The sequence below is a fragment of the Microcaecilia unicolor genome, chromosome 5, assembly GCF_901765095.1.
Source record: "Microcaecilia unicolor chromosome 5, aMicUni1.1, whole genome shotgun sequence".
Taxonomy (NCBI): Eukaryota; Metazoa; Chordata; class Amphibia; order Gymnophiona; family Siphonopidae; genus Microcaecilia; species Microcaecilia unicolor.
Window position 1 is genome coordinate 241,408,101 of NC_044035.1, and position 288,358 is coordinate 241,696,458.

The 288,358-nt window shown below is 42.7% G+C and overlaps 1 protein-coding gene across 1 annotated transcript; it reads left to right on the top strand.

Moving 5' to 3' along the window:
- Positions 1–26,525: 26,525 nt before the first annotated feature.
- GAP43 (growth associated protein 43) lies at positions 26,526–239,041 on the top strand. Its single transcript, XM_030204964.1, has 3 exons — positions 26,526–26,758; positions 128,578–129,166; positions 238,517–239,041. Exons 1-3 carry the CDS (start codon positions 26,729–26,731, stop codon positions 238,606–238,608), a joined length of 711 nt encoding a protein of 236 aa, XP_030060824.1. The 5' UTR covers positions 26,526–26,728; the 3' UTR covers positions 238,609–239,041.
- The last annotated feature ends 49,317 nt before the right edge of the window (positions 239,042–288,358 follow it).

Sequence of the window (288,358 nt, forward strand, 5' to 3'; positions counted from 1 at the left end):
GGCTCTCCATCTTATCTTTCTTCTCCTGTTATTCCTTGCTCCCCTGCCACTCTCCATTCACCTGATTCCCGATGCCTTGTACTACCTTCTCCTGTTTTCCACTTGTTGGCTCCCAAATTTTGGAATAACTTGCCACCCTGTTAAGATCTGAATTATCCTTTTAACACTTCAAAACTCTGCTCAAAACTCATTTTTTACCCTTGCATTCAGTGTTCCCCTGTAGTCCAGTTAAGGTCCGACATCGGGCCTCCTTTTTTGCATAGACATTTGTCTGTTCTTAGCATTATAGTATGGTTGTGACTGCTGATTGATAGTTTCTTTTCACTCCATATTTGGAGTTCCTTTCTGTTTTTCTGACTATCTTGTAAACCGCTGCAACCTTGTTTTTAGAAGTGTCTGTATATTAAGCTTCCAATAAACATAAACAATATATAGACAGATAACATAGAGTAATAAAAGTCAAACTGAAAATAAGGGGACTAACAAAGAAAGTTGTACATGAAGTCAGAAAAGTGCATAAAAATGATCACGTTGGTGGTATATCAAAAATCAATCAAACAAGCATTAATCTCAGCTAGAGTAGGAGCAGAAAAGCAAATCCTGCTACAATATGTGCTATGAATGGCTCAGCCACTGGAGCTGAAGAATTCCACCCTGCTTTCAGAGGGGGAAAATGCTGCAGAGAGATGCCATGCACTGTGAAAAAAAGCCATTGAAATATTCAATAAAGCTAATTTAAAAATAATATTTATAAGGCATAATTTTATATGTAAGGCCATGATTAATCAATTAAGGTCTGCTTGTAAAGAGCTCTGAGCAGCTTTCTGTGGCTGCTCATCTCCCTGCCGCTATCATGCAGCTGCTACATCCATCTTTGCATTTCTGTGGCTACTTTGTGATTAACTATTAAGGCACCAGTCTGCTGGCAATTGACAAGAAGCTTGTCAGGTGCTGGCCAAGGGAAGGAGATCAGCAAAAAAAGTTGGACAAGTTTGACGGCCAGGTGAACCTTGCTTTGGATTCAGTCCTTTTCTTGTCTTTCCATAATAATCTAGTCTCTTTGTGCCTTTAAAGCATCTGAAGGGCAATTCTGTAACTAGGTGCTCATGGTTATGCAGCCCTTTGTGTGCATAAAAGTAGAGTAAAGTTGCACGTAACCCTCTAATTCTGTAACAACGCAACAATGATTTTGCTACTGAGAGAAAAACATCTGATTTATACTAAATTGAACCCGCCGATTCCAAATATGAACTCCGAATTTGCCTGACACATCTAGATTTTAAGTTATACATGCAAAGCCTATTCACTTATAATATTAATGTATTATATATTGGAAATATTCCAATGGACATGCCCGGACGCGCTCAGGCAGGTCTATTGGCTGATGTCAGCAGTAAGTATATAAGGCAAGATGGATAGACGCAAATGTGTTAACGATCCGGACAATTTCTGCTACATATGTGGCAAATACACTGATCAGCACAAGAATCTGACAAAGTGAGTGCTCCTTGCTTACAAGTATTACTTTGACTGTCAAATTGGAGATCAAGGCACCTCATGTTTGCTGCACTGTGTGTTACTCTGGGCTAACACAGTGGTTGAATGGTAAAAGGAAAGGAATGACTTTTGCAGTGCCGATGGTTTGGCGTGAGCAGAAAAATCACTATTCAGACTGTTATTTTTGCATGACTAAAATCGCCGGATATTCAAAGAGAAACAAGTCACAAATTGTGTATCCTGACTGTGAGTCTGCTCTTAAACCAGTACCACACGATGTAGAGAATCCAGTGCCTGCCCCTCCCACAGCAGGAATGGCAATTGAAACTGATGCTTCTGATCCTGATGAAGAAGAAGATGTTGATTGGCATAATGTATTTCCTGATCCAGAACAACTCCAGTTGGAGGGGCAGCCGCACTTGCTGAGCCAATCAGATTTAGATGATCTGGTAAGAGATCTGTCATTATCTAAAGAAAAGTCAGAACTGCTAGCTTCTAGACTTCGGGAATGGAATTTGCTACAACGAAGCACCACAACTTCACACTTTCGTCAACGACACACCAAGTTAGCTGCATACTATGCAATGGAAAGCGATGTCTGTTTCTGTACTGATGTAAATGGTCTTATGATGGAGTTAGATGGTACACATGTTCCCGATGAATGGAGGCTATTCATAGACTCTAGCAAAACGAGTTTGAAAGCTGCCTTGTTGCACAATCAGTGGTGTGCTGGAGCAGGCTCTCACAGGCTCGCAAGAGCCGGTTGTTAAGTTTTTAAGAATTTTGGGAGCCGGTTGTTAAAGTAGGGCCCTCCATGGCTACTTTAAGAACTGGCTCCCAAAATGTGGGTTTGGGCCCCCTGCTGAATTCTCTTACTTTGCTGGTGGGGTTGCTGAGCCCTGCCAGCCAAATAAATAGACTGCTGCTGCTCCCAGCTCCCTGTTTCCAGCTCTGGGCAGCAGGCTGGGACTTCTCCAGCATGTGTGAGAAGTTACATCATGCTGCTCAGAGCAAGACGTTGGGAGTGGTGGCAGTCAATTTATTGGTTGCCAGCAAAGGTATGCCTAGCATGCCCGCACGAAGGGAGGGAGGAGAGAGAGGCAAGTGTTGCTCTCCCCCCCCCCCCCCCACCCGGCCACCCCTGGCCCTTCCAACTGCAGAGCTGGCTATGTCAGGAGAAAGAGCCTGTTGTTAAAAATTTACCAGCACACCCCTGTGCACAATGGTAACGAAAAGCCATCTGTTCCATTGGCTCATGGGATTGGAATGAAAGAGACCCATGCTTCTATGGAGTTAATTTAGAAAATGATCAAATACTCTGAACATAAATGGAATATTTGTGCTGACCTGAAAGTGGTAGCACTGCTTTTTGGCCTACAGTTAGGGTACAGGAAGCATATGTGTTTCTTGTGCCTATGGAACAGTCGTGATGACAAAAATCATTACAAAATGAGACAGTGGCCTCTCAGAGTCGAGCACACAGTTGGTCGATACAATGTACAACACAAATCACTGGTCGATCCACTTCAAGTTACTACTACTACTATTTCACATTTATAGAGCACTACTAGGGTTACGCAGCGCTGTACAATAAACAAAGAATGATGGTCCCTGCTCGAAGGAGCTTACAATCTAGAGGACAAGACGGACAAGGAGAGCAGACAAGCAATAATTGGAGTAGACAATCAATAGTTGGAGCAGTCTAGGTTACTAGGTACAATGTTAGGTTCCGAAAGCAACATTGAAGAGGTGGGTTTTGAGTAGAGATTTGAAGATGGACAGTGAGGGTGCTTGGCGTATGGGCACAGGGAGACTATTCCAGGCATAGGGTGAGGTGAGGCGAGGCAGAAGGGGCGGAGCCTGGAATTGGCGGTGGTGGAGAAGGGTACCGAGAGGAGGGATTTGCCTTGTGATCGGAGGTTACGGGTAGGGGCATACGGGGAGATGAGGGTGGAGAGGTAGTGAGGGGCTGTAGATTTAGAGCATTTGTAGGTTAGTAGGAGGAGCTTGTATTGTATGCGGTGTCTGATTGGAAGCCAGTGAAGAGGCTTGAGGAGGGGGGTGATGTGCGCGTATCGGTTTTGGTGGAAGATAAGACGCGCAGCCGAATTCTGAACCGATTGAAGGGGGGATAGATGTTTAAGTGGGAGGCCAGTGAGGAGCAGATTGCAGTAGTCAAGGCGAGAGGAAATGAGAGCGTGGATAAGAGTACGGGTGGTGTGTTCAGAGAGGAAGGGGCGAATTTTGTTGATGTTGTAGAGAAAGAAGCGACAGGTCTTGGCTGTCTGCTGGATATGGGCAGAGAAGGAGAGGGAGGAGTCAAAGATGACTCCAAGGTTGCGGGCAGATGAGATGGGAAGGATGAGGGTGCCGTCGACTGAGATAGAGAGTGGAGGGAGAGGAGAAGTGGGTTTAGGTGGGAAGACAATGAGCTCAGTCTTGGCCATGTTCAGTTTCAGGTGGCAGTTGGACATCCAGGCAGCGATGTCAGATAAGCAGGCCGATACCTTGGCCTGGGTTTCCGCGGTGATGTCTGGTGTGGAGAGATAAAGCTGAGTGTCATTGGCATAAAGATGATATTGGAAACCATGGGAGGAGATCAGTGAGCCCAGGGAAGAGGTGTAGATTGAAAAAAGAAGGGGCCCAAGGACAGATCCTTGAGGAACCCCAATAGAGAGCGGGATGGGAGTGGAGGAAGAGCCATGAGAGTGTACTCTGAAGGTGCGGTTGGAGAGATAAGAGGAGAACCAGGAGAGGACAGAGCCCTGGAACCCAAGTGAAGATAGTGTGTCAAGAAGTAGATTATGTAACAGTATTCATTATTAATCATATGTAAGTTTATAAGTGTCTATATCCCATGTTGTAATACAGTATGGATAAATGTTTCTTGAGGGGGTGGGGAGGGAAGGGGGGGGTTGTCTGGGGAGAAAACCGAAAACTATTTGACGTCGGAAGAAACACCGACAGCTGTCTGTTGTACTAGTTCTGTTATTGATGTGCTGTTATTGACTGAAAGGTGATGAAAGCATTTTATTCTGTATGTTAAGTCAATAAACAGATTTAAACATAAAGGCGGCGGATAGGTCAAGGAGGAAGTTTATCTTCCACCACTTCACATTAAACTTGGTTTAATAAAAAATTTTGTAATTGCACTTGATCGTGATGGAAATGGTTTCCAGTATTTGAAGGAGATGTTTAGCACACTGAAAACTGAGGCTAAAATAAAGGCCGGAATTTTTATTGGCCCCGAAATCAACAAACTAATGCATGATGACACATTCAGAACAAAACTCAACCCTCTGGAATTTGCAGCTTGGGATGCATTTGTGCTAGTAGTGCAGAACTTCCTTGGGAACAGACGAGCTGAAAACTATGCTGAACTAGTAGACAACATGCTTAAAGCATATGAACAACTTGGCTGCCGAATGTCATTGAAAATGCACTTCTTACATTCCCATCTTGACTTTTTCCCACCCAATTTGGGACAAGTAAGTGACGAACATGGAGAGAGGTTCCATAAAGACATTTCTACAATAGAGAACAGATATCAAGGCCGCTGGAATCCCAACATGATGGAGGACTACTGCTGGTTTTTGCAACAGGAAAATATGACCGGTCACAAATGCAAAAGCAGATACCTGAAGCACTTTTAACAGTACTGGGCCTTGCTGAAGTAAGACTTTTAAACTGGAATACGAGACTTTTTTGAAATTTTTTTTATTCCATTACATTTTCATATACTGTTTACTACGAAAACTTTGATATAGATCAGGTAATTGTTGGAGTAAAACTCGATTCTAAAAAATTATTTAATGCTTTCCAAGTGCTTAATTCATTTGGGCAAACTTATGCATAACAAAATTTCCTGGCGTGTTACAACAATTCTGACTTTGGATTTGGAATATGCACACTGAATTTAGTATAGGACAAATGGTTTTTGCCCAGTAGCACATGAAATTTTTGTTTTTTGTGCTTCAGCAAAAATTGTGCACGCAAATTTGGGAAGGCGCTCAAATTGCACATGCAATTTAATTGAATAACAAGCCAATTAGTGCCACTAATTGGCATTTTAACAAGCAATTGCTGGCACTAATTAGATTTAATTGGAACTTACTTGCATAAATTTAAAATTTTACACGTGAGTAAAAAAAAGGGGGGGGGTGCAAAAATGGGAGGGTCATGGATGGAACTGGTGCATTCCTAGCATTTATGCACATTGTTATGAAATAACAGAGATACTCATGTTTCAGGTGGTGTAAATGGCCATGCTAAAAGTTAGGCGCAAGTCCCAGGCATAAACACTATTTGATAAACCGCACCTAACTTTAAGTGCGGCTTATAGAATAGCACTTTTTATAGTGCTGATTTTTTAGACGCCTTCTAGAATCTAGCCCTAACCCCGGATTCTATATAGTGTGACCTACATTTTGCATGCAAATCCAGGCGTATTCTGGATTTGCATATGCTACTTAATTAGTTAACAAGCCAATCAATGTCGATAATTGCCAATTATAAAGCAATTATTGACACTAATTGGCATTAATTAGAATTTACGCTCACAACTGTCTAAGCATATTCTATAACATAATGTGCTTAAATTCTAAGTCACATAGTTGAAAAGGGACATGTCCATGGGCATGGAATGCATGGGTCATGGTGTTTCTTGCGCATTGTTATAGAATACACCCAGTCCATGCCTAATTTAGGCGTCGGCATTTACACCAAGTTTTAGTTGGTGTATCTTTCCGCAACTAAATTTAGTCCTGCAGATGGGTGTTCAGTATATTCTATAAACCGCGTGGAAATTTAGGCTTATTCTATAAAGTGTGCCTAAATTAAGGCATACTTTATAGATTATGCCTAAGCATATTTCATTTCAGTGCCAATTTTTTTTAGGTGTGATATACAGAATCTAATCCTAAATGTGTAAGTGCCCTAAGTGCTATTCTATAAGGGCGCATGTAAGTGCTATGGTGTGTAACTGGAAGGGGATGAACATGTGGATGGAGCATGGGCAGGGCGGGGCTCCCAGTTATGCATATAACTTACAGATATTAGGCACCCAAATGTAAGGTGTGCCGATGCCAGGTTATGCCAGCATTCTATAACAGAATCTGGGTGTCCAGATGGCGTTATAGGATAGGCTAGCCATTCCCAACCCAGTCCTCGGGGCCCACCTAGTCCCATCCAGTTTTCAGGATATCCACAATGAATATTCTTGAGTTAGATTTGCATGCAATCGAGGAAGTGCATGTAAATCTATCTCATGCATATTCATTGAGGATATCCTGAAAACACGATGGGATTAGGTGTTCCCCGAGGACTGGGTTGGGAATGGCTGGGATAGGCTTTCACCAAGCAGCTTCAGGGCACCTAAAGGAGATGCCCACTTATAGAATTGCCTCCATACAGCAAATTAAGCCTTTCTATAGCAAGACCTATCTTCTGATACATTGTGTCAGCATATATTTTCAATCTACTAATTTCAAATAGAAGTTAACCATCTATATCAGGCTTGTCCAAAGTATGGCCTGAGGGCCAGAACCTGACCCACAAATTACTTTATTTCTGGCCCTCGGAAGGATGGTAATTCTTGTGGTGCTTATGGCAGGATTCCTGCTTCCCCACCTCAACTCAGCTCTTTATGGCACAAACAGTGCGTGTGGACAGTTTGAAATACTGCACATGCTGTTTTGCATTATGAAATAAAGGCACTTTATGCTTTGGTAAAAACTATTAGTGTTTCAAATATATTATTATTTATGTTTAATGTGGAGGGGCATAATTGACCATCTCTAAGGGTGTCCATCTGTAAGGATGGCACCGCAAAGGGGTGGGGAAACCCCTATTATAGAAACAAGATGGGCGGCCATCTTTCGTTTCAATAATATGGTCGGGGACGCCCAAATCTCAACATTTAGGTCGACCATCTCAAGGTGGGCGAACTTAGAGATGGTCGTCCCCGGTTTTCACCCATAATGGAAACCGAGGACGCCCATCTCAAAAACTACTACTACTACTACTATTTAACACGACCAAATCCAAGTCATTTGGTCATGGGAGGAGCCAGCATTCATAGTGCACTGGTCCCGTTCCCATGCCAGGACACCAACCGGGCACCCTAGGGGGCACTGCAGTGGATTTCACAAATTGGTCCCAAGTGCATAGCTCCCTTATCTTGTCTGCTGAGCCCCCCAAAACCCACTCCCCACAACTGTACACCGATATATCTTGTGAATAAGGTTTGAAATATTATAAATAAATACATTTAAAAAAACAACTGTACACCACTACCATAGCCCTTATGGGTGAAGGGGGGCACCTAGATATGGGTACAGTGACTTTCTGGTGGGTTTTGGAGGGCTCAACATTTACCACCACAAGTGTAACAGGTAGGGGGGGATGGGCCTGGGTCCGCCTACCTGAGCTGCACTGCACCCATTAAAACTGCTCCAGGGACCTGCATACTGCTGCGTTGGACCTGAGTATGACATTTGAGGCTGGCATAGAAGCTGGCAAAAAGTTTGTAATGTTGTTTTTTTGAGGGTGGGAGGGGGTTAGTGACCACTGGGGGAGTCAGAGGAGGTCATCCCCGATTCCCTCCGGTGGTCATCTGGTCAGTTCAGGCACTTTTTTGAGGCTTGGTCGTGAAAAAAAATGGAGCAAGTAAAGTTGGCCAGGTGTTCATTAGGGACGCCCTTCTTTTTTCCATTATCGGCCAAGGACACCCATCTCTTAATCACGCCCCAGTCCCACCTTTGCTACGGTGCCGACACGCCCCCGTGAACTTTGGTCGTCCTCGCGACGGAAAGCAGTTGGGGACGCCCAAAATCGGCTGTCGATTATGCCGATTTGGGCAACCCTGAGAGAAGAACGCCCATCACCCACCCAATTTGTGATGAAAGATGGACGCCCTTCTCTTTCGATTATGCCCCTGAAAGTGATTTTACAGCAAAATGTATCTTTAATGTCTGAATGAATGTGGAGGCTTTATTGACCAGATAAGGATGATATTCTGATTTTTGTCTTTTTCTAAAACCAATGTCCTGATTCTCTGGTGATATTAGCCACAGTTTTTATTGGGCTTTTCTGTGAGTAGTTGAATAGTGAGCAAGCCCTGTATTCCCCATGCCATTCAGAGCTCAGCTGATACTAAATTAACAAATATGTTATTTAAAATTAATAAAATATATGGTTTATGTAGACCAGCATGGAAGGGTTATTACCTGACTTCACGGCATAAAGCATAGACAAATCCAGTCCTGTTTTACTGCATCATATGCATGAACTTGTAGTTCTAATGTTCTTAGGACATCCAGTGGAACAAATACAGCCAGAAGTCCATGCATGCAACATGGTAAAAACCAGGAATGGATCAGCCTATTCCTCATGACACAGAGCAAGGTGGCAACTCTATCAGGATGAGGTGCAAGAATCACTGTAAAATAAAGCAGCCATCATTACCGGCCAAAAATAGAATCCTCACGTGGCAGAATCAGCTCTTTCTAAATTATTCTACATCCAAACTAAAATAGGTCAGATACAGCACAGTGTCTTGTTTTTATATTAGTACTACTGAGAAAAATTCTCATGCTGTAGCTTCAAACAGTTCCTCACCATTAAAGTTATAGGAAAACGGGGGAGGGGTAAGTTGATCTCCATTCCTGCCTATTCTGTCAACAGAAACATGGAGAAGCAACTTGGCTTTGTTCGCCTTGCTCCTTGCCTGCAACACAGGTAAGATCCTTCCTTCACTCAGGTCAACCTGAACATGCCCATCCAATTTCAGAGGAGTAGCCTAATGGTTAGAGCAGTGGGTTGAGAATGAGAGAAGCTTAGTTCAAATCCCATTGTGGATCCTTGTGACCTGGGGACAAGTTGCTTACGCTTTCATTGCCTCAGGTACAAAACTTAAACTATGAGTCCTCCAAGGACAGGGAAATAACTACTATACCTGAAAGTAACTTACCTTGAGTTATAACTGGGAAAAAAAGTTGTGAGTTAAATCTAAATAAATAATCACATGCAAGGAGATGTAGCTTTGTGTTCCCTAAGGAAGGTAGGACTACATGTCCATGTGAACAATAACCCCTGAACTCTTTAAAAGTCGCTAAAAACTATGCATGCAAATTTGGACATATGCCCAATTTGTGTGCACAATTTAATTGAATAATGAGCTAATTAGCACTGATAATTGGATTAACAACCAATTATTGTCACTAGTTAGATTGAATTGACATATATGCGTGTAAATTTGCCAAAATTTTACACTCGAGTTCAAAAAGGGGGCATGGAAATGGGAGAGTCATGGATGGAATAGGGTTCATTCATAACATTTATGTGCATTGTTATAGAATGAGGGGGAAATATGCCTAATTTAGGTGTGTGCATTTGCATCATGTTTCATTTGGTGCAAATCGCCATGTCTAAAGTTAGCTGTAATTCCCATCTGTAAATGCTATTCTATAAACCATGCCTAACTTTAAGTGCAGTTTATAGAATAGCGTTTTTTTCTGCACTGATTTTTTTTTTGCGCCATATATAGAGTTCACCCCAAAGGGACTGCATCTTTGAGCTTATCTAAATGGTGTGGCAACCCTAGACACAAACTGAAAGACTCAAGAAACACAATTCAATACATCATGTAGTGTACAGTGAGGGTTCAGAGATAGATTTAACAGCTGAACACAGTTTCTGCAAAGCCATCCATCCTATCTTTCAGTTAATACCAATACATCAGGGACAGTGAACCTCTTATCATATTCAATCCTCTAATCCAAGAATTCTGTAATTGGTATTTTTGTACAGTATGGGGGGAATTCAGTCAAGGTTATCCAAAGTTAGGGGCTGGGATACAGAGCACTAAGCACAAATTCTATAACTGCCATTATAGAATACAAGCATAAGTCTACATTTTTGAACCTAACTTTAGGTACGAGCACTTATGCCAGCTCTCATCTATCTACTGCAATTTAAACGCATACATGCAAGTAGTCTATAAAACCTTTGTCTAAATGCTAGGCATGCCCTTGACCTGCCTAAGCCCCTTCCCTGGCCATGCCTCCTTTGGAGTTGCATGCTATAAAAATTGGACACTAGGGGCCCGATATTCAGACCACAGGATGTAGCTGGGCTGCCTCCCATGGTCATTGCTGAGCCCAGATATTCAATGCCAGGCTGTTTCTGATGACCAGCATTGAATATCCAGGTGCTTTTTGGCTGGTAACTGGCCAAGCTGATATGTAGCGTTGGCTGGTTAAGTTTAAACCACCCCAAGATATTCTAGCTATTTTGGTGGCCTACGTTGGCCTGCAAACGTAGCCGGCGATGCACTGAATATCAGTGAATAGCCGATTATATCACACAGTTTAACCAGCTATCTGCTACGTGCTAACTGGCAACATTAAGTGGCAAATAGCTGGCTATCTCCCGCTCAATATTGCTGGATAGCCGGTTAAGTGCCATTTAACTCCTCTCTCGCCTTCTCTGCACATATTCAACAGACTGCTAAAACCTGTTGTTTCTTCCTGTATAATATCACCAAAATTTGTCCTTTCCTTTCTGAGTACACTACTAGAACCCTTATTCACACTCTTACCACCTCTCGCTTAGACTATTGCAACTTGCTTCTCACTGGTCTCCCACTAAGCCATCTCTCTCCCCTTCAATCTGTTCAAAATTCTGCTGCACAGCTTATCTTCCACCAGTGTCACTATGCTCATATCAGTCCTCTACTCAAGTCACTTCAATGGCTACCTATCCATTTCCGCATACAGTTCAAACTCCTCTTATTGACTTGCAAGTGCATTCACTCTGTAGCTTCTCAGTACCTCTCCACTCTTATATCTCCCTACACTGTCCCCTGGGAACTCCGTTCACTGGGTAAATCTCTCTTATCTGCACACTTCCCTTCCACTGCTAACTCCAGACTCTGTTCCTTTCATCTTGATGCACCATATGCCTGGGTAAATCTCTCTTACCTGCACACTTCTCCTCCACTGCTAACTCCAGACTCCGTTCTTTTCATCTTGCTGCACCATATGCCTGGAATAGACTTCCTGAGCCGGTACATCAAGCTCCATCTCTGGCTGTCTTCAAATCTAGGCTAAAAGCCCACCTTTTTGATGCTGCTTTTAACTCCTAACCCTTCCTCACTTGTTCAGTACCCATGTTTTATCATTCCTACCTTAGTAATTCTCTTACTCCTTATTTACCCTGTTTGTCTGTCCTAATTAGATTGTAAGCTCTGTCGAGCAAGGACTCTCTCTTCATGTCCAGTGTACAGCGTTGCATATGTCTAGTAGTGCTATAGAAATGTTAAATAGTAGTAGTAGTAACCAGCCAGGAGTCGTTCCTGGCCAGTTAAATGGTTTTAAATATTAGGTGGACTATTTACGGAATAGGTAAGGCCAATTTTTGTTAGTTGTTGCCAATTAAGCCAATTCGTTTACAGTGATCCTATTCTATATCTCCACTGCACACTTGTGTGCCTAACTGTGGACATCATTTATAAAATTTGGGGGTATATTTATAAGGCAGAATGACAAAAACCAACATGTTAAGTAATATCCCCTGAATTATATATATTGCACTCAGAATTGCGTGTACAAATTTGGGCGAATGGCCAATTTGCATACTCAATTTAATTGAATAAAGAGCCGATTAGCTCCAATAATTGGGCCCTGATAATCAATTATTGATGCTAATTGGGATTAATTGAAATTCATGAATACATATTTATGCACCGGGATTCAAGTGGCTCCAAAAAGGGTACAGCCATTTATAGAATTTGGTTCTATATGTTTCAAATCTATGTCTATATCCAAGAATGTCTTAATGCTGGTCCAGTAAAAGATATCACTGCCTACACCGAATCTAAGGAATTATTGTTATGTATATTGTCTCTAACTGTACATCAGACAGATTTGGATAGGCTGGAGTGGGCTTTGACGGCAACTCCAGTAGTTGGAACATAAGGACAGAGCCGGGCAGACTCCAATGGTCTATGTCCCAGAAACAACAAAGATAGACCACGATCAAGTATATAGTTTCACATTCATTGTTGATTTAATCTTGAATTGAGAATGAATGAGACTGTTGAGCAGACTGGATGGACCATTCAGGTCTTTATCTGCCGTCACTTACTATGTTACTATCAGTGCATACAATTGTGATAATCTCATTGATCAGAATCCTGTCATCTGATGTCAAATGGATGTAATATCACACAGGAAGTCATACCATCAAATATGCTACTTTCTTACTATGCCTTCTTAAGTACTCCATGGTATATTATATTGCTTGGTCAATATATACTGTAGCTGTGATGATTACACACAGCAAAAGTCCAAGTTAGGGTGACCAGTTGGTTTCATTATTTCAGTCTTATCCAGTTTTGGTTCCCCCCCCCCCCCCCCCCCCCACACACACATATCAAATGTGTACCAGACTGTGCAGAGCAACTAGAGATGCAAAATGATGACAGAAAAGGATGATGGTAGGGAATGATTGGTGGTAGGTTGGGGAGGCCATGTAAGGAGGACAATAACGCAAGGGATATTTTGTGGTAGAGGAGAGGGTAAATGTAATGTAAGGGGGAATAGTGCTTATCTCACCATTTACTTTTGTACCTACCAGTCAATATAGATATTAATGCATGTAGTGGGGTGAAAGGCACAACATTATTAGCCAGTCTTAAAAGCAATTGCACCAAACTGGTCACCCTAATTCAGGGGACAGCTACAAAATCCAACAGAGGGGAGCTCCCACTGATTTCAAATGGACTGCTCATGGCGCTGACTGTTTTTTAAGGACCGGACAGTACTTTATGCCTAATTGTTGTCTTTGTGATGACAGCAAAGATACAATGTTCAGAAGCCACAGCAAATTAATTATTTTCCTGGAGAAAAGGATGAGGAGATATATAAAACAAATGCCCATAATGTTTTTTCTTATACTGTCAGAAGACATATTGGACATTCAAGTGTGGTTGGTGCCCCCCAAGGTAAGTCTTCAGGCAGGCATTAAACTAGGCTGTGAATATATATACCAGATGATTGCTAAATTATCAGACAATATTTATAATGGAGTTTTATTTGTATACAAGTATCAAGTTATTTAATAAGGACCAAGAACATCTCTGACTGTATAAGAAATGAGGTTACATTGGACTTGGAATCTATTTGCTAGATTTTGCAGTAGGTAACACAGGGGTCCTTTTATAAAGGTGCTCTGCAAAATAGCCTGCCTGTTTTGGGCACATGCAGGATCATTTTTCAGCGCACCTGTAAAAAATGCCTTTTTAACATTTTTGCTGAAAATGGACATATGGCAAAATGAAAATTCCTGCGTGTCCATTTTGGGTCTGAGACCTTATCACCAGCCATTGACCTAGCAGTAAAGTCTCAAGCAGTAACCAGGCAGAAATGGCCTACACGGTGGAAAAAGGGGATCAAGATGGCGTCCAAGCAGGATGCATGACCAAGACGCTCCTGACAATTTTCCACAATATACCTTTCTTCGTTGAAAAATGCTGAAGAGGAAGGCAAGCCGAAGGGACCACTCCTCTCGAAGCAGGGCCCTTCCTTGCCTGGACAGCAGTCTTTGCCTGCATCTTGAGTTTCTACTTCGAACGCGGACGTTTCCATTAGCGGGGCTGGGAAGAGCCCCGCTCAGGAGAGTGATTTTTCGCTCAGCTTGCTGGGACCGTTGACCCCGATGACGACGCGTGCACCTGGAAGCACTGTGCCGATCGCGGAAAGAAGTGCAGATTCAAAGGAGTGCCGTGCCCCGGTGGCAGTAGCGATGCCTGATGCAAGCTTGGGGCTGGCACAGGGAGTCCAGTGAACGACCGGAATATCGTCGAGGGGAATTCTAGAGGACTCGCCGATAACAGCAACACAAGAAGAAGTTACTTCTTGTGTTTTGGCGATGCAGCCTCTGATTAAACCCCAGGAGGTGTCGTTGGAGATGATTTGGACGGCCCTGGAATCACTTCACAAGGTCTGTACCTCATTTATTACGTCTCCTTGAATAACTCTACACAGATAAATTCATTAAAAACTCAGACTGAGGGGTTATTGAAAAAACAAACTGACCTGGAAGGACAAATGGGGAAAATGTCTCAACAACAAGCATTAATTTCAGGGGATCGAATACTAACTCATAGGAAGCTTGAGAATCTTGAAAACTTGTCAAGAAACCTGAATCTAAGACTATTAAATTTTCCAAGATCCAAATTTGTCAGTCCTAAGGATATGTTTGCGAAGTTTTTGAAAGAGGTATATAAATATACTGATCAATCATTACCCCCACTTCAAAAAATTTATTACCTGGAAATGAAGACTAACCCAAAACAAGATACCTCTAAACAGATTAATCCACCTGAAACCCTGGATTTAACAAATTTTCTAGAGCAATCGATGGATAATACAGAGACTAGAGCAACCTTAATTGTTACTTTTGTCTTTTTGCAAGATAAAGAATCTTTAATGAGACTTTATTTTAAAGATATTCATCCAGATTTCAAAGGAAGTAAGGTCTCTATATTTCCAGACATTGCACGATGAACACAACAGAGGCAGAAAAAATTATTGGACATGAGACAAGAGTCCCTTAATATGGGGGCAGTCTTCCAGTTACGATTCCCATGTAAATGCATGCTGATATTCAAGGAGAAAAAATATATATTCTTCGAACCTGACCAATTGCGGTCCTTCCTTGATATGAAGAGGAACCAGGCTCCATTCCAAACCTCGAGTCCTGAAAAAATTTAGAAATTTAGAAACTAATGCTTGTCTTCCTTAAATTACTTTGGCTATGCCAACTTCCTTTGGTTTTTCAATCCACCTTGATCTCACTGTACTTTTCTAGTGGACTATAAAATCATTTTCAATATAAGATTGATGTATAGATTATTTCTTTTTGACTCTGTTGTTTGAACTGGATGTATCTAATCAAAGAGGTTTATCTTTGTTTAATCTTAAATTAATAAAGAAATTTAAATAAAAAAAAAAAGAAATGGCCTACACGCGACAAATACCACTTGGCGTGCGTCCAATGCGAGCATCCAAAAATAAAAATTGTTTTTTGGATGCGTGTACCGGACTTGGGCCAAAAATGAAATTACCGCAACAGCCACATGGTAGCCAGGTGGTAACTCCATTTTGGCACGCGTTAGGAGTACATAGACGCTTATGTGGCGTTTCTGGGTAGACGTGCATGCAAGTTTTACTATTTAAATCAGCATTTAGCACCACCTTATCAGGCTTTTCCTTACCAGCGCCCTCTGTATCTCCAAATATGATTCATTTCTTTCACAGTACCGGTTTCCACCACCTCCGCGGGTGGGCTATTTCAGACATCTGTGATTCAAGGAGTACCTTCATATTTCCTCTGAGCCTTCCTTCCTTCAGCTTCATATTATAACCATTTGTCTTTAAGTTTCTTTTTTTCATTAGAAATGATGATTACTTTGGACTTAGCTCACACCTTTTCAGCAGTAGCTTAAGGTGAGTTGCATTCAGGTATAGTAGATATTTTTCTCTCCCTGGAGGTCTTACAGTCTAAGTTTGTACCTGAGGCAATGGAGAGTTGAGGGGCCCTTTTACAAAAGTGCTCTGCAAAATAGCCTGCTGTAGTGTAGACGCCTATTTTGGGCACCCACAGAATCATTTTTCAGCGCACCTGTAAAAAATGCCTTTTTAAAATTTTTGACGAAAATGGACATACGGCAAAATGAAAATTCCCACGCGTCCATTTTGGGTCTGAGACCTTACCGCCAGCCATTCACCTAGTGGTAAAGTCTCATGTGGTAACCGGGCAGTAATGACCTACATGTGTCAAATGCCACTTGGCGCGTATCTGATAAGTGCGTCCAAAAATAAAATTGCTGCAAGAGCCACACAGTAGCCAGGCGGCAACTCCATTTTGGCACGCGTTGGGAGAAAGTCGATTACCCACTGCTTGCCCTGGGATTGGTAGCATGGAATGGTGCTACTAATTGGGGTTCTGCCAGGTACTTGTGACCTAGCTTGGCCATTGCCGGGATCAGGATACTGGACTAGATGGACCATTGGTCTGACCTAGTATGGCTGTTCTTATGTATGCGGCTTAGTATAAGGGCCCCTAAGTGACTTGCTCAAGGTCACAAGAAGCAGCAGTGGGATATGAACCTGGCTTCTCTGGTTGTCTGGCTGGTGCTCTAACCACTAAGTTACTACTCTACTCCTTCCTGTATTAATTGAACTCTGCTAAATATTTGAATATTTCTATCATATCCCTTCTTTCCCTTTTCTTCCAATTACTATATTTTGAGTTTTTAAAGGGCCCGTTTACTAAGCCACATAAGCGTCTATGCGCACCAACGTGCGCCAAAATGGAGTTACCGCATGGCTACCACGTGGCTCTTGTGGTAATTTCATTTTTGGTGTGTGTCCGATACCTGCAGCTGAAAAATAATTTTTATTTTCTGCCGCACATATCGGACACACGCCAAGTGGCATTTAGAGCACATAGGTCATTACTGCCCAGTTACCACATGAGACTTTACCTCTAGGTCAATGGCTGACGATAAGGTCTCAGACCAAAAATGGACACGCAGCAATTTTCATTTTGACGCACGTCCATTTTCGTCAAAAATTTTAAAAAGGCATTTTTTGTAGGTGCGCTGAGAAATAATTCTGCGCGCGCCCAAAATGCATCTACACTACCGCAGGCCATTTTTCAGCGCACCTTAGTAAAAGGTCTCCTAAGTCTTTCTGTGTAACATTGTAACTTGGTAGATTATGTCAGGAAAAGATCAACTAATGGATCAGCTGCTACCCATAGATGTTTGACCATTATTATGACACAGCTGCATATCTGTATCTGGTAGATGAATATACAAGTTCCCACATCCAGTCATAAGTACATATAAGTACATAAGTATTGCCATACTGGGAAAGACCAAAGGTCCATCAAGCCCAGCATCCTGTTTCCAACAGTGGCCAATCCAGGTCACAAATACTTGGCAAGATCCCAAAAAAGTACAAAACATTTTATACTGCTTATTTTATTTATTTATTTGTTACATTTGTTTTGTTTTTGTTTTAGTTTAATATCTTTTATTGGATTTCAACATAATACAATAGAAGCAAGAGCTCGCCGCAGTTCAACAAGCAACAGTTACAAACATGGCAAAACTGGAGCTCACATTCAAGAAACAACTATCCACAACTAGAAACACATTAAGAAAAAGGGGGAAGAAAGAGGAGGTGGAGAAATAATAAAAAAAAAAGGAGGGGGGTGCTGGAGGATACAAATCCAGACATGGAGCATGCATAGGCCACAAAATGCATCAACCTCACTGCTTAACTCTGTACCGAAGCAAAATAGGACACCAGTGGCAGCCATTTTTCCCTATAGGAAGCGAAGCGAGAAGATTTCTTCGCCAGATGTAATTCGAATTTGTACATTTGTAGCAATGAGTTTCACCATTCCTGATAAGTGGCCTGATGTAAGGACTTCCAGTGAGAGAAGATCACCTTCAATGCCAAAGAGACCATGGCACCAACAAGAGCCCCCTCACTAGGAGTTAACTGACCCCCAAAGGACTGTTCCCGAAGAATCACAAATTGATAAGAGATGGAGCCAGGGAGGTGAAAAATGGCTACCAGCTGGGACCAGACTTCTGACCAGTACTTATGAAGGCACATACATTCAAATATAAGATACCTGAGAGTACCCGTTTGGGAGTGACAAGACCAACAGACAGCTGGACTCGAGGGATTAATAACATGCAACTTACAGTGGGGGAAATAAGTATTTGATCCCTTGCTGATTTTGTAAGTTTGCCCACTGACAAAGAGATGAGCAGCCCATAATTGAAGGGTAGGTTATTGGTAACAGTGAGAGATAGCACGTCACAAATTAAATCCGGAAAATCACATTGTGGAAAGTATATGAATTTATTTGCATTCTGCAGAGGGAAATAAGTATTTGATCCCCCACCAACCAGTAAGAGATCTGGCCCCTACAGACCAGGTAGATGTTCCAAATCAACTCGTTACCTGCATGACAGACAGCTGTCGGCAATGGTCACCTGTATGAAAGACACCTGTCCACAGACTCAGTGAATCAGTCAGACTCTAACCTCTACAAAATGGCCAAGAGCAAGGAGCTGTCTAAGGATGTCAGGGACAAGATCATACACCTGCACAAGGCTGGAATGGGCTACAAAACCATCAGTAAGACGCTGGGCGAGAAGGAGACAACTGTTGGTGCCATAGTAAGAAAATGGAAGAAGTACAAAATGACTGTCAATCGACAAAGATCTGGGGCTCCACGCAAAATCTCACCTCGTGGGGTATCCTTGATCATGAGGAAGGTTAGAAATCAGCCTACAACTACAAGGGGGGAACTTGTCAATGATCTCAAAGCAGCTGGGACCACTGTCACCACGAAAACCATTGGTAACACATTACGACATAACGGATTGCAATCCTGCAGTGCCCGCAAGGTCCCCCTGCTCCGGAAGGCACATGTGACGGCCTGTCTGAAGTTTGCCAGTGAACACCTGGATGATGCCAAGAGTGATTGGGAGAAGGTGCTGTGGTCAGATGAGACAAAAATTGAGCTCTTTGGCATGAACTCAACTCGCCGTGTTTGGAGGAAGAGAAATGCTGCCTATGACCCAAAGAACACCGTCCCCACTGTCAAGCATGGAGGTGGAAATGTTATGTTTGGGGGTGTTTCTCTGCTAAGGGCACAGGACTACTTCACCGCATCAATGGGAGAATGGATGGGGCCATGTACCGTACAATTCTGAGTGACAACCTCCTTCCCTCCGCCAGGGCCTTAAAAATGGGTCGTGGCTGGGTCTTCCAGCACGACAATGACCCAAAACATACAGCCAAGGCAACAAAGGAGTGGCTCAGGAAGAAGCACATTAGGGTCATGGAGTGGCCTAGCCAGTCACCAGACCTTAATCCCATTGAAAACTTATGGAGGGAGCTGAAGCTGCGAGTTGCCAAGCGACAGCCCAGAACTCTTAATGATTTAGAGATGATCTGCAAAGAGGAGTGGACCAAAATTCCTCCTGACATGTGTGCAAACCTCATCATCAACTACAGAAGACGTCTGACCGCTGTGCTTGCCAACAAGGGTTTTGCCACCAAGTATTAGGTCTTGTTTGCCAGAGGGATTAAATACTTATTTCCCTCTGCAGAATGCAAATAAATTCATATACTTTCCACAATGTGATTTTCCGGATTTAATTTGTGATGTAAGCTCTTTGAGCAGGGAATGTCTTTCTTCTATGTTTGTGCAGCGCTGCGTATGCCTTGTAGCGCTATAGAAATGCTAAATAGTAGTAGTAGTAGTATGTGCTATCTCTCACTGTTACCAATAACCTACCCTTCAATTATGGGCTGCTCATGTCTTTGTCAGTGGGCAAACTTACAAAATCAGCAAGGGATCAAATACTTATTTCCCCCACTGTATATGGCGTCCAGAGGGATCTATGCAGAAAGAAATACATAGACTGCATGGTGGTAGAAGAGTTAGAGCACCTGAAAAGGGTCTTCCAAAGCAATTCCCACAGCTTGCCAGAAATAGGTTGCTGCAAGTCTTCCTCCCAGCACCTTCGCAAAGAAGATATTTGTAAATGTGGGAAGCCACATGACCAGTGCGCTGAAGCTTCAGACCAAAATCCAGAAGCCCTGGGGTTTGGGAGAGGAACTGGGCTTGAAATCCACCCTTGTACTGCTTTTTTACCATGGAGCCAAGCTGAAGCCACTGGTAAAATTGGACGTCAGAAAGGCCAAAGTCCAGTTTCATTTCTGGAAAGGTTTTCCAAGACTGCCTAGTTGCATGTATCAAATCCTCTAAAGTCCAAATGCCGATATGTTGCCACTGAGACCATGAAACCTGCTTATTGCCAATTTTAAAGTTGGGGTTATTCCAAATAGGGGTGAGAGGCGTAGCAGACCAAGGGATATCCATTAATTTATCAAGGGACACCAGGAATTTAAAGGTTGCATGGATGAGCGGATTAGACACGAGGCCCCTGGGAAGACGCATACCCAGGAGATGGGAGTGCTGCAATGGGCCAAGAAGGGCTCGCTCAAAGACCAACCACCTGGGCGGGGAAGGGACACCTACAGAAGCGAGCCATTCCATATCCTGCCGCATAATAAAGGCTTTATGATAAAGCAGGATATCAGGAAATTTCACACCTCCATGCCTTTTTGGAAGCTTAAGTTTGTTACATTTGTATCCCACATTTTCCCACCTATTTGCAGGCTCAATGTAGCTTACATAGTACCAGAGGGCGTTTGCAGACACCGGTGAACAAATACAAGGTGATGTTGTGGTAAGAAAAGGTTCAAGTAGTACAGCTACATTAGGGAATCGTGCAACAGAAGAGTAGAGTTATGTCCATTACGTCCTTTAGTTTTGTTGTGTTGCAGAGATCAGGCATTTAAGTTGGGTCAGTAGGGTATGCCTTTTTAAACAGGTTGGTTTTTAGTGATTTCCGGAAGTTTAGGTGGCCGTGCGTCGTTTTCAAGGCTTTTGGTAGTGCATTCTACAGTTGCGTGTTTATGTAGGAGAAACTGGATGCATAGGTTGATTTGTATTTAAGTCCTTTGCAGTTTGGGTAGTGCAGATTTAGGAATGTTCGTGCTGATTTGGATGTGTTTCTAGTTGGTAAGTCGATCAAGTCTGTCACGTATCCCAGGGCTTCGCCGTAGATGATTTTGTCAACCAGGGTGCAGATTTTGAAAGCAATGCGTTCTTTGATTGGAAACCAGTGTAGTTTTTCCACGGAGGGGTTTTGTGCTTTCAAATCGCATTTTTCCAAATATAAGCCTAGCTGCCGTGTTTTGTGCGGTCTGAAGTTTCTTTAAGGTCTGTTCTTTGCACCCCGCATAAATTCCATTGCAGTAGTTGGCGTGGCTTAGTATCATTGATTGTATCAGGTTGCGGAATGTTTCCCTCGGGAAGAATTGTTTTAAGCGTTTGAGTTTCCACATTGAGTGAAACATTTTCTTTGTTGTGGATGCCACTTGGCTTTCTAGTGTTAAATTGCGGTCCATTGTAGCGCCGAGGATTTTCAGGCTGTCTGAGATAGGGAGGGTGTAGTCTGGGGTGTTGATACTTGTGGGGTTGTCTGCGCTGTGTTAGGATGAGAGGATGACGCAATGTGTTTTTTTCTTTATTGAGTTTTAGTTGAAATGCATTTGTCCATGAGTCCATGATGTTCAAGCTGAGACTGATTTCGTTAGTGATTTCTGTCAGTTTGGTTTTGTAGGGAATGTATATTATGACATCATCTGCATATATGAAAGGGTTAAGTCCTTGGATGGATAAGGTCTTGGCTAATGGGGCCATCATTAGGTTAAAGAGGATCAGTGATAGTGGTGATCTTGTGGTACTCCACAGTCTGCTGTCCATGGTAATGATATGCTGGAGTTTGATTTTACTTGATATGTTCTTGTGGTTAGGAAGCCCTTGGTTCAGCTAAGTATGTTTCCACCAATCCCGAGCTTATCTAGTAGTCTTATTAGTATATTATGGTTTACCATGTCGAATGCACTAGACATGTTGAATTGGAGGAGAAGGATGTTTTTTCTTTTTGCTATTTCCTGTTTAGATTTGGCTAGGAGAGTGAGTAGTACTGTTTCAGTGCTGTGGAGGGGGGTGGAAACCTGACTGTGATTAGTGTAATATTGAGAATGTATTAATATATTCTGTAAGTTGTTTGGTTACCATGCTTTCCATCAGTTTAACTATCAATGGGATTAATGCTACTGGGCGGTAGTTAGTGATTTCATTTGTTTTTTTCTTGGTGTCTTTTGGTATCGGGGTGAGTAGGATATTGCCAATTTCCTTGGGGAAGAGACCGAGCTAGAGCATATAATTTAGGTGGGATGTGAGGTCTGCTATGAAGTGGTCAGGGCAGATTTCATTAGGTAGCTGGGACAGGTATCTAGTTTGGAGTGAGTTCTGGAGAATCTATTGATTGCCCCACTAGTAGAAGAAATCCAGTGTCAAAGCCACTCCAATCCTCCTTGTACTGCCTCAGGAGTGAGGAAGTCAGCAGGGTGCTTCCAGCTGCCGATGCTGGCACTCCCTGAGCATGATCAGTTACATAAGTACATAAGTATTGCCATACTGGGAAAGACCAAGGGTCCATCAAGCCCAGCATCCTGTTTCCAATAGTGGCCAATCCAGGTCACAAATACCTGGCAAGATCCCAAAAAAGTACAAAAACATTTTATACTGCTTATCCCAGAAATAGTGGATTTCCCCCAAGTCCATTTAATAATGGTCTATGGACTTTTCCATTAGGAAGCCATCCAAACCTTTTTTAAACTCCGCTAAGCTAACCGCCTTTAACACATTCTTTGGCAACAAATTCCAGAGTTTAATTACATGTTGAGTGAAGAAAGATTTTCTCCGATTCATTTTAAATTTACTACATTGTAGCTTCATTGCATGCTACTACAAAGGCGTATGCAGCGCTGCACAAACACAGAAGAAAGTCCCTGCTCAAAGAGCTTACAATCTAATAGACAAAAAATAAAGTAAGCAAATCAAATAAATTAATCTGTACAGGAAGGAGGAGAGGAGGGTAGGTGGAGGCGAGTGGTTACAAGTCAAAAGCAATGTTAAAGAGGTGGGCTTTCAGTCTAGATTTAAAGGTGGCCAAGGATGGGGCAAGACGTAGGGGCTCAGGAAGTTTATTCCAGGCGTAGGGTGCAGCGAGACAGAAGGCGCGAAGTCTGCAGTTGGCAGTAGTGGAGAAGGGAACAGATAAGAAGGATTTATCCATGGAGCGGAGTGCACGGGAAGGGGTGTAGGGAAGGACGAGTGTGGAGAGATACTGGGGAGCAGCAGAGTGAGTACATTTATAGGTTAGTAGAAGAAGTTTGAACAGGATGTGAAAACGGATAGGGAGCCAGTGAAGTGACTTGAGGAGAGGGGTAGTATGAGTAAAGCGACCCTGGCGGAAGACGAGACGGGCAGCAGAGTTTTGAACCGATTGGAGAGGGGAGAGGTGACTAAGTGGGAGGCCAGCAAGAAGCAGATTGCAGTAGTCTAAACGAGAGGTGACAAGGGTGTGGATGAGGGTTTTGGTAGAGTGCTCGGAAAGAAAGGGGTGGATTTTACGGATGTTGCAAAGAAAGAAACGACAGGTCTTGGCGATCTGCTGGATATGATCAGAGAAGGAGAGAGAAGAGTCAAAGATGACCCCAAGGTTTCGAGCTGAGGAGACAGGGAGAATGAGAGAGGTGGGTTTGGGGGGAAAAATGCCCCTAGTCCTAGTATCTACCCGTTCAACTCCACTCATTATTTTATAAACCTCTATCATATCTCCCCTCAGCCACCTTTTCTCCTAGCTGACGAGCCCTAGCCGCTTTAGCCTTTCCTCATAGGGAAGTCATCCCATCCCCTTTATCATTTTCGTCGCCCTTCTCTGCACCTTTTCTAATTCCACTATCCTGCTTATAATCGAAAGAGAAAAACGCCTATATTGTGACCCAAATCGGGAGATGGGCGTCTTTCTCCCGTGGGCACCCAAATCAGTATAATCGAAAGCCGATTTTTGGCGTTTCCAACCGCAATCCGTCGCGGAAATGGGTAAAGTTGACAGGGGCATGTTGTAGGCGTGGTGAAGGCGGAATTGGGGCGTGGTTATCGGCTGAGGAGAGATGGGCGTCTTTAGCTGATAATCGAAAAAAAAGGCGTTTTTACCGCGATTTTGGGTCACTTTTTTGGGACCCTTTTTTTTCACGAATAGGTCCCAAAAAAGTCCTCTTCACGTACCCGTTTTCGGACATAGACACCCATGGAGATAGGCGTTCGCGTTCGCTTATGCCCCTCCACATCTTTTTTGAGATGCGGCAACCAGAATTGAACACAATATTCAAGGTGTGGTCGCACCATAGAGTGATACAAAGGCATTATAACATCCTCATTTTTGTTTTCCATTCCTTTCCTAATAATACCTAGCATTCTATTTGCTTTCTTAGCCGCAGCAGCACACTGAGCAGAAGGTTTCAACGTATCATCAACGACGACACCTAGATCCCTTTCTTGGTCTGACTCTTAACGTGGAACCTTGCATGACGTAGCCATAATGCGGGTTCCTCTTTCCCACATGCATTACTTTGCACTTGCTCACATTAAACGTCATCTGCCATTTAGACGCCCAGTCTCCCAGTCTCGTAAGGTAATTTTTCACAATCCTCCCGCATTTCACCCCTTATCTCACCTTCAAGCCCTGCAACAATCCAAGCAGCTACCAAAAATAGTGTGGCCATTGCTCAAAACATCTGGATACCTTGGTCCTATGTACATATTGGATAGTATTCAACCATCCTCAATCTTCTGGCATCAAGCCATTTGATTTCTATGGTGTTGCAGCTTGTTGATACTAGACTGGCTACCCCTGTGCTACAGTATTACTCATTCATGCTCTATTTATTCATATCATGTTTTCTCCTTATCACCTTGCTAGACAGTAACTGACTACCACCGATCTGGTTGGTTTCCATGGCGTTTTGGACTGCTGTGTTATCTGTTTTTTCACCACTAGCTTCCATATCTGACACAAGCATGTCCAAATTCCATTACAAGTGCTGTCCTTTCCTACCTACAGGCTTTGTAATCTTCCTTTTTTATTCTAATAGCCCATATTTAATTCAACATCCAGGCTCGCCTCTTTCACTTCTTATGATCTAGATTGTAACATCCACACGGCCACCAAAACTAGTAAGATTGTTGATCACAAACATCCAGCCTTGCTTTGTTCATTGATGTTTTGAGTTCCAACTATGGTGTCTCCTATAGATTACCCAAGACATTTTAGAAATCTCAGGTAGCGGTACCATTGCTTTTTCGTGTCACAGGCCCTCTATCACTTTCATAGCCCTTCTCTGACTGCTTCCATTCCTTCAGTGACTGTCTTTCTTCTATGTTTGTGCAGCGCTGCGTACGCCTTGTAGCGCTATAGAAATGCTAAATAGTAGTAGTAGTAGTACTTTTGAAGGTACAACCTCCAGAACTGACCATGTATCTGGAGGTAGGATATTATCTGCTTTTTCCTGCTGGTGATATTTCTGCTTATGTACTGGAGCACACTGTTAGCTGAGCTGGTCGCTTTATCATATTGAACAATTTGTTTGATGTCATATGAGATGATAACTTCCAGGTCTCTTTCCTGTTTTACAGTGCTTACCTTAATTTATAATTGGACTGTTGTGTACCAGGTGTATGATTTTCAACTTTTTTTTTGTACTGAAACCCCTTGACCTTCCAAACCCTGGGGCATTCTTTCATCATTTTCAAGTTGCCTTTCATTCCCCCCCTCCCATTTTCCTCCAGGTATATCTACCCTGTTAGTGATTTTCTTTTGGAAGAATATTACACCAATGCAGTTGATATAATCATAATCCCATTTCTTTATATTTCCATATTTTGCTATATATTTGTTGAATGTCAGCCATCATGGTTTGTGAAGCTGAAATGAAGATTCAGGAGATTCAGCTACATCAGTACCCTACATGTGTATTACAGCCTTCACCCTCTCCCCTTATTTTATATATATATATATATATATATATATATATATATATATATATATATATATATATATATATATATATATATATATATATATATATATATATATATACTTATTGATGGTCTGAATTTTAATTATACTGTCTGCTCTTAAAGGTTTTGTGTTTTCATTGGTCTAATGTTAGAGGAGAAAACTGAGGGAAAGAGGCAAAAAGGGGGGAGGGAAAGGGGTACAGTGCCCCTGCCCTTCAGTTTTAGTGCATACAGTGGTAACATCAATGGGTCTAGATTGTAGGTGTTTAAATATTCATGAGGCTAGCAGGGGACTGGGAGTGGGTGGCTGTCTAGAATATGTGTATGTTGTGGGGGGGGGGGGGAGGAAGAGAGTGAAAAGAAGGGCAGCAGTCATTGAGAGCTAGTGAACAAGTCTTGGATAGATATCAGAGCGAGAGAGAGAGAGAGTTTGCATGTGTGATGAGCACAGGCAGCGGACCTTACAGTTGCTGCTAACTGCCCCGGCGTATGTGTGTGTGTGCATGTGTGTGTGCGTGTCAAAGAGAGTGTGAGAGAGAGAGAAGAAAGGCGTGGAGTGGGGGGAATCAGAAAGGGAGAGTGTGAGGAGGAAGCAAGGAAGGAAGAAGAAAGGAAGGGAACGCTACCGATCATGCTGTGCTGTATGAGAAGAACAAAACAGGTAGATGATTTTTGGATTCTCTCTGCTGAGGCGCTGAAGGCTTGGGTAGATGGGGGGGGGGGGGGGGGGGGGGGGGATGCTGGGGGATTCTTTTTCAGACCTAAAGCACTGCTCTGTTCGCTCTGTAGCTACATTTATGAATCTTCCAAAGATACAGATTTTTTAAATTCATTTACCTTTTGTCTTTTTATTGGCTTTGCTCGATATGGAAGGTTTAAAAATTGCAACCCGTCTTGGTGTAAAGGGGCTGAGTCCTTAGACGCGAGGGCTTGCCTGTGGTTTTTGAGGGCGTTGGGTGTGTGGCTGAGGGATCTGCGAAAATGCGGGCGGAGGAGAGAATCTCCGTTTTAAAAAGCTGGGGAATCCGTCTACCTGTGCGGAAAAGAAACTTGACGCCTAGTTTTTCTACGGGGTTTCTTTGTCGGTTTTGTGTAGACAGAAACAGAGCTGTGTATGAATAAGGACCGCAGAATGCCTCACTTCCTTTTTTTGTCTACCTTGTGCGTTTGAATCGAGTGTTGGCGCTTCAGGAAATAAGAGGGTCCACAAAAATTGCTATTTGACTGAGGCCAGCAATATTGAATAAAACAGTAAAAGCAATTAGATGTGAAAAATGAAAATCAACGTTTCCTTAAAGCAAGCACTCTGAATAATGGTTCACCAGCTGGCAAAGGCTCGACCCCACCCCTGTTAACGTTGAGCAGGGATGGGAAAGCCCAGTGGGGTACCTGTTGGAAGCCAGCTCATTATCTGTATAGGCTCCTGCACTGCACCAATATTGGGCAGATGCATTTGCAAGGTAAAACAGCACAGAGAAGATCTAATTTGAACAAAGACCATGCACCCTAGTCCCACCCTTGCATATTGAAGCTTCTTTGCTTCCTGAATTAAAGACACTGAGGCACAACTTATATAACGCACACCTGAAGATCCTGACTGTTCAAAGGAAGATGGTTCTGGTCTCTTTATTCTTCTAATGCCTGTCTGTACAGCTGAAGTATGTGCTGCACATGTAAGGACACTTTATTTGAATTCCATACAGCTAACACTGAAGGCGACTGGGGTGTGTCACAGAATGTCAAGGTAGAATTTGCTCACTGGGATGGGGAGAAGGCAAGTGACAGTGGTTAAGGAAGATAGACAGGAAAAAAAATGGGTGAATGGGTGGAGGGTAGAAGAAGGGGGAAAAGGAATACCAGAGGAACCAAGTCCTTGGAATCACAGTACTGTAAGAGACATTTTAGCCTACTGTACCCCAGATGCACAGAAAAGCCGCAGGCTGCTTTCCCTAGATAGTTGTGCATGGCTTCAGACACAGTCTAGTCTCCCAGGCTCTTTTTTTTTTTTTAAATCCCTCTCCTTCTCTTCTTTAGTTGAAAATATAAATTGGAATAGCATATATAAAATTTAAAAAAAGGTCCACAGGTCACATATATGGGAGTTTGGAGGAGATACTACCATAAGGTTAGTCAGATGAGGAAAAAGTGTTTTTCAGGAGTTTTCATGCCCTCTAGCAAAGATGAGAGGTTTGAGCAGAACTGAACAAGAAAAGTAACTGAGAAGCCTTGTCATCTCCTCTGCCCCTCTGCCAGTGAATGACATTTTAGAGTGCTACACACTGAAAGCACTGATGGGACATGGATTCTTGTCATGGGCCCTGCCTTCAAAAGGCTTCCTTCTGTTTTGTACCTATGGGAGAAACCCTTTAAGAAACAGTTGCTGTAGGACTATGAAATAGATAAATATATAATATATGAAATGTGTTATAGAATTAACAAATATATAGACCAATACCTTTCATTATTCTTGCATAAAATACAACAAAAGGAGCAACTTTTCAGCCCATTCTTGTATTAAAAATCCATAAATGAGATGGATATAATGTACACAGACCTAAATTTGGATTGCACAGTAGCACCACAGATTTAAATTGTTTATTTCAAATAAATGTTTAATTAAATGCACAGTACAAGGATATATATTGTGTGTGCCATTAATCATGATTCCTAATGCACAAAGGACTGATACATGCAATTTCTAGCAATGTTTTCACCTCTTTTTTTCCCCTTCCCAAAGGAAGAAATGAGCAGGTTTGCTAGACTTTAATGTATTCACCCCTCTTCATCCTGTACCCCCAAAAGGCTTTCTGCTTTCAGTGGGAAAGGCCCATGGGAGTTCAAAGACAATCTTGCAAATTGCCACACCCAAGAAATCAAAACAAATTCAAGCAGAGAGGCCCAGCTGATGTTTCATGCTCCATCTGTATGTCATGTGTGCAGTGAAAAGAGAGAGAGAGAGAGTGGGAGATGCATTAACCAACCTAATATGTTTTCATGCTGCCTATAGCAGATGAAATGACATTAACATTTCACCAATTAGTCTGGTTGCATGGCATCTATCCACGCCAGGCGACAGAGAGTGAGAGAGAGAGAGAGAGAGAGAGAGAGAGAGAGAGAGAGAGAGAGAGAGAGGGGCAGAGGCTGCAGGATATGAATTAAGCATCTCCAGTAGATGGGGTTTTATTGCTTCTGGATATAAAATGTCTCCAGTCTCCTCTAGGGATACAGGCATAACTTAATCATTCTGTAAATGCTTAAATTGATGATATGTTCTTACCTTTTTATGCTTATAAGATAAATTAACATCTTAGAAGGTTTTTATCCCTTGAAAGATTGCACCAGTTGACCTAAAGTGAAAGCACCCCTTTGCTTTACTGCACTTATTTGTCAGAGCCATTCATCAAAATTATTGGGTGGACTGGAAATATGTTCCTATTAGCCCCCTTAATATGCATTAGCTATAGGAACTGGTTACAACAAACTAAGAAAAGCAGTGTAATCCATAACCATATTGGCTTACGAAATTCCCATTCCAGAACATCATGGGGTTGTATAGGTCTTGCTTAGTCTGTTTGCAAATTTAAAAATGAATTTAGTACACTTGCCAAGAGGCATATTTTCAAAGCACTTAGCCTTCCAAAGTTCCATAGAAACCTATGGAACTTTGGAAGGCTAAGTGCTTTGAAAATATATTAGGGGCCCTTTTACTAAGCCGCGTGGGTGCCTACGAGTGCCCAACGCGTGCCGAATTGAAGTTACCGCCCGGTTACTGCGTGGCCCTTGCGGTAATTTCAATTTTGGCACGCATCCACTACGCTCGTCTGAAAATGATTTTTTATTTTCTGACACATGGCAGCTACCCCGCATCAAGTGGAATTCGACGTGCGTAGACCATTACCGCCCGGTTACCCTTAGGGCCCTGTTTACTAAAGTGCATTAGCATTTTTGGTGCATGCTAAAAATTAGCGCGTGCTAACCATGTAGACGTCCAAAAGAATATTATGGGCATCTACACGGTTAGTGCGTGCTAAAAAAACACTAACGTTCCTCTAGTGTGGCATAGTAAGCAGAGCTCTTGATTTTCCATTGGCACAGAATAATAATTAAAAAAAAACCCATCAGGGGCCTTTTTACTAAGCTGAAGTACAAAGCAGGGGCGTAGCCAGACACCCAAGTTTGGGTGGGCCTGGGCCCAGGATGGGTGGGCAGAAGAATCCCACCCCATCCCATAGGTGATTTGGTCTCTCCTCTCGCCTGCATGCCATATGGTCTCTCAAATATCCCTCCTCTCCTGCACACCTTTTAAATTTCAGATTTTCACCACAAGTGAGGAGCAACTAATACACACTACTCATGTAGGCCCCACATCCTTCCCACTGATGCAGCTTCCTGTTTCCGCATAGGCGGGAATACGTCTGTGGGGCTGGTGTAAGCAGTATGTATCAGTCGCTGCTTCCTGCAGGCGAAGATCTGCTATTTATAAGGTATGCAGGAGGGACAGTTGTTGGGAGTTTTCAGCTTGGGAATCTCTGCCGGCCACATCATAGGTGTGCTGCTACTGGTGGGCCTGCCCACCCAAGCCCACCCTTGGCTACGCTACTGGTACAAAGTGGCCTTAGCATGCCCTGACATGGGTCTTTCTCATGTGTTAAGGCCATTTTTATCACAGCCATAAAAATTACTTTTTAAATATTTTTTTGTATTAATGGCCATGTGCTAATGTTGCCATTAGCATGTAGCCATTTTGAAAAATGATCCCATGTGCACTTATCACTGCCTATTTGGTAGGTGGTAAGCGATTACACGCTATCCGTGCACTAACCGGTTTGCGTATAGTGATGTAGCTGCACTAACTGATTAGCATAGGAATGCCCACCCTCCGCCCCCGACACGTCCTCGCAAAAAAAAAAAAAAACATGCACTTAATACACGCACATTTTGGCAGCTACCACAGGACATCTGAGTGCACCCCACAGTGCACTATTTTAAGCTGTTTTTGGCATGAGTTAGTGCCTAATGCAGTTTAGTAAAAGGGCCCCTTTGTAACTTAGGCCTTTAATTGTAACCACCTTCCATCGCCCCCAACAACAGCAAGCAAATGCTTCCAAATGACACTTTATGATGTATTTGGTTGTTCAAATGAATAAGAAAATGTCATTGTTCGCCTTAGGAAGTTTTGTACTGTGGTTTCTGCCTTTGAACTTTCTGGTTTTTGTCACAAGGGCTCAGCCTCTGCACTACCAGTGGCATTAGCTATGGAAGGAGAGGTGAAGGACATGAATAGGAAAGGTTCTCTAAATTTTGCTAATTCCAAACCCCCCCCCCCCCCCAAAAAAAAAAAAAAAAAAATTAATGCCCAGAATAATTTATTTTCCTCTTTCCATGAGCACTGGCATGGCACTATGGAGTTGATGCAGAAAGCCACACAGTAGAATCATGTGCCGATGGCTGAGCGTGCAGCTTCTACCTTGAAATTAGTGAGAAAATATTCCACAACATTGCAATAAGCCAATGAGATGCAAAGTCAAGGCAAACAGAACTTACATGCAAATCAAGGAAAGCCTGCCGGATGCAGGCGCACCCCTTAAGGGTGGCTCTACTGTGGGCATGTCCACAGAAAATGAAAATGCTAGCACACATCTGTGCATGAACCGGAATGTTCTGTGCTTAAATATTAACCGCACAAAACTTTCTTGCACATAAAACTAATATTTGTGTGTAGAACAACATGTACAGATGTGTGCTGGTGCTGCACATGTATCAATATGATATTGTACAGTTCAGGGCCTGACCTGAAAGTTAGCTTGACTAAGGATTCAGGACCTACCGAGAGAGTTAGCCTCTGGGAGGAAATGCATGCAGCTCTGAACCACCCTCCCCTCCTCCCAGTCTGACCCCTCGTGATGTCAGTGTAAGTAGACAGGATGTCTCCTTACCTGATGGGATTAGTTGGCTTGATGGGATTAGGTGGTTTGATGGGATTAGTTTACATAGGACTAAGTGCTCAAGGGTAGCCAGACAGGCTATCTCTGAGAACTGGGCCTTCAAAGGAATTCACAAAAACCACAGAAGAACCACATTCAACAACTGAACAGCAGGAAACCACCACAGTGGAGACTGAATAGAACGACAATATCTTTATTACAGATCTTTGGACAACTCAACATGGCCATGTTTCGGCTGTAAGGCCTGCCTCAGGAGTCTGCACTTACAGTCTGAAATTACCACAGCAATGTCTGCAGTGTCTGCAATCTGACTGAATGTAACACTGCTTAAATGAGTTAACCGAAACACCTATTCTATTCCTTGTCTCCACTGTGGTGGTTTCCTTCAAAGGAATTCATACCTCCTTGGTAATCAGGAGATATCAGATCAAACAAACCAAAGGAGGACACAGGAAGGTGCTGGAAGAGATAATTCAGGTATATACATACAAAAATGGACAAACATTCAGACACACAGGACATACACAACATTCAGACACAGAATACACACACACACGCACACAAATTCATATATCCACACATTCTTGACACACATATACCTACAGACATTCACGCTGCACAGTCATTCCACACACATACCCCTCCTCGGTCTCTGACAGGACAGACACATATTCACCTACACACACACACACACACACACACCCAGAAGCAGCTCTGTAACAGCTTTCTGTTCTAAGTGCTGTACATTTATAATAAGTCTATTTCTATATATAAAACACCTTTTCCCAAGCCACACCCATTTGTTATGTTCTTATGCTACAACCCCACTACCTCTGAGAAGTGGACCCGGGACCACTAGAAAAAGAACCAAGTACAAGACTAGAAATGAAGCTTACAACGTGTACAGTAAATCTGCTATTATCTCTTCATACAACTATTATTTCTGTTCTGTCTTTTAAAGTTGCAGGTACTTGCTATGGATGCAGAAAAAAAAGAAAAAAACTGGCTTTAAATCTCTTTGATTAACCCTTTGATGATGCCATGGATCTGGTGGTGAATTTCTCACATTGTGCACAAATGAAAATCCCATGTTTACTTCTATGCATTTCAGAGGGATACCTAATGGTCTCATTAGCAATCATTTTAATAGACTGTGCACTCATGTGTACCATGGGAGTTAACTGTCGCGGCGAACACCTTTCTGCATCGTGTGGCCACTAATGTGTGCATACACCTCGTGGTAATCATGCACTTCTGCTTGCAGTGGCTTTCTGCATTGGCCCCATATATTTGCTGCTTAATGGCAGCACTGGTGTAATTAAGGTGTGGTGGCCCCTTGCTCCCTCCTGTATTATCTAGGTATAGCTAGGCTGGGCTGGGAGGCACCACCTAAGGAAATAACAGGTAAAGAGGATGAAAGCGTAGTTGTTTCAGGTCCTTATCATAAGAAGATGGGGGGAGGGGACACTAATGTGTTCACAAGGCCTCCTAGACTTAGTGTAGACATTTCAAATTATTCATATATTCATTGACACTATGGGGTGAATTCTATATATGGCACTGAAAAAAGAGTTATTCTATAAGCTGCGCTTAAAGTTAGGTACGGTTTATAGAATAGTGCTTACTCCCAGGAATTGTGCCTAATTTTAGGCGTGGCCATTTGCACCAACTGAAACATGGTGGTGCAAATGTGTACCTAAGTTAGGCATCTGTTCCCCCCCCCCCTTTATTCTATAACAACACGCATAAATGCTAGGAATTCCTGTTCCACCCATGATGCCTCCATTTCTGTGCCCCCCTTTTTTTACTTGTGTAAAATTTAAGCACAGATCGCACACCTAAATTTATGCCCATAAATTCCAATTAAATTCCCAATGCATGTCAATTTGCAATTACCGCCTGGCTACCACATGGCCCGGGCAGTAATTTCATTTTTTATACGTGTCCACTACGCGTGCCAGAAAATAATTTTTATTTTCTGGCACGCGGCGCTACCAGGTGGTAAAAGGCATTCTACATGCATAGCCCATTACTGCCCAGTTAATGAGTGAGACCTTACTGCTAAGTCAATGGGTGGCAGTAAGGTCTCAGACCCAAAATAGACACGCACCAATTTTCATTTTGCCGCACATCCATTTTCGGTCAAAATTTTTTAAAAGGCATTTTTATAGGTGCGCTGAAAAATGGATCTCTGCACATTCAAAACACGTGTTTACACTAGTGCATGCCATTTTTCAGTGCACCTTAGTAAAAGGACCCTAAAAACCAGGCCTAATATCATGCAAAAAGAAAGGGTTTATTTAATGAAAATACAAGTGTGCATAAGTTTTCTGAAATGCTCATAACCTGCCCATTCCATGACCATTGCCACACCCCCTTTTCAACTGTGTGCATAAGAATTTATATGCACCACATTGTAGAATACGCCTAGAAAGTTGTGTGCCTAAATTCTAATTAAAGCCAATTAGTGCAGCTAATTAGTGTTAAGTACCAATTATCAGCACTGATTGGCTTGTTAATCAATTAAGTTGTCTGTACAATTTGGCAAACCATGGAAATTAGAAAAGCTTGGAGTGCACTTAAAAGAATATGTCATGCATATATAGCATGAAAAGGAATTAAAATACTACTAGCATAATGAAACAGTAAACAGTAAACCAAGTCAATAAAGCATCAGAACAATGAGCAAGATACCCTTATAAAGTTGTGTAAAGAAAGTCTTTTTAGCGAATTAGTGGTATACTTAAAGTGTAACAAGGTATAGTGCATCTATATGACACAGGTTGGTCCTCTTCATATTTCACTTTTTATTTCTCTGGCTACTTGTTAGTCTCCTTTATATATTAATTTATATTCACACACATACATATAAATACGTAAGTACATAAGTATTGCCATGCTGAAATCCAAGCATATTCTGTAACAACGCACACAACTTAATTGGTTTAACAAGCCAATCTTAACAAGCAATAAGCACTAATTGGCAATAATTAGAATTTATGCGCATAACTCCCTAAGTGTATTCTGTAATGCACTATGCCTAAATTTTAATGTGCAAAAGGAGTGTGGTTATGGTTGGGGAAATGGGCATTTCATGGGCATTTCAAAATTTATGAGCGCTGTTAAAGAACGTGGCTCACTGCACCTAAATCTGTGTGCCAGGATTTCCGCCACTTTTTCATTGGTGTAAATGGAGGAACATAGTTTTAGGTGGTAGGATGTCAACTAAGCATATTTTAATATACCACACCTAAATCTAGGCACGGCTTATAGAATAGAATATGATTAGGCGGAAATGTTTTCCTTGCAGATTTTCAAGGTGCCATAATTAGAATCTGGTCCATTGTATTTTTAATTATACAATCTCTTTCTTTTTGCATGGCATTATGTATAATTTTATGTGTCTTTTTATGGCAACCATGTTTATATTCTTTACATATGCAATATCTTCATTTGTTATATTTGTATATATATATATTTTTTTACATATGTAGATATGTTGACTCCTGAGGCAGGCATACCATTGGCAAAACAGGGAACCGTGTTGAGTCTTTTATATATGGTCATTGGAAATAAAGATGGTATCTACTCAGCTTTTGGTGTCCCACCTGGATTGGTTCCCCATGTCTCTTCCCTAACTCATGGTGAGAGCCTATTCTATAAGGACATGTGGGTGTCTATCACGTATCCTTATAGAATATTATAAACCTGGTGCAAATGGGGGTGCCAAAATGTAGCAGGCACATGGGCAATATGCAGTGTCCTGTAAGTTGACCATCAAAACGTCTGCCCCTCCTATGGCCCACCCATGCTCTGTCTACATGTACATTCCCTCTCAATTATGTGCTTGTATTATGGAATATCGCTGAGCACATGGCTTGCACGTACACGTGTAAATGCACAACATCACCTTAATTCTATAAAAGTGGCCAAAAACTGTGTACACAAATTTGGGTGTGCACCCAATTTACATGCATAATCTAATGAAATAACAAGCTAATTAGTGCCAATAATTGGTTTAACAAGCAATTATTGTCACTAATTAGATTGAATTAGCATTTACGCACATAAATTTAGGTACAGGATCCACACCTAAAATTTACGCAAGATCTGAAAAAGGGGATGCAGAAAAGGGAGGGTCATGGGCTTAATGAGAGCGTTCCTAAAATTAACACGCATTGTTATAGAATAACGGGGATTTGTGCCTAAAGTAGGCCTGTACATTTGCACCACATCTAAAATTAGGCTTGATTGATGTGTGTAACTTTAAGCCTTGTAGAATAGTGCTTTTATTTTGGCACAATATATAGAATCTAGCCCTATCTGTGTGTATGTGCTAGTTCTATAACATGCATGCACTAATGGTGCCTTACTTTCAGTCAGACAGAAAAGCATGTGCGTACTTTCAGTTTAGGCATTGTGGAGGGGAGCAGTCTGGGTGGAGTTCCAAAGTACTCATATTTCCCCAAATTCTGTTAATGGCACCTTAAGTTGTGCATGCTAATTTTGGCCACTTGGCCAAATTGTGCGCACAATTTAGTTGATTGACATACCAATCAGTGCCGATAATTGGTACTTAACAACCAATTAGGAGCACTAATTGGCTTTAATTAGAATTTATGCGCACAGCATTCTAGGCGTATTCTATAAGTCAGTGCATGTAAATTCTAATGCACACAGTTGAAAAGGGGGCGTGGATTTGGGCAGGTTATCGGCATTTCAAAAAATTATGTGCACTATTATGGAATACAGACGATCTGCTCCTAACTTAGACATAGGTATTTAGGCCTGGTTTTAGGTGGCCTAAAAGGGAACGCCAACATTTTAGCTGCAAGAATGGTGCGTGTGCATATTCTATAAAACTATACCTAACTTTAGGTGTAGTTTATAGAATCACACTAACCATATGGTTTTTCAGTGCTGACTTTAGAATTTACTCCATTGGTTAAAAAATGCTTACTTGTATATTCTATGCATGGACATTTACATCTGCTGGTTTTGCACTAGTTTTTATAAAGACACATAAAATGGGGCCCAAAGTAGATGCCTTCTTGCCTTCTAAACTTAGACACCCTGTTATAAAATTGCCCTTTACATGTATAAGTGGGATATTTGACCACTACACATATAGGGCCAGATTCTATATATGGCACCTGAAAAAATCCACACGGAAAACATTTCTACCTAACTGTATTCTACAAGCAGCAGCTAAATTTAGGCGCAATATGTAGAATATGCTTAGTTGACATTCTTGCACCTAAAACTACGGGCCTTCATTCACACTAATGAAAATGTGGCGTAAATCCCAGCACTTAGATTCAGACACAGTGGGCCATGTTCTATAACAATGTGCTTAAATTTCAGAACACCCACAAAATGCCTATTTCCTTGCCCATAACTACGACTCTTTTTGCTTGTGTGCATTTAAAATTTAGGTGCAATGTGTTACAGAATATGTATAGGGAATTGTGTGTGTAAATTCTAATTATTGCCCATTAGTGCTCATTACTGCTGGTAAAGTGTTGTTAACAATGCTGATTGGCTTATTAAGCCAGTTAAGTTTTATGCCTTGTTATAGAATGTGCTTGGATTTCAGTGCGGAATGTTAGGTGCCCTAAATAGGATCTACTACTGCTGCTACTAATCATTTCTATAGCGCTACCGGACGTAAGCAGCGCTTCACACTTGAACATGGAGAGAAAGTCCCTGCTCAATAGAGCTTACAATCTAATTATGACAGACAGGATAAGTAAGGGATAAGGGTTAGGACAGACAGGACATATCAGGGATAGGGGACAGTTGAAGGGTTAGGTTTAGGTTTAGGAGTTAAAAGCAGCATCGAAGAGGTGGGTTTATAGCTTAGATTTGAAGATGGCCAGAGATGAGGCTTGGTGTACCGGCTCAGGAAGTTTATTCCAGGCATACAGTGCAGCAAGATAGAAGGAACGGAGTCTGGAGTTAGCGGTGGAGGAGAAGGGTGCAGATAAGAGAAATTTGCCCAGTGAGCGGAGTTCCTGGGGAAGAGTGTGTGAGAGTGGAGAGGTACTGGGGAGCTGTAGAGTGAATGCATTTGTAAGTCAGTAAGAGGAGTTTGAACTGAATGCGGAAATGGATAGGGAGCCAATGAAGTGACTTGAGGAGAGGGCCAATATGAGCATAATGACACTGGTGGAATATTAGTCATGCAGCAGAATTTTGAACAGATTAAAGAGGAGAGAGATGGCTCAGTGGGAGTCCTGTGAGAAGCAAGTTGCTGTAGTCTAAGCGGGAGGTGATAAGAGTGTGGATGAGGGTTCTGGTTGTATATTCAGAAAGGAAAGGGCGAATTTTGGTGATGTTATAGAGGAAGAACCGACAGGTTTTAGCAGTCTGCTGAATATGCGAAGCGAAGAAGAGGGAGAAGTCGAAGATGACCCCAAGGTTACGTGCTGATGAGACGGGAAGGATGAGCGTATTATCCACAGAAATAGAGAAAGGGGGGGAGAGGAGAGGTCGGTTTAGGTGGAAAGATAAGAAGCTCAGTCTTGGTCATGCTTAGCTTCAGATGGCGGTGAGACATCCAGGCAGCAATGTCAGACAGGCATGCTGAAACTTTGGCCTGGATGCCTGCTGAGATTTCTGGTGTAGAGAGGTAGATCTGGCAATCATCGGCGTAAAGATGATACTGAAAACCATGGGATGAGATCAGAGTACCAAGCGAAGAAGTATAGATGGAGAAGAGTAGAGGTCCCAGGACAGATCCCTGAGGTACACCAACTGACAGCGGGATAGAAGAGGAGGAGGATTCACCAGAGTATACGCTAAAAGTACGTTTGGAGAGATAAGAAGAAAACCAAGAAAGAACAGAGCCTTGAAAACCAAGCGAGGATAGCGTATCGAGGAGTAAGCTGTGATCGACTGTGTCAAAAGCAGCAGATAGATCAAGAAGGATGAGGATAGAATAAAGCCCTTTGGATCTGGCCTGGAGCAGGTTGTTGGAGACTTTAGTAAGCGCCGTTTCGGTTGAATGACGGGGGCGAAAGCCAGATTGAAGTGGATCAAGAATTGCTTTAGATGATAGGAAGTCGAGGCAATGATGGTGAACAGCACGTTCAAGCATCTTGGATAGGAAAGGGAGCAGGAAGATGGGGCGATAGTTGGAGGGACAGGTAGGGTCCAATGAGGGTTTCTTTAGGAGTGGTGGTACTACGGCATGTTTGAAGGCATCGGGAACAGTCGCAGTGGAAAGTGAAAGATTGAGGATATGACAAATGAAAGGGATGACAGTGGGTGAGATAGTATTGAGTAGATGAGTGGGAATAGGGTCAGAGGAGCAGGTGATTAGTTTTGAGGAGGAGAGAAGGAGTGTAGTTTCGTCTTCAGTGATTTCAGGAAAGGAAGAAAAGGAGGTGGGGGTTGGGGGGGTTGAGAGAATGGACTAGTGAAGGGAGAGGTGGGGGTGAACTGGTTGAGAATTCAAGTTTAATCTTGTGGACCTTATCGTGGAAGTACTCAGCTAGAATCTTGGAAGAAAGTGAGGGGGGAGTTGGAGGAGAAGGCACTTTAAGGAGAGAGTTCAGAGTGGTGAAGAGGCGTCGAGGGTTTGAGCCAAGAGAGTTTGTCAACTGGATGTAATAGTCCTGTTTGGCGAAGAAAAGAGCACACTGGAAGGAGGTCAGCAAGAATTTGAAATGTATGAAGTCAGCATGGGCACGAGATTTTAGCCAGAGGCGTTCGGCAGAGCGGGCGCAGGAACGTAAGTAGCGGATTGTAGAGGTCAGCCAAGGCTGGGGTTTGGTATGTTTTACAGGACAAGGCATGGGAGGAGCGAGAGTGTCCAATGCAGAGGAGAGAATAGTGTTATAGGCCGAGACAGCCTCATTAACGGACTTGGATACCATAGCGGTAGAGAAGAGATTTGAGACGTTGGAGGATAGGATCGAAGGGTCGATAGCCTGAAGATTCCTAAATGTGTTGCTTAGGATTGGATGTGCCTGGGGAGGAGGGTGTTTAAGTGTGAAAGTTATCAGATGATGGTTGGAGAGGGGAAGAGGTGAGGCGCAGAAATGGGAGAGTGAGCAGTTTGAGGAGAGGATAAGATCGAGATAGTGGCCATTCTGGTGAGTCAGGGCAGTGGAGCACAGTTGGAGATTGAAGGAAGATGTTAAAGCAAGAAACTGAAAACTATGAGAGTCAGAGGAATCATTAGCATGAATGTTAAACTTAAAACTTGTGGACTGTGTTTCCTGTAAAATCTATCTGTAGAATCTATCCAAAGCTGTACCCAAAAAAACAAATAAAGCACCAGAAATACCAAAGAACCAAATAGTGCCCAAAAACAATTACTGCCAAGGCAGACTTATCTGAGATCTATCAGAATCTAGGGAATATTCCATAATTCTATAAACTTATGTGCACGATTGTACACTTAGAGGTGAATTCTATAAATTGTGCCTAAAAATCAGCATGGAAAAAAACACTTAAGTGCAATTCTATACGCCGCGCCTAAATTAGGCATGGTTTATAGAATAGTGCTTAAGCACAGGAGTCACGTATAAATTTAGGTGTGTCCATTTGTGTCAATGAAAATGTGGTGTAAATGCCCCACTTAAATTTACATATGGAATCCCCTTCCTATATAATAATACTCACCTCCAACATTCTAACCTGCCTGGGAACGCGGATCCCTCGGAGGTGGTCTGCTAGGCAGCTTAGAACACACTGACGTCAGTAACGTCACTGACAGCTGATTCCAAGGCAAGGGGAAGAGTAGAGAAACACCCTACTCCTCCCCCTGCCTGGGAATCAGCTGTCAGTGCGCCGCTCCCTGCAACACAGAACCCCCCCCCCCCCGGCACATCACCAAAGCACCCCCCACACCTGAAGAACATCAACACCCCCGCCCCACACAAACACACGTTCCATCCCCTTCAAGGCCCCCTTCAAGACTCCCCCCTCCCTCCAACACCCCCCTCCACATAAGTGACCCCTGGACCCCCTGCCGCAACCCTCTCGACCCCTCCCTTTCCGCCGAAAACCCTCCCCCGCCACCGTTGCATTCCTGTGCTGACGACAACCAAACTTCTCTTCTCAGCTGCGCCGGGGCGTTGCTTGATGAATGATCATCTGTTCAAGTTTCTGTGTGTGAGGGGGCCTTGAACTGGGAGAGAGGGAGGGAGGGGAGTCTGGAACTCAGACGGAAAGAAGGGAGGGAGGGGTCTGGGGAGGGGGGTCTGGAACTCGGGAGGGAGGCAGGGGGGTCTGGAACTCGAAACGGAGGGAGGGGGGTCTGGAACTCGGAAGGGAGGGAGGGAGGGGGGTCTGGAGGGAGGGGGGATTACCTTGCTAGCGCCCGTTTCATTGCCTACCGAAATGGGCCTTTTATACTAGTATTCTATAATTACACACACAACTCGAATCCGCACCCGTGTTCTGCCCTGAAATGTCCATGACTCTCTCATTTCCATGCCCCCTTTTCCAGGACATGCATAAAATTTAAGTGTGGATCACACACCTAAATTTACATATGTACATATTAATTGATTGCAATTAGCACCAATAATTGGTTGTTAAAAAGCCAATTATTAGTAATAATTGACTCATTCAATTAAATTGCATGCACAATTTTTGGTGACACTTATAGAATTAAGAAATTAGTGCAAAGTTGCAACCAAGTTGCAGAATAGTGTCAGTTGCATGCATAACTTAATATAATAATTAACATTTATCAATTATTGGCTATAGTTGATGTTGTCACTAATTATGTTATATGTGTAACTGCTTTTACTTGGGATTCTGCAAACTGCGTGTGAAATCCATAGCATGCAAACTGCATGGGAGCTGGGACCTGGGAGGGGCATGGGCAGGTCAGGAACGTGTCTAGTCCTTTTGCGGGTTATAGAATATTAGTAATTATGCGCCAGACTGCTTACATTTTGCTGCAAGCATTTACACTAGCCATCAATCTGTCATAGGTGCTTGCACCTAAAGTTAGACATGCATCTATAATGGCATAAGAACATAAGTGTTGCCATACTGGGACAGACCAACTGTCCATCAAGCCCAGCATCCTGTTTCCAACAGTGGCCAATCCAGATCACAAGTACCTGACAAGATTCCAGAACGGTAAAATAGATTTTATGCTGCTTATTCTAGAAATAAGCGGTGCATTTTCCCAAGTCCATCTTAATAATGGCTTATGTACTTTTCTTTTATGAAATTATCGAAACCTTTTTAAAACCTTGCTAAGCTAACTGCTTTTACCACATTCTCTGGCAACTAATTCCAGAGTTTAATTACATATTGAGTGAACGAATATTTTCTCTGGTTGGTTTTAAATTTACTACTTAGAAGCTTCATTGCATGTCCCCTAGTATTTTTGGAAAGAATAAACAAGCGATTCACGTCTACACGTTCCACTCCACTCAGGGGTTCTTTTACTAAGGTGCACTGAAAAATCGCCTGCGGTAGTGTAGGCGTGTGTTTTGGGTACACGCGGAATCATTTTTCAGCGCACTAACAAAAAAAATGCCTTTTTAAAATTTTTGCTGAAAATGAGTGTGCGGCAAAATGAAAATTGCTGTGCATTTATTTTGGGTCTAAGACCTTACCGCCAGCCATTGACCTAGCGGTAAAGTCTCATGCGGTAACCTGGCGGTAATGACTTACACGCGCCAAATGCCACTTGGTGTGCGTCTGATACACGCATCTGAAAATAGAAATTATTTTCCAGACATGCGTATCGGACACGCACCAAAAATGAAATTACCACAAGAGCCACGCGGTAGCTGGGTGGTAACTCCATTTTGGCACTTGTTGGGAGGCGTAGACGCTTACGTGGCTTAGTAAAAGGGCCCCTCAGTATTTTATAGACCTCTATTATATCTCCCCTCAGTCATCTCTTCTCCAAGGTGAAGAGTCCTAGCTTCTTTAGTCTTTCCTCATAGGGAAGTCATTACATTCCCTTTATCATTTTCATTGCCCTTCTCTGTACCTTTTCTAATTCTGCTATATCTTTTTAGAGATACGGTGACGAGAATTCACACAGTATTCGAGGTAATGTACCACGGAGTGATACAAAGGCATTATAATATTCTCATTTTTGTTTTCCATTCCTTTTCTAATAATTCCTAACATCCTATTTGCTTTCTTAGCTGTCGATACACATTGAGCAGAGAGTTTCAACGTATCATGAACGATGAATCCTTTTCCTGGGCGGTAATTTCTAATGTAGAACCTTGCATCACGTAGCTATACAGTAGTTTGGGTTCCTCTTTCCCACATACATCATTTTGCACTTGTTCACATTAAACGTCATCTGCCATTTAGACGCCCAGTCTCCCAGTCTCGTAAGGTCCTCTTGTAATTTTTTCACAATCCTCTTTCGATTTAACAACTTTGAATAACTTTGTGTCGTCAGCAAATTTATTTACCTCACTAGTTCTCCCATCTCTAGACCATTTATAGATATGTTAAAATACAGCAGTCCCAGCACAGACCCCTGCCATTATAGAAAATTAGTAGGAAACATCATCCCGGTACCTAATTTTATGTGACCTTTTGAGAATTACCCCCATCTAATATGATCATTTGCACTTCCAACGTTCCAATGTCTCTGGCTGCGTTCGTAACCACCAGCTGACATCACCAGAGACATCGGAACGTTGGAAAAAACATTTCCGTCCCTCCCTCCCTCCCTCCTAGTTTCAGGGTCCCCCCCCCATCCGTCCCTCCCTTCCTCCCTTCCACTTCCAGGCTGCCCCCTGCCTCAGAATTTAAAAAGTCATGTTGGACTTACGAAGTCGGGGTTACGTCGTCCAGCAGTAGCACTAAAAGCTGTGCAGCCTTGGCCCTTCTCTCGCTGTCTGTCTCTGAACTCTGGTCCCGCCCTCATTTCCTGTTTCCGCAAGGCGGGACCAGAGCTGAGAGACAGACAGCGAGAGAAGAGTTGAGGCTGCACGGCTTTTAGCGCTACTACCAGACGATGTAACCCCGACTTCATAAGTCCAACATGACTTTTTAAATTCGGAGGCAAGGGGCGGCCTGGAAGTGGAAGGGAGGGACAGATGGGGGGACCCTGGAACAGCGAGGGAGGGACGGGCTGAGGGAGGACCCTGAAACTCGGATGGAGGGAAGGATGGAGGGAAGGACCCTGAAACTCCCTGGGGAGGGGGGCCCTGAAACTCGGAGGGAGGGAGGCCCTGAAACTCGGAAAGAGGAAGGGGGCCCTGAAACTCGGAAGGAGGGAGGGAGAGAGGGGCCCTGAAACTCGGAGAGTGGTGGGGGTACCCTGAAACTCGGAGGGAGGGGGACCCTGAAACTGGAAGGGGGAGGGGACCCTGAAACTGGGAGGAAGGGGATGGGGCAGGGGGGAGGGGGGAGGGGGACCCTGCAAAATCAGAGGGAGGGAGGAGACCCTGAAAATCGGAGGGAGGGAGGGACAGAGCGACCGTGGAACTCGGAGGGAGAGAGGGAGGGGACGACCCTGGAACTCAGAGGAAGGGAGGGAGGGGATGGGAGGGGACGACCCTGGAACTCGGAGGGAGGGGGATGACCCTGGAACTTGGAGGGAGGGGGACAGCCCTGCAACTCGGAGGGAGGGGGAGGGGGACGACACCCATGGAATTTGGAGGGAGGGAGGACGGGCACTGGAACTGGGAGGAGGGCCCATGGAACTGGGAGGGAGGGAGGGGAGGGGACAACCCTGGAACTCAGAGGGAGGGGGAACGACCATGGAATGGGGAGGGAGAGAGGGGGGGGAGACCATGGAATTGGAAGGGAGGGAGAGGGGGATGACCATGGTATTGGGAGGGAGGGAGGTTGGCCCCTGGAACTGGGAGGGAGGGGGGCTCCCCCAGCTATAGCCACACACTCATTCTCACACACACACTCGCACCCAGTCTCACTCTCTCTCTCACATTCACACACTTGCACATTCACTCTCTCTCTCTCACACAGTCACTCTCACACACACTCTGTCAAACATACACACTCCGATGAAAACCTTGTAGCGCCCATTTCATTTGTGTCAGAAACAGCCCTTTTTTACTAGTAGATTATATATTTGCTATGCTGCCCAAATTATACCTGCTTTTTGGGTGGTTTAGATAAATGTGTATGGATCAATATTCAAAACTATTTAAACAGCCAGGAAAGGCTACTGGCCATTTAACTCGCTTGTGCAGGGCTATCAGAGGACATTCAGCAGCACTTAACTGGATAGTGATGCTCCACATCTCCTCTAAGTACCTATCCTGAAAACCGTTAGTTTGTGGACGGTCCGGGGGCAGAGTTAGAGTGAAGCAGAAACTTACCTGGTTAGCTGTGATTTTCAATTCATTAATTTGCTAAGTAATTGCATAAAGGTAGAACAGCCTAACTTTATGTGGCGAGTTAATCTATGCTTGGTTAACTTATGAGTCAGTGGTCAGCTGCGCATGCCCCGGAATTGAATAGCTATGGTTAAGGCAGCCCACAACGCATCCGAGGACATGGATTACTGAGACAGAGTCAGCACGGCTTTTGTGTGGGGAAATCTTGCCTGACCAATTTACTTCAATTCTTTGAAGGAGTAAACAAACATGTGGACAAAGGGGAACCGGTTGATATTGTGTATCTGGATTTCCAAAAGGCGTTAGACAAGGTACCTCATGAAAGGCTACAGAGGAAATTGGAGGGTCATGGGATAGGAGGAAATGTCCTATTGTGGATTAAAAACTGGTTGAAGGATAGGAAACAGAAAGTGGGGTTAAATGGGCAGTATTCACAATGGAGAAGGGTAGTTAGTGGGGTTCCTCAGGGGTCTGTGCTAGGACCGCTGCTTTTTAATATATTTATAAATGATTTAGAGATGGGAGTAACTAGCGAGGTAATTAAATTTGCTGATGACACAAAGTTATTCAAAGTTGTTAAATCGCGACAGGATTGTGAAAAATTACAAGAGGACCTTACGAGACTGGGAGACTGGGCGGCTAAATGGCAGATGACGTTTAATGTGAGCAAGTGCAAGGTGATGCATGTGGGAAAAAAGAACCCGAATTATAGCTACGTCATGCAAGGTTCCATGTTAGGAGTTACACACCAAGAAAGGGATCTGGGTGTCGTCGTCGATAATACACTGAAACCCTCTGCTCAGTGTGCTGCTGCAGCTAGGAAAGCGAATAGAATGTTGGGTATTATTAGGAAAGGTATGGAAAACAGGTGTGAGGATGTTATAATGCCATTGTATCGCTCCATGGTGTGACCGCACCTTGAGTATTGTGTTCAATTCTGGTCGCCGCATCTCAAGAAAGATATAGTAGAATTGGAAAAGGTGCAGAGAAGGGCGACTAAAATGATAGCGGGGATGGGACGACTTCCCTATGAAGAAAGATTAAGGAGGCTAGGGCTATTCAGCTTGGAGAAGAGACAGCTGAGGGGAGCCATGATAGAAGTATATAAAATAATGAGTGGAGTGGAACAGGTGGATGTGAAGCGTCTGTTCACGCTTTCCAAAAATACTAGGACTAGGGGGCATGCGATGAAACTACAGTAAATTTAAAACAAATCGGAGAAAATTTTCTTCACCCAACGTGTAATTAAACTCTGGAATTCATTGCCGGAGAAAGTGGTGAAGGCGGTTAGCTTAGCAGAGTTTAAAAAGGGGTTGGACGGTTTCCTAAAGGACAAGTCCATAAACCGCTACTAAATGGACTTGGGAAAAATCCACAATTCCAGGAGTAACATGTATAGAATGTTTGTACGTTTGGGAAGCTTGCCAGGTGCCCTTGGCCTGGATTGGCCGCTGTCGGGGACAGGATGCTGGACTCGACGACCCTTGGTCTTTTCCCAGTATGGCATTACTTATGTACTTATGGAAGCGCTTTGCAAGCTACTTACCGCCATGGTATGAATATTGACTCAATAATCTGTATGTGTTGTGGCCAATATCACCACTTATATCTAAAAAGGGCTATTCTATACCAAGTCTTTTATGCTTGCATGCCAATTGTGTATCTGTATGTACAGAACACTGATATTTTTACACTCAAGTGTGCAGTTGCTTGTGAAAAATGCCAATAGGCTGCCTAATTGGTATTCCTCAAATTTATTTATTTATTTATTTATTTATTTATTTATTTATTTGCAGTATTTGTATCCCCCATTTTCCCACACACCAGCAGGCTCAATGTGGCTTACAAGACACCGTATTGGGTCGAAGTTAAACAAATACAATCAGAAATAGGGTAAGGGAAGGTAGAGGTAGATGTAGATGGGAACAATAAATGACAAAGGAAATAAGAAATAACATTGTCTTTTAAATCAGTGCAGGGTTGAGGCAGCTAGGCAGATTCAGAAGGGTAGGTCTTACAAAACAAATAGGTCTGTAAAGTTCGCTGGAATTCTAGATGGTCATGTATCGTTTTCACTCTTTTTGGTAATGAATTCCACATTTGAGTACTTAAGTAGGTGAAATTGGACTCGTAGGACATTTTATATTTAAGACCAATGCAATTAGGATAATGAAGATTCATATAGGTATGAGATGATCTGATACTATTCCTGACTGGAAGATCAATCAGGGCAATCATATAACCAGGGGCTGCACCGTACAGAGTTTGAAGGTAATGCGGGCCATGGTAGGGAGCCAGTGCAGTTTCAGTCGAAGAGGTGTAGCACTATCATATTTTGTTTTGTTCAATATGTGTTCAAATGGATAGCATGAATTTGCAAGGGGAGGAGGACATTCATATTGGTAGCCCTTAGGTGGGGCTGACATTTAAAGGCCCTTTTACTAAGCTGCAGTAAAATGTGGCTTGTGGAAGTGTTGGTGCGTGAAATTGGCACGTGCTGGACCATTTTTTGCTGCAGTGGGTAAAAATGCCTTAAAAAAAGTGAGGCAGTAAATGGCCATGCACTAAAATTAAAAGTAGCGCACGGCTATTTACTGCCTGAGCCCTATTTACTTGGTGGTAAGGGCTCACACGCTACTCAAGCGGTAATCAGGCAGTATGCGGCAATGAAGTTGCACTGCCGATTACTGCCGGGAATACCCCATTGTAGAAAATAGAAAATTAGTTTCTACCACAGGAAACAGCGCACGCCAACTTCGGAATTACCACTGGGTGTGGATCCGCTCAGACCTCGGATGTTACTTTATCATTACCGAATTTTCTACCACTACCAAATCTTCTGCTGAAGGATTATCAAGTGGTGGATTTTGAACCTTTTGTACAGTGCATCCATACTTTATGCATGGTCTTTTTCAAGACCAACATATATCATTTGTTGTGGCTGTTCAGTTCCATTTGCAGGACTTATATCAGCAGACTCCTGAGGCAGGCATGCATGTGCCGAAACATGTCGAGTCATTTATACTACAGCTAACAAGAACTGTTCTTTTATGCATTGAATAAAAGATTTTTGTTGATCCCATTTGTTTGTTGAGCCTTCGTCCACTTTCCACTTTTTTGTTCATTGCCAAATTTTCAAAACCATTTAACCGGCCAGGAACATAGTAACATACATAGGAACATAGTAGATGACGGCAGAAAAAGACCTGCACGGTCCATCCAGTCTGCCCAACGAGATAACTCGTATGTGCTACTTTTTGTGTATACCCTACTTTGATTTGTACCTGTGCTCTTCAGGGCACAGACCGTATAAGTCTGCCAGCACTATCCCCGCCTCCCAACCACCAGCCCCGCCTCCCACTACCGGCTCTGGCACAGACCATATAAGTCTGCCCAGCACTATCCACGCCTCCCAACCACCAGTCCCGTCTCCCATAGCCGGTTATCCGGCGATATTTAGCAGCTATATTAAGCGGCTATCTCCCACTGAATATGAGCGGTTAGCGGCTAACAGATAGCCGGTTATATCGGCTGATACAACTGGCTATTCGCCGATTGTTAAAGCTGGTTCAGCAGCCATATTCAGCCACGTGAAAACTTGGTACATCTTTGGCCTGTTTAAAGATAATCGGCTAAGTCTGAATATCGACTCAGACGGTTTTCTTTAATCCACCCAAAATTAAACCAGATATCAATGCCGGTCACCGGAAATGGCCCAGTATTGAATATCTGGCCTTAGCCTCGACTGCGGGAGTTAGCTGGGCTAAATCCCGCGGTCTGAATATCGGCTCCTATATGTATAATCAGTGCCATCCCTAGAATGCCTCTCAGCCATGCTCTGCAAGTGGTGATTTCATGGTTAGTGGGCATGTGGAAAAGAACGCAGGGTTGGATGAGTGGAAAGAAGCTAAAGTATAATGTGTCAATGTTATAAATTTTTCTTTTCAGGTGTCTTCCTTTGCTTAGGAGCAAAACCTCTTCCTGACATGGATTTCTTCTCCTCTATATCACTTAATCACTCACCCTTTCCCAATTAAGAAAATGCTTTCCTGATAAATAGCAAGAGGCAGCCAGAAAGTAGTTCAGGAGGGTCTGTAACTTCCACTACTCAGGGAAAGCTGCCAGAAACAGATGTAAAGGGTTCCATTCTAATGGCAGTAAATCCCATTGATGATAGCTTTGTCCTGTTGATTGACCAAACATACAAAGGTGTCCCTCTTATCTTGGATCTGTGGGTAAATGTTTACTATATCTGACTTCATGACGACCAAGGAAAGAGTTAACAAATGAACATTTGATTCCATGATTATTCTGTCCACCTCTGCCATCCTGAGTTTTGGAAAGCAGGGACGCTTAGAGGGGTGCAAGATTCCCCTGGGCCCGGCATGCAAGGGGGACCCGGCACCGAGGTCTGTCTCTGTGCTGCTCCTGACAGGACCTGGGTGATTGCGTCCCAACAGGAGCAGGAGAGAGAGAAAACTCCGGCACCGGGTCCCCCTTAGAGGCTGGGGAGGAGTAGACACAGGGCTTCAGAGCCTCTGGTTTGTTTGGCAGGGGTCACCAAGCCCCACCAGCAGAAGCCTTCCTCCAGCGCTGTTCTCTGCCACATTGCCTGCCCTGCGCAACGTGGTGAGAGGAAAAGCAGCCTCAGGGCAGGCAATGTGGCAGAGAACAGCACTGGAGGAAGGTTTCTGCTGTTGGGGCTTAGGGACAGCCGCTAGCCAAGGTATTTGGAGTTGCGGTTGGGTCAGGGAAGTGGGACAAAATGTGCCCCTGCACTTTGAGCTTTGCCCCACCCCAATTTTTGTGGTCTTGCTATGTGGCGATTCAGGGGTGGCAGTGGTGGTCCTGGGGGGCCTGGCAGCGGCGGTCCGGAGGGGGGGCCCGGCAGCGGCGGCCCTGCCCCAGGCCCGGCTAAGTCTTTTGGTGGCCCTGTTGAAAAGCAATTAGGTTCACAATTTAATCCTCCTTGCTGAGGTATTTCCTTATCTATTAAAGAGGGCTTTTCAAAAGAGCAAAATTTCCCTTATCTCATATGTCCTCAGTCCCCTAAAACTACTGAGCTGTATAAATCAGAACTGTCAAAGTATCCCTTTCTAGGAGATAGATTTTAGACCAGAACTAGATTCCTGATAACCTTACCCTGATGCATTATGGGACCTAAAGCACTGATAGAAATAAGTAGAATCAAGGACTGCTTTGAGAAGTAAGTTCAAAAGCAGGACTGGCCAAAAAGTTCTGAAACTGGGTAACTAGGCTGTTCTATAAATGGCAGACCATTAGAAGATGTTTAGCACCTTGCTGCAAAAAAGATATAGGTGAAACCCCTCTATAGATATTACAATATTTAATATATTGTAGCATCTATAGAGTGGTTTTATATGCTTCTGTCTCTTTTAGGTTCTTTCCTGTCATTGCATGCTTTTCACATTCCGTTGAATTTCATCTAATACAGATATTCAGTTCCATACAGGGCCGGTCTTAGGCAGAGGCGACCAAGGCGGCCGCATAGGGCCCCGCGCCTAAGGGGGCCCCACACGGCGCACCTCAACTCTGCCTCACTCGTGCCTCCGCTCCGACCTCCACCGCTGCTCTCCTTAGTTGCCTGAGATGATCCCCATTCCCGCGGCTCAGCCACTCCGCTCCCGCCACCACCTGTTTCCGGACGCGAGTGTCGGGAGTCACTGAGCGGGAAAAGCTGGAGGCTGGTCGGAGGTGGTGAGGACGTGAGGTGAGCCATCATTGCTGATGCCAACAGTTGTGCACTTATGCCAAATCGAAATCGGATTCCATGCAGGCAGGAGATCAGGAGAAGTGTCTCTCTCATCTAACGACGCTTGCGGACGGTGCAAGGGTTGGAAATGTCTGCCTCCCTGAGAGGAATTTGGCCCAACAACATTAGTTGCTGGAGAAGCTGAGCAAGTAAGATCTTCTGGCTTGGAAGAGGCTGTTTCTAACATATCTGGGTTATTTTCACATAGATCTGCAGATATTTCTCCTGATAAAAATTTGGATGGCAAGAGCAGATTTAGCTAAAACAATGCTTCCAGTAATTAATGATATGACACCTCGAATTAATCATTTGGAAGCTAGACTGCAATCACAGGAAGAAAAGATTGCTAAGCTAAAATCTGAGAATGGAAAACATGAAGTAGCAAAATCTGAAATAAAGTAGGTACAATCAGTTCAAACTATTTTAGTAACTGATGTGGCTACTTGCCTCTCTGGTTTGATGGGTTACAGAGTAATAGGGGAATTTTAAAGTACTGGATCTTTTCTTAATCTTTTTCCTTTATTCTCCTTCGTTATGAGAATTGGAACTACTAATTGTAGTGGACTTGAACTGAATAATTTCTGGGGAGAGGAGGTTTCATGATAGCATTGTGCTTATTATTTCAATCAGGTTTTTTGTACAAGTTTAGCTTCATTTGTCTTTATTTGAAATTTCATAAATAAAAAAATTTTCTAAAAATGGAATAATCTTATTAATGGGGTGGAGCTAGGGTGGGCGAGGCTAGGGTGGGGCCCCACCAAATTGGTCTGCATAGGGCCCCGCACTTGCTAAGACTGGCCCTGGTTCCATAGCACAAAGAAATATAGAAAATGGGCTTTCAGCTTAGTCCTCGGGTAACATCAAGCCAGTCAGGTTTTCAGGGTATCCATAATGCATATACATAAGGTAAATTTGAATTTGCTACCTACATTGTATGCACATTTATTTATTGTGGGTATCCTGAAAACCTTGCTACCTAGGTGTGTCTCAAGGACTGGGTTATGAACCCCTGATCTAGAAAGAGGACTCAGAGAAAAAAGGCAAAAGGAGAAAGACGTGGGACACTCCTCTGAAGAAGGGGGACAACTTAGTACCAGACTGAATCCTGAGTCACTCTTTCATTCACCATAGAATTCTCTAATTTGAGAAGGATAGATTTTTCCTTCAGGTCCCAGAGCAATAGATGTGTTTTTTTCAATGTATGTTCTCCATGCAGTTAAGTTATCCAGAAAAATAAAAGTGTTTGCTGTTAAATGTTTTCAATACAAATAATTTGACCTATAGTACATGTTCTCTTTGCCTCACCCAAAGGCAACAGAATAGGATGGGCCACAGAGGCCTTGGCCCAACCATTATTCTGTCTAACACTGCACCAGCAACTAGAGAACTTGGGGACAGGGCTAATGATTGGTTTGTTTAGCCCTTCCAACCAAAAAGATACTCCACTGCCCTGGCCTAACCCATGCTACACATGCATCTCTGTATAATCTCCTGGAATTCCCTCACTTTTCTCCTGGATGAGTAACTGTAGTAATAGAAGTTAGGTTCTTCTTGGTGAAGTGATGGGTTCCCTCTCCTTGTTTTATCTTATTTCTGATACTTGACCTCTGCTTCACTCTCCTCTGGAGAATCACTATCTCCTCCTTCTCTGATTGCAAACTGGAACCTGGTTAGTACCTTGGCTGAACTCCTTTCTTTCTTCTCCAGATCACACAATACTTCTCCAACAACTCCTTGCACAGAACTTAAGCCCTTAATTCTGGCTAAAACTTTGATTGGGATTTTCTTCCCATGAAAATAAATTACTCCTTCCAACTTGAAGAATCTCTTCACTCCAGGAACAAACAGCATAGATAACTACAGTGCACCACCACAGAAGCAACCGTGTGGCACCTCTTGCAATCCTTTACAGGCCTGGAAACAAAAGGCTGATAGTTTACCTTCCAAAACATCACTCGAACACTCTCCTAGAACCTTCTTATGGGTTATTGTATAAGACCCTAGGATTGTAAAATTGAGGTCACTTCTTTTGGGAAGGCCCTAGCAAAATGGTTCTGTCTACTCACTACATTTTCCAACTTCAATATTCTCGCTAGTGGGAAGAATATAGATCGTGGTAAAGAGCCATTGGTACCTTCAAAGAGGGGAATGTGGAGTTTTTTTCTACAGAAAAAAAGGTGGATACTTGAAACAGTCTTCCAGTAGAGGTGATGGAGACAAAAAAGCATCAGAATTTAAGAAAACATAGAACAAGCATAGAGGATCTCTGAGATAGGGAAAAAAATAGTCAGGTTGGACCTTTTTTGTTTTCCTGCCCACATCCACCTCCATTCTCCACTAACCTATGGACTACCTCATGGCTTGGTCTTGCCCCCCTCCTCTTCAATATCTTCCTGAGTCCCCTTGCTTCTTTAATCCAAGACTCCTCCATTTCTGCTTATTTTTCATTGACAATGTACTCCTTATCTCATACAATGACCTCTATGAATTGGATCTGTCTTCTCTCAAGTCTTCCATCAACTCAGTCATGGGCTGGCTCTGGTCACACCACCTTCTCCTTAACCCTTCTATTGCTTCCTGGATTACTGGTCATTTTTTTACCTCTGTTGTTAACCCCTTCTATTCACAGCACTCCTCTTTTGTGTCTTTGAATATGCCTTGACTTTCTGCTCACACTGGATTTGCAGATTGCTGTAGTTATTAGATCCTGCTTCCTGGCCTTGTGCTACATCTGATCAATATGCAATTACCTCAGTGATGCCTCTTGTGCAACATTGTTGTATACTCTTGTGTCATCACACTTGACTACTGCAACGTTATTTTTGCAGGTCTCCCTAAAGACCTGTTAAATAAAAACTCCAGTTGGTTCCAAACACTTCTTGCCACGTGGATACCATTTGACCATGTTGTTCCCTCCCCCTTCCCCCCCCCCCCCCCCCCCCCCGTCATTTTGTCCCAGCACTACTGGCTCCCAGTTGGATTTAGGATATAGCATAAAATCTTGATCCTCACCCATATAACCCCGCATACAGGAACTCTCCCTACCTATCTCTGTAGTTATACCTTATACCTTGTCCAGATCTCTTCATTTCGTCTTTGAGCACCCTTCCTTCAGTTTGCTATTCACACCTTGATTCTACCAGGAAATGCACATTCTTTTATGTCACCACTTATCTTTGGAATGCTCTTCCTGATTATTTCCAGGCTGCGTGCTCTTACCCCAAATTTAAAGCAACTCTAAAATCCAATTTCTATTTCTCACAGGTTTTTGGACCATCACTGTAGTGATAGATGCTGACGACTAGCAACCTCTTTTCCCTGGTATTCTGCCTTTCTGAGACTTCATACCCTCTGGTTTTGTGTCTTTACTATCAGTTTTGCAGTTCTTTTCTATTTCTGTATTCAATTTTAAACTAATTGTGAACCACTTTGGTTTTTTTTTTAATCGAATGGCAGTATATCAAATGACTATATATATAAACACGCAAACATAAAGATTATAGAGCTGAGAAGGAAATGAGGATAAGCAGAATACGTGACTTTAGAACCTTTATCTGCCATCATATTCATGTTTTTATGGAAGTCATTTTAGAAGTCTTGCATAGCATCTACGTACATATGTAAATAGTGGCATTTACATTGTAGCTTGCATACACGTATAATAGGCAGTTTCAGAATGTCACTGTTTATTTGCGCAGATTGCCTGGGACACATGGAGGGACATAATCGAATGGGGATGGCCATCTATATGGCCGGCCCCGTAAAGCGGCATCCTGACCGTATTATCAAAACAAGATGGCCGGCCATCTTTCGTTTCGATAATACGGTCAGAGCCGGCCAAATCTCAACATTTGGGCCGGCTTTAGAGATGGCCGGCATTGGTTTTCAGCGATAATGGAAACTAATGGCGGCCATCTCAAACCCGGCCAAATCCAAGGCATTTGGTCGTGGGAGGAGCCAGCATTTGTAGTGCACTGGCCCCCCCTCACATGCCAGGACACCAACTGGGCACCCTAGGGGGCACTGCAGTGGACTTCAAAAATTGCTCCCAGGTGCATACCTCCCTTACCTTGTGTACTGAGCCCCCCAAATCCCCCCCAAAACCCACTCCCCACAACTGTACACCATAGCCCTTAGGGATGAAGGGGGGCACCTACAAGTGGGTACAGTGGGTTTTGGGGGGGTTTGGAGGGCTCCCATTTACCACCACAAGTGTAACAGGTAGGGGGGGATGGGCCTGGGTCCACCTGCCTGAAGTGCACTGCACCCACTAAAAACTGCTTCAGAGACCTGCATACTGCTGTCATGGAGCTGGGTATGACATTTGAGGCTGGCATAGAGGCTGGCAAAAAATGATTTTTATTTTTTTTTTGGGTGGGAGGGGGTTGGTGACCACTGGGGGAGTAAGGGGCGGTGATCCCCGATTCCCTCGGGTGGTCATCTGGCCAATTGGGGCACTTTTTTGAGGCTTGGTCCTAAAAATAAATGGACCAAGTGAAGTCGGCCAAATGCTTGTCAGAGCCGGCCTTCTTTTTTCCATTATCAGCCGACCCCGTCCTGCCTTCCGTACCCTACCGACACGCCCCCTTTAACTTTGGCTGGCTCTGCGACGGAAAGCAGTTGGAGCCGGCCAAAATCGGCTTTCGATTAGACCGATTTGGCCGGGTTTAGGAGATGGCCGGCCATCTTCCGATTTGTGTCGGAAGATGTCTGGCCATCTTCTTCGAAAATAAGCAGGACAGATTTAAAGGGGGCATGTTTTGGGCAGGCCAAAATATTATCTCCCTAATTGTATAAAAGTCACCAAAAATTGTGCACCTAATTTGCACGTGTAATTTAATTGAATAATGAGCCAATTAGTGCCAATAATCAGCTTTTTAACAAACAATTATTAGCATTAATTGGAATCAATTAAGATGTATATGTGTAAATTTAGGCCCGTGATCTGTGCTTAAATTTTACTCACATCCTGAAAAAGGGGGCTTGGAAATGGGAGGGTCATGGGCGGTTCAGGGTGACTCGTGGGCGTGGTTTTGGGATATGCGCACAATTATAGAATAAGTGGGTTCCATGTGTAAATTTAGGTGGGGCATTTGCTCCATGTTTTCTTTGGTGCAAATGGACATGCTTAAATTTACACACGATTCCCGGGACTTAAACGCTATTCTATAAACTGCGCCTAACTTTAGGCATGGCTTATAGAACAGCACTTAAGAGCTTTTTTCGGCAGCGATTATTTAGACCCAATTTATAGAATTCACCCCAATGGTCTAGATTCTATATATGGCATCTGAAAATTACTCATGGAAAAAATATGCCTAAGTGTATTCTCTCAAGTACGCCTACATTTTATAGAATAGGCTTAAATAGGCTTAAATATCCATGGCCATTTATATCACATTTTTCTTGGTGTAAATCCTGACACCTAAATTAGGCACAGAGTAGGTGTATTTTATAACAACACACATAGATTTTAGAAATGCCCCGCCCATGGCCATTCCCCCTTTTCAACTAGGCAAATCAGAATTTACTTGCACCGAGTTACAGAATACGCTTAGCAATTTCTGCATGTAAATGTTAATTAGTGCCAATTAGTGCTGATAATTGCTACATAACATCCAATTGACAGCACTGTTTAGCTAGTTAACCAGTTAAGTTGTACGCGTTGTTATACAATATGCTTCTATTTCCTCATGGAAATTAAGGTGTGATATATAGAATTCAGCAGATGTGTATTTTCCATTTTAGAAATTTTCATGTCCTCTGAGCCATGCATATGCTTTTACAAAGTGCTCGTTTTGGTCAGGGCTTATGAGTAGCCATACTGGGTCAGACCAATGGTCCATCTAGCCCAGTATCATGTTTTCCAAACAGTAGCCAAGCCAGGTCATAAGTACCTGGCAGAAACCCAAATCATGGCAACACTCCATAATACAAATCCCAGGGGAAGCAGTTGCTTCCCACATCTGTCTCAACAGCTGACTATGAACTTTCCCTCCAGGAATTTGTACAAACCTTTTTTAAACCCAGATACGCTAACCGCTGTTACCACATCCTCCGGCAAAGAGTTTCAGAGCTTAAGAGCTTGAAATGAATGATCAAAGATGCATTTGTACTTAGTCCCTAGTATTTAATTCAGCACAAAAAAATTAACAATTAGCTGTCTGGTGCTTTGTTCCCTAATTTGCTTCCCTTATATGTATAATTTTCCAGAATAATGCTCTTCTGCAAATAACTAATGGTGATTATATATTAAAATGCTGAAAATTGCCACTTATTGATGCGTTTGTTACCACTTAAACATAGAAGATGCTGAGTGATACCATTCATTTTCTGGACATGCAGCATTGTGAGATTAATGCTACCACTGTGCACATCAGCATCCTCATACGTATTTTACAAAATGTCCACCTTCTACAGAGCCTTTTGTAAAATACTGAGGAAATTATGAATGTCCCAATTCCTTCCTCAGCTTCGTATGTAAAAGAGGGCTTTATGCTTCTATTGATTTAAGCCTAAACGTTTCTCCTGTCTGTTCTGAAAGGTTGTGTTCAATTGCATCATTTTTCATGCCCCATATGGAGGTAGCTGCTCGAAATCCAGATTCCCAAAGGTCCCACAATGGAGGACACATTTAATCAGAGTTCTTCCTGCCTCATACTGAGAGGGCCTGCCTCTTGCAGACAGTACATGTTTCACCCTTCTTAATTGGACAACACATTCTCTGTGGGGTGTAGGATCCATCCTTCCTTGATGACGAGCAAGTGTTGTCCAATTAAGAGTGTGATGTGTTGGCTTCTAAAGTGTGAATGTGTTCCCATTATTTCTTGTTTTATGAGCTGAGAATATGGACTTTGTGGGGCTAATTTTATAAAACTATTTTTTTCTTGCAAAGTCTGTTTTATATGCATAAAAGGTATTTTATAAAAACATGCCACCACATACATGAATAAAAAATGTGCACACTGAAAGTGTGTTCCTATGTTTATGCAATCTGTAATTAGACATTCCTCAGGGTGTAGCCTGAACAGACTGGAAGCAAAAGCTGTGATGTTCATGTGTATTTTATAAAATGCACACATGTATTGAATACATGCACTAATTTACCACTTTATTGGAGATGTTGTAAATTTGTGTGTTGGTGTTTGTGCGCAATTGGGACTGGTTTTGGGAGCCTGATTTATAAACACAAACAGGCATCTATGTTCACTTTAGAACATAGATGGGCTTAAAATAGATGTCTTTTTGCACTTCTGATATAGGCCTGTGTGCCCTTCTGTAATCATTATGGAGCCCTTTTACAAAGCTATGGCAAAAAGTGGCCTTATTGCACTCTATGTGGGTCTTTCTCACGCACTAAGGCCATTTCTACCAAAGCTGGAAAATGCTCACTCTTCTATTTTTTTGATTTAATGGCCATGCACTGATGGTAATATCAAATTAATCAAAATAATTGGCTTCTAACTTGCTATAAACAACGCATCACCATCTCACGGATGCAAGTTGAACATCACATGACTAAGTTCATTCAATCATGAAGATTCGAAATAGGAGGAAAAAAGAAAAACCTAAGACGTCCGACCTGTTTTTTAGAACGCTGGACTGACAACTGAGCAGCTTCCTCGCAAGCCATTAAAAAAACCTCCAATATTTTCTATTTCTTCATTTTTTTAATCTTCATTCTTAAATATAACAGCAGTTACTTATCTGAACATCATAGCTGGTTCACTCGCTGTACTTGCTTTTTATGAAAATTTGGGACTTGTTTTGTTTCTCATATGTATAATTAGTAAAACAAATCAAGTAAAAATTGTTATATTTAAGCATGAAGATAAAATATTTAGAATCTTCATGATTGGATGAACTTAGTAATGTGACGTTCAGCTTGCATTGATGAGATGGTCCTGAACTAATGATACCATTAGTGAGTGGCCATTAACAAAACTTAGTGCATGAACCTTTACCACCACCTCTTTTATAGATGGTAAGGATTCTCGGGCTAATACCAATTTGCTAACTCATTAGTGCAGAAATGCTCACTCTCCATCCCCCCCAGACATGCCCCTTTGGCTAAAATATAAAAATTATTTTTTTAATGCATGGGCAACACACACAAATTTGCAGCTTACTGTGGGATGCCTCTGTGCCCCTCAGTATGCCATTTTAAGCTGTGGTAAGCATGTGTTAGTGTTTACTGCAGCTTAGTGAAAGGACCCCTGTATATATTAGTCTTTTAAAAAATATTTCCTTGATGCAGATGTGATGACAAAACACTAGAACACTGAATATTTTATAAAATATATACGTGCATCAGTTTTATATGTTTTGCTGCTATGATTTTGTTTTAGAATGAATTTTACATGTATTGCATTTCTATTTATCATTTTATTGAATACAATCAAGTATACAATAATCATAAACATGAATAGATTAGAGAATCAAGCATTTCAATAAGCAATAAGTAAACAAGAAATAAAATAGTGTATTACATTTTTTTAAAAATTGGCAAGACTTAGTATTTCCTTCTTCTCTATTCACCCATCACTCCATAAACTGTTATTACAATTAACACCCTTGTTTCTGGTTTCGGCAGGGGTTGGGTTAACATGGGTATGGTGTGGAATTTCCCTGCTTTGATGCAGTCCTTCCATAAAACACATAAAGCATATTGCATCCCTTCTCTGGATCAATAGAGAATTTGTTTGTAGTACTGTAAGTTCAACAGTTATCACCAGCACTAATTTTCATGAGGGGGAGAGGAAAGAAGGAAATTGGGCCACTGATAAATTGATAGGTGCCCCAGATGTCAAATTGTTAGCTGCTGTGGATTGTGCTTCTTAGCTTAATTTGCTGCCCAGTAAAACTCAATGGGCCCTGTTTACTAGGCACATTAGTGTTTTTAATGCACTTACAATTAGCGTGTGCACTAACTGTGTAGGCGCCTATAAGGATATTGTAGGCACGTACATTGTTAATGCGTGTACATGGTTAACGCATGTTACATGCCAAATTGAGTTCCATTACATTATATTTTCAGAGAGTTATTATATCCACAGATAGATGAACAGAAATATATTCTTCACCTCATACATAATTTCTTTCTAATTACATATCTATCTATCCATAAAAATGTGAATAAATATCCTTTTTACAATTTAATCAATGAATATGTTAAATACATACCCATAGGAAACAATATGAATTAAAATTAGCCTACATTGCCATATTTCTCTGGCCCTTCTCCTGGGTGGAACCACCCTCACAGCTTTCTTTATCTTATTCCCTAGCAAGATCCCCCCCCCCCCCCCCCAAAAAAAAAAAAATTCTCTCTCTATGCCCTCCCGCGGGAGGTGGTGGAGATGAAAACAGTAACGGAATTCAAACATGTGTGGGATAAACATAAAGGAATCCTGTGCAGAAGGAAGGGATCCTCAGGAGCTTAGCCTAGAATGGGTGGCAGAGCTGGTGGTTGGGAGGTGGGGCTAGTGCTGGGCAGACTTATACGGTCTGTGCTAGGGCTGGTGGTTGGGAGGCGGGACTAGTGCTGGGCAGACTTATACGGTCTGTGCCGGGGCTGGTGGTTGGGCGGCGGGGATAGTGCTGGGAAGACTTATACGGTCTGTGCCAGAGCCGGTGGTGGGAGGCGGGACTGGTAGTTGGGAGGCGGGGATAGTGCTGGGCAGACTTATAGGGTCTGTGCCAGAGCTGGTGGTTGGGAGGCGGGGATAGGGCTGGCCAGACTTATAAGGTCTGTGCACTGAAGAGGACAGTACAAATAAAAAAGTAGCACAAATGAATTTATCTTCTTGGGCAGACTGGATGGACTGTGCAGGTCTTTTTCTGCCGTCATCTACTATGTTTACTATGACCTCCCCTCAAAATATCCTCAGAACTCATTTTCCCTATACAGTTGCCCATAATTCTTTCTCACACCCTTCCAACCCAGACCCTCATATCTTTCTATGAAACCTCCTTCTCCTTCTCTAGTAAGCATACCTCCATAGCTTTCTTTCAACTCCCCCCCCCCCCCACCCACACACACACACACAAAATACCATTCTATCAAACCTCACCTGGTACCTCATATCCCCATTGCTCTCTCTCATCTAGCTTTCTCCCCCAGCACAAGCCCTCTGCAAATTCCCAAAGTTTAACCCCTCTTTGCCTGTCCCCCTCTCAATGGCACAAACACCCACTTCTTCAGGGCAGAGTATCTATAATATTTTCTCTCACCCCTGGAGTGTCATCTGTGCAAGTGGAAGAGGAGGAAAGCAGCTGCATATCAGGCCGCATCCTCCAATGTTTAGGCCAACTACAGAATTTAAACCATGTTGAACACTATAGAGCTCAGAATTTCAAATAGTGCAGTTGGCCCTGAGTAGTGGATAAAAAGAATGTAGTTTGATATGCAACCACTTTTATCCTCATTTTGTACACATTACACTTTGGGGAAGAGGGAAAATATTACACCATATCCTGTGGTGAGGGTTCTGGCGGTGGGAAAGAATATAGAACAATAGAATTGCCGCTGCATCCTTGGGCCCTGTGCGTAATTCTGCAATGTACAGAGGTGCAGAATTCCTTGAGAAGTAATGTGAAATTGACGGATTTCCTCTTTTCTGTACCTTTCCTACTGCTGCTACTTGAAATACAGGATGGAATCCACTGCTTAATTTCAGCACTCTCCCTTAAAACCAACTCTAAAGAGTGTTGTTTGTGCAAATGATGGAGCCTAACCCTGTGACCATAAACACATTCTTCAAAATGATGATCTCAAGAGCTGTAAAATGTCTCCACAACTCAGACTTTTTATGGACCACCCTCTCTACATCACTGGGCTGCTGCTGCTAGAACTCGTGCTAAGGCTGAACCAGAAAGTAAAAAGCGAGGAGTATCCTCACACTCTCTACTACCTATTTTTCCTGGGATATCACTTCCTACCTCCTATGCTTGCTCACCACCCATTATTCTGTGAACTATAGTGGCTTATCCAAACCCTCCTCATCTACTAACTTTCAGTCTCCTCTGATTCAGTATCTCTCCAAACCTACTTCATGTACTTATCAGGAAGGAACAAGGTACACCTATTACTGCATTCTGCTGACTTTACTGCTGGCATCTTGCAGGTCCTCCCCTCTCCCTCAAGTCTGTACTGCCTCTGCCTTCTTTTGTTCATGTGTGGAAATGGGAGAAGGCAACTGGCATTTCAAATGTTCATTGGAACCTGCATCACCAGCTGCTGGTACTTTCCTCTTAAAACAGGGGTAGGCAGCCTTTATACACAGAAGGCCACATGAATGTCAGTACTATCTGTAGTGAGCTGCAACATTATGCAATGTTGGAGCTGGAAATGCACAGAGCTCTATAGACTTTCTGTGATAAATAAATAGGTAAAAACAGCTAAAAATGATAGAAACAAACAACTAGAGTGACTAATCTGAAAATGTTTCGGAAATATAGTATTTAAAATCACTAGAACTCTGGTTAAAAACTTCTTCTGTGTTTACTTCTCATAGTCTTGTGGGCCACATAAAATTCAATGGTGGACCACATTCAGCCTGCAGGTCACAAGTTGCCCACCCCGTCTTAAAGCAATCTTGGTTAGTGAACTATAGGGGTTCTGGAGATCCAAGTCTATGATCATTACCACTAATGCTGCTCTTGGCCCTAGGTCTCTCTGGAGGATCAACTGTCTTTCCTCCTCTGCTTCTCCCACAATTCCCACACTTACCTCTTGCCAACATTTACATCCCAGGATATGGGCGCTAAATATTCAAATTTTTTTGGTCCGCTGCAACTGGTATTTAAAAATTCCACCCGAGTAACTGAATATTGACATATATCTTTCTTGTTGAATCATGTAAATCAGGGATCATCAAATCCATTCCTCAAGGTCCACAACCCATTCTGGTTTTCAGGATTTCCACAATGAATTTGTATGAGATCTGTTTGCATTCACTGCTTCCATAGCATAGAAATAGATCTCATGCATATTCATTGTGGAACTTGGTCTTTGTGATGACAAAGCTCGATTACTGTAACTCTTTGTATCAGGGACTTCAATGTTCTCAACTGAAATGACTTCAACTAGTCCAGAGCACAGCAATAAGATTACTTTTGTATTGAGGAAGTTCAACTACATATTTCTGTTTTATTATATTGAGCACTGGCTTCCTGTTTCCTATAGGATACCTTTTAAAATTTTGATTGTTGCCTATCAAGTACTGGCTTCTGGCTCCCCATGTTTCTTAGCCAGTTGTCACACTCCTTATTCCCCACGAAGAATCCTTAGGCCCTCTACTCAAGTCCTCCATACTATACTCACCAGGGGCGTAGCTATGTGGGGCCACAGGGGCCTGGGCTCCCGTAGATTTGGCCCTGGACCCCCCTCCCGCCGCCAACCCGCCGTTGCCATCTACCTTTGCTGGCGGGGGACCCCAACCCCCGTTCTGTTTCTGTGAGTCTGAGGTCCTGCATAGAGGGGACATTTGTGGGGGTGGAGAGTGGGCATTTCTGTGCTAATCAGTTAGCACATATATATATTACTGTATACTAACTGATTTGCATAGGATTAGCACATAAGCCTTTACAGCCTACAAAATAGGTGGCAGTAAATATTTTTTAATGGCTGCGTGCTAATAGCAAAATTAGCACATGGCCATTAATTTAAAAAATAGAATATTGACCATTTTCCGGCTGCAGTAAAAATGGCCTTAGCATGCAGGAAAGATCAGTGTAAAGGCATGCTAAGGCCACTATTTTGCCAGAGCTTTGTAAAAGGACCCATAAATTTGTGCCCTATTTTCAGTTGACAATCTATTGTAATTTGCCGTATATACTCAAATATAAACTGAGATTTTTTGGCCAAAAAAGGCAAACCTCCCTCTCTCCCACCTCCCGTAACGTCCAACATCCCTACCATTCCCTTCCTCCTGGTAGTGTCCTTCCTCCTCCGCTGCTGCTGCGACCACTGCCAGTCCCCCTGAACTGGCAGACTTCTACTGACTCCCTCCTACCTCCCCTAAACAGGCATAGCTTGCACTTAGTTCCTCCCTCCCCCTCCCCTTGATGAACCCCACCAGACCCGTTGGTAAGCCCCCCAGGTCTACTATACCTCTCTGGTGACCTAGTGTTGCATTGGATCAGGAGCAGTTCCCACTTGCTCCTGCCCATGTCTCTCCGAGGTAAAAATGGCTGCTGCTGTTACCACGGAGATGGTATGGACAGGAGCAAGTGGGAATTGCTTCTGCCCCAACACACTGCCTACCAGTGTGTCTGGGAGGGGAGTTTATCCAGGGGAGAGGGAGAAGGAGGGAGGAACTGATGGGCCGGTGATCAGAAGCAAATGCAGGTGCTAGAGGGTGTTAGCGTCATACTAGTGCCTGCATTTGCCACCACTCCATGATCAGAGCCTCCGAGCATGTGAAATAACACGCTTGCAGGCTCTGAACGCAATTAGCACGTGAATGCATGCAAAACAGGGCTGTTAACGCAAGTAGCATGCAAATGCATGCTAAACCTATACCTCCCCAATGATCAGCAACCAGCGTGCCAAACATTGGCCTGCTGGCCACGCAAACCCTATGCCAGCTTGGAACTGGCATTAGGGTTTGCAGCCCATTAGGGAGGAATGGTGAGCCCTGTCCATTCATTTGCATGCTAGCAGGCCCCCCATTCCCCCCAATGTAGCAGCCTGCACCCCCCCCCCCACCCACAGGAGCAGGATCCCCAACACAATACCCCCCCCCCCCCAGTGACATGGGGGTCATGGGGAGCTGGAGATCCAGTGAGTCTCCAGTCCTCCTAACCCCCCATGACATCCCCTCACATGAATGGAGCCCTGGTGGTCTTAGCGGCCCTTCCCCACCCCCTACTTTCAGTGGAGGAGGGAGGTGGCCTCCCTCCTCTTCCATTGGTGCCGCCTCAAATATGGCGGCACCTGGCCCAGCCCAGGTCATTCTGGGATGCGCTGGGTGGGGCTTCACACCAGCCTCCCGTGTCGCTTGACTCAGGGTGGGGGTACTTGGGGGTCTGGTGGTCCCATGGACCTCCAGCCCCTGTGTTTGACAGATCTAGGCTTTTGACAGCCTAGACCTGTCAAACAAGTGCGGGAGGATATAAACCTGTCAAACAGGTGTGGGAGGATTGTGCCAAAGCGCATGCTCAAACACAATCCTCCCGCAATTGTACCCTATGATTGCGTGCTTAAATTTGCATGCTATTATCTCTGATCATAGGAGCGGTAAAGCCCTGCGCTGTTCCAGCGCTATTTTTAGAGCGTTGTTTGGAACAGCACAGGGCTTTTGATCATCTGTCCATAAGTGCGAGCCATGTCTGTTCTGGGGAAGGAGGGTGTCAGTGAGAGTCTGCTGGTTCAGGGGGGCTGGTGACAGTGGAGGAGGAGGGATACAACTAGGAGGGAGAGAATGGTAAGAATGCCAGAAGTTATGGGGGTGAGAGGGAGGGGGGAGGGAGGAGGATGCTGGGTACAGCAGGGAAGTGAAGGAAGGATGGAAAGAAGGGGAGGAATGCTGGAATATAAACACTCAATTTATATTTGAATTAACATTTTTCTCCTAAAAATGGGGGGTAAAATGTTATTTCGGTTTATGTTTGGATGGGTTTATATCGAGTATATACGGTAAGAGTTAAAATTATGCTTATAAATTTAGGCCTGCCATTCATTTGCTTAGATTTATGAGCCTAATGCTGAAAATCAGTGCTCAGTTCCTAATTATTTTTACCACCCCTGTTGCCATCCTCGTTTTATACTCCTAACTTTAGGAGTTTAGGGGTCCTTTTACTAAGCCGATGTAAGAAGTGGCCTTAACATGCCCTTATGCGGATCTTTCCCACGTGCTACGGCCATTTTTACTGCAGTTATAAAAATGCCTTTTTCTATTTTTTGCATTAATGACCATGCACTAAAGTTTTTTATTAGCGTGTGGCCAGTTTATGAAATTACCTAGTAAACACTAGGTAATTTTGTAGGTGATAAGGGCTCACATGGTATCCATGCACTAACCAGTTAGTACGTGATAATGCAGATGTGTTGACTGGTTAGCACAGAAATGCCCTCTCTCTGCACCTCAAAAAGAAAAAAAGAACAACATTTTTTTAGTGCGTGGTTAACACACAAATCGAAACTTGGACGTCCCTTTCGAAAATGTCCCTCCAGAAGTGTTTGATTCTATTTTAGTTTTCTGCCTCTCTTGTAGTTTTGCGATTGTGGTTTTCTCTCTTTTATTTAGGGGCCCTTTTACTAAGCTGCGTAGGCGCATATGCGTATCAATTCTGAACTCCTGTCTGGCTACCGCGTGGCCTGGGCAGTAATTTCATTTTTTATACGCATCCGCTATGCACGCCGGGCACTAACTGGGGGGTAATCGGCATTGTATGTGCGCTGATGATTACTGCCCGGTTAACGCATGAGACCTTACCGCTAAATCAGTGGGTGGTGGGTAAGGTCTCAGGCCCAAAATGGACACGCGCCAATTTTCATTTTGCCGCACGTCCATTTTCGACCAAAAAAAGGCCTTTTTTACAGGTGCGCTAAAAAATGAACCTGTGTGTTTCCAATACTCACGTACGTCTACATCAGCGCAGGCCATTTTTCGGAGCACCTTAATAGATTGACTCTATTTCCAAGTAAATCGTTTGGTTCAGAACCCCAATTATGGCCTGGACTGAGTTATTGTGTAGAATGTGGATTATTTTTGCCAGTGCCCTCCAGTGATTGCTGGTCCTGACCCACCAACAAAGTAATCACATTTTATTTATTACATTTGTACCCCACGCTTTCCCACTCATGGCAGGCTCAATGCAGCTTACATGTGGAAATGGAGGGTTAAGTGACTTGCCCAGAGTCACAAGGAGCTGCCTGTGCCTGAAGTGGGAATTGAACTCAGTTCTTCAGTTCCCCAGGACTAAAGTCCACCACCCTAACCACTAGGCCACTCCTCAAGTGAAGTGGCAAGCAGTGGCTACAGTAGGAAAAGGTAGTTGTAATAATTTTTCACCAATATGCTCTGAAGTAAGGAATATCAGAGACAGAAGAGGAAAAGATGATCTATTCTGGGGCCAATTAAAGGCATCTGTTCTTTAATGGGAATAGATGGCAAACCTGAATAAAAATAACTTCTCTATATTACAGAGTACCTACATTACAATAGATCAACCAAATAGGCTGATTGATCTCTGCATGCTTAGATTTATAGTTCCGATTAGTTTTAGGGCCATAATAGAACATTCTGAACTATAACTCCAGGCATGCAATGGGGCAAAACTAGGACTGAATTAGCCTGTTTGGCTGATGTTGGGTGAGGTAGAAACCCTAATCATTTCATCACTCATGTTCACCAGTTTTAAGGGCATTGCCATTATCAATATCTAGATGCAATGATGGCTGAGTAGAGGAGTGGCCTAGTGGTTAGAGTGGTAGACTTTGGCTTTGGGGAGCTGGGTTTGATTCCCACTGCAAGCAAAAGCAGTTCCTTATGACTCTGGGCAAGTCACTTAACTCTCCATTGCCCCAGGTACAAATAAGTACCTGTATATAATATGTAAGCCACATTGAACCTGTTATGAGTGGGAAAGCACCCTGTACAAATGTAAGAAAAATAAAAAGATAGGGGTGGGCAGCCAGAAATTTTCTTTGTCTTTTACCAGAATTTTCATTTAATTCAGGTTACCTGGCCATTTTGTTGCTTTGTCCATTTCTTATACTATTAAACAGTCATTGGATATAGTGCACACTATGTGGAAAAAGGGCACACTGTTTCAGAAAGAGTGTGCTCTCTTTCCTGATACGGTACATGTGCACACACAAGTTTGCACATGTGCAATGATTTGCGTATGTGTGGTAGTTTCACTATCTGGAAAGAATGTGCTCTGTATCTGAAATAATGTGCCCTCTTTCCAAATAGTGGGCACTATTTCTAAAGTGTGCGTGCGAATATTAACGAATGACAAAGCATGAAATGTTGCGTTTTCCCGCTTGTTTTCATTTGATAATGACATGCAAAACAGGACTTTGCAAATGATAGTCCATCCTTAGCAGATGGCATGGGTGGTGGTAGTAGAAGAGTGGGATTGAAAGGTCAGGGAGAAGACATGAGGGAGGGGAAGTTGCATACAGGAGTTCTAGAACAGTGAAGAAGCAGACCAACCTAGTTGAGTTAAGCAAAATGTATTCAATGCAGACAAGTTAAAAACAAAACAAAATTCTGTAAACGCCCAACGTGCATATACAACCTTACAGTCAAACAAAATACTGTCTCAAAGAACCTTTAAAATCCACAGCAGCTCTAACAAAACACATCAGCACATATATGAATAAAGCCTCCCTACATGTATTTATTTATTATTTTTTTAGTATCTGCCAGATAGGTGAATGTTCTGAATTGTACCTGATGGGTATGTAAATTCTGTGTTTTTTGTATTATGAGCCAAATTCTATATAAGGTGCCTAAAATAATCCGAACGGTAAACATTTCTGCCTAAGTGTATTATATAAGTGGTGCCTAGATTTAGGCGTGATATATAGAATATGCTTAGTTGATATCCCAGTGCCTAAAACTAAGCACCTCCATTTACACCAATGAAAATGTGGTCCAAATCCCCACATGTAGATTTACGTGCACTGGGCCATATTCTATAACTATATGCGGAAATTTGGGAATGCCCATTTCCTCACTCATAGCCATGCCCCTTTTGAAATGTGCCCTTAGAATTTAGGCGCACTTCATTATAGAATACTCTTAGTGAGTTGTGCATGTAAATTCTATTTATTGCCAATTAGTGCTCATTATTAGAGTGGAGGAGTAGCCTAGTGGTTAGTGCAATGACTTTGATCCTTGAGAACTGGGTTTGATTCCCACTGCTGCTTCTTGTGACTCTGGGCAAGTCACTTAACCCTCTATTTCCCCAGGTACAAATACATACCTGTATATCCTAGGTAAACCGCTTTGAATGTAGTTGCAAAAAAACTACAGAAAGGCAGTATATCAAATCACATTTCCTTCCCCCTTTTTTATTATTGCTTGTTAAGTGCTGTTATCAATGCTGATTAGCTTGTTAAGCCAATTAAGTCACATGCATTGTTATAGAATATGCCTGGATTTCAGTGCGGATCTCTAGGTGCTCTATATAGAATCCGGCAGTATATATGCAGATGCTTTTTGTTAGCACTGTTGTGGATTTTAAAGATTCTTTGAAACAATATTTTGTTTGACTGTTTTAAGTTGTATATTCTTAAATTTGCTTTGAACTGTTTTTTTTCTTTTTGCAATATCATCTATATTGATGACCTTTTAATGTATTTGTGTTCAGCCACTGTCACAGCTGAACATGGCCAGCAAAATATGGCCATGTTGGATGCTTAGCAATTTTTTTTATGTTTTTAACTTGTCTGCCTTGAATAACTCCATTACATTGGTCTTTTCTTCTTCTTCACTGCTCAGGATCTTGCGGATCACTTTACCTGTTTGTTTGTTTTTTAGTCCTTCTTTATAGGAGTTTCTATGCTACGCAAAGCGAATGAAACTCAACTGGACGGACTAAGGATGGGCAATTTTGTTTTGTATCTGCCATTATTTAATATCCTACTATACAATATCATTTGTTAGGATAAAACAGAGTCAAAATACTGGGCACTAAACACAAATTATATATCTGCAATTATACACATAATTGCCATTATACAATACTAGCGTAAGTTGGTATTTAAGGGTCACTTTTATGAAGCTGCGGTCTTTGGGGTTTTTTTTTTCAGGAAATGGCCATGTGGCCATTTTGGGGGCAGCTCTTAACCACCACCCTTTGAGGTGGCGGCAAGGGCTCCCACAGTAACTGGCAGCGCATGGCACTGCCCGATTACCGCCACATACACACATAGGCTGGTGTGTATGTGGCGGTAACCGGTGCTACAAAAATAAAAGTATTTTTGCAGCGCTGGATATGACATGCGTTGGGGGTGGGAATTACTGCCAGGCTGCTGTGGTAGCCCGGCAGTAATTCCCTTTTAGTGAGCAGTAAACCTGCATTGGGCTTACCGCCGCTTTGTAAAAGGACCACTTAGTGCCTAACTTGTCATTTGCTTGCATATTCTATTAACTAAGCACCTAATTGTGTGGTTTGCCCCTTCCAAGCCCACTCCCCCTTGCAGTTGCATGCCATAGAAATTAGGTGTCAAGTTTATAGAATAGGAGAGTAAGTTACATGTGTAACTACAAATTAGTGCCAATTAGAGTTTGTTAAAGTCAATGATTGATACTTAATTGGTGCTGTGTTAGCAAATTATGGGGCCATTTTACTAAGCTGCGGTAAAACATGGCCCGTGCTAGTTTGGACACATGAAATTGGCGTGGGCTGGGCCATTTCGCAGCGGGTAAAAAGACCTTTTTTAAATGAGGCAGTAAATGGCTGTGCGCCAATATTAAAAGTAGCGTGCGGCTATTTACTGCCTGAGCTCTTCCTTGCCGGTAAGGGCTCTTCCCTACTCATGCAGTAATCAGGCAGCGTGCAAGAATGTGGCTGTGCTGCTGATTACCACCAGGAACGCCCCCGCGGTAAATAGAAAATTATTATCCTCCTTGGGAAACGGCATGCACCAACTTCAGAATTACCATAGGGTGCCCACGCTACCCTGGCATTAGTGTCAATTTGGCAAGCACTACCCAGCTTAGTAAAAAGGTCCCTATGTTATGCAAGTAACTGGCCCGTATTCTATAACTTGGCACGCAATTACGCACTTAAATGTTAGCACCCTCTATAGAAACAGGAGGTATGTGCATATTTAGATTAGGTATAACTCTGCCTCTGTATTCTGCATGAGAAGAGCTATTGGGTTCTTCATAGGGGGGAAGCTTTTACAAAACTCTGCTGGTGGAAATAGATAAAATACCTCTGATTCTCCCAAAGTCATTTATAGCAATACTGGTTGGTAAATAGAACAGTTTTGGGAACATTTGACATCAAATGATGATTAGAAGAATAGTTTTACAGAAAAAGTATCTACAATCTATTTGCATTCTGTTCAGCATGATAAATAAGAATCTTATTTTCCAGACTCTACTGTTGTGCAAAATGGCCAGACTGTCCATGAGAAATGCCTTCCCTGGTCTTCAATATGTCTTTAAACTCCAGATAGTTGTATAGACATTCTTCCTAGTATTGTACGATTACCACTTGACCCCCAATTCAGTCAGTTTAAATCAAGAAGATGACTGTTAGCTGGCCAGATTACACTATAATTTTCCTTTTAATCCAAGCACAGCATTATTGCTGGACACTGTTGGATCCTTGTATTGTAGAGATCCCATTGTCCAAGGGCCTGGCAGGTGAAGCTATGGTGCACTGTCTTCTCTGAGAGTTAGGTGGGAGTTAAAATGTCTTTTGATCTTCTCTTATTTGTCATGTTTGTCCTAATTAGATTGTAAGCTGTGTCGAGCATGTTCAAGTGTACAGCGCTGCTTACGTCTTGTAGAGCTATAGAAATGATAAGTAGTAGTAAGTAGTAACTCTTTTCTTCTCTGAGTGCTAGGTGGGAGTTGAAATGTCTTCTGACCTTTACTTTTTCTCCACTCTTAACTACAGCCCGTAGCCAACTTGTTTAATACTTTCTCCCTCCCATCTCATGTATACATCCTTTGCAATGCACGATTGAACCATGGCTTCTCTTTGCTAGGGATTTGCTTAACCATTTCTAGACTAATGAGAGAATGGGTCTTATACAGGGGTACAAAATGCTTCCATCCAACTGTATAATGTCTTTCTTTCAACCTTCCTTTAAATAAAAAAAAACAAAAACAAAAAAAGTGACTCGATATGGTGCTCTTACATAATGGCAATTTTTGTGGGTCAGGGCCAGTCACAGCCTTCACTTAGGAAGCAAGTTCAAAAAGGTTGCAGGTCAATGAAAACTGGTTCCAGGCAGGGCAGCTGCTGGACAAAGCAGTGCTTTGTGTAAGGCTGCTTTTGTTATCCTTCTTCCCTTTCAGGTTTGTGGTTTTGCAGACTCATGAACTGACTCAAAAGAGCAGCATGGCACTGGATCAGCCTTGGCACCCAGGGCAGTTATCCTACTTGCTCACCTGATTGCTGGTTCCCAATTGAAAGCCTGGCATGCCCTGATAGAAAATCATCATTTTTGTGGCAAAGGATAACTTTCTAACTCTCTACTTAATTTAGACTTTATTCAGAAACATTAGTTTCTATAGGCATAGAATAAGGGATGTCCAAAATTATTTCCAATCAAATATTGGCTATTTGCATATTGCAAGGAAATTTGTGAAGAAAAAGAAATGCCTGCTAGTATTTTCATTACACGGTGATAGTGTGAAAATGTTCAATGAAACAGGTCAATAGCATCCAAATGCGCTGTTTTTATTTTCATTGAACATTATCATTTTCCTCCTTTTATGCAGTAATTCTATATTCATGCAGTTTTGCAAAGATGAAGATTTTGAACACTTCTATTTTTGCAAATTCTAACACAGAGCAGGTGAAACCCCGTGATGAGCACAGCATGCTTCTCTGAACCTTGCGATTGTGTACAGAAGTGAAATCTTCTTACTAGGTCACTGAATCTCTAATCCTCAAGTGCTTATGAGGCCAGTATAATAAGATGTGCTGCAAACAGTGTTTAAAAAAAAAACCCCTACACTTTACTCCTGATGCAGTAAACTAATGGTATGCAAACCATAGCAGAATAAAAGAGTGCATCTAAACCCTCTCGTAGTCTAGTGCACAGTTTTCCTGTTGGGCAGACTGGATGGACCATACAGGTCTTTATCTACCATCATCTACTATGTTACAATGTAATTTCATTGAGATATTTCCGTACCCTGGTGTGAATACCATCCAGTCCAGGTGATTTATCACTCTTTAACTTGTTGATTTGGCTCAGTATATCTTTCAGGTTCACTGAGATTTCTTTCAGTTTCTCCGCATTATCACCCTTGAAAACTATTTCTGGTACAGGTGGATCTCTTATATCTTCTTCCATAAAAACTGAAGCAAAGAATTCATTCAATTTCTTCGCTATGGCTTTGTCCTCCCTGGGTGCCCCTTTTGCTCCTTTATGATTCCTTCAAAGGTTTTCTGCTTCTGATGTACCTGAAAAGGTGTTACTATGAATTTTTGTCTCTGTGGCAAATTTTTCTTCATATTCTCTTTTAGTCTTATTTATTAATGCTTTGCATCTGACTTGCCAGTGCTTATGTTGCTTTTTATTTTCTTCATTTGAGTCCCTTTTCCATTCTTTGAAGGGCATTCTTTTGGCTGTAATAGCCTCTTTCAATTCACCTTTTAACCATGCTGGCTGTCATTTTCTCTTCTTTCCACCTTTGCAAATATATGGAATGCATCTGGTCTGGGCTTCCAAGATGATACTGTTGAATAACATCCACACCTGATTTAGTGTCCTAACTTTTGAAGCCAATCCTTTTAGCTTCTTTTTAACCATTTTCCTAATTTTGTTATAGTCGCCCATTCAGAAATTAAATGCCGATACAGTAGATTTTCTTTGTGGGTTCATCTCAGATAGCAGCTCAAACTTGATCATGTTATGATCACTGTTTCCCAGGGAAACCAACACCACCACCTCTTGCTGTATGCTCTGCACACAACCAAGGACCAGATCCAAAATGGCTCCCCCTCGTGTTGGTGCTGGACCAGTTGCTGCAAGAAGCAGTCATTTATTATTTCTAGAAATTTTATCTCCCTGGCACTCCGTGATGTAACATTTATCCAGTCAATATTGGGGTAATTGAAATCACCCATTATTACAGTGTTGCCCAATTTGCCAGCTTTCTTAATTTCTGTAAACATTTCTTCATCTGTCTGTTTGTTCTGTCCCGATGGATGGTAGTATAGCCCAACAAGAATATTCCTTCCTTTCACACAAGGAATTTCTATCCATAATGATTCCACACTGCTATCTGTTTCATGTGGAATGTTTATTTTATTTGACTTAATTCCCGCTTTAACATATATCACAACACCCCTCCAATTTGATCCTTTCGATCATTGCGATACAATTTATACCCTGTTAACACAGTGTCCCATTGATTGTCCTCTTTCCACCAAGTCTCTGAGATGCTTATTATTTGTACTTCATTACTTAGGTGTATACTCTAATTCTCCCATCTTATTTTTTCAGCTTCTAGCATTTGTATACAGGCACTTCAAATTGTGTTTTTTCCTTGGATCTATAACAGTGGCGTAGCCAGACTGCCAATTTTGGATGGGCCTGAACCCAAAGTGGGTGGGCACAAAATTTTCTCTCTACCCCCCTCCCCCAGCAAAATTTGGTCACGCTAATCAGATGCATTTGTCACACAGGGTAAAGTGCTGCTTTTCAGTGCATCAGATTTCAGAAAATTTATTTAATAGCCTAACACCCTTTTCAATGAGCTTTCAGAGGCCAAAACCTCCTGCCTCAGGTCAGTATAATGCTGTTACGGTATCCTCGCCTGACCTAAGGAAGGAAGTATTGGTCTCTGAAACTTCATTAACACAGGTACCATATTACTTTATCCTAAATTAAAAATAAAATTATTTTCTTTACCTTTCTTGTATGGCCATTTACTTTTTCTCATTGTGTCGCTCCCAGTCTCTAGATTCTGCTTTCCTTCATTTTCGCTTAACTCTTCTGCCACGGTTTCCTGGCCATTTCTCATTTTTCTCTCCTTTTTCTTTGCTTTCTTCAATATTTTTCTGCCTCTCTCTCTCTGTCCTGATTTAATTCATTCTTACTATCCATTCTTTAATTTCCTTCATCTACTTATGGCTTTTCATCTTTTCTCACCCTTGTTCTCCCCATGCCCCTTCCTCTTATTCTCCAGTCTTTCACTACTCTCCTTTTCCATCCAGCAGCTCTCTTCTTTCTCTCCCCATCCTTCCAGTCTCCCCTCTCTCTCCCCATCCTTCCAGTAGTCTCCCCTCTTTCTTTCTGCATCCTTCCGTCCAGTGTCACCTCTTTCTCCCTACCCTTCCATCCAGCGTCTTCCCTCTTTCTCTCCCCATCCTTCCATCCATCTATCCTCTCTCCTGATCCTTCCATCTAATGTCTCTCTCCCTCTTTCTAACCAGTGTCTCTGTATCACTCTACCCTTTTCTGTTCAGTGTCCCTTCTCTCTCCACATCCTTCCAGTCTCTCACCTTTCTCTGCATCCTTCCAGTCTCTCCCCTTTCTCTCCCCATCCTTCCATCCAGAGTCTCTCTCCCCATCCATCCGTTTTCCCTCTTTCTCTCCCCATCCTTCCATCTGTTTTCTATCTTTTCTCCCCATCCTTCCATGTTTTCCCTCTTTCTCCCCATCCTTCCATGTTTTCCCTCATTCTCTGCCATCCTTCCATCTGTTTTCCCTCTTTTCTCCCCATCCTTCCAAGTTTTCCCTCTTTCTCCCCATCCTTCCATGTTTTCCCTCATTCTCTGCCATCCTTCCATCTGTTTTCCCTCTTTTCTCCCCATCCTTCCAAGTTTTCCCTCTTTCTCCCCATCCTTCCATGTTTTCCCTCATTCTCCCCATCCTTCCATGTTTTCCCTCATTCTCTGCCATCCTTCCATCTGTTTTCCCGCTTTTCTCCCCATCCTTCCATGTTTTCCCTCTTTCTCCCCATCCTTCCATCTGTTTTCCCTCTTTTTCTCCCCATCCTTCCATGTTTTCCCTCTTTTCTTCGACGAGGCCCACCCTGCATGCCAGCGCCAGCCCCCATTGCCGGCCACTGCTGCTTTTCCTGTTGAGCAGCAGGGCCGGCACTACAAAAAAGAAGAAGCGCTAACGGCACTAAGGACGAGAAATGTTTAAAAAAAAAAAAGCGCGGCACCGGCAGGCACTGTCTCGGCAGCCTTGAGGCATTGGCTGCTGGCTCGCAGGCTCCTCCCGCAGACAGGAGGAGCCTTTGAGCCAGCAGCCAATGCCTCAGCAGCCAATGCCTCAAGGCTGCCGAGACAGTGCCTGCCGGTGCCGCGCTTTTTTTTTTTTTAAAACATTTCTCGTCCTTAGCGCCATTAGCGCTTCTTATTTTTGTAGCGCCGGCCCTGCTGCTCAACAGGAAAAGCAGCAGTGGCCGGCAATGGGTGCTGGCGCTGGGCGGGCCTGGGCTGAAATTGGGTGGGCCTGGGCCCACCCAGGCCCACCCGTAGCTACGCCCCTGATCTATAAGCTGCTTAGAAGTTCACAGGGATAATGTGCATTCTTTATCCTGCTCTTTCATTAAGCACACCTGGCTTACTTTCAGCATTGCTTAAACCTCTCTTCTGGGATTCTCTAAATGTCCTGTTTCAATAGTATCCTTCAAGGATACTCCACACCAAACCATGTGCTCCTGGGTGACTGTCGGTGGTCCCCCCCCCCCCCCATTCTAGTTTAAAAGCTGCCTATCTCCTTTTTAAAAGTTAGTGTCAGCAGCCTGATGCCATCACAGTTAAGGTGGAGCCCATCCTTTCAGAACAATAATCCACTTTCACAGAATATTGTCCAGTTCCTAACAAATCTAAATCCCTCATCCCTGAGCCATCGTCTCAACCATGCATTGAGACTTCGGAGCTCTGACTCCCTTTTGGGTCCTGCGCGTGAAACAGGGAGCATTTCTGAAAATGCTACCCTGGAGGATCTGGACTTCAGTTTTCTACCTAAGATAATTCTGCGGCTTGAAGGAAAGCACAACATAGCAAAATATGTTCAAAAATAGAAAAGAGATATTGCTTAACTTGCATTGTGCCATAAAGCAGTGACGATCCTGTCTTCCAAGATTGGATCTGTCATCATGGCATATGAAACTGATTCCAAGTTATTAAGCAGCACTCCGGCTCCTGTTGCTGGCATAAGGGAAGGAGAGAGAATTGCAAGAAGAAGAAACTCATTCATGCCACGTATTTTTATGGAGGGGAAAGGGGGTTCCTGTGTTTCTGTCCTGTCCCCACTGGTATTATGGACAGGAGGTTTTGGCAAACCATAGTACTAGGGATGCTATTTAAAAATCAGGGCAATGTCCCAAATTTGGGTATTTTTGTTTACCTTATGGAAAATTAGCTGTATTTATGCAGCCTGAAAATATATGTCAGAGAATTTTACCTGTAAATGATTATCCTCTTACAGAACATGATGTCGCCATGGTATTTTTTAAATTGGAGTAGATAGACTCAAGTTGTCTGAAGCATAGCACATCTGTGGCCTACAAAACAACATAGAAAACAGCAGGGAAGCTATCTCCATTCTCCTGGAGTTTTTCTAGTAAAGACTTATGAGCTGGAACAAAGTGAGGAAAAGTCAAAGCCACAACAGCAGTGCAACAAATTGAAAATAGAAATTATTGAACATAGTATGCAAATACTTATTTTTAGGTAAGGAAAAAACCCTTTTTTAAAATGTCAAGTGAGCAATAAGATTTTATAAGGCTCAAAGGGCCTTATTTAATAAAGATTATTACCACTGGCATCGAATGGAATAAAAGTAATTTTTAATTAAGTCCCCAAGTTATTTTGTGTGATCAAAATGCATTACTGCACAATGTAAGCAATGGAGAGTTTAATTAAGGTTTTGCTGCAATGTAAAATTATTCCACACTTATCGGGAAAACAAAGAAATTTACCTCAAGAAGAAGGGAGTCGATATTCAGCTGGTGACATTCAGCCTTTTGCTGTCCACCAAATTATGCCCAGAAATCCAATGCTGGACCATGCCTGGGTTTTGACATTGAATTTCTGGGTTTGCAGAGCTGGCTAGAGCATAGCCAGTTAAAGAGTCATATTCAGCGCTTAGGGCCCCTTCTACCAAGCTGCGGCAAAGAGGGGCCGGCGCTGGCATCGGCATGTGTTTTACATGTGTGCCGAGGCCTCCTTTTACTGCAGCTGGTAAAAGGGAAGTCTCCTCTTCCTGCAGGAAATGGCAGTGTGGCAAGTAAAGCACTTGCCGCATGCCATTTTGAAGGAAGCCCTTACCAACACCCATTGAGGTGGCGGTGAGGGCTCCCGTGTTAACCCGACGGTAACCGGGTACACTCCGGCGCTACAAAAATTTATTTATTTTTGTAGCACCGGAAATGATGGTGCGCTAGGGGTGGGAAATACCGCCAGGTTGCTGCAGTAGCCCGGCAGTACTTCCTGTATAGCGAGCGGTAAGCCCACATTGGGCTTACCGCCACTTAGTAATAGGAGCCCTTACTTGGCTATGGGGCACCACATAAAAACAGGACTGACTTTTATGAGGTCCTATTTATGCAGTTACCTTGTCCGGTTAAGTGCTGACTCCGCCTCTAGAATGCCCCCCAAATAGTTGGTTTTGAGATAGGTGCTAACTGAACATTTTCAGCGGCACTAACCAGTCAGCCCCGAACAAGCAATTTAACTGGCCAGGAGCTGTTTCTGGCATGTTAAATAGCTTTGAATATCGACCCACAGTTTCTATTACTGTAATATGTCATAAAAAAATAGAAAAATCTAGGGCCCAATATTCAAAGAAAGCAGAGTTCCTAAATTTTGACTCCTGTGGTAACTGCCTAAATTTGGGACTCTTTTTACTAAAGCTTATCATGTGCTAATGGACATTAGGATGCACTAAGTGCCATATGGCCCATAGGTATATAATTAGATGCCTAGCACTCAGGCCTCGATGCTCAGATGCAAATATGGGACTCCAGCAAAGGCTTTGAAACGGTCCCCCACAGAAGACTCGTGAATAAGCTGAAAGGGTTGAACTTAGGACCTAAAGTGGTGAACTGGATAAGAAACTGGTTGACTAACAGGTGGCAGAGGGTGGTGGTAAATGGAATCCGCTCGGAGGAAAGAAAGGTGAGCAGTGGAGTTCCTCAGGGGTCGGTGCTGGGGCCTATTCTGTTTAATATATTTGTGGGAGATATTGCTGAAGTGTTGGAAGGAAAGGTGTGCCTTTTTGCGGATGACATGACAATAGCCAATAGAGTGAATACCTTGGAGGGAGCAGAAATGGTGAGAAGGGATCTCTGAACCATAGAAGAATGGTCGAGGGTCTGGCAGTTAAAATTTAATCGCGACAAACACAGAAGAAAACTGACCTCCGCACTTGGAAACCCAAAGAGCAAAGTCACAGCGAAGGAGACAAAAAAGATGAGGACATGAATTGAGGTTGAAGGGGGGCAGACTCAGGACTAATATCAGGAAGTATTTTTTCATGGAGAGGGTGGTGGATATATGGATTGCTCTCCCGCTGGAGGTGGTGGAGATGAAAACGGTAATGGAATTCAAACATGCATGGGATAAACACAAAGGAATCCTGTTTAGAAGGAATGGTTCCGCGAAATCTTAGCAGAGATTGCGTGGCAATGCTGGAAATTGGGAAACAAAATGGGAGCTGGCCAGACTTCTACAGTCTATGCTCTGATCGTGACTAGATAGGGATGGGCTGGAGTGTAAATTTTAAGGTCTTCAACGTAAGTTTCAGAACTTAGTACAAGAACGGTGCTGGACAGACTTCTACGGTCTGTGCCCTGAGAAAGGCAAGGACAAATCAGTGGCGTAGGAAGGGCGGGGTGGTAGGGGCGGTCCGCCCTGGGTGCCAGCAGGTGGGGGGTGCTCCGTCGAGAGCCGACAGCTCTCGTCTTCTGCCACCACCCTGCCTTTTTTTAAAAAATCCATGCAGCCAGCGATGCAGGCAGCGCTTCGCGTCTGCCCTGCATGCTGTGAAGGCAGAAAATCGTCTCGCTGGCGTCGGGCCTTCCCTCGCTGTGTCCCGCCCCCTTGTGAGGTAACTTCCTATTTCCTTGAGGGCGGGGCACAGCGATGGAAGGCCCGACGCCAGCAAGACGAGTTTCTGCCTTCACAGCACACAGGGCAGATGGGAAGTGCTGCCTGCGTCGCTGGATGCATGGATTAAAAAAAAAAGGCAGGGTGGTGGCAGAAGACGAGAGCTGTCGGCTCTCGATGGAGGGGGGGGCTCAGATGGGAGAGGGGAGCTCACGGGAGAAGGGGATTGGGGTGGGGTGGGGAAGCTCAGAGGGGAGAAGGGGATTGGGGTGGGGGAGCTCAGAGGGGTTCTCAGAAGGGAGAAGGGGATTGGGGAGCTCAGAGGGGAGAAGGGGATTGGGGTGCTCAGAGGGGAGAAGGGGATTGGGGAGCTCAGAGGGGTGCTCAAAGGGGAGAAGGGGATTGGGGAGGGGTGGGGGAGCTCAGAGGGGTGTTCAGAGGGGAGAACGGGACTGGGGAGGGGAGTGCTCAGATGGGAGAAGGGGTCTGAAGCTGGAACTGGGGTCTGACAAGGGGGCAGGATGGAAAATGGGTCCATGCCTGGGGCAGGTGGGAGAATGGGTCTGGGGCTGAAAAGGGGGGATGCAAGGCTGTGGTGGATGAAGGGGGCTGGAACTGGGGGCTGAAAAGGAGGGTAGTTGGGATAAGGAGGCTAGTACTGGAACTGGGGGATGAAAAGGGGCAGGGGCTGAAACTGTGGGGACTGGAGGCTTTAAAGGGGACAGGGAGAACTGGCTGGGGGCTGAAAAGAGGGGGCAGAGAGAGAGAGGGGACAGACCCTGGATGGAAGGGGGGAGCGTGAGGGAGGGCAGACCCTGGATGGATGGGAGAGGGAGGGCAGACGGATTTAAGGGGCAGAGAGAAAGGGCAGATGTTGATGGAAGGGGGAGAGAGAGAGATGGCAGACTCAGGCAGATGGTGGATGGAAGGGGCAGAAATAGAGGGCAGATGTGGATGGAAGGGAGAGAGAGGGCAGACAGTGGATGGAAGGTGCAGAGAGAGAGAGAGGGCAGACAGTGGATGGAAGGGACATTGGAGAGGACAGACACTGGATGGCAGAGAGAGAGAGCGAAGACAGATGCTGGATGGAAGGAAGACAGTGAGAAGAAGATGAGGAAAGCAGAAACCAGAGACAACAAACTGTAAATAAAATGTATATTTTTTTGCTTTAGGATATAGTATTGTAGCTGTGTTAATAAATGTTTATAAATAGAACATGTAAATAAGGTAATCTTTTTATTGGACTAATTTTAATACATTTTGACTTAACTTTCAGAGAACAAAACCCCCTTCCTCAGCTCAGGCTAGGATACTGTAACAGCACTATACTGTATTGACCTGAGGAAGGAGATTTTGGCCTCTGGAAGCTAAATGTATTAGTCCAATAAAATGGTATTATTTTATTTTCTGTATTTGTTTTATTTCTATTTGTTAATTTGTAAAGTGGTGATTGGTATTTGTTAGTTTTTTCAAATTTACATCTGCTGTCTTTATATTTTGCACAGTACTAGGGGACATTTTCTGTTTCTGTGGTGTTGCATTGTATGCAGAGTCTGGCATTGGGGGTTCAGTTTAATTTTTGTCTAAATAGAAAGTTTATGATTACTTATTCTATAGTGGATTAGGGTGTATCTGTGTTTGTGAAAAAGACATGGCTTTTGGTTGGCATTGACTGTGCAGGATCGACGATCTGTACTAATCTGTCTGTTTTCATTTTACAATAGGTGAATTGATGTTCTAGTGCTCACTGTAGTGTTTAAGATGCTGTCCTTTTCCTTGTGTGACTTGTACAAATTACTGCTTATGGTATGGTAGAATTGCTCTATAGGTCCTGAGTGTTTTGTATTCTCGGTATGCCTAGTACTGGATTTGGGGGGGGGGGGGGGGGTGTTAAAAAATGACCGGCCCCGGGTGTCAACTACCCTAGCTACGCCACTGGGACAAATCAAACTTGGGTATACATATAAAGTATCACATACCATGTAAAATGAGTTTATCTTGTTGGGCAGACTGGATGGACCGTACAGGTCTTTATCTGCCGTCATTTACTATGTTACTATGGGCACTAGAGGCCATTAGAACCGGACTAGTGCCTGCATTTGCTAGCGCCAATTGCCGAGAGCCAGCGAGCGTGTGAACCAATGAGCTCCCCAGCTCCCAGAGCAATGGGCATGTTAATCTATTCAAGAGCATACTGATGAGGTACTTACCTATTCATCTGCAATGTTCAGAGACCTGCGCACCTCACAAGGGCGCTCCTAAGACTAACTGCTACACCAGCTCGGAGCAGGCATTAGGGTGTCAGGGGTACCATCTTTCCAGTCTCTCTCCCCTCATACACCGGGCAGCAGCTTGCTTTTCTCCACTCCTGGGCGCCACATGTTGAAAGTAAAATTTTTGTTTTCATCATCTGGCCACCAGTTTCTCCTCATTTGTTTGTTTATTTTTTAACAACTATTCACCGTTTCTGGTAAACTCATATCTGAAGCCATGGCACATTTTAAAATCAAATAAAACTCAAGAGAATTAAGGAGTAGCAGCCTGTTACTAAAACACTTCTTGGGAACTAACCATTTTGCTTCTGTTTGTCTCGTCTGCCTTTGCTGCACTGCCTCTCCCCCCGTTGGACTGGGCATGAGCACAAGAGCTGCACGTAAGCAAAGCTCTTGCGAGCATGCTCCTGGCACAATCCCGTGGCTTAATTTCCTGTGCTCGATGTTAACAGGGCGCATATCATTTTCATATTATTAGCATCGAGCATGAGGGAGTTATTTTTGGGCGCTCTTCTGGTGGTATTTTCTGGTGCTGTTTGGAACAGAGCTGAAGTTTTGATCATCTGGCTGTCTGTGCGCAGGGCCGCCGAGAGGGGGGACAGGGGGGACAAAATTCCCCGGGCCCGGGCCTCCGGGGAGGGGGGCGGCGCCACTGCCGCAGTCTGGCCTGCCCGCCCTCCGTCACTCCCTGGCATTGAACTTAAGCACCTCACCTTCGAAAGCGCAGCAAGCAGCGGCAGACCACTCCTTCCTTCCGTGTCCCGCCCTCGCCTGACATAACTTCTGCAAGGGCGGGACACGGAAAGAAGGAGTGGTCTGCTGCTGCTTGTTGCTGCACTTTCAAAGGTGAGGCACTTACTGTCAGTGCAGAGGCCCCGGGGGTGAAGAGAGGGCCCGGTGGGGGGGACCCCGGGGCCGGCCTTGTCCCGGGCCTGGCCCAGTCTCTTGGCGGCTCTATCTGTGCATACTAATGTCAATGCGCACTAAGGGGCCCTTTTACTAAGCTGCAGTAAAAAGGGCCCTGTGCTAGCCCTGGTGATAATTTTTGACAAGCGCAAGGCCCCCTTTTACTGCAGTCGTATGAAAATAGCCAAAAATAAAATTCCCATGTGATAAGTTCACATTTGCCGTGCAGCCATTTCAAAGGGAGCACTATATAATTACACTATATATTAACAAAAATTATTATAATCCATAAGATAGAAATTTCTCATAAAGAAAAGTCTTCAATCTTTTCCTACAAGAATAGTAGGAACAGTACAATTTAAGCACCAAAGGGTAACCAATTTCAGGTAGAAAGTAGAAAAAAGAAGCTTACAAATGTTTACTATATCATTGACCTTTAAGGGAAGGATATGCTAGACAGCATCAACTCCTGTAACGACATATATTAGCAATCAAAAAGATAGAAGCAGAACCATAAATATCTTTATGAATAAAACATAAAACCTAAACCTTAATCTCGTAGGTACTGGAAGCCAATGTAAAGAACACAACAGCGGCATAAATCTATCATATTTAGAGCAATAAAAAATCATTCCACATAAACAATTCTGGGCCGGGTACCGGCATTAATATCCAGGTATGTATAGATGGACAGCACTTAACTGGATATGAGCTGATATTAAACCGGACACAGATAGGACCCCTATTTATGCAGTCCTATTTGCCCAGTTAACTTATTCGGATAAGGGCTGAATACTGGCACTTATCCGATTAAGTGAAGACTCCAGCCCCCCCCCCCCCCCCTATATCCGGTTTCAATTTTAGTGGTTAGAGAGACCTTTCTAGAAGAATGAAATGTATCGAAATAATTGTTTTTCAACTATTTGGGTTGATATATTAATTGCTGTTGATTTTTGTTGTTTGCTATGTTTTAATGTTGTAATTGATTGTATGCATTATTATTATTGATTTAGATTTTGCTCACACCTTTTTCAGTAGTAGCTCAAGGTGAGTTCCATTCAGGTACACTGGATATTTCTCTGTCCCAGGAGGGCTTACAATCTAAGTTTGTACCTGAGGCAATGGAGGGTTAATTGACTTGCCCAAGATCATAAGGAGCAGCAGTGGGATTTGAACCAGCCACTTCTGGACTGCAAGACTGGTGCTCTAACCACTAGGCCACTCCTCCTTTTTTCTGTTACCTGCTTTCCCCTGGATTCTATATAGCGCGCCCAGAGATCTACGCTGAAATCCAAATGTATTCTATAACAACATGTGTAACTTAATAGGCTTAACAAGCCAATCAGCATTGTTAACAGCACTTAACAAATAATGAGCACTAATTGGCAATAATTAGTATTTACACACCCAACTTGCTAAGCATATTCTGTAACGCAGCGCACCCAACTTTTAACGCATGCAGGCAAAAAGGGGTGTGGTTATGAGTGGGAAAATAGACATTTCATGGGCATTCCAAAATGTATGCATGTAGTTATTGAATGTGGCCCAGTGCGCCTAAATCTACGCACTGGGATTTATTACATATTTTTGGTGGTATAAATGGACCCACATAGTTTTAGGCACTGAGATATCAACTAAGCACATTCTATATACTACGCCTAAATCTAGGCACCGCTTGTAGAATATGCTAGGTGGAAATGTTTTCCATCCAGATATGTTAGGCGCCATTAATAGAAACCCCCCTTTTGGGCAATGGCGGGATACAAGTAAAAGAAATAAATAAATATTCAGTGGCACTATTTGAGGAAGCAGCACTGGAACATTCCCTTAGGGCGTAATTAGCATGATAAGAGCCTTTCTTGATTGGTTAACTGACTTTGAATATCAGCCCCCTAAGTTTCAAAGCCAAGAGCCTAAACTCTTTGAAAATTACCCTCTAATTAAAAAACAGTTACTTTTTATCAAATCAATATAGTGAGTGGTTGCATTATCAAATATTCTCTTATGTGTTTATTTAAAAGATGTTATACAGAGAAAACATATAAAGTTAACAGTTAAAACAAATCACAATGAACTGAATCCTAATAATATCATATGATATAAAACACCATCATAGTAAAATAAACAAATAATTCACTGATAGACTCGAGTTAAAGCAATTCAATAGAACATAAAATATTAAAGAAAATGCATTAGGTAGTCAAGTTATGAATAATTGTAAAGAATGCCACTTCTTATTGAATTTTAATATTATTCTATTTTGTCGCTTGGCTAAATAAGCTTCATATTTATAAAACAATAAATTCCACCACTTATCATATACAACTAATTTTAAAACCTTCCAATAAGTAACTAATTTTGATGGCAAGTGAATTGAAAGTGAAAAATAAGACTGTATCCTCCTGGGAAGAAACACAATCTATAATAGCATCTTTTAAGGGTCCTTTTACAAAAGCGCGCTGAAAAATGGCTTGTGGTAGTGTAGGTGCGGGTTTTGGGTGCACACCGATCCATTTTTTAGTGCACCTGTAAAGAAGGCCTCTTTTTTTGCCAAAAATGGGCGTGCAGCAAAATCAAAATTGCCACGCGTCCATTTTGGGTCTGAGACCTCATTAACATCAGCAAAATTTGCCCTTTCCTCTCTGAACACACCACCCGAACTCTCATCCACGCTCTCATTACCTCTCGCCTGGACTACTGCAACTTACTCCTCACCGGCCTCCCACTTAGCCATCTATCCCCCCTTCAATCTGTTCAGAACTCTGCTGCAAGTCTCATATTCCGCCAGAACCAATATACTCATATCACCCCTCTCCTCAGGTCACTTCACTGGCTTCCGATCAGATACCGCATTCAATTCAAGCTTCTCCTTCTTACCTACAAATGCACTCAGTCTGCTGCCCCTCACTATCTTTCTACCCTCATCTCCCCTTACGTTCCCGCCCATAACCTCCGTTCATAGGATAAATCCCTCCTCTCAGTACCCTTCTCCACCACCGCCAACTCCAGGCTCCACTCATTCTGCCTCGCCTCACCCTATGCTTGGAACAACCTTCCTGAGCCCTTACGCCAAGCCCCCTCCCTGCCCGTCTTTAAGTCTTTGCTTAAAGCCCACCTCTTCAATGCTGCGTTCGGCACCTAACCCTTACCATTCAGTGAATCCAGACTGTCCCAATTTGACTGCCCCTATCGGACCGACCGTTCACTTGTCTATTAGATTGTAAGCTCTTTGAGCAGGGACTGTCTCTCTTTGTTAAATTGTACAGCACTGCGTAACCCTAGTAGCGCTCTAGAAATGTTAAGTAGTAGTAGTAGTAGTACATTGGAAAGACCAAAAGACAATTATAATCCAGAATTGTAGAACACAGAAGTGCAATTAACCACAAAATAATGGAGAAACCACTTGGAGAACACTGCATTAAGGACAAGCATACTTTTGATCAGTTAAGATTTGTAAAATTGAGCATTAAGCCAAGGATATGACATGTCAGTATTTTTATAATTATTTATTTGTTACATTTGTATCCCACATTTTCCCACCTATTTGCTGGCTCAATGTGGCTTACATAGTACCGTGATGGCGTTTGCCAGTTCTGGTATGAACAAATACAAGGTGTTATTGTGGTAGAATAAGGTTCATGTATGGTAGAAATTTAGGGGAACTTAGGGAGGAAAAGGGGAGTAGGGGTGTATCCATTACGATCTTTGGTTTTGTTGTGTTGCAGATACTCAGGCTTTTATTACCGGTGTCACCACCCAATCTCCGCATCACAAGCTTGTTGTAATATCCAAGAACTGGCCATTCAAGAGACCACATTCAGAGCTCCAGTGCACAGCGAGGGAGCTTTTACGAAGTTTTGTTTATGGCTCTGTAGTAGCTATGTTTGTACGTATTATGTAAGGCAGTGCATAAGAGCATATTACTTGCATGTAGGTCAGTGATTCTCAGCCCAGTCCCTGAGACACACCCAGCCAGTCAGGCCCTCAGGCTACTCCACAACGAACATGCATGAAGAGATTTGCATGTACTACCTTCACTGTATGCAGCTATAACTCATGCATATTCATTGTAGGTCGTCCGAAAACCTACCTGGCGTGGTGTGTCCCGAGGACTGAGTCCAGAACCCCTGATGTTGGTGGTTACGGCTTTATGATTTAATATTGTGCTGTGTACTATAATTTTACATGTAAATACCATTTGAAATGGGGCACCAGTTTTTAACATGTGATAACTACTCAAATTATTTATTTTTTAACCAGTATAGGGCTTAGGTACAGCTTTTATCCAAAGGAACTAATTTTACTGAGGTCTGTTTTACTATTCACGTTTTTAAAGAGAATTTCGCTGTTCTGAGTCACTTAAAGCAGTGTTTTTGATCAGTTTTTATTGATTCTGAGTGGGCACATGCTCATCTATTGATCCCCAGCACATTTTCATGCGTTTCCAGACCGCCCTGTTGTTGATAGTGTCATCACCGCATCATTGGAATGTATAAAATGGCTGCTGGAACGCATAGATTTATCCAGCATTTTAAAAGTATTTAAATCATTTAAAACAAAAACTTTTAAAGATTCAAGGTGGGTATAAGCACCTCTATTGATTTCCATCATTGTTTATAAAGTTTGGAGCACTTTTAATATCAGTCTCAGTAGAATCAAAGTCTGCATTACTTATTAATGATACTTGATTCAAAACCTGTTTTAGGATTGTTTGGAATTTTTAGATCTTCCCAAGCTAAAATTATCTTTAAATTATCATTTTAAAAGCTGGTTAATTTGAATTAGAGACTTGTTAAATAATTGTTAAATAATTTCTGGTTTTTAAAAGAGAAAGAATATAATCAGATGTATTATTTCTAACTAATATTGGACAATAAGTATGTTTTCAATGAAATGATTTGACTATACACCGTATTGGCCTTGAAGAAGCCAACCAGATGATCAATGTGGAATAAATTAGACGAGTGATATCTGGGGATAATCAGGTTAATACCACGTTTTTTTTTTCTGTTTACTGTTCAATTGATATCCTTGTCTTGTTTCACTCTCCCTGGTTGGTGGTCTAAGGAAGAGAATAGAATTACCTGATTGAAGTGATTCCTACATATTACTTTCTCTGTGTTTCCAGCAAGTTGTTTTTGTCGCTTGTAGAGATTTGAATGGTTATAAATAAAAATTTTAAAAAAAATAAAAGCTGGTTAAGTAGTTAGAACAATAGTGACCTTTAAGCTGTAAAGACATAAACTTCATGCTGATAAAGCATGCGTGTTGAATGCTATGAGCTTGGCAGCTGAAAACAGAGGCCTTGATATTCAGTTGGCACTGGGCAGTGCTTTTGCTGACTGCTGCTGGTGTTAAACCCGGCTATTCAGTACTGGGCTGTATCTGGCTACCGGCATTGAATATCCAGGGTTTTTTTGGCCGCTATATAATAAGGTCACCAGCTATGCCGATATTTAGAACTAACCAGTTAACTTTTTAGTGGTCAAAGATAGGCCTGCTATTTAAGTGGCCTGTTTTGACTGCACAACAGAACTGGTTTGGTACTAGATATCAGTGCCTAACTGGCTATGAGGCATATTTTCAAAGCACTTAGCCTTCCAAAGTTCCATAGGTTTCTATGGAACTTTGGAAGGCTAAGTGCTTTGAAAATATGCCTCATGTCACGCAATATAGCAGGTTAGGGGCTAGCAGCAGGAGATAACCATTATCTCCCATGCTGAAAAATGGACCTGCACACGTCCAATACACGTGTCTATACCAGCGCAGGCCATTTTTTGGCTTACCTTAGTAAAAGGACCCCTTAGTCACTTAAATGCTATTTAACCAGCCAGGGACTGTTCCTGGCCAGTTAATAGTTTTGAATATTGGGGGGGGGGGGGGGGGGGGGAGGAATCCTCAGGAGCAGCTTGGAGGCTGTGAGTGACTTCTCTTATGACTATTCTTACGCATGATAGAATGCTGCTGGTTTTTAACATTGTTTATACTTACCACACGGAAGGTTTATGTTTATTTTAGATTTGCAAGTGAATGCTAGGTCTAGAGGGAAGTGGGCATTGGTTAATCCCCCTCCATGTATGTGCCATTGTCAGTTCCTCTCTTGTACACACTCTGAGATATCTGCACTTGTTGGATAAACAATGTGATTCTTTTAGGGGGGGTCTTTTACTAAAGCTTAGCTCCAGTTATCTGTAGCAGGACCCATTTTATTCCTATGGGCCCTGCAGCAGATAACTGGAGCTAAGCTTTAGTAAATGACCCCCTTATTGAATTATTTGCACACAACCGCAAATGTTAAAAGTTATTGGCAGCACTCTGTCCAGTTTGAGTTAAGGTGCACACAATTATTTCATCATATGATATATGGCATGTTCATTTCATGAGACACTACTGAATTTTGCCTTTGCATGTTTTTTTTGTTTTGACTGTTATGTTGTGTTTTATTTCATAATATGTTAATTTATGTGCATGAGGCTCATTTTCATAGCACGTAGACTTACAAAGTTATATAGGTTACTCTGAAACTTTCGAAGTCTATATGCATTGAAAATGAACACCTTTATGTCTTTAGGGCTCTTTTACAAAGCAGCGCTACCGATTAGCATGTGCTCAACGGGAAGAAGTCCATGGGAATTGAATGGGCTACTTCACATTCACAGCACTGCTAATCTGTAACGCCGTTTGTAAAAGGAGCCCTTAGGGGAAACCAAGATGGCGCTGATGTGAGACGTTACCCCTGACTTACCAGGAAACGCTCCAGCAGAGAATCCCGAGTGGTATCCGAATACCCAAGATATGGGGAAACGGAGAGGAAAGGTGAGGGAAGCTCCTGTTACCCCCGCCGAAATCCCCCTCTCGAGGCAGACGAAGCTGGAGAATTTCGGAGTAACGCTGGGACCTCGGATGACTTCATCTCCCGCTATCAGACCGGCTTCAATCGACTCGGTCAGCAGCGTAGACGGGGCTTCTCTCAGCCCCGACGTCCGTACGGCGCCTCCTCAACCAGGAAGTGAGCGAGAGGGTTGTGCCTTGGCGGTTCCCATGCCCGAAGTGGAGAGGACCCACAAGGAAGGGAGCCCAACCGAACGCGATGGAAGCGAGGGTTGTCTGGTAGGACAGAGATTTAAAAATTTCTCTTCTGTGCTGAGTGATGGTTTGAAACAGATAACCAATGCCCCCCTTCCTGATTTGAGTGTAGTAGTTGCAAAACCAGCCGTTGTGACAATGGAGTCACTATGGGACCTGACTTTTTCAATGCATTCTTCACTACAAGCTGTTTTGGTTAAAAATGTAGGAGAAATTAAGCTATTAGCTGAAGCTCTGTCAGTCCAAGAGCAGATAAATGCCCACCAGTTGTCTATGACTCAAGAATTTGAAGAAAAATTTCAGAGACTGGAGAAATTGAATAAAGCTACAATTAAGGATAGTAATTTCACCAAACGGAAAATGGAATATTTAGAGAATCAACAGCGACGACTCAATTTGCGGCTTATCAACTTCCCCAGATCTCCTATTATTTCGGCTATTGACATGGTTAAAAAGTATTTGATGGAAGTCCTAGGGATGCCGGGTGAGTCTCTACCACCCATAACAAGGGTAATTTACCTTCAGACTTTAACACCTAAATCTGGAAGTAATCAGGCTGTTGTGGATGGAGGAATGAACTTGACGTCCTTTTTGGAGTCTTCCTTGGAGGTGGTTACCCAAAGGACAACAGCAGTGGTAACATTTGCACTTGAGATGGACAGAGAAGTGGTCTTAAAATTATTTTTCAAACATTTAGACTCATTGTTTTTTGGATCTAAAGTTAGAATTTTTCCGGATCTCGCAAGAGAGACCCAAAGTAGACGCAAGGCCTTTTTGGCATTGCGTCAAAGAGCTTTAAATATAGGGGTAACTTATACTCTTAAATTTGTTTGTGTATGTCGGTTTGTATACCAACAGAATAATTACCAGTTCTTTGATCCAAAACAGTTTGAGGATTTTGTTTGTTCTAAGGAAGTTCAGAATGTTATTGTGAAAGTTTAGGTGTTCATACGGTCGCTGTAAGATAGGCTGAGAATGTCACTCGAGTTTGTAATGTTCTGATTGTTAATTACTTTAATTGGTAACTATGTTAAATATATACCTTGGTTTCATTTATGTATTTCCGATATGGGGGTTGAAAATGTATGATTTATTACCTAAAATGAGACAAATGTCTCAAAATAATAATTTGGGTTTTTGTTTTTTAATGTTTTTGTATACTTCTTGGATAAGTTGTATAAATTTGAAATTATAATAAAGTTAAATAAAAAAAAAAAAAAAAAAAAAAGGAGCCCTTAGGGGGTCTATTACTAAAGCTTAGCTCCAGTTATCCGCAGCAGGGCCCATAGGATTAACATGAGCCCTGCTGCAGATAACGCGAGCTACATTTTGGTAAAAGACCTCCTTAGTTTGTATTTACTTTATATTTATGTATGTATTTCTTTTTAATAAATATTTATGTTTTAAAAATGTTGATTATTTTATTTATTTAGATTTTGCTCACACCTTTTTCAGTAGTAGCTCAAGGTGAGTTACATTCAGGTACACTGGATATTTCTCTGTCCCAGGAGAGCTCACAATCTAAGTTTGTACCTGAAGCACTAGAGGGTTAAGTGACTTGCCCAACATCACAAGGAGCAGCAGTGGGATTTGAACCTGTAACCTCTGGATTGCACAACCAGGGCTCTAACCACTAGGCCACTCCTCGCTGGCAATTATGGCCCCTGGTATAGCCTTTCTAAGTGAAAGGTGGCTACGTCGGGCATAATATTTCTTTGGTGTAATAAAAGCCTTAGTACTACTACAATCTTTGTGTGGTGGTCTGCTCTTTTTTATGCTGATCTAAGCATTATAAACATGAGGTCTATTTGCATACTACAGAGGAAGTGCATGGTAATAGATTTCATGCATATTCATTGGCGAAATCCTGAAAACCTGACTGGGTTGGGGCCCTCAAGGACCGAAGTTGGACACCCCTGACCTAGACTAAAGTGAAATCTCAAAAATAACTTCTTTCTTCAGGATTACTGGCATTCCAGCTACAATTGGAGGAATGAGTACTGCAGAATTCTTGCGAGAGAAATGAATAAGTTCAGATATTTTTAAGCATTCATTTATTGCAGAGAAGCCAATTGGTAAGAGACTGCAGTTAAGTTTATGAAGAGTGGATGGTTCACAAGAGTCAAAAGAACACACCAGTAATAGTATAGCATCTACATATATAAAAATGATAATTCTAAAATGATGAATTAGAACTGCCAGCAGAGCTATGAAGATGTTAATAGAATCATAGGTGCCAGCTTTGTGGGTGCTTGAGCACCGCCAATATAGAGCAAAGTCCATTACTTTTGATGAGGGAGCATTCGTTTGTGTTGTATGTAGCACCCCCAATCATTGTGAAATGTTGGCTCCTATGAATAGAATTAGGGTGAGAACACAACCCGGGGGCCCCCAACATTTTAGAGCTTGTGGTGCTAAGCTCAGTACCCAGGACATCCCTGAAAGAATGATCTGCAAGGTAGGATTCAAGCCACTGCAGTACTGTCTCATTAATACCAATCTCTTTAAATGTGTGCAATAGTACATGATTGACCAGGTCCAAAGCAGCTGTCAGACCCAGATGAGTAAGTAGTAAATCATGAGTGCCATCACTATTTAAGGGAATCTCATTGTGCAAGGCCAGCAGAGCAGTCTTAGTACTTTGACCCATCCACACCAACTACTGAGCTTGCAATCCCTTCCTCTCCTTCAGATGTGCTCTGTGTTTGTCTCATGCTTTCTTAAATTCAGACACTCCTCAGTTTCATCACCTTTGTATGAGGCTGTTCAGCACATTAGTCACCCTTTCCATAAAAAAAAATACTTCCTTAGATTACCTATGCATCTATTCCTTCTCCTTCTCATCCTCATCCTGTGACCTCTTGTTCCAGAGCTTCCTTTCAACTGAAAGAGGCCTGCCTCCAGTTCATTTATAACACAGTGATATTAAAATGTCTTTATTATATCTCTCACCTTTCTTCTAGAATATACCTATTTAACCTGTACCCATATGTAGCGGGTGATCCTCTGGCATTCAGTGATCACCAGATGGTGTGGTTCACTATTAGGAGACAGGTAGAGAGAACTCATTCGAAAGTGAAGGTCCTAGACTTCAGGAAAACTAGCTTTGTGAAGATGGGGGAATCAGGTGGATGGAAGCATCTGGGGGAAATAAAAAAGCAGTGGGCAGAACTGAAAGGAGATATTTTAAGGGTAATGAACCTGTTAGAAAAGGGAAACTGGTAATCCTGTTGTTTTACTTTTATGCCAGTCTGATCTAAGCTAGTTCATTACAAGTGACTAATTACACCTTCTTGCAGCACTTCTTTTTGAGTAATTGGATTCAGTGGCTGATCTCTAAGCTAAGCTTTGATGTATAATTTGCAAGCCTATGTAGGTAATTGCTTTCAGCCAGCTGAAATATGTTAGCAACGATCAGGCCAACCCTATCAATGAGCAACTGTGTTTTTCAGACATGGCCCTACTTTTTGACCCCTTCTGACCAGCAATGAATCTGTGCATAGGGGCCCACTTCCCTCCATAACCCATAAGATAGTTCTGGTGGCCAATTATTCCAGCACTTTTCAGGGCTCCATTTCCATAAAAGGTTTTGCCACAGACAGAAGAATTCCATCCAGACCACTTCCATTTACAATTATATTTTACCAGCTGGCCTTTCTTCTGTTTCTTGAGGTTTTCAAGCCATTTGGAATCTGCTGTACATGAAAAAGGGAGTCAGAGGCTGAGACACCATGAGTGTTCCTCTGCAATTAACTAGGGTTTTCCTTCCTGTAATCCTACATGCCTGCCCATCTAGTGCAACCATGGTAGTAGCAGCCCTTTCTGCAAGTGGTTCTCAACTCCTGCACTCAAGTTTCTCCAAAAATGAGGTACAGGTGTGTATATGTGTATCTATGGGAACTGTTCATGGAACAATATTGGATGACACTGGGCTAAAGTCAGCTTTAACAGGCCAGCCCGACCCTGACTTTATACGCCATGCCAATTTATTATTATTATTAACATTTGTATAGCGCTACCAGACGCATGCAGCGCGGAACACCTGACACAGAGAGACAGTCCCTGCTCGACAGAGCTTACAACCTAAAAATACAGACAGACAATACAATTAAGGGCGAGGAAAGTACTGGATGAGAAGGAACAAGGATAGGGGAATTGAGTAGTGGTTAGGAGCCAAAAGCAGTGGTGAAAAGGTGGGTTTTCAGCATAGATTTGAAAACAGGTAGAGATGGAGTTAGGCGTACAGGCTCAGGAAGCCCATTCCAGGCATAAGGTACCATGAGGGAAAAGGAACGAAGCCTGGAATTAGCAGTGGAGGAGAAGGGGGACGACAAGAGAGATTTGTCCAGTGAGCGGAGTTTACAGGGAGGAATGCAGGGAGAGATGAGAGAGGAGAGGTATTGGGGGGCTGCAGAATGGATGCATTTAAAGGTCAGTAAGAGAAGTTTGAACTGTACGTGGAAGCGGACAGGGAGCCAGTGAAGTGACTTGAGGAGTGGGCTAGTGTGGGTTAAACGATTTTGGTGGAAAATAAGTCATGCTGCAGAATTTTGGACAGACTGGAGAGGAGAGAGATGGCTGAGCGGAAGACCAGTGAGAAGCAAATTGCAATAATCCAAGCAAGAGGTGACAAGGGTTTGGATAAGGGTTCTGGTAGCGTATTCAGAGAGGAAGGGGCAAATTTTGTTAATGTTGTAGACAAAGAAGCAACAGGTTTTGGCCGTCTGCTGGATGTTAGCGGAAAAGGAGAGGGAGGAATCAAAGATGATTCCTAGGTTGCGAGCAGATGAGACAGGGAGGATGAGGGTGTCATCTACTGAACTAGAGAATGGGGGGAGGGGCGAGGTGGGCTTGGGGGGAAAGACAATAAGCTCAGTTTTGGCCATGTTCAGTTTCAGGTGGCGGTGTGACATCCAAGCAACTATGTCGGTCAGGCAGGCTGAAACTTTGGCCTGGATTTCAGCAGTAATGTCAGGTGTGGAGAGGTAGAGCTGAGTGTCATCGGCATAAAGATGGTACTGGAAACCGTGAGATGAGATCAGAGAGCCCAGGGAAGAAGTGTAAATGGAAAAAAGAAGGGGGCCAAGGACAGATCCCTGAGGAACTCCAACTGAGAGTGGGACGGGGTGGAGGATGATCCACCAGAATATACTCTGAAGGTACGGTGGGAGAGATAAGAGGAGAACCAGGAAAGAACAGAGACATGAAATCCAAACGAGGGCAGTGTGGCAAGAAGAAGACTATGATTGACAGTGTCAAAAGCAGCAGATAGGTTGAGCAGGATAAGGATGGAGTAATGGCCTTTGGATTTGGCGAGGAATAGATCATTACAGACTTTAGTGAGTGCTGTTTCAGTCGAATGTAGAGGGCGAAAGCCGGATTGAAGCAGATCAAGGATGACATGAGAGGAGAGAAAATCAAGGCAGCGACTGTGAACGGCACGCTCAAGTAACTTGGAGAGGAAGGGTAAGAGGGAGATGGGACAGTAGTTGGAAGGACAGGAAGGGTCCAATGCATCAGAAATGGGGCTTTTTTACTAGTATATATATATATATATATATATATATATATATATATATATATACTAGTGAAAAAGGCCCGTTTCTGAAACGAATGAAACGGGCACTAGGAAGGTGTTTCCTCAGAGTGTGTATGTCTGAAAGAGTGTGTGTGAGAGTGAGTGTATGAGAGAGAGAGAGTGAATATGCAAGTGTGTGTGTGTGACAGAGAGAGAGTGAGACTGTGTGTGTGTGTGTGAGAGAGAGAGAGAGAGTGTGTGTGTGATAATGAGAGTCTGTGGGGGGAGGGGCCCCCCTCCCCTCTCCTCACTCCCTCCCAGTTCCACTGTGGTCCATCCAGTTCCAGGGTTGTTGTCACTGCCCACTTCCCCCCCCCCCCTCTTCCATGGTCATCCCTACCTCCCAGTTCCAGGTTTGGTCCCTCCCTACTTCCCAGTTCCAGGTCCCCCACTCCCACCCTCCAGGTTCCAGCTCCTTCCCTCTGTGTTTGATGATCCTCCCTCCCTCCCTCCCTCCGTCCTTGTTTCTGGATCCCTTCCTCCATCATAGTTGGAGGGTCCTCTCTCCCTCCCAGTTCCAGAGTGCTCCCTGACTTCTCTGCCTTTTCTCCTACATTGCCCTGCCATGCAGCATCTGTCCCCATGAACCCCATGTCCACCATCATTCCCTTTCTGTTCCCATCCATGGCCCTCCCCCTGAGTTCTGCGGTCGCCCTTGCCCCCGAGATTGCCGGTCACCGCCCCCCCCCCCCCCCGCGCGTCTTACCCCCATTATAAAGTTTTGCACGCAGCAGGCCAGGCCATCCATGCCCCTCCCCCTGAGCTCTCCAGTCGCCCCTGCCCCCGAGATCGGCGGTCACCATTTCCAACCCTGGCCCACCAACCTCTTTCTTGGCCCACAGAAGCTCCGGGTGAAGTCCTCAGATGCGATCCCTTCACTGTTATAGATCCGCCCTCGACGTCACAACGTTTGACGCGAGGGCGGGGCAGAGAGACATTGTGAGTGGGATGGCTTCACCACCGTGAATCCACAAACCCTTCAGCCTGGGAGTGACGTCAGATGGCTTCAGAACATTGGCTTAAGAACATTGAGGGTGCGTTTTATTATAGTAGAGATATATATATATATATATATATATATATATATATATATATATATATAAGAGAAAATAACAAATATTAATCCACAATAGAAGGATCAAGAAAAAGGTAAATAAATATAGGAAAAGAACTAATATCATGGAAGCAACTGAGTGAATATAGCAAGTCAGTTAAGGATTTACTACAGGAACTGTCAAAACATTCAGCGAGCCTTCTCCTTAATAAAAAAAATAAGTCCTGAAGCACTTTAGGGTCGAGAAAAAGAAAACATTATCCACCATAAAGTACAAAACAGAAACAAGGAGATTTTTTTAGAAATGATTTGTCCCACCCTAAACCATCACAACTGTAATATTGAGACATACCATTGCCGGCAGGGTTGCCAATCCCTGCTAGCCGAAGATTGCCTGTGTTGTCCAAGCAGCACTTGTCAGCAGGTACACTTTGGCCTCTGATGCCGGCTCTCTCGTGCATGCTCAGTTCAGCAACTAAAATGAGCATGCACAGGAGTGCCAACATCAGCTGCTGAAGTGCGCTGCCAATTTGAGCGCTGCTCTGGAAGCACAGGCGGGATTCATGGAGGAGAGCTCTTCAGCTGGCGGGACTTTCCATGCCTGGCAGCAAAGGCAAGCCTCAATGTTGCAGTTGCGGTAGCAGTGGGTGGGGGGAAAGCAGAGAATAGCTGGCCCCCTCAGTCCATCTTTGAGCTCCCCCCCCCCCCCCCCCCCCCATGCACTTCTGGCTATGCTGCTATAAACAGCTCTTTAAACTCTGGAAGGAAGTCGAGTACTGATAATATTTTTTTCTCTGTTGCAATTTCTGACCCATCTTTCTTTGTGAGTATGCTCGGAAACATTGGAAAGGTGCTGTTAGTTCTCCTGCCTATTTTATTTTTTTAATTTGTTTAACTTTATGCAAGAAGCTGTGCTTGGATGAAAAAAATCTTACTGGTTTCCTTCTCTTTGCCACTGGTCTCATAAGTGTGTGTGTGTGTGTGTGTGTGTGTGTGTGTGTGTGTGTGTGTGTGTGTGTGTGTGTTTGTTTGGGGGGGGGGCAGATTGATACTTGAACACAGGATGCTTCAGCACAGTTTCCTTTAATAGAGGGGTTTATTCTCACAGAACAGAATTAGCATAATGGTGAACAAGTTTTCTTCACCTTATTAACTTAAACACAGCATATAGTTACTATTAAGTACGTAGTGCAGATGCTGCTAAGCATTCCATTCCAATAATGGCAAACAGGTCAGGTAAATCACAGTAATAACATTCAAATCTGGTCCAGATCAACACATTCCAATTAACTTCCTTACATACTACTAACACTTCAGCAGGGATATGGCATCTAGCTTCCAGAATCCATAATCCTCAAGTAAATAACTAGTATCTCAACAACCCCCTTTTAAGTTTAAGAGAACCAACTTGGATTCTCAGGGGTGTAAGCTTAAGAGGGCAAGTAAACCCTTTCAGCTTGCTCTGCCTCAGTTTAGTACAATCACATCATGGCTGAAGGGCAAAGTGTCAGCATCTCATGAGGAGAAGGAGGAAAGAAAAAATAAAGAGAAGGAGGTGAAAGTATTATTAAAATATCCAGTGCTAAAGAAAAGAAAGAGAACAGCAATGAAAAGAGTAGAATACAAGCTACCAGGTGGAGAGGAAAGATGTGGGTTTATGTATTTTGTTTCATATTTTGTAATGACTTCTTTTTAGTTTGTTAGCCACATTGAACTCAACATTGTACGGGAAAATGTGGGGTGTAAGTCTAATAAATAAATAAATAAGCCCAACAAAACCAAAGAATGAGAAAAGAAAGATGCCAAACCAGACACACCGAGGGTAATTTGATAATAAGGCACCAGTAAAAATGCCCAAATATGGTGAAATGTAGTCTTACCTTGTTGCCCTACTAGCAAATAGAGGTAGAGTCAAAGACATTTTCTAATGACATCACTAGCATAAATAATGATGCAGTCTGGAACTTGATAGTATGTGTATGCCAAAGCAAAAAATGGGATCAGCAAAACAAACAAAACAAAACAACAATAACAACAAAAACAAACAAACAAAAAACCCTTGAAGAAGAGCCTTGAGAAACAGAAGCCAAACAAATAGAACAGATACACATACTAGCTATGGCATAGGTCCACAACTCCAGTCTCCTCCTGGAAGGGATATTGGACTGGTCTATCAGGAATCAAGGACTACTACTACTACTTATCATTTCTATATCACTATTAGACATAAACAATGCTGTACACAAATGTGTAAGAGACAGTCCCTGCTTGGCAGGGCCTGAAATCTATTCAGTCAATGAAAGTAAATTAACAGGTAAGACTAAATTTCATCTTTCTGTTTAACCTGCTACACCACTCCAGACTGCATGTACTAGAACTCTGTCCCTTGAGTTAGAAGGAAGACACAGCTTCCTCCAAAACTGCCCTGCCAAAGGCACTGTCATCCTTGGCCCAAACATCAATCTCGTAATACTTTACAAAGGAATGAACTTATGACCAAGTCGCCATTCCTCAGATACCCTCTGGAGAAACAGCAAGGGCTTCTTTCCAGGAGGTCACCTGTGCTGTTGTTATATGAGTACAAAGACTCACTGGGACCACCTTCTGGGTTATTATATAAGCTCCCTTTATCAAACATGCTAGGGAGGGTTTGGAGGCCGCCTCCCCTCTATGAGACCCATGAAAAAGCAAAAATGGATGATCAGACTTCCTGAACTCATTCATGACTTACAGATATCACAACAACACTCTACATACTACATACATTCAACTTATGAAGCACCCAAGTGGAACATGAGCTCGAAGCCTGAAAATGTGAAACCATCTGATTCTGTATGCCTTTCCCAATATGCTTTATGATGAAGATCACTGACCATTTTAGTAGCCACCCTCTAGACCAACTCCATTCTGTTTATATCTTTTTGAAGTTGCGGCCTCCAGAATTATACACAGTATTCTAAATGAGATCTCACCAGAGTCTTATATAGGGGCATCATCACCTCCATTTTCCTATTGGCTGTTCCTCTTCCTATGCACCCAAGCATCCTTCTAGCTTTCACCATTGACTTTTCTACTTGTTTGGCCACCTTAAGATAATCAAATACAATCATACCCAAGTCCTGCTCCTCTTATGTGCAGAAAAGTTCATCACCCCTTAAAATTCAATGCGAAGAAATGCAAAGTGATGCATTTAGGGAGTAGAAATCCAAGGGAGACGTATGTGTTAGGTGGGGAGAGTCTGATAGGTACGGATGGGGAGAGGGATCTTGGGGTGATAGTATCTGAGGACCTGAAGGCGACGAAACAGTGTGACAAGGCGGTGGCCGTAGCTAGAAGATTGCTAGGCTGTATAGAGAGGTGTGACCAGCACAAGAAAAGAGGTTTTAATACCCCTGTATAAGACGATGGTGAGGCCCCACCTGGAGTATTGTGTTCAGTTTTGGAGGCCGTATCTTGCAAAGGATGTTAAAAAAATGGAAGCAGTGCAAAGAAAAGCTACGAGAATGGTATGGGATTTGCGTTCCAAGACGTATGAGGAGAGACTTCTTGACCTGAACATGTATACCCTGGAGGAAAGGAGAAACAGGGGTGATATGATACAGACGTTCAAATATTTGAAAGGTATTAATCCACAAACAAACCTTTTCAAGAGAGGGGAAGGCGGTAGAACGAGAGGACATGAAATGAGATTGAAGGGGGGCAGACTCAAGAAAAATGTCAGGAAGTATTTCTTCATGGAGAGAGTGGTGGATGCTTGGAATGCCCTCCCACGGGAGGTGGTGGAAATGAAAACGGTAACGGAATTCAAACATGCGTGGGATAAACATAAAGGAATCCTGTTCAGAAGGAATAGATCCTCAGGAGCTTAGCCGAGATTGGGTGGCAGAGCAGGTGGTGGGAGGCAGGGATAGTGCTGGGCAGACTTATACGGTCTGTACCAGAGCTGGTGGTTGCTGGTGGTTGGGAGGCGGGGATAGTGCTGGGCAGACTTATACGGTCTGTGCCCTGAAGAGGACAGGTACAAATCAAGGTAGGGTATATACAAAAAGTAATACATATGAGTTTATCTTGTTGGGCAGACTGGATGGACCGTGCAGGTCTTTTTCTGCTGTCATCTACTATGTTATGTGTTACTATGTACCATTTCCTCAGGTTTTTGCAGCCCAAATTCAAGATCCTGCATGTTTGAGCTTTAAATCTTAGCTGCCAAACTTCAGATCTTTCTTCAAGCTTCACTAGGTCCTTCCTCATATTATCCACACCATCAGGAGTGTCTACCCTATTGCAGATTTTGGTATCATCCGCAAAGAGGCAAACCTTACCAGACAGCCCTTCAGCAATATCGCTTACAAAAATGTTAAAAGGAACTGGACCAAGAACTAAACCTTGAGGCACACAACTGGTAATACCCCTTTCCATTTACCATTACCCTCTGTCACCTTCCTTTCAACCAATTCCTAGCCAAGTCAGTCATTTTAGGGCCCATACTGAGGGCACTCAGTTTATTTATTAGTCATCTATGAAGAACTGTGTCAAAGGCTTTACTAAAATTTAAATATATCACATCTAGCACTTTCCCTCAATCCAACTCTCTGGTCACCCAGTCAAAGAGGTTTTACAGATTTGTCTGACAAAAATCTGCCTCTAGTGAAAACATGCTGCCCCAGGTCCTGCAATCCACTGCATTTCAAAAACCTCACTATTTTCTATTTTAAAAGTGTTTAAATTAATTTGCTTATCAAAAAGGTCAGGCTTACTGGCATATAGTTCCCAACTTCTTCCTTCCACTTTTGTTGAGAGGGATTGCATTTGCACTTTTCCAGTCCTCCAGGACCACTCCCGACTCTAGAGAAGCATTGAAAAGGTCAGCCAGTGGAGCTGCCAGAGCTTTCCTAAGTTCTTTGAGTACCCTTGGATGTATGCCATCCAGCCCCCATCGCTTTGTCCACCTTTATTTTAGCTAGCTCCTCATGAATACAGTCCTCTGAAAAATCGTTCGGGGTCTACCACACCTCCATTCCTATTTGCGTTCGACTTCTGTGGTCCTGCGCCCAGCCCTTCAGACACCTTTTAGCGCTACTTAGTAAAAGGACCCCCAAGACAGCAACCTCACTGTTTCTCCCCACAGCAGGGGCAAAGTAGCATTTATCAACCCATTTACCCTTTAATTTCTGGAGACAGCAAAGGTCTGCTTTAGTTTTTTATTCAATATGCTACCGCTTTCTTTTGCTTGATCGGATGATTCAGACTATTAACATGAAGGGAATAGATCTTAAGCATCTCAATCCCAAGAGTGAAAATATAGAAACAACCTGACAGCTAACTGCCCCTGAGAAGCAAGGACTCCACCAGTGACCCAGTATTCACTCTTTGTCTTAATAACCCAACTACCCACCCACTTCGCCACCCATTCCCCCACCAGCTGCACAGCAATCACACTAATACATCCAATCATGCCGTCACTTTTGTGTATCTCTTAAAATGTCAATATATTTAAAATATTATTGATTGTTAGCCACATTGAACTGGATATATAAATTAGGATAATGTGGGTTATAAGTATCAATCAATCAATAAATCTTAGTCATCCCCCACATGCACACGCCCAAATCTCTGATGCAGTATTCTAACATATTCTAAAGCATTGTACTTTCCCATAATAACAAAACATGACATATCCCCAACCTCAGGAAAATATGTAACATGAAAACAAGAGTCAGTACATGGACGCTACTATTGTCTGTAGTAAATAAACACCGGCGCTACAAAAGTAAAAATATTTTGTAGCGCTGGATATGATGCGTGCTGAGGGTGAGAACTACCGCCGGGCTGCTGTGATAGCCTGGCTGTACTTCCCTTTTAGCGAGTAATAAGCCTGTGTTGGGCTTACCACCGCTTTGTAAAAGGACCCCAGATTGCATTAGTGCTTATATTTGGTCATTTTACTATTGTTATCCTATCAACAAAACTGTACGTTTTCCCCGAAATTCTGTAAATGACGCTTAAAATTGCACATGCGAATTTAGACATACACTCAATTTGCATGCGTAATTTAATGAGCCAATTATCACTAATTGGGTACTAATAATCAATAATCACATAGGACCAATTCTATTTAAGACTTTGCGGAGACCATCATAAGTCATTGCTAAATATACCTTCCCAAGCACAAATATATTTATGTACATCTATCATATATTGTTTGCAGGATCTTCAGAATTCAGGCAACTGTACTGCTTAGTAAAGAGATTTCAGGCAGTCAAGTGCAAATCGTCATTGATCCTGTGTAATCTTTTTTGAGTGATGAATGTGTTTTAAATAATACATTATCAGTGCAACAACAATTTCACATAGGTTATTTTGCAAATCTTCTCAAGAAATTTGAAAAAAAAAATCCAACTAAAGCTGATTTCAGCATTTCAAAATAGATTGAATCACTTAACTGGCAGCAGTGAAGTATAGATCAAGAACCTCAACTGACTTGGCCAGGTTTCGAAACTTCATCAGAATGGAAAGGAGGTTCTATCTCTCAGACTCGCTTCATTCTTCCATAAGAAAAAAATGGATCTTGATCTATACTTCACTGTTGCCAGTTAAGTGATTTAATATATTCTGAAATGCTGAAATCAGCACCCGTTTCACCTGACTGGCTTCTTCAGAGGATCTTCCAAACAGCAAACTGTGTGACAAAAGAAATATATATTAATATCCTCTTCTCCTTTATGGAATTGTAACAATTTAAAAACAGTGTTTTTACATACTGTGGTGCTACTACTGACTGCATAACCTCTTCTAATACACAATCTAAAATGGTGTCCAAAATTTAAAAGGACACTAACTCACACCACCCAATCACAATACTAGATTTTTCCTCTTTAATTAGTGATTGGATGAGGGTCACACGATATGTCATGCATACTATTGAACCTTAAATCAAAGAGCATTTAAAAAAAAATTTCTTAGAAAAAACCTCCAATTCAAATTCACTGATGAATTCAAACCACTCGGTTCCAAAGACTTAAGACGGTGAATCCATTATTGCTCCTTTTGTAAAAGAAAAATATGAAGAAAATGTTATAAAGAAGTAATAATAAAAGTGAAAAGTTATAGAGGGTATTTGGACCAGTGATTGATGTTCCACTTGACTTACAGTGCCTAAAAGTAGCCACAAATATGTTGGCAGTCAGATCACTGAGCGTTGTCTGAGGTCCTTTCTTTTACTATAAAAATATAAAAGAAGTGTTGCCTTATACATACATTTTATGGAATTGAAGAAGTTCTGATTGTTTTTTGAGTTTACACTATTGTGAGTGAAAAAGTTTAAACCAATTATTTGTTGGTACGTGTTGAGTCTTCTGCACAGACATGCCTCAGATTTGTTATCTGGATCTTCAGATGCTGCAGGTCCAAGATCCAGGGGTGATGTGCTGTGATCAACCTCAAGTCAACCTATGGTGTTGGGGAGGGAGGCAAGGTTGGTATCGAACCAGAGAGGAGATGCTGGACTTCAAGGGGAAGGGGCAGATTTATGCTGGGTTGGGGGAGGGGAGAAGCGGCTTGGTTAAGAAACAACCCCCCACAACTCTAACGATCTTAACTCACCCCATCCCAGCTCTATTCAACTTTAATTTCTCCAAGCAGCTGAGCCACCAATAGCTGATAAAATAAGACAGCGCTGGTAGCAGATGAACTCTTAGGATCATCAGATCTTCTCCTCCCTGGAAAATCCAAATCTACTACCTCTTTTGCAGGTTGGAATGGGCCTTTGATCCTTTGATATCCAGTTTGTTTATTTCTGGATCCACTGGGATGCCTAAGTTCTGCTCAACAGACTTTATTTCTGTTGTCACTACAACAAGAGTGCAACAATTCCACAAAGCACAAGACCCTCCAGTAAGTTCTAATTGACCTCTTTTTCCAGATCTAGGCCCTCCTGGACCTTAATGATCCACTCTCCTTTTTCCAGACATTTACAATTAGGCCTAGTTCACAGTAGGAAGGATAGAGAAGAAAATATTTAATTTTAATTTAAAAGGGGCATTAATTTTTTTCCTTCCTCATACTTCATTCCTCTAATGTAATATTAGATAGAGAACTAAACCAATTCAATATTCGTTCAAGAATAAAACAAATTGAATGCATGTGTAACCCCCTGGTTAAGGTAGTCTAGGCAGCTGCCTAGAATATATCCGGATAGGTGAATGACAGAGCTACACACTATCATTTATTTATTTATTTATTTGTTTGTTTGTTTGTTGCATTTGTATCCTACATTTTCCCACCTTTTTGCAGGCTCAGTGTGGCTTACATTATGCCGTAATGGCGATCCGGAATGAGAAATACAAAGTAGTATTACATTAAAGTTCATAAATGTTGAAGTAAATTATAAAGTAAGTTAGATAAACAGTTCATTTCAGGCATGAGAGACAAGGGGGTAGTGCGTTAACGTTTATTAGTGACATTGATTGAAGCAATCAGGTATAGAGAGATCGATTTTGTCTGGTTCTGGTAGAGTTTTGATGTCAGGTCATTTATGAAGGATCATTATGGTATGTCTTTTTGAACAGGTTGGTCTTTAGTAATTTCTGGAATTTATTTGTTGGAAGCAGGGCAGGACTAGGATTTACCTAGGAGGCCAGGAAAGCTCTGCACCACACTTTCACACTTCACATAATGATGGAGACTACACCAGTTCCTTTGCTGAAAACCAGAACCTTTACTGTCCTTCAACTGATGAGGGTACAGCTTCAACCATTTCAACACAGAAATCCAACTATTTACAATAGCTTTCTCCTCTCCTCCAATCAAGCACAGAAATTATGAACAGCTTCTCCTTGTTACTCAAAACATATACCAGTTTGGTGAGGGCTTGGCTTGGCTTGCACAGTTCACTTGCTGGTATACTTAAGCATATGTTAACTGTTATCAGGATTTAATTAGTTAGTAAACACAGGCTCCTTGGTGGCTAGGTGATGATAGATAGACACTATGGCTCTGCAGTGATGATATTATCAGATGATAAATACTTCTTTTCTCCTGCCTGCCTGCTATGGAGGAAAGGGCAGGATGCCTGGATAACAAAACAAAAAAGGTCAAAGGGGCCTTCACATGAGAAGATGCCCAAGGATAGAGCCCTTACACATACTAAGATTCCAATGAAGAATATGACACTAAACAGCTCTTATTCATCATTTTCTTAGAAGAAAATTGAATATTGAATGCTCTTCTGGCTAATGACATCATCACAGCACTGAATGTATGTTGTTAGTAACTGTGGATAAAATTTTGGTTACAACCAGTCGAGGTTATGATGCTTTATGGGTTCAGTTATACCCTTTTGATACTGTATTTTATTCAAGATTACTTCACCAGTTATGTAGTATAAGTATTGGTTCCACAGTATTAGATTGGTTTAATTCTTATTTTTCACATTACATTCAATTTGTTTGTTTTTTTAAATCAGTAACTTCCTCTGCAAATGTTAGTGAGAGGTGTACCCCAGGGATCACTCCTATCCCCTGTTCTTTTAAAATTGTACTTGACACCTTTAGCTAGGGTATTAGATACTTGGAAGATTGAATTCAATTTCTTTGCGATGATGTTCAATTATTGGCTTTTATAAAGGATGACCAATTAGATGTGATATCACATTTAAATCAGAAGCTAAGTGGAAGAATCTATATATGGCGCCTTGAAAATCCGCACGGAAATTATTTTTGCCTAAGCATATTCTATAATATATATGTGCGGTATATAGACTATGCTTAGTTGACAGCCCAATGCCTAAAACTACGTGCTTCCATTTATCCTAATGAAAATGTGGACTTAAATCCCTGTGCGTAGATTTACGCAAACTGGGCAATATTCTATAACAATTCACATAAATGTAGGAATGCCTATGAAATGTCCATTTCCCAATCTTTTGCCATGCCCCTTTTGAAATGTGTGCTTTAGAATTTAGGTGCAGTTTATTACAGCATACGCTTAGCGAGTTATGCACATAAATTCTAATTATTGCCAATTAGTGCTCATTATTGCTTGATAAGTGCTGTTAACAACACTGATTGCTTGTTAAACCAATTAAGTTATGTGCATTATGCTTAGATTTAGGTGCAGAACGCTAGGCGCGATACTTAGAATCCGGCAGTAAGTGTCTTAAATGAGTGGCTCTTGAATCATGATGTAATTTTGAAGGTTGAAAAATCTTCTGCTATGTGACTCTCCTGGACACTTAAGCTATTAATGTTAAATCCAGTGTTACAGGAAAATGAGTTCCTTTGTCTGATGAGATTGTAATCCTGAGATTTTGTTGTGATGCCTCTTTGTGATTGAATCTTAGATTCGTACTGTTGTTCATAAGTACATAAGTACATAAATAAATTGCCATACTGGGACAGACCAAAGGTCCATCAAGCCCAGTATCCTGTTTCCAACAGTGGCCAGTCCAGGTCACACATACCTGGCAAGATCCCAAAAAAGTACAAGACATTTTATGCTGCTTATCCCAGAAATAGTGGATTTTCCCCAAGTCTAATTTAATAATTCTCTATGGACCTTTCCTTTAGGAAGCCGTCCAAACCTTTTTTAAACTCTGCTAAGCTAACTACCTTTACCACATTCTCTGTCAACGAATTCCAGAGTTTAATTACACGTTGAGTAAAGAAAAATTTTCTCTGATTCATTTTAAATTTACTGCTTTGTAGCTTCATCATATGCCCCTAGGTCCTAGTATTTTTGGAAAGAGTAAACAGACACTTCACGTCTACCTGTTCCACTCCACTCATTATTTTATAGACCTCTATCATATCTTCCCTCAGCCGTCTTTTCTCCAAGCTGAAGAGCCCTAGCCGCTTCAGCCTTTCCTCATAGGGCAGTCGTCCCATCCCCTTTATCATTTTCGTTGCACTTCTCTGCACCTTTTCTAATTCCACTATATCTTTTTTGAGATGTGGCGACCAGAATTGAACACAATATTCAAGGTGCGGTCGCACCATGGAGTGTTACTTTATAATATCCTCATTTTTGTTTTCCATTCCTTTCCTAATAATACCTAACATTCTATTTGCTTTCTTAGCCGCAGCAGCACACTGAGCAGAAGGTTTCAACGTACCATCAACGACAACACCTAGATCCCTTTCTTGGTCTGTCACTCCTAACGTGGAACCTTGCATTACGTAGCTATAATTTGTGTTCCTCTTTCCCACATGCATCACTTTGCACTTGCTCACATTAAACGTCATCTGCCATTTAGATGCCCAGTCTCGCAAGGTCCTCTTGTAATTTTTCACAATCCTCTCGCGATTTAACGACTTTGAATAACTTTGTGTCATCAGCAAATTTAATTACCTCACTAGTTACTCCCATCTCTAGGTCATTTATAAATATGTTCAAAAGCAGCGGTCCCAGCACAGACCCTTGGGGAACCCCACTAACTACCTTTCTCCATTGAGAATACTGATAATTTAACCCTTCTCTCTGTTTTCTATCTGTTAACCAGTTTCTAATCCACAATAGAACACTACCTCCTGTCCCATGACTCTCCAATTTCCTCTGGAGTCCTTCATGAGGTACTTTGTCAAACGCCTTCTGAAAATCCAGATACACAATATCAACCGGCTCACCTTTATCCACATGTTTGTTCACCCCTTCAAAGAAATGTAGTAGATTGGTGAGGCAAGATTTCCCTTCACTAAATCCATGTTGGCTTTGTCTCATTAATCCATGCTTTTGAATATGCTCTGTAATTTTGTTCTTTATAATAGTTTCTACCATTTTGCCCAGCACTGATGTCAGACTCACCGGTCTATAATTTCCCGGATCTCCTCTGGAACCTTTTTGGCTTTTTTCCATTGAGAATGATTCACCACCTGCAGCATTTTTTTAACTAGGTCAGATTTAATTAAAGTAGTTCATGCATTGATCACCAGTAGGATGGACTACACAACTCATTCTTCCCTAAAGTGTCTATCATACATGATCTTTCAACAATGTCACTCTGTATCTGTTATACTGGAATTGGCGATCGCCGTCACGGATACTATCCAGCTTATAATCGAAAGTGATCGCCGGCCATCTTCTGACACAAATCGGGAGATGGCCGGTGATTTTTTAAAAGCGGCAAAATCGGTATAATTGAAAGTGGCATTTTGACTGCATCGCCGCTTTCCCGTCGCTTCGCCGGCGAAAGTTCAAGGGGGCGTATCGGTAGATAAGTGAAGGCGGGACATGGGCGGGCATGGGCATGGCTACCAGATGGCCGGCTTTCGCCGATAATGGAAAAAAAAAAGCAACGTTAAGCAGTATTTTGCCGGCTTTACTTGGTCCTTTTATTTTTACGACCGAGCCTCAAAAGGTGCCCCAACTGACCAGATGACCACTGGAGGGAATGGGGGATGACCTCCCCATACTCCCCCAGTGGTCACCAATCCCCTTCCAAACTAAAAAAATAAAACTAAAAAATACCTGAAAAATCAATCCAAAAGACTTAACCTACGTATGATTAATTTTCCAAAATCGCCCATTCTTTCTCCTGTACAGATGGTTAAGAAATATCTTGTTGATATTCTGGAAATGACTGAAAATTCATTGCCACCAATTACAAGGGCATATTATATTCAAATTGCTGGGCAAGTCCCAGGAAATTTAGACCCTCAGAATGCAATGAATTTAACGGATTTTCTGGAATCTTCTCTGGAGGTGGTCACTCAAAGGACTACTTTGTTAGTGACTTTTGCATTAGAGTTGGATCGAGACGCAGTACTCAGGTTATCCTTAAGGCACTTGAATTCTTTATTTTTGGGTTCAAAAATAAGAGTTTTCCCAGATTTGTCCAGGGAAACTCAAAAACGTCGTAAATTATTTCTTGCTTTGCGCCCAAGGGCTATAGCCCTGGGGGCCAATTTTCTTTTGAAATTTCCATGTGTGTGTAGGATTTTACTCCACACTAAACAATACCAATTTTTTGAACCCAATCAGTTAGATATTGTTTTGAAAAGTAAAGAGAGTATAATTGTGAAAGTTTAGACCCGAATGAACACTGTATAGCACTTAGGAGTGAATCTATGGGGCCCAGCGCGGTTCTTGGTTTAATTGGAATGTTTGAGCTTGATTTTGATAGCTCAAATTAAAATTTTCTCCTATGATTCTTGGATCATTTCTTACTATTGTGGACGATGGGCGAATAGTTAATTTCCTTCTTTATTTGTATTTACTATTGAAAGAAAGATTACAAATGTGTAATATTATTCTGTTTTGAATATTATGTATCTCAAAAGGCTTATAAATAAAAAAAAAAACATTTTTTGCCAGCCTATATGCCAGCCTCAAATGCTGTACCCAACTCCATGACAGCAGAATGTGTTGTATCCTCCGACAGCCTTTCCCTGGTTGTGATGTGGCTCTTGGGTGAGTGTGACACCTTTTCTGTTAGGTGCCCTGCAGAGTCACATTAGCAATGCATTGTGGTGGGTGTAGGGTACTGGGCTCTACTCCCCTGGTGCTTTCCCCCCCTGCTAACTGGGTCAGAGTGTGCCCTGTTTTGTTTCCTGTTGTAGTCCATGCGGTAGTGGCCATTTTTGTAAGCCAGTTTTAGTTCCCTTTCCTGTGTTACCCACGTTAGAGAACGTAGTTTTTACCTTGCATGGTGCTGAAAGAGGGCATTGTACACCATTGTGCCAGCTCTGACCTACTGCTAATCTTAGTACTAGGGGACTCTTTGCCAGTGGGGCACAACCTCTGATCTGCAGTTAACTGTGAGTAAACGTGCCTATTTCAAGAAAGGGCTTTTTCAGAGAGATTAGTCTTCAGGTGTGAACTGGTATGCCAAAGTTATACAGCAGCAATAAGTCCTAGAGGCTGTATGCAGGTCCCTGGAACAATTTTAGTGGGTGCAGTACATTTGTGGGTAGTGGGTTTGGGGGGGGGGGGGTTGGGGGGCTCAGCTCCCAAAGTAAGGGAGCTATGCACGTGGGAGCTTTTCTGAAGTCCAGCGCAGTGATCCCTAGGGTGGCTGGTTGGTGTCCTGACATGTCAGGGGGGCCAGTGCACTAAAAATGCTGGCTCCTCCAATGGCCAAATGCCTTGAATTTGGCTGGGGTTTGAGATGGCCAACATAACTTTCCATTATCGCTGAAAAACAAACCCGGCCATCTCAAACCTGGCGAACTCCATGGCATTTGGCCGGGCTAAATGTATTATAAAAAAAAAGAGATGGCCGGCCATCTTTTTCGATAATACGGTTCCGACCAGCTGTAGTGCCACCGCCAACATAGATCGCCAGCGATCTGTTTGGCTGACGACGTTCAATTATGCCCCTCCACCTAAGCCACATTGAGCCTGCAAATAGGTGGGAAAATGTGGGATACAAATGCAATAAAATAAATAAATTATATCAAGAACTGACACAGAATAGTTAAAAAAAAAAAAACTCCCAACTGATACAAAATACAGCTGTCAGACTAATAATAGGGGAAAAGACATTTTAGGTTGATTGCATTGGTTGTCTGTTGAGGCGTGAATCTTCAAAGCTTTGTTTGAGAGGACTCCAGAATATCTTTCAAGCAAGTTGCAGAGGTATACAACTTAGCATACCTTATGCTCCTCTCAAAAATACTGGATTCAACTCTCCTTCATTAGATTCAAGCTATTACAAGGAAGAGGATATTTTGTTACGCAGGACCCTCATTGTGGAACTCATTACCATCTGAGCTGATCAGTTCCTCTAGCTATTTATCTTTTCATAAATCTTTAAAGACTTGGGGGCCCTTTTACTAAGCCACGCAAGCGTCGCTGCACACCCAATGTGCACCAAAATGAAGTTACTGCCCGGCTACCGCGTGGCTCTTGCAGTAATTTCATTTTTGGCATGCGTCCAATATGCACGCCAAAACTAATTTTTATTTTTGGACGCGCATAACAGATGCATGCCAAGTGGCATTTGACATGCGTAGGTTATTACCGCCTAGTTACCGCTTGAGACTTTACCACTAGGTCAATGGTTGGTGGTAAGGTCTCAGACTCAAAATGGACAAGTGGCAAATTTCATTTTGCTGCACAACCATTTTCGGCAAAAATAAAAAAAGGCATTTTTTGCAGGTGCACTGAAAAATTATTCTGCGCATGCCCAAAACACACGCCTACACTACTGCAGGTCATTTTTCAGTGCACTTTAGTAAAAGGACCCCTTGGCTATTTGAAAGAATCTATGGCATGAGCTGAGTGTAAAATAATCAATGTTGTCTGTTATGTTTTATATTATATCGTTATTTATTTTATTCTTTCTTTGTAAACTGTTTTAAAATTTGACCATGTTATGTAGTATATGAAGTCAATAAATCAAATCAAATTAAACCACATACACACTAAAGGTAAGGGTAGGTAGTACCTTGTCTGATTGTAATGACTGTTTAGGGCCAGCCCTGTTGATGGTATGTACCTCATCTCTGCTCTTACTTGTTATGATCCTTGAGACAGGAACATACAGATTAGAGAGGGTTCTGCAAGGTTTCTTACATAAGAATATTTGCAAAATTACAACTCCAAAAATAAAGGTGACCTATGCAAAGCTTTACTTATTATTATATTCATATAGGCTGAATTACAAAAAATGTCAACCCTCACTTCCATTGACTCAGTAAGAAAAAAGTACTTTTCACAAACACCAGAGTAGAGAATGACACAGGGACAAAGTTTGTCCCCGTCCCTGTGGATTCTGTCTCTGTCCCCACCCCATCCCTGCAGGTTCTGTCTCCATCCTTGCCCCATCCCCGCAGGTTGTGTCCCCATCCCCGCCCCATCACCATGGGCTCTGTCCTTATCTGCAGAAGCCTAGAACAATTATGATCTTATATTTAAATCTTTGTTTTTATTTTCTTTTATTGATTTTCAATACAGAGGTAAGCAAGAACTCACAACATAGCAACAAGTAACAATTTACAATACAAAGTAAAATAGGAGCTCACATTTAAGAAACAATAAACAATTCCAGGATTAGGATAAAAAAAATAGGGGGAGAGGCTACACATCAGAACATAAAGCATGCATAAGCCATAAAATACGCCAAAGTCTAGTACTCATCACTTTACAGTGTTAAAATAAGATACAACTGGAAGCCATTTTTCCCTATACGAAGCAAAATGAAAAGAATTCTTTGCAAGGTGCATTTTGTATTTATAAGTTTGAAAAAAATAAGTTCCACCATTCCTGGTAGATGGCTTCCAATGAGCTGAAGATATCATGGTGTTAACAAGGATGCCTTAATTGGGAGTCAGCAAGTTTTTAAAACATTGATCTTTAAGTATCACAAATTTAAAAGTTATTGAGCCAGGAAGGTGAAAAATGTCTACCAGTTGTGCCCAAATTTCTTTCCAGTAATTTTGAATACACACACAGTCAAAGATAAGGTGCTTAATAATTCCCACTTGAGATTGACACAACCAACATAGATTAGAGTTAGAGGGAACAATAACATGCATCTTATATGGCATCCACAAAGACCTGTGTATAAAGAAATGCAATGACTGTATAGTTGTAGAGGAGTTAGAAAATCTAAAAAGGGAATTCCATAGTTGCTCCCATAATTTATCTGAGATAGGTTGTTGAAGGTCTTCCTCACAAAATTTACGCAAACCTGTACATTTAATATGGGATTTACTTATTTGTAAATGTGGGAAGCAGCATGACCTTTATGTTGAAGCCTCAAATTAAAATCAATAAACTCTGGGGTTTGAGACAGTAGCTGCATTTGTAAGTTACTTTTGTTTTTCTTTTTTAACATGGAGCTGATCTGCAGCCATTGATAAAATTGGGTATCTGGTAGCAGAAATTCCGCCTTCAAATCTGAGAAAGATTTCCATGTCTGGCTATTCAAATGGATCAAATCTTTTAGGACCCAAATTCCTATATGCTGCCACTGAGACCAAGAGACTTGCTTTTTATCAATTTTAAAGTTGGGATTATTCCATATAGGAATAAGTGATGTATCAGACCAAGGGATGCCCAAAGATTAATCTAAGGAAATCATTAATTTGTGGGTAGTGTTAATAATTGGGTTGGAGATAATGTTCTTGGGAAGACGCATGCCTATTAAATAGGAATGTACTAGCGGGTCAATAATGGCTTGTTCGAAGACTAACCATCTGGGCAAGGAAGTAACATTCGAAGGAGCAACCCAGTCCATGCCCTGGCGCATAATGAAAGCTTTGTGGTATAGTAGGAGATAAGGAAATTTGACTCCGCCTTGTTTTTTTGGGAGCTTTAGTTTACTTAGAGAAATTCTGGGTGTTTTAAGATTCCATAAAAAATTTGAGAGCAGCTTTTCCAGCCGCCTATAAAAGGAACAAGGGAAGAGTAGAGGGATCATACTCATAGTATATGTGATTTTAGGGACTATCATCATCTTGATGGTCTAGCCTTCCCCACCAAGTGAGATTTAATGGGGACCAAGCTGCTAAGGAGGAACAATATGCTGTGTAACTATTGTGTCTAAATTACAAATAGAAAACAACAATAACAGCGAGCAGCTATAATAACCCTCCTCACCACCACCCTCTACCATTCCAACCCTAACAATAGCTGATTTCTACTACCTGAAGGAATCCTAATCCACCCTGATAAAATGTCCAGGGGTACAAAATACATCCCATTCTGTATGCCCTAGAGGGGATAAATATGCCCTATGAATCACTGTTATGAATAAGAAGTCATCAACAATCTTAGGATTCAGTCTAGCTCTCCTGGCATCCATAGTCCTTCCTGCAATAGAAGATGTTTTCTTAGAAGATGTGCTGGAAGCAGGATGTACAGGATCCCCCATGCAAATGTGGCCAGCATTTTTGCTTGTTTTTTCCAAAAAATCAAAATATCGTTGCCTGCATCACTCAAACATAAATAACAGTCCAGTTCATTAACAGGCTTCAAAGTAGAAAATGACACGGGGACAACATTTGTCCCTGTCCCCGAGGGGTCTGCCCCCGTCCCGTCCCCATGGAATCTGTTCCCGCCCTGTCCCCTCAAGCTCCGACCCTGTCCCCATTCCGTGGTTACTGCAGATCCCCGTCCCCGTGCCATTCTCTACACCAGAGGATATGGTAACTGTAAGACTGGACTACACCATCGTCCCCCCCTCCATCCTGATATTTTTCTTTTATATAGAAGGTGAGTTATTCCATGGAGAATACCTTCCAAGACAGCTGTAGCCAGCTATCAAAAGGTTGCTTATCCTGTAACTTTCTATGCAATGCCATATTTTGTCTACCAGCCACAAGTACTATAGGTGTATTAATGGAAAAATACCTGGAATAAGAAAACCTAACACAATTATTATTGTAGCATTGGGTAAAGGGAACTCTCTACAATCACATATCCAAGATACCAGCTCGTTCCAGTATATTATTACTGGGCAAGACCACCACATATAACAGAAAAAAAACCCCATCCACCACAACTTGAAAAAGAAAGTTAGAAGAAGAACACAACAGAAAAGAGAGATTGTGATCAACATGACTGAAAAAAATAAAACCTTATTAATTTGGAATATGACAGCTTTGGGAAATGTGTATTACTGATGTTTTTGTATTTTACTCAGTATGAGTGGAAATGCATTTCTCCTTCCATTTCTTTACATTACATATGGAATTGGCTTCTTGGGGTTTCCAGTTCAGTTTTTATCTGCATATTTATATTTCTAATTTGTGGACCCTTGTTCTATATTTAGTGTCAGTCTGTTTGCGATTTGAGTGTGTAACTAAGGCAGATGCTTCAGCTAGGATGAAATTTCTGTATAAAAATCTGTAGCAATCTGCTTGTTTTGTTTTCCCAGTAGATGTATTGGTACTCTGGATCCTAATATAATATTTGTATTTCTGCAATTTTCATAGACAGGGTTTGGTGCTGTTTGAGTTCTGGCAGTACTAATATGGTGCAGCAGGTTTGTTAGAAGTTCTGAGTGGTCTTTTTGCAAGATTTTATATTATTCTGTAATGCACCTGGCAGTTGACACTGGAGCAAAGTTGTGCTGCTACTGAAGTAAGACCAACATTTAATATTAAACTTTACATGAATATTTTAAGAGTATAATGTTCAGTTATGTGTTTTTACAGGATCTTTTGTGAAGGGGGCATGATTATTGCTTTAATACTCAAAATCTTTGGTGGGGACTCTGCCCGATATTTAGCCAGCATTGAATATCCAGGTTTTCAAAGTCAGCTAACACATGACCGGTTACGTCAATATTCAGACTTAACCGGTCATGGATTAGTGGGCAAAGATAGGCCTGCTTTTTATGTGGCCTTATTTGGCCACTAAGATGCCGGTTAAGTTCTGAATATCGGTATGCCACTGAACGCACCATTTATGTCACTGTTTTATCTGGAGTTGAACACCCTTTCTTGAGACAGCTTTCTCTACTTATCTACTAGTTTGTAAAGACCCAAGGGGCCCTTGTACTAAAAGGCTGTTCATTTTGGGGAAAAGGAAATGGCTGAGCGGTAAATGAACCACTTACCACATAGCCATTTTGATGGGGTGCCCTTACCTCCACACATTGAGATGGCAGTAAGGGCTCCTGCGCTAACCCGGCAGTGACCGGGCAGTGATTACCACTGGTTAAGTTCCGGTGCTACAAAAATAGGACATTTTTTGTAGTGCCAGAAATGGCATGTGCTAGGGGTGGGAACTATCGTCTGGGCCCAGGAGGGAGGAGGGACATCGGAGACTGCAGAGGAGACGATCAGCTGTTCTTCCCCGTGCAGCGCCCTCACACAGAGGTGAGAGGCGCTGCACGGCCCGGTAACAAGGAGAGGGGCACTGGTGGAGGGGGAAACGGTGGCGACGACTTCAGGGAGGGCGGCGGGGGCGGGGCACGAGGTGGAGAATAGCGGGAGGCAGAACTGGGAAGAAAGAGAAGAGAGGAAGGGAGGGGCAAGCCGGGGCAGCTTAAAGTTTGGATTTTTGGCAAGCGGGGAGCAGCCGCGACCTCGGGCGGTGGGGGGGGGGCAAGGACGCTCATAAAAGACGCTCCTGACGAGCGCCTTTGCCCCATCCCGATCCTTTTTCCCCCCTTTTTTTAAATGCAGGGGGAGCGGGGAGCAGCAGGGACTTCGGGCGTCAATAAAGGACGCTCCTGACACCCATTTTTCCCCCTCCCTCCCGATTTTTTTTTTCATTATATTTTGGCAGCTGGGCAGCTCTAACGAGAGGTACAGACCTCTCGTTAGATTTCTTGGTGTTTCGTTCGGTTTTCCTGCGTTAAACAAATCGGAAAAGGTTAGTGCATGTCATTTCAATAGGGTTTCTACACTAATTGCTCATCTGCATTCCGTTTTTGTTAGCTGCTACCATCGTCGGAAAATGGGCTTTAGTGCATGCAATGGTTTGAAAATTCTCCCTTAAAGGCTTATTTTTGGCTCGTTAAGGCTTAGTGCATCTGGCTGTATGAGTGTTTAGTAAAACACATTTATGCAGTAAATTCTGGTTTAGATGACGTGAAGGGATGCTGAGATTCTTTATATTTAAAAAGCCTGTCTTCACCTCTTAATTTGTTCTCTTCTTTCTTCCTATTTTTTGTACCTCTCTCTTCAGTGCTGTGATCCTCTCATGACCATTTCTCCCACATCTATTGATACAATTATTTGAATATCTGAAACCTCCAAGCCTTCATTTAGTTCAAATAATTGTTCAAATATTTTTTAATCTAAATTTCCCCAGGGATCTGAACAGGGATCGGTGCTTTCTAATGTATTTCTACATGATCTGCAAATGGAAACGACGACTGAGGTTAATACATTTGCAGATCATACAAATGTATTCAAAGATGTTAAATCAAAAGTGGATTGTGAGGAATTGCAGGAAGACATTGCAAGACAGAGAGACTGGGCATCCAGATGGCAGATGAAATTTAATGTGGAGAAATGCAAAATGATGCATGTTGGACAGAGTAATCTGAACTATAGCTACATGATACTAGGTTGTACACCACCAAGGGAAAGGATATACAGTGGGGGAAATAAGTATTTGATCCCTTGCTGATTTTGTAAGTTTGCCCACTGACAAAGACATGAGCAGCCCATAATTGAAGGGTAGGTTATTGGTAACAGTGAGAGATAGCACATCACAAATTAAATCCAGAAAATCACATTGTGGAAAGTATATGAATTTATTTGCATTCTGCAGAGGGAAATAAGTATTTGATCCCCCACCAACCAGTAAGAGATCTGGCCCCTACAGACCAGGTAGATGCTCCAAATCAACTCGTTACCTGCATGACAGACAGCTGTCGGCAATGGTCACCTGTATGAAAGACACCTGTCCACAGACTCAGTGAATCAGTCAGACTCTAACCTCTACAAAATGGCCAAGAGCAAGGAGCTGTCTAAGGATGTCAGGGACAAGATCATACACCTGCACAAGGCTGGAATGGGCTACAAAACCATCAGTAAGACGCTGGGCGAGAAGGAGACAACTGTTGGTGCCATAGTAAGAAAATGGAAGAAGTACAAAATGACTGTCAATCGACAAAGATCTGGGGCTCCACGCAAAATCTCACCTCGTGGGGTATCCTTGATCATGAGGAAGGTTAGAAATCAGCCTACAACTACAAGGGGGGAACTTGTCAATGATCTCAAGGCAGCTGGGACCACTGTCACCACGAAAACCATTGGTAACACATTACGACATAACGGATTGCAATCCTGCAGTGCCCGCAAGGTCCCCCTGCTCCGGAAGGCACATGTGACGGCCCGTCTGAAGTTTGCCAGTGAACACCTGGATGATGCCGAGAGTGATTGGGAGAAGGTGCTGTGGTCAGATGAGACAAAAATTGAGCTCTTTGGCATGAACTCAACTCGCCGTGTTTGGAGGAAGAGAAATGCTGCCTATGACCCAAAGAACACCATCCCCACTGTCAAGCATGGAGGTGGAAATGTTATGTTTTGGGGGTGTTTCTCTGCTAAGGGCACAGGACTACTTCACCGCATCAATGGGAGAATGGATGGGGCCATGTACCGTACAATTCTGAGTGACAACCTCCTTCCCTCCGCCAGGGCCTTAAAAATGGGTCGTGGCTGGGTCTTCCAGCACGACAATGACCCAAAACATACAGCCAAGGCAACAAAGGAGTGGCTCAGGAAGAAGCACATTAGGGTCATGGAGTGGCCTAGCCAGTCACCAGACCTTAATCCCATTGAAAACTTATGGAGGGAGCTGAAGCTGCGAGTTGCCAAGCGACAGCCCAGAACTCTTAATGATTTAGAGATGATCTGCAAAGAGGAGTGGACCAAAATTCCTCCTGACATGTGTGCAAACCTCATCATCAACTACAGAAGACGTCTGACCGCTGTGCTTGCCAACAAGGGTTTTGCCACCAAGTATTAGGTCTTGTTTGCCAGAGGGATTAAATACTTATTTCCCTCTGCAGAATGCAAATAAATTCATATACTTTCCACAATGTGATTTTCCGGATTTAATTTGTGATGTGCTATCTCTCACTGTTACCAATAACCTACCCTTCAATTATGGGCTGCTCATGTCTTTGTCAGTGGGCAAACTTACAAAATCAGCAAGGGATCAAATACTTATTTCCCCCACTGTAGGCATCATCATAGATATCACTTTGAAATCTCTGCTCAGTGTACAGCAGGGGTGGTGGCCTAAAATGCAAAGAGAATGTTAGGAATTATTAGGGAAAAATGGAGAATAAAATGGAAAATATCACATTGCCTCTGTATTGCCCCAAGGTGCAACTGCACCTTGAATATTTTATGCAGATCTGGTCACCTTATTTCAGAAAATACATAGAAAAGTGAGACTCAGGAAAGGGCAACCGCACTGATAAAAGGGATAGAATAACTCCCCTAGGATGAAAAGATAAGAAGTGAGGGTTCTTCAGCTTGGAGAAGATATCATAGGAGTCTATTAAATGGAGTGTAATGGGTAAATGTGAATCAGTTGTTTACTTTTTTTTTTTTTCAATAGCTTTAATTTCAGTTGTTTACTTTTTAAAAAAGTAACAAGACAAGGAGGCACAGCATGAATGTATTAAGGAGGCATTTTGATAAGTCATCTATATCCATGACCAATTTCATAGCAGAAACTTTTTGTTTTGAAAATGGCCATTTGCTAGATGTTTCTGTTCTCAGTGCATCTATCTTTTAGGACCATTTTTGAAAAAAAAAAAGTAAACAACTGATTCACATTTACGCACAAAAACAAGCTATTGGGCTACATGGGGATCTGGCCACACAGACATCCCAGCAGAGCATCCTAAGGGGCACTGCAGTGGATTTCACATAAAAGGTCCGAGGTACAAATCTCACCATTACCCTCTTATATTGTATGGTGAACCCTTCAAAACCCACCAAAAACCTAGTTTACCCAAGTGTACACTACAGTAGCCCTTAAGCATGCAGATTTCAACTCTTTGTAGTTACTGTAGGTTTTTGGTGGTGTTTTGGAGGGCTCATCTTTTCACCACAAGTGTACCAGTTAGAGTGGGATATTGGCCTGGGTCTCCTTCTTCACAGTGTACTGCACTAACCACTAGGATACTCCAGGAACCTGCTTGCTGCTCTAATAGGACTGGCCATAATATCTGAAGCTGTTTCTTTCCCATCTTTGGGGGGAGGGTGTCAGTGACCACTGGGGGAGAAAGGGAGGGTTATGCCTTAATCCCTACAGTGGTCATCTGGTCATTTTTTGACATCTTTTTGTGACTTAGTTGTGATTGAAACAGGTGTAGACCAAAACATCTTTTAGCCCTGGACATTTTTGCTTTGTTCTATTATGGAAGAAAAACATCCAAGTTATGGGAATGGACAAAGCCCGCCCCCAACATGCCTCCAACAGGCCCCTTTGTGATTTGCATGCACTGCAGAGAAAAACATCTTAAATCACAGTTTTGAAAATTACGATTTGGATGGGTTTTTTTTGGAGAAAAATATCCAAATGCCACTTTATGCCATTTTTGAGGCATGTTTTTCTCTTTTAAAAATGAGCCCCTAAGTGGCACATTTAAAATGCATTCAAGAAAATATATTTTTTACTCAATGCATAATTAAGCTTTGAAACTTGTTGCTGAGGGAAGTAGTAAAAGCAGTTAGTATAGCTAAGTTTAAAAAGGTTTGGACAAGTTCCTGGAGGAAAAGTCCATAGTGTGCTATTGAAATAGACATAGGGAAGCCACTGCTTGCCCTGGGATTGGAAGCATGGAATGTTGCTACTATTTGGGTTTCTGCCAGTTACTTGTGACCTGGATTAACCACTGTTGAAAATAGGGTACTGAGCTAGGTGGACCATCGCTCTGACCCAGTATGGCTATTCTTATGTTCTTAACTTCCTGGAGGAAAAGTCCCTTAAAAAACCATGGATACTGGGCTTGATGGACCTTTGGTCTGACGTAGTATGGCAATTATGTTCTTATATCCTCTCTTAAGTAAAGCATTAGCAAATTTCCAAGTTTTAGAAGTACATAAGTAATGGCACACTGGGAAAAGACCAAGGGTCCATCGAGCCCAGCATCCTGTCCACGACAGCGGCCAATCCAAGCCAAGGGCACCTGGCAAGCTTCCCAAACATACAAACATTCTATACATGTTATTCCTGGATTTGTGGATTTTTCCCCAAGTCCATTTAGTAGTGGTTTATGGACATGTCCTTTAGGAAACCGTCTAACCCCTTTTTAAACTCTGCCGAGCTAACCGCCTTCACCACATTCTCCGGCAATGAATTCCAGAGTTTAATTATGTGTTGGGTGAAGAAAAGGTTTCTCCGATTTGTTTTAAATTTACTACACTGTAGTTTCATCCTAGTATTTTTGAAAAGCGTGAACAGATGCTTCACATCCACCTGCTCCACTCCACTCCTTATTTTATATACCTCTATCATGTCTCCCCTCAGCCGTCTCTTCTCCAAGTAGAACATTTAGGGGTCCTTTTACCAAATTTCTGTAAAAAAAAAGAAAAGAAGAAAGTAAACACAGGAAACAGGGTTGAGGAGGGAAGGGGGGGGGGGGGGAGATGTCAGACCATGGCTGGGCGGGAGCAGGGGCATGGCAGCATCATCCTTGCCTCAAGCGGCAGATTGCCTTGGGCTGCCTGGGTGCATAAATAACAGAGCATGTAACTGCAAGGGGAAGGGGCATGCACATGAGACAATGAGTAGGGCTCCCACTTATGCAAATGTAAGATGTGCTGATACCAGGTTATGCTAAGATTCTATAGTGAAATCTGGGCACCTAGAGGCCATTACAGAAAAGGCTCTCACCACGCATCCATAGGATGCCTAAAGGGAGATGCCCAGTTATAGAACACCCTATGAGATCAGTTCTTGAGTGTACGTTGTGGGGAACAGAGTGAAAACTATGCACTTCACCATGTGAGTGAATATATCTCCACTGGTAAAGCTATCATTGTCCAGTAACCATTTAGTACTCAAGAAATTCTGTCAGAACTTTTTTCTAATCACCCTTGTTTAATCAGCTTCAGGGTCTGACATCAGTTTAAAATCACTGCTGATCAAAATAACTCCTTCTGCCAAAGAGAAAAGTATAATTTGAAATTAATTAGGAAAAACGAACTGTTAGAATTTGGAGAAAATGCCAAAATTAAAGTAATATTTCTATTATATACTTCCCTTTGATAATTAGATACCTTCCTTCTGCATCTCTGTTTGCAACGTCTAAGACAAAGGAAATATTTTTAGATAATAAAATTTCAACCTTTTGCTTCTTTTCATCCATAGAAGAGAAATAGGAATGATTTACACACCTGGATTTAGGATGAAATTCATTAGATTTTTTAATAGTGTGTTTCTTGTAAAACCACCACTGCTAGATTCAAATTATTCATTTCATGTCTTCATATGATGTAATCCTCTTGAATGGGGACTAAAGACCCATAAAGACTAATATTCATAATAAATATTAGGGCAACTTTGGAAGTTCCCAGAGAAACCAGTTTTGTAAAACTTCAGGTACCCACCCTCCCCTCCCCCCATCTTTAGCCACTATCAAGGAGGCAGCGCTGAAGGTACTTCATGGCACAGCCATACAACTTTGATTGTATCAAAGGAATGTTTTATAGTTATCCAGTTAATTTTATGTAGATAAACTGACATTGATATTGACCTTATAGACCTGGATTCAGTAAATGGAGCTCAAAATATGGGCACAAGAATAAAGCCAAGTGCTGAACTTCATATGATTAACTAAAGCAGTATTTTATGAAGATTTGAATAACATGGAAATTTAAGTGCACTATATAGATTGATAAAATAAAAAAATTATAGTCTGATGATAAGAATGGAGTCCTATATGTGCTGGCGTTAAAGAAATAATTTGCTTGCTGCCAAGCAGGGACATTTGAGGTCTTTTTCCTCCATTTATGAACATAGATGTAGAGAAATCTGAGCGTGATTTAATTTCAGCTAATAGTATTTGCTCAATATTTGGCACCAGAAAATGTTTGTGCTGAACGGTATTCTATAATGGGTGATCTGGGATTGGTGCCCTTTATAGAATAGTGCATAGAGCCGGGATTTATGCCCAACTTTGGGCATGAGGATTTACATCAACTGAAACCTGGTGTGGGCACGTGTATTGGATGCGTGCTGGACCATTTCTCCAGTGCGTCTGGAAAAAAGGATTTTTGGGGAGGCTGGGAAATGCATATGCAGCAAAATGAAAATCAGCGCACATCTATTTATGGCCTGAGCCCGTAACACCACCCATTGACTTAGAAGTGAGGGCTCACACGTTACCCACACAGTAACCATCTAGCGAGCGTCAACTGCCGATAACCGCCGGGAACACCCCTGCAGTAGAAAATTATTTTCTACCACGTCTTTTCAGTGCACGCCAATTACTATAAGGTGGTAATGCCGATTTGATGCACACTGCATGCGCGTAGGCCCTTGCTTGCCTTTGTAAAAGGGCCCCAATAAGATTTGTGCACAGATCTTTATAGAATAACAGTTAGCAAGATAAGCATGCAAATTCAAATTGTTCCCAATTAACGCTAATAACTGTTAGCACCCAATTATTGGCACGAATTGGCTCATAGCATGGAAATTTGGTGCTATTTATAGAATTCAGGGGATAATGTTCAAGGACAACCTAATTAGAATTAACTGAATTAATATCAGAGTGTATATTCCTCAGTTTCCCTGATCCTAGTTTTGTGATAAAATGGAAAGGAGAGTGCAGATCGTGAACTCAACTGGGGTCTTGTATGCTTGTCTATCCAAGATGCTAACCAATTTATTGAAACACTGGAGAAGTAGGGAAGAGTTGATGACCAACCACACCACTCAAAATTTCCAGAGTTTGATTGTAGTATAATTTATTAACAGACCAGTGAACGCTCACTGACACAGTAACTGTGTATGCCACTGCTTTGCAAGTTAACACATAACTTGGATTGATTCTCTTTGAGACGCTGTGAATTATAGAATTTTTGTACAGATACCTGACTCTTGACGCAGGCATCCTTTTTGCAGAAACATAGCCCATGTCCAGTCTACTATGCCTGCTGGTGTTACTTGAGAGCCAATTTATTGAAGCATGAGCTACCAAGATGGTAGAGTACAAAAGAGGAAGATGGCAAAAGCCGCCCTAGATAAGGAATTGTATCTCACAATCAATCACATTTCATAGCTGGTGGCTGGAATAGATCCTCAGCAGTGTAGGCAGAAACAGCTGGGTAGACTGGCTGTGCCAATTGCTCTTTTCATGCTGTCAACTAGTGTTTTAGTAGTTGAGGGGCCCCTTTACTAACCCGCGGCAAAAAGTGGCCTGTGGCAGTATGAGCACATCTTTTGGGCGAACGCAGGTCATTTTTTACCACGTCCTAGAAAAAGGGCCTTTTTTAAAGGGGCCGGAAAATGGACATGTGCCAAAATAACAACCAGCACGTGTCCATTTTTGGCCTGAGATGTTACCGCCACCCATTGACTTAACAGTAAGGTCTCATGCGCTACCTGTGCAGTAAGCATGCAGCTCGCCCCCATTGCCATTTACTGCCGGGTAAGCGCCACGTGGTAGAAAATAGAAAATATTTTCTACCACATGTTTTCGGCGTGCGCCAAATTCAGAATTACCACTTGGGGCATGTGGTAGCTAGGTGATAATGCCGATTTAGTGCACGCTGGACATGCATAGGCCCTTACACATCCTTGTAAAAGGGCCTCTAAGTAAATTAACCAAATGGGAGCTGAAAATCAGGGGAAGCATATGAGCCATTCAGAAGTTTGCATTTGTAAAAAAACAGTATTGTCTTTGGTTGGTTGACCTTTTATTATTATTATTATTATTATTATTATTATTTGTGGCATTTATACCCCGCTCTTTCCCGCTCAATAGCAGGTTCAGTGCAGCTTACAAAGTGTGGTACAACGTATCACGGAGGTAATACAGGTTTGGGAACAATGTATCAACGAGATGACATAATTACATAAAGTAGGTTCAGTGCGACTTACAATGTATAGTACAAAGTATCGTATGAATGATACAAAGTATAGAACAATGTATGAACAAAGTGTCATAGAGATGACATAATTACATAGAGTAAGACAATAGTAAGTGATGTGGGGAAGCGATTGGAGTGTGGGTAATACTAATGGTGTGGAATAATGTGTGGAATTATGTTTGAGAAATTAGGCCGGGTCATTTGGGTAGGCTTGTTTGAAGAGGTAAGTCTTCAGCAGTTTTTGGAAGGGTAGGTGTTCAGTGGTTTTTCGGATGTGTCGAGGTATGGCGTTCCAAAGTTGGCTGCCTTTGACAAAGAAGTTGGATGCATAGTAGGTTTTGTATTTGAGGCCTTTGCAGTTGGGAAGATGAAGATTGAGATATGTTCTAAGCATTTTGCTTGCTCTGCTTATATATTCTGCCAGAGTGTAATCATAATGCAACTGAGAATAGAAGCCAATATATTACTGCATGCTTGAATGAGAGTGAAAGTTAGACAGTGCATAGCTGTGAGTCCAAAGGGCTGGTATAGGGGTCCTTGTACTAAGCTGTGGCAAAAAGTATCTTTAACGTTCCCTTGGATGAGTTTTTTTCCATGCATTAAGGCCATTTTTTTACTGCAGTTATAAAATGGCCAATTTTCTATTTTTTGTGTTAATGGCCATGTGCTAATGCTGCCATTAATGTGCAGTCACTATAAAAATTATTGTGTGAACGTTTACTGCTACCCATTTTGTAGGCAGTAAGAGTTCATGTGGTAATTCTGTGCTAACCAGTTAATGCATCTACTTTAGTGCACTCTAACTCTTTAGTACACGAATGCCCACTCTCTGCCCCTTGACTTGCCCCCTCCCAAAAAATACAAATATATTTGGTGCCAGGAATTGGCATATGATAATTTGGTACTTACTGCAGGATGCCTAAGCGCATCCCACAGTATACTATTTTAAGCTTCATTAGGCATGCGTTATCTCCTAACTCAGTTCCAAGTTTATTTAGAGTTTTTATCCCATCCATCAAATTTAATGTCTGGGCTGATTTGGACGGTTTACATTCTTATGATAAAAGGGAGAGGAGTGAGAGTATAGTGAACAGACTGTGCAGAAGGGAAGGAGCAATACAGGGGCCGATATTCAGGCTGCCTCCCGGGGTTGGTGCTGAGCCCAGATATTCAATGCCAGGCAGTTTTCGGTGACCGGCATTGAATTTCCAGGTTTATTTTGATTGGTTTTGATTGCCTGGGACCACGCCCAGAACAGGATCATACCTGGCCCTTTATTTTCAACTCTAGGAGATCACGGGGAAGAAATTCACACACACACACCACTAATAAATACATAAATATAGATCAAAGGCCTTTGGGAGAGAGAAGAGGGTCACACCTAAATTCAGGCCATGCACCCACAACTGTCTCAAAATCTGTCAGGTCCCTCTGCTCTTTTAATAAGAATGCATTAAGTCATAAATTAACTGGTTACAAAACAAATCATGGGACACAAACTTTGAAAAATCATTGGCTAGATTATATTCTGCTTACATCTGCAAGTTCAGGGGATTCAAGGTACTTTCCAAAACTGCTAGTGATTCCAGTAAAAATCAAATATATATAGGAATGTGGAACTATCATACATTATTCCATACATCATCTGTATGCTCAGACATCTGCACACATCGCATTCACTTCCCTGTTCTCTTCCAAACATGTTTATATCTAATAAAGGTTTCCTGCATCTGGTAATGACAGCATTTAGTCATTTTCCATCTTATTTACTAGACTAACATTTAACCCCTAATATTCCTCTCTATGAATATGATATAACCTTAATATCATTAGTTTAAATTTAACCAGCCAAGCCGATATTCAGCACTGGCCAGTTAAGTTTTAATCAGCCAAAGATATTCCAGCTATTTGGCAGCCTAATTTGGCTACCAAACTTAGGGGTCCTTTTACAAAGGCACGCTGAATATGGCTTGCGGTAGTGTAGGCGGGTTTGGGGTACGCACCGATCCATTTTTTAGCGCCTGTAAAAAAGGCTTTCTTAAAAATGTGCCAAAAATGGATGTGCAGCAAAATGAATATTGCTGCGCATCTATTTTGGGTCTGAGACCTTACCGCCAGCCATTGACCTAGTGATAAAGACTCACACGGTAACCGGGCGGTAATGACCTATGCTCCAAATGCCACTTGGCACGCATCTGTTAAGCACGCCTGAAAATAAAAAATATTTTTCAGACACATGTATCGGACGTGCACCAAAAATGAAATTACCACAAGATTGTGATGTCATTTTACTGAGATCCCTATAGGTGAAGAATAATGGGCTTCAAGTTTTAGAGGCATGTTCGATGTGCAAGTGTAAAACAGGCCATTTTGGTGGGGGAGCCCTTACTGCCAGCCATTGAGATGGCAGTAAGGGCTCCCACGCTAACCCCACGGTAGTTCCGGATTGGTGCGCAGCAAGCTCGTTGCTGCTCACCAACCCTTTAGTAAAAGGGCCCCTATGGGTTTTGGGTGCACAAAATCCAAATTGATGCCAATTAGCACCCAATTATTAGCACTAGTTGGATCATTAGCCAATTTAGTGTGGTGTATATCTTGGATCAGCACTCAAATATTGGTTCCCAATTTTTGGGCACCATATATGGAATCTGAGGGTAAATGGGTATTTTCAGAATAGGACCTAGGAGCCCTGCTAGCACTTTTTGAGTATGTGCGTAAATGTGGGCACCAAGGTTGTAGGATTGCTCTTTAAGGAGCCCTTTTACTAAGCCACAGCAAAAAGTGGCCTGTGGCAGTGCAAGCACATCTTTTTGGCATGCGCTGGGCCAGTTTTTACCACGTCCAGGAAAAAGGGCCTTTTTTAAGGGGCAGAAAATGGACATGCGGCAAAATAAAAACCAGCATGCGTCCATTTTTGGCCTGAGACCTTACCGCCATTCATTGACTTAGCAGTAAGGTCTTATGCGCTACCCGGGTGGTAGGCATGCAGCGCACACCCTCTGCTGTTTACTGCCAGGTAAATGCCACACAGTAGAAAATAGGAATTATTTTCTACCTCGTGTTTTGGTGAATGCCAAATTCAGAATTACTGCCCGGTAGACATGATAGCCAGGTAGTAATGACAATTTGGCGCACGCAGGACGCACTTAGGCCCTTACGTGCCTTTGTAAAAGGGCCCCTAAATGTTTTCATTTTCTACAAATCTAAAAGTGTCAAAAAGGCAAAGATGTAATCTATGACTAGATTACCAGTTTTACATTCCAATTTCCTTGCTTAGAGTGTCAAATGCTGTCCTAAGGGTGACAGCTACAGCAGGCCTTAAAGTGTTCTTAGTACAGAGGTTATATGTTTAATTTTCCCTTTGTTTATTTTGCAGATTGAAAAAAATGATGAGGCGGACCAAAAGATTGAACAAGATGGTTCCAGCAAACCAGAGGACAAAGCCCACAAGGCAGCTACTAAAATCCAAGCTAGCTTCCGTGGACATATAATCAGGAAAAAGCTGAAGGGGGACAAGAAGGAAAATGGTCCTGAAGTCAATGGTGAGATTGGTGAGAAGAAGAATGAAATCCGTGCTGAGGTGGAGAACCATAAGAGTGAAGCACCTGTATCAGAAGTGTCTCAGTCTGATGGTCCCCAGTCCATAGAAGGAAAGAAAGCCAACAGCTCTCCAACGGAGGAAAGAAAGCAGGAGAAAGAAGGTACACCGGATGCTGCCACTAAACCTGCAGAGCAATCTCAGACCACCCCTGTGGAGGAGAAGCAGGCTGCGGCTGAAAAGGACACCACCACGCAGGGTACCAGTGAAAACTTGCACCCTTCAGACGCTGATGGATCCCAAGAAAAGGAGGAGGAGTCCAAACAAGCCGATGTGCCTGCCACTTCCCCTGCCACGGATGCTGCCAAGGCAAAAGAGCAGCCACAAACTGAGACAACAGCTGCAAGCCAAGTGGAGGAGAAGACAGGTAAGCACACCTGCCATGGAAAATAAGGATTAGATAACTTAATTTTTCTCTCTATAATAAAGACACTAATGTTTAGATTTTATTCAATTTTATTTACAAAAACATTCCAAGGGACATTTGAATTAGAATTTTCACAGGTTCTGATACAAAAATTTAGGTTTGTTAATGGACAAAAACACTATTTAGGGGTAAATTTTCAAAGGTTTCAAAGTTAAAAATAGAGTTAACCATCTTAAGTTATCATGGGCTCCTTTTACTAAGCTGTCATAAGTGCTTGTGCATGCTTAACGCAGCTTAAAAGGACTTACTTTGGGATATGCTTAGGTACCCTGTGGTAGGTTCCTAATCTGCATGCACAAACTACAAGCTAAAAAATATTTAACATGTTTTTGCAGAGCACATGACCAGTTAGCACATGATTAGCACGTGGTCCCTTACCACTTACAAAATAGGTGTTGGTAAGTTATCAGGCGTTACTTTCTTTAATGACTGCACACTAATGGCGACATTAGTACATGTCACAAAAAGAGCATGAAAATGCAGTTTGCTAACAAGATGGCAACCCAGACTGTGTGGAGCTATAACTACTACTACTACTATTTAGCATTTCTATAGCGCTACAAGGCGTACGCAGAGCTGCACAAACATAGAAGAAAGACAGTCCCTGCTCAAAGAGCTTACAATCTAATAGACAAAAAATAAAGTAAAAAAAAAAAATCTCACAATTTAAACGAGGCCTCAAAACTTAAAGAGCAATGGTCTGATCAAATGTCACAGTCTATCCCCAAAGGGGTTCCCAGATATTATCATTGGCCCCACTAAATTATCTATCTACAGAAAAAAAGAGAGCCACAAAAAAAAAAAATCCTCCAGAAATGGAGAAAAAAGTTGCTAAGAGGGGTCCTTTACTAAAGCTTAGCTCGAGTAATCTGCAGCAGGGCCCATAGGAATAAAATGGGCCCTGCTGTAGATAACTCGAGCTAAGCTTTAGTAAAAGACCCCCTAAAAAAACAAAGAAAAATAGCCAAAACCCACGCTTCATGCTCTTTTTGAGATGTTTTGAAAGTTTTCTACCCCTCATGTATTTTTAACATTAGTACATGGCCATTAATAGAAAATCAGCCATTTTCCTGCTGTGGTAAAAATGGTCATAGTGCGCAGGAAAAACCCATGTAAGGGTGTGCTAAGGCCACTTTCTACCATAACTTAGGGGGTCTTTTACTAAGGCGCGGTCACGTTTTTGGCACGCACTAAAATTGTAGGTACGCTAAATGTTAGAGATGCCAATACATTCCTATGGGCATCTCTAACGTTTAGCATGCCCACAATTTTAGCGTGTGCTAAAAACGTGAGCGTGCCTCAGTAAAAAACGGCTTAGTAAAAGAACCCCCCACACATTTTAAACTAAGTGGGCTTTCATTCACTAGAAAGTGTGTGCCTAGCTTTATAACATTGTTTCTTATGGTTACTGTAGAATATACATATGAGGTGCCACAGGAAATTAGGTGCTGTCCTTTTAAGTCTCTCTTTCAGCTTTAAAAATTCCCTGCTCTTTTCTTTACTCTGAGTCCCTAACTGTACTCAAAGGTTTCCCCCGATGAATAGGGATATGTTTTTGTTTTCTAATAAAATGAAAAAGCAATAAAAATACAATTTGATTAGAAAACTACATGAAAATATAGCCCTCCAATTTTTTTCTCACTTTCTTTCAGAAATGATAAAAAATCCAAACATTGAAAACTGTGCCCAATCAGGCTTTCTCTATGGCTTCTCTACTTACTTCCTCTATGGGATTACCATAGTTGAAATGGGGCAGAAGCAGTGCCTAATCATGGCAGAAATGGGGCAGAAACAGTCCCCAGACTGGTCTCATTTTCAAAATGGCACTGGCAGGCATTGAAGCTGGCACAACTTTGCTTTATGGATGTGTTACGGCACAGCTAAAAGCAAGAGGGACTTACTGTATATCCATGAATTTCAATCTCTGATTCTGATTCTGTCCTCTTTCTGGGGCCATAAATATAAGATTAAATAGTATATATTATTTTTCACCCAGGAGATCAGCATTGGCATCAAAAGTGTCCCATCCACAGTGAAAACACGTTAAACTGTGTCTCTTTGGCATCCATTACCAAACGAAATACTCCCTTGACACCACTCTTGATTGTAGGGCAGAGCTGATTGGCTTAAGTCCCATCTTCATTTTTCCTCTCTGAATCTGTGACGCGTGATTATGGAGATCATAAAAAATGAACTTGGAAAGCAGTGAGTTGGCATTATCAATGGGAAAAGTACAACACGTAGAATAACCACAAAAAAAATGAATTGGGACACTAGCCAATGTCAATGATTGGGCTTTTTGCCATGACATACTTGGGCACTGCTACTATAAAAAAGCTTACCATGAAGAGTAGTAATGAACTGTCGGATCACTGTCTTTGTTTCCTTTCTCTTTCTAGTTTTTCCTTGAAAACACTGGCAGTCATTATTCCAGTATCGGGTATAATTCATCATACAAGTAATACATACTTGTCTATCAAGGGGCTCACCAAGACTCATCAATATATAGAGCTTCTTTGTGTGCATACCTTTGTCTTTTCCTCTTCCAGTACTGATATAATACATAGTTGCTTTTTATAAAAAAAATAAAATTAAACATTCTCTTTATGTAAAAATGTTCCAACGTAAGGAAAAGTTCCAAGAACAATTGCATGAAACAAAAATTATACATAATGAAATACTGATTTCTCGGAAGAGATGAGATAACAACATATCATTATCTATGGCATATACTGTTTTAATATAGCTCTCTTTAGCTTGTAACGTACTACAATATACAGGGCGTTCAGAATCTTTAAGGCTTTTAACAGAAATAGGCCAGTTTTGAACAGATGGTGGAATACTTGAATTCCAGCACTAAAAGAGGGTTCTTTTGTCAGCTAATAAGACAGTTCATTTTTTTTTCATTTTCATCTCTTGAATATGAACTCCAACCAGGCACAACTAAGGACAAAACGATATTCTGTAAGAGAAGAACACTGTAGACTGCATACTTTTAATTTGGTTTGAGTTGTCATAGAATAATGCGTTTGTATGGTGTAGCTGTTTCTTTTATGGGTGTATAAAAATACCATAGCAGTCAATTTGTGAAGACCTGCAGAGCAGGAAAGACAACAGTTAAGTTTAGCTGATCATCGATAAGCAGATTTCATCCAAAATTAACTGGCTTGGTCTTCAGTTGCAATTTTCTCAAAATCTAGCCCATCAAATATAAGGCAGCTGGATTTAAGGGATCCTTTTACTAAGCCTTGTAGGTGCCTACGCGCACCCAATGCATGTCAATTTTGAGTTACCGCCTGGCTACCACATGGCCCTTGCGGTAATTTCATTTTTGATGCGCGTCTGCTACATGCGCCACAAAATATTTTTATTTTCTGGCGCGCGGGTGGTAATCGGTCGGTAATCGGTATTTTATGCGCGTAGGCCATTACTGCCTGGTTACCACATGAGACCTTACCGCTAGGTCAATGGCTGACGGTAAGATGTGAGACTCAAAATGGACACGTGGCAATTTTAATTTTGCCACACGTCCATTTTCGGTCAAAATAAAAAAAAAAAGGAATTTTTACAGGTGCGCTGAAAAATGATTCTGTGTGTGTCCAAAATACGCATCTACACTACCGCAGGCCATTTTTCAGCACACCTTTTTAAAAGGGCCCCTAAGACTGCTATTTGTGGGAGTGGATTAACTCCTGAAACTATACGTGAAGAACTCTTTATACACTAAAGGCCTATTTTGCATAGAACATCTACTGTAGGGCAGAAAAGGAATGCTCATGTTAGGATGTACAAGATGTCTCGGATATTTTACAAAAGGCCTGCTGAATGCAGACCTTTTGTAAAATATATATAAGGATTTTATTTATTTATTTATTTTGGATTCTTGATATACCGCTGCAAGGCCTACCATAGGCATCTACACGGTTTACACAATAGTAAAAGTAACAAAAATCAAGTGGTTACAGGAGAAGAAAGAAATATACAATACAAAATCATGGTAAGTTTAGGAGACAGTGAGCGAAAGAGGCAGGAAAGAGAAATCACATATTGCAGTCAAGGTTTGTTAGGAAGGAAAAGGGAAAAAAGATGAGCTTTGAGGGTGTACAGGCATTCGTTTTAAATTTACTACTTTGTAGCTTCATTGTGTGTCCCCTAGTCCTAGTATTTTTGGAAAGAGTAAACAAGTGATTCACATCTACCTGTTCAACTCCACTCAGTGTTTTATAGACCTCTATCATATCTCCCCTCAACTGTCTTTTCTCCAAGCTGAAGAGCCCTAGCTGTTTTAGCCTTTCCTCATAGAGAAGTCATCCCATCCCCTTTATCATTTTCCTCGCTCTTCTCTGTACCTTTTCTAATTCTACTATATATTTTTTGAGATGCGGTGACCAGAATTGCACACAATATTCAAGATGTGGTCGCATCATGGTGCAATGGCCTTATAACATCTTCATTTTTGTTTTCAATTGCTTTCCTAATAACACCTAACATTCTATTTGCTTTCTTAGCTGCCGCCGCACACTGAACAGAGGGTTTCAACACATCACCAACAATGATACCTAAAGCCCTAATGTGGACTCCTAATGTAGCTATAGTTCAGATTCCTCTTTCCCACATGCATCACTTTGCACTTGCTCACATTAAACATCATCTGTCATTTGGATACCCAGTCTCCCAGTGTCGTAAGGTCCTCTTGTAATTTTTTACAATCTTCTTGCGATTTAACAACTTTGAATAACTTTGTGTCATCAGCAAATTGAATTACCTCACTAGTTACTCCTATCTCTAGATCACTTATAGATATGTTAAAAAGCAGCAGTCCCAGCACAGACCCCTGGGGAACCCCACTATTTACCCTTCTCCATTGAGAATACTGACCATTTAAACCTACTCTCTGTTTTCTATCTTTTAAGCAGCATAAAATGTATTGTATTGTTTTGAGATCTTGCCAGATACTTGTAACCTGGATTGGCCACTGCTGGAAAAAAAAAATGAAAAAAAAAAGAGCAGCTTCACTTGGACTGTTTATCATGTATTTATCTCATTGAGTGCTTGTAAATGTCAGTTTTCCAATGTAGTTGTGTACGTGACAGAATATATAAAACTATACATACAATTGAAGATCCTACTTCCCAGGGCTGGAGCAAGTATTTTAGGCACCCTAAGCAAACCTTCAGCCTTGGACCACCCCCATCCCTCCAATTAATCTTTTGGCTTCTTGGTCCTCATACACCCAAGAATTACAGGAGTTTTATAGAAATTTTTACACAGTGTTAAAGGTTAAATAGATTTCCTTGTCATCAAGCTGATGAAGCCATTACGTATGGGTTGTGTCCATCAACCAGCAGGGGGAGATAGAGAGCACTCAAATTTCACAGTGCCACATGGTCAGCTAGCTCCACTGCCTCTTCAGTATTCTCTGTCTCCCCAAGCAGGGTGGTTGCAGCTTGATCAAGCTCCTTAAAAAATCTGCCTGGGGGTGGCTCCTGGCTTGCCAGTTGTTAGCCGGGGTGTTAGAGGCTATAGCAGCTTCACTTTAAAGGCACATAGGTTAGCCCTTTCCCTGCTTTACCCATCCCCCCAGTGGATGTGAGCACATTAGTTTCACTTTTCCCTGCTCTTTCCCACTCTATACTTGGTGGATGCAGGCACATTGGTTCGCCTTTCCCTGCCTTTCCCACTGTTCTGTACCTCCGGAGTTGATTTGATTGCCTCCTTTGCTGTTTTCTCTACTTTCCTCACAGCGTTAAAAAAAAAAAAAGCAAGAGGTTTTCTTCAGTTTCTACAGCGTGACCGGAGCTTGTATACTCGGTCCAGTGAGGTAAGAGTGTTTTCTGACTCCTCCGGGGAGGGCCCGCGATCGGGACGTTTTTGGCGCGAAGCCGCCATTTTGAATTTTCCGCCATTTTTCGGTGATGGCTGCAGAGAGTGTTAAGCGCTGTTCCAAGTGTGGCAAGTGCAGATCAGCAGCGGGGCTCTGTAAAACGTGCTGTTCAGGCATAAGAGCCGGCCCGAGCATGGCGAGCGATGATTCTTCCCGCTCGGTGGAGCTGGCAGCGGGTGCCATTTTGAAATCACCACATGGCGCGACCCCCGCTGAGGCGGAGGGTCTGGAGACCGGAGGGGGCCCTCGAATTGAGGCTGGCCAAAGAGCTACTAGCCCCGGACTGGAACTGGGTGACCAGGACAAATTTTTCTCCCCTGACTTTGTATTATTGCTTCATAATGCATATGCTTAAAAGAGCTCAGCCACAGCGGTTTTCTACGGCCCCCCTTACTGCCCCTCCGGTGGATGCAGGCCTCGGATTGCCCTCTGAGGCGTTTTTCCCTGATAGCTGGCCGCAAGGGAAGCGCAGAAGGGTAAATTCCCCTTCAGAGAGTGGCGCACCCCCCTTTCCCCCCCGTGGTCGGGATGTGGTGACTCTGAGGGGTCTGGCAGGCCCTCGTGGCCAGAGGAACCAGAGGAAGGTGCAGAAGGGCCACTGGATCCAGATGATCCATCCGCGGTGAGAATTTTCCACCGCGAGGAGCTGCCAGCGTTTATTTCAAATTGTCTTACAGGTCCTCTCTATTGAAGATCCTGGGAGTGGCGTGGCCTCCTCTGGAAATCCGAGGATGGCAGGTACCAAAAAGCCTGCTCGAGCCTTTCCTTTGCATGACTCCATCCAAGGGCTTATTTCAGCTCAATGGGCTGACCCCGAAGGACCTTTGAAAGTTTCCAGGGCTATGGGGCAATTATTCCCTCTGAGTGAGGAGCATTTGGCTCACTTTGCAATGCCTAAGGTGGATGCCCTAGTCACAGCTGTGACAAAGAGAACTACCCTCCCGGTTGAAGGAGGTGTTGCCCTAAAGGACATGCAAGACCGTAGACTGGAATCAGCACTTAAACGGTCCTTTGAAATTGCTGGTCTTACTATTCGGGCGTCTGCATGCAGTTCTTATGCTGCTGGAGCCTGCCTGACATGTTGCAACAGGCAGTGGAACAGCCCGGTGATGGAGCGGAGCCCTTGTCTGAAGTGGCTCCGCGAATGGAGTCGGCCTTGTCCTTTTTGGCTGATGCCCTTTATGATATTGTCAGAGCTTCAGCTAAACAGATGGCTGTAGCAGTGGCGGCTCGCCGTCTTCTGTGGCTACGGCATTGGGCGGCGGACATGGCCTCTAAGCAAAGGTTGGTGAAGTTACCCTTTCAAGGCCTTCTCCTGTTGGGTGAGGAGTTGGAGAAAATTGTGAAAGGCCTGGGAGATGCTAAACCCCAGCGCTTACCCGAGGATAGGCCGCGGCCTCCCTCCAAGGGTCAGATGGTTCACTCCTCTTATAGACCTCGCTTCCGTGAAGCTAGAAGGTACCGCCCGGGGCATTCTGCTGGGTCCACTTCTTGTGGCCGGTTTTCAGCAGAGGAACTCCTTTCGCTCGGACAAACGTTCCACAGCAGCAGGCTCAAGACCTGGAGTTCAAGGGCGACCCTCTCAATGAGGGTGCGCTGGCCCCCTCCTCGATTCCTGTTATAGGAGGACGTCTTTCCCTCTTTCTCGAGGAGTGGGCCAAGATTACCTCAGATCAGTGAATCTTGGACCTGATCAGAGAAGGATACCGAATAGAATTCGATGCCCCAATAAGAGACGTGTTTGTGGAGTCCCGATGCGGTTCTGCCGCCAAACGGGCGGCGGTAGAGGAAACCTTACAAGGCTTGATTCACACTGGGGCGGTTTCCCCCGGTGCCTCCCGCCGATTTCGGCTGCGGCCGCTACTCCATTTACTTTGTGGTGCCGCGAAAAGGTGGGTCTTTTCGCCCTATTCTGGACTTAAAAGAATTAAACAAGTCCCTAAGAGTGCGGCATTTTCACATGGAAACCCTGCACTCTGTCAGTGCAGCGGTACAGCCAGGAGAATTTCTCACATCTCTGGACCTGAAAGAAGCTTACTTGCACATTCCAATTTGGCCCCCGCACCAGAAGGTTCTGCGGTTTGCGGTGATGGGAAAACATTTCCAGTTTCGGGTCTTGCCTTTTGGCCTCGCCACAGCTCCCTGAACCTTTTCCAAGATAATGGTGGTAGTAGCTGCTTTTCTCAGGCGAGAAGGTATCCGGGTTCACCCGTACCTAGACGACTGGCTCAACAGAGCGGACTCCGCAACAGAGAGCCATCAAGCTACAGCCAGAGTGGTCTCAGTACTGCAATCTCTGGGCTGGGTCGTCAATGTAGCCAAAAGTCACCTGACCCCCTCGCAATCTAGAATATTTGGGGGCACGGTTCAACACAGACTTGGGATATGTATTCCTAACTGAGCAAAGGCGGTGCAAGCTTCACAATCAGGTCCGTCTGCTCCTGAGGATGCCCCGCCCGTGAGCTTGGGACATTGTCCAGCTATTGTGATCGATGACGGCCACCTTGGATTTGGTGCCCTGGGCGAGAGCACACCTGAGACCTCTGCAGTATTCCCTGCTTCAACGATGGTCTCCAGTATCTCAGGATTATCAATGCAGACTCTCTTGGCTCCCTGCGGCCCGACTCAACATGGAGTGGTGGCTCTCAGACAGCATGCTGCGGCGAGGAATGCCGCTGGCACTCTCCGATTGGTGCCTAGTGGTGACAGATGCCAGCCTGAAGGGCTGGGGCACACATTGCAAAGGGAAGCATGCCCAGGGTCTTTGGACACCTGACGAGTCGGAGTGGTCCATCAATCGCCTAGAGTTGAAAGCGGTGTTTCAGGCGCTTCTGGCCTTTCAAGTGACCCTGGAAGGATTGGCTGTCAGAGTGATGTCAGACAACACGACAACAGTGGCCTACATAAACCGACAAGGCGGCACTCAGTGCAGAGCGCTGGCCGCGCAGGCCGAACAGATTTGCCACTGGGCCGAGCTGCATCTACAGTTTCTGTCGGCAGCTCACATTGCAGGTCAGAGCAACGTGCAAGCCGATTATCTAGGCAGGCATCAAACCGATCCAGCGGAATGGAAACTGGCAGACGAAGTATTCCTGCAGATATGTGCCAAATGGGGCAAGCCCGTAATGGATCTTATGGTGACAAGCTCAACTGCCAAAGTCCCATGCTTTTCAGCAGACGGAGAGATCCTTGCTCAGCCGGGTTGGATGCCTTGGCTCAACCCTGGCCTCTGGGCCTCTGGTATGTGTTCCTTCCGTGGCCCTTGATAGGGAGTGTGCTCCTGCGGATTCGGCTTCACCCAGGAGAAGTGGTTCTCATCGCCCCGGATTGGCCCAGGGGGCCTTGGTATGTGGACTTCTGACATGCTAGTGGAGGCTCCCCTTCCTTTACCTCTGGTACTGAACCTGTTGTCGCAGGGACCGGTGGCCATGGAGGATGCCTGCCGTTTTGGTCTTACGGCATGGCTATTGAGAGGGCGCAATTGAGAGGCAAAGGCTATTCCAATAATGTTATTTCCACTCTCCTGCAGGCCCGCAAGTGGTCCACCTCCGTGGCTTATGCCAGGATCTGGCGCCAGTTTGAGGCTTGGTGTGTTTCAAAAGCGATCACACCCATGCGGGCTCTTGTCTCGCCGATTCTGGACTTTTTGCAGGATGGTGTACAAAAAGGCTTGGCCTACAATTCCCTGCGGGTGCAAGTGGCAGCATTGGCCTCCCTTCATGGTAAGGTTGCAGGCATGTCTTTAGCTGCTCATCCAGATGTGGCACGGTTTCTTAGAGGGGTGCTTCGGCTCCGTCCTCCTGTGTGGGCACCTTGTCCAGCTTGGAACATGGGGCTAGTTTTGAAGGCTCTGCAGGGTTCTCCTTTTGAGCCGCTACGGCGAGCTTCAGAGAAAGATTTGACACTAAAGGCCATTTTTCTGGTGGCCATTACTTCAGCGAGATGAGTGTCAGAACTCCAGGTGCTGTCCTGTTGAGACCCATTTCTGCAATTTTCAGAGTCCGGGGTCATGATTCGTACCGTGCCTTCCTTCATGCCTAAGGTGGTTTCAGCGTTTCACCTAAACTAGCCTATTTTTCTACCCTCTTTTGTTAAGGAGTAGTTTCCAAAATCCTTTGGGCAGTTGCACCTGTTGGATGTGCGCAGGACTCTGTTGCAGTATCTGCGAGTTACTAATTCTTTCAGGACCTCTGATCATTTGTTTGTTTTACTATCAGGTTCTCGCAGAGGGTCTCCAGCGTCTAAAGCCACTATTGCCCGCTGGCTCAAAGAAGCTATCTTTTCAGCTTATCTGCTTGCTGGCCGGCCTCCGCCTGATGCCTTTAAGGCACATTCTACAAGAGCAATTTCTTCCTCTTGGGCTGAAACTGGAGCACTCTCTCTTCATGAGATTTGCAGTGCAGCAACATGGGCTTCGAAGCTCTCATTTGCCCGACATTACAGGCTGGATGTGGCTGCTAGGAGGGATGCGCGTTTTGGAGCACAAGTGCTAGCGCGTGGTGTGACTTGTTCCCACCCTATATAGGGATTGCTTTGATACATCCCATACGTAATGGCTTCATCTGCTTGATGACAAGGAAGGGAAAAATAGGTTTTTACCTTGGTAATTTTCTTTCCTTTAGTCATAGCAGATGAAGCCATGAGCCCTCCCTTTATGATTGTCTGTATGCTGTGAATCTGTTTCAGGTTCTGTTCTTGTTTCCTGAAGTTCTAATCCTTCCTTGGGAGAAAGTTAGAAAACAGTCTTCAGGATTCTTGTTCACTTATAGGAGGATGAGTTCATTCCCTCCAGTTCATGTGTAGGAGGTTGAGTTCATTCCCTCCAGGAGGATGTGTGTATTCCCTCCATAAATGCAAAGAGGAGGACGAGTTTATTCCCTCCAGGAGGATGTGTTCATTCCCTCCTTTTGAGTTCATGCCCTTGTTATGGGGCCATCGTTCATGTTATTCCCATTGCGGTTTGCCATACTGCTTTGGAAGCTTCAAATACTGAAGAGGCAGTGGAGCTAGCTGACCATGTGGCACTGTGAAATTTGAGTGCTCTCTATCTCCCCCTGCTGGTTGATGGACACAACCCATACGTAATGGCTTCATCTGCTATGACTAAAGGAAAGAAAATTACCAAGGTAAGAACCTAATTTTCCCATACTACACATAGTGAATGTTTTCTTAGGGTATTGTTTTATAAAATTACCCTATTAAGTACAACTATGCACTATGACAAGTAGTCATAGATTTGTATGTGACATGAGTGTAGGAATGTATGATGGAGGAGTCTAGAGAGAGGGTAAACAGAGCCATAAAATATGCATGTAGATTATAAAATACATATTTATGTGTGCACTTCACTTGCATACAGTTACACCAGCTTCTGTCATTTAGCCACAATTTTGGCTGCTTTTATGCTAGCATTTTATAAAGATGCCTCTATAAGGCTCCATCTAGTGGTAGGTGGCAAGAAGACGTGTGAATGGCACTTATTTGCAGGCCCAAGTGCCCTCTTATAGAATACTGACTAGTGGAAAAGTATATGCCATAATTTGATGGTGCGTGCGTTGCCGGTGAGCCTGCGGATGGGTGGAATTTGGGCAGAGCATGGATGGAATGCACAGGAATATGTGTAAATTATAAAACACTTTCATTTATGCATGTTCTAGCTTACAACCAGGCATGGGCATTAACACCAGCTATAGGGCTCGTGTAAGTACTCATGCTTTAAATTTAAGCACAATTTTAGCTATATGCACTAGTATTTTGCCTAGAAAAGTAGGTGCGTACTTTTCTTTATAGAATAGGCTTAAAATAAGCACCATAACCGGCACATTTGGTAGGCACCTCTATTGGCCGGACTCAGTAAATGGCACCCAAACATGGATGCAGAAAAATATCAGATGAACACTCTTTATAGAATTGTGTTTGGCGCCGAATTCCACAACCAACTTTGGGCGTGAGGACTTACAGCAGCTGGAACCAGTGTAAATCCTGGCGCACAAGTTGGGCATGCATCCTCAGTATTCTATAATACTGCGCACAGTTTTCTAGAACACCACTGACTGCCCATGCCCCTTCCTTGGGAACCCTCACTTTGCAGTTGTGCATGGATACACTTAGGTGCTTTCCTATAACTGGGTGGGTAAGTGTATTTCTGTGCCAATCTGCCATTTCGGCGTCTTGCATCTGTTAGAACATGTTTTTACATCGAAAGTTGGGTGTGGTATTAGCACCTAACTTTTTTAAGCATCATTTGTAGAATTCCCTAGTATGTCTGTAAATTTTCCCTAACCCTTCTAAAATGACCTCTTCAGTTTGCTGTCTTTAGCCAGCGAATTTCAGCTAGCTTTCTTGTATTTATTGGAAACGTGATTTAAAATGTAATACTGAAAAAGAGAACCAGTAAACAGGGATAATCACTTACCCCTCCCCCCCACCCCTTTTACAAACCAAGCTAGGGGCTGCCATGCAGTAATCCAGACACAGCCCATTCAAAGTGAATGGGCTGTGTCTGCATTACCGCACTGAAAGCTGCTAGCACGGCTTGTAAAAAGGGGCCTTAGAATCAGGACAGCGTTTAACACCCTCAGAGTTAGCTAGCCGAATGTAGCCATCTTAACGTGCCTTTATAAAATAGATTCCTGCAATGAGTTTCAGTAGGGAACAAATTTACACTTGCTCCAAAGAAGGTGTAAATCTGTGCATGTATATTATGCATGTGCTCTCATATTTTATAAATATACATGTACATTGTCACTTCTCACCACCACTGCCCTAACTATGTCCTCGGCAACATCTATGTGTATTTTGAATACTACTATGCACCTACATTATACACATGTAATACTTCACCCAATTTTATAAGATCCATTTTCCATGTGGAAAATGCTTCCTAAAGGTGAAATTTTAGAACTAGATTCAGTATCTGGGTGCCCAAAAAATTTATGTTGAGCTATATTCTATAAATGACGCTCCGAGTTGCGCACTGTTTATGGAATAACACATTATGCCAGGATCAGCGGCCAACTTTGGTTGTGAGAATTTATGCCAGGTGAAACCTGGTGTAAATCTTGGAATGTAAGTTAGGTGCAGATCCCCCAAATTCTATAATACTATGCACATCTTTAGTAAACATCAATGGCCTGCCCATGCCCCTCCCATGGCCACACCCCCTTTTCAGTTGCATATTAAAAGATTTGTGCGCACATCTTTATAGAATAATGCTTAGCAAGATATGCACGCAAATCCTAACTGGAGCCAATTAACTGCAATAATTGGTTGTTTGCACCAAATTATTGCTAGTTATTGGCTTGCTACTCAATTAACATTGCACACAACATAAGAACATAAGAATAGCCATACTGAGTCAGACCAATGGTCCATGCAGCCCAGTATCCTGCTGCCAACAGTGACCAATCCAGGTCACAAGTACCTGATAGAAACCCAATTAGTAGCACCATTCCATGCTACCAATACCGGTGCAAGTAGCGGCTTTTCCCATGTCCATCTCAGTAACAAACTGTGGACTTTTCCTCCAGGAACTTGTCCAAACCCTGTTAAAACCCGGGTAGGCTAACTGCTGTTACCACATCCTCCAGCAGTGAGTTCTGAGTGAAAAAATATTTACTCCTATTTGTTTTAAAAGTATTTCCATGTAATTTCATTGAGTGTCCCCTGGGTGAAAAATCAATTCACTTCTATCCATTCTACACTACTCAGGAGTTTATAAACCTCAATCATATCCCCCCTAAGCCATCTCTTTTCCAAGCTGAAGAGCCCTAATCTCTTTAGCCTTTCCTCATATCGGAGGAGTTCTATCCCCTTTATCATTTTGGTCGCTCTTTTTTGAACTTTTTCTAATTCTGTTATATCTTTTTTGAGATAATGGTGACCAGAACTGAATGCAATACTCAAGGTGAGGTCGCACTGTGGAGCAATATGGAGGCATTATAATATTCTTGGTCTTGTTTTGCATCACTTTCCTAATAATTCCTAGCATCCTATTCGCTTGTTTGGCCGCCACCACACACTGGACAGAAGATTTCAATGTATTATCTACAATGACACCTAGATCTTTTTCTTGAGTGCTGATTCCTAAGGTGGACCCTAGCATCAGTTAACTATGATTTGGATTATTCTTCCCAATGTGCATTACTTTGCATTTGTCCACATTAAATTTCATCTGCCATTTGGATCCCCAGTCTTCCAGATTCCTGAGGTCTTCCTGCAATTTTTCACAATCCACATGTGTATTGAGAACTTTGAATAGTTTTGTGTCATCTGCAAATTTAATCACCTCACTCATCATTACGTTTCCAGATCATTTATAAATAAGTTAAATAGCACCAGTCCCAGTACAGATCCCTGTGGCACTCCACTATGCAACCTCCTCCGTTGAGACAATAACAGCCATTTAAACCTATCCTCTTCTATCCAATAACCAATTCCTAATCCACAGAAGGACATTGCCTCTTATCCCATCATTTTTTAATTTTCTCAGGAGTCTCTCACTATACATAGGTACACTACATTAACCGGCTCACCTTTATCCGCATGTTTATTTATGCCTTCAAAGAAATGAAGCAAATTAATGAGCAGACTTTCCTTGGTTGAACCCATGCTGACTCTGACCTGTTAAACCATGTTTGTCTATGTGCTCCATAATTTTATTCTTTATAATAGTTTCCACTATTTTCCCTGGCACTGAAGTCAGGCTTATCGGTCTGTAATTTCCTGGAGCACCCCTGGAACCCTTTTAAAAAATCATTGGCCACCCTCCAGTCTTCAGGTACTACAGATGATTTTAACGACAGTCTACAGATCACTAACAACAGATCAGCAATTTCATGTTTGAGGGGTCCTTTTACTAAGGTGTGCTGGACAATTGGCTGCGCTAGTGTAGGCTCGTGTTTTGGGCATGTGCAGATCCATTTGTCAGCGCGCCTGTAAAAAAGGTTTTTAAACATTTTTTGCTGAAAATGGACGTGCGGCAAAATAAAAATTGGCGCGCGTCTATTTTGGTTCTGAGACCTTACCGCCTGCCATTGACTTAGCGGTAAGGTCTCTTGCGTTAACCGCGCGGTAATCACCTACTCATGTCAAGTCGGAGTTACTGCCTGATTTTTGCCTCATGCCAGAAAATAAAATATATTTTCTGGCGACATGGGCCATGCAGTAGCCAGGTGGTAATTCCAAATTGACGCATGTTGGGCGCACATAGGCACCTACACAGCTTAGTAAAAGGGCCCCTGAGTCCTTTCAGAACCCTGGGGTATATGCCATCCGGTTCTGGTGATTTATCACTCCTTAACGTGTCAGTTTGGCTCAGTACATTCTCCAGGCTCACCGAGATTTCTTTCAATTCCTCCGCATCATCACTCTTGAAAACCATTTCCAGTACAGGTAGATCTCTTATATTTGTTTATTTATTTTTATTTATAGCAGTATTTATGTCCCACATTTTTCAAATATGTTTGGTTCAATGTGGCTTACACATTTAAGTAGAAAAGGTAGAGAATTACATTTTAAGAGGAAGGATGGGGGGAAGAGGATCAAGAGAGTTTACAAAAGTTTAAGAGAGTATTTAGTGAATTACATTTTAAGAGATTAGATGCTTCGATCTTAATTCATTCAATCTCTCCGCTAATGCTTTGTACTCCCTGAGTGCCCCTTTTACTCCTTCATGATTTAACGGTCCCATGGATTTCCTCACAGACTTTCTGCTTCTGATTGTTAATATGGACCTGAAAAGGTATTACTATGAGTTTTTATCTCCATGGCAAGTTTTTCTTCATATTCTTTTTTAACCTTCTTTATCTGTGTTTTGTATCTAGCTTGACACTGCTTATATTGCATCTTATTTTCTTCATTAGGATCCTTTTTCCATTCTTTGAAGGATTCTCTTTTGGCTCTAATAGCCTCTTTCACTTCACCTTTTAACCATGCTGACTGTCATTTGTTCTTCTTTACGCCTTTGTTAATATGTGGAATACAACTGCTCTGGGCTTCCACGATGGTATTTTTAAACAACATCTACAGCTGATTTAAAGTCCTAACCTTTGTGACCGAACTTTCAGCTTCTTTTTAACCATTTTCCTCATTTTGTCAGTCACCCTTTCAAAAATGGAATGTTGCTACAGTTGTTTAGTTTAGTGACTTTACTCCAGATATCGTCTCGAATTTGATCATATGATCACTGTTTCCCAGCAGATCCAACACCATTACCTCTTGTACCATGCCCTGCATTCCACTAAGGACTTGATCTAAAATAGCTCCCCTGGATGCGTGCCCAAAATTGGGAGTGCAATTTTGGGCACCATAAATAAAATTTGTGGGTTATTGACTAGTATTATGTAACCATACCTCTGGGCCTATTCATTTTTGATTGGCTAACTTTTAGCCATTTATCCTCAGTTTCTATAAATGGCAACTAAAGTTGTGCATGAAAATAAGCATGTGTAGTCGATTTGTGTGCACAACTTAATTGCTTAACAAGCTAATCATTGCTAATTGGCCACTAACAAGTAATTATCAGCACTAATTGCACTAATTAGAATTCAAGTGGGCAACGTTCTAAGCTTAATCTGTAAAGTGGCATGCGTACATTCTAATATGTGTAATTCAAAAGGGGGTGTGGCTATGGGAGGGGTATGGGCGTCCCTAAAAATTATGTGCACTGTTATAGAATACACCCAATCTGCGCTTAAATTAGGTGCAGGCTTTTTTGGAGCCTGCTTCTGGGAGTGCTATGTCCAGGGAAGGGCTCTTCCAGGGTCAACCGAGTTCATACCTGCAGGAAGGCCTGAAGGTGGGGGCCTGCTGACAACCTACCCTGTTCTATAAAATGGCACTTAAATATGATAGCATACTGGAGAAGGACATAGCCCCCACGTAGAAAACCCAGACAACAAAACAGTGAGGTGATGAAATCAACATGCAATCTTATTTCAACCAGTGTCTGAAGTACATACAAGATGAGCAGTGGACTTTTAATTTGAAACCAGATTTATGCATGATTAGACTTGCCTTGTGCCAGCTTACCAATGTTTTAAGATTAGTGTCTCCAATGTGCTTGCACCAGTGACACATTTTAGATTTGCTTGACCCCTGAAGCAGGCATTGTTTGCCAAAACATGGCTATGTTGGGTCTCCTTTTATGTACTGCAAATGCTGTTTGAAATAAGTTTCCTTGGTTCTTCATGTTGGTTTCATCACCTCAAAAGTTTGCTGACTTAAATACGATGACACATAATTTGAAGGTGTGCATACATGTGGACAAATCATGGGTGGGGCTTACAGTTACACACTTACATTATAGAATACTATAGTGCATTTGTGTTGTTTAGGAATTTAGGTGCACCCATTTGCACCAGCTTTTTGGATGGTATAAGTGGGCGAGCCTAAATTATGCACACGTATTTATGCCTACTGTCCTTTATACAATAGTTTCCAGAGAAGTGCCTTCTTGGTACCTAAATATAGGCACCCCTTTATAGACTTAGCACTGGTCAGTTTTTAAAAGCTTTGATATATCTGGCTAAGTACTTAGCTAACAAGATTTATTACTTTGAAAACTCACTTTATATTAACACAGTAAATGATGACATAAAAGACCAATTAATCCATCCAGGCTGTCTAAATATTCTTGTCCATACTGACAAGTATATATCCCAGCCCTGAACCATAAAGCATGACCTCTTGTAGTATATCACTCCTTAATCAAGACAGCTTTTGCAATATTCCTCCACTATATTCTATCCTCCTGATTTCTGGGCATGCAAGGTCCTCATTTTAGTTCATATCCACATCCTCTCCCCTGTCCAACCACAAAGTTCCAGAATAATGCAAACAGCTACCTAAACCAGTATGGCTATTAGGGATGGACATTTGCTTGCAATCATATAGGAAATGTCAATGACATATCCCATGTCGTTGCTTGTCATTATCAAACAGACACAAGCAGAACCCCCCCCCCCCCCCCACACACACACACAAAAATGAATGTTTTATCTTTTGCCAATAATAGTGTATACTCTTTTATAAGAGTGCACAGTATTTGTCAAGATGGTATCCATTGCGCATGTTCAAACCAATGTGCATGTGTGCATAGTTTGCACTCTCAGAAAGAATGTGCTCTCTTTTAAAAACGTGCACAATCAATGAAGTAAAAATGGCCAAATAAAAACAAATCAAATGAACATTCCTGTAAACAATACGGGAAACGACACAAAATGAAAAAGTTTTGGTTGTCCATTCCTAATGACTATTACTTGAACATCCAGACTCATGGTTATTTCAGACAGTGCTCCACCACACTAATCTGGTTAACATAAGGAGCCTGTGGCCTGCCAGATGCAAGTGTACATCACAGAGTACACACACAGTTTTACACATTCTCAGAAAGGAGTTTTGGATTAAGCTTATGCTTTTTTTTTTTAGGAGTAGCTCAAGGTGAGTTATATTTAGGAATAGTTTTTTTTTTTGTACCCCGCACTTTTTCCCACTCATGGCAGGCTCAATGCTGCAGGCAATGGAGGGTTAAGTGACTTGCCCAGAGTCACAAGGAGCTGCCTGGGCCGGGAATTGAACTCAGTTCCTCAGTTCCCCAGGACCAAAGTCCACCACCCTAACCACTAGGCCACTCCTCCTCTCACATGTACCAAAAAAACTGGCTTCTCCCCATCACTGTCTATAATCCTATCTAGGAGATGCCTGCCTGGTGCAAAGGCTGTGGACCTCAAGTAAGTGACCAAATGATCTTCATGCCCCTCAGCCATCCAGCTGTTTATATATTTAATGACTAAATTCTCAACCACAACAGTCATCCTAAGCCATGCCTCCACAGCAGAAGCCTCTGGAGAAACATCCTCAGTGTTGGTTCCTGGCTGCAGCAACACAGATAGTAGGCCCCAATTCTCACTCGTTATCTCTAAGAGGGGCCACGGGTGAGGTCAAATTATCCCCTTCTTGAACCTGCTATGGAATCACTAGATATCCTCAATACTCCCCACCCCTTCAGCTCTTGCCAGGAAGTCTGCCTGGTGTCTAGTTGAGAACAGGAGGGCCTGGGTTCAAAATGGTGCCTCTCTCTAGCGGTGTCTCATAATACCACCACTAGGGTATTATGAGACAAATAAGGTTTGGTATCTTGCACCTGCCATTACTGCAGATTTACTTTGAAGAGGGTGCACATGTGTGCATGTATTCTATATGTGTTCTTTCATATTTATGTGCATTGCAACCCTGTACAGCTCCACCTACATTACACGCCACGGATCACCTATGAGCATATCATAAAACCAGACACATGCTTTTCTGTGCCTACATTTTATGTGAGTATATCCCCAAACAAGTTTATAAGTCATATGCTGCCTCCTGAGTTCTCCACCTGCTCCAAGTCCTCTATCTGCCAGTTCCTTTGTACATCCGGAAAGCAGTTTCCAGTGCACAGACAGAACAGGGAGAAAGCTGCCTCTCTAAACCAGACACTGGTGGGCGACATCATTAACTGTATTATTTAAATGTGTGCTGCCTCCTGAGTTCTCCACTTGCTCCAAGGCCTCTGTCTGCCAACTCCTTCGTACATCAGAAGAGCAGTTTCCAGACAAAACAGTTGCAGTCTGGCGCAATCTGTCAGGTGCTGACATCAGCGCTCAGTGGGCTCAAAGGAAATCAAGCTCTAAGGCAGCAGTTTAAACAACTTCTCACTTCAACGGACTGCTTCCATTAGCAAATCTTGGTGCCTCTCTCCAAGCTGTCATCTACCAACAATCACCGCCTGAGGCAACCTGTCAGGTGCTGACATTAGAGCCCAGTGGGTTCAAGGGAAATCAAGCTCCTAGGCGGCAGTTTAAACAACTTCTCACTTCAAAGGACTGCATCCATCAGCAAGTTGGGTGCTGATGTCAGCACCCAGCGGGCTGAAGGGAAATTAAGCTCCAAGGCATCGCACCAAAGGGGCTTACCAAAAGGGCACAAGGACACTCCGCAATGGAGACATAAATCTTTATCAAATATCTGCCTTAAATTCATCATATGCAGTAAGTCTACTTCCAGACATTATCTCACACTAGTTTCAAAATTTTCTTCCAGTTATTGTTAATTGGCTATGTATTACTATTCTATGTCACATTTTAGCTGGTTCTCCCTCTAACACTTTAGAAACCTACTTTAATATTCCAGTCATTATTTCTAACAGGTTTAAAGTTAAAGAAGGAAACCACAAAACACAATGTGACAAATTCAATCAATGTAATCAACTAAATCATACATACAACATCAATCAAAAAACATCCGACTCAAAGTCACCCTATTCAAAAACAAAACATAACCCTTTCTTCACAAGAAAACATCTCATAAATGTTAAATGCAATACACATAATTCACTCTCATTTATACCAGTCCCAACTGGATATATTAATGCCAGATCTACAATAAACAAAACACAGATAATCAGAAAAAGGCCAGAAGAACAATTAGACTTCCTATTGATTACTGAAACTTGGTTACATGCGCAAGACGATCCAATAGTAAATGACCTATGTCCTCCAAGTTACAAAATTCTTCACCAAGCTAGAAAAGTGAAAAAAGGAGGAGGCATCGCCATAATATATAAATCCTTTTTCAAAGTAGAACTGATATCTCATATTAACTCCCCTACTCTTGAAACAATTGCTTGGAAAATCAACATTGACACTCTATCTGATCCTATCTGCATCATCCTTTTTTACCTCCCACCACTGAGATGGCAATCAACAGAAAATATCTTCACTGAATTTGTATCTAACTTATGCATTAAATTTGATAATGTCCTACTAATAGGGAACATCAATTTACACCTAGAATGTCAGTAATACAAAAGTTTACTTGACTTTTTAAACTACTGGCAACTCACACAACCATTCAGCCATACATCTTACAATAAAGGTCACTTACTTGACCTATTAGCCTATAAATTTGCAAATAACAACAACTTTCATCTAAGTAACCATACTTGGACTCAAACTGCCTGGTCAGATCACAGTAAACTCGAGTTCTCCCTCTATCGGAGGGAAAATATGAAATCAATGAAAAATAAAAGTACTACGATTCCTCACAAAACTAGAGAAAAAAATAAATACCACAACCTTCTGGTCTAATGTCTTGAAGAATGCTGCTCTTCCTCCAGCAGACAATAACAACTTCATGATTAAATGGGATGGCCTATACAAAATGTCTTAAATAACATAGCTCCCTTAAAATCTACATACAGGAATAGCCACCAAGAGAATCTGGTCGTCCTTCGAACTACCAACCCATGACACAGTAAAACATGACCTGCTAAAATACTCAATCTCTCAATGCATACTAGACCCTTTTCCTAGTTACCTTATAAAGGAAGCTCCTAATATATTCATTAATCTGCTTCAGCAGCATACATATCTCCTTCCTACTATTCCACGACACTTTCCCTGATAATAAAGGCTCTATTATCCTAACACCAATACCAAAAAACAATTCAATGACTATAACTGATGTAACAAACTACAGACCAGTAGCCTCCATTCGTTTGAAGATAAAGGCGATGGAAGGAATAGTAGCAGCACAAACTATGGACTACCTTTCACATTTCTCCCAGCTACACAAATTGCAATCAGGTTTCAGACCATGCTATAGCACCGAGACTGTCCTTACTACCCTAGTATAAAATCTCAGAAAAGAAATTAGCATAGGGTCTATGATCTTAATAGTGCAGTTCGATATGTCTAGCGCATTCAATGTAGTAGATCATAATATGCTACTAAACATACTAGACAACTTTGGCATATGTGGCACAGTCCATAAATAGTTTCAAGGATTCCTGAAATCAAGATCTTACAAAGTGAAAATGAAAGGAACCTTATCCTCTCCTTGGTCACCGGACTGTGGCGTCCCTCAGGGCTCTCCACTATCGCCCCTACTGTTTAAGGTAATGATGTCACCACTAGGTAACAGACTAAAAACAGCAGGATTCAAAACATTCATATATGCTGACGATGTTACCATATACATAACCTTCAAAAATAACATTCGAGACATCTTACAAAAAGGAAAACTTGGCTTAAATTTGATGGAAACCTGGGCCCCAGAATCCAAACTAAAGCTAAATAAAGACAAAACTAAATTCATGGTCATTACCAACCTATTGACCAAAACAACTATAACAGTTTCACAATTGACAACACTTCATTCCCCATTGACAATGATCTGAAAATTCTAGGTATAAGTATAGACAAATGTTTAACATTTGATACTCAGGTTTCCTTAGTAATCACAAAATCTTTCAGTTCTCTTTGGAAACTAAAAAGGATCAGACCCTATTTATCATCAGAAACATTCAGACTATTGGTAAAATCATTAACATTATCCCAGTTTGATTATTGTAATGCCATATATGCTGGCTGAAAAAAACTCCAAAGAGCACAAAACACTGCAGCCAGGTTTTGAAGGTGCCTTCCCCTTTATTAATCAAATTACACTGGCTTCCCATCAAAACAAGAATCATCTTCAAATTATATATCTTTATCTTTCAAATCCTAAATGGCACAGCTCCAGACTATATGGTACCATTAATAAATTTACCTCAAAGAAATGCTAAATATGAGGCAAGAAACTATCTCGGACTACACTCCCAAATTGCAAAAAATTGATCTACAAAACTGTCCAGTCTGCAGACTTCACTTACCTAGGAACCAAATAGTGGAACTCCTTACCACCCAAACTAAGAAATATACAGGAATATACTAAATTCTGCAAAATCTTCAAATCGTTCCTATTCAAATAAACCCTCACAAAGAACGACCATATCTCAATTAATTATTACCTGAATTGGCTATTACTGTATTTACCATTAACCTTCTCTTTGCTTCATGTACAATTTTTCATTCATAATAGATTTTCTAAATGTTAAATGTCCATAGCTATCCCAGTATGTTTATGAAGCTGTATTGTAAAATTGGATTACAACAAATTATGTACCCTATACTGTTTATTGTAAGCCACACTGAACTCAAACTTGCTTGGGATAATGTGGGATATAAATGTCACAAGTAAATAAGTAAGTGATTGAGTAAATAAGTAAATAAATAAATTATTTATATATATAAATTATGCTGCTTGAAATGTGAAAAAAAGCTTCACTGAAATTATCCCCTATATGTGCATGCATTTATCAATGTCATAGAAGGAAATACTTTATAGGGACTATGCATTTCATACATCATTGGGTCTTATCAACATATAATACATTCTTTCCAACCTACTGATTTTACTAGGAAAGGTGATTTTCTGGTATGCCTGACAAAGATGAAATGTCAGAGCCATGGTGGGATAATTTTAAAAATCCACGTACTTGGAAAACTCAAGAGGTCTCACGGAGAAGCTCAAAATGAGAGGAAAGTGGGAATAGGAACCAGGATAGCCAAAGACAGGACCACAGTAGTAATTCAGTGAATGGAGGTTTATTGGAACACGAAATGACTCGACACAATGTTGTGTTTCGGCCGAAAGGCCGACATCAGGAGTCTATGGATTAAAACCAATATATAAAAGTGAAATACAAAAAGAAAAATTAAATAAAAATAAACAAATTATAAACACATCAGAATCAACAGTGATATGTAATATGATTGTATGTATTGTATTCTTAACACTTATAAAGTAGATGCAACACACACATATAAGTACTTTATGAATAATACAAGAACATAAACATGATAAAAGTGCAATATAAAAGAATAGTAATATTCCATACATCAAACATAACACATTTTTATCAAGCATATAAACAAAATGTATATTAAAAATATATTAAAAAAGAAGATCCATGCAGAAACACTTGGGGCTCCTTTTAATAGGCGGCAGTAAGCTCAATGTGGGCTTACCACTCACTATACAGGAAGTACCACTGGCGGTACTTCCCACCCCTAGTGCGCCATTATTTCCAGTGCTGCAAAATTTTATTTATTTTTGTAGCACCAGAGTGTACCCGGCAGTAATCAGGCAGTGCCTGTGTTACCACCGGATTAACACAGAAGCCCTTACCGCCAACTCAATGGGTGGCAGTAAGGGCTCCCCCATATGAAATGGCTGCGGAGCTGCGGTAAAAGGGGACCTCAGCGCTTTTTTTAAACACGCGCTGACACCAGCGCTGGTCCCTTTTTGCCACAGCTTGGTTAAAGGGGCCCTTAGGCACTATTCTATAAATGGGTGTGTGTGTTTGTGTGGATCTGCTGTTTCTGCCCCCATATCAGCACTTTGCATCTGTTAGAATGCTTGTCTGCACTGAAAATTTGGCAAGTAGCACCTAGCACCAAGTGCTATTCTATAAGACACTCATAAAGTTAGGTGTGGTTTATAGAATTATGGCCGGGAATCACAGGGCTGCCAAGAGACTGAGCCGGGCCCGGGGCAAGGCCGCCGTCGGGCTCCCCCCCAGGATCGTCGCTGCCGCTGGGCCCCCCCCCCCCCCCAGGATCCGCCGCTTCACCCTCACCGATTGCTGCTGCCGCCCGCATGCCGTACCTATTAGGTACCTTAGCTGGAAGGGATCCCAAGGCCCCGCCAGCAGAAGAGTTCGTCCTCCAGCACTGCTCTTCTTCCTTCTGCCACGTGGCCTTCCTCTGTGGCTGCTTTTTCTCTCAGGTCGTGCATGCGCAGCCTGAGGGGAAAAGCAGTCTGCAGGGGAAAGCAATGCAGCAGATTGTGAAGAAGAGCAGCCTCCAAGGGGGGCCCGGCACTGGAGTTTAGTCTCTCCTGCTCCTGTCGGGACATGATCACCGGGTCCTGTCAGGAGCAGGAGAGAGAGACCCTGGCGCCAGGCCCACCTTGGAGGCCCGGGCCTGGGGAAATTTGCCCCCCCCCCCCCACCTCTCGGCAGCCCTGGGGAATCAAGCCTAACTTCAGGTGTGGCCATTTGCACCAATTGAAATGTGGTGCAAATCTTCACACCTAAATTAGGCGCATTTCCCTCTTATTCTATAACTACATGTGTTAATTTTAGGAAAATCCCTATTCCGCCCACGACCCTCCTATTTTATGCCCCCTTTTTGAACTCACGCGTAAAATTTAGACACAGATCCCGTGCCTAAATTTACACACATATATCCCAATTAAATCTAATTAGTGCCAATAATTGCTTGTTAACAAGCCAATTATTGGCACTAATTAGCTTGTTATTCAATTAAATGCACATGCAAATTGGGTGCATGCCCAAATTTGAAGGCACAATTTTTAGCAACTTTTGAAGAATTTGGGAGTTAGTGTGCAGTATCGGTGCACCACATGGAAGTGCTCAGTCTTAAAAATGCTCCCCCTTTGCAAAGAGGGTTAATTTTTCTTAAGGAGTGCACACTCTTACCTGAGAGTGTTTGCATGCACTCACATGCATGATGGTTCGTGCATAAGTGATAGTTCATATCTGTAAAAGGGTGTACATGTTTTAAGAAGAGGGTGCCATCTTTCATATACTGTGCACTCTAAGAAAAGTGTACCTTCTTTACACATATATGGGGGCAATTCTATAGCATGTGCCAAAAGTTCAGTGCCAAAGCCCTAGATTCTATATAGCGCACCTAGCATTCCGCACCAAAATTGAAGTGTATTCTATAACAATGCATATAACTTAATTGGCTAAATAAGCCAATCAGCATTGTTAGCAGCACTTAACAAGCAATAATGAGCACTAATTGGTAATAGTTGGAATTTACACACACAGTGCGCCTAAATTTTAATTCACACAGGCAAAAAGGGGTGTGGTTTTGGATGGAGAAATGGATGTTTCGTGGGCATTCCAAGATGTACTCACGTTTTTATAGAATACAACCCTCTGTGCCTAAATCTAAGCGCTGGGATTTATTCCACGTTTTCATTGGTGTAAATGGATGCACATAGTTTTAGGTGCATATTGACTAAGCGTATTCTGTATACTGTACCTAAAACTAGGTGCTGCTTATAGAATACGCTTAGGTGGAAATGTTTTCCGCATGGATTTTTTAAGTGCCATTTATAGAATCAGGCCCTAAGGGGGGGAAATTATAAAAATGGCACTCAAAAATGGGTGCCAGAAAAGATCGGCTCTAAGCGCTGTGCTATAAAGGACACGCAGTTCTTTGGGCACCAGACTCACACCTGCTGAAACCTGGTTTAAATCCTGGTGCCCACATTGGGTGTGTTGAGCCATTTTTTTACAGCACAGCAAGCAACATTTTGGAATGCTCTTGTCCCGCCCATGATTCTCCCATGGCCATGCCTCTATTTGGGCTGCACTCTACGGAATGTAGGTGCCCAGTGTTATAGAATAGTGTGCATCCAGAAGCATGTGAGAATCCTAATCGGTGCCAATTAAAATCAATAGAAACATGGCGGCAGATAAGGACCGTATGGCCCATTCAGTCTGCTCATCCTCAGTAACCACTAACTCCTGCTTTTCCTAAGAGATTCACTTGTCTGTTCCATGCCTTCTTAAACTCTGACACAGTCTTCGTCTCCACGACCTCCACCGGGAGGCCATTCCACACATTCACCCCCTTTCCGTTAGCATCTCATTGGCCAATTAATTTGTGCGCATGTCTCAGGAGCATACCCACTTTCACCATATCTATGGCATGTGAAAATGCATGCAGCTAAATTCTGCATTTTGGCAATTAAATGCCATTATTCTATAACATATGCGCATAACTGCGGAAGATGCCCATGTTCCACCCATACACCATCTACGTGAACACCCCCTTGCATTTTTGTGTAAAGCATGTTAAATGTTAAGATTATAAAATACCACTTAGCACCCAACTAGCACTCGCATGAAAAATCTATGACATTGACTTGCAGAAGTGCTAGTATTCTGTAATCTGATCGTGAAAATGGTACATATATTTTGAAGCTCACATTATAGGATGTTAGGGATCATGTGCATTCTTTTGCAAAGAGTGTACACATTCGATGACATTTGGGGCCCAGTTTACAAAGGTGCGCTAGCGTTTTTAGCACACGCTAACCGTGTAGACACCCTTAGGAATATTATTGGCATGTACACAGTTAGCGCGTGCTAAAAACGCTAGTGTGCCTTTGTAACCGGGGCCCTTGTTATGGAATGAACCCCTCCCTTGAAAAGAACAACATGAAAATGTTTTGTCTGCCAATCTCTACTGTGGGGGGAGGGGTAGAGGGGGTGATGTGATGAGGACAGTTCAGTGGCACAGGGCACTTTGTATCCTGCAGGACTTGAAGCAGTGTGTTCTCTTATACCTGTGGTGCTAACTCTGGCCAAACTAATTGAAAAGAAAGGGAAGAATTTTATTTGTCACTTGAAATGTAATTATTTCCTGGATCAATACCATCTCAGACTGGAGGTGGACATCTGCCTATGTTGTCATGACAACCTGGCTTATAGAGCCTGGAGCTGAATGACTGAATCCCAGTTTACCAGCCATACAGGAATTATTAATGAGCAGAAGCTTACAACTAGTCAGCTGACTCATTTTGCTTTGCAAATGAAACAAGTTACTATGTGTATTTGACCGGGATAGTGGCAAGTTGGTCTACCAATAGATTTCTTCACTGATATCTATGGGGAATGAATAGACCTGGAGGTAGTGCAGGAATTGCCACTGAACTACTACTACTACTATCTAGCATTTCTATAGCGCTACAAAGCGTACGCAGCGCTGCACAAACATACTGACTTCTATGAAAGGGGGTTATCAGAATATATTGGGTCACTTCAGTGGCATAACTAGGAAAGATTAATATGGGCCTCCTATAAAACCCTCATTCCCATAGTGGGAGGGAAGGGATGTACATTTCCCAAAGCTGATGTATTACAATGAATAAATTCAGAAAAAAAAATAATTTTTCCACCTTTGTTGCCTGAGCATTGCATTACACTTAGTGCCTCTCTTCAGTTTTTCTCTGTTTTTTCTTAACTCTCTTCAGGGTCTCCTGTCCTTTTGACATTTCTTCTCTCTGTGTATCCAGCATTCATCTTTTCTGTGTGTCTCTATCAATTCTGTCCAGCGTCTCCCCTTTGTGTCCCTGTCCATATCTTACCCCCCTCCCATGTACAGTATCTCTTCTCTGGATCCCTATCTTGCTCTGTCCAGCATACCCCATTATGTTCCTATCTCTCCCCAAGTGTCCATTGTTGCCCCTCTATGTCTCTATCCCTATGTTTCCTCCACCGCCAGCATCTTTTCTATCTCCCTGTCCCTCCAATGCCCAGATTCTCTCTTCTCTCTTCCCTTCCTCCTGCACTCCCCCTTCTCCAACCTCCATGGTCTGGCATCTCTTCTTCCCTCTGTTAGTCCAGTATCACTTCCGCACTCTTCCCTGGTCCAGGGTCTCTATCTCTTCTCTACTCCTCCCCCAGTCTAGCATTTCTCACCTTCTGTCCTCCTCTACCAGTCACTTCAGCATCACTCCAGTCCCTCCCTTCCCCCATGCCCAGGTCCAGCATCACTCCAGCTTCCCCGCCCACTGGTCCTGCCCAGCTGCAGCGGGTCACTACTTGTGGCAGAGGGAGCACTGAAAGGTGCCTGGATTAGAGAGGTGGGACATGGCAGAAGAATCGCCCTGCCAGCCAGAAAGGCACCTTTCAGCACTCTCTCTGCCACAAGTAGCAACCCGCTGCAGCTGTACAGGACTGGATGGTGGAGAAGCTGGAGCAATGCCGGACCTGGGCGCACAGGGGAGAGGGACTTCAAGTGGTCCTTACCATTGGGTAGCCCTGGGCATTTTGCTGGATTTTTTGCTGGATTTGCTCAATGGTAACTATGTCTCTGGGTCACTTCGTCCTTCTTCCTTCCTGAGTTTTCTTAGCTTCATTCATTAGCGTGGGGAGAATCTGTGACATGGGATGTTTATCCTAGCCACAACACTTTCTGCCTCCTTAAGAAAACTTTCTTCCACTTTTTTGTGTTTTTTGATATCCTCATGGCTGTGTGCCCTGTAGTATAAGTTTATAAAGCCTATAAATTGTAAGTGACCAGATGACTCTGTACCATAAGTAAAAGGCTGAAACAGTCTTGGTTTCATCCCCATTGCACCTGTTGACGCGTTCCAATTCATGTAAGCATACTAGAAACAGGGACTACCAGACTAGATAGGCAGTGGGGCTCAAACTGGGACTGATTCAGGCTGGCCCTTGTGTCCTGGCCTTTTATGTCATATAGGTCCATGGTCATCTTGAGGTTGATATCTAGCACAGTGGTTTCCATAAAAAGATAAACACATTCGGGCTGATATTCAGACCGCAGGAGGTAGCCGAGCTGCCTCCCACGGTCAGCGCTGAGCCTGGATATTCAATGCCGGGCAATTTCCACCATTGAATATTCGGTTTAAATTTGAGCGGTTTCACCTTAACTGGTCAAGCCGATATACAGCGCTAGCTGGTTAAGTTGGAACCAGTCAAAGTTATTCCACCTATTGATACGACCAGAGATAACCACCAAACTTAGCCGGCTTCATGCTGAAAATTGGTGGATAGCCATTTACATTGCATGATATAACCGGCTATCTGTTAGGCACTAACCGGTAATATTCAGCTGGGCATAGCCAACTATCCGTGGCTGAATGTTGCTGGATAGCCAACTAACTGCCCTTTAGTTGGCTAAATTGTTCTGAATATCGGCTGGATTATTTATTTCACTTATTGTTATGCAGAGTTTGAGCCATGTTATCCATTTAAGAAATATTGCTGAATGCGAACTCCAACCCTTAAACAAGAAAAGATAACTCTGTTAGGGCAGATATTTATGTTTTACTTAAATGGACAAACTTAAGTGCATCGCAGCTGAATATTGCCGCTATCCAGTTAAATCTAAGCCATGCCCACAGAATTGTCTCTGATCTTTTCCTTTTCTATCAGCATAATTTATTTTATTTTTATTACATTTTACCACTATACAAAACAAGCAAAACACTTACATGTATGCATTATACCACATCTAACACTGAGTCCTGTATGCAACCAACACTATTTGAGTAAGCATTACAAGCGCAGAGGAGTGGCCTAGTGGTTAAAGCACTGGTCTTGCAATCCAGAGGTGGCCAGTTTAATCCCCACTGCTGCTCCTTGTGATCTTGGGCAAGTCACAACCCTCCATTGCCTCAGGTACAAACTTAGATTGTGAGCCCTCAGCGTGATGTCTCAACATCATCTGAAACTTAACATGGCCAAAACCGAGCATCTCATCTTCCCCCCTAAACCTCCCCCTTTTCTCTATTTCTGTGGATAGCACTCTCATTCTCCCTGTCTCATCAGCTCGTAACCTTGGGGTCATCTTTGACTCCTCTCTCTCCTTCTTGCTCACATTCAGCAGATTGCCAAACCCTGTCGTTTCTTTCTCTATAACATCAGCAAAATCCGTCCCTTCATCTCTGAGCACTCTACCAGAACCCTTGTCCACACTCTCATCACTTCTCACCTAGATTATTGCAACCTACTTCTCACCGGCCTCCCACTTAGCCATCTCTCTCCTCTTCAATCAGTCCAAAACTCTGCTGCGTGACTCTTTTTCCGCCAAAGTCGCTATGCTCACATTAGCCCTCTCCTCAAGTCACTTCACTGGCTCCCTATCCGTTTCCACATTCAATTCAAACTTCTCTTACTGACCTATAAGTGCATTCACTCTGCCGCTCCCCAGTACCTCTCCACTGTTGTCTCTCCCTACGCCCCCCCCCCCTCAGGCACTCCGCTCTGCAGATAGATCTCTCTTGTCTGTCCCCTTCTCCTCTACTACTAATTCCAGACTCCGTTCCTTTTATCTCGCTGCACCTCATGCCTGGAATAGACTTCCCAAGCCTGTACATCCATCCCCGTCTTTGGCCGTTTTCAAGTCCAGGCTAAAAGCCCACCTCTTTGACACTGCTTTTGATCCCTAGCCACTACTCACTTGCCCTGTACCCCACCTCTTTAATTCCCTTACCTCTTAATTGTTCTGTCTGTTTACCTGTCTTACTTAGATTGTAAGCTCTTTGAGCAGGGACTGTCTTTTCATGTATTGTGTACAGCGCTGCGTATGCCTTGTAGCGTTATAGAAGTGATAAGTAGTAGTAGTAGTAGCCCTCCTGGACAGGGAAATATCCAGAGTACCTGAATATAACTCACCTTGAGCTACTACTGAAAAAGGTGTAAGCAAAATCTAAATAAATAAGATAAATAAAAATCCAGAGTTTCCTACTTCTTTAGACCAGCAAAATGTCCCAATGAAGAATAAGAAACAGATTGTTCATATTTCTTGTACAGTAAAATCAAGTTCCACCAGCATACATTTTTGCCTGGACATCAAGATGTCTGGCTGAAAGTTATGGCCTAGCCAACCCCAAATTTAAAATCAAACATAATTTATGTAGTTAACTCTGTATACATCCTTTAAAATGTTTACCAGCTCCCATCAAAGATAGTGCAGCAGGCGAGTATGGGCCTCATAGAAGGTGCCACAAAAATCATGAACTCCTCTCTTTCTAATGGGCAACTACCAACAGCATTAAATAGGACAGTGATGCACCCTTTGCTAAAGAAAAACAAACTTGACCAGGACAAACTTGAAAATTACCGGCCAGTATCCAACATCCCATTTCTAGGAAAACTTATAGAACACACAAAAGTAGGATGCAGAGACTGGGTGGTATGTGGATTCTCAACCGATTATTGAAGCTTAGCTTGGTTTCTAAGTATGGTCTCCTGATGAACTAAAAACAAAACACAGCCAGTGTTGAGACCTGTGGAATTGATTTGAAAGTGCACGGAAGAAAATGGATTCTTCACCTTTTGGCTATTGAGTATATGGAATGGAGGAGTCACCCAGTTAAAAGTGGATTTGTTATCGACTAACAGCAGTTTTTTTTTTTTTTTGAGAATGGACTTTTGTGGAATATGGACAATTACAACATAATGATGGAAGTGATGACATAACAGCGATGGAAGAATTTGTTGATGAGACATTGGTGTAAGACCATTGGATATTATGTCCAGACTAGTTAGTTGAAAGAAGTCTCCTATTAAAAGATTAATCCGTTCCAAACAATATAAGTGAAATACATTTATGGAAATTAATTTTTTTAAATCTGGGATTTTCTTTGGAAGTTTCTGTAAAAGGTCAATAAAAATAAGTTATTTCTAAAAAAAAATTGTTTAGTGGTGAAGCTGATAACATAATATCAGTTCAGTGGTATGCTAATTCTCATTGAATTTCCCAGAGGGAATTTTAGAGGATGTACTGAGTACTTGTTATGTGTGTATTGTGTATGCTTTATACTGTTTGTTAAAATCTATATTAGTCATCTTGTGGAGATGGTATTTCATATTGACTAATGTTAATAGAGCTAGCCCTCATACTTATTACAATGAATAGTTATATGATCTATTTGCATACAATGGAGGCAATGCATGCAAACAGAGCTCATGCATATTCATTGGGGAAATCCTGAAACCTGACTGGGCCCTCTAAGACTGAGGTTACCCACCCCTGATTTACTGTTTGTCCACGCTATAATATTTTGGTTTTGTCTACATTTAATTTCAGAATGTGTTTTGTGGCCTAGCATTCAACAGCTGTAAACATTTCTTGAACTGACACTGTAGTATTACTTTTGTTGGATAATACAGGTATTAGTAAGATGCTGTATTCAATTCATATGCCAATGACATCATCTAACTTTGATAGTGCTTTTCCCAAGGTACTCGTTAATACACTGTATATTAAATAAAATAGGTGGTGGTAATGGAGACTGGGGGACTTGAGAACTTAGGAACCAAGGTTCTGAAAAGTTGTCTACAAATTTCAATCTATAAATTCTTGTAGAAAATCTTTAAACCAGGGTAAGACTTTACCTGAAAGCACTATACTATCTAATATGCTAAGCACTTTTATATATTGCCGGTACATTGGCCCACACGTAACATAAACTATATATAATTCTTTCGCCACCAGAGAAAGACATAGAAGGACACGCACACAGATGAGGGGAGAGTGCCCATACACACTCAGATGGAGAGAAAGTGACACATCCACACAGATATACAGGACAGACATAGGGATGGAGACAGATACAAACAGGAGAAGCAAAAACACAGATGGTGACAGACACAAGCAGACACATACACAGATGGAAAGAGAGAGAGATGCACACACATAAACTGTGTTTGCTATGTCTGGCACACACACACTCTCTCTGACAGATACCATTCTGTGTGTGTGTGTCTCTCTCACACAAACACACATACACGCACCCTTAGCCTGCAACAGCCCCCTCTTTCGTCTCCCATTTCTACCCCATCCCAAGAGCCCCTGCTCTCTAGGATATGCTCTTTCTTGCTTGGTCCATTCAGATTCTATCTGGTGCCCCTCTCAGCGCTCAGTCTAGTGACTCCAATCACTTTATAGATAAGCTTCAAAGCATGATGGCAGAGAAACTTATTTCTGTCTCATTCCCTCCTTTTCTGCGTCTGCCGTTTCCCTTCCAGTGCTCCAGATCCCAGGATTTTCCCTTTGGCTACATCCTAGCCACAGTCTGGGGATTGGTGGTAGAAATGGGAACTCATCAGCAAGCTAAAAGAGGCTGTTTACTGGTTAGTCAACACAGGCCTCTGTGAGTGAGAAGAAGGACACACAACATGAGACATAGCCTACACTGACTACATAGTTTGTTACATTTAGATTGTAAGCTCTCTTGAGCAGGGACTGTCCTTCCCCATGTTTAAACTTGTACAGCGCTGCGTAACCCTGGCAGCTATATAGAAATGCTAAGTAGTAGTAGTAGTAGTAGTAGTAGTAGCCTTCAATCCCATGTGAATGGAGGAGTAGCCTGATGATTAGTGCAGTGGGCTTTGATCCTGGTGACCTTGGTTCAGTTCCCACTGCAGCTCCTTGTGACCTTGGGCAAGTCACTTAGGGGGTCTTTTACTAAATCTTAGCTCCAATTATCTGCAGCAGGACCCATAGGAATAAAATGGGCTCTGTTACAGATAACTGGAGCTAAGCTTTAGTAAAAGACCACCTTAACCCTCCATTGTCCCAGGTACAAAAACAAAACTTAGATTGGGAGCCCGCTAGGGACAGATAAAGTACCTGCATATAATGTGTACAGCGCTGCATACATCTCGTAGTGCTATAGAAATGATTACTAGTAGTAGTAGTGCACACACCTTATGAGTAAGTGTTTGGGTGGTGTTTCTGATATTGTGGAAAGGTGTAGAATTCAGGAAGGGGTCTTGATGGTGCAGGGAGAAAGACTGAGAAGAGGGGAGAGGCATAAAAAGGAAAAGAGGACATATAGGGGGGAGAAGAGGGAGAAATGTCATACTGGAGGTATAAGAGGGAGAGATGCCATATACTGCCGGATACTACATATTGTGCCTACATTCTGCACCTAAATCTAAGCGTTTTTCATAACAATGAATGAAACTTAATTGGCTTAACAAGCCAATCAGCATTGTTAATAGCACTTAACAAGCAATAATGAGCACTAATTGGTAATAATTAGAATTTACGCACATAACTCGCTAAGCGTATGCTGTAAACCACAGCGCCTAAATTCTAATGCACACATCCAAAAAGGGGCATGGTTATGGGTGGGCAAATGGGTGTTTAATGGGCGTTCCCAAATTTATCCACATTAGTATAGAATATGGCCCAGTCCGTGTACATCTATGCGCAGGAATTTAGGCCACATTTTAGTAGTTTTAGGCGCTGGGATATGAACTAAGCATATTCTATATACGGTGCTTAAATCTTACAGAATATGCTTGGGTGAAAATGATTTCTGTGCAGATTTTCCAGGTGCTATATATATAGTATCTCCCCCATACAGGGTATAAGAGGGAGAAAGCCAGGGGAAGGTTTATTTCAAATTAATGTATTGATGGACTTTCTTCACCACTTATTTAGGATATACATTAAAGCAATTTATAATAAACGTTGTAACCCTTTGGATCTTGAGCAAGTCACTTATACCTCCATTGCCTTAGGTAAAAAGGCTGATCGTGAGCCCTAGAGGGATAGAAAATACCTACTGTGCCTGAATGTACACAGCTTCGATAGTTTTGGGGCTTGTAGGCAATATATAGAAAATTAAAATAAATAAATAAATTGACAGGTCAATATTCAGCTGCCTCAGTAAGCATTTTTTTTTAAAAACCTTCCATGGTGGATAAATTAAATATCAATATTCAGCACTACTATCTGGATATTGAGCGGCACTGAATATCTGGGGAGAGTGGCAATATACAAACCACTATCCAGAAAGTTCTTCTGGATGAGTTAAAGCAGCAATTTTCCTGACCTAACTTCATCCACATAACCATCTTGACAGCAGACTGAACATCAGCACTCTTCGGATATCTTCTTTCTCTACCCACACTCTGTCCTGCACCATCCTGGCACTATCTGAATAAGCTGCAGATCTTCATGTATGTCGCTTATAGACATTTTTCATCGAATATAATAAAACTCACCCTCAACGTTCTGAGGACACGGACGTCACTTCCGTATATAAAATTCACCCTCAACGTTCTGAGGACACAGACGTCACTTCCGTAATGAAGGGTTCGTGGTGGTGAAGCCACCGAAAGCACCATGTCGCTGGGCCCCGCCCTCACGTCAAACGTGATGACGTCGAGGGTGGATCAATGGCGTCACGCATCGAGGGCGGGGCAATGGCGTCAGTGGCTTCACAACCAAGAAGCTGATGAAGGTGCGTTCACGAGGTGCGGACCTATGGCGTCAGTGGCTTCAGAACGACGAACCGGTGGATAGGGAGGGAGGGGGTGTTGGGGAGGAAAACCTTGCTAGCGCCCGTTTCATTTGATCCAGAAATGGGCCTTTTTTACTAGTTTAAAAATAAAACAGGAGGAAAAGACCTCAAAAGACCCTCGGTGCTCAAGTGAACTAGTCACTGACACATATTCAGCACACACCAGGTCATATATCATCATTGGCCAAAAACCTCCTCAAAAGTTTTACTTTTTTATCTTTTAAATCAGTGACAATATCAAATTCTGTGTCCGTGTGTAAACCTTTGACAAAAAATAATTTAATCATTAGAGCAACTTAACTTATGTGGTCCAGCACAACTTATCTGTCGGATCCTTTTCAAACTCCCAACGGGGACCCGTTTCGCCCACTGGCTTTGTCAAGGGAGAAAACAGACCACTCTAAAAAATAAATGTGAAAAATGTTGAAAACGTCTATGAGCGAAATCAGAACCAGATGAACAAGCACAGTCTGCTCTCTTGTCTTTTCAAGGATAAAATTACAGCACACACTTTTCAAAATGACACAATTTGTATAGTACTCCGTCACTACATCCACCAATCAGCAACCTGAATCCAGTCCACAAGGGGTAATTTTCAACCATATCAGCAATGTACGTATTGAGAGGAAGCATGTATGGGAATAAATGAATTGGATAGATATTCTGGAGTGTCAGAATGAAAGGCTTATTGATTAAGGATTAAAACTTTACATTTGATTTGGAAAATAGTTGAAAACCAATGTTATCCTGTCAACCACAGAGAAGCATGATCAAATCTGTGAGTATAGCATAATTGCTTTGCCACTAGAGGATCTTGGGGCAGCAGTAGGAGATTTAGTTGCAGCCATGAGGGATAAAAAGAGGGAGAGAGCAGAGCCTGGAAATGTCCATGAAAGTGTGGGATAAAGGGGGCTCAGGAAAGAGCTATGGGGAGGGTGAGGAGTGGAGAGAAAGGATGTAATGGAAAGGGACTAAGAACATGCCTTTCCTGCTTTCTGCTTCCTAGTCTCTGTCATCTGAGTCAAGAGTGCCAAGTAGAGTTGAGATTTACTGTCAGACATCACAAAAAGCAGCACAATCTGCCCACTGGCTAGGCCTCTGCCTGGAAGGAAGCTACTCTGCTCCTAAACTGAATTCAGCTGCACAGTTTTTTAAAGAAATATACCAATAAAGTAGGCAGGTTTTTTTATTATTAATCTTACTAGGGACCTTGTATTACCTCTTCAATTACTTTAGCACCCAAATCTTCATTGGCTATATGTATTACTTTATATATGATTTAGGCACTTATCTGTGTAGATATTCGGACTGGGGGATGCCTTTGAACCCCCAGTCCGAATATCTACACAGATAAGTGCTTAAATCATATATAAAGTAATGCATATAGCCGATGAAGATTTGGGTGCTAAAGTAATTGCCACAGAAATTATGACTGGGCAATGAGTACCACTGAGGCAAATTGAAAATAATTGAAAAGATTGTAAAAAGATTGTGAAGAATATTGTGAATACTGGATGAAGTAGGTGGAGGGAAATGGCTATCTAGGACCGAACAATTTGAAGAGGTAGTTTTTTAAAGAGCCATTTTCTGCATTAAAACATGCCTTTTCACATGGAAAATATCTATAAAAGAAGCAGGAAGAACCTGTTGGTAGCTAGTGGGTAGGGGTAGAATTGATGTGTTTTAAAATATTTACTGTGCTGTTGTCAATTGTTTTATTATGTATTTTTTATATTATGCCTGGTATTTATATGTTGATGTTTATTGTAATACTAAGGGGAATATCTCAGTCTCAGGTTGGTCCAGGGCTGGAAGGAATCGTATCCCAGAGCCCCAGAAAATGCTTTATTTCTTCCCAGACCTCTCCTTACTATACCCCCAGCATGCACACATTTCTTTCTCCTAGGGAGCAGGCTTTCTCCAGTGGGAAGGGTTTTCCTTTCAAGATCCATCAATGATAACTGAGAGGCAGCTAAGGGGTGCGTCTCTTTTATGGAACTTAAATGCAAAAGGGTACTTTTGCATTTAGTTTTCAATATTCAGCTGTTGGTGGTCAGTGCTTTTTTTTTTAATTAGGCCCCAATATTCAGTGTCAGTACGTATCTGGGTATTATTGGCACTGAATATCTGGGCTCTGGCTGTGCCCAGAATGCACCAGGTGGATGCACTATTCAGTTTGCTATCTGGTTAGCTAAGTGGGTAGCAGGCTGAGTATCAGGTTTTCTTTTTGATGTGACAACTAGACAGCCCTAGTAGTGGTACCACAAGACTACCACTAGAGGTTGTGGCAGTCATTTTGCACCTGGAACTTGCACGTACAAGAGCAACCAATGTTCGCTTCTGCCCAGAGTACCACCCTAGACTACCATGGACTCAGGGGATCCTATAGGGGGGTTCAGGGGTCCTACAGGGGAGCTGCTCTTGGAGGGATTGGGAAGGTTAGGTACGTTCTTGTGGGAAGGGGTTTGGGGAGTAAGCTAGGGGGAGGGAGATTTCATGAAGTGGGCTGATTTTGGAGAGGGTTCATCAGGAAGGGGTTGCTGTAGGTGGGCAATCATTGGGTGGGGAGAGCAAAAAAGATATTCAGGCCACTACCGGGAAGTTATGTGGGTGATGGGCAATATTCAGAGATGGCAGGCACTCACATAGGTAAGTGGTCAAAGATAGGACAGCCTTCTGTGCAGTCCTGTCTGGCCACTTAGCTATGTGGGCACTGGCACTGAATATGGCCCATGCCCGCTTAAGAGCCAACTTCTCCTTGACTGAATATATGGGTTTTGTTTTGTTGTTTGTTTGATTTTGCATTCAAATTGAGGGTCTGTCTCTAAGAAGGGTTAATTGGCATCTCTGGTTTTTAAAGTCCTGCTTGCAGTGTCCCTGGGTAAGGTAGTACTCAAACAGACTGTCTGACACCATCTCAAACGTAAGAGCACCAGTGTGCCGCTTGCACAGCACAAACTCCTTATCGCCAATTAGCAAGGGCTCACAGCTGCAGCACAGAGGCTGCCCAGCAGAATACACCTTCCTTTTGGAGTGATAAACGTTAACAGACTCTGCATCTCTTTTCAGCAGTGCAGAAGATGAAAGCTGTGGGTAGACGGATAAGGAGATCCAGTGCTGGCAGGTGGCAATATATTTTTCACAAGCCATTTGACAGCAACTAAAGAAGAAACATGTCTGCATGCTGCTACCACTTAATGCTACTGCTAAAGCGACTAGTAAGTCGGTGCTAGGCTTTCTGCAAAGAACCACTGTGAACAGAAAACTTAATATTTTTCCCTCGGCCTATAGAAAGTTGGTAACATCAGCCAAAGGTGGTAGGTTTCTATGGTAACCAAGCAGCTCATGTCTAGACACTCTGAGATGTGCCTAGTAATTGAGCTCCAAGCCGGATTTCCCATCATACCCCTTCAATGTGCTGCACACACTGATACACGTACACATGACAGAGCTTACTGTCTCTGAGGGAGATGGGCTCTGACATCCTGCCAATTAAAAAAGAAAATTAAAAATATCCTGCCTCACAGCTACCTAGCCTAGGCCTTGGAAACTTCAGAGATGTCAGGTGCAAGCTGACTCTTTGTTTCCTAAAGATGTAATTTCTTTAAAGCACAATACCCCATAATCAAAGGGAAAGACATTGATGGGGTGTGCGTGAGGGGAGGGCAAATGTTCCTTGTGCACACGTTTGGGAGTGGAACTAGGGCAATAGGGAAAATGATGGTAAACTGAACACCTTACATATTTGAATACGGAACGCTTTCAGCAGCCCAATCAGATATCAGTGATCTCTGTAAGATGGTAGAAGTTTGCTGAAACATTCACCATCCTCAGCCATGGAAAAGGTATATAACATTATTCTGAATAATAATCATGTTCTTAATTTGTTTTAAAAATCTATATTTTTCTCATTTTATAGGCCCCATCTTTAATAAATTCTCTTGATCCAGCATGGGAGCCTCCAGATTCAGCAAGGCAGGGGTACTGGCCTCATCCCTAGGAAGACGCCTAGTGGTAGATTCTGTATCAGTGGGACTAGCAGTAGGGATGGCAATTTTGAAAGCCATTTCTGCTTGGAGGAATTCCTAGGGGCGGAGTTCAGCAGGAGTTTGCACTTTTCTGAAGATATGTGGATATGTACATAAATAACCCAGAGAGCTTGTGTGTGTCAAATAAATACAAGTTTGAATCTTAGCGCATAGATTCCCTGAAGTAATTAACAAAAAGGAAGTATGAGCATACTTGTGATTTGAAAATTCTACAGACCCCTACTGAGAAAAGTGTGCATGTGCTATCTAAGAAAAACTATTCACTTCTGGAATATGTAGGGCTAGATTCTATATATTGCGTCAAACAAATCAGCCCCGAAAAAAGCGTTAGACTATAAGCCATGCTTACAGTTTGGCCCGGTTTATAGAATAATGTTTATGCCCAGGAATAACTTTAAGCATGGCTATTTCCACCAACTGCAGCGTGGTGCAAATGTACGCACCTAAATTAGGCGCGGATCCTCATGATTCTATAACAATGCATGTAAATTTTAGGAGCACCCCATTATGCCCATGACCCACCCATTTCCACTCCCCCTTTTTCAGACTATGTATGCACGTAAATTGTAGGTGCAGATCCTGCGCCTAAATTTACGTGCATACATCCCAGTTAAATCTAATTAGTGCCAATAATTGTTTGTATAAAAGCCAATTACTGGCATTAATTAACTCATTATTCAAGTGAATTGCACACGCAAATTGGGCATTCACCCAAATTTGCACGTACAATTTTTGGTGACATATAGAATTAGGGGGATAATGCTTATGATCCAGGAACGTACAAATAATACTATAATGCAACAATCTTGGTTCTCAAATGAGTATATTATTTTAAAAGACTTCCGCAGTGCCACTCACTAGCTCCACTTGCTCACAGCTAGTGAGATTTGTGCTCCACCTTCGTTATTGGTCAACCTTCAGCTAATTTTTCATTTTTACTTATCGATTTTGTAACATCAAATTTAAACTCAAATTTAAAATAAAAATTCTTAGGGACCATTTCCAACATGACTCATGTTTCGCCCAATGGCTGTTTCAAGGATTGCCCCCCTGAAAAATACATGTTATCCACCAACTTCATAATAGCCGGTCCTGTCACTCTGACTAGTAGCTTATCCATCAAAGATGGTGGCAGCATTTCTCTTAGGTCTCTTATATATAGCAAATCACAGCACAATGACCCCCTGTGCTAAACTAACATCATCTACTCAATCTCAGCATTTAATCCAAATGGATATACTGAATTCAACTGAAAAATCCAACATTGCTCTTTATAATTTAGAATTTTCTCATAATGACCCTACTGGAAGTTGATCAATAACTTTTCATCTTATATCATTAACAGAATGATTCTTTTCTAACCAGTATTGTACTAAAGGAGCTTCAGTGTTATCCATTACTTTGAACCCTTTCTAATTCCACTATATCTTTTTTGAGATATGGCAATGAGAAGCGAATGTAGTACTCAAGGTGTGGTTACACCATGGGACGATACAGAGGCATTATAGTATTCTTGGTCTTATTTTGCATCCCTTTCCTTATTTATTTATTTATTTATTTATTTATTTATTTATTTATTTATTTAGGTGCATTTCTACCCCACATTTTCCCACACGTGCAGGCGCAATGTGGCTTACATGAATTCAAGAGGAAACAATACAATGCAAAGATGACACACTTACAGATGGTGACAGGCAGGGAATGGAACAGGGGACAACACGGGGGGAAAGTTAGGGGCAAAGCAACCGGCAGATAGCCATGCACAGTCAGCAAGGGAGGGAGGTTAAATATAGGAGATATCATTGGAATAAGCTTTGGTGAATAAGAATGTTTTTAAAGACTTTTTGAACAGCTGGTGGTCGACTAGTTCTTTTAGTTGTCTCGGAAGAACATTCCAGCATTTTGGACTAATGTAGAGGAAGGACAAAGCAAAAAAGGGTCTTGTATTTTAAAAGGGTCTTGTATTTTACATTCCTACAGTTGGGATAATGTAGATTGAGGTAGGTCCTTGCAGTTATTAGCGCATTTCTTGAAGGTAGATCAATGAGATTGAGCATATACTCAGGGCCCTCTCCATAAATTATCTTGTGCGTTAGGGAGCAAATTTTAAATGTAACATGATCTTTAACAGGGAGCCAGTGTAGTTTCAAACGCAGTGGCTGAGCATGATGAAAATGCGATTTGCCCAATATTAGCCTTGCTGCCGTGTTCTGAGCAGTCTGTAGCCTTTTCAGAATGTAGTCCTGACAACCAGCATAAATCCCGCTACAGTAGTCTATATGGGAGAGGACCAGCCAATGAACAAGGATGCGGAATAGTTCTCTTGTAATGAAATGCCTGATGCGCTTCAGCCTCCACATTGCGTGGAACATTCTCTTAGTGATGATTTTCACCTGGTTGTCCAGGTGTAAGTGGCTATCTAATTCTACTCCCAGGATTCTCAGGCTGTTTGATATTGAAAGCTTGCAGCCCTTAATGTTGAGTGAGCTCTGAACTACTTTATTGTGTTCGGTCGAAAGGATTAGACATTGCGTTTTGTCCTGATTAAGCTTGAACAGAAACGCCTTTGCCCAGGAATCCATGATGGAAAAACTGGTGGCAAAATGTTGTTCCCGGTTTTGTTGTTTAATTTGGTTTACTGAGGAATTGTCATTTACATCTCACTTCCACTTTTACTTTTTACTTTAAACTGCAAGCATCAGATGTAACTGAGTAAAAGTAGTAAAAATTGGTGAAAAGTAAAAGTAATTAATGCTGTCCTGTACTTCTTTACAAGTAAAAGTGACAAAACCTTTACTTAAGTACAGTAACTAATTACATTTACTTAGTTACTATACGACACTGCTGTTTGGAGGTACTAATTATCTGATATTATTGACAAGAAAGCAACTCTCCTATTGTTTTACCTCTCCTGTAGGTTATTGTTGGAAAATCAGTAAAACTTTAACATAATTGCATCACATGCCAATGTTTCTTCATTAACCCCCTTTTACAATGCCGTGCAGTAATGCCGACACTGCCCATTTAAGTAAATAGGCGGTGTTGGCATTACCGCATGTCAGCTGCTAGCACGGCTTTGTAAAAGGGGGGAGAGGTAAATTTACAACAAAAAAATTTACCAAGGTTGAACATGGTGATACACAAGTGAGATTCTCCTATGTGTTTTGACTTTTTTCCTCTATCAGCAAATCTCACTGTGCAAAACATGCTCACAAATATGTCTGTTGTTTAGATTTTCTAGGATATCCTCTCATAAGAAATCTCTTCTTTAAAAGTGCTGATTTATATATGCTACATATGAGGCACTTGATTACAAAATTACTCCTTTAATTCCCACTAGAATCATTGCTGGTTATAACAATTGGCATTTTCCAGGTTAGGCAGTAGCTAGGACCCATGTAGCTATTAGACAAACTAGGCAGTTGCCTATAGAGCAAGATTTGGGGGACACTACCGTATCAGTGGTACTTATGCTTCACCATGACCTGTGATGAATGTCAATGCTAGACTGAGACCCCTGTTAACTGAATGCTATTTCTTGCAGTTATGTCAAAAGGACATCATGCTGATGCCCCAGATGTTCCCTGGGCACAGGTGCAGCAGTGGTAATAGTAGCAGAGTACATTGCAGGGGTCATATGTGTACAAGAGTTTTGCCTTCTATTGACTAATGGAGGTGGTGCCCCAGAACCACAGCTCTGCCAAAAGAGGGAAGGAGGAGGATCCCAGTTATGCAGCTTGGAGTGCAGACGTATTAGCCTAATGGTTAGTGTATATAATGTGTACAGTGCTACATATGTCTAGTAGCACTATAGAAATGACTAGTAATAACAGAAGTGCTGGATCCTGGCGCTGTCAGCAGTAGGAGATGGTGGAGGGAGGAGAGACAGAGGCATGGAGGCTACAGAGCAGGGAGAGAGAGGAACAAAAAGATGGGGATATTATGCTTAAGCTGTTGCTGCAGCTGAAGGAGGAAGTGCTGTATCTAAGCTATCACAGAAGGGGAGGGAGATGCAGGGTGGGAGGTGATAAAGAGGAGAATTTAGCAGGAGGGAGGGGATGCTGGACAGGAAGTTGAGGGGAGGATGTTGGGAGGGGGAAGGAGTGAGAAGATGATGCTCATTTGGATCTGCTGCCATTGCCAGGGCCACTACAGATAGGAGGGGGGCTTTGCTGAGAGGAGGAAGAGGAGGAGCAGACAGTATGGTATCTTTGTCCCTTATTGAGACTGGTTGAAGGGTAAAATCATGAACAGCTGACCAGCTTCTTCTTTAGTCACTATACGAAGATCAGGGTAGGAGCTGGGGGAGGGGGGAATACTAAGTGGCTGTAGGTTTCTCTTATTCTCACTGGGAGTCAGAGATGGTAGAAGCATCTAGGGTATCTTCCAGAGGGGTACGAGAAGGCATCTTTCACATCAGAAACAAACTAAAAGATAAAGTACAATCAAATAATCAGATCAAAATTAATAAAAAGAAAAGTGGTTTATTGAACAATTACACAATGTGGCTGTGTTTCTCCCACAGGCTGCATAAGGGATAAAACTAAATCAAAGAATATAAACATAAAAATTTCTTATTAAACATAAATAATTAGTACAATATAGTACATACATAAAATCAAATATTAAAAAATCAATAAATAAATTTTTTAAAATACACAAATAGGGAAGGTATGTTTTTGAGAAGAATGAAAAAATTAAATATTTCTTATTAATTACATGTATCAGTGATCATATGGATATTCTAATCACAAGGTTATATAGAGGAGCATAATCGAACGGGGTGCCAAAGTTCTCCTGAGGGCGTCCTCGCAGGACGTCCCCACGAAGGGGTGGGAAAACCCGTATTATCAAAACAAGACGGGCGGCCATCTTTTGTTTCGATAATACGGGTGGGGACGCCCAAATCTCAACATTTAGGTCGACCTTAGAGATGATCATCCCTAGAGATTGTCGTCCCCGATTTTCAGCGATAATGGAAACCGAGGACGCCCATCTCAGAAATGACCAACTCCAAGCCATTTGGTCGTGGGAGGAGCCAGCATTCATAGTGCACTGGTCCCCCTGACATGCCAGGACACCAACCAGGCACCCTAGGGCGCACTGCAGTGGACTTCAGAAAAAGCTCCCAGGTGCATAGCTCCCTTACCTTGTATGCTGAGCCCCCCCCCCCAAAAAAAAAAATAAAAACACTCCCCACAACTGTACACCACTACCATAGCCCTTAGGGATGAAGGGGGGAACCTAGATGTGGGTACAGTGGGTTTTGGGGGGGTTTGGAGGGCTCAATATTTACCACCACAAGTGTAACAGGAGGGGGGTGGGCCTGGGTCTGAAGTGCCTGAAGTGCACTGCACCCACTAAATATTGCTCCAGGAACCTGCATACTGCTGTCAGGGAGCTGGGTATGACATTAGAGGCTGGCAAAAAATACCTTTTTTTGGGTGGGAGGGGGTTGGTGACCATTTGGGGAGTAAGGGGAGGTGATCCCTGATTCTCTACGGTGGTCATCTGGTCAGTTGGGGCACCTTTATGAAACTTGATCCTGAAAAAAAGGGACCAAGTGAAGTCGGGCGAAGCCAGCCATCTCGTAACCACGCTCCGTCCCGCCTTCTGTACCCTGCCGAAATGCCCCCTTGAAGTTTGGCTGGCTGTGCAACGGAAAGCAGTTGAACCCAGCCAAAATCGGCTTTCGATTATACCGATTTGGCAGGGTTTAGGAGATGGCCGGTCATCTCCCGATTGTGTTGGAAGATGGCCGGCCATCTCCTTCAAAAATAAGCAGTTTGGTCTTTAAAAAAAAAGGACCAAGTAATGTCGGCCAAGTGTTCGTCAGGGACACCCTTCTTTTTTCCATTATCGGCCAAGGACGCCCATGTGTTAAGCACGCCCCAGTCCCGCCTTCAGTATGCTTCCGACACGCCCCCGTGAACTTTGGTCGTCCCTGTGATGGAAAGCAGTTGAGGATGCCCAAATTCGGCTTTTGATTATGCCAATTTGGGTGACCCTGAGAGAAGGACATCCATCTCCCGATTTGTGTCGAAAGATGGGCGCCCTTCTCTTTCGAAAATAATCCTGATAGTGACACAGCATACATTTCAGTACACAATGCCAAAGAAAGAAAAATGTTTCTCATGAATGATCTAAAAAGACGCCTACCCCTAATAATAATCATATTTCAAACACCTGAAAGTTAAAAAAAAAAAATCATACGAGATCCTGGTCATAAGTTTGCAGCACAACAATATAGTATTCAAAAACGTTTTAGAAAAATAGAAAGAAACCAGAGGTACTCACATAAAGCACTTCTCTTTACAGGGTCAGCACACCTTCGTCTTCAAACAATACACTCACTACTATTTGCTGCTTATATGTGTCTTGTCATAGCTCAAAGGTCATATCTAAGAAAATCATCTTAAAACTTCAAAATATCATTATAAAACTGTGCAAAATTACTAACAATGATAGTATAACCACTAAAAACCAAAAGCTGACATTTCCAAATGTTATTAAACACTCATTCAAAATGCTTTAAAATGCTAGAAATCAAGGCAAATAAATATAAAAAAATATATACCATTCAATAGGTTAGTGTCTGACCACCTAAAATAGCTTAAAAAAAACCTCTCAAAACACTTCTGGATTCTGTCTAAAAAATATTTTTAAAATGCTAAAAATCATTTAAAAAATTAGGGGTCCTTTTACAAAGGTGTGCTAGAGTATTTAGCATGCACTAAAAATAAGCAGTCGCTAAACATTAGAAATGGCCATATATTTCTATGAGCATCTCTAGCATTTAGTGCGCACTAAAAATGCTAGCGCACCTATGTAAAAAGACACCTTAATGTGTTCCAGCATCCATCTTGTTTTGTGTTTCAATGACATCATTGATGTCTTCTGAGCATGCTCCAGTTTAAAAACAAAAAAATGTGTGTACAGCAAAGCATGTTGAAGCTCTCACTACAAATAAAAATCATTTTCATTATAAAAACATTAATCTAAATGCATAATGCCCCAATACTTAGAATATCTAAGCTATTTACAGTAGTATGCTTCTCAAATACTTAAAAAATGCTAATAACTATGAACTTTAAAATACAAATAAATATTAGGGTCAATATTTAATTATACTGCACAATAGAAATTTCTAAGATGTCTTCATAAAGAAATACCACATAAATCATAAAAATACAGAAAAGTCTTTCTCTTAGTTTAAACCAATAGGCTTCACGGTATCATACTTAAAAATAAATCTTTGCTCAGCCTGCATTGATGTTCCATCCACATCTCCTCTTCTCCAATGTGGATAGATCTTTAACAGTACCACAAAACCCAATTCTTCAAATTTATATTTTTAGTGAAGTTATGCAATCATTTTAGTAGTTTTGCACAGTTTTATAATGATATTTTGAAGTTTTAAGATGATTTTTTGAGATATGACTTTGAGCTATGACAAAACATATATAACCAGCTAATAGTAGTGAGTGTATTAGAACATAGTAACATAGTAGATGACGGCAGAAAAAGACCTGCACGGTCCATCCAGTCTGCCCAACAACATAAATCATATTTGCTGCTTTTTGTGTATACCCTACTTTGATTTGTACCTGTGCTCTTCAGGGCACAGACCGTATATGTCTGCCCAGCACTATCCCCGCCTCCCAACCACCTGCCCCTCCTCCCAACCACCGGCTCTGGCACAGACCGTATAAGTCTGCCCAGCACTATCCTCACCTCCCAACCACCAGCCCTGCCTCCCAACCACCGGCTCTGGCACAGACCGTATAAGTCTGTTTAAAGACAACGGAGTGAAGAGAAGTGTTGTACAGTGGTGGAAATAAGTATTTGATCCCTTGCTGATTTTGTAAGTTTGCCCACTGACAAAGACATGAGCAGCCCATAATTGAAGGGTAGGTTATTGGTAACAGTGAGAGATAGCACATCACAAATTAAATCCGGAAAATCACATTGTGGAAAGTATATGAATTTATTTGCATTCTGCAGAGGGAAATAAGTATTTGATCCCCCACCAACCAGTAAGAGATCTGGCCCCTACAGACCAGGTAGATGCTCCAAATCAACTCGTTACCTGCATGACAGACAGCTATCGGCAATGGTCACCTGTATGAAAGACACCTGTCCACAGACTCAGTGAATCAGTCAGACTCTAACCTCTACAAAATGGCCAAGAGCAAGGAGCTGTCTAAGGATGTCAGGGACAAGATCATACACCTGCACAAGGCTGGAATGGGCTACAAAACCATCAGTAAGACGCTGGGCGAGAAGGAGACAACTGTTGGTGCCATAGTAAGAAAATGGAAGAAGTACAAAATGACTGTCAATCGACAAAGATCTGGGGCTCCACGCAAAATCTCACCTCGTGGGGTATCCTTGATCATGAGGAAGGTTAGAAATCAGCCTACAACTACAAGGGGGGAACTTGTCAATGATCTCAAGGCAGCTGGGACCACTGTCACCACGAAAACCATTGGTAACACATTACGACATAACGGATTGCAATCCTGCAGTGCCCGCAAGGTCCCCCTGCTCCGGAAGGCACATGTGACGGCCCGTCTGAAGTTTGCCAGTGAACACCTGGATGATGCCGAGAGTGATTGGGAGAAGGTGCTGTGGTCAGATGAGACAAAAATTGAGCTCTTTGGCATGAACTCAACTCGCCGTGTTTGGAGGAAGAGAAATGCTGCCTATGACCCAAAGAACACCGTCCCCACTGTCAAGCATGGAGGTGGAAATGTTATGTTTTGGGGGTGTTTCTCTGCTAAGGGCACAGGACTACTTCACCGCATCAATGGGAGAATGGATGGGGCCATGTACCGTACAATTCTGAGTGACAACCTCCTTCCCTCCGCCAGGGCCTTAAAATGGGTCGTGGCTGGGTCTTCCAGCACGACAATGACCCAAAACATACAGCCAAGGCAACAAAGGAGTGGCTCAGGAAGAAGCACATTAGGGTCATGGAGTGGCCTAGCCAGTCACCAGACCTTAATCCCATTGAAAACTTATGGAGGGAGCTGAAGCTGCGAGTTGCCAAGCGACAGCCCAGAACTCTTAATGATTTAGAGATGATCTGCAAAGAGGAGTGGACCAAAATTCCTCCTGACATGTGTGCAAACCTCATCATCAACTACAGAAGACGTCTGACCGCTGTGCTTGCCAACAAGGGTTTTGCCACCAAGTATTAGGTCTTGTTTGCCAGAGGGATTAAATACTTATTTCCCTCTGCAGAATGCAAATAAATTCATATACTTTCCACAATGTGATTTTCCGGATTTAATTTGTGATGTGCTATCTCTCACTGTTACCAATAACCTACCCTTCAATTATGGGCTGCTCATGTCTTTGTCAGTGGGCAAACTTACAAAATCAGCAAGGGATCAAATACTTATTTCCACCACTGTATGTGAGTAACTCAGGTTTGTTTCTTCCTATTTTCCTAAAAATTCTTTGAATACCATATTGTTATGCTCTAAAGTTATGACCAGGCTTTCTTATTTGTGAATTTATTTTTTACTTCCAGGTGCTTGCAATATAATTATGATTTACACCCCTTTTAGGAAGGTGTCTTTTTAGATTATTCATAAGAAACCTTTTTCTTTCTCTGCCACTGTGCACTGAAACAAAGTTGTATACTGTGTCATTATATAGCCTTGTGGTTAGAATATCCTGATAAAATGCATGGAACAACAATATGATCACTGATGAATGTAATTAATAAGAACTATTTATTTATTTAATTATTTCATTCTTCTCATGAACATACCTATTCTATTTGTGTAAGTATTAAATTTATTGATTTTTTTTTAATACTTGATTTTATATTTGCTATATTTTATGTACTCAATTGTATTAATTATTTATGTTTAATAAAAGATTTTTAAGTATATATTCTTTGTTTTAGTTTTACCCCTGACGTAGCCTGTGGGCGAAACGTGGCCATCTTTGGCATCAGTCCAGACCTGAGATCAGCAATCATCTGGTGGAGTAGGGGAGTGATATTCTTTTGTTTTACCAGTGATTGCTATATTTTGAAAAAAAGCTTTTATCCTGCACTATCTATGATTCTGGGTGGCTTACTGCTGTGCAATATGACCTTTTGTGGTTTGTAGTTCAGTTTTTGTCTGGAAATTATTATTTCTAATTTGCAGTTCATAATACTGTATTTAATAATAATAATAATAATAATACTTCTAAGTGGCTACCTAAGGCAATGGGACATAATATTATATTGTAATGCTGTTTTTATAATTGTAAACCACTTAGTGCCCCTGGCCTTGTTAGGCGGCATACAAATTGCATTAAATAAAGTAACTGGTCCAAGGTTTCATGGAGTGTTAATAGCAGAATAGGATGTGGACTCTGGCTTTCTCTGCTTCTCAACAGATTGTTCTACTGAAAAAACTTGCTTGCTCTAGGCTAGTTCCTCCCTACAGTACTCTGAAACTAGAAAAACCCACTCACTCCCTTGCTTTTCAGGACAGGCTGATTCCATTCTGCTTTTAAACCCATTGCATGCAGAGACTCATAGTTCTGATTCCCTTAAGTAAAGCAGGATTTCAAGTCCCAGCATACAGTGGCAGAGATGCCAAGGTACCCCTGGGATTTTTCTGATCCCACCCATTGAAATCAGTGTTGCAAGTCCCATAATGCACTAGGATGGGGTGGTCAGAAATCCAAGACTGTCACGAAATATGAAACTGGGTAACTTAGGAGCACTTTTACAAAGGTATGGCAACTGCGAACTTGCCGTGTGCCAATTCAGCACTACCGCCAGGTTACTGCAGGAGCCCGGTGGTAGTGCCTTTCCCCACTACATGCCATTTCTGGCATATCAGATTTTTTTTGTTGTTGTTTTTTAGTGCCAGGGCTTACCCGTTAGCAATTGCTGCCTGCTTACAGCCAGGCTACCACAGGAGATCTTACAGTCTCCTAAATAGAAGGCGGTAAGGGCTCCCCCAGGAAATGGTCATGTGGGAAATGTTTCACTAAATTAGGGTTACCATATGGCTCCAGAAAAAGGAGGACAGATTGAGCCAGTCTGGGTTTTACTTCCATTGCATTCAATAGAAGCAAAACCCGGACTGGATCAATGTGTCCTCCTTTTTCTGGAGCTATATGGTAACCCTGAACATGGCCATTTCTTCCTGACCTTGACCAGAAATTCCCTTTTACCAGGCAGCGGTAAAAGGGGGCCTTGGCACTCAGCAAACCTATGTGCGATACCACCACAGGGCCAATTTTACCATCGTTAGGTAAAAGGGGCCCTTAGTATCTTGCAGTGAAGTAAAACCAGGAGTGGGTCAACCTGAACTGAAAAAATGGAGCCAGTAGACAACATAATCCCAAACACCTTGATGCAATTCAGTGCCTGAAAACATACATGCAGTCACCTCTGTGTGTTAGCATTTTTCTGGCAACCTGGTTTTATAAAATATTTTCAAAGGTGAGGGACAGAGGAACAATGTTATTTCTATTGCCAAATTACATGTGTCTAAACTGAGACACGGGGACATAAAGCAAGTGGTGGAGGTTTCCTTCGTGGCTGTTTGGCTATGGATTTATGTAACCTCTCTGTGTATGTAACCAAGATGCAATATTTTGCTAGCATTTTGAGAGCTATCAATGGTGGTCTACCTTGTTCTGTTTTTCCAATAAGAACATAAGCGTTGCCATACTGAGACAGACCCCAGGTCCATCAAGCACAGTACCCTGTTTCCAATTGTGGCCAATCCAGGTCACAAGTACCTGGCAAGATCCCAAAACAGTACATTTTATGCCACTTATCCTAGAAATAAGCAGTGGATTTTCCCAAGTCCAACTTAATATGCAGTGTTTCTGTAATACTGCCTATGCAAGCTTGAGTTGTTGCTGTTTGAGTCCTGAATGTTAGTGCCATAGTGGTTTGGAAGTAGGGTTGCCAACTGGATCCAGATTCACCTGACAGAGTTGATCTAGTCCTGGGTTTACCCTATTGGATGAAAGGATTTTAGTTTTGAGTTTGCCATTGCAGTCCCTAAGAAAAGCAAGACTACAAGTCCCAGCATGCAGTGGGAAGGGGACTTGATATATCACCTTTCTGTGGTATTTTGCAACTACATTTAAAACAGTTTACATATATACAGGTACTTATTTTGTACCTGGGGCAATGGAGGGTTAAGTGACTTGCCCACAGTCACAAGGAGCTGTAGTGGGAATCAAACCCAGTTCCCTAGGATCAAAGTCCACTGCACTAACCTCTAGGCTACTCCTCCACTCTAATTAAGGGCTCAGGACTGTTTTGGGCACACGTTGATTTCATTTTTACCGCAGGCCCTTTTTCTGTCCTATTAAAAAAAAGCCATGTTTTGTAGATGCGGTAAAAACTTGCCTGGTGTGCACCCAATACACGCGGCTACACTACCACAGGCCACTTTTTACCGCAGCTTAGTAAAAGGGCCCCTACTAAAAGATAAAAAACATATTTAATTGCAAACCTAATGCTGCCTTAGTAATTTGCAATGTACAAAATACTGTTAGTTATGTGTGTGAGAGTGGCAGCCCTGCCCATATTCCTTCCATGTGAATATCCCCCTTGCATTTACAGTACAAGTCCAAATATCTGGACTGTTCAGAGATTGGATCAGTCTGGAGTTTTGGATTTTCTGGATTCACAGGTGGTACTGTGTTTCTCCTTCCCATCCAGCATCTCTTCTCCCCTTCCAGTGTTTCTTTTTACCATAGGAGTGGACCCAGGCCCCCAAGGACCTCCGGGGCTATGCCCATACAGTCTAGCATCTTTCCCAACCCCTCATCAATGCCTGCTTGCTCTCACTGTCACTGTCACCTATCCTGAAGTCTTCTGTGCTGCAGCACCAATGACAGCCTTACTCACAGGCTGCCTCCAGCATATACCGGGCCTTTCCCCTCGGATCCGTCTGACCCTTCTGATGCAACTTCTTGTTTTTGGAAGGGTAGGATGGGTCAGAGGGGAAAGGCCCAGTGTGTGCCGGAGGCAGCCTGTGAGTAAGGCTGCCACTAGTGCTGCAGTATGGAAGAATTCTGAACAGGTGAGAGTGACAGTGAGAGCAAGTAGGCAGGGCTGGGAATTAAAGGAGAGACATAGGACCACGTGTGTGTGGGGGGGGGGGGGGGGGGGAAGAATGTGTGTTCGGATACTAGGGCGGACCATATACCGCAATACTTTGGGATCCAAATTATTGGGTGGCCTGGTTTTCGGGCATCCGGATTTTTGGACTTCTACTGTACATGCTATGCCACTTAATAGCACTTAGCTGCATTGCTGCCACTTACACATACCCACAAAAGTGCTGGCATTCTGTACATTTACATGCACAACTGGAATATAAATGTGGGCACTATTTATATAATTGCCCTTTTACTATAGAAGTTATTAAGCTGCAGTAAAATATCGCATTTTGCTACAGCTTAATTTAGTGCAGTAACTCTGTACCACAGGTTAGTAACTCTAACAGTAACCAAATAACTTAGCTTGTGGTGAACTTTGCAAGCTGTTTTATTCATAGAAAAATAATGCCAGCTTTGAGGGGCCCAATGCTCCCAAGAGCCATCTTAAAGAGGCTGGAAGTTAAGTTCCATGAACACACCCTCTCTCCCCCAACAAAGACCCCACCCCCACCCCTGAAGACACTCCCTGAACCTACGGACACAATCCCTGGTTTCTAGCAGTGGGAGGCAGGAGCAATCCCGTCACTCCTGTCCCCTAAGCTGCTGGGTTCAAATTAGCCTCTAATGGTAGTCTCATGGTAGTACTGCTCACGGTCATGTTGCCAACTAAGAAACACATGCTATTTTTCCATGAATAATACAATTTGTGAAGTTCAACACAAGCTGTGTTACCTGATTTCTGTGATAATGAGGTGCTTTACATGCTTTGCATCTTATTATTATGTAGCATGTGTTGCAGTGAACTAACATGTATTAAAGGCATATAATTCAGGATTTTACCTTTTTAATAAAATTGTAAGTTTTATGTTAAACTGTACCTGCTATACATCTCCTTGGGTGCATCCTTTCATAAAGGTGGTTAATAAAGCCCAATAAATAAGTAAATTAATTAAATGAACACACATTACATGGCAAAAATTCTTAACCCAAGTTAGTAACTTGTTCTCTCTACCCTGTTGACACTGCTTGTTTTGGGCCCCTTTTACCAAGCTGCGGCAAAAGGGGGCCGGCGCTGGCGTCGGCATGTGTTTTACACGCTCGCCGAGGCCCCCTTTTACCGCAACTGGTAAAAGGGAAGTCTCGCCTTCCTGCAGGAAATGGCCGCACGGCAAATAAAACACTTGCCGCGCGACTATTTCAGAGGGGAGCCCTTACCGCCACCCATTGAGGTGGCAGTAAGGGCTCCCACGTTATCATGGCGGTAACCGGGCAGTGTGCATCACTGTCCTATTACCACTTAGTACACTCCGATGTTACAAAAATAAATAAATTTTTGTAGCTCTGGAAATGACAGTGCACTAGGGGTGGGAAGTACCACCTGGCTGCTGCAATAGCCCAGTGGTACTTCCTGTATAGCAAACGGTACGCCTGCTTTGGACTTACCGCCGCTTAGTAAAAGGAGCCCTTTATGAGCAAAGCCTTTTCCAGCTAAAATTAACTGAAACATTTGTTTGTTCCTCAATGTTGCAAAATAGACTTGTTAGGCTGGCCACTTTCTCAACAAATTATAAAAATACTGACCTGAAAAACTTGTTACAGCATTTGCTTATAAGTCCATCATCCAGTCTACCAGATTGTCTTCCTCTTGTTCTTTATCACTTTGGATTTGATTACTTACCTTTCCAAATCCTAGCTTAAGATGAGTTGCTTGTGAGTACAGTAGACATTTCTCTGACAGGCTGATGTAATTAATTGTTCTAAGCTCAGTGAAGTGAAGTGAAGTGTTATCAGTTTAGTGCTGATTCGTTGGGTGCTACAATTACTTCTGGTATATCCAGGATAATAGCACAGAAAAAAATCAGTGTCACATCGGAAATAAATTGTGGCAATAATCTTAGTGTAATCAGCATGATTTTACTTCTCCTCTGGAGGTAAGTAAAGTTTTAACTTGTCCATTGACTTCCATGGAAAATTAAAAAATCAACATGTAAATAAATTGGATCCCCATAGCCCGCAAATTCCATGGTACCATTTCTCTTTGGCACCCCAAGCACTCCATTCTTGGGCATCCCTGGCCTGAAATCAGGATCGGATTAAGGCATTGGCAAACTAGGCACTTGCCCAGGGCCCAATGGTTTAGTGAAGCCTTGCCAGTGGGTTGGACTAGGGTTGCCAACTGTATGGATTTTTTTAGAACTTTTTTGCATTAATGTCCACAAGGATGGCTACAGTGTCTGGATATTTTTCCGAGTTTTGACCTCTATAGCTCTCCAACCCTCCCACCCCCCCACCATGTAAGTCTACGCTGCCTACTTCCAGTGTTACTTACAGTAGAGACTGTGGATAGGAAAAGATCCAATCAATGGGAAGGCATGGGGGGGGGGGGGGGGTTGAGGAGGAGCGATGACACTAGAAAGCAGCTGTATTTGTGAGCTGGGGGAAGTTCCTGTGCTGTTGAAGAGAGATAGGGGGACCGAGCTCTGAAAACAGCATTGCCAACTTCTTGAAAGAGAAAATCCTGCCATCTGTCACTGCCTATACTCCTTCCCTGCCCCACCCTGAACAAATAACTGCAATGATGGCAGTGCAGGCTTCAAATCCATGCAGCCACATTGAATGGGGGTTCAAGAGGTTGGTATCTTCAATCCCCATTGAACCCCCTCAGTCCCCCAACACATATATGCTCCCCCATATACATTATCAAGTTCCCAGATCCTCCCATATTCTTGTTCCCTCAAACACAGTACTTCTCCAGTACAATATGTATATATACACATAGTCTGTAATGTACAGTGTATTCACATAGGCATCATCCACAACCCTCCATCCTCCAGCCAATTTACCCCAATTTACCCTGCACTCGACAGAAATGGCACTATCTAAAGTCTGCAATGACCTACTCCTTGCCAAATCCAAAGGTCACTACTCCATCCTCATCCTCCTCGACCTATCCGCCGCCTTTGACACTGTCAATCATAACTTACTTCTTGACACTCTGTCCTTCTTTGGATTCCAGGGCTCTGTCCTCTCCTGGTTTTCCTCTTATCTCTCCCATCGTACCTTCAGAGTACACTCTCAGGGTTCGTCCTCCTCCCCTATCCCACTCTCTGTCGGAGTCCCCCAGGGATCTGTCCTTGGACCCCTCCTTTTCTCAATCTACACCTCTTCCCTGGGCTCCCTGATTTCATCTCATGGCTTCCACTACCATCTCTATGCTGATGACACCCAGCTTTATCTCTCCACACCAGACATCACTGCGGAAACCCAGGCCAAAGTATCGGCCTACTTATCCGACATTGCTGCATGGATGTCCAATCGCCACCTGAAACTGAACCGAACTTCTTGTCTTCCCACCCAAACCCACCTCTCCTCTCCCTCCACTCTCTATTTCAGTTGATAACACCCTCATCGTCTCCGTCTCATCTGCCCGCAACCTCGGTGTCATCTTCGACTCCTCCCTCTCCTTCTCTGCACATATCCAGCAGATAGCCATGACCTGTCGCTTCTTCCTCTATAACATTAGCAAAATTCGCCCTTTCCTCTCTGAGCACACCACCCGTACTCTCATCCACTCTCTCATTACCTCTCGCCTTGACTACTGCAACCTACTCCTCAATGGCCTCCCACTTAGCCATCTATCCCCCCTTCAGTCCATTCAGAACTCGGCTGCACGTCTTATCTTCCGCCTGGACCGATATACTCATATCACCCCTCTCCTCAAGTCACTTCACTGGCTTCCGATCAGGTACTGCATACAGTTCAAGCTTCTCCTACTAACCTACAAATGCACTCGATCCGCAGCCCCTCCTTACCTCTCTACCCTCATCTCCCCTTACGTTCCTACCCGTAACCTCCGCTCTCTAGACAAATCCCTCCTTTCAGTACCTTTCTCCACCACCGCCAACTCCAGGCTCCGCCCTTTCTGCCTCGCCTCACCTCAAGCGTGGAACAAACTCCCTGAGCACATACGCCAAGCCCCCTCCCTGCCCATCTTCAAATCACTGCTCAAAGCCCAGCTCTTCAATGTCGCCTTTGGCACCTAACCACCACACCTATACTCAGAAATCTAGACTACACCAACTTGACATTTTGTCCTTTAGATTGTAAGCTCACCTGAGCAGGGAAACGTCCTTCTTTGTCAAATTGTACAGCGCTGCGTAACCCTAGTAGCGCTCTAGAAATGTTAAGTAGTAGTAGTAGTAGTCATCCAAACAGGCTGATCCAGTTCTAGTTTGGCTACATGGATTCTTAACTCCATTTATAGACACAAATGGGATATTTAGAGCTGCAGCTTCATGCATGCATGCAATAGGACAAATCCACCTGTTAGGATAAGCTAGATTGAGACAGTAACCCTACAATCTCTCCTGTGGTCCTTGAGACCATGACTTCAATGGTCTCCAATATAACATTCCTCTAGCAGAGAAATGCAATCCAGTTGTACTCACCTTCCAGCAACATCTTCCTTCTAGACTCCCTAGCCTAGTGGAGCCTCCTTTGGGCAGGGAGTAACATCCTGGGGCCTGTTGCCTGTTCTGTTCTCTTCTATTGCCTTGATTATGTGTACCTGGCCAGATTATCCTACCCTGTGCTCTCCACATATCCTTCCCTCCCAGCACTCATCATTTCCCACATTTCACATACTGGTCTCCTCCTGCTAGGAGTTAAGTTACCAAACACAATATTCCTCCTGCTAGGAGTTATTACCAAATGCTCTTACTTGGCACCTTCACCCCTAGCAGTGGAATCACAAAACTACTAGCACCATTTTGAACACTGAGCTAAGAGAGGTAGCAGAGCCAATGGATCGTTCTTGCCCTCCACTATAGACAGGGAGACCCCTGGTAAGATCCAGGGGAGGGATGGAGTGAAGGTCATCATCAGGGGAAGGGGACTTCCTTTGTCAGAGAGGTATAGGGGTTCAGGAGGATGTTATTATGCTTCTGGCTGGATTGTACATGGGGAAGACAGAGATGTTTCTGATGTTATCAGGTGGGTTTGGTGGTCAGGGGAAAATGTTTCTGATGCTATTGTGCGGGTTCAGAGAGGGAGAGATGTTTCTGATGCTATCGGGTCAGTTTGAGGGGACGAAGAAAAATGTTTTTCATTTCATACTAATGTTTATTTTTGTTTATTTTTTAAGTGCAATCATGTTTTATGAGATTTAAATCATCAAAATTAGAATTAAAATCTTATTATACAGGGTAAACCTAATGCATTAGACTATACCAGTAAGCACTAATATGCTGTATAGTAGAAATAACAATAAACATTAAGCACAATCATGGTGCTTACTTACTAGCTGGTTATTGATATATAATATTTCATATTACCATTAGAATATGACATGCAATGCATACAATAATGCTTGTTAATAGGGTAAGCAGCTATATTGTTGTAGAGGACTCCAGACCTTTTTATAGGATCTTAATGATGTGTTTCATTCCGCAGCCACACACTCAGATTTGGCTGTTGTACAAACTGTTCCACCATATGTTATAATCAAGAGTTGCAGAGTCTTTCCAAGAATGTATATAGTTTTGATGGTCAATGATAATAATATTCACAATAATTTTGCTTTGCTATCATTGAGACTTTAATTTAATCATCGATCAGAGACTTTAATCCAATATCAGCAAAAATCAATACCTGATATAATAATGGATCATTAATGCCTAAAAGTAAAAAAATAGTAGACCTTATTTTGGTCCAGTAATGTTATAAATAATCACATGTAAATAAAATATGTGTCCCTGTAGCTTTTTAACATGACCAACAGGTACTTTTTAAAATCCTTTTTATATTTGGAGAGCTTATATAGCAGCTGTGTAAAAGAAAATATATAGGTTGAGTGATAGCAGTAGAACTGAGAGTTTTAGATGTATTGTTCTAAATTTTTGACCATTGTTTAACCTGGTTGGGGGTGTTAACATCTATTTCCCATGTTGATTCTGTATCAGTGGGCCTATTGAATTTACTTAGTTGTAAAATTTTATATACCACTTGAATGCCAAACCTCTACTATTGTTGATTTGTTGTGCTGTAGTGATGATGCTAGGTGCCAACTGTAAAGAAGAACAATCATTGTACGTACTAGCTAAACAATGGTGTAGTTGCATCCATTTGTATTTAAAAGTAAGTTGGAATTAAACTTTTTATTTAGTTCTTCAAAGCGGTGTTGTATAGTAACTAAGTAAATGTAACTAGTTACTGTACTTAAGTAAATGTTTTGTTGCTTTTACTTGTATAGAAGTACAGGAAAAATGTGTTACTTGTACTTTTACCAAAGTAACAAGTTTACCAATTTTTACTACTTTAACTAGTTACTTCTGATGCTTGTAGTAAAAAATAAAAAGTAAAAGTGACAGAGAGACCTAAATGATGATTCCTCAGTAAACCAAATGAAACAACAAAACTTAGAATAGGATTTTGCAGTTTCAAAGCTTGTCACACAAATAGTGGACCATCTCAGCTTAAATTGTGGTGTTCAGGGAACGCAGTCTATGAGAACAGTAGAGTTGCCTGTGCTTGATGAACTGGTTACTAGTCTCCAGCCAAACAGAACAGTGATGAGTTTGGCCACTTTGAAGTGGAGATGAAGCTGAAGCTGGTTGCAATTCTTGATGAACAGACATTTATCTATCACAACAGACTGCTGGACAGGCGTGACAGTCCACTGGATTGATAGTCTGCTTGTCTGGCCTTAAGACTGAAAAGTTTTCATACATTTGACATTCTTGCATCAGTTCTTGAAGATGTTCAGAGTTTGCCATCAGATGAAACATAGGACAACAGCAGACAAAGATTTCAACTTTGTGAAAGCCTTCTCTGTAATTGGACAGCATGACAATGATATCAAAGATGAAGATGCAAGTGATGAATTAGCACTACTGCTAATGAAGATGATAATGACAACGATGATGATAAAGCATTCTTTGCTATAAGGAAGTCAAGTGTTTCAGACAGATATTCCTTTGATCAATACCTGCAGACCCAGTTAAAAGCCGTCAGTAATACTGTGGCCTGGCCTGATTTGAAGGAACGTTTTATCTGACTGAATAGTCCACTTCCTGATAGTACAGTTGTTGAACACCTTTTTAGCTGTGGTAGATTAAAGACTCACAAGCGCACTCACAGTCATTTTCAAAATGTGGTTTTACTAAAAGCAAAGTAGATTGAATTGTAGAGCAATAAAATTGATGGGATAAAAATGTTAACAATAGTTGCATTCACTGTAGTTACAGTACTTTTACTTTTTACTCAAAAAGTATTATATTAGGCAGTAACTTTTTTACTTTTACTTAAGTTACTTTTTTTAATGTGTTCTTCATTACACTTTTGCTTAAGAATTAAAATATACATTTATTTTTACTTTTACTTAAGTACTTTGACCGAGTACTTTGAACAACACTGCTTCAAAGGATACCCATTTAGAATTAGCTATTAGTTGTCCAGTGTACCATATCCCAGCATCTTGCCACTTCTTCCAATTGATGGTTTGTCCTTGAATCTTAAACTGGGCATTATTCCATATCGGATTATATACCGACTGTGACCACTTGATCTGCATGAAATTTTCAAGTTCTTGAAAAGCCACTTGAGATAAAGTTGTGATAATATCTTCAGCAGAGCAATCAGATATACACTTGAATGGAAACATAGCAATGTGGAATCCTTATGGATAGACATTCCCTGCTGGGTTCTATATATCTACTACTATCGCGCCTTAATTTCTGTGTGGAAATTGAAGCATATTCTATAACAATGCTCATAACTTAATTGGTTAACTAGCTAATCAGCGCCGTCAACTAGATGCTAACAAGCAATTATCAGCACTAATTGGTATTAATTAAGATTTACATGCAGAACTCACTAAGCGTATTCTATAACGTGGTACTTGTAAATTCTAAGTTGCATAGTTGAAAAGGGGGCGTGGGTATTTCTAAAATCTATGTACCTAATTTAGGTGTTGGGATTTACAGCAAGTAAAACATGGCGTAAATGGCCGTAACTAAATTTGGACACACGGAGAGGCACTCGGCGTATTTTATATACCCCGCAGAAATTTAAGCCTATTTTATAAAATTTAGGTATACTTTAGAGAATATACTTAGGCATATTTTTCCATGTGGAAATATCAGGTGCCATATATAGAATCTAGCCCTCCATGTGTGAAGAGAAAGAGTATACTTGTAGGACTATACTACCATCCACCAGGCCAGAATAATCAGACAGATAAAGAAATGTTAACAGAACTTAGGAAAGCTAGCAAGTTTAGTGATAGAATAATAGTAGCTTCAAAATTACATCCCACAAAAAAGCTTTCACCTTCTGCTGGGTTCAATCCTCTTCCTAGTTCCTCCCCTGTCTCTTTTGTTCCTGCTCCTTAATCAATTAATCTACTCCCTTTTTTGCGGAAATCATTACCTTCTGCAATTACTCCCCCGGATTCTACCTCTTGTCATCAAAGTTCTTCTTGGTCTTCATTTACCCATCCTTTCTTTACAAAACCATTTCCTCTAAGCATTTTACCTATTTTCCTTTGGACCCCGTACCTCCACTCTGGCTTCGATCATGTAGACAGGGACTTCTTGGTCTTGCCTTAGCTATTATATCTCGTAGCTTATCGGATGGTGTCTTTCCTGATCTTTGGAAAAAAAGCCATAATTACTCCTGTCCTCAAGATAGCAGTTTCTTGACCCCCTCTGACCCCCTAAATTACCAGCCTATCTCTAATCTTTGTTTTCTCTCTAAAATATCTGAAAAATTGGTTTATCAACAATTGCTTAATTTTATAGAAAAGGTCTTGATTCTTCACCCCAGACACTCTGGCTTCTGTCCCAGACACAGTACTGAAACCATTATCACAGCACTATTAAATGATCTTCACAACTCTCCAGATAAGGGTCTCATATATCTCATGGTCTCACTTGACATTTCCACAGCTTTAAATCTGGTTGACCACTCTCTTCTGCTGACTCGGCTTTCTGAGATTGGAATTTCCGGTACGGTACACAAATGTTTTGCCTCTTTTCTCTCTAATCACTTATTTGCTCTTTATTCTGACTCTCTGACCTCTTCCTCCTACCCTCTTAAGTGTGGTGTCTCCCAGGGTTCTGTTTTTTCACCTCTCCTGTTTAATACTATAATGCCTCTGTATTGCTTTTTGGTGTGACCTCACCTTGAGTATTGCGTTCAGTTCTGGTCACCGTATCTCAAAAAAGATATAGCAGAATTAGAAAAGGTTCAAAGAAGAGAGACCAAAATGATAAAGGGGATGGAACTCCTCTCATATGAGGAAAGGCTAAAGAGGTTAGAGATCTTCAGCTTAGAAAAGAGACAGCTGACGGGGAATATGATAGAGATATACATTACTCAGGATTTTGTACAACGGGTAAAAATGAATCAGATTGTTTATTCTTTTGAAAAGTAATAAGACTAGGGGACACTCAATGAAGTTACATGGTAATAATGAACAGGAGGAAATATATTTTCACTCAATGAATAGTTAAGCTCTGGAATTTGTCTCCAGAGGATATGCTAGCAGCAGTTAACATTTCTGGGTTTAAAAAAGGTTTGCACAAGTTCCTGGAGGAAAAGTCCATAGTCTGCTGTTGAGATAGAAATGGGGAAGCCACTGCTGTCCCTAGGATTGGTAGCATGGAATCTTGCTACTATTTGAGATTCTGCCAAGTACTTGTGATCTGGGTTGGCGACTGTTAGAAGTACGATACAGGGCTAGATGGACCATCAGTGTGCTCCAGTATGGCTATTCTTATGTAGTAGTATAATAAATATAATAAACATTAACAGGGATGGTAATTAAGGGAAAGCTAATACTGGACAAGACACATTGCTGAAAGCCACAAAGCATATCAAGACCAACAGGTATCCCAAGTAATCAGGGAAAGCCTGGCCAAAATAATAGGTTTTCAGAGTTAACCTGAATTTCTTATGGGAATACTCTAGAAGAATATCCAGGGGCAAACTGTTTCAAAAGGTAGGGGGTAGAAGCAAGAATTCTAATGCAGTCTAAATGTATCTGGGAGTGACATGGAATAACCATATTATTGTGTTGTGAGGAATGAAGGGTACAAGAGGGTGAATACAATGTGAACAAGAAGGAGGGTAGCCCTGAATAGAAGACATGATGAGTTAATGGCAAGAATTTTGAGAGGAACAGAAAAAGAAATCAGAAACCTGTGCTCTTTGACCAAGAGGGAAGTGATGTGATCATATTTCTTGGCACCAAAAAGTAGTTTGACTGAAGTGTTTTGAATAGTAACATACTAGCAGAGATTCAGCTGGTGGCAGTCAAAGTTTTTAGGTCCACCACCAGCTATGTTACCGAAAATTCAATGCCAGGCCATACATGGGCACCAGCATTGAATATCTGGTTATATGTTTGCTGCTAAAACTTATGCGGCCTAATTTATGCGGTTATCTTATGTGGTCAAAGACTGAATATCAGCACTTTAAACGCATAAGTGCCAACTCTGCACCTGGAACACCCACAGGTTAGCCGACTTCGGCTCAGGCATTAACTGTGAATATTCAGTGGCACTAACCAATTAACTAACTAGCCATGGACAAGAGATTTAAACAGCTTGGAGCCTTTCTGGGCCCTTTAAGTCACTTTGAGCCGGGACTCCCTTATATTTATTTTTATTTTTGTTACATTTGTACCCCATGCTTTCCCACTCATGGCAGGCTCAATGCGGCTTACATGGGGTAATGGAGGGTTAAGTGACTTGCCCAGAGTCACAAGGAGCTGCCTGTGCCTGAAGTGGGAATTGAACTCAGTTCCTCAGTTCCCCAGGACCAAAGTCCACCACGATGAGAAGCCCTGCCCAGCGCATCCCAGGATGCACTGGGCAGGGCCCGGCACTGCCATTTTTGAGGCAGCACCGATAGAAGAAGAATGAGGCCACCTCCCTCCTCCACTGAAGGTAGGGGGTGGGGAAGGGCCGCTAAGCACCAGGGGTGGGGTGGGGAGGGATTGACTCATTGACCACTGGGTCACCAGGGCTCCATTCATGGGAGGAGATACCAGGGGGGGTTAGGGGGACTGAAGACCCACTGGATCTCCAGCCCCGAACTTCTGTCGGGGGGGGGGGGTCGGAGGGACTAGAGGTCTGCTGGACCTCTAGCACTTCATGTCACTTGACTCGGGCTGGGAGTACTTGGGGTTCTGGTGGTCCCATGGACCTCAAGTCCCTATGTTTGACAGGTCTGGTCTTTTGACAGCTTAGACTTGTCAAACAAGTGCGGGAGGATATAGACGTGTTAAACAAGTGCGGGAGGATTGTGCCCGAACGCATGCTCAAGCACAATCCTCCCACACTTTTACCCTATGATCAGAGTGAATACCATGCTTAAATTTGCATGCCATTATCTCTGATCATAGGGGTGGTAAAGCCCTGCGCTGTTCCAGCGCTATTTTTAGAGCACTGTTTGGAACAGTGCGGGGCTTTCGATCATCTGCCCATAAAAAAGGACCCTCCTCCACTTAGATCTTAACCAAAATGGTTTATAATCCCGAGCTTCAGTTTATACAACTGTATTTAGGTTGTAATAATAACAGTCTTTGGAAGCCTTAACATAGGGTGCCAGAAGTATGCTACAGAGGTGACTCTGTGTATGCTTCTAAGGCAATAAAATGCTCAGGACTAGATTGTTAAGTGAATCTATGTCTTTCAGGTCAGGCTGACCCAGTTCTGCTCTTAACCCAGTACATACTGAAACTTGTACTCTTATTTTTTAAAAGCAATCAATAAGGAAATCAGAACTGTAAGCCTGTGCATGCAGTAGGGTAAAGGCAGGGCTAAATGAACCTGTACTGAAATGAAATCAATAACCAATGGGCAGCCCTAATGTTAGAAAACTGCTGGGATTTACATAGCACTTTCAGCACAAATGGCTATCAATATAATACTAGTCTCGAAAATGAATTAAAATAATTCTAGATTGGTACCGGGCTTCTTAGAATTTTGCAAATGAGTTAAATAATTCCAAGTTGGTGGTCAGGCTCTTAGGGGGTCTTTAACTAAGCCACGGTAGCATTTTTAGCTCACAGTAGAAGTCAGCTGGCGGTAAACGTTGAGATGCCCATTATATTGCTATGGGTGTCTTGGCGTTTATTGCCAGCTGATTTCTACTGTGAGCTAAAACACTACCGAGGCTTAGTAAAAGACCCTCTTAGGTTTCACGAAACAGCTGCTGTAGCTATAGTATTACTGAAAGGCATTGGATTGCATCTATCTAACCATCTAACTCTATGCAATCCTAAACAAGGTCATTATTTCAAATTAATAAAAGTAACCCTTTTATTAATTTGAAATAAAGACCTTGTTTAGGAAACACCTTCTGTGAGAGGACTCTTTGGATCCACTGTTTGTTTGTGTTGGCTTTCGTTTCTCCTGTGGAGAGATCACTCTCTTTTGGTGTTGGGTCCGTTTCCGGTGACCATCACTGAATATCCAGTTTAACCTTGGCAGGTCCAGTTTTAACCAGCCACACTGATATTCAGCGCTGGCCGCTTAAAGTGAGACCGGCTAAAGTTATTCCACCTATTGTGGTGGCCAAATATGGCCGCCAAATGTGGCTGCTCTCACTTTAAAAATCAGCAGATAGCCGGTTATATCACCTGATATAACCGTCTATCTTTAAGCTGCTAAGCAGAGATATTAAGTGCCATTTTAACGATATCAGGCAGTTAATTTATAAAATGGGGCACTGGTTTGTGCAGACTAGGTTCAATGTATTAGACATGATTGATGATGGTGAGGGGTGTGTCAGCTCTTTCCCTGAGCCACACAGACATGGTTTTTTGTATGGTAGCACCTGAGAAGTTCTGAAAGAGAAGGAAGACTAATCTAAGCTTGTATAAAGGCTGCAGTCTCATGTCTGAAGTGAGAGTTTCTCAGGGGAAGGGCAGAAATAAGCTCTAGAGGAAGGGGAGCAGAATATGCTTAAGCACTGAGGGACCAATGATCAAAACTCTGGCGCTATTCTGAATAGCCCCATAAAAATACCATTGGAACAGTACAGAAGAACAATGCCCAAATGCTCAAAGCTAATGAGATGCAAATATAGGCGTGCTGATAGCTTTGAGCATTAGGGAGTTAGGTAGGAGGATTGTGCTTGACGCATGTGCAGAAGACTTCAGCGGTAAGCTCAGCTGCTGTGCACATGAGCCTGGTAAAACCCGAACGTGAAGCACACATCTGGTTTTCTGCAGCCTAAATATAAACATTTTACATTTTTTAAATTCTGGATGCTAATATTTATATGCAAGTAACAGACGCCAAAGTGTACTTTTTTTTTTAGCATAGCCACTTTAAATTTAGATGCAGGACAAGAACGCCAACGTGTGCTTCGCGTTCGGGTCTGCTGTTTCTCACAACCAGCGCTCAAGAGCTTGCACGGGCTTCCTTTGGCTTCCAAAAGCAATCAAAACTGGTAGATTTTGCAGAAAGAATCACAAGAGAAGCTTGAGAATCATGAGGAATCCTCTTTTCCAACACCCTAACACCTGCTCGGACCTAGTGTTATTTTTTACAGTGGTAAGGCACCTTTGTTTCAGGTGCTCTTTTCTAATCATTGGGGAGGAATACAAAATAACCTCATTTAAATAAGCTTGACCACATTTGCATGCTATCAGCACTAAGGCCTGGCGTGTTCGTTGCTTGCTGCGCTAGACCCCTCTGATCATTCTGCACTGGTAAATGCAAACGCAAGAACGGGTGCTAATGGCCTCTAGTGCCCGCTTACTTTTGATCATCGGGGCCTGAGGGAGCAATTCTATATAGCGCTTCAAAATTTAGCTGCCAAAATGCAGAGCACTGAGCACAAATTCTACAACGGCATCTGGTTGTGCAGATTCCATTATAGAATACCAGCATAAGACAGCATTGATGTGCATATATTTAGCAATGTAGCCATGTCAATAGCAAATGTAAATGCGCATTGCTAAAGGTAGCGCTATAGAACATAAATGATACTATTCTATAATCAAGTTTGACACACCCATGCCCCACCCTTGTGCCTTCCCTTGTGCACACACCCTTGCAATCATGCACTATCCCCCAGATTCTATAAATGGCAGCTAAAGTTGCTTGCGCAAAAAAATCTGCTAATTTGTGCATTCAGCTTAATTGCTTAATAAACTAATCGGCGCTGATAATTGGCCACTAACAAGCAATTATCGGTACTAATTAGCACTAATTACAATTTACACGCGCATCTTTTTAAGCATATGCTGTACAGTGATGCATGTAAATTCTAATATGTGGTTCTCAAAAAGAGGCATGCCCATGGGAGGGGCATGGGCAGGCCATGGTGCATTCCTAAAAATTACACACACTGTTCTAGAACACGTGGAGGGGCATAATCGAAAGGGGCGCCCAAGTATTCCTGAGGACGTCCTCGCAGGACGTCCCGGTGAAGGGGCGGGGAAACCTGTATTATCGGAACAAGATGGGCGTCCATCTTTCGTTTCTATAATACAGTCGAGGATGCCCAAATCTTGACACTTAGGTCATCCCTAGAGATGGTCGTCCTTAGACTTGGTCGTTTCTGATTTTTGGCGATAATGGAAACTAAGGATGCACATCTCAGAAACGACCAAATGCAAGCCATTTGGTCATGGGAGGAGCCAGCATTCGCAGTGCACTGGTCCCCCTGACATGCCAGGACACCAGCCGGGCACCCTAGGGGGCACTGCAGTGGACTTCATAAGTTGCTCCCAGGTGCATAGCTCCCTTACTTTGTGTGCTGAGCCCCCCAAAACCCACTCCACATAACTGTACACCACTACCATAGCCCTTATGGGTGAAGGGGGGCACCTACATGTGGGTACAGTGGGTTTCTGGTGGGTTTTGAAGGGCTCACATTTACCACCACAAGTGTAACAGTTAGGGGGGAAATGGGCCTGGGTCCGCCTGCCTGAAGTGCACTGCACGCACTAAGACTGCTCCAGGGACCTGCATACTGCTGTCATGGAGCTGGGTATGATATTTGAGGCTGGTAAAGAGGCTGGAAAAATATTTTTAAAAATTTTTTTGAGGGTGGGTGGGGTTGGTGACCACTGGGGCAGTAAGGGGAGGTCATCCCCTATTCCCTACGGTGGTCATCTGGTCATTTAGGGCACATTTTTGTGGCTTGGTCGTAAGAAAAAAAGGACCAGGTAAAGTTGTCCAAGTGTTTGTCAGGGATGCCCTTCTTTTTTCCATTATCGGTCGAGGACGCCCATGTGTTAGGCACGCCCCAGTCCCGCCTTCACTACGCCTCCAACACGCCCCCCCATGAAATTTGGTCATCCTCATGATGGAAAGCAGTTGAGGACGCCCAAAATCGGCTTTCAATTAAGCTGATTTGGGCAACCCTGTGAGAAGGATGCCCATCTTGCGATTTGTGTCGACAGATGGGCGCCCTTCTCTTTCGAAAATAAGCCTGTTAGTCTAACAGAAAACAGACCACCATCTGAACTAACCTGACCGAACTTTCCAATCACACCGTACTGCTTATTCATAAATGGACTATTATGACCAAACTTTCCGATCATACAAAACTGCCTCCAATATGTAATTCCATTATAAGCCATATTGAAACTACTGATAGGTGGGGAAATGTGGGGTATAAATGTAATAAATAAATAAATAATATGCCTGACCTGCTCCTAAATTAAGCATAGGCATGTACACCAAGTTTTCATTGACGTAAATGGTTGCATCTAAACTTTAGGAGTGGTGACGGCTGCTATGCGTATTCTATAAACTGCACTTAGGTTTAGGTGAGGTTTATAGACTAGTACTAGGCGTGTGTTTTTTCAGTGCCGATTTTTAGGTGCAATCTATAGAATCTAGTGCTATGGGGGATTCTATAAATGGTGCTCAAGAATGAATGCCAAAAAATATAGGTGCTAAGTGCTTTTCTGTAAAGGGCATGCCCTTTATAGAAAAGCGTATTGGGCTAGATTCTATAGATGGCGCAGAAAACATTTGCACAGAAAACATTTCCGTCTAAGTGTAGTCTATAAGCAGCACCTAGATTTACATGCGATATATAGAATACGCTTAGTTGATATCCTAGCACCTAAAACTGTTCGCCTTCATTTACACCAATGAAAAGATGGCGTAAATTCCAGCATGTAGATTTAGGTGCAGAGGGCCATATTCTGTAACAGTGCATGTAAATTTTGGAACGCCAATTTCTCCACCCATAACCACACCCCTTTTTGCCTGCACACATTAAAATTTAGACACAGTGCATTACAGAATACACTTACATTACAGAATACGTGGGATAAACATAAAGGAATCCTGTTCAGAAGGAATGGATCCTAAGAAGCTTAGCCGAGATTGGGTGGCAGAGCCAGTGGCGGGAGGCGGGGATGGTGCTGGGCAGACTTATACGGTCTGTGCCAGAGCCGGTGGTGGGAGGCGGGACTGGTGGTTGGGAGGTGGGGATGGTGCTGGGCAGACTTATACGGTCTGTGCCAGAACCGGTGGTGGGAGGCGGGGCTGGTGGTTGGGAGGCGGGGATAGTGTTGGGCAGACTTATACGGTCTGTGCCCTGAAAAGGACAGGTACAAATCAAGGTAAGGTATACACAAAAAGTAGCACATATGAGTTTATCTTGTTGGGCAGACTGGATGGACCGTGCAGGTCTTTTTCTGCCGTCATCTACTATGTTACTATATGTTACTTAGGGAGTTTTGCACATAAATTCTAATTGTTGCCAATTAGTGCTTATTATCGTTTATCGTTTATTTATTTATTAGACCGTCACGTATTACAAAAGTAAATCAGAACAGTTTACAATATAATATAACAATAAAATCAATATTAAAATACTATAAAAACACACTTTGAAATCCATTTCTGATAGAAAAGCACAGCACTCACATTGTTATAGAATATGCTTGGATTTCGGCACGGAACGCTACGTGCGCTGTATAGAATCTGGGTGATAGCACTAATTCCTGGGCTTATATTTAGGAGCTAGACTTAAGCCTGCTGAAACTTAGTGTAAATGTTGGTGCTCAAGTTAGGCACGCTGAGGCACTATTATATAACTAGGCATGCAGCTTTTCAAAACGCCTCTGCCATGCCCATGGCCATGTCCCCTATAAATCTATGCACTAGTAGAGTTAGGCACCATGCCTTATAGAATAGCACACAGCCAGATGCTTGTACAAATTTTAATGAGTGCCAATTAAGTTCGATAGTTGGTTGTCAGCACCCAATTATTGGTAGTTAAGGGCTTGTTTCTCAATTAATTTGTGTTCACATCTTGGGTGCATGCCCAAATTTGAGCACGGAACTCAGGGCACCATATAGAATCTGGGGGTATGTAACTTGTGCACGTACATTATAGAATACTGCTGAATGTGCACATAAGTACTAGTATTCTATCATTTTAGCACACAAACGGCACGTCTACATTTAAGTGCTAAGAATATAGAAGTAGAGGGAGAATGGATAAAGTAAACCAGACAACTTTGGTTAATTCTATCAGATATTCACCCTGAATAAAGTTAGGTTGACTATTTGGTCTAAAGTCAACCAAAGTTGTTTGACTTACTTTAGGGTTGTTTTTGACCAATCAGAGTTACTGGGTAACTTTAGCTCAACAGCACTCAGGGCCCCTTTTACAAAGGCACGCCAAAAAATTGCCTGCGGTAGTGTGGGTGCATGTATTGGATACATGCTGGGCAAATTTCTCCACCGCGTCTGGAAAAGGGGGGGGGGGCGCGGAAAATGAATGTGCAGCAAAATGAAAACCAGCGTACGTCTATTTATGGCCTGACTTAGCAGTAAGGAAGGGCTCATGTGTTACCCATGTGGCAACCATCCAGTGCACACCAACTGCTGATTACTGCTGGGAATGCCCCTGTGGTACCACATGTTTTTGGCACGTAAAAATTCGGAATTATTGCCCGGGGCACGCGGTATCCAGGTGGTAATGCTGATTTGGCGCATGCTGAACACGTATAGGCCCTTATGTGCCTTTGTAAAAGGGCCCCTCAGTGTCATCGTTGGCCAGCTAAAGTTTAAATGCAGCCTAGGATCACCCCCAGTGTAACCTTTTTTTGTTAAGCTACATTTTGTATGGGCTACAGTTTGCCCAGACAAGCTGTACAGAAACTGATTAGCTGAAAGTTTGTGGAGGCTGTCACTTTTAAAAATTAGTCAGACAAATCTTTTGAATAAATGACTTTTAATTGGCTCAGGCATGTGAATCAATATATGCAGCTACTTTAAAGGCAGCATCTAGGAAAACTCAGCTCGTTTACTGCCATAAATGAGCAAACTGTTGCACAGGTGTTGGTGATATTTGTTTTTATGTATTTATATGCATGTTTCTTAAATATTCATGTTACTGTATGATGTTATTTAGAAAACATTTCAAGATGCATCACATAGCAGAAGGAGCATGACAATAGCTCTCTAAGGATTCTTTGGTATTAGCCTTAGAAAGATCATTCATATGAATATCTTTCTTGCTTTATTATTTTAATTAGAGTAATGGAAGCTCTGCTAAAAATATCAAAACAATAATCACTAGAAAAACACTTTGGGATCAATTTTCAAAGGAAGTTATATGTTTGATGGTGGATGGTAATTGAGTTTAATTAATTTAATTAATTTAAAACATTTATAACCTGTCATTCCAAATCTTCAAAGTGGCTTACAGAAAGAAACAATACTCCTGTAACAGTACACATATAACTTCCTTATTTATAGATTTTCACCCACTATCTCCCAGATTCTATATAGCGTGCCTAGAGATCCACACTGAAATTGGCGTGAATTCCATAACAATGCACATAACTTAACAAGCTTAACAAGCTAATGAGCACTGATAACAGCACTTAACAAGCAACAATGAGCACTAATTGGCACTGATTAGAATTTAGGCACACAACTCGCTAAGCATATTCTGTAACAATATCCACCAAACTTCTAACATGCCCGGGCAAAAAGTGGCATGGTTATGGGCGGGGAAATGGGTGTTTCATGGGCGTTCCAAAATTTAGGCGCCTAGTTATATAATATGGTCCAGTGCACCTAAATCTATGTGCTGAGATTTTTACCAGTTTTTCATTGGCGTAAATGGATGCACGTAGATATCGGTGCTGAAATATCAACTAAGCATATTCTATAATCAGTGCCTAAATCTAGACACCAATTAAAGAATACGCTTAGTCGCACTGATTTCAGTGCCAATTTTTTAGGCACCATATATAGAATCTCCTCCTAAGCGTATTCTGTAATGATGTGCGCAGAACTTCTAACACTCACAGGCAAAAAGGGATGTGGTTATGGGCAGGGAAATGGGCATTCCAAAATTTACACGCCTAGTTATAGAATATGGCCCAGTGCACCTAAATCTATGCACTGGGATTTACGCTATGTTTTCGTTGGTGTAAATGGATGCACATTGATTTAGGCACTGAAATATTAACTAAGCATATTCTATAATCAGCACTAAATCTAGGCACTGATTATAGAATACGCTTAGGCAGCACTGATTTCAGCACTGATTTTTTTTTAGGCGCCAAATACAGAATCTAGCCTGATAGGGATAATGGTGGTCTGAAAATCTCTCTACCAACATCTGTGTAGTAGGGGGCAGAATGAAGTTGACAACAAGACATTTTTTTGTAGAGTAGAAATATTTAGCCCTCCCCCCCCCCCCCCCCAAAAAAAAAACAAATTACATTTTGGGCTCAATTTTCAGCCTGCAGAGGCTCCAGTTGCCTCCAGCCCTGGGCTGAACTAACCCTGATTATTCAATGCCATGGCATTCGCATCTCCTGGTACTGAATATCCAGGTAAGACTTCTGACCCGGATGTTCAGTGGGCACCGGCCAATATTCAGACCGATGCCTTGTTAACTGGCTGCATAAAGTTAAGACTGCTGTTTTGCTGTCCTAACTTTATGTGGTTATTTAGCTGGTTAGCTGCCTGATAATCACCATTAACCCCTGGATTCTATATAGCGTATCTGAAATTATGCACGTAAATCTGGCCTGTGCAATTTATTTACTTAACAGCCAATCAGCACTGATAATTGCCAGTTAACAAGTAATTATTGACACGTAATTGGCATTAATTAGAATTTACGCGCACAACTTGCTAGGCATATTCTATAAAGCGGTGTGCGTAAATTCTAATGTGCACTGCCAAAACAGGGATGTGGCTATGGGCATGGAATAGGCAGACCGTGGGTGTTCCAAAAGTCTACACGCAGGGTTATAGAATACACCTGCTCTGTGCCTAACTTAGGCGCCAGTATTTACACCAAATTTTACTTGGCGTAAATGGACATGCCAACGGATAGGCGCAGGCATGGCCGCTAGGCATATTCTATAAACCTGCCTAGACATATTCCGTAAATCACACCTAAATGTAGGTGCGGTTTACATAATATGCATAGGCGGAAATATTTTCAGTGCTGATTTTTCAGGCGCTATATATATAGAATCTAGTCCTAACTGGCTACGGGCTTCTTTTACAAAGCCGCACTAGCGATTCCTGCGTGGCAAATGAGAGGAAGCCCATAGGAATTGAATGCCACACTGAGAATCGGCAGCGCAACTTTGTAAAAGAGGCCCTAAGTTTCTGTTCTGCCCTAACTCCATCCCCGGATCCCCCACAAACTAGCTAGGTTTGGCATAAGCAATTAGAAGGGATATTCAGTGGTACTATCCAGTTAAGTGCCACTTAATATCCTTCAATAGCCTGACATGTAATTTAAATGGCTTTGACTACTGACCCCTTAATTTAGGCCTGCTGTGTGTCTATGAAATAGTGTCTAAGTAGACGCCTATTTCCCTTTTAAACCAGAAGCCCTGTTATAAGATTACCTTCAGTCACAAACAGAAGGAAAAAAACTCCACGGATGGAATACACCAGGCAAAAAACAGTAGAGGAACAAAGGAGAACCTCTTGCAGATGGTGTCCAAAACTTCTTTATTACATTAATCTTCAGAAACAATAAAGGAAACCTGACACGACTCGTGTTTCAGCTCTACCAGCCTGCATCAGGGGTCTAGGAATTTGTCATATCATACGTATTCTCAGAATGATCATCAAAAAAAGTCCACTCAGTGATTTCTCTAGAAAAAACATTTGGACAGAAAGTGCTACTTTTTTTGATGATCATTCTGGGAGTACATATGATATAACAAATTGCTAGACCCCTGATGCAGGCCGGTAGGGCCGAAACACGAGTCGTGTTGGGTCTCCTTTATTGTTTCTGAAGATTAATGTATTAAAGTTTTGGACACCATCTGCTAGAGGTTCTCCTTTGTTCCTCTACTGGTTTTTTTGCCTGATAAGATTACCCTCCACATGAATACATGTAGTAATTGAAATGCCAGCATCAGTGTTTAAAGTGCTTCAATCACTGCTGCTGTTGAAAATCCAGTTGTTTGTGTTTGAGTCTGCTGTCTGATAGGGTCAGCAGGGGTCAGGTGTGCCAGAGAAGTGACCAAATTTAAGCTAACATTAGTGCACACCAGAAACTCAACAAATGGAAAAATGCTTATTTTACGGCCACTCTGGTAATGGGCTTATCGAGCAGGAAAGACCTGCGGTAGGATGCACAGCTTATTAAAAGGGTCCCTAATGTGTGCGCCTGTTAAGACATGCATACTCTGAATATTGTAAGCTTTCTGACTAGGCCACTGATTGGAATTTGAGTATATATCCTAAAAAAATTTAGTACAAGCTTTGGTGACTCTTTTCAGACTGTCTTCTGCTTGGCATGAAACAGAAAATAAAGTGATTTTCCTGCTGGTTTTAATAACAAAGCTGTTAGTAGGTCATAAACTGGCTGTGAGTTATTCTTGTGTAATAACACTAACTGGTAGCCACTCTCTCTTTTAAATGCTGGATTGATTTGCAATTTCAAAGAACCATTAGTGCAAGAATGTAAAGCATCAATATGACCAATATAGCCAGGATTGCTATCTCCCTTTTTAACATTATGGGAATGTATTCAGTACATTTATCCCATCATTCTATAATAGATCACCTAAATGTATGGTTAAATTTCTACAGAGTGAGGCAACAAAAAAAGTAACCCCCTAGAGTTTTTTTTGCTGTTTTCTCAGCAACCGCTTTGAATTTCAATGATAACTTTTATGCACTTATTTAGTCATCATACTTACATATTACTATTAAACAACATATAATTATCTTAAGCTGTGCTGATGTTACTGATACTTTAGCATTACTAATGATTTTTGCGTGTTAAAAATGTTTGCGGTAAAACACAGTAATATAATATCATTCAAATGATAATATGTCAGAATTTCTCATTCGCTGTGAATGCTCAAAGTGTCCACCCCGAGCTTTAATACAGGCCTTCTGTCGCTTTGAGACGTTCTTAACAGCCTTGTTGATTTGTCCCTGTGGCAGGCTGTCCCAGATCATCTTTACTGCTTCCGTGAGTTCAACGCTTGTTTGCAGCTATGAGTGGAGCTTGTGATAGGCCTCTTGCGTTGTTCTTCAGACAAAAGTCTACATCACTGTGATGTCATTACCTGTAAGGTGGTACCCTTTTTTTTTCCCCAAAAAATAATGTTAGTTTTACAGTGCAAACATTTGTAACGCTGGGTGGTCATGCTAAAAAGTCTAACTGTGCCGTGTTTAAAAATAATCTTACAAATTGGGCACTCGGCACTCACTTGGCACTGCTCATGAATCAGATAACACCAGATTCCTTTTTGAGATAGTGTGGAAATGTATTAAGGCCACAGCCAGGAACACAAATTACAATGCTTTATATATCTTCAAGCAGTTTGTACATTTAACAGAATGCATAACTTGGAGAACCTGAACTATCTAACTCTTTGTAGGTACACAGCTTTCGCTCAGTGCTATCCAAGCATCCTGTTTTCTCTTTATGTGCTGTCACAGACACCCGTTAATCTCTGGCCTATCCCGTCCAAGGAAAGGTCGCTACTAATTTTACATCCGCTGCCCCTGGCCTCCTGACTGTGAACGCTAGGAGACAATACTGTCCCCGTGTTCATTCCTCTTCACTTATCCATATACATGTGGCAATAACTTTCATAACTCAACTTTTACTTGATTATCATACTTTAAATATAAACTGTTAACTGGTATTGGGCTGTGTACCCAGCTCTGACTGCCTTAAGCTAACCGCCTGCTCACTCCCTGCTGTGACAATCTTTTTGCATGAGTGTGGGAAGGGAAGCTTCATCCTGTTCCAACTTCTCTACTCTCTTCTTCTTTCCAGCTTCCTCACTTGCTACCTGGGCTCCACCCTTCATTGCTTCCTCCCAATCTCATTTAACCCCATCTCCTCAGCACTGGCCCAAGGCAAACTGCTGCATGAGGCGGAGCTAAGATGGCACCCCCCCCCCCCCAGGCCAAAACACCACCCCTCCTGGGTCGAGATGCTGCCCCCCTTCCTACCTCCAGCCCGTTCGTGGCATTTACCTGTTTCATCATGTTCCAAACCCGGCAGAGGCAGCGATTCCCATACGCTACCCTGCTGTCAGCACCCACCTCTTCCCTTTACTGTGGCTGCCTGAGCCGCTGACGAAACAGGAAGTTACATCAGAGAGGCAGCCGCAGTAAAGGGAAGAGGCGAGTGCCGGCAGCAGGGCAGCATATAGGAATCACTGCCGCTACCATGTTTGGAACATGACAAAACCAAGTAAATGCTGCGAACAGAATGGAGAAAAGAAGGGGGAGATGCCACTCCTGAAGAGTGCCACCTGAGGACCCTGCCTCAGGTGGCCTAATAGTTGGGCTGCCCCTGCATCTCCCTCATAGATTTTCTTTGCCTTCCCTTTCTATCTATGTCTCGCCCTCCCCTGCTCCCCATCCTTTTTTTTTGTTACATTTGTACCCCACACTTTCCCACTCATGGCAGGCTCAATGTGGTGGGCAATGGAGGGTTAAGTGACTTGCCCAGAGTCGCAAGGAGCTGCCTGTGCCAGGAATTGAACTCAGTTCCCCAGGACCAAAGTCCACTACCCTAACCACTAGGCCACTCCTCCACTTCTCCCTTTTCAACCCTTCCTTTCTTCAGCCTCGTAGGCCATCGGCTCCTTTGTGGGCGCCCCCCCCCCCCCCCTTTTAACTGTGTCTGCCTTGTTCTTTCCACTTGGCACATAAATGTAGATAGTAACCACATATAAAGCTGTACAATGTCACATTGAAATTCCAAGCAGTTGCTGAGAACAGCAAAAAACCCTAGAGAATTACTTTTTTTTTTACTCACCCTGTAGAATACTAGCATTTAAGTACATACGGACGTAAGTATTGCCATACTGGGACAGACAAGAGGTCCATTAAGTCCAGCACCCTGATTCCAACAGTGGTCAATCCAGATCACAAATGCCTGGCAGGATCACCTAAAAAATAGTACAAAACATTTTCTGCTGCTTATCCCAGAAATAGTGGAAAGAAGTCGTCCAAACCTTTTTTTAAACTCTGCTAAGCTAACCACCTTTACCAGATTTTCTGGCAACAAATTCCAGAGTTGAATTACACATTGAGTGAAGAAAAATTTTCTCTGATTCGTTTTAAATTTACTACTTTGTAGCTTCATTGCATGCCCCCTAGTTCTAGTATTTTTGGAAAGCGTAAACAGACGCTTCACGTCTACCCATTCAACACCACTCATTATTTTATAGATCTTTATCATATCTCCCCTCAGCTGTCTTTTCTCCAAGCTGAAGAGCCCCAGCTGCTTTAGCCTTTCCTCATAGGGAAGTCGTCCCATCCCCTTTATCATTTTCATTACCCTTCTCTGCACCTTTTCTAATTCCACTATATCTTTTTTTGGGATTTGGCGACCAGAATTGAACACAATATTTGAGGTGTTGTTGTACCATGAAGCAATACAAAGGCATTATAAAATCCTCATTTTTGTTTTCCATTCCTTTCCTAATAATACCTAACATTCTATTTGCTTTCTTAGCCGCCGCAGCACACTGAGCAGAAGGTTTCAACGTATCATCAACGACGACACCTAGATCCCTTTCTTGGTCGGTGACTCCTAACGTGGAACCTTGCATGACATAGCTATAATATGGGTTCCTCTTTCCCGTTCTTCTTAACACTATCAGGGGAATTTTTGAAAGAGAAGGGCGCCCGTCTTTCGACACAAATCGGGAGATGGGCGTCTTTCTCTCAGGGGCGCCCAAATCGGCATAATCAAAAGCCGATTTTGGGCATCCTCAGCTGCTTTCCGTCGCGGGGACGACCAAAGTTCCCGGGGGCATGTCGGCAGCATACCAAAGGCAGAACGGGAGCGTGCTTAAGAGATGGGCATCTTCGGCCGATAATGGAAAAAAGAAGGGCATCCCTGACGAGCATTTGGCCGACTTTACTTGGTCCATTTTATTTCCACGACCAAGCCTCGAAAAGGTACCCAAACTGACTAGATGACCACCGGAGGGAATCGGGGATGACCTCCCCTTACTCCCCCAGTGGTCATCAACCCCCTCCCACCCTAAAAAAAAAATTTAAAAACATTTTTTGCAAACCTCTATGCCAGCCTCAAATGTCATACCCAGCTCCATCACAGCAGTATGCAGGTCCCTGGAGCAGTTTTTAGTGGGTGCAGTGCACTTCAGGCAGGCGGACCCAGGCCCATCCCCCCATACCTGTTACACTTGTGGTGGTAAATCTGAGCCCTCCATCCAAAACCCACCACAAACCCACTGTACATTTAGGTGCCCCACGTCATCCCTAAGGGCTATGGTAGTGGTGTACAGTCGTGGGGAGTGGGTTTTGGGGGACTCAGCACCAAGGTAAGGGAGCTAAGCACCTGGGAGAAATTTCTGAAGTCCAGTTACCTAGGGTGCCCGGTTGGTGTCCTGGCATGTGAGGGGGACCAGTGAACTACGAATGCTGGCTCCTCCCATGACCAAATGCCTTGGATTTGGTCATTTTTGAGATGGGCGTCCTCGATTTCCATTATCAGCGAAAACCGAGGTCGCCCATCTCTAAGGTCGGCGATCTCAAAATTTGGGTCAACCATTTCTTAGGTCGACCTAAATGTTGAGATTTGGGCGTCCCCGACCGTATTATCGAATTGAAAGATGGACGCCCATATTGTTTCGATAATACGGGATGCCCCACCCTTTGCGGCACTGTCCTTAGAGATGGGCGCCCTTAGAGTTGGTCGTCCCCGTTCGAAAATGCCCCTCCATGTGTTTTTGCCTCCAACGCAATCTTTTTTTCAAAGTCCCTCTTTGCAATCCTTATCAGCGCCTTGCAGTTGACTTGACATTCCTTATGCTGTTTCTTATTATTTTCAGTTGGTTCCTTCTTCCATTTTCTGAAAGATTTTCTTTTAGCTCTAATAGCTTCCTTCACCTCAATTTTTAACCATGCCAGCTGTCGTTTGGTTTTCCGTCCTCCTTTTTTAATAAGTGGAATATATTTGGCCTGGGCTTCCAGGATTGTGTTTTTGAACAGCATCCACGCCTGATGTAAATTTTTGACCCTCGAAGCCACTCCTCTAAGTTTTTTTTTTCACCGTTCTTCTTATTTTACCGTAGTCTCCTTTTTTAAAGTTAAACGCTAACATATTGGATTTCCTGTGTATACTTACTTCAAAGCTAATATCAAATATGATCACTGTTATCAAGTGGCCCCAGCACCATTACCTCCCGCACCAGATCATGCGCTCCACTAAGGACTAGGTCTAGAATTTTTCCTTCTCTCGTCGGCTCCTGTACCAGCTGCTCCATAAAGCAGTCCTTGATTTCACCAAGGAATTTTACCTCCCTAGCATGCCCCGATGTTACATTTACCCAGTCAATATTGGGGTAATTGAAATCACCCATTATTATTGTGTTGCCCAGTTTGTTTGCTTCCCTAATCTCCTTCAACATTTCTACATCCATCTGTTCATCCTGGCCGGGCAGACAGTAGTACAATCCTATCACTATCCTTTTCCCCTTTACACATGGAATTTCAATCCATAGGGATTCCAAGATGTATTTTGTTTCCTGCAGAATTTTCAATCTATTTGATTCAAGGCTCTCATTAATATACTGTACAATGCTACCCCTCCACCAATTCGATCCACCCTATCACTACGATATAATTTGTACCCCGTTATGACAGTGTCCCACTGGTTATCCTCCTTCCACCAGGTATCAGAGATGCCTATTATATCTAATTTTTCATTTAATGCAATATATTCTAACTCTCCCATCTTATTTCTTAGGCTTCTGGCATTCGCATATAGACATTTCAAACTATGTTTGTTGTTCCTATTTACATCATTCTCAGTACTTGACGGTATTCATTTGCAATCTTTTGTCTGATTTTTATTTTTATTTAAGGACACCTGATCTACTATGGTCTCTTTTGCAACCTCACTATCAGGGTACCCTATCTTCCCTGTTTTGGTGATATCTTTGAAAGATATCTTATCCCGAACCATGCGCCTTTGAGCGACTGTCGGTCTTTCCCCAGTTTCTAGTTTAAAAGCTGCTCTATCTCCTTTTTAAACGCCGATGCCAGCAGCCTGGCCCCACCCTGGTTAAGGTGGAACCCATCCTTTCGGAACAGGCTCCCCCTTCCCCAGAATGCTGCCCAGTTCCTAACAAATCTAAAACCCTCCTCCCTGCACCATCGTCTCATCCACACATTGAGACTCCGGAGCTCTGCCTGTCTCTTGGGCCCTGCACGTGGAACGGGTAGCACTTCAGAAAATGCTACCCTAGAGGTTCTGGATTTGAGCTTTCTACCTAAGAGCCTAAATTTGGCTTCCAGAACCCCTCTACCACATTTTCCTATTTCATTGGTACACAAATAAAAAAAGCACCACTGGGCCTTCAAGACTGAGACAACAGGAGTATTTTATTGATAAATGACCTGACACGGTCGGTGTTTCGGTGTCAAATGACACCTGCCTCAGGGGTCGAGGTTTGGCTGTAAGAAATGTTAAATTTGTGTATATCCGATACCGTGATTCGGTGGTCAGTAATGTTAAGTGTGTGTTTATCCGAAGCCTGTCCTCCGAAGAAGGGGGTTGGAAAAAAATCGTCAAATGAGGCTGTCAGAACGTACAGCCACAATATAGGTAATCTCCTGTATTTGCCTCGTCCTCTTGCAGAAGTAAAAATGTACCTATTTCATTGGTACCCACATGTACCAAAACAGCTGGCTCTTCCCCAGCACTATCTAAAATCCTATCTAGGTGACGCGTGAGGTCTGCCACCTTCGCACCAGGCAGGCAAGTCACCAGGCGATCCTCACGTCCACCAGCCACCCAGCTATCTGGGTAAGTGTGCATTTACTTTTGTAAATGGCAGTAGTGTCCTTAACCACTATTCTGTAATTACACACTGAGGGTCAGATTCTATATGTGGCGTCTAAAAAATTGGTGCAAAAAATCCCACTATTCTATAAACCGTGCTTAAAGTTATGCAGTTTATAGAATAATGTTATACCCAGGAATTCTGCCTAACTTTAGGCACAGCCATCTGCAACTTAAATGTGGTGCAAATCCTTGTGTCTAAATTTAGGTGCAGATTTCCCTTATTCTATAATTTTGCACATAAATTCTAGAAATGCCCCCATCTGACCCTCCCATTTCCGTGCCCCCTTTTAGGACCAATAATTGTTTGTTAACAAGCTAAGTATCGGTGCTAATTAGCTCATTATTCAGTTAAATTGTGTGTGCAAACTAGGCGCATGCCCAAACTTTTTAGGAATTTTATAGAATTCTGGTGTGAAATACGTATAGGGGAGATTATATATACAATGCCTGAAAAATCTGCATGGAATAAAATTATGCCTAGGCATATTTTCTAAAGTATACCTAAATTTTACAGAATAGACTTAAATTTCCAGGCGGTATGGAGAATCCTTGTCTCCGTGACCTCCACTGGAAGGTCGTGGAGACAAGGACGGTGTCTACATTTAAGAAAGCATGAGACAGGCAGGTGGGATGTCTTTGGGAAAGGAGAAGTTAGTGGTTACTGAGGATGTACAGGCTGGATGGGCCATTAGGCCCTTATTTGCCGTCTTGGTTCTATAAAGATTAACCACTCACTTGGGGATTCAGAAGAATTAGTGAGGTGGGTGTGGGGGTGGAAAGAGAGGTAAAGACATAAGCAATCCAATAACGTCTAAAGAGCAGTTTCATAGACCTCTCTAAGAAGACACCACCTGACCGGTTGTTGAACCTTATTCACAGATGACTTCTCATGGAGTCTGCATAATTTTCCCACCATGTGCTTAAGGGAAGCTTCAATCAATGATTTGTTCTGTTTCATGCCTAATGGCTTTTGTTGTGTCAGACTGCAGCAGAGAGGGCCTAGGAGGCTGTGTGCCAACAAGCATTTACTGTATTTCCATCATGAATTGGCAACCAGCTCTGAATTTTACTTGATTGATTTCTGGAGCATTTGGGTGCCCTGCTGGAGTGGTTTCCTAAATGTGAAAATGCATTGAACTGCTTCTGATCAGTTACCAGGCCAGCCTGCTACAACTGCGGCGAAAGCAGCATGGTTCAAAGCCACAGCTGCAGGGCAAGCTCATGAAATGAGGTTATTAGAAGTAACAATCAAATAATACTGATATAGGTGATGCCTTGTTTTGGGGTAACAACATTATTCTGATTAACATTCTAGAGTTACTGTCCCTTCATCAGGGTGGTACGTGCATATATGGATGCATGAATGAAAAACAAGAGCACTTCACGATCGATTCCCTATGTTGAGATGAGCAGGGTAGTTCAATGTCCTTTCATGGTTTCTTGCTGTCAGTTTTATTTATTTATTTATTTATTTTTATTTTCAGTATTTATATACCACCTAGACTTAAGCGGTTATTAACTGTCATCTGAATTAAGTGGGGCAAAATTCATTAGAATTATGTATAATTTGTGTGTGGACTCTGCATTGGAATTCATACCTATGATGATATCATGAGGTGTACAGCCCAAAGGTTTTGTTTTGTTTAGTTTTCCACATTATTTACTGAGTGGAGGAGTAGCCTACTGGTTAGTGCATTAGATTTTGCTCACACCTTTTTCATTGTTAGCTCAAGGTGAGTTACATTCAGGTAAACTGGGTATTTCTCTGTCTCTAGAGGGCTTGCAATCTAATTTTGTACCTGAGGCAATGGAGGATTAAGTGACTTGCCCAAGATCACAAGGAGCAGCAGCAAGATTTGAACCAGCCACCTTGGGATGTCAAGAGTGATGCTTTAACCACTAGGCTACTCCACCTGTGGAACTGGGGTCAAGTCCCCCTACAGCTCCTTGTGACTCTGGGAACTCACTTAACCCTTCATTGCCCCAGGTACAAAAAAGTGTCTTTATATAATATGTAATCTGCTTTGATTGTAACCACAGAAAGGCAATATATCAAGTCCCACCCCCAGTTCTGTTATTATTCTGTTTTAGGGGTGATGGAGTCAAGAGGGAAGAGAAGGGATTTTGGATTTAGATCTTATCTTTTATTTTAACATAAATTTATGGAGATCTTTTAATTGGAACTGACAAATCTTGTTACTGCAACAATTACTAGTCCGAGCAAAACAGGGGATCCACACAGCTTCCAGAGAAAACCAAAGGCACTAAAGCAAAGGTGGAAGGGAAAAAATGTTCCAAGAGACACATGCAAAAACTGAAATGCAAACTTCTAAAAATAGTTTATTTGCCAACATTCACGGCAGCAATTACAGCATTACAATAATCATAAGGATACAAAAAGCAATAAGCACGTTTCCTCACAGCAAGCGAGGACAGTAACAAATACCTGAAATTTTTTAATTCTTTTTTTATTATTCCAGAAAACTAAACATCCCAAACTCCTACAAAGCAATTAACACTAGTAGAACAATTAACATAATATTCCTTACTTTTTTATGAAAACTCAGATAAGAATGGACTCATACAGTTCAAACTCCTCTTATTGACTTACAAGTGCATTCACTTTGTAGCTCTTCAGTACCTCTCCACTCTTATCTCTCCCTACACTCCTCCCCGGGAACTCCATTCACTGGGTAAATCCCTCTTATCTGCACCCTTCTCCTCCACTGCTAACTCCAGACTCCGTTCCTTTTATCTTGCTGCACCCTATGCCTGGAATAGACTTCTTGAGCCGGTAGGTCAAGCTCCATCTCTGGCCATCTTCAAATCTAGGCTAAAAACCCACCTTTTTGATGCTGCTTTTAACTCCTACCCTTACTCACTTGTTCAGTACCCATATTTTATCATTCCCACCTTAGTAATTCCCCTATCTCTTCTTTTTCCTGTGTGTCTGTCCTAATTAGATTGTAAGCTCTGTCGAGCAGAGACTGTCTCTTCATGTTCAAGTGTACAGTGCTGCGTATGTCTAGTAACGCTATAGAAATTTTAAGTAGTAGTAGTAGTATTTTAGATTTCCTAGACCCCTGACGCATTTCACTGAGATTTAGGTATTGGGACTCACATCTGGATTTCCATTTCCTTTTGATTAATAAAATTTGTCTTCTGAATGGACAGCTGTCTTCTTGTGTCCTCATCTCTGGCTGTCTTTACTTTTTCTTTGGGTTAAGGGAATGTCTGTGGGATTTGAACTTGGCTTGTTCTGGTTCTTAGCTGTTGCCTTAAGCATTAGGCTATTTCCTGATTCCATAGCATACTCTTATTTAGAATGTTCATTTAAAATGATTTTTGCCATGTAATTTTATGCCCTTTTTGAGCCCAGATGACAGGGGATAAAAACCTAAAATTGTGGGTTTTTTCAACAGTGCTCCATTTTGTTGAAATAGTACAGTCTTTTGCTTTAAAAAGATGCACTATTTCAGCACACTATTTTGGCAAAATGATGCACTCTTTCGAAAGAGTGCACAGTAATGTTGACACAGGAGAAACCCTAAACTTTTCCCATGTTGTTTCAAATGAATGTATGTCCTTAATGAGGAATGCTGTGGGTTGCCATAGAAATCTGTGGAAACCACAGGTGGCACGTGGGCTGGCAATTTTCACCTCTACTTATACACACACAACATGCAGGATATATATAAACAACACCATATTAGTGTAGAATCCGCATTACAAGCAGTATGCTAACAATGCTGGCAGTCAATGCACTACTAATTTATAACTTTATTTACATCTGCCACTGTTATCTAGATAAATCGCTGTGGAATCCTTTTACTAAGCTGCAGTAAGCACTAGCAGGAGCTTACTGCAACTTGAAAGGACTTACTGCAACTTAAGTACATAAGTATATAAGTATTGCCATACTGGGACAGACCGAAGGTTCATCAAGCCCAGCATCCTGTTTCCAACAGTGGCCAAGTAACTAGCAAGATCCCAAAACAGTACAATGCTGCTTATCCTAGAAGGGGTTCAGAGAGCACCTACCCACTCAAGTTAAGTGCTACACTAACTTCGGTTGTTCATCTTTAAGCATAGAGATACGAATTTAAATATAAATAAGTAAATAGTGAAGGTTGGTGGAGGCGTAGTCAATGATTGGAACATATACACGGGCAATACACTCAGTCATTGGGTGAAGAAATATCATTTTGTTTCGTGTGACTAATATGAGACTACTCCACTTTAGATAATTAAAACATAACACACTTGCATTCATGGGTGTTTGATTATTTTGCTATATATCCTAGAAATAAGCAGTAGATTTTCCCCAAGTCCATTTTAATAATAGCTTATGGACTTTTCTTTTAGGAAGCTATCCAAATCTTTTTTAAACCCCGCTAATCTAACTGCTTTTATTACATTCTCTGGCAACAAATTCCAGAGTTTAATTACACATTGAGTGAAGAAATATTTTCTCTGATTTGTCTTAAATTTACTACTTTGTAACTTCATTGCGTGCCCCCTAGTCCTAGTATTTTTAGAAAGAGTAAACAAGCGATTCATATCTACCCGTTCCACACCACTCATTATTTTATAGACTTCTATTATATCTCCCTTCAGCCATCTTTTCTCCAAGCTGAAAAGCCCTAGCCACTGTAGCCTTTACTCATAGGGAAGTCGTCCCATTGCCATTTATCATTTTCGTTGCCCTTCTCTTTACCTTTTCTAATTCCACTATATCTTTTTGAGAGGCGGTGACCAGAATTGCACACAATATTCGAGGTGCGATCACACCATGGAGCAATACAAAGACATTATAACGTCCTCATTTTTGTTTTCCATTCCTTTCCTAATTATATCTAACATTCTATTTGCTTTCTTAGCCGCCGCCGCTCACTAAGTAGAGGGTTTCATCCTGTTCCTGGTCGGTGACTCCTAATGTGGAACCTTGCTTTACATAGCTATAGTTCGGGTTCTTCTTTCCCACGTGCATTACTTTGCACTTGCTCACATTAAATGTCATCTGCCATTTGGATGCCCAGTCTCCCAGTCTCATAAGGTCCTCTTGTAATTTTTCACAATCCTCTTGCGATTTAACAACTTTGAATAACTTTGTGTCATCAGCAAATTTAATTACCTCACTAGTTACTCCCATCTCTAGATCATTTATAAATATGTAAAAAATCAATGGTCCCAACACAGACCCCTGGGGAACCCCACTATCTACCCTTCTTCATTGAGAATACTGACCAATTAACCCTACTCTGTTTTCTATCTTTTAACCAGTTTTTAATCCACAATAGTACACTACCTCCTATCCCCAAACTCTCTAATTTCCCCTGGAGTCTTTCATGAAGTACTTTGTCAAAAGCCTTTTGAAAATCCAGATACACAATATAGACCGGCTCACCTTTATCCACATGTTTGCTCACCCTTCAAAAGATTGGTGATAGATTGGTGAGGGAAGATTTCCCTTCACTAGAAACTTGAAAGGGCTTACCACAGGAACTCTCAGGTGTCCTGCTTTAAGTTCCTAATTGACGCGTCCTAACCTCATGCAATTAAATGTTTTATTTGAAGCTGAGTTACAGAATTCTAAGATATATTAGTGGACCTGCAGAACATAAGCATACCTAATACAATCAATGGTCCTAAACCATGCAGATTATTGCAACAGAATCTACGCAGGCTGCAAAGAACAACTCAGAAAAAAACTCCAGACCGCCCAAAATACAGCAGCCAGGCTGATATTCAGCAAAACATGCTTCAAAAGTGCCAAACCCTTCCAAAAAGAGTTGCATTGGCTCCCAATCAAAGAACGGATCATCTTCAAACTATACACCTTAGTCCACAAAATCATATACAGCGTAGTCCCAGAATACATCACAGACCTCATAGACTTACCAATAAGAAACAAAGTCAGATCACCAAGATCCTACCTAAACCTACACTACCCAAATTGCAAAGGACAAAACAACTTACGCAGCCGGCTTCTCCTACATAAGCGCACAACTATGGAATGGGCTCCCAAAAGCTGTGAAAACAATCCACGACCACTTGAACTTCAGGAAATCACTAAAAACCAACCTCTTCAAAAAGGCCTACCCCAACGACCCCACGTAACTGTCTTCACCTACCAACACAGCATGACTATGATCGAACAGGACAACACGCAATCTTCATCCATTCCTACCCTCCACTTATACCTCATAAGATCACTATACAACTTTGTATTTGTTATCCACCGACTGGGCAAACGCCTCTGACGGTACTATGTAAGCCACATTGAGCCTGCAAATAGGTAGGAAAACGTGGGGTACAAATGCAACAAATAAATAAATAAATAAGCATTTCATTAAACAGTTTGGGTGAGTAAAGAATGATTCTTGGAATGATTGGTTGAGACTTTCCTGTTTATTATTGGTGTTCCTTTTTTATTATGTATTGGTTGTATTTGTATTTTTATTTGGCATTTTGCATATATTAGTGTCCACTGCTTCGTTCTGTAATAGTTAAGGGGTATATAAAGTTTTATTAAACATAGACATATTTCTGTGCAGAGGGGGCATGTCAGGGGGCGGAGAGTGGATGTTTCTGCATTAGTTAGCATGTCCACATTACTGTGCGCTAATTGATTAACACAGGATTGCTGCAGAACCCTTACCGCCTACAAAACAGGTGTTGGTAAGTGCTCCTGTGGTAATTTTTTAAATGGCCACATGCTAATTGAAACATTAATGGAAGAAATAGAAAATCATTCATTTTCCGGCTGTGGTAAAAACCCCTATAAGAGCACACTAAGGCCAACTTTACCTTAGCTAGTACAAGGACCCCTTAGTCTGGCTTATCTGCAAATATTCTATCCAAAAGGTGCTGCTGAATAGCCTTACAAACCTGCCTAGCACTATCTGAACAATTCCGGGGCATTTGGGGGGTGGAGCTTGAGAAGAGATTGGAGTTATCTACTTTGCAGCGATATTCAGTCCCCTAACCAGATAATTATCTGGATAAATTTAGGTGCCATGTTTCGAGGGAAGTGATCCCTTGGGCTGTAGCGAGTGAGGCTCTACCTGTGTGAAGCAAGCGCAGCAGAGGTCCTCACTGACGGCTGCTGACACCGACGTTGACGAAGTCCAGGACCCAGCAGCGACTCCAAGCTGGGGGTGATGAAGGTTGGGGTTGGCTACAGGCAGACAAGGACTGGAACAGACCCAAGGTCTAGGCAGACAGCAGACAAGGTCAGGAACCAGGCAGAGATCTAGGCAGGCAGCGAGCAGGCAATGTCAGGAACCAGGAAGATGTCTAGGCAGGCAGCAAGCAGGCAAGGTCAGGAACCAGGCAGAGGTCTAGGCAGGCAGAAAGCAGGCAAAGTTGGGAACCAGGCAGAGATCTAGGCAGGCAGTGAGCAGGCAAGGTCAGGAACAAGCAGGGCAGGAATACTGGAATGAGGCAGGGCAAGATCAAACAGGCAGGAACACTGGAACAAGACAGGGCAGGAACAAACAAACAGACAGGAACCCTGGAACGAGGCAACACACGCTGAAGTCTGCAGAACATCAGGAAGCTTGTTGCCGAGGCACTGGTTGAGTGGATGGAGCTTCCTTATATACTTAGGCAGGATGTGATGTCATCAGCCAGCAGCATCATGCAGGGCTATAAAAGGAAGTGCAAAGTTCCAGGAAGTAGTAAATATGCTTCAGGCACGGGATGCTGCTGGACTCTAGAGGACTTCTGGAAATAGGTGAGGGGCGTGACATTAATTCAGCAAAAAGGCTGTTTGTGCTCTATCTGATTACCTTTCCTGATAGTGCTTTCAGTATCACCACTGTCTGGATAGTGGTACCAGTCACTGCAGAATCTGGATAATCAGTGCCAGTCGCTCTCCATATGCTTCTGAATATCCAAGTTTAATTGAGGCACAGCGGATGGGATTTTTAAAAAATTGCTGACTGCTCCAGCTGAATATTGATCAGATAATTTTTATAATATTTAGAATCAGCTTTTCTGAATAGATGAGCATGGTGTTGTGCAACAGTAAAATGAATTGCAACAATAAATTAATAACAAAGCTTAATAATAATCATAATCCTAAATACATAAAATAATAAAGATGGCAATTAATGAAAATTTTTCCATTCTGAGAAAAATCAAAATTAGAAACATAATGAAATACAAGATAAAATAAGTCAAAAGTAAAAAGAGAGAAATATTTTCATAAGACTAAACCAGTGCAGCATGTTCTTATTAAACAGTGTGACTCCTTATTGAAAGTAAGAAAAAAAAAAGCAGCTGCACAAAACTATTACATTGTTTCACTAAGAACCATGCCTTTAGGAGGCAGCTCTGTAACAGGGCACCACAATTTAGGTGCCCTATTTTCACGGGCATTAAGACTATTCTTTTTGAATTCTTGCATGCATTAATTGTTCTTTTAGAATACTAGCATAAGCAGAGGTGGACTGACCATAAGGGCAACTGGGCAGTGCCTGAAGGCCCAGGGCTGTAGGGGGACCCAATGCTTCCCTCCCTGACGTGCGACATTCTTCTCTCTCCTCCGGGTCTGGGATGCCCCTGTCTCCTCCCCCCCCTGCACTCTTGTCCCCACTCCCCCACCCCCTTCACAGGTGGGGGCACCAGCAGCTAAATCAACCATCTGCTGCTGATGCCGGAACTTCCTTTTGCCACAGCCCGCCTCCATCTGATGTCACTTCCTTCTTCCAGAAGCGAGGGCCGTGGCAAAGGGAAGTTCCAGAGTCAGCAGCAGACCGCTGATTTAGCTGCAGGACCAAAGCAAAAGGTCACTGGTAAGAGGAGAGGGAGGCAGCAGGACTGGAGGGGGGTGGCAGTAGGGGGAAGGCATCAGGACTGGAGGGGGGCAATGGTCCTCATTGCCTGGAGGTCCAGACCATTCCCAGTCTGCCCCTGAGCATAAATCAACATTGGCATAAATGGACACACCTAAAAGCAGCACTTACACATGTAATTTACAGTATTCTGTAATTTTCATGTGTAAATGTTGGCTTCACCTATGCCCTGCCCATACTGTTCCTCTTTGAACTCCCCCCTGACAATTGCATGCTACGTATGGTACTGCCATTTGCAGTAAATTTAAGCACACAAATGGTGCTTCAATTTAGGTGACTTGTCATTGAATGAGGGGAGTGGAGGAGTTACCTAATGGTTAGTACAGTAGACTGAGATCCTAGGGAACTGTGTTCAATTCCCACTGCAGTTCCTTGTGACCCTGGGCAAGTCACTTTACCCTCCATTGCCCCAGGTCCAAAAACTTAGATTGTGAGCCCACATGGAACAGAGAAAGTATCTGCATGTAATGTGTACAGATCTGCACACGTCTAGTAGTGCTATAGAAATGATTAGTACTAGTAGTAGTAGGGATTAATGCCTTCTGGAACATCAGAAAATTCTGCTGTCCTCTCAGGGCCCAATATTTAGCACTATTTAACCAGCCAGGAATGACTCCTGGCTGGTTAAATTGCAGCACTTAGTTGGCTAAGCACTAATACTCAGTGGAAGATAGCCGGTTATCTCCACTGAATATTAGCACTTAGCTGCTATCCGGCTAAGCACGAATATTCAGTGCTAAACTGGCTAAGTTGATTGGTTAAGATTGGCCGCTTAAATAGCAGGCCTATCTCTAATTGCTATTAACTTAACCAGCTAGTGCTGAATATTCACTTAGCTGGTTAAGTTGCTGCAACCGAAACCGAAACCAGATATTCAGTGGTTGGGGTTAGCATCGGCAGTGGCAGCTAACCACGCTGCTAGCTGAATATTAGGGAGTTGTCACATGTCACTGCTTTAGGTAAAATGTTCTGTTACCCCCAGGAGGATCCTTACCGGCTGCTGGATTGGGTGGGGGTGGGGGGCTGAATGTTACAAGGTTTAAGGGAATAAGGTCTGCCGAGCTGGTTGAGGGTGAGTTAGCAAGGGACTGGGAAGAAAGGAGGGAGCCCTGAAAAGGTTTAGATGTCAGGGTGGTGAATCTACTTAGCCAAGAGAGGTAGGGCAAGAGGGAATAAAATAGCTGCAAGTGAGTGACGGGGTCTTTGGTTACTCGACCTCCGCTGAGACCCAGAGTGCCAAGGGAGGATCTCAGACCTTAGGGCATGAAAATATAAAGGAAAGGGATTCAACCCCTGCTTCATTGCAGAGGTTATTAGGGGGTGAAGGAGCCTGTTTTCCAAATTGGGGAGACAAGGGAATTAAGGTGGAGTTCCAGGCGGAAAAAGACACCCTGTGGAGGTAAGAGTGGGAGCAGAGGTAAGCCTCACTCTCGGTTGAGGAAAATGGGAGACTCGCATAGTGGGACTGATGGCAGGGTCACTTCCAAGAGGACCTAGCATGAGATGAGATCTGGAGGGATCCTGAAACTGACAGCCTGTAGAGGTCTGGAATGGGGCAGACTTGCTGAGTAAGCTATGGAAAGTGTTGATACCATAAAGCAAGTGGAAAATCTGAGAACATTACTAAATATTAATCTCAGAAATTAAAGAATTTGATACATATCAAAACTGTAAAAAGTGTATATAAATTGACTGTCCCTGCATGCCAAAGTTGGCCATTGCCTGAGAGTTGGAACAGTAAAGTTATTGTTTGGATTTAACCCTGTGTGGACTACTTTCTTTGACTGGACTGTTATTTATGATATAGGCAGGAAGCCCTCTGGTTTACTGGAGACAGATCCAGCCCCACCAGCCTTCGATTAACTTGAGACTGAAAGTATGTGCCCAGCCCCCTAATGCTCCTTGAGGACCTGTACCAGCACTCAGAACTGTGCTCCCTGGGGCCAGGGTTACAGTTCCATAAACTGTGAGCACTCCCTGAAAAAGCTTTGTTACATATCTCTGATAATCTCTTTCTTAGGATCAGGGATAAAAAGCCACAGTTTATTATTGCAGTGAACATTAGACTTTTTGTAGTAACTTTTTTGCACGCGCTAAGCATGCATTATTTATTTTTTCCTATTTACTTAGTGGAGGAAACATGTCAGGGATGGAGAATGGGCATGGACGCACTATCCAGCTAGTTTGTTCCGATTACCACGTGCTAACTGATTAGCGTGTTCATAACACAGGAACTCTTACAGCCTCCTAAATAGGAGGCAATAAGTTATCCCCCATCAATTTTTTTCAGGGTACACATGAGCTAACTTAATGCACCTTAATAAAAGGACCCCTATGTGTATACTTTGATAATTTTAATGATTTATACTAGGTGACATTCCATGGCACTTTGCTTAATTTAAAGATCGGACTGTCTTAAACTGCAAATTATCCCATAGCATTTATGTCAGCAAAACTTATAATATCTGCAATTAAAAACTAAGGGCTAGATTCACTAACATTGCAAATAAAAGCTTTTCTGACATAAAGACATGAAATACTGCCTGCCTATTTAAAAGGTGAGGAAAGACTACAAAATATAGTGAACTTCAATAGGAGGCTCAAAACCTGGTGCCAAAAAGAAGGTTTTAACTACATAGGAGGATAGGTTTGCCTCTTTGCGGATGATACCAACATCTGTAATAGGTAGACACACCTTACAGAGGAAGGACTTAGCAAAGCTAGAGGAATGATCTGGAATTTTGCTGCTTAGATTTAATGCTAAAAAATGCAGATTCATGCATTTGGGCTGCAAAACCCCGAGGGGACAGTTTAGGGGGTGAAGAACTTTTGTGCATGAAAGAGGAGCAGGACTTGCATGTGATTGTATGTGATGATCTTAAGGTGGCCAAACAGAAAAGACGATGGCAAAAGCTAGAAGGGTGCTTAGATGCATAAGGAGAGGAATGGCCAGTAGGAAAAAGGAGGTTATGATGCCCCTGTATAAGACTATGGAGGCCTCATTTAAAATATTGTGTACAATTCTGGAGATCAAAAGATATAAACAGGATGGAGTCAGTCCAGGGGGCGGCTACTGAAATGGTCAGTGTTCTCTGTCATAAAGCGTATGGGGACAGGCTTAAAGATCTCAATATGTATGCTTTGGAAGAGATATGGGAGAGGGGAGATATGATAGAGATATTTAAATGCCCATGTGGCATGCATGTACAGGAGGTGAGTCTCTTTCGGCATAGGATGAAGGTGAAAGGGGATAGACTCAGAAGTAACTTGAGGAAATACTTATTCATGGAAAGGGTGATGAATTTGTGGCACAGCCTCCCGGTGGAAGTGGTGGAGAAGAAAACAGTATCTAAATTCAAGAAAGCTTGGATCAAAATACATAGGATCTGTAAGAGAATGATAGGGAGAGTAGATGGTATGGATGGGAACACTGGATAGGCCATATGGTCTTTATCTGCCTATATTTTTCTATGTTTCTATATGGAAAAACAGAAGGCTGTTTTGTAATGATGGGCTACATCTTTCTGACACAAGAAAAAGGATCCTTAGGGAGAGTTACAGGCAATACATTTCTAGGCATTTAAACTAGAAGGTGGGGGTGCTAAATAAAAGCAGATGAACTCTGGAAGTCATCCCCACCAAAACCAAAAACAGCAGCAAAAGAGTGACAGCTGTGGAGAAAGAATAAAATAAACCATCTTAGCAACTCACCTATCAGCAAGAAAGTAGATGAGGAGATTAGGCAGAAAGATAAACAGAGCGAGAGAAACAATAAGTAACTGGAAAGGTATGTGCACAAATGCTCATAGTCTATGCAACAAAGTTCATGATCTGCAAGCCCTAATATTACAGGCAGACTTAGATATTGTTTTGAACACCGAGACTTGGTTCAATGACTGCCATGAATGGGAACATACCCTATTCAGGCAAGATGGTCGGAAAGGTGGAGGGGTAGCTTTATATGTGAAAAGCAATATTAAAGTGGCTGAAATGTAGGGGACCTGGGGAAAGGAAGAAACAATATGGATTGTCTTAGAAAGAGAAGATGGAACATCCATCCATACGGATGTTGTCTACAGACCTTCAACACAAACAGAGAAATTGGGCAAAAATTTGGTCACAGAAATCCAAAAGTTGAGAATGAAGGGGAGGTGCTGTTGCTGGGGAATTTCAATTTGCCAGATGCGGATTGAAAGGTCCCATCTGCGGAATAGGAAAGAAGTAGAGATATTATGAATTCTTTTCAAAGCGCACTGCTGAGACGCAATCACGATGGAGCCTATGAGGGGATGGCGGCAACAGATCTTGTGTTCACAAATGAAGATTGTGTGTTGTGGGTGCCCACCTGGGCAACAGTGATCACACTGTTTTGTTTGATGTAACAGCTAAAGTGGAATGCTGATACACAAAGCTCAAAATCCTGGATTTTAAGCATGCTGACCTTGTTAAAATGGGGGAGTATCTGAAGAAAAAGCTGATGGGATGGAAGGACATAGTAGCGGTGGAGGATCTGTGATTGAAACTGAAAGAAGCCATAAAATCAGCAACAGATCTTTATATAAGGAAAAAAAGCAAGAACAAGAGAAAAAGGAAACCAATATAGTCACCAAATAAGTCGTTGACAAAATAAAGGCAAAAGAGGTGGTATTTGTGAAATACAAAAGAATGCAAGAAGAGGAATACACAAGAGATTACTGGATAAAACTGAAAGAAGTGATAAGAGAAATACAGCTGGCAAAGGCTCTGGCTAAAGAACAAATAGCTAAAAACAGAGAAGGGGCAAGACTTTTTTTCAGGTGTATTAGTGAACAGAGGAAGGCTAGAAACTGAGTTATGACACTGAAAGATGCTATGAATTGCTGTTTAGAGAATGATGAGGACAAATCAGATGTGCTTAACAAATGCTTCTGTTCTCCGAAGAAAATCTTGGCATAGGACCTCGGTTGGCTGATAAAGGAACATATGAAAATGAAGTTGATATTATTTATTTATTTATTTATTTATTGCATTTATATCCCACATTTTCCCACCTATTTGCGGGTTCAGTGTGGCTTCCAATATATTGGAAGATGGAAGTACAATTTGTAACAACTTGGTTATAGATTACATTTTGAGGAGTTATGCAAAGAAAGTCAAGTATCCTTGAGAAAGTAGAACAATTGAGAAGAACAGTGGAACAAAGGAAAGAGACAGCGGGAAGATTAATGAGGCAGCAGAACGGTTATAGGAGAACATTCTGTATGAAATGTTTAGCTTTATGCCATTTTTACCTTTATGCCATTTACGAAAGAAAGCATTTATGAACAACTAGAAAAACTGAACTTGGACAAAGCCATGGGGCCAGATGAGAACCCTCCCAGAATCCTGAGGGAGCTTAGAAAGGTTCTGGTGGGTCCTCTTAAATATTTGTTTAATAAATCGGGGGAGGTTCCACAGGATTAGAGAAGAGTGGATGTGGTCTCTCTTCACAAAAGTAGAGACAGAGAAGAAGTGGGAAACTGTAGACTGGTAAGCCTTACTTTGGAGACTGAAAAAGCTAATGGAGGTGCTGCTCAAGGAAAGGATTGTGAGTTTCCTGGAATCCAATGGGTTACAAGATCTGATGCAACATGGTTTCACCAAAGGAAAATCATGCCAAATGACTCTGATTGATTTCTTTGACTGGGTGACCAGAGAATTGGATAGTGGACATGCGCTGGATGTAGTCTACGTGGATTTCAGTAAGGCCTTTCACATGGTCCCTCATAGGATGCTCATAAATAAACACAGCAGGCTAAAGTTAGGACATAAAGTGGTGAACTGAATTGGGAACTGGTTGACTGACAGATGGCAGAGTGTGGTGGTAAATGGAGTCTACTCAGAGGATAGAAATGTAAGTAACAGAGTGCCTCAGGGATCAGGGATTCTATTCAATATATTTGTGAGTGACATTGCAGAAAGGTTAGAAGGAAAAGTTTGCCTTTTGTGGATAACACCAAGATTTTCAACAGAATGGACTCCCCGGAGGGAGTGGAGAACATGAGAAGAGATTTACAAAAATTAGAAGAATGGTCAGATGTTTGGCAGTTAAAATTTAATGCAAAGAAGCACAAATGATGCACTTGGGGTACAGAAATTCAAAAGAGCAGTATAGGCTAGAGGATGAGAGATTGACACACACAGATCAGGAGAGAGACCTTGGGATAATAGTGTCTGAGGACCTCAAGGCGGCAAAACAATGTGACAGGGCAGTGGCTGTTGCCCGAACAATGCTAGGCTGCATAGAGAGAGGTATAACCAGCAGAAGAAAGAAGGTATTGATGCCCTCATATACAGTGGTGGAAATAAGTATTTGATCCCTTGCTGATTTTGTAAGTTTGCCCACTGACAAAGACATGAGCAGCCCATAATTGAAGGGTAGGTTATTGGTAACAGTGAGAGATAGCACATCACAAATTAAATCCGGAAAATCACATTGTGGAAAGTATATGAATTTATTTGCATTCTGCAGAGGGAAATAAGTATTTGATCCCCCACCAACCAGTAAGAGATCTGGCCCCTACAGACCAGGTAGATGCTCCAAATCAACTCGTTACCTGCATGACAGACAGCTGTCGGCAATGGTCACCTGTATGAAAGACACCTGTCCACAGACTCAGTGAATCAGTCAGACTCTAACCTCTACAAAATGGCCAAGAGCAAGGAGCTGTCTAAGGATGTCATGGACAAGATCATACACCTGCACAAGGCTGGAATGGGCTACAAAACCATCAGTAAGACGCTGGGCGAGAAGGAGACAACTGTTGGTGCCATAGTAAGAAAATGGAAGAAGTACAAAATGACTGTCAATCGACAAAGATCTGGGGCTCCACGCAAAATCTCACCTCGTGGGGTATCCTTGATCATGAGGAAGGTTAGAAATCAGCCTACAACTACAAGGGGGGAACTTGTCAATGATCTCAAGGCAGCTGGGACCACTGTCACCACGAAAACCATTGGTAACACATTACGACATAACGGATTGCAATCCTGCAGTGCCCGCAAGGTCCCCCTGCTCCGGAAGGCACATGTGACGGCCCGTCTGAAGTTTGCCAGTGAACACCTGGATGATGCCGAGAGTGATTGGGAGAAGGTGCTGTGGTCAGATGAGACAAAAATTGAGCTCTTTGGCATGAACTCAACTCGCCGTGTTTGGAGGAAGAGAAATGCTGCCTATGACCCAAAGAACACCGTCCCCACTGTCAAGCATGGAGGTGGAAATGTTATGTTTTGGGGGTGTTTCTCTGCTAAGGGCACAGGACTACTTCACCGCATCAATGGGAGAATGGATGGGGCCATGTACCGTACAATTCTGAGTGACAACCTCCTTCCCTCCGCCAGGGCCTTAAAAATGGGTCGTGGCTGGGTCTTCCAGCACGACAATGACCCAAAACATACAGCCAAGGCAACAAAGGAGTGGCTCAGGAAGAAGCACATTAGGGTCATGGAGTGGCCTAGCCAGTCACCAGACCTTAATCCCATTGAAAACTTATGGAGGGAGCTGAAGCTGCGAGTTGCCAAGCGACAGCCCAGAACTCTTAATGATTTAGAGATGATCTGCAAAGAGGAGTGGACCAAAATTCCTCCTGACATGTGTGCAAACCTCATCATCAACTACAGAAGACGTCTGACCGCTGTGCTTGCCAACAAGGGTTTTGCCACCAAGTATTAGGTCTTGTTTGCCAGAGGGATTAAATACTTATTTCCCTCTGCAGAATGCAAATAAATTCATATACTTTCCACAATGTGATTTTCCGGATTTAATTTGTGATGTGCTATCTCTCACTGTTACCAATAACCTACCCTTCAATTATGGGCTGCTCATGTCTTTGTCAGTGGGCAAACTTACAAAATCAGCAAGGGATCAAATACTTATTTCCACCACTGTAAGTCATTGGTGAGCCCCACTTGGAGTATTGTGTCCAGTTTTGGAGGCCATATCTCCTCAAGGGCATAAAAGACTTGAGGCTGTTCAGAGAAAGGTGACAAAAATGGTACAGGTTTTGTGTCATCAGACATATGAGACGAGACTGGAAGACAAATATGTATATGCTAGAGAAAAGGAGAGAGTGAGGTCATATAATACAGACATGAAGTACTTGAAAGCAGGGGCGTATCTGCGTGGGGCCACAGGGGCCTGGGCCCCCGCAGATTTTGCCCTGGACCCCCCTACCACAGACCCTCTCCACCTCCCCCTCCCTCCCGCCCGCCACCAACCCGTCGCCAATCTTTGCTGGCGGGGGACCCCAAGCCCCCGCCAGCCGAAGTCCTCTCTTCCGTGCAGGATGCAAGTTGCAACGCTTCCTGTTCTTCTGAGTCTGACGTCCTGCACGTACAACGTGCAGAACGTCAGACTCAGAATTTGGAATTCAGTCTGACGTCCTGCGCGTTGTACGTGCAGGACGTCAGACTCAGAAGAACAGGAAGCGTTGCAACTTGCAGCGGCGCAGCCTGCATGGAAGACAGGACCTCGGCTGGCGGGGGGTTGGGGTCCCCCGCCAGCAAAGGTAAGTGACAGCAGCGGGGGAGGGTGTCATTGGTGGCGAGGGGGGGTCCGGAAATGGCGGGGGGGGGGGATCGGTGGCGCCAGGGGGGGGGCTAAAATGTGCCCCCTCCCTCTGGCTCTGGCCCCCTCTACCGCCCGAGTCCAGATACGCCCCTGCTTGAAAGGTATTAATATACAAACAAACCTCTTCCCAAGATGTAGGGGCAGTAGAATTAGACGACATAAATGGAGGTTGCAGGGAGGTAGATTTAGGAGGAACGTCAGGAAATACTTTTTCATAGAGAGGGTAGTTGGCACGTGGAACAACCTTCCAGAAGAGGTGGTAGAGTAAAAAATGGTGAGCATATTCCAAAATATATGGGATAGAAAAGGGGTTGCCTAAATAGAAAGAGAATGGAAACGTGACATGGCTGTTGAGGTGTTATCTGGGTAAGAGTAGTGGGAACTGAGGCCGATGCCTGACAGACTTCTATGGTCTGTGTCTACAAATGGCAAAAAACTAAAAGAAGAATAGCCAAATCCAGCATAGGAGAACTGAGGCCAATGCTGGACAGACTTCTATGATCGGTGTCCCACAAATGGCAAAAGACTGAAAGAAAATCCAGTATGGGGGAACTGATGCCAATGCTGGACAGACCTACAGTCCATGTCCCGCAAATGGCAAAAGAAAGGTGAAGCTTCAGCAACTCCAGTGTTGTAGATCACTTTATTGTCACATGCTGCGAGAGAGGGTGCTGTGCAGCTTTGGGGGGGGGGGGGGAATCGAAGACATTTTTTAAAATAATTTTTTATTTAGAAACTTTCACATGCACATGTTATGCGTAATGAACATAAACAATCTAGCCCACATCAATGGAGACAAATGAAGAGAAAAAAAAGGAAACTAAAAATAAGTAAATAAGATTCTACAATCTACTTAAACACCTGGTTCACCTAAGCCTCTAATACACCTCCTAGCTGACAAGCAAGAAGCATCATCTTGACATCTCCTCTACCAGTAATTGTTCTAACTGGACTGGATTGCAAAACATATTAGTTGATTCAGGAAATGTAATCAAGCACTTACAAAAGAAGCTAGCCCCAAGTGAAAGCACTTGACTTTTTAATTGAAGAAATGCTTTCCTACCTGCCTGTGTAACACAAGCCACATCAGGAAAAATCCAAACCTTATTACCACAAAAAAGGAAAATACTTTTTAAAATATGCTTTTAGAACCATAAACTTATCATTCTCAGTAATAAACGTTACCAAGAGGGTAGCCCATGATGTAATGTAATCCTGAGATGATTGAAGGAAGTCAACTAAATTAAATGTTTCCTGTGGTAACAGAATATTTCCAACACCAAACCTGTGCTAATTCTTTTCAAGTACTTCCATGGTACTATAATGGTAATTAAAACAATTAGGAGGAAAAGACTTCAGAAGCCCCAGACAGTTGAGCGACCTGCTTAATCGTAGGTCAAAAACCTCCATATTGCTTATAACCTTTTTAAGCTTGCACTTTTATCATTTTTAATTTTCAAACTTGCATTTAAAACATCAATATGTTCAAAAACCACTTAACTTCGGCACTTAGCGTTCAGGCACTTAATCTTGCTCCAGTGCTCCCAATGGGGACCCATTTCACCCTCCAGCGTTATCAAGGGGATTGGACTGTCCTCCGTGCCCACATATCCCTTGATTGAAATCTCCAAAGTCAAAAAATGTTTTTAAACCTGAAAGTGCTTGATTTTCTTTTAAGGTCAATTTTACTGACCTTAAAAGAAGTGGAGGAGTGGCCTAGTGGTTAGGGTGGTTGACTTTGGTCCTGAGGAACTGAGTTTGATTCCCACTTCAGACACAGGCAGCTCCTTGTGACTCTGGGCAAGTCACTTAACCCTCCATTGTCCCAGGTACAAATAAGTACCTGAGCTGCATTGAGCCTGCCATGAGTAGGAAAGCACAGGGTACAAATGTAAAAAAATTAAATCTTAACAAAATTAGGGATAGGTTATTTGTGAAAATATCCAGAAACCAATAAGAACATGCTTTGCATCACTTGCTTGGTGAAAAATAATGCTAAAAGACTTAAGGCTCCTTTTACAAAGCTGCAGTAGTAAATACCGCTCTCCGAATGCAACAAAGCCTATAGGAATTGAATGGGCATTGTCGTATCTGGCGCGCCGCTAATCACTATTGTGACTTTGTAAAATGAGCCCTTATTCTGCAAATTTGTTTTATAAACATGATAATAAACATCAAAATACAAGCTGCTGTACTGTAAATTCACTAGAGGTCATAAAACATAAGAATAGCCATACTGGGTCAGACCATTGGTCCATCTAGCCCAGTGTCCCATTTCCAAACAGTGGGCAAGGCAGGTCACAAGTACCAGCAGAAACCCAATTATTAGCAACATTCCATGCTACCAATGCCGGGGCAAGCAGCTGCCTCCCCTTGTCTGTCTCAATAGCAAACTATGGACTTTTCCTCCAGGAACTTGTCCAAATCTTTTTTAAACCCAGTATTCTAACCACTGCTACCCAGGGGCGTAGCCAGACAGCAGATTTTGGGTGGGCCTAGTCAAGAAGTGGGTGGGCACCAAGTGTCTTCCTCCCCCCCGACCCCCCTGCTATGTGATGAGGCCAATATCAGCAGCTTAGGAAGCTTAGACTGCAGAAGTGGAGAGCAGTGTTTTCAGAACCATCAGGGGGAGATCTTCAGCTGACGAACTTGGGATCCCCACTAGCTAGCACTAAATATGTGCCTGAGCCCTAAGTGGATGGGCCCCGCCCACTCAAGCCCACCTGTGGCTACGCCACTGCTGCTACCACATCCTCCAGCAAACAGTTCTAGAGCTTAACTATTCCTTGAGTGAAAAAATATTTCCTCCTATTTGTTTTAAAAGTATTTCCATGTGACTTCCTTGAGTGTCCCCTAGTCTTTGTACTTTTGGAACAAGCAAAAAATCAATTTACTACTACTCGTTCTACACCACTCAGGATTTTATAGACCTCAAGCATATCTCCCCTCATCCGTCTCTTTTCCAAACTGAAGAGCTAATGTGGTTCCTAAGTATTATTATGCAATATCAGCTTCATTTACATAGTGTGTATTTACAAGGGGGTATACACAGGGCAAAGTATGGATGGAACATAGGCAGGGCTTTCGCTTATGCACATAGGGGCTCTTTTACGAAGCAGCAGTAAGCCCAATGCAGGCTTACCGCTCGCTAAAAGGGAAGTACTGCTGGGCTATTGCAGCAGCCTGGCGGTAGTTCCCTCCCCCAGTGTGCGCCATTTCTGATATTGCAAAAATATTTCAATTTTTGTAGTGCCAGTGTGTACCCGGTGGTAATCAGACAGTGCCACACGCTGCCCGGTTACCATCAGGATAAAACGGAAGCCCTTACCGCCACCTCAGTGAGTGGCAGTAAGTGCTCCCCCCTGAAATGACTGTGCAGCAAATGCTTCACTTTCCGCACAGCCATTTCTTTAAAAAAAAAAGAAAGACCTCCATTTTACTCACTGCACTAAAAGAGGACCTTGGCATGTGTCAAAAACACACACTCACACCAGCTTTGTGAAAGGACTACTACTAATCATTTCTATAGTGCTACTAGATGTACATAGCACTGTACACATTATATGCAGGCACTTTGTCTCTAGAGGGCTCACAATCTAAGTTTTTGTACCTGGGGCAATGGAGGGGTCAAGTGACTTGCTCAAGGTCATAAGGAGCTGTATTAGGAATTGAACCCAGGTTGCCAGGATCAAAGCCTGCTGCATCAACCATTAGGCTACTCCCTCATAACTTACAGAATAGGCATGCACACTTACAACTGCTCTGTTAGCTGACTATGGTAATATTCTATAATTGAACCTAGGCATCTAGAGTCCTTTATAGACTAGGAGGCCGATATTCAGACTGCAGGAGACAGACTAGCTAAATCTCGCAGGCTGTTTCTGGTGACTGTCTTTGAATATCTGGGGTTTTTTATTATGTGGCCATTATAAATTTAACCTGCTAAGTTAATATTCTGGCTGGTTAAGTTTATAGTGGCTAAAGATAGGCCTGCTATTTCAGCGGCCCAATTTGGCTGCTTACTTGGCCGGCGAGCATTGCCTATTTGCAGATGGCTAGTTACATCATGCAGTGTAAATGGTTAGCTGCTAAGGACCGGATTCTTTATAACACACCTAGAGATCCATGCGGAAATCGAATTGTATTCTATAAGTATGTGTGTAACTTAATTGGCTTAACAAGGCAATCAGCATATTTAACAGCACTTAACAAGCAATAATGAGCGCTAATTGGCAATAATGAGAACTTATGCGCACAACTCGCTTAATGTATTCTATAATGAACTGCGCCTAAATTCTAAAGCGTGTAGTTCAAAAGGGGTGGGAAAATGGGCAGGGAAATGGGCGTTCCAAAATTTATACAAGTAGTTACAGAATATGGCCTAATGCGCGTAAATCTACAGGCTGGGTTTTATGCCAGTTTTTGGTTTTGCCTAAATCTAGGTACCGCTTATAAAGTACGCTTAGGCAGAAATCATTTCCGTGTGGATTTTTTAGGTGCCATATATATAATCTGGTCCTAAGCGCTGACAGGGACCGTGGGAGGTAACCTGCTATCTCCTTCTGAATATTTGTGGATAGCTGGTTAAGCGCTTTTTAACTGGCCAGGAGCTGTTCCTGGCCCGTTAAATAGTGCTGAATATCAGCTGGTAGGTTCCTACTGTGCACCCACCAGGTGCCTAATTGGGGGCACCCAATTACAGAATTGCCTATATGAAACCATCTAGATTTAAATGGTAGGAGCGCATTTATACATGCGTGTGAATACATACATGTGTAAAGGATCGTTTTACAGGTACACAATATTCTATAAGTACATGCCAGTGTTCAATGGTGTGTACTTTGCAGGTGAATGCTTACATGTGCAGAGTTTGGAAAGGGCACATATTTACATGGTTAAATTATAAATTACTATAATCTACCTGTGTTCTTTAATAATCTAGGTACTAGCATTTACACCAACTATATGACTCGTATAAGTGTTCATACCTTAAACTATTCTCATGTATTTGACCTGTTATACTGGCATACTATAAAGATAAGTAGGCACCTCAACAAAATGAACATTCCCCCTAAATGACATGGCAAACGATCACTGTCTCCTCTAAGCTGATAGGGAGTCCTCCAACTGCACTGCTACCAAGGGTGGGGGGTGGTGCTTCAATATTGTGTTTTCAGTCTCTAGAGACAGGGAGGTTCCTTGGAGTTCTGCAGAGCTTGCCTGTCTCTCACTATTGAAAATGTGATAAGGAAACAGCAGGACTGTAGATGGAGGACTCCTACTCAGTTTAGAGCAGGCTTGTCCAACTTTTTTTTATTGGGGGCTACATTTAACATTTTGTAACATTCAGAAAGCCAAGGCACGTGTGTGTGTGTGCTTGAACACACTCACACTCTCTGTCTCCCATGCCCCCCTGCCTTCACCCATTCTCTCTCTCTGCCTCATATGCAACCCCCTGCTGTTACCCATTCTCTCTCCCTCTCATATGTACCTCCCCTGCCTTCACCCATTCTCTCTCTCATACGTACCCCCCTACTGTCACCATTCTCTGTCTCTCATATGTACCCCCCTTGCTGTCACCCATTCTGTCTCTCATATGTACCCCCCTGCTGTCACCCATTTTTTCTCTCTCTATCTCTCACATATGTACCCCCCTTGCTGTTGCCCAATCTCTCTTTCTCATATGTAACCCCCCCCCCCCCCCCCCCCCCCGGCTGTCCTGTCACCCATTCTGTTTCTGATTTACAGCATGTAAATGTGCAAGACAGCCTGTTGCACATTTGACATCCTTATTCAGGGTTACACTGGAAATAATAGAGAAAACACATTTGGTTTCATTTAAAACATTATTTCCTCCAAATATTTGTACAACAACCAAACATTCAGATTACATTCAGTTTTAATAAAATACAGAAATTATGCAAACATCTGTAACCTGGACATTTTAAAATAAAGCTTGTTCTGTAGAAGCTACAATATTCTCTTAGATGTATCCTCACACTGCATCCCACCCCACCATACCACCTTCACTCTGTCTTGTTCCCCTCACCTTTGATGGAGACTTGCTTCCCTACTGTGAGTGGCCCGCAGGAGCTCCAGGTGAAGTACTCCAATGGGATCTCTTCCGCGACTGATTTCACCACAAGTTTGAGTCATGCGGCACTGGAAGTTGAGGTTGATCTCACGGTATTAAGTTTCAAAAGATTTGATCCCATGGGAACAACCTCAACGTCTGGAGCCACGTGGCTGAAGCTCCCAGTTAGACCAGTTGCGGCAGAGTAATGGATTCTAGGAGAGGACTTCACTTGGAGCTTCTGCAGGCCAACAAAATGAGGTTGGTGGGCTGGGTTTTGGCCCGCATGCCATAGGTTGGACAAGCCTGGCTTAGAGGAAACAATATGAAACAAAAAATTTTCTGGCTGCCCATACCTATTGAATATCAGGCAAAAATTATAATGCTGGTACACTTTGTTGGAATGAGTTACTTTTGTAACATTTGTCAGATTTCTTGACTTTCTGTAAGAAATTACAGGGCTTTTGTTTTGAGCAGGCTACTAAAGAATAATAGAGTTCATTTTTATTTGGTTCTCTGTGTATTGCATTAATAGTTTGTGGTATTTTGTTAGTTACGGGTATGTGTTATGTTTCTCATGTATTATAGTTTTATGTTTTATGCTGTTACCCAATGAGAATATTTTACCATGCATTGACAGTATTTTAAATAAATACAGAGTTATATGATAGAATGTTTCCTTTCTTCCTTCTCTTAATCCTCTCTGGATTTGAAGGACTGCAGAGTGTAAAGTTTCAAAAGGAAGTAACCAGAAGTATCTGCCAGGATGAAAATCCACCCTGGATGGATATAGCAGCTCTGTTTAGCTGCTCAAGAACTAGGAGTTCTGGAAAGCTGGGGGAGGGGAGAGAGAGGAGGTACTGAATACATCCATACATTCAGTGGTTAAATATATGGGCATATTTTCCAGTTATTAGTGTAACTTGCAGAAATAGCAGGTGCAAGATGTGTAGCTACTTTTTTTTTTCAATTTGTGCAAACTTTAATGAATATTCAAAGAGAAATTATATATCTCAGTGCTAAGCAATGTGATTAAAAATATCATAAAAAGTGTTCCACAAAAATGAGAGTAGGAATGTGCATTCCATAGCACACATAGGTGCCCATTGCCGGAATAAATATATGTATTGGAGCATGCTTATGTGTATTGCTCAGGCTTTCCCTGAATAGCTTGATGATATGGAGCTTTATTGTTTACTCAGCTGGTTTCTTTAAGTGAGTGGGCACATTGTTGTAGTAGTCTAATACTGTTATTGTGTGTGTATTTGTATTATGTTTTACGCATGTTTTAAATTTTAAACCACTTAGGATTAAGCGGGCTATAAATTGTATTATATAAATACAGTGCACTCCATTTAAGTGCACGTCGGATAAGCGCATGCTCTGTTTAACTGCATGCCGTACTTCGGTCCCGTTTCTGGCGCCATCAATTTCTATGGGGACAAACTTCGGTTTAGCGCACCACTGATAAGTGCAAGATTCGCTTTTATGCATGGTTTAAGACCGCTCCTCTGCAGAAAAGACTCTGCATAAGCGCGCACACGGAATATGGAAGCCGATTGGCCCGTGACAACCAATGAGATTTCAAATTTACCGCCCCTTTAACTGCCACAGGCAGAATAAGTGAAAGAATGTTGTTAGAGTGTACACTGGAGTCGTCGTCGTCACGCAACTGTAAGACTTTAACACTGGCTGAACGAATAGAAGTTCTTAAAAAATTAGAAAACAAACAAAGTCAAGCATCTATTGCTAAAGAATATGGTGTCAATCACAGTCAAATTTCACTATCTTGAAGCAGAAAGACTAGCTTCTGGAAGACTGGCAAAACAATACAAATCCACACCAGAAACGAAAACGGGCAGGAAAAGCTCAGGAGGTAGAAGATGCTCTTCTTCGGTGGTTTTCTCAAGTCAGGAGCAGACAGTTTCCTGTCAGTGGTCCACTGCTTATGGAGAAAGCTAACCAGCTAGCTGAAAGTCTTGGACTAACTGAATTCAAAGCCACTGTTGGATGGCTGGAAAGATGGAAGGAGAGGAACAACATAAAATTCAAGAAACAGCATGGTGGGAAACCAGACTTTGGTGCTGAAAATTGGGTTGCTTCAGTTCTTCCTACCATCTTGAGTGAGTTTGCACCTCATGACATTTTCAATGCTGATGAAAACGGTCTCTACTGGCGAGCGATTCCTGATGGAACACTTGCATTCAAACAAGCCGAAACTACAGGAAGTAAAACGTCAAAGGACCGACTGACGATCCTCCTTTGCTGCAATATGGATGGGAGTGAGAAGTTGGAACCATTCGTCATTGGAAAGAGCAAACAGCCCCATAGCTGCAAGAATGTTAAGCGACTTCCTGAGTCATACGAGGCTAACACAAATTCATGGATGACTAGGGAAATTTGGAAGCAGTGGCTAAAGAAGTTAGACACTAGAATGTGGGCACAAAAGCATCAGATTTTCTTGCTTTGTGATAATTGTGCTGCACACAGAGATGATGTCAGGCTGTCTAACGTCAAGGTGGTCTTCCTGCCACCAAACACTACCTCTCTGATCCAACCTATGGATCAGGGCATAATAGCCAATTTCCAACAATATTATCGGGCTCTTGTGCTACTTGTCTGATGAGCATTGTGGATGACTAGACTGGCAAGGATAAACATGCTGTTGAACTGGCTCGTAATCTATCACTGTTGGATTCCCTACATATGCAGAAAGAAACCTGGAATCATGTTACACAGGCCACCATTGTGAACTGCTACAAGCGGGCAAGCTTTGTTAAGGATGTGGAGAGGGACGAAACAGATGCAGCTGTTGCAAACGCGTCAGATGAACAGGCTATTGACATCCCAGCCGGTGTTACTGAAGAGGAGTTTCATCACTACGTAGCTGTTGATTATGATGTACAAACAGCTGACGACAGCACTGATGTCCAGATATGCGCCTACACACAGGCAACGGTTGATGATGAAACAGATGATGAAATGAGCAGTGAGGCACATAATGACCAAATTCAACAACCTCCTCCTGTCTCTTTTGCAAGAGCGCTGGAGAGTCTCAACACCGTGCGGGCCTATCTGGAGGCCACTGGATGTCAGTGTTATGACAGTTTTTACCATCTGGCAGACGTAGTCTATGGAACTCACAGACACAAGAGTGTACAGAGGACTATGACTGTTTACTTCAAGTAAGCCTAACGTCAGTTAACTGAGACTGTATACTGTACGTATAATAAACAGTACTGTACATATGTTTATCAGATGTCAAGCTTCTTTTTTGGGTCACAACGGTTAAGTGCATGCTCCGGTTAACTGCATGTATTTCTTTGGTCCCAAACCCTTGCACTTAAGTGGATTTCACTGTATATGCTAGTATAGGACCTAAGCACTGTTCTGTAAATACAGGATTATGTTGCATTTGCAAGGGGGTTGAAAACAGGGATGGAACATGGACATGGGGCTCCCATGTACATGTATAACTTGTAAAATACTGTAAATCACATGGGTGTTTGGTGGCTTTAAGTGCCCACACTTATATGAACTCTATGTCTGGTGTCTGGTGTAAGTTCGGGTGCCTGTTATGCACACTAATGCTGGGTTAAGCTTACTGTAACTGGGCACCTCCATTTTGGTTTCCCATGGAGCCTCGGGGAATCTAAATGGAGGTGCCCAGTTACAAAATTACCCCCATTCTCTTCTTTAAGGCACCTTAAAATTTAGGGCTTTTTTTAGTAAGCTGCACTAGTGATTCCCATGTGGCAAATGAGAGGAAACCAAATGGGCTTCTTCTCATTTGCCGCGTTGGGAATAGCTGGCACGGCTTAGTAAAAGAAGCCCTTAGTGCTTGCAAAATCAATTTAATGCCCAATAAGGCGCGAAGTTATGAACATGGGTTGCCATTAAGATGTGTTATTTTACTGTTAACCCCAGTTGTTAACTAGGTCTCATTGCATAAAATGGAACTTGTGCAAAAATATCATGAGTTAGGGATAAAATAATCCCGCTGATATTCACTGCTATTTAACTGGCTATCCGTGAATTTTCAGAGCATCGTCTGCTAACTTTGGCGGTCCAATGTGGGCTGCCGAAATAGCAGGTCTATTTTTGGCTAGTTTAAACTTAATTGGCCAGTTGGTTTGGCCAGTTAAGTTTAAACTGGACAAAAATTGACCAGATGTTTAATGCTGGTCACCGAAAATGAACCGGCATTGAATATCCGGTTTAAACGCTGACCACAGGAGTTAGCCAGGCTGCCTCCTGTGGGCTGAATATTGGTCCCAATATGTCTTAACAGTAGTCTATGTTGATAACTACCTCTAAATAGTTCTAATGCTAGTTAAAAAACAATTATTGACAGGTGTGTATGAAACAATCCAAAAATTAAATGAAACTGGGTACAAAGCAAAGTTTTCCCCAAAATAAACCACAATTATTTTTACATGGATTCATCTTAAGTCCAGTCTGCATTTGGGAAATATTATAATTTTGTCCCTAGTTTAGGCCAAAATCTTTTGACCTAAGAGGAGGATGGGAGTTAACCAACCTAAGGCTAAACAGTATACTCCTGGGATTACAATCTTTTTCCCTTCTTCGTGTTTTCACAGATGTTGCAGTAGAAGAAACCAAACCTACTCAAAGTGCCCAACAGGAAGAGGTCAAAGATGGAGAAAGCAAGGGGGACCAAGAAAATGCCTGAACACAATGAAAATGTTTCCCCTCCCTCCCCATTTGCTACCCCTATTCTCTTTACCCTTCTCACGTGCACCCATCCTCCCTCTCCCACCTCTCCCTTTTCTCTCTGTGTGGCAAAACATGTTAAAGGCAGGAAAGATTTCCGTCAAACAGTGTGGCTTAAACATTTAAGTGTTTCTTGGTGTTGTTAATGGCGAGTTTTATGGTCTGATCCAATCATTTTGGAGATTCTCTTGCACTGTATACAAGTTTTATTCTGGCGTGCGCGCTCTCTCTCTCTGTTCCAATGTGTGCAATGTTCCGTTAACCTAAAGGAGTGTCCAAATTATCGAGTAAAATTCAGAATCATCTTATTTTACCTCCTCTTCAGTGTGATGGAATGAATCTAAAAAAAATTGCAGTACTCCCCCCAAGTTTGTTTTAAAAAATAAAAGCAATGTGCCAATTAGCGTATTGCACAGGGTTCCTGAGTCTTCTTGGCTGAATGACATCCTCATTAATCTCTTTATTAATGTGAGACTACAAATCGAGTGATACATGGTTAAAAGAATTGATTGATTCATTTAGCTGGTTGGCTAAAGAGCCAGAAAATAAAATGAGCTTTAAAGGCCTGCAATTCATCAGAGGCATCTAAAGGTACTGGAAACGTAGGGGTAGACGTTTTAGAAATTGCAATGATGTAAACAGGAAATGTAACCTTTTCTGGAAAGCAGTTCTTCTCTGCAGAAATTTTCTTTTGTGGGCATGGAAATCTGGTTCACACCAGAACTGGGTACATGATAGGTCAATAAAGTACTATAGGCCCTGTTTACTAAGCTGCATTATAGGAGTATTAGTATTTTTAACGCGCATTAACCGTGTACGTGCCTACAATATCCCTATAGGTGCCTTTACGGTTAGCGCGCATGCTAATTGTGGGTGTGTTAAAAATGCTAACGCGCCTTAGTAAACAGGGCCCAATAGGTTTACAGAGCCCTTCATGCATAGGTTGTCTGTTTAAATGTCACGTGGAGCATAGAAGCCAACTTTTCAAAATGATAGGGGGTACTAAACTCAATGGAAATTACCACATCTCTGGACACAGTCAAGGAGTTGCTCGTATTAGGGGTGCTCAAGCACCCATAGCACCCATAGATTTGGCTCCTTTGATGTGAAGCTCAATTTTGCATAGATTGTCTAGGTAGGAAAAGGCATGTCCAAGTTAGGATTTTTACAATTTGAAGAGTGTTTTACAAAAGGCTCACTGAATGTATTCAGTGGCATGTCCAGTGGAAACAGCTATTTTACAAAGAAACATGGTCAAAAATAAAGGGGCATCACTGAAGGCATTGCATGTATATACGCTGGTACATACAAATATAAGTGGCGATTTTGCAACATATATATGTAAGAGCCATATTTTACAAAACTGAACATCCAAGGGGAGTCAGTTAAGAAGCAAATGTACAAAACTAAATGTTTTGCATTTTTTAGGTGGTTTTTCATGCTAGAGGTAAGCACAATTGCCCTTCCATCACTCCTCCAAACCTCAGGTCCAAAAGAGTATTTAGCTGACATGCATACCACAGAGTAGGTGAAAAATATTGACATCTAGATCTTATGTGGTGGACTTGTATTTCCTTCCCTTAAAAAAGAAACACATGAATATTTTTATGGCCCACCCAGAACCCGCACCATGGAAAACTGCATGTGCCGTGGACATACACGTAGCAGCTTTTCTGAAATGCATACACTATTTAAACATGTAAAGCCACGCAAGCCTTGTAAAACGAACTCATTAAGCTCTTGGACTGCGTGAAATGAGTTGACTATCAGTCCATTTCCCCGTGAACCATTTTGATCCACCATCATCTGTGATTTGCCTTCAGCCTACAAAGTATAAAACTAATATAGGTTATGGTCCTACTCTGTGGAATTCTTTACCAAAACAACGTTGGAGGATTTCCTCCTATAAGCTATTTAAACAGCATCTGAAAACATGGCTTTCACCTATTATATTTGTTGCTGAATTAAATTGGTTGAAGGGGTCTTTTTACTAAGGTGCACTAACAGATTTAGGGCCCTGCTTACTAAGCCGCGCTATAGGCGTGCTAACGTTTTTAGCGTGTGCTAAAAATTAGCATGCGCTAACACTAGAGACACCCATAGGAATATATGGGTGGCTGTAACATTAGCACGCGCTAAAATTTAGCATGTGCTAAAAACACTAGCACACCTTAGTAAACAAGTAGGGTTACCATACGTCCGGATTTACCTGAACATGTCCTCTTTTTGAGGTCATGTCTGGACGGGTTTTGCCAGTCCGCCCGTTTGTCCGGATTTCTGGAGAGACGGGTAGGCAGGTGGCGGGCCTATCCTAGCCTCCCCACCCCTTACTTACTATCTACTGCCCTGGTGGTCTAGTGACCTCTTCGGGGCAGGAAAGAGCCCCCTCTTTCCTGCCCGGAGCGCTGCCTTGCCCTGCATTCTGTTGCTGTGATGGTCTCGGGATTCAAAATGGCCACCAAGAGTTGAAGCGGCCTTGCGAGACTTCAACTCTCGGCGGCCATTTTGAATCCCGAGACCGTCACAGCAACAGGATGCAGGGCAAGGACAGAGCTCCGGGCAGGAAAGAGGGGGCTCTTTCCTGCCCAGATGAGGTCACTAGACCACCAGGGCAGTAGATAGTAAGTAAGGGGAGGGGAGGTGACCCGGGGGAGGGGAGGGGAATATGTTTCAGGGGGCGGGGTGTGGGCAGGGAAGGGGGCAGGACATGTGTCCTCTTTTTCAGAGGACAAAATATGGTAACCCTACCTTAGTGCGTGCTAAGAATTAGTGCATGCTAAATGATACAACACCCATAGGAATATAATAGGTGTATTATCATTTAGCACGTACTAAATCCAGTAGTGCACCTTAGTAAAAAGACCTCTTATTATTTTAGTGGGGCTTTTTTTTAAGAAATATGGGGAAATATGAAGGAATGAATTAGATTGTTTTGAGGGTTTTTTAATTAAAATTTGTTTATGCTATTTTATTATGTAAACCACCTTGAACTGAAAGGTAAAGTGGAATATAAATGTGCATGTTAAATCTAATTACATTATATTAAATTAAATTAAGCCAACTGCAATTGAGAGGCCAAAGTTGACATCAGCATGGAAATGGAATTACCCTGCTATCATCAAAGACAATCCTCACCAGTACAACACTGAGGTAAAATGTAATCATTTTTAGGAAGGCTTGCACTCCTCTACCCCCTCCCCGACCCCCAATGGATCAAAAGAAGGCTTCAGCTTCTAGTGTTTTCAGTCCTATATCTAAGGCAAGCAGCAAACTTTACTAGGAAAAAAAATGTGAGAATTAAAACAGAACCGGGTCATGAAAGGCACATGTGTGCTTTCTGGTTTGAAGCGGCTTTCAAATGTATGGTAAAGAGAATTCGGGTTCTTTATTATCTAAACAATAATAGCATTCAGAATTAATGATTCAAAGAGCAATCTATTAATTCTGCTTAATGGAAAATTGACAGCAAACAGAAGAATAGCTGAAAGGATGTGCTGTGGTGTGTCGTAAGCTATCACTCACTTGCAGCATTTTGCTGAATATAGTTATTGGTGTAATATAGTGTGACTCAGCTTTTTCACCAGGTGCTTCACAGTTATTTAACACATAATCCTACCATGCATATTTCAGCCAAATAGCCAGGCAGTAGAACACTCATTAAAAGGGTCATTTGCTAATGGTTGGGACATAATAACATGGTTATTGCATGCTGTTAGCAAATGACCCCCTAAGTATATGTTACTGTCCGAACTTCCTTTTTATGTTTCAAAGAGTGATTTTCCCTGTCTCCATTTCTTTTCCTCAGTTTTACATTTTTCTTAACTCTAGACAGCCCCAATGGCGGCAAGGTTGCTTTATCATGATACGGATGAAGTATGAATTTTCTGAGCTGGCTCAGATTTCCAAAAGTACAAAGACTAGGGGGCACTCAAGGAAGTTGCATGGGAATACTTTTAAAACAAATAGGAGGAAATATTTTTTCACTCAGCAAATAGTTAAGCTCTGGAACTCTTTGCTGGAGGATGTAGTAACAGAGGTTAGCATATCTGGGTTTAAAAAAGGTTTGGACAGGTTCCTGGAGATAAAGTCTATAGCCTGCTATTGAGACTGAGATGGTGAAGCTACTGCTTGCCGTGGGATTTGTAGCATGGAATGTTGCCACTATTTGGATTTCTACCAGGTATTCGTGACCTGGCTTGGCCACTGTTGGAAACAGGATATTGGGCTAGATGGACCATTGTCCAGTATGGCTATTATTATGTTTTTATGGTTATTCTGTTTTCACCATCTGAAGTGGAGCTTTTGCATTGTGATACGTGTTGACTTGGGTTCTTGGTCTTGCCTATTTCACCAAATAGGGATAGAAAAGTGGGATCAGCAGAACAATTTATTCAGATAAAAAGAACCTCCCAAATATAAGCTGCACTTTTGTAGCATATACCTAAATGGTAGTTAGATTTGGGTATCCAGCCTTGCACTACACAAATACTAATTCCATAGACCAGGCCAAAACAAATTTTCAAGTAGTGGTTCAAATCAAGCTGTGGCTCAGAAAAGCAAGCCAGTAATCATAACCTTGATTTAGAGCTGGGGTTCTCAACACTGTCCTTGGGACCCAGGTCAGCTCAGGTTTCAGGATACCCACAATGAATATGCATGAGATAAATCTGCATGCAGTCCTTCCTGTGTAGGCAAATCTATTTACTACTGGTTTAGAGAGAACTTAGAATGGAAACAACTTCTTATAAAGAATTCTGAAGTCTTGGCTTCACTGGCAAACTCATTGCATATTTATACAATGATAGGTTCACTATATCAAACAAGAGTCATAATAGGCGCAGCTCCATTCTTCAACCCAGTTGATTTAATCAGTGTGACACCTGAAGAGGAATTCAAATAGGGCACTTACAGTTATGCATCAATTGTGCACATAAATGTACAGAAAAGCAACAAGGAGAGTAAGCACTGTTTTGAAGGGCATGCATAGGTGCATTGCACATAATTGCAAGGGGAGAGACTCGCATGGATGGGGCTGCCACTTACAAGTCTTTTATAAAGACGAGCTAGAGTTTTTACGTGCGCTAAAAATAAGCATGCACTAAACGTTAGAGATGTCCATATATTCCTATGGGCATCTCTGGCATTTAGCATGCGCTAAAAACGCTAGCATGCCTTTAAAAAAGACCCCCCTATGTTAAATGCATCTTTGCCACATTTATCAACACACACGTAGCCAACAGAGTTCACAAATAATCAAAAATTATATATTGATTGCCTCAGAGGTAAACTCACTGAACTTTACTGTAATCAATGAGATTGACAATACCCACCTCATCATCAGCAAATTACTATGATAAATTCTATAAATTATTTTGTAACAACGTTAGTCATAGTTTAATTCCCTCATGATTTAATTTTCATATTACTTATCTTTTTCTAGAGAACTCATCATCTACAGATGAAAAACTGTCAGTCAGGGGCTCATAATCACAGCATTAAATCATGATAGAATTAAACTATGACTAACATTGCAAAATAATTTATAGAATTTATCATATTAATTTATCATATTGATTGGCTGATGAGGAGGTGGGTGCTGTCAATCTCATTGATTACAGTAAAGTTCAGTGAGTTGCACTGCTGAGGCAATCAATATATAATTTTTGATTATTGATAAACTCTGATGGCTACATAGTGTATTGATATATTGAGATACCACTGGACTGTTAAATTAAGCCTGTTTGCGGGTTCCTTTGCCACATTTAGGCTTCTGCACTTATACCAGCTCTAGGTTGGTGTAACTGCAGGTCGTAAATATAAGACACGTCAATTCCATTAGTATTCTATAATGGAATATGAGAGCTCAGATGCCATTACAGAATAGGCTTTTACTATGTGGCATTGAGGCACCTAAATGGAAGTGCCCACTGATAGAATTGCCCCTTTATTGGAGAAATCTATGGAAGACAGGTAAGTACCTACTTCCTCCATGGCAGGAAAAGTTTCATTTAACCTTCATTCACATGCAAAATCTGATTGAACTGCCTAAATTAAATACATCAACTAGTCCTAGAGACTTCACTATCCTTGTCGTAAGAAAGTAATCTACAAAACAATCCATATTGCAAAGTACTAAGAAATGGAACTCATTACCTAAACATCTTAGACATCTAGTGGACCAGGGGGGGTCATTTTCAAAGCACTTATACTTACAAAGTTACTGGAGGGGTATTTTCAATATGATGTCTAAGTCCAACTTTGGACGTTTGGCTAAACGGAATATAGCCATTTTCAAAATAGAAAAATGTCTAAATGGCTATTTGCTAGGTGCTCTGTGCATTTATCTTTTTGTCCATTTTCAAAAAAAAAAAAATAACCCCCATCTAAGTGAAAAACGCACAACATCAAGCCATTGGGATGTAGGAGGATCCAGCATTCTTAGTAGACTGGCCACATAGACATCCCAGGAGTCAATAGGGTATCGTAGGGGGCACTGCAGTGGACTTCAAATAAATGTTCCCAGGTACACATCTCATTGTTGCTCCCTTATTTTGTCTGCTGAGCCTCCCAAAACCCACTACTCCCAACTGTACACCACTACAATAGCCCTTATGGGTGAAGGGGCACCAGTGGGTTTCTGGTGAGTTTTGGAGGGCTCACACTTTCCACCAAAAGTACAATAGGTAGGAGGAGGTATGGGCCTGGGTCCACCTGTCTGCACTGTACTGTACCTACCAGTAGACTACTCCAAGGACCTAATGTTGCTCTAATGGACTTCAGTATAACATCTGAGGCTGGCATAGATGCTGGTAAGTAATGTTTTTAATCACATTTTTGGGTGGGTGAGAGGGGGTTAGTGACCACTGGGGGAGTAAGGGGAGGTCATCCGTTATTCCTTCCAGTGGTCATCTGGTCATTTAGGACACTTTTTTGTTGCTTATTCGTTAATAAAACATGTCTAGACCAAAACGTCCAACTTATAGCCCTGGATGTTTTTGTTTTGTTCCATTATGGCAGAAAAATGTCCAAGTGTTAGGAATGCCCAGATCCTGCCCTTAATGCACCTCTGACATGCCCCCTTGTGATTTGCACGCACTTCTGTTGGATTTCATAGAAAAACATCTAAAAATTGGTTTCAAAAATACCAATTTGGATGTTTTTGTGAGAAAAACTTTCAAATGCAGATTTATGCCACTTTTTGGACGTTTTTCTCTTGAAAATGAGGCCCATCTAGTAGGTATTATAGTAACCTAAGGAACTTTGTAAGTCTATGTGCTTTGAAAATACGCCTTTACATGTCCTTCTGTAAAATGTTGAAAAAACGTTCTTGAGCACTGCTTTTAATAATCCCAATATTTGATTCACTTGTAACTATATTACTTGTCTTCAATGCTCACAGTTAGTAACAATTCTTTGTTTCCTGTGTTATTTAAGAATCTATGCTCAGCGTTAATTCAACATTTTCTTGATAATTAATGCAGTTTATTACTTGTAAGCCACATTGAACCTGAGCTTGTTTGGGATAATGCGGGGTATAAAAGTCATAAATAAATAAATCATCCCAGCACCATGTCACAAAACTAAATTGATTAGAATCACATTAAGGAAAGTGGTGACAGAGGAAGGACACGGTCTGCTCTAAATCCAGTCAATATCCAATTGATTCACCCCCATGTGATAATAGCATATTCCTAATGGGGATCTACTAGAAAATAGATTAGCACAATCCCGTTCTCTAAAGCATTTATTTTTTGGAAGAATGATCTGCCAAAATCTGTACAACTGAATAATAACTCAAACAAGAAAGCGGTGTGAATCAATTCTAAGGGATATGTTACCGTCAGACATATGGATGTGGGGGGTGGGAGGGAGAAGATGAGCAGATGGAAAAATTAGGAGGGTATTAGGAGGAAAAGAGCAAAGCAAGGCCAGCAGAAGACAACATGAAGGGAAGAGAACACCTATTTCAATGTAATAGTTTGTTTGACTTTGGAAGGTTTTTAAATTATTTTATATGATCATGCTATGTTGTTCTGCAATTGTAGGGTGAGTCCTGACTGATGTGTGCTGATTTAGGGGCCCTTTTACAAGCAGTACAAAATGCTTTGCTCCTTGGATCTTGTCGGGTGATTGTGACCCGGATGGGCCACTGTCGGAGACAGGGTTCTGGGCTAGATGGACCTTTGGTCTGTCCCAGTGTGGCGATGCTTATGTCTTATGCACTGAAAAATGTCTTGTGGTAACGTAGGTGATGGTTTTGGGCGCTTGCCGATCCATTTTTCAGTGTGCCTGTAAAAAAGTCCTTTTTTTATTTTTGCCGAAAATGAATGTGCGGCAAAATAAAAATTGCCGTGCATCCATTTTAGGTCTGAGACCTTACGCCTGCCATCGACCTAGCAGTAAAGACTCATGTGGTAACCGGGCGGTAATGACCTCCGCGTGTCAAATGCCACTTGGCATGCGTCCGAAAATAAAAAAATTTTTCCAGCGTTGCATATCGGACACGTGCCAAAAATGAAATTACTGCAAGATCCATGTGGTAGCAGGGTGGTAACCGTAAAAAAGGTCCACTTGTTTCTTTTCTGAGCAGGGTGGTAACTCCATTTTGGCATGCGTTGGGCACGCATAGATGCTTACGCGGCTTAGCAAAAAAGGCCCCTTAATTTACTTTAACATAAAAGGGTACGATATTCAATTACACTTCCACTGCTACAGGATATGTGTCACTCAGTACGGCCATTCCTGATATTATTTGGAAAAAGTGTCTTTGGATTTGTATTGGTCAATAAGGAGGAAATTCAAAAAATGGCACTGAAACTTGGGCACTGAACATATTCAGCACTAAGCTCTATACTATAAAATCATGCACTTTATATAAAATAACACATATGCAGGTCCTGCACCTAACTTTTGGGTGCTAGCCTTACGCCTGTTGAAACCAGGTGAAAATGCTGGTGCCCAAGTTAGGCACACTTAAGACCTTTCCATGCTCAACTTTTTGGAATGCCCCTGACCAGGGGCGTAGCCAGACTTTGGCAGGAGGGGGGTCCAGAGCTCGAGGTGAGGGGGCACATTTTAGCCCCCCCCCCCCGGTGCCATTTTTAACCCCCCCCCCCCCATTTTTGACCTCCCCGCCGCCACCACCACCTTTGACACCCTCCCAGCGCCGCCAACCCTCCCCTGCCGTTGGGTACCTTTGCTGGTGGGGGTGCAGGACGTCAGACTCACAGAAACAGAAACCTGCCCTTGCAGATCAGCAACGCAGCCGCGCAGGCTTCTGTTTCTGTGAGTCATGCAGGATGTCAGACTCAGAGAAACAGAAGCCTGGACTTCAAACTCAGAGAAACAGAAGCCTGCCCTTGCAGATCAACAATGCGGCTGCGCCAGAGAAGAGGACTTCGGCTGGTGGGGGTTGGGGACCCCCGCCAGCAAAGGTACCTGACAGCGGCGGGGGAGGGTTGGCGGCGGGAGGGGGGTCGAAGGGGTTGGCGAGGGGGAGGCCAGGGCCAAATCTACAGGGGCCCATGCCCCTGTGGCCCCAAGTAGCTACGCCCCTGCCCCTGACATGCCCTGGCCTTACCTCCTTTGGATCCACCCTGGTCCTGATGAGCTCTCCCTAGCTCCGGTCTCCTGCTCCCAGGCTGGGCCTTCCTCTACCCACCCATAGGACACTCCACTCCTGGTTGCCACTTTATAGAGCTGCCAACAGGCCTCTTACAGCCAAAGGATCTCTTTGCTTTCCAGGATTCCCTTTTCCCTCCTCCAGGTCAATGGCAGGGGACAGTTCAGGCAGTTCAAACCTGTAGGCAACCAAAGACCCCTCTCAAAGGCAAAAACTCCTCCTTATCTCCTTTCAAACTTCTCCCCATGTCACTCTTCAGGCCCAGGGCACTATCTGCATTTTGTTTAACTACTCACACCTAGGGACCTTCCAGTCACTCCCCCCCCCCCCCCCCCCCCCTGCGACTCTCTAGGGAATTTACTCTCTCAGAAATCCCCATATAATGGAGGAGTACATGATATTAATAATAAAAAAATTGGTTGTTAGCACCCAATTGCTAGTTAAGGACTCATTAATCAATTCCATTGCGCATACATCTTGTGCATACCACCAAATTTCAGTGTGCCATATATAGAATCCAAAGGTACTAGCGTTCCTATAGTAAGTACTGAGGAGTTTTCTTTGTATTGTGACTCACTAGAACCAGCCATTGATTTTCAGTTGAAAATCTATACTGACTGTCCCAGTGCTATTTTGATAGCGCCTGAGTGGTCTGGGGGTGTAGCAGGAAATTATCTGGGTACCACTGATATCCAGCACCAGGAAAGGGGATGGGGTTGATATACCACCTTTCTGTGGTTACAAACAAAGCGGTTTACATATTATATACAGGAACTTATTTTGTACCTGGGGCAATGGAGGGCAGGGTCGCTGAGAGATTGAGTCGTGCCTGGGGCAGGGCCTCCACTGTTGGCCCTCCCAGGACTGCCACTGCTGCCCCCGGGGGTGGGGGTGGAGCCCAAAGTGGGTGGGGGCACATTTTCACCCACCTCCCTGCAGCAGCTGCAGGGCAGGCAATGCGGAGAACAGCGCTGGAGGAAGGCTTCTGCTGGCAGAGCTTGGGGAACCCCTCCAGCCAAACCAGAGGCCCTGAAGCTCTGTGTCTGCTCCTCCGCAGCCTCTAAGGGGGGGGGGGGGGGCTGGTGCTGGAGTTTTCTATCTCCTGCACCTGTCGGGATGCAATCACTTGGGTCCCATCAGGAGCAGGAGAGAGACACCCCGGCGCCGGGCCCCCTTGGAGGCCGGGCCCAGAGGAATCTCCCCCCCCCCCCCCTCGGTGGCCCTGATGGAGAGTTAAGTAATTTGTCCAGAGTCACAAGAAACTGCAGTGGGAATCCAACCCAGTTCCCTTGGTTCTCAGGCCACTGCACTAACCACTAGGCTACTCCTCTATTTCTAGCTATCCAGACAAGTTAAAGAGAGCAACAAAAGATTTCTTACCTTGTTCAGATTCAACTCAATTCAAATTAGGTCTTACATACCGCTAAAATCCCCTTTCCAGGGTTCAGTGCAGTTTACAACAATTATTTATTTATTTATTACATTTGTACCCTGCGCTTTCCCACACACGGCAGGCTCAATGCGGCTTACATAGTAACAACATAAAGAATTACAAAGTTGTAAGAAGAATATACAGTTTGTAGTAAACACAAGATTAATGGGGTTAACAGATGAGTAAAATTAAACATGGGATATGAGCGTTGGGAGGTAGGTGTATGAAGATGGAAAGGAGGGGATATGGGGTAGCAAAAAGGATAATGGGAGCATGGTCATGTAAAACAGATATCAATAAGAATCATGTGGACAAGTTTTGGTTAGGTTGGATTGTTAGGGTAGGCTATCTTGAAGAGATGGGTCTTCAGTGCTTTCCTGAAGGGCAGAAGGCCGTTAATGGTACGGATTGGTCTTGGGAGAGCATTCCAAAGTTGGCTACCTAAAAAGGAAAAATTTGATGCGCAGAGGGATTTGTACTTAACTCCTTTGCAGTTGGGGAGGTGTAAATTTAGATAGGTACGGGAAGACTTCAAACTGTTCCTGGTTGGGAGGTCGATAAGGTGATTCGTGTAGGTGGGGGCTTCTCCATGTAATATCTTGTAAATCATTGTGTGGACTTTCTTTCAATCAGATTGTATACTTAGTACTTTGTATATGGAAATCTCCAATAAACCTTAAGAGAGATAAGAACATAGTTGCAAGGAATTAATAGGCAGACTTAATGGGCATGTGCGTGCAAATGGAGATGGTTATTCACAGAATAGATTTTAGGAAAACAAATGTTTTTAGTTTCTTCCTAAAGCTAAGGTAGTTGTCTGTTCTGATGGCAATGGGGAAGGGAGTTCCATAGGGAAGTTCCTACCACAGGGAAGAGCGAGTTGAATAGTTATCTGAGGACCAGTGCTGAACATTGGTGGTACTCAGACAGCTACCTTATAACCAGATATTCAGCATCAACATCGGGGTATATCCAGATATAAATATAAATGACATGGTCAGTGTTTGAAGTCAATGCTGACTGCAGTCTTTAAATAGTACTCTGAAAAATCCTCTGTTTTTTGTTTGCCCTATATTTGGGGGGGAGAAGAGGGGGAAAGTAGTCTGAGCAATGTAACTCTCCCACCCCTTACCACCCCCATGCTCCTAGTCTCCCTGAAATCTACACTCCAAAGGCTGTCTGAGAGAACTTTACTTTGAGTACATAGCACTCCCTCCTACCACTGGCATAGTCACAGGGGGGCCTTGGGGGCCAGGACCCCTCGCTTTGAGCTCGGGAACCTCAAAACTGCAGTGCCCCAAATGGCTAGCAGGAATACCAAAGAGCTCCAAGGCCCACAGCTCCACCCACCTCACTATCCAGCAATGCCCTTGTCTTCCTGTCTCTCCCCCTGGCATGCAGCATTTCCCCTCTCTCTCTCTCTCTCTCTCTCTCTCTCTCTCTCTCTTTCTCTCTTCCCTAATTCAGCATTGCCCTATCTCTCCTCTCCATCCAGCATTACCCCATCTCCCCCCATGCAGTGTTGCCTTGTTTCTCTTTCTCCACTTCCCCCATGCAGTAGTGCCTCTGTCTCTGTCTCTCTCTCCATGCCACCCAGCATTTGTGTCTCAGCTATCCTATCCAGCATTGCCATGCTTGCCTGTCTCTACACCCCGCATAGCATTGCCCCTGCCTCACTCCACCTCCCAACTAGCATACTCTCTTTCTCTCTCTCCCGCTCTCTGTGCCCTCCCCCCACATACTACTCCTGAACATCTCCCTACCCATGACACTGTTCCTGTCTCTCTCCCTGTTCCCCCCCCCCCCCCCGACGACGCTACTGTCCCTCTCTCCTCCTCCTCCTCCTCCCCCCCAGGCTGCTGACCAGCATACAGCAGTTTTTATTCTCTCCCTCTAGTTACCATCTCTGCTGGGCCTGTGATATTAATTATAGAGCAAATCCACCCAGGACCACAGCTCTCTGTATGCTACTGCTGCTTCCAACAGGCTGACCCTGCCTCCTCCAATATAAAGTCCTCTTTTGGTGGAGGAAGCAGGGCTAGCCTGGAGGAAGCAGCCACAGCGTGCAGAGAGCTGCGGTCCTGGTCCTGCATGGATTTACTGTATAATTAATATCACAAACCTGGCAGACATGGTAACTAGAGAGAGCAAAAACTGCTGTATGATGGTGGGCAGCTTAGGGAGGCAAAGTGGGGGCAGCACCAAGAAGGCAGCAGGCAGGGAAAGTCACAGTTTGGGCTGGGGAGGCTTAGCTTCCCCAAGTCTCTTATATCGGGTGCCAATGCCTATCCCCAGAAAAGCCTTTAATCTGGGTAAACTTGTACATATACAGGCAGGGGCGTAGCCAGACTTCGGCGGGAGGGGGGTCCAGAGCCCGAGGTGAGGGGGCACATTTTAGCCCCCCTGGCACTGTTGCCTCCCCGCTATTGCCGACCCCCCCCCCCCCCCCCCCCGCTGCCACCACCACCTTGACCCCCCCCACCGACGACCCTCTCAACCCCCCTCCCGCCGCCAACCCTCCCCCGCCGTGGCCATCGCCTACCTTTGCTGGCGGAGGACCCCAACCCCTGCCAGCCGAGGTCCTCTTCTTCCTTCGTTCTGTTTCTGAGTCTGACGTCCTGCACGTTGTACGTGCAGGACATCAGAAACAGAATGAAGGAAGAAAAGGACCTCGGCTGGTGGGGGTTGGGGTCCTCCGCCAGCAAAGGTAGGCAATGGCCACGGCAGGTTGACAGCGGGAGGGGGGTTGAGAGGGTCGTCGGCAGGGAGGTCCAGGGCCAAATCTATGGGGCCCAGGCCTCTGTGGCCCCACGTAGCTACGCCCCTGCATACAGCTGTATATACATGTTTATCTGTATATTGGGTGGGCAATTTTTAAAACCTCTTTTCCACAGGTAAAAGAAAGGGAAAGGGGGATGGGATTTGATATACTGCCTTTCTGTGGTTATAATCAAAGCAGTTTGCATATTACTTTGTGCCTGAGGTAATGGAGGGTTAAGTGACTTGCCCAGAATCACAAGGAGCTGGAGTGGGAATCGGACTCAGTTCCCTTGGTTCTCAGGATACTGTACTATTAGGCTACCCCTCCATTCAGGTCTGTTTTGTGTGCAGATAGGCTCTTGGAAAATTATTATCTTCCTCAGAGGTAATTTTATAAAGCATCTTCTGTATGTAAAGCATGTTATACACTTGGAAAAAATACTCTTATAAAATTGTGCATGGGTGAAAGAGCATGTAGATTTTACAGGATCTGTGGGTTGTTATTCTTGGTTGGCATGGTTTGGGCAGAACTGGTGCAGAATTGTGATACCTATGTGCAGTGCTTTTTTTGAGGGGGTACTTGGGGGTACTGGCACCCTTTTCCATTGTCTGCTAAAATTGATCCATGGTTCCCAAGTTTTAATGAAAGAGCTCAGGCTCTATACACCGATTCTGCCTTGACATAGATTCTGTGACTGGTTGCAGGGAGGTTTGGCTATTGCAGAGTGGGTCCCTGAAGGGTGGCTTAGCATTTGAGTACAGGCACCATTTTTGCTAGAAAAAATGCACTACCTATGTGTATGGTATAAAATACATAAATACATATTTTGAGAACACACATACATTGGTGTGAGAGCAATTGGGCATTACTAGGATAGTTACAGGTGCCATTTTTTGAAAGGCACAAGTGGGTGGGTGTGTATGGGGGGAGGGGTCCTATGCTGCATTTAACTGCAGCGGCGATGTTCTACTACTGCTTATTAGATATACAAAACACTCGGTAGTAGAGCTTGTAGTGAGAGTTTCTTAAACTTGTAATTGGGTATGTCTAATGCACAATGATTGTCAAGGGAAAGTCTCATACAGTCACCGGGGCATTATTTCATCGCACCAATGTAGGTGGGCCCCTGTATCGTGACGATTATAATCATTGACTAGCCCCCAACCTACCTATGTTTTTTCTTTTTCTTTCTTTTATCTTTATTCTTCATAATTTATATATTCTGAAAAACATTTTTAAATTTGTGTCTCTGTAACCGTATCATGGATCACTTGTTAGACGGTGTGAATAATCACGGCTATATTTAACCTTTTAACACCCCAGAGGTATTTAGTCCACCACTTATCTGAGTGTCCCAATGCATTAGACATACCCAATTACAAGTTTAAGAAACTCTCACTACAAGCTCTACTACCGAGTGTTTTGCATTTATAAAATAGGCTTTAAATAGGTACCTTTTAGGATTTTTCACATAGGTGCCCTGTTATAAGATTAGCCCCAAGAGAATCATTTTCAAAGCCATTTCCATATGTACATAGTGATTTATGCACATAAATCTGCTGCCTGAAAATGGCCCTTCATCAACATGCTATAAGCAAGAACTCGCTTTGTTCCACAACACATATTTTGAGCCGTACTAAGAGGTAGGGCTCCCAGGGGTGTATTTATGTCAGAAGAGGAAAATAATGCATACGGATTGCATTTAGAAGCTTTGCATGGGCTTTACACATGTAAATAGCAACATGTGTGTATATAATAATTTTAGAAAGCTGCTATTTACACATGACATGAAATTTTGGGAGGAGTGTGTTATAGATACCTGTTAAGCTGGCTAGAAAGTACGCATGCATTTCCAATTTTAGAAAAACAAATTACTTATACCTTTAAAAAGTATTTACATCTGCTCCAAGGCAGGTATAAGTGGAATTTGCATCAGTGAATGAGGAACAATTATGCTGACCTCTCTGGTATTTAACCCCCCCCACCTCAAAATTTCATTAAAAACAGTTAGGGTCCCTTTTACTAAGTTGTGGTAGGGCTAATGCGCAGGTAGCGTGTGCCAAATCAACACTACCACCTGGGTAGCGTGGACACTTGGTGGTAATTTTGAAGTTGGCATGCGCTGTTTCCCACCGTAGAAAATATTTTTCTAATTTATACCGCAGAGGCATTCCTGACGGTAATCGGCGGTGCAGCCACATTAGCGTGCGCTGCATGATAACCGTGTGAGTAGCATAACCCCTTACCACTAGGTCAATGGGTGGCAGTAAACAGGGGTGGCCCAACCATTAGGCCACTGGAGGTGGGGGCTTCAGGCAGCATTCTTCAGGAGCAGCTTCTCGGGGAGCGGCTTCGCAGCATTTCACCTCGTCACGATGATTTTCCAAACCTGGCAGCAGCGATTCCCATATGCTGCCCTGCTGCTGCCAGCACCCACCTTTTCCCTTTACTGTGGAAGTCTGAAGTAACTTCCTGTTTCACTCAGGCAGCCGCAGTAAAGCGAAGAGGCAGATGCCAGCGGCAGCAGGCATGGGAATCACTTTTGTTGCGAAGTTTTGGAACATCACTGTGATGAGGTAAAATGCCCGGGTGGGGCGGTATTTTGGCACGGGGGGGGGGGGGGGGCAGCACATAAGCACTGCCTCAGGCAGCATCTTGCCTTGGGCTGGCTCTGGCAATAAGGGCTCAGGCAGTAAATAGACGCGCGCTATTTTTCATTTTAGCGCACAGCCATTTACTGCCCCACCTTTAAAAAGCCTTTATTCCCTGCCACAGTATAAAATGGCCGAGCGCACCAATAGCACGTGTCCAAACTACCACAGGCCACTTTTTACTGCATCTTAGTAAAAGGGCCTCTTAATTTGTTCTGCTCCTTACTGTAACTAGTGGAGTGGAAGAGTAGCTTAATCCCCCTTTGAATCCCACTGCTGCTCCATGTGATCTTGGGAAAGTCATTTAATCTTCCATTACCTCAGGTACAAACCTAGGGGTCCTTTTACTAAGCGGTAGTAAGCACTGAAGTGTGCTTACCATCATAGGCGCCCGGTATAAGAGGCTTGGGGAGGCTAAGCCTCCCCAGCCGAAAGCCAACCCAAAATCCTCCACTCGCTGCCTCCCCACGGTATCCGGAGCAGCATCAGCACAACAACAGAAAGAAGAGCGGCAACTTTCTGCGGGACCTGACCTTCTGTTCTGCCCATTCATGAGCGCGGTGAAAGACGCCCCGCCCCTGACTCACGCTACTGCCAGTAGTAGTCTCCACTAGCAATTACAGCAGGCCTGCCGACTCTGCCTTCACCAATGATGCACTCTCCCTCCGTTTCCTGCTTCTGCGAAGGCGGGACATGTCACAGCCAGAGAAAAGTCCGAGTTCACGAGGCAGGGCTGCTGTGGTCTCTACAGTGCAGCACTGCACACCACAGAAGAAAGACTAATGCAAGTGTCCGATTACTTCTGAGGGGGAGGGGTACTAAGGGAGAGACTAGAACCAGGAGGGAGAGAAGGAAGGAGTGGGACTTAGAGGGAGGGACTGGAGAGAGCTTGCTTGCTGAATCTTTGTGGGAGAGAGAGATGAGGCCTTTAGCTCTCTCACAAAGGTTCAGCTTGAACCTTTGGGAGAGAAAGAGAGCTGAAAGTGCTGCTCTGATAGTCCTTGGTGGGGTAAGGAAGGAGGGCAGGCAGGCAGGAGGAAGAAAATATGTAAGACCCTGGAGGGGGAGACAAGTTATAGATGTGGACTGGGGGGCGGAGGGGTAAAGAGAGCTTGCTGAACCTGCGGGGGAGAGCTGATATTCAGCCATGGTGGTAATATTTGATTTAAAGAGAGAAAAACTGCACATGGAGGAAGAAAATAGGCAGAAGCTGGATCCACTGGACAGGCAAGACTGTGGAAGACCCAGCTTTTACTTACGGCAAGAAATGAAGAAGAAAGGCGGAAAGTAAAGAAATAAATGGAAAGGAAGCCCTGGAAATGGAGTTAAGAGGACAGATAGCAGCAGAATCGGATACTGGGCCAGCATGATCAGAAAAACAAAGTCACCAGACAACAAAGGTAGAAAAGATCATTTTATTTTCATCATAGTGTTTGGAATATGTCCACTTTGAGAATCAGGTGCTCAACATTAAAGTTTATATTTATTTACTTATTTATGGCATTTTAGCCCACATTAACCATGAATTAGGGTGTTTTGTGGCTCTACATGAGAATTGTGATATGATCCCTTGTTTCATATTGTTGACGGTCTGCATTTTCCGTATGGGTGGTATATTGGTGTATTAGGTTCTGCCCAGTGTAATATTTATGGTACAGTAAGGTTCTGAGTGTATTTTTGCACAAAGTTGTGCATAGTGTTTTGCAGTTGAGCGATTGTGGTTAGCTTATGCTTTGAGCAACCACTTTATTCTTTGACATATGATACATAGCTAATATCTAAATTTAATAAAAGGTATTGTGACTTTTATTTTTATTTTTTTTTTTCAGTATGTTATCAGACAATTATGGATTTAAGCCCCACCCCTAACCCCACCCCTTTAGCCTCCCCAAACAGGTGGGCCACCGACCGCCTATGCTTACCATGCAGGAAAATGCACTAATATGGGCTGCACTCAGGTGTCCTCATGGTAGTGTTGCCATCTGCTCATGCTTCCCAGGAGCTAAAAAACACTTTTTATTTTTTAGCCCTGGGAGCATGGTTGTGGGTGGGGAGGAATTGGAGAGTAGGTGACCCAGCACTAATGGGCAGCAATTAGTGCATGGTTAGCACATGAGCCCTTTCCTCCTACTAAATAGGTGTCGGAAAGGGCTCACGTACTAATAGCCACACGCTAATTAGGAAATTAGCGCATGGCTATTAATTGAAAAGAAATGAAAATTTGGCCATTTTACAATTGCACTAAAGGTTGCCTCAGCGCATGGGGAAACCCACGTGCTAGTAATAGTTCAGGCCACCTTTTAGCACAGCATAGTAAAAAGGCCTCCTAGACTGTGAACCCTATAGAAACAGAAAAATACCTACTATATCTGAATGTATACCACTTGGATACCTTTGATATTGGCGCACTACCGAATGCCATAAAAACAACGCATGATCTGACAACCTTCCGGAAGTTACTGAAGACTAACATGTTCAAAGAGACTTATAAAAAGAATTCTTCATAAAGACTTGACTTCAAAACTACACCAGAACAAAACAATATTGAACTATTTTAATTTAGGTACTTTAGTCACGTTATTATTACTGAACGTTATATCTTGTCCTGGATCTCAGATACATGAGATGAATTATTTATTTATTTACTTCTAATTTACCTGATATTTTTATGTACCTTAATTGTAACAATACTCTGAACTTCTCATTCCGTTAATGGTGATCGCCATTGCGGCATAATGTAAGCCACATTGAGCCTCCAAATAGGTGGGAAAATGTGGGATACAAATGCAGCAAATAAATAAATACATAAAAGAAATTAAAATAAATGATCCTGGATCAGTGGTGTAGTCATGGGGGAGACTTGGAGGTCTGCCCCCCCCCCCCCCCCACACACACACACACTTCAGTACCCTGAATGGCTGATGGGGATGCCCAAGCCCCACCAGCTGAACAGCTCTGCAGCCCAAACCTCCCCAAGTGTGAGGAAGTTGGTGGTGTGCTTTCCAGCCACCAATGCCGGTACTCCTTGCACATGCTCAATTTGCGCACATGAACTGAGCATGTGCAAGGAGTGCAGGGACTTCTCTACTTTGGGAGAGGTTTGGGATGAGGAGATCTTCAGCTAGCAGGGGCAGGGCTTGGGCAAAACAGCCAGAAAAAGTACAAATTTTACCAGGGAGTGGGGAGGAGAACAGAGAGAAATGGGTGGCTTGCTCTGTTTTGAAAAATCTGACACATTTCTACGTGCTGGCAATTAAATGGGGAAGTCCTCAACAACACAGCTCTTTTAATGTTTCTTATTGAAATAGAGTTTCAACTGGATATGTTTACATTTGCATGTGTACTATCATGTGTCTTCATATGTATTTTACAAAAGGCTCCACATTCATTTGATTAATTTGTAAAATACACAGAAATACATAAATATCCAGACTTAGATGTCCCATTTACACCTGGAAACCTTATTTTCCATGGGAAAAGTACTCTCAGAAAATGCAGGTGGAAAATGTCCCCAGATACTTTGTTCTCATGGCAAGTTTTAAAACAAAAGCACATGTGTGCTTTTGTTTTGAGGATTAATGCAAAGCCTGCATCTAAAGCATACACAAGGATATAGTGTCAGTATAGACAATTTGAAATTTTTTCTCTAAGTTGTATAAGGCAAGTAGCATGAGTGCCCAGCAATAGAGCACAGCATGGCATGTTTTTTTCATCAGAATATGCACAGGCAAAATATCTTCAGGTTTTTCTTGGGGGGGGGGGGGGGGGGTGGAAAATTTGGCTTTTCTCCCTGATTTTCATTGATTGTTTTTTTAAGTTCTTTTCATACATTTATATTAAGAAACAAAAAGATTTAATGGCTCTACATTGATTAGATGGGTAGAGGAGTAACCTAATGGTTAGAGTGGCAGGCTGGTGAGCCAGAGGGCACATGTACAAATCCCACTGGATTCTTGTGGCCTTGGGTAAGCCACTTAACCCTCCTTTGCAGAACCCATAAGCCATCCACAGCATGGTGCATGTGCACAGGGGACAGAGAGAGAGAGAGAAATTGATTATATACGCATGAATTCATAGGTTAATGCACATTAAATTGATTTTGCATGCACTGTTTCTTGAAGCAGGCTAACAAGCCGAATGCACATCCCTTATTGGCAAACTTAGTGGTTCAATGGATTCTTAAACTCAAGACAATATCAAGTAAAGATATCTGGTAACATTTCTTCACTCTGGCTCTCTGTGTGTGGGATGTCTCAGGGTTCCCCCCTTTCTCCCATTCTGTTTAATATAATGATGGTCCCACTAGGTAGATTATTGGAATCAAATGGCTTTAATAGCTTTATTAATGCTGAGGATGTCACTATTTACATACCTTTTAAAGAAAACATAGCTGAAATTCTTGCCTAGAATTAAGTCTGTCTTGGATCTGATGGACTTTTGGGCTGCCAATTTTAAATTAAATCTGAATAAGGATGAAACCAAGTTCCTAATCCTAACCAATTCTGCCCACCCAATGACTAATAAAAACGTCACTTTTCCAATTACCTGACACATCTAGACACCACCTTTTCTGCAATCATCTGCCACACATGATGCATCCTCCGCCCTGGAGTCCTTTCAATGTTGGATGCAGTTCAATGCACTCTGATTGACCAGCAGGTCTTATGCCTGGAATCTGGCACTCACATAATATAATGGGATTATCAAGTCACAAAGTCTCTGTCAAACACTGTATCTAGGTCGCCTTCTGGACCAAGTTCCACAGGGAGAGTACCTGTAGAGAGGTGAAAATGTCCCAGTCATCCCTAGGTCACTAGGATGTTATCCAGTTCACATCAATGTCCAAAACAAAAACCTGTGGCAATAATCCTCAGGGATAGCTTGGTTCAAACGATGCTGCTTTTAACTTCTAACCATTACTCACTTGTTCAGTCCCCTTATTTTATCGTCCCCACCTTCGTAATTCCCTTATCTCTTATTTATCCTGTTTGTCCTAATTAGATTGTAAGCTCTGTCGAGCAGGGATTGTCTCTTCATGTTCAAATGTACAGCGCTGCGTATGTCTAGTAGCGCTAAAGAAATGATAAGTAGTAGTAGTAGTTTCCAGTTAATCACAAACAAAAAAGAAAGGCCAGGCTTGAAAGCCTGTCTGACAGCACCCTCATATCTCTTGGAATCTATTCCTCCTTCCAGGGATACATCCTAGAAGGTAATAACCACACAAACCAAAAACAGTTCCAGTTCAGACCAAATAATCCCCCCAATCAGTCTCAATGCCACAGTCCAACAACAGAAAAACAGCAAGACGGTTCAATACCTTCCGGTACCTGCAAGTCTTCTGGCCAGGAGCTGCGCATTCTTTGGTCACTCAACAGAAAATGAGATCTGCTCTTGTCTCCTCTCTTTTATTGAGCAAACAGGCTGCTAACAAATAGTACCAAAGCATTTCAACAGCTCACCTAACTGCTAAACACTCCTTCTCAGTAGTAGAACACTTCTGCTCTGCATCCATTAACTTCCTACTGAGAATACTGGGTGCTCAATGGACTTTCCACTTATCTCAAAACAGAACCTAAACTCTTTCTTAAAGTCTACATTACTCAAGACTGGGCTATGGCAAAGTTTCACTTTCAGCTCTTTAAAGACCTCATCCAGCCGTCTTCCCCAATGTATTTTGTTGGGGTGGTTATTCTGCAACAACTCAGTCAAAGAGGCTACGATATCAATAAATTTGGGTAGAAATTTACGTCACCTAGATAGGATTCTAGATAGTGCTGGGGAGGAGTCCACTGTCTTGGCACATGTGGGAACCAACGACATAGGAAAATGTGGGAGAGAGGTTCTGGAAGCCAAATTTAGGCTCTTAGGTAGAAAGATCAAATCCAGATCCTCTAGGGTAGCATTTTCTGAAATGCTACCTGTTCCACGCGCAGGGCCCAAGAGACAGGCATAGCTCCGGAGTTTCAATGCGTGGATGAGACGATGGTGCAGGGAGGAGGGTTTGAGATTTGTTAGGAACTGGGCAACATTCTGGGGAAGGGGGAGCCTATTCCGAAAGGATGGGCTCCACCTTAACCAGGGTGGGACCAGGCTGCTGGCGTTGGCATTTAAAAAGGAGATAGAGCAGCTTTTAAACTAGAAATGGGGGGGAAGGCCGACAGTCGCTCAAAAGCACATGGTTCGGGAAAAGGTATCTTGCAAAGATACCTTACTAACAGGGAAGATAGGGATTCTAGATAGTGAGGTTGCACAACAGAGAGTGGTAGGCCAGGTGCCCTTAAATACAACTAAAGATCAGACAAAAGATGGCAAATCAATAGTGTCAGGTACTAAGCATCATGCAAATAGGAACAACAAACATACTCTGAAATGTCTATATGCAAATGCTAGGAGTCTAAGAAATAAGATGGGAGAGTTGGAATATATTGCACTAAATGAAAAATTGGATATAATAGGCATTACTGAGACCTGGTGGAAGGAGGATAACCAGTGGGACATTGTCATACAGGGGTACAAAGTATATCGCAGTGATAGGGTGGACCAGACTGGTGGAGGGGTAGCATTGCATATTAACGAGAGCCTTGACTCAGATAGATTACAAATTCAGCAGGGCACAAGTCATACCTTTGAATCATTGTGGGTTGAAATTCCATGTATAAAAGGGAAAAAAACAGTGATAGGAGTGTACTACCGTCCGCCTCACCAGGATGAGCAGGTAGACGCAGAAATGATAAAAGAAATCAGAGACGTGAACAAAATGGGCAATGTGATAATAATGGGTGACTTCAATTGTCCAAATATAGACTGGGTAAATGTAACATCGGGACACGCTACAGAAGTACAATTCCTTGATGAAATCAAGGACAGCTTTATGGAGCAGCTGGTGCAGGAGCCGACGAGAGAAGGAAAAATTCTAGACTTGGTCCTTAGTGGAGCGCATGATCTGGTGAGGGACGTTATGGTACTGGGGCCGCTTGATAACAGTGATCATAATATGATCAGTTTTGATATCGACCTTGAAGTAACTGCACACAGAAAGTCAAATACGTTAGCGTTTAACTTTAAAAAAAAGGAGACTATGATAAAATGAGAAGAACGGTAAAAAAAAACTTAGGGGGGCAACTGAGAGAGTAAAAACTGTACAACATGCGTGGACGCTGTTCAAAAATACCGTCCTGGAGGCCCAGGCCATACATATTCCGTGAATTAGAAAAGAAAGACGGAAGTCCAAAAGACAGCCGGCCTGGTTGAAAAGTGAGGTGAAGGAAGCTATTAGGGCTAAAAGAAACTCCTTCAGAAAATGGAAGAAGGAACTGTCTGAAAATAACAAGAAGCAGCATAAGGAGTGTCAAAGCAAATGCAAGGCGCAGATAAAGAAGGCCAAGAGGGATTACGAAAAAAAGATAGCATTAGAGGCAAAAAAAAACATAGTAAAAATTTTTTTCGGTTTATTAAAAGCAGGAAGCCGGCAAAAGAATCGGTTGGGTCGCTGGATGACCGAGGGGTAAAAGGGGCGATCAAGGAAGACAAAGACGTAGCGGAGAGACTGAATGAATTCTTTGCTTCTGTCTTCACCGAGGAAGATTTGGGTGGGATACCGGTGTCGGAAATGGTATTTCAAGCGGACGAGTCGGAGAAACTTATTGACTTCACAGTAAACCTGGAGGACGTAATGGGGCAGTTCAGCAAACTGAAGAGTAGCAAATCTCCTGGACCGGATGGTATTCATCCTAGAGTACTGATAGAACTGAAAAATGAGCTTGCGGAGCTACTGCTAGTGATATGCAACTTATCCTTAAAATCGAGCGTGGTACCGGAAGATTGGAGGGTGGCCAATGTAACGCTGATTTTTTAAAAAGGCTCCAGGGGAGATCCGGGAAATTATAGACCGGTGAGTCTGACGTCAGTGCCGGGGAAAATGGTAGAGGCTATTATTAAAAACAAAATTACAGAGCACATCCGAGGACATGGATTACTGAGACCGAGTCAGCACGGCTTTTGTGTGGGGAAATCTTGCCTGACCAATTTACTTCAATTCTTTGAAGGAGTAAACAAACATGTGGACAAAGGGGAACCGGTTGATATTGTGTATCTGGATTTTCAAAAGGCGTTTGACAAGGTACCTCATGAAAGGCTACAGAGGAAATTGGAGGGTCATGGGATAGGAGGTAATGTCCTATTGTGGATTAAAAACTGGTTGAAGGATAGGAAACAGAGAGTGGGGTTAAATGGGCAGTATTCACAATGGAGAAGGGTAGTTAGTGGGGTTCCTCAGGGGTCTGTGCTAGGACCGTTGCTTTTTAATATATTTATAAATGATTTAGAGATGGGAGTAACTAGCGAGGTAATTAAATTTGCTGATGACACAAAGTTATTCAAAGTTGTTAAATCGCGACAGGATTGTGAAAAATTACAAGAGGACCTTACGAGGCTGGGAGACTGGGCAGCTAAATGGCAGATAACGTTTAATGTGAGCAAGTGCAAGGTGATGCATGTGGGAAAAAAGAACCCAAATTATAGCTACGTCATGCAAGGTTCCACGTTAGGAGTTACGGACCAAGAAAGGGATCTGGGTGTCGTTGTCGATAATACACTGAAACCTTCTGCTCAGTGTGCTGCTGCGGCTAGGAAAGGTAATAGTATGTTGGCTATTATTAGGAAAGGTATGGAAAACAGGTGTGAGGATGTTATAATGCCATTGTATCACTCCATGGTGCGACCGCACCTTGAGAATTGTGTTCAATTCTGGTCGCCGCATCTCAAGAAAGATATAGTAGAATTGGAAAAGGTGCAGCGAAGGGCGACTAAAATGATAGTGGGGATGGGACGACTTCCCTATGAAGAAAGATTAAGGAGGCTAGGGCTATTCAGCTTGGAGAAGAGATGACTGAGGGGAGACATGATAGAGGTATATAAAATAATGAGTGGAGTGGAACAGGTGGATGTGAAGCATCTGTTCACGCTTTCCAAAAATACTAGGACTAGGGGGCATGCGATGAAACTACAGTGTAGTAAATTTAAAACAAATCGGAGAAAATTTTCTTCACCCAACGAATAATTAAACTCTGGAATTCGTTGCCGGAGAAAGTGGTGAAGGCGGTTAGCTTAGCAGAGTTTAAAAGGGGGTTGGACGGTTTCCTAAAGGACAAGTCCATAAACCGCTACTAAATGGACTTGGAAAAAAATCCACAATTCCAGGAATAACATGTATAGAATGTTTGTACGTTTGGGAAGATTGCCAGGTGCCTTGGCCTGGATTGGCCGCTGTCGTGGACAGGATGCTGGGCTTGATGGACCCTTGGTCTTTTCCCAGTGTGGCATTACTTATGTACTTATGTAATTTTCCATAGTATCTCATTAGGCCCAAAAATGCTTCCAGTTGTTTTTTTTTTTGTGTGGCAAGTATGGTTGTTGTTAAAACAGCAGGGAAGTCAGTATCATGCTTCCAGTCGCTGAAGCAGGATGCCTGTGTACACTTAGTTCATGAACAGAGCATGTGCAAGGAGTGCCAGCATTAGCAGCTGGAAGCATCACTGGCTTCCCCACTGCTCAGACAGTATGGGGAGCTCATGTTCAGCTGGTGGGGCTCAGATATCCCTGCCATCTAAGGCATTAATTTTTTTAAATTCTTTATTAGTTTTTAACAAACATAATATACTTTATGAGTGTTAATACACATAAGGAAAATTTCTTCAAAACATAGAAATAAAATAATGTCTCCATTTATATTTACTATCGTCCATCAATATTACTTAAGGTAAATGATCCAAGAACAAAGAAAAATATATTTTCCTACTTAATATTAAGCAGTCAGAAAATAAATAATCAAAAGATGCATCTTTCCCAAGTGGTTAATTCTAGCCTGCCTTACAGTGTTACATATGAGACTAGACTACTACTACTACTACTATTTAGCATTTCTATAGCGCTACAAGGCATATGCAGCGCTGCACAAACATAGAAGAAAGACAGTCCCTGCTCAAAGAGCTTACAATCTAATAGACAAAAAATAAATAAAGTAAGCAAATCAAATCAATTAATGTGGACGGGAAGGGAGGAGGGTAGGTGGAAGCGAGTGGTTACAAGTGGTTACGAGTCAAAAGCAATGTTAAAGAGGTGGGCTTTCAGTCTAGATTTAAAGGTGGCCAAGGATGGGGCAAGATGTAGGGGTTCAGGAAGTTTATTCCAGACGTAGGGTGCAGCGAGACAGAAGGCGCGAAGTCTGGAGTTGGCAGTAGTGGAGAAGGGATCAGATAAGAAGGATTTATCCATGGAGCGGAGTGCACGGGAAGGGGTGTAAGGAAGGACGAGTGTGGAGAGATACTGGGGAGCAGCAGAGTGAATACATTTATAGGTTAGTAGAAGAAGTTTGAACAGGATGCGAAAACGGATAGGGAGCCAGTGAAGGGTCTTGAGGAGAGGGGTAGTATGAGTAAAGCGACCCTGGCAGAAGATGAGACGGGCAGCAGAGTTTTGAACCGACTGGAGAGGGGAGAGGTGACTAAGTGGGAGGCCAGCAAGAAGCAGATTGCAGTAGTCTAAACGAGAGGTGACAAGGGTGTGGATGAGGGTTTTGGTAGAGTGCTCGGAAAGAAAGGGGCAGATTTTACAGATGTTGTAAAGAAAGAAACGACAGGTCTTGGCAATCTGCTGGATATGAGCAGAGAAGGAGAGAGAAGAGTCAAAGTTGACCCCAAGGTTTCGAGCTGAGGAGACAGGGAGAATGAGAGAGCCATCAACAGAAATAGAAAACGGGGGGAGCGGGGAGGTGGGTTTGGGGGGGGAAATGAGAAGCTCGGTTTTGGTCATATTTAATTTCAGGTGGCGTTGAGACATCCAGACAGCAATGTCAGACAAGCACGCTGAAACTTTGGTTTGGATGCAAGGTGAGATATCAGGGGTAGAAAGGTAGATTTGGGAGTCATCAGCATAGAGATGGTAGGAAAAGCCATGGGATGAGATTAATGAGCCAAGGGAAGAAGTGTAGATAGAAAGGAGGAGGGGACCAAGAACAGAACCCTGAGGTACGCCGACAGGCAGAGGGATAGAAGTAGAAGAGGATCCACCAGAGTGAACACTAAAGGTGCGGAGGGAGAGGTAGGAAGAGAACCAGGAAAGGACAGAGCCCTGGAATCCAAGTGAGGACAGGGTATCGAGAAGTATGCTGTGATCGACAGTGTCAAAAGCAGTGGAAAGATCAAGAAGAATGAGGATGGAATATTGACCTCTTGATTTAGCCAGTAATAGGTCATTGGAGACCTTAGTAAGTGCAGTTTCGGTTGAGTGGAGAGGGCGAAAACCAGATTGTAGTGGGTCAAGAATAGCATGTGAGGAGAGAAAATCAAGGCAGTGGCGGTGAACAGCACGCTCAAGTAATTTGGAGAGAAAAGGAAGGAGGGAGATGGGTCGGTAATTAGAGGGACAAGTAGGGTCGAGTGAAGGCTTCTTAAGGAGAGGTGTGACCACAGCATGTTTAAAGGCAGCAGGGACAGTCGCAGTGGAAAGTGAGAGGTTGAGAATGTGACAGATAAAAGGAATAAGAGTAGGAGAGATGGCATTAAGAAGGTGGGTGGGAATGGGATCAGAGGAACAGGTGGTACATTTTGAGGAAGAAAGGAGAAGTGTAGTTTCCTCAATAGTAATTTCAGGAAAGGAGGAAAGGGAATGAGGGGAAGAAGCGAGAGTGGAACGGACTAGTGGAAGGAGAGCTGGTGAGGTAGAGAAAGCAAGGTTTATCTTTTGAACCTTGTTGTGAAAGAATTCAGCAAGGGTCTGAGGAGATAATGAAGGGGGAGTTGGGGGAGGGGGCACCTTGAGGAGAGAGTTCAATGTGGTGAAGAGAAGTCGAGGATTAGAGCCAAGAGAGTTGGTCAGTTGGATATAATAATCCTGTTTGGCACGTAAAAGAGCAGATTGGAAGGAGGTCAGCATGAACTTAAAGTGTAAGAAATCAGCAAGGGCCCGAGATTTCCGCCAGAGGCGTTCGGCGGAGCGGGTACAGGAACGTAGGTAGCGGATATTAGAAGTCAGCCAAGGTTGGGGTTTTGTACGCCTTACAGGGCGGGTCATCAAAGGTGCAAGAGTGTCTAAGGCAGAGGATAGAGTATTGTTGTAAGAAGAAACAGCCTCGATGACAGACGTGGATGGTGCCACAGTGGAGAGGAGGTTTGAAACATGGGAGGATAGAGATGAAGGGTCAATATCGTGAAGATTCCTAGATAAATTAGATAGGACGGGACTGGGAGGGAGGAGATTTAAGTGTGAAAGTTATAAGATGGTGATCAGATGAGGGATGATCAGAGGCAAGGAAACTAGAAGGTGAACAGTTGGAGGAGAAGATGAGATCAAGACAGTGACCATTTTGATGAGTGGGGGAGGTGGAGCATAGTTGGAGATTAAAGGACGACGTTAAAGCGAGTAACTTGGAAATATAAGAATTGGAAGGATCATTAGCAGGAATATTAAAGTCACCAAGGATGAGAGAGGGGGAGGAAGGATCATGGAAGAAGGCAAGCCAGGCGTCAAAGTCACTGAGAAAGGATGAAAGGGACTTATCAGGGGGACGATAAATGACCGCTATTCGAAGAGGCAGAGGAGAGAAAAGGCAGATAGAGTGGACTTCAAAGGAGGAAAAACAGTGAGATTGAGGTGGAAGAAGGGGTTGAAATCTGGAGGAGGGAGAGAGAAGTAGTCCAACACCACCCCCACGGCCAGCAGGGCGAGGAGTATGTGAAAATAGATAACCGCCATGGCACAGGGCTGCGACTGAAGCAGAGTCATCAGGGCAGAGCCAGGTTTTTGTTATGGCGAGCAGATGGAGGTGACACGAGATAAAGAGGTCCTGGATATAGGGGAGTTTGTTACAGATAGAGCGAGCATTCCTTAGGGCGCAAGAGAAGGGCAGAGAAGAGGAGGGGAGTAGAGGAATAGAGATGAGGTTAGAGAGGTCACGGTGAGATCTGTAGAGTTTGGATAATAGTTGGTGAGGAGGGCCAGGATTGGGATTGATGTCACCAGCTGAGAGTAAGAGGAGTAAAAGAGAGCGGAGGAGAGTAGGAGAGGTGTGGCCACAAAGGCGTCGAAGGCGAGAGGTATTTAGGTGGAATGGGGAAGGCAAAATGGAGGGAAGAAAGAGACGGAGATTAAAAGCCAAGAGGGAGGAAGAGGGTAGGAGAGAAGGTGAGGTGATGAAGTCAATGGATGGGAAGTGAGTTCCTGTAGCGGAGAGAGGTAGGGGGTGAGGGAAAAGATTAGGAAGGGACAGAGCTAGGAAGAGAATGTGAATAGGGGCCATAAATGATTAAGGTACTTTAGCAACTGGAAAAATATTAGATACAAAGAGAAAAATGCCCGCGCGCCTAACCTAGAGCGGAGGCCCTGAGTGGATCGGAGTGGACCTGGGTGTCACCCCGGAGAAGGCTGTAAGGATATGCAGATGAGCTGCAAGTCCTCCACAGCACCTGAAAGGCAGCCGGTGGTAGAGCTGGGCACCTCTCAGCTGAGGAAAGGCTTACCAGGGGTTAGGCCGAAGCCAGCATTCCTCCCCCTGAGGGTCGCCTGATCCTAGCCAAAAAGCACCTGGAAACTCTGTGCACTTGGAGAGAAGGCCCTGGGAAGATCGGGGTGGAACTGGAGTCACCCCGGATACAGCTGTGAGGAAATGTACTAGACTTGTACATTAACCTCTTCTTTGCTTATTAGAAATTCCTCTAGTTGTTTTGGGTCAAAAATTGATACTGTTTAGATTGAAACTCTAAGGCATTCATTTTAATGTGATGGTGACATGCCACTCCCTTCCCATGACAGATCTGCATTAATATGTTCTTTCCCAGTTTGTGAATAACTCTAAAATCATAGGGCTGTAATGCCAAATACCATCTCATTAACCTAGGGTTACTATTCTTCATTAACCCCAGCCACCTAAACTGGGCATGATCGGTCACTAGAGCAAATGGTCTGATAACAAATAGTACCAAAGCATTTCAACAGCTCACTTTACTGCTAAACACTCCTTCTCAGTAGTAGAACACTTCTGCTCTGCATCCATTAACTTCCTACTGAGAATACTGGGTGCTCTATGGACTTTCCACTTGACTCAAAACTTTGCTTCCCTACCCCTTCATCCAACCCTGTAGCCCGACATCAGCCCTTCTCTACCTTACCCCCCCCCCCCCCCCCCATAGCCCAGCATCAGCCCTTCCCTTCCCCATTCAATTTTAAATTAGATGCCACAGAGTTGTACGCTGATATCACCAACCCTTCTCCACTTTGGAGTCAGTTCGGTCGATATCAAATAAATAAACGACATAAAATAAAATCCTTTATCCTCCTCATTTTAAGGCACTGCCTATCCAACTGGAACAGCTTTAGACTTGTTACAGATGGACCACATATAGGCAGTTCATTAATTCTAATAAGAATTTCCTATTATTTTCAATAGTGTTTACTATTGTTACATAAGAACATAAGAATAGCCATACTGGCCATCTAGCCCAGTATCCTGCTTCCATCAGAGGCCAATCCAGCTCACAAGTGAGTGGCATAAACCCAAATAGCAACATTCCATGCTACCAATCCCAGGTCAAGAAGAGGCTTTCCCCATGTCTATCTCAATAGCGGACTATGGACTTTTCCTTCAGGAGCTTGTCCAAACCTTTTTTAAACCCAGCTATATTAATCGCCATTACCACATCCTCCAGCAGCAAATTCCAGAGCTTAACTATTCTTTATGTGAACAAATATTTCTTCCTATTTTTTTAAATGTATTTCCATGTAATTTTATTGAGTGTCCCCTAGCTGTTTGGGATGAATCATTGCAGCGGCAAGCTCCGTCTACTGGCTTCAGCCCTTAGAATGGGCCAGATAGGCTCATGCAATTTCCTGTTCTGTTTCCAAATTCCTTGTGCTGCAGCACTCACTGCCAGGCTACTACTACTACTACTACTACTATTTAGCATTTCTATAGCGCTACAAGGCGTACGCAGTGCTGCACAAACATAGAAGAAAGACAGTCCCTGCTCAAAGAGCTTACAATCTAATAGACAAAAATAAATAAATAAATAAATAAATAAATAAAGTAAGCAAATCAAATCAATTAATGTGAACGGGAAGGAAGAGAGGAGGGTAGGTGGAGGCGAGTGGTTACAAGTGGTTACGAGTCAAAAGCAATGTTAAAGAGGTGGGCTTTCAGTCTAGATTTAAAGGTGGCCAAGGATGGGGCAAGATGTAGGGGCTCAGGAAGTTTATTCCAGGCGTAGGGTGCAGCGAGACAGAAGGCTTGAAGTCTGGAGTTGGCAGTAGTGGAGAAGGGAACAGATAAGAAGGATTTATCCATGGAGCGGAGTGCACGGGAAGGGGTGTAGGGAAGGACGAGTATGGAGAGATACTGGGGAGCAGCAGAGTGAGTACATTTATAGGTTAGTAGAAGAAGTTTGAACAGGATGCAAAAATGGATAGGGAGCCAGTGAAGGTTCTTGAGGAGAGGGGTAGTATGAGTAAAGCGACCCTGGCGGAAGATGAGACGGGCAGCAGAGTTTTGAACCGACTGGAGAGGGGAGAGGTGACTAAGTGGGAGGCCAGCAAGAAGCAGATTGCAGTAGTCTAAACGAGAGGTGACAAGGGTGTGGATGAGGGTTTTGGTAGAGTGCTCGGAAAGAAAGGGGCGGATTTTACAGATGTTGTAAAGAAAGAAACGACAGGTCTTGGCAATCTGCTGGATATGAGCAGAGAAGGAGAGAGAAGAGTCAAAGATGACCCCAAGGTTTCGAGCTGAGGAGACAGGGAGAATGAGAGAGCCATCAACAGAAATAGAAAATGGGGGGAGCGGGGAGGTGGGTTTGGGGGGGGGGGGGGGGAAATGAGAAGCTCGGTTATGGTCATATTTAATTTCAGGTGGCGTTGAGACATCCAGACAGCAATGTCAGACAAACACGCTGAAACTTTGGTTTGGATGCAAGGTGAGATATCAGGGGTAGAAAGGTAGATTTGGGAGTCATCAGCTTAGAGATGGTAGGAAAAGCCATGGGATGAGATTAATGAACCAAGGGAAGAAGTGTAGATAGAAAAGAGGAGGAAACCAAGAACAGAACCCTGAGGTACGCCGACAGGCAGAGGGATAGAAGTAGAAGAGGATCCACCAGAGTGAACACTAAAGGTGCGGAGGGAGAGGTAAGAAGAGAACCAGGAAAGGACAGAGCCCTGGAATCCAAGTAAGGACAGGGTATCGAGAAGTATGCTGTGATCGACAGTGTCAGGCTGTGTCAGGCTCTGCTGGAACCTCCCTCAGAACAGCAGGAAGTGCATTACAGGGCTGGGTACTAATGCTGGGAAGGAACATTGACAGAAAGGAGCTGGGGATTAGACCTAATGAAGAGATACTTGAAAATTCCTTTAGAATCATCATCTTTCCAATAGAAAACAGCTTTTGTAACAACACAGGATCTTCACCAGTTCCAAGTTCTGCCATTCAGCCTTCATGGGGCCCCAGCTACCTTCCAATGCATCATCAATCAGGATTTGAGACCCCATCAAGTATATGCCAATGCCTACCTAGTGATGTGGTAATCTTTTTGCCCAATTGGAGTAGTCATCTTAAATATTTAGAAGCCGTTTGTGAAGCTTTGTGAAAGGCAGGTCTCACTACCAACCAAAAGAAATGTACTTTAGATAAAAAAAAAAAAAAAAAAAAGGTTGTTTCTGGTTGTTTCTAAAGCTGAAGCTGAATAGGAGTGTATTGTTCCAAAAAAAAAAAACACAAAATAACTGAAAGCATTTTTGAGCCTAAAGGGATACTATCAAAAATTTCTATCCAAATTTGCTGATATCATAGCCCCTTTGACTGAGTTGTTGTGGAATAACCACCCCAACAAAATACATTGGGGAAGAAGGCAGGATGAGGTCTTTAAAGAGTTGAAAGTGAAACTTTGCCATAGTCCAGTCTTGAGTAACGTAGACTTTAAGAAAGAGTTTGTATTACAGACAGACGCCTTGGGAGTAGGGTTAGGGTCTGTTTTGAGTCAAGTGGAAAGTCCATAGAGCACCCAGTATTCTCAGTAGGAAGTTAATGGATGCAGAGCAGAAGTGTTCTACTGAGAAGGAGTGTTTAGTAGTTAAGTGAGCTGTTGAAATGCTTTGGTACTATTTGTTAGCAGACCATTTGATCTAGTGACCGATCATGCCCAGTTTAGGTGGCTGGGGTTAATGAAGAATAGTAACCCTAGGTTAATGAGATGGTATTTGGCATTACTGCCCTATGATTTTAGAGTTATTCACAAACTGGGAAAGAACATATTAATGCAGATCTGACATGGGAAGGGAGTGGCATGTCTGAGAAAGAAAGAATCGTGGAAAAAAGGGGGAAGGTATGTGATGTATATCCCATCATGGAGACCTGGCAAACCTAGGGGAGAGGAAACATGAACCACAGAATTTAATCCCCAGAAGACAGACAGAAGAAAGTGTAGGAGTGAGACAGGAACCAGTGCCACAGACTTGAAACCTCAGCAGAGGGAGCTGGGTGGGGCAGGTTCCAAGACAGTCACAGAAGCAGGAGACTTAAAGCCTCAGCAGGGAGAGCTGGGAGGGAGCACAATCCTGGCCAATCAGAGGAGGTGTGAGCAGGAGGAGGAGGAGTCAACAGCTCAATAAAAGAGAGGAGACAAGAGCAGATCTCAGTTTCTGTTGAGTGACCAAAGAGTGTGCAGCTCCTGGCCAGAAGACTTGAAGACACCAGAAGATATTGAACCATCTTGCTGTTTTTCTGTTGTTAGACTGTGACATTGAGACTGATTTGGGAATTATTTAGTCTGAACTGGAACTGTTTTTGGTTTATCACTGGAAGGAGGAATAGATTCCAGGAGATATGAGGGTGGTGTCAGGCAGGCTTGCAAGCCTGGCCTTTCTTTTTCTTTTGTGGTTAACTGGAAACATTGTTTGAACCAAGCTATTCCTGAGGATTACTGCCACAGGTTTTTGTTTTGGACATTGATGTGAACTGGATAACATCGTGAGTGACTTAGGGATGACTGGGACATTTTCACCTCCCTACAGGTACTCGCCCTGGGGAAAGGCATAAAAGAATTTAGTCCAGAAGGTGACCTAGATACAGTGTTTGAGAGAGACTTGGTGACTTGATAATCCCTTTATATTATGTGAGTGCCAGATTCCAGGCATAGCACCTTCTGGTCAACCAGAATGAATTGAACTGCATCCAACACTGAAAGGACTCCAGGGCAGAGGATGCATCATGTGTGACAGATGCTTGCAGAAAAGGTGATGTCTAGATGTGTCAAGTAATTGGAAAATGATGTTTTCTGGATATGATTGGTACCTGTGATGGAATAGTTTATGGGTATGTTTATGTGTTAGTCCCCAGGAAGAGAACTGGTATTATGTATGGCTAGCATCTGGGAGAGAAGCCAGTTTTGGCTTGGACTCACATCTGGGGGAGTGGTAGACCTTGGTATGGCAGGAACATAATTTCTAGAATTTCATATGCATCATTTACTTTAATTGTTTAACCTGTAAATTATCCATTTAATTTAATTAGTGAATAAGTACATAAGTACATAAGTACATAAGTACATAAGTACATAAGTACATAAGTAGTGCCATACTGGGAAAGACCAAAGGTCCATCTAGCCCAGCATCCTGTCACCGACAGTGGCCAATCCAGGTCAAGGGCACCTGGCACGCTCCCCAAACGTAAAAACATTCCAGACAAGTTATACCTAAAAATGCGGAATTTTTCCAAGTCCATTTAATAGCGGTCTATGGACTTGTCCTTTAGGAATCTATCTAACCCCTTTTTAAACTCCGTCAAGCTAACCGCCCGTACCACGTTCTCCGGCAATGAATTCCAGAGTCTAATTACACGTTGGGTGAAGAAAAATTTTCTCCGATTCGTTTTAAATTTACCACACTGTAGCTTCAACTCATGCCCTCTAGTCCTAGTATTTTTGGATAGCGTGAACAGTCGCTTCACATCCACCCGATCCATTCCACTCATTATTTTATACACTTCTATCATATCTCCCCTCAGCCGTCTCTTCTCCAAGCTGAAAAGCCCTAGCCTTCTCAGCCTCTCTTCATAGGAAAGTCGTCCCATCCCCACTATCATTTTCGTCGCCCTTCGCTGTACCTTTTCCAATTCTACTATATCTTTTTTGAGATACGGAGACCAGTACTGAACACAATACTCCAGGTGCGGTCGCACCATGGAGCGATACAACGGCATTATAACATCCGCACACCTGGACTCCATACCCTTCCTAATAACACCCAACATTCTATTCGCTTTCCTAGCCGCAGCAGCACACTGAGCAGAAGGTTTCAGCGTATCATCGACGACGACACCCAGATCCCTTTCTTGATCCGTAACTCCTAACGCGGAACCTTGCAAGACGTAGCTATAATTCGGGTTCCTCTTACCCACATGCATCACTTTGCACTTGTCAACATTGAACTTCATCTGCCACTTGCACGCCCATTCTCCCAGTCTCGCAAGGTCCTCCTGTAATCGTTCACATTCCTCCTGCGACTTGACGACCCTGAATAATTTTGTGTCATCGGCGAATTTAATTACCTCACTAGTTATTCCCATCTCTAGGTCATTTATAAATACATTAAAAAGCAACGGACCCAGCACAGACCCCTGCGGGACCCCACTAACTACCCTCCTCCACTGAGAATACTGGCCACGCAATCCTACTCTCTGCTTCCTATCTTTCAACCAGTTCTTAATCCATAATAATACCCTACCTCCGATTCCATGACTCTGCAATTTCTTCAGGAGTCTTTCGTGCGGCACTTTGTCAAACGCCTTCTGAAAATCCAGATATACAATATCAACCGGCTCCCCATTGTCCACATGTTTGCTTACCCCCTCAAAAAAATGCATTAGATTGGTGAGGCAAGACTTCCCTTCACTAAATCCGTGCTGACTTTGTCTCATCAGTCCATGTTTTTGTATATGCTCTGCAATTTTATTCTTAATAATAGCCTCCACCATCTTGCCCGGCACCGACGTCAGACTCACCGGTCTATAATTTCCCGGATCTCCTCTGGAACCTTTCTTAAAAATCGGAGTAACATTGGCTACCCTCCAGTCTTCCGGTATTACACTCGATTTTAGGGACAGATTGCATATTTCTAACAGTAGCTCCGCAAGTTCATTTTTAGTTCTATTAATACTCTGGGATGAATACCATCAGGTCCCGGTGATTTACTACTCTTCAGCTTGCTGAACTGACCCATTACATCCTCCAAGGTTACAGAGAATTTGTTTAGTTTCTCCGACTCCCCCGCTTCAAATATTCTTTCCGGCACCGGTGTCCCCCCCAAATCCTCCTCGGTGAAGACCGAAGCAAAGAATTCATTTAATTTCTCCGCTACGGCTTTGTCCTCCTTGATCGCCCCTTTAACACCATTTTCGTCCAGCGGCCCAACCGACTCTTTGGCCGGTTTCCTGCTTTTAATGTATCTAAAAAAGTTTTTACTATGTATTTTTGCTTCCAACGCTAATTTCTTCTCAAAGTCCTTTTTTGCCCTCCTTATCTCCGCTTTGCATTTGGCTTGGCATTCCTTATGATCTATCCTGTTACTTTCAGTTGGTTCTCTTCTCCACTTTCTGAAGGATTGTTTTTTGGCTCTAATGATTTCCTTTATCTTACTGTTTAGCCACGCCGGCTGACGTTTAGTCTTTTTTCCCTTTTTTCTAATACGTGGAATATATTTGTCCTGAACCTCCAGGATGGTGTTTTTAAACAGCATCCACGCCTGATGCAAGTTTTTTACTCTGTGAGCTGCTCCTTTCAGTCTTTTTTTCACACATTTTTCTCATTTTGTCGTAATCACCTTTTCTATAGTTAAACGCTAGCGTACTTGATTTCCTAGTTTCACTTCCTTCAATGCCAATATCAAAACCGATCATATTATGATCACTGTTATCAAGCGGCCCTCGTATCGTTACCCCCTGCACTAGATCATGAGCACCACTAAGGACTAAGTCTAGTATTTTTCCTTCTCTTGTCGGCTCCTGAACTAGCTGTTCCATGAAGCTGTCCTTGATTTCATCAAGAAATCTTATGTCCCTTACGTGTACAGATGTTACATTAACCCAGTCTATATGCGGGTAATTGAAATCCCCCATTATTATTGTGTTGCCCAGTTTGTTTGCGTCCCTGATTTCCTTTAACATTTCCGCATCCGTCTGTTCGTCCTGGCCAGGCGGACGGTAGTACACTCCTATCACTATCCTTTTCCCCTTTGCACATGGAATTTCAATCCACAGTGATTCCAAGGAGTGTTTTGCTTCCTGCAGAATTTTCAATCTATTTGATTCAAGGCTCTCGTTAATATACAATGCTACCCCTCCACCAATCCGATTCACCCTATCACTACGATATAATTTGTACCCCGGTATAACAGTGTCCCACTGGTTATCCTCCTTCCACCAGGTCTCAGAGATGCCTATTATATCTAATTTTTCATTTAGTGCAATATATTCTAACTCCCCCATCTTATTTCTTAGGCTCCTGGCATTCGCATATAGACATTTCAAACTATGTTTGTTGTTCCTAAGTACATCTCTTTTCTTACTTCTAATGGAAAGAGAGATGATCATGAAAACTTCCAATGAATAAAGAAGAGCTTCATTAAATGAAATTTATTTTTCCACCAGTAAATTTGGAGATTGGATGGACATAAAACACTAGATGCACAGTAGAATATTTTCATTATCTGTGATGGAATCACTTTTGCCACACCTACTACATATGGGCCCTGTTTACTAAGGTGTGTTAGTGTTTTTAGTGTGACTACACTTAACGCACATGCTAACCATGTAGGCGCCTATAGCGATGTTGTAGGCACGTACATGGTTAACGCGTGTACATGGTTAATGTGCATTAAAAACATTAACGCATCTATAACGCTGCTTAGTAAACAGGGCCCTATGTGTCAAACATTCAAAATAGAAATAATGTATGTTCAACATAGGACAAAAGTCTTACATACACACCCTGTGCGAGAAATTCAAAATTCTACTTCATACGCATAAGCGACTCCCCTTCGTGAACAACATATTGCCACACCCACTCTATCTCTCCCTTTTCCCCTCTCCCCTTTTCCATCATGCTTATATAATTTTGCAAATGGCCACTGTATTTCCAGGAGAATCCATCTAGACATTGTCTGAAAGAAGATATGTTCCTGTAGAAACAGGCTCTCCCTCTAATGGGCCCGGGGGAGCAGAGCTTTTAAAGCATTCATCCTAGAAACGGGAAGCTGTCTAAAACATTTATTTATGATGCTCTGCCAGTGAATGCAACACAGGCCCCCAAGTGCTGTGGGAAATAACCAGAGAGTCATTGTGGCCTAATGCCAGACAGGAAATGTAACTACTTTTTCACGGTAATGGGAAATCCTTCCAACCTTAGTTTTGTAGTCATTCTTGTGTGAGAGTAAATCAACCTGGTTGATAGAATCAGTGTAAGCTACCTTCCAGAGTCACCTGGTGTGTATTCCTTTTCATGCCCTGTGCATGCATATAGTTTGATGAATTCACTTCAACCCTGATCATTAATGCTTGCTATATTCCAGTGCAGCATGCTCTGACCTTTTCTTCCTCCAAAACCACCATCCTTACCAAACTTAAAAAGAAAGAATTCTCTAGATCAGGGGTTTGCAACATATTGTATAGTGTGTGCTACTTTTTTGCAGATTGGAATTGCAATGAACAATCGCATACTACCATACATTTCCTCTCTCTGCAACCCCCCCCCCCCCCCCACGCCTTCACCATCACATTAAAATTAATGCCTTAGTTGGCAGGGATATCCGAGCCCCACCAACTGAACATGTTGTCTGCATGAGCTCCCCATACTGTCTGAGCAGTGGGGAAGTCAGTGATGCTTCCAGCTGCTAATGCTGGCACCCCTTGCACATGCTCTGTTCATGAACTGAGCATACACAGGCATCCTGCGTCAGCGGCTGGAAGCATGCTACTGAATTCCCTGCTGTTTTAACAACAACCATACTTGCCACACACAAAAAAAAAAACAACTGGAAGCATTTTTGGGCCTAATGAGATACTATGGAAAATTTCTACCCAAATTTACTGATATTGTAGCCCCTTTGACTGAGTTGTTGCGGAATAACCACCCCAACAAAATACATTGGGGAAGAAGGCAGGATGAGGTCTTTAAAGAGCTGAAAGTAAAACTTTGCCATAGCCCAGTCTTGAGTAATGTAGACTTTAAGGCCAAGATGCACTAAAAAAATTGTTAAAGCCCTTCCCTTACCGATTCCCTTAGCGAATCAGTAAGGAACGGGCATGCATCAAGGAATAGGAATGCAAATAAGCTGCTCGTTGTAGTTCACTTGCATTCTCTATTCCATCGTTAAACAGTCGGCCAGGCGGCCGTCAAGCATGCGCAGAGCAGCCAAGTGTTATGCTGGCTGCTCTGTGCATGCCAAGGACGTCCTTTATGGACGTCCTTCACTATATATTAAAAAAAAAAAAAAAGACGAGCTGTGCCTATGAAAGTCCTTTATGGACGCCCTTCACTATATATATTAAAAAGAAAGATGAGCTGTGCCTATGGACGTCTTTTATGGACGTCCTTTGCCCCCCCCCCCCCCAAGGTCGCCGCCGCTCCCCCTACCTCTGCATTGAAATGACAGCTTCCCACAGCCCCAGCCTCCCTGCCATCCTCTGCACCCCCATGGCCCCACCCCTGCCACCCCACTGAGGTTGTCGCCGCCGCCGCTCCCCCCTCCACCCGCCCTCCTCCGTCTGCCACTAGCCTGGGTCCTCACAGCGCCTCTCACCTCCGTGTGAAGGCGCTGCAGCAAGCAACAGCTGACCGCTTCCCTTCAGACTTCCCTCCTTGGCCCGCCCTCATCTGACATAAGTTACTTACGTCAGACAGGGGCGAGCCAGGGAGGAAAGGAGGGAAGTCTGAAAGGAGGCGATCAGCTGTTGCCTGCTGCTGCGCCTTCACACTGAGGTGAGAGGCACTCTGAGGGCTCGGCCCGGTGGCACACGGAGGGGGGTGGGTGGAGGGGGAGTGGCAGGGCGGGGCCACGGGGGTGCAGAGGATGGTGGGGAAGCCGGGGCTGCGAGAAGCTGTCATTTCAATGCAGGGGGGAGGGGGAGCGGTGTCGGCGGCATCAGAAGGGGGGGGGGGGGGAAAGCGAAGTGCACGTCAGGGACGTCCTTGAAGGACATCCATGTTAGGCACTTTAGAAGGATGTCCCTGACGAGCACTTGGGACATGCAACTTGTTCTTTTTTTTTTTTTTTACATGGGTGTTAGGCGCTTTCCCACTGGTCTCCATGGGTCCGCTCACAGCAGCCCCAGCCTAACGAAGGGTGCAGACCTCACGTTAGGTTTTCCACGGTAAGAGGAATCGGTAAACGTCAGTGCATCTCATTATAATGGCCTTGCAACGGTAGTGCAGCTCCTTTGGATCATTTGCATTCTGTTTTCGTTAGCTGCTACCGTGATCGGAAAATGGCCTTTAGTGCATGCCAGGGTTTACTACTTGCTCGTTAATGGCTCGTTACGTTTAGTGCATCTGGCCCTAAGAAAGGGTCTGTTTTGAGTTAAGTGGAAAGTCCATTGAGCACCCAGTATTCTCAGTAGGAAGTTAATGGATGCAGCGCAGAAGTGTTCTACTACTGAGAAGGAGTGTTTAGCAGTTAAGCGAGCTGTTGAAATGCTTTGGTATTATTTATTAGCAGCCCGTTTGCTCAATAAAAGTGAGGAGACAAGAGCAGGTCTCATTTTCTGTTGAGTGACCAAAGGAATACGCAGCTCTAGGCCGAAGACTTGCAGGCATCAGAAGGTATTGAACCGTCTTGCTGTTTTTCTGTTGTTGGACTGTGGCATTGAGACTGATTGGGGGGATTATTTGGTCTAAACTGGAACTGTTTTTGGTTTGTGTGGTTATTACCTTCTAGGATGTATCCCTGGAAGGAGGAATAGATTCCAAGAGATATGAGGGTGCTGTCAGACAGGCTTTCAAGCCTGGCCTTTCTTTTTTGTTTGTGATTAACTGGAAACTACTACTACTACTTATCATTTCTTTAGCGCTACTAGACATACGCAGCGCTGTACATTTGAACATGAAGAGACAATCCCTGCTCGACAGAGCTTACAATCTAATTAGGACAAACAGGATAAATAAGAGATAAGGGAATTACGAAGGTGGGGACGATAAAATAAGGGGACTGAACAAGTGAGTAATGGTTAGAAGTTAAAAGCAGCATCGTTTGAACCAAGCTATCCCTGAGGATTATTGCCACAGGTTTTTGTTTTGGACATTGATGTGAACTGGATAACATCCTAGTGACCTAGGGATGACTGGGACATTTTCACCTCTCTACAGGTACTCTCCCTGTGGAACTTGGTCCAGAAGGCGACCTAGATACAGTGTTTGACAGAGACTTTGTGACTTGATAATCCCATTATATTATGTGAGTGCCAGATTCCAGGCATAAGACCTGCTGGTCAATCAGAGTGCATTGAACTGCATCCAACATTGAAAGGACTCCAGGGCGGAGGATGCATCATGTGTGGCAGATGATTGCAGAAAAGGTGGTGTCTAGATGTGTCAGGTAATTGGAAAAGTGACGTTTTTATTAGTCATTGGGTGGGCAGAATTGGTTAGGATTAGGAACTTGGTTTCATCCTTATTCAGATTTAATTTAAAATTGGCAGCCCAAGAGTTCATCAGATCCAAGCCAGACTTAATTCTAGGCAAGAATTTCATCTATGTTTTCTTTAAAAGGTTCTGCATAGGAGGGTTAAGTGGCTTACCCAAGGCTACAAGAATCCAGTGGTATTTGTACGTGGGCCCTCTGGCTCACCAGCCTGCCGCTCTAACCATTAGGCTACCCATCTACCCATCTAATGAATGTACAGCCATTAAATCTTTTTTTTTCTTAATATAAATGTATGAAAAGAACTTTAAAAAAAAATCAACGAAAATCAGAGAGAAAAGCCAAATTTTCCAACCCCCCCCCCCCCCCAAAAAAAAAAAAAACCCTGAAGATATTTTGCCTGTGCATATTCTGATGAAAAAACATGACATGCTGTGCTCTAATGCTGGGCAGTCACGCTACTTGCCTTATACAGAACTTAGAGGAAAAATTTCAAATTGTCTATACTGACATTATACCCTTGTGTATGCTTTAGATGCAGGCTTTGCACTAATCTTCAAAACAAAAAGCACACATGTGCTTTCGCTTTAAAACTTGCCATGAGAACAAAGTATCTGGGGACATTTTCCACCTGCATTTTCTGAGGGTACTTTTTCCATGGAAAATAAGGTTTCCAGGTGTAAATGGGACATCTAAGTCTAGATATTTATGTATTTCTGAGTATTTTACAAATGACTCAAATGAATATGGAGCCTTTTGTAAAATACGTATGAAGACACATGATAGTACACATGCAAATGTAAGCATATCCAGTTGAAACTCTATTTCAATAAGAAACATAAAAAAAAAAAAAAAAAGAGCTGCGTTGTTGAGGCTTCCCCATTTAAATGCCAGCACGTACAAATGTGTCAGATTTTTCAAAACTGCGCAAGTCTCTCCTCCCCCCCCCCCCCCCCCACCCTCCCTGGTAAAAATTTTACTTTTGCTGGCTGTTTTGCCCAAGCCCTGTTCCTGCTAGCTGAAGATTTCCTCATCCCAAACCTCTCCCAATGTAAAGAAGTCCCTGCAGAGGTCAATGGCTCAGTGCTGGGGAGAGGAGGGGGAAGCCCATCTGCTTTTTATACAACTTTTACGCTGTTCATTAGGGATGAGATGAAGGAAGTGGGAACTGGTCTTGTCTTTTCAGGAACCTGTCACTTTATTTTCCCTTTGCAAATTACCATGTTAAAAACCTGTAAAAATGCTCAGCTGATAAAGCTTGAAAATGCAACTGTCAATGCAAACTATAAACCCCTGAAATCCAGTTTTATGAACTGGATCTAACGTAGACTTGCCATGTCTGAACTCTTTCAAAGACGTTCTTCTCTGTACATCCATATGCTGCACAAGCTGGCATGTTTCCAAATATAACTGTGATAATTCAATTAAATTCAAATCAGGTCTTATATACTGCTAATATCCCCTGTTTAGGATTCAGTGCGGTTTACATAATCTGTGGGACAGAAGTTGGTACAATATTATAAGTAGGACATTGGGTGTATACAGTCTTGTTGATTATACTGTATGCGGTTGGTACAATATTATTAGTGGGTTGTCGGGTGAATACAATCTTGTTGGTTACATTCACTGTTATCTAATCAACGCTATAACAATATCGGGTATGAGGGTAATAGTTGTTTCATGTAGTAGTTCCATAGTCTTCCAGGGGACTGAGGAGTAGTGATTGTTGTGCAGCAGGCTTTGGGAAGAGGTAATATTTTAGCCTCTTCTGGAAACTGAGGTAGTTTGTCTCTAGTCTCGTAGCCAGAGGGAGTGAGCTCCATAATGAGATTCCTGATACCGGGAACAGCGAGTTAAAGATCTTCTGAAATCGGATTCCCTTGTAGAACAATGGGGCTAGGATCAATTGTTCTTTCAGTCTGTTTGAGTGAACGATGCAAACAGATGAGATATTGATCAGTAGTTCAGAGGTAGCACCTTGCAGAATCTGAAAGACTAGACAAACGGCTTTGAACTTAATTCTTTCAGCTATGGGTAACCAATGCAGTTTAGTGAGATGTGGTGTGATGCTAGTGTATCTGTTTAGTTTGAAAACTAATCTTGTTGCTGTATTCTGAATGATTTGTAGGTTGTTGTTGTTTTTTTTTTTTACATTGGATCTTAATGCCAAGAAATAATACATTACAGTAGTCCAGATGTGGTAGGATCAGCATTTGGACCAATAGCACAGAGGCCTTTTGATCAAAGAATGATCGGATTAGGTGTAGTTGTCTCATTGTTTTCCTCCATAGTTGGTTGAGAATGATAGGAAGGAGTTTAGAAGGACCCCAAGCACTCTAGCTTCTGATTCGACTGGGAAGGTTCTGTTGTTGGTTAGTGTTATTGATGTTGGGGCCTTGATTCCTTGATTTCAGAACCAAAGGATCTTGGTCTTTTGTGCTGTTGGTTTCAGTTTGTTAGCCAAGGTCCAGGACTGAATGGTGCTCATCCTGGTTGTTATCGGTTGGATTGGATCTTGGTCTGAAGATGTCAGCGGTAGAAGGAGCATGATGTCATCAGCATATGATAGCAGTAGCTCTTCGAATCCCATGTGTATTGAGCTGAGGGGAGAAATGAAGAGTTAAACAAGATAGAGGAGAGCGGGGAACCTTGGGGAATACCACATTTCAGAATCCATTGGTTGGAAAGGTGTTTGTTCTGTTTTACAGAGTAGCTTTGGTTTGAGAGAAATTTGTTGAACCATTTGAGGACCAGTCCAGTTATTCCTATCTGATTCAGTCATTCAAATAGCATTGCATGATCCTTCATATTGAACGCTGCTGAGATGTCGAACTGAAGTAATAGGACCTGATTCCCCTTGCAAAGGTATTGTTTGATATATGTTGCTAGGACTAAGAACAGGGTTTCGGTGCTATAGGTGGATCTGAATCTGAATTGGGATTTTTGTGAAGTAGAAAATGTTTCCAGATATTTGGAGAATTGTTTGCTAACATAGGATTCCAGTATTTTGGTAAAGAGTGGTATGCTCGCCACTGGTCGGTAATTTGCTGTAGAGGTTGTATTTAACCCTGAGCCCTTCAGTAGTGGTGTAAGAACGATTTTACTCATATCTAAAGGAAGAGAGCCTGAATCTAGTAGCTCATTGAGGTGGTCTGTTAGCCATTGAACAAACTTAGGTGGAGTGGTTTGGAACAGGAACTCTGGGCAGTGGTCTGGGAAGCAGTGCGAGTGTGAGCATTTTAGTAGCAGTGCTTTTGCATCTTCAATTGATAGCGGTTAAAAGGTTTCCCATATTCTGTTTGCTTTGGTTCCCTGACTTGGGTCTGAGTCAGAACAAGTTCCTGACTCATAGTTTTTTTGAAGTTTTCACCTGTTGGGTTGCTTTTAGCTAGGTCAGATCTGATTTGATTGATTTTGTTCTCGAAATTATCAGCTAGTTCTTGAGTGAAGGGACATGTTTGATGCATTATATCAGCAGAGTGGTTGGTGGTTAGACTTCTAACTAGGGTGAATAGTTTTAATAGATAAAATAAATAGGTAAAATAAAATTTAATAAGTAAAATAAAAATGTTACCAACAATGAACAACAACAACGTTGATGCAGCAGCTAATTGTGCTTTGTTTTGGGTGTACCAAGATGGTGGCAGGAGAGGGGAAGATGGCTTCAGCCTTGGGACATCATGCTGTCTCCTATTCTTTCTCCAACCTCCTTGCTGCAGCATGAGGCTCTGTACTGGCAGCAGCTCTATTGTTTTATTTGGTTTTATTTTAAAAGAACAGAACCGCTGAGGTGGAAAAGAGCTGCAGGAGCCAGAAGGGACCATGCTTGACGGGAAGGGAGAGGAGAAAGAGGGGTATATGCTGGGGTATGTGGGAAAGGAAGGTAGTTATTTGCTATACCACTTAGATTAAATATATAAGATCACAGTGGTTTGCAATTGTTAAAAAAAACCCCATTAAAAACACACAAGAAAACAAATCCATTAAAAATAGGACAGAACCAGACATACTATAGAAGTCACATATTTCACAATGAACAAAACTGATCCTCACTAGATTACTTCCTATGCACTGGGAAGAGTTACATTAAAAGCCTATTGAAAAAAAAAATATGCAGAAGGCAGACGAAGGCACTTAGTCCAGTCATGTCATGTACAGCTGTAAAACTCATTGAAGAAAGATCATCAGGCTGTAAGACTCGTTGAAGAAAGATCATCATTGGGATAACAGAATGGAGAGATATAAAAATTGGTTGAACTGCAATGATTAAGCACCTCGGTGGTTATAGGAATTTGTTTTATTCATGGGTGATTTGAGGAAAAACATAACACAGAGCGATGTGGATACAGTGATCATTTCTCCACAAAGATTACAAACTTTATGTTCTCCCTTGGATTAAGCATTATGGACATTGTAAGAAATTTTGAACAATAAATCACAAGGAAGACGTGTGATGAGTTAGAGGTTACACCTTTACATCAATGTGGAGGATGATATAAGTTATACTATTTATTGTGTGCAACTGTTATAGTAATAAATAGCATTTGATACTAATTTTATAATAATCTATTCTTGGTAATTGGGGTGAAAATGAGGGTAAGCAAAGATTTAAATCCGATATCTCTCACTGACTCTGTTTATGACTTAGAGAGTCACTCTACCCTCCATTGCTTTAGACACAACTTAGATTGAGACTCTACTTGGACAGGGGAATAACTTGTGTACTTGTATTTAGAAAGATAAGTAATTAAATCTCAAATCCAAAGCTATATTTATTCATTATTTAGTCATTCAGCTGGAGTAAATTATTGAACAGCTCTAATCAAGTCTGCTAACTCCTAGAGTTAACCAGCTAGGCCCCTTGAACAAATGTAAAAAGGACCTATTCCACAGCATATGGAAGTTAAGTGGTATGTTCAACGTTATACTATGAAATTAGATTTAGAACAATAGTTTTCAGCTACAGTCTGCTTTTATGGTTTTCAGTCGACAAGCAGGATTGTGTTAGGCACACAAGTGGGTGACATCATTTGATAATGCCAGAACTAAGAATTAGTGTAAAGTTCTGGGCATCTTTAATCCTTACCATGTACAGAGGGTTCCTCAGCCCTCAGTTCTGTTTCTGGTGGTGGTGGGGAGAGCGGCGGTGGGGGGGGGGGAGGAAGCGGTGGCAGGGAGGTGGTAGCGGCCGTGGGGGAGGGGCAGAAGTGGCAGCGGGAGGGCAGCGGCTGGGAGGTGGGCCCAAATGTGCCCCCCCCCCCACCTTGGGCTGTGGCCCCCCCTCCCATCGAGGTCTGGCTATGCCCCTGAATGAAATCAGAATAGTTTAAACTGAACTGTTGAAGACATTCTTACTAGAATGCATAGAGAAATGTGCCAATTTCTGAGGTCACCTGAACACACACACAAATGAGAAAAAATGTTTTGTTACAGTTCCTATAGGAAGTATAGCTATAAGGGTTTTATGTTTATGTTTATCATGTTTATGTTTATTAAAGAGTTTGATGTACTGCCTTTCAGATTAAAATCAAAGCGGTTTACAATCAAAAACAACAGAAAAGACTCATAGAAAAGGAACTACAATGTTGATAGGAAAGTAAGTTCCAGTTTCAACAGAACTGAATTCTTAAATTCTTAAGATGTGAATGAGCATTTTTGATATGAAGACTAAATCCAATTTTGGATGTTTTGCTGAAAACGTAGAAAACGTATGTGGCAAACACAGTGATTTTCGAATCAGAAAAACGTTCCTCTTTTATTTCGAAAATGGCCATTTCTTAGTCATTGGTCCACTTCCCACTCCCTATCATTTAGTCACTTTGTTGACATTTTCTGCTCAGTGTTTTTCTTTTGTAACCATTTTGAAAGAAAAAAAAGTCCAAGGGAAAAACGCACAAAAACAAGCTGTTGGGACATATTGGGAGGGGGCAGCATTTTTAGTAGACTGGCCACACAGGCATCCCACCAGAGAAGTGGCACACTCTAGGGGGCACTGCAGTGAATTTCATATAAAAGGTACCAGGTAAACATCTCACCCTTACCCCTGTATATTGTATGATGAGCCCTCCAACACCTAACACATACTGTACCCAACTGTACACCACTACAATAGTTCTTATGGCAGCAGATGTCACCTATATGTAGCTACAGTGGGTTCTTGGTGGGTTTTGGAGGGCTTACACTTTCCACCACAAGTGAGATATGGGCTTCGGTCCCCCTCCTCTACATTGCACTGCACTCCAAGGACCTGGCCATAACATCTGACACTGTCATACAGGCTGGTATGTACTGTTTCTTTGCAAAAAAAACAACACAAAGGGCCTTTAAAAACAAAGGGAACACAGTTCTTTCATCAAAAGAATCCTTTAATAGTAAAATTTGATTGGAGGAAGACCTGACTCGGGCCGTGTTTCGGTGCTGCTGCACCTGCGTCAGGGGTTACACCAATGACAAAAGAAGCTTCAACAGACTAATTTCAACCGTCTGATGATTTCCAAAATGTTCCTCTGAATATCATGCGTGAACCATCTGGTCATTTAGGGCACCTTTTTGTAACTTAGAGCCAGATGCACTAACTCCACGGAAAGAGTTCTTGTGATGGACATCCTCCTCTGCATGGGTCCTGCTCACAGCAGCCCCAAGGAGAGGTGCAGACCTCCCGTTAAGTTTTCCACGGTGCATGGGGTCAGAAAACGGTTGTGCATCTGCCTTGCATGCGCATTATAATACTAATTAGCTCATTTGCATTCCATTTTCATTAGCTGCTACCGTGACAGGAAAATGGCTCGGAGAACCCTTTTGTGCAAGTCTTGTTTTATTACTTGCTCGCTAGACTGGCTAGAACTGGTTTAAAAACCACGTTGCTGGCTCGTTAAGTTTAGTGCATCTGGCCCTAGTCATGATTGAAATAGGTCTAGACTAAGATGTCTGACTTTCAGTACTGGATGTTTTTGCTTTGTTCCATTATGGCAGAAAAACATCCATGTTCTGGGAGTGCCAAAACCAGCCCCCAACACCCCCCCCCCCCCCCCCCCCGGAATGCCCTCTTGTAATTAGGATGCATTGCAGATGAACTACACAGAAAAATGCCTTAAATTTTTGTTTTGAAAATAGTGATTTGGACGTTTTGGACTAAAAAAAACGTCCATCTGCTGCTTTGTGCCACTTTTTAGACATTTTTCTGTTTTGAAAATGGTGGAAAGTTTGATAAGAGATGCTGGTTCTATGGAACATAGGAACGTCTTTGTAAAGAAAGTTTCTAAGTTCAGCTACTTGTTTCTGAATGCTCTTAAAGGAAGGTGCCATTGAGGAAGGGAAGGTAACATTGTAGTGTCTAGACTGAAAGCCCACCTCTTTAACATTGCTTTTGACTCGTAACCACTTGTAACCACTCGCCTCCACCTACCCTCCTCTCTTCCTTCCCGTTCACATTAATTGATTTGATTTGCTTACTTTATTTATTTTTTGTCTATTAGATTGTAAGCTCTTTGAGCAGGGACTGTCTTTCTTCTATGTTTGTGCAGCGCTTCGTACGCCTTGTAGCGCTATAGAAATGCTAAATAGTAGTAGTAGTAGTAG

Excerpts from the sequence above, each read along its gene's own strand:
- GAP43 (XM_030204964.1), top strand. The coding sequence starts at position 26,729 with ATGCTGTGCTGTATGAGAAGAACAAAACAG. Across the intron at positions 26,759-128,577 it reads GTATGAGAAGAACAAAACAG|ATTGAAAAAAATGATGAGGC; the intron begins GTAGATGATTTT and ends TTTATTTTGCAG. Across the intron at positions 129,167-238,516 it reads CCAAGTGGAGGAGAAGACAG|ATGTTGCAGTAGAAGAAACC; the intron begins GTAAGCACACCT and ends GTGTTTTCACAG.